This window comes from Corvus cornix, chromosome 10 (genome assembly GCF_000738735.6).
Source record: "Corvus cornix cornix isolate S_Up_H32 chromosome 10, ASM73873v5, whole genome shotgun sequence".
NCBI classification, from domain to species: Eukaryota; Metazoa; Chordata; class Aves; order Passeriformes; family Corvidae; genus Corvus; species Corvus cornix.
The window spans coordinates 16974767-17225141 of record NC_046340.1 but is presented as its reverse complement, the minus strand read 5'-3'; the positions used below and the strand labels follow the sequence as shown (position 1 = coordinate 17225141).

General features: G+C 40.7%; 5 protein-coding genes across 26 annotated transcripts; 3 read left to right on the top strand and 2 right to left on the bottom strand.

Annotated features, from left to right (window-relative positions):
* The first annotated feature begins 9052 nt into the window (after positions 1–9052).
* TBC1D2B (TBC1 domain family member 2B) lies at positions 9053–40687 on the top strand. 7 transcript variants are annotated; one of them, XM_039557590.1, is made up of 15 exons: positions 9340–9419; positions 10051–10901; positions 12290–12365; positions 16216–16369; positions 21222–21387; positions 24565–24722; positions 25641–25867; positions 27201–27593; positions 28881–28991; positions 29957–30150; positions 31153–31647; positions 32734–32851; positions 33563–33748; positions 34089–34210; positions 36702–40687. In XM_039557590.1, exons 4-15 carry the CDS (start codon positions 16234–16236, stop codon positions 36895–36897), a joined length of 2502 nt encoding a protein of 833 aa, XP_039413524.1. In that variant the 5' UTR covers positions 9340–9419; positions 10051–10901; positions 12290–12365; positions 16216–16233; the 3' UTR covers positions 36898–40687. The 7 variants fall into 7 exon arrangements, 6 of the variants coding, with proteins under 6 accessions (XP_039413523.1, XP_039413521.1, XP_039413520.1 ...); XR_005602754.1 differs by lacking the exons at positions 10051–10901; positions 12290–12365 and having other exon boundaries at positions 9054–9419; positions 36702–37460; positions 39062–40687; XM_039557587.1 differs by lacking the exons at positions 10051–10901; positions 12290–12365 and having other exon boundaries at positions 9054–9419; positions 36702–36937; positions 39062–40687.
* Positions 36852–91541, top strand: DAPK2 (death associated protein kinase 2). 5 transcript variants are annotated; one of them, XM_019280768.2, is made up of 13 exons: positions 42990–43098; positions 51121–51217; positions 62953–63174; positions 68202–68340; positions 69744–69873; positions 70990–71038; positions 71723–71749; positions 75428–75580; positions 76963–77008; positions 81856–81945; positions 82119–82199; positions 86871–86920; positions 90976–91541. In XM_019280768.2, the coding sequence occupies exons 2-13, from the start codon at positions 51156–51158 to the stop codon at positions 91103–91105; spliced, it is 1179 nt and encodes a 392-aa protein (XP_019136313.1). In that variant the 5' UTR covers positions 42990–43098; positions 51121–51155; the 3' UTR covers positions 91106–91541. The 5 variants fall into 5 exon arrangements, with proteins under 5 accessions (XP_019136312.1, XP_010389066.1, XP_019136313.1 ...); XM_010390764.3 differs by lacking the exons at positions 81856–81945; positions 82119–82199; positions 86871–86920; positions 90976–91541 and adding exons at positions 40743–40876; positions 41932–42066; positions 77912–79580; XM_019280770.2 differs by lacking the exons at positions 86871–86920; positions 90976–91541 and adding an exon at positions 82751–86521 and having other exon boundaries at positions 42998–43098.
* HERC1 (HECT and RLD domain containing E3 ubiquitin protein ligase family member 1) lies at positions 86903–189623 on the top strand. 10 transcript variants are annotated; one of them, XM_020583506.2, is made up of 78 exons: positions 86903–86920; positions 119424–120379; positions 121575–121670; positions 121974–122168; positions 123707–124018; positions 124340–124436; positions 125999–126142; positions 126708–126835; positions 127664–127808; positions 127903–128074; positions 129153–129287; positions 130060–130225; positions 130769–130894; positions 131696–131917; positions 133114–133266; positions 133444–133576; positions 134087–134278; positions 134763–134984; positions 135878–136051; positions 137283–137397; positions 137492–137612; positions 138973–139144; positions 141118–141424; positions 142730–142850; positions 143114–143165; positions 149070–149341; positions 149667–149882; positions 149972–150092; positions 150633–150870; positions 151775–151968; positions 152888–153043; positions 153278–153384; positions 153614–153724; positions 153806–153982; positions 154611–154850; positions 155045–155128; positions 155608–156128; positions 157647–158422; positions 159121–159319; positions 160253–160413; positions 161584–161700; positions 161879–162110; positions 162823–162947; positions 163199–163419; positions 164615–164883; positions 165402–165454; positions 166677–166877; positions 167509–167683; positions 167870–168140; positions 168533–168746; positions 169487–169743; positions 170290–170417; positions 171624–171751; positions 172317–172517; positions 173347–173477; positions 174416–174615; positions 175100–175214; positions 175752–175898; positions 177061–177162; positions 177299–177472; positions 177773–178066; positions 178764–178829; positions 178932–179057; positions 179459–179597; positions 180061–180242; positions 180848–181003; positions 181493–181615; positions 182194–182296; positions 182981–183150; positions 183932–184070; positions 184362–184531; positions 184906–185075; positions 185241–185406; positions 185708–185784; positions 186197–186449; positions 186682–186834; positions 187784–188089; positions 188956–189623. In XM_020583506.2, exons 2-78 carry the CDS (start codon positions 119450–119452, stop codon positions 189139–189141), a joined length of 14643 nt encoding a protein of 4880 aa, XP_020439095.1. In that variant the 5' UTR covers positions 86903–86920; positions 119424–119449; the 3' UTR covers positions 189142–189623. The 10 variants fall into 10 exon arrangements, with proteins under 10 accessions (XP_020439095.1, XP_020439094.1, XP_039413516.1 ...); XM_020583505.2 differs by lacking the exon at positions 86903–86920 and adding an exon at positions 97740–97819; XM_039557582.1 differs by lacking the exon at positions 86903–86920 and adding an exon at positions 106334–106440 and having other exon boundaries at positions 141142–141424.
* Positions 189624–191169: 1546 nt separating this feature from the next.
* On the bottom strand, positions 191170–197965 carry FBXL22 (F-box and leucine rich repeat protein 22). Its single transcript, XM_010390767.3, has 2 exons — positions 195742–197965; positions 191170–193799 (listed from the first exon to the last, which is right to left on the bottom strand). Exons 1-2 carry the CDS (start codon positions 196074–196076, stop codon positions 193460–193462), a joined length of 675 nt encoding a protein of 224 aa, XP_010389069.1. The 5' UTR covers positions 196077–197965; the 3' UTR covers positions 191170–193459.
* A 228-nt stretch (positions 197966–198193) lies between these two features.
* USP3 (ubiquitin specific peptidase 3) lies at positions 198194–239086 on the bottom strand. Of its 3 annotated transcripts, none has more exons than XM_039557591.1 (15): positions 238887–239086; positions 223202–223262; positions 221312–221443; positions 215719–215802; positions 214017–214098; positions 211788–211870; positions 211109–211222; positions 210317–210430; positions 206074–206220; positions 204043–204149; positions 203795–203875; positions 202995–203113; positions 202730–202843; positions 202551–202618; positions 198194–201822 (listed from the first exon to the last, which is right to left on the bottom strand). In XM_039557591.1, the coding sequence occupies exons 1-15, from the start codon at positions 238975–238977 to the stop codon at positions 201657–201659; spliced, it is 1563 nt and encodes a 520-aa protein (XP_039413525.1). In that variant the 5' UTR covers positions 238978–239086; the 3' UTR covers positions 198194–201656. The 3 variants fall into 3 exon arrangements, with proteins under 3 accessions (XP_039413525.1, XP_019136310.1, XP_039413526.1); XM_019280765.3 differs by lacking the exon at positions 238887–239086 and adding an exon at positions 234404–234521; XM_039557592.1 differs by lacking the exon at positions 238887–239086 and adding an exon at positions 231314–231347.
* Positions 239087–250375: the final 11289 nt, after the last annotated feature.

Genomic DNA, 250375 nt, shown 5'->3' with positions numbered 1-250375 from the left:
TTCGGATTCAAATTAGCAGTTGAAAACACAAAGTTCAACTTGCAGCTACTTGTGCTGCTACCTAGTTCTTTTCCAACTTTCCCTGGAAAGAATTGTGCCGAGCATTAGCTTCGAGATGCAGAGATGACAGTGGTAGATGCAGCGGAGAATGGAAATAGAGAGTGCAGCGGACAGTTTCTGGGGCTTTACGTGAGGCAAGGGGAAAGGGAAACCCAGCAGTGGCTTTTCCTTCTGGAGCCTTTTGCTTTGGGAGCAGCTGCTGCAAGTGGACAACGGAGCTGCGAGAGTGCATAATGTGACGGCACGTCTATGTGAGAAGGAAGCTCGTGAGCCGCAGTGTGTTGTGCTCAGTTTCAAGTCTACTTGGAGCAGGGGGGTACTTGAAGAACGCCTTCTTTCTGGACGTGTCCTTCTAGGTGTGCTCGAGCTGCATGGACTCTGCAGCACTGAAGGTGTAAGAAACTGCTTCTGGCCAGGTAGTGTCCAGGAGTGCAATGGCTGCTCCTTCCTTTCTGAAGCAGTCAGAGCATTCTTAGCTGAATGTGCTTGTGAAGAAGCTCTTGGCTGGACATTTGAAATTCGGTCCACATGGTACATGAACCCGGTGCCCAGCTGCTTCGTTCTTCGCCTTCTGCGGTCGGGACAGAACTGAAGCCCAGCGTTGCCTTTGAGCTTTGCCGCTCTTCAGCGCGTACACTGCACGCATCCACAGTGTGCTGTGCAAGGATTTTCCTCAGCTCAACGTACAATCATTTGCTTGCTGTTTCACAGAGTCCAAACTGTCCATGTAGCTCTCGCTTAGCGAAATGAATCCGAAGAGAAACACTTGATGGATTAGCCTTTCGCTGGCCGAGGCTCACAGTACAGCACCACACTCGGAGTGACGAGGAGAACAAAGGAAGAACATCTTTTCGCCCTGCCACGGTCTGCTCTGCGAGACGACTACCCGCGTCTCTGCTCCCTGCAAGGCTCTAATGTGCGCGGTGGTACTTGGAACTGAGAAGGCAGGTGCAGAGAGCACCGCGATCTGACGGCGCTGTGCAGGCTGCAAAGGAAAGAGCACTGCCACTGGAATGTGCTGCAAATACAAGTTCCCACGCGTCGGGGACAAGCACTGGGTAGGCGGTTGAACTAAAACTGTTCTCTGTGCCAGACGGAGCCGAGAATCTTTCCGTAAAGATGCTGGCTACAAAGCAAACAGAATGTGGTGCTGCTTCAGCGCTAGAGAGAAATTGCATAGCCCAGGCGTGTTTCGGCAGAAGCAGCAGCCTGCAGCATTTCGCTGCCGGCACCGTGCTCTCTGGGCGACAAGTAGACGACGGTTCGTCTCCAGCAAAACGAAAGCGCCACCTGCTACGAACAGCATAAGAATGAAGGCAGAGCACCGAGCTGGTGTGTGCATCGCACAGGTTGCAAGAGGAAGCGTGGCTGCCACTCGCTTGTTTTCGGATTCAAATTAGCAGTTGAAAACACAAAGTTCAACTTGCAGCTACTTGTGCTGCTACCTAGTTCTTTTCCAACTTTCCCTGGAAAGAATTGTGCCGAGCATTATGCTTCGAGATGCAGAGATGACAGTGGTAGATGCAGCGGAGAATGGAAATAGAGAGTGCAGCGGACAGTTTCTGGGGCTTTACGTGAGGCAACGGGGAAAGGGCAACCCAGCAGTGGCTTTTCCTTCTGGAGCCTTTTTCTTTGGGAGCAGCTGCTGCAAGTGGACAACGGAGCTGCGAGAATGCATAATCGACTGCACGTCTATGTGAGAAGGAAGCTCGTGAGCCGCAGTGTGTTGTGCTCAGTTTCGAGTCTACTTGGAGCAGGGGGGTACTTGAAGAACGCCTTCTTTCTGGACGTGTCCTTCTAGGTGTGCTCGAGCTGCATGGACTCTGCAGCACTGAAGGTGTAAGAAACTGCTTCTGGCCAGGTAGTGTCCAGGAGTGCAATGGCTGCTCCTTCCTTTCTGAAGCAGTCAGAGCATTCTTAGCTGAATGTGCTTGTGAAGAAGCTCTTGGCTGGACATTTGAAATTCGGTCCACATGGTACATGAACCCGGTGCCCAGCTGCTTCGTTCTTCGCCTTCTGCGGTCGGGACAGAACTGAAGCCCAGCGATGACTTTAACGGTGCAGCTCTTCAGCGTGTGTACTGCACGCATCCACAGTGTGCTCTGCAAGGATTTTCCTCTGCTCTCGCTCAGCGAAATGAATCCGAAGAGAAACACTTGATGGATTAGCCTTTCGCTGGCCGAGGCTCACAGTACAGCACCACACTCTGGGTGACGAGGAGAACAAAGGAAGAACATCTTTTCGCCCTGCCACGGTCTGCTCTGCGAGACAACTATCCGCGTCTTTGCACCCTGCAAGGCTCTAATGTGCGCGGTGGTACTTGGAACTGAGAAGGCAGGTGCAGAGAGCACCGCGATCTGACGGCGCTGTGCAGGCTGCAAAGGAAAGAGCACTGCCACTGGAATGTGCTGCAAATACAAGTTCCCACGCGTCGGGGACAAGCTCTGGGTACGGCGGTTGAACTAAAACTGTTCTCTGTGCCAGACGGAGCCGAGAATCTTTCCGTAAAGATGCTGGCTACAAAGCAAACAGAATGTGGTGCTACTTCAGCGCTAGAGAGAAATTGCATAGCCCAGGCGTGTTTCGGCAGAAGCAGCAGCCTGCAGCATTTCGCTGCCGGCACCGTGCTCTCTGGGCGACAAGTAGACGACGGTTCGTCTCCAGCAAAACGAAAGCGCCACCTGCTACGAACAGCATAAGAATGAAGGCAGAGCACCGAGCTGGTGTGTGCATCGCACAGGTTGCAAGAGGAAGCGTGGCTGCCACTCGCTTGTTTTCGGATTCAAATTAGCAGTTGAAAACACAAAGTTCAACTTGCAGCTACTTGTGCTGCTACCTAGTTCTTTTCCAACTTTCCCTGGAAAGAATTGTGCCGAGCATTAGCTTCGAGATGCAGAGATGACAGTGGTAGATGCAGCGGAGAATGGAAATAGAGAGTGCAGCGGACAGTTTCTGGGGCTTTACGTGAGGCAAGGGGAAAGGGCAACCCAGCAGTGGCTTTTCCTTCTGGAGCCTTTTTCTTTGGGAGCAGCTGCTGCAAGTGGACAACGGAGCTGCGAGAGCGCATAATGTGACGGCACGTCTATCTGAGAAGGAAGCTGCCGAGCCGCAGTGTGTTGTGCTCAGTTTCAAGGCTGCTTGGAGCAGGGGGGTACTTGAAGAACGCCTTCTTTCTGGACGCGTCCTTCTGGGTGTGCTCGAGCTGCATGGACTCTGCAGCACTGAAGGTGTAAGAAACTGCTTCTGGCCAGGTAGTGTCCAGGAGTGCAACGGCTGCTCCTTCCTTTCTGAAGCAGTCAGAGCATTCTTAGCTGAATGTGCTTGTGAAGAAGCTCTTGGCTGGACATTTGAAATTCGGTCCACATGGTACATGAACCCGGTGCCCAGCTGCTTCGTTCTTCGCCTTCTGCGGTCGGGACAGAACTGAAGCCCAGCGATGACTTTAACCGTGCAGCTCTTCAGCGTGTGTACTGCACGCATCCACAGTGTGCTCTGCAAGGATTTTCCTCTGCTCTCGCTCAGCGAAATGAATCCGAAGAGAAACACTGGATGGATTAGCCTTTCGCTGGCCAAGGCTCACAGTACAGCACCACACTCTGGGTGACGAGGAGAACAAAGGAAGAACATCTTTTCGCCCTGCCACGGTCTTCTCTGCGAGACGACTACCCGCGTCTCTGCTCCCTGCAAGGCTCTAATGTGCGCGGTGGCACTTGGAACTGAGAAGGCAGGTGCAGAGAGCGCCGCGACCTGACGGCGCTGTGCAGGCTGCAAAGGAAAGAGGACTGCCACTGGAATGTGCTGCAAATACAGGTTCCCACGCGTCGGGGACAAGCTCTGGGTAAGGCGGTTGAACTAAAACTGTTCTCTGTGCCAGACGGAGCCGAGAATCTTTCCGTAAAGATGCTGGCTACAAAGCAAACAGAATGTGGTGCTGCTTCAGCGCTAGAGAGAAATTGCATAAGCCAGGCGTGTTTCGGCAGAAGCAGCAGCCCTGCAGCATTTCGCTGCCGGCACCATGCTCTCTGGGCGACAAGTAGACGACGGTTCGTCTCCAGCAAAACGAAAGCGCCACCTGCTACGAACAGCATATTGGGTTGGGTAGACCACAAAGCCAGGATCTCCAGGGATACTCACCATGTGAAAGGCTTGTCAAGGTGAGCACGGCACAGTCAAAACATTGCTCCCTCTTCTTCTTTCTGCTCGGAACTCACCACAGCCCAATGCGGGATTTCTGGCTCAAGCTAGGGTTAGAGTTAGGGTTAGGGTTACGCCTAGGGTTAGGGTTGGGTAGACCACAAAGCCAGGAGCTCCAGGGACACTCACCATGTGAAAGGCTTGCCAAGGTGAGCACGGCGCAGTCAAAACCTTGCTCTCTCTTCTTCTTTCTGTTCGGAACTCGCCACAGCCCAATGCCCGATTAGTGGCTCAATCTATGGTTAGGGTTAGGCGTTCTCCTAGGGTTAGGGTTGAGAAAACCAGAAAGCCAGGAGCTCCAGGGAATCTCAGCATGCAAAAGGCATACCAAGGTGAGGAGGACACAGCCCAAACCTTGCTCCCTCTTCTTTCTGCTCAGAACTCGCCACAACCCTCTGCCGGATTTCTGGCTCAAGCTAGGGTTAGGGTTAGGGTAAGGGTTACGCCTAGGGGTAGGATTGAGAAAACCACAAAGCCAGGAGCTCCAGGGACACTGATCATGCAAAAGGCAGGCCAACTTAAGCACAGCACATCCAAAACCTTGCTCTCTCTTCTTCTTTCTGCAAGGGTTAGGGTTAGGGTTAGGGTTAGGGGCTAGGGTTAGGGTTAGGGGTTAGGGGTTAGGGGTTAGGGTTAGGGTTATGCCTAGGCTTAGGATTGAGAAAACCACAAAGCCAGGAGACCCAGGTACACTAACCATGCAAAAGGCAGGCCAAGTTAAGCACGGCACATCAAAACCTTGCTCCCTCTTCCTCTTTCTGCCAGGGTTAGGGTTGGGTTTGGGTTAGGGTTAGGGGTTAGGGTTAGGGTTAGGGTTAGGGTTAGGGTTAGGTTTACGATTGAGAAAACCACATAGCCAGGAGGCCCAGGGACACTAACCATGCAAAAGGCCGGCCACATTAAGCACAGCACATCAAAACCTTGCTCCCTCTTCCTCTTTCTGCTCGGAACTCACCACAGCCCAATGCCCAGTTTCTGGCTCAAGCTAGGGTTAGAGTTAGGGTTAGGGTTACGCCAAGGTTTAGGGTTGGGTAGACCACAAAGCCAGGATCTCCAGGGATACTCACCATGCAAAAGGCATTCCAAGGTGAGCACAGCAAAGCCAAAACCTTGCTCCCTCTTCTTCTTCCTGCTTGGAACTCACCACAGCCCACTTCAGGATTTCTGGCTCAAGCTAGGGTTAGGGTTAGGGTTAGGGCTACGCCTAGGGTTAGGGTTGGGAAAACCACAAAGCCAGGAGCTCCAGGGACACTGATCATGCAAAAGGCAGGCCAAGTTAAGCACGGCACATCCAAAACCTTGCTCCCTCTTCTTCTTTCTGCAAGGGTTAGGGTTAGGGTTAGGGGTTAGGGTTAGGGTTAGGGTTTGGGTTAGGGTTAGGGTTAGGGTTAGGGTTTGGGTTAGGGTTAGGGTTACGCCTAGGGTTAGGGTTAGGGTTAGGGTTAGGGTTAGGGGTTCGGGTTAGGGTTAGGGTTAGGGTTAGGGTTAGGGTTGAGAAAACCACAAAGCCAGGAGCTCCAGGGATACTCACCATGCAAAAGGCATACCAAGGTGACCGCAGCACTTCTAAAACCTTGTTCCCTCTTCGTCATTCTGCTCAGAACTCGCCACAGCCCCATGCCTGATTTTGGCCTCAAGCTAGGGTTAGGGTTAGTGTTAGGGTTACGCCTAGTCTTAGAATTGAGAAAACCACAAAGCCAGGAGCTCCAGGGACACTGACCATGCAAAAGGCAGGGCAAGTTAAGCACGGCACATCAAAACCTTTTTCTCTCTTCCTCTTTCTGCTAGGCTTAGGGTTAGGGTTAGTGTTAGGGATTAGGGTTAGGGTTAGGGTTAGGTGTTATAGGATAACATTTTGCAGGAAGCTTCAAAATGTTTGTTAAAATGGAGTAAAAGTAACAGTTTAGCCTACATCTCAGCATGCAGGGTTGGACTGACACTGTGTGGGAGAGGAATGGAGAGGGACAGTTGTCTGTAGTTCCATTATTCTGGAAAGAAAAAAACAATGGATGTTCTGTGTGAGCTCTGAAAAACTCTGGGGTTCATCTCTAACGGAATCCCTATTTGTCAGAAGATATCAGACAAGAGACAAAGTCATTTTTGCTTTCTGTTTTGTGAAAAGAAGCAGTATATGCTCTCAGCCACTCTAATTTTGGAGCTATGATCTCACTTTAATCAAAAGCACAGTATGGATGTGCTGCTTGTAATTTATTGATGTTTCCTGCACTTCTGTAAACATGACAGCATCAGCCTGGCACATACAGACACCAGCTGTATTCTCTCTGCCTCCATATTGATGATAGATTTTCTTTTACTTGCATATTTACCTTTTTTCAGAATAAATGTGAACTTATTCAGGAACCATGAATGCTCATATTCATTATAAGATAAAGTCACTAAAATTACAATGAGTTAGACCAGTCTCTCATTTTTGAGAGTAAAGACATTTTTTTTTTAATGTGGAGTTACTGGCCTTGACAGCCAAAAGTGCTATAGCTAAAATAGTAGTTAACTTTTAAGAGAGAAAACCACACCAGAATAAAAGGGAATTTCAAGAATTGTCATGTTTGACAAGCTTTGTGGTCCTTTTAGGAGTATAACCACTGTTTCACTGTGTGTAACATTGGCTTGCCTGTTGCATTATGCTTAGGAGTTACATGCACTCCAAAAGCTTCATTGGCCCTGGCCTCTGGGCAGGAGGGAAGTCTTGTCTTGTGATATGCTATTTTTATTTGTTTTCTAGATATTTGATAGCAACAGAATGTCATCTATGTCATCCATGCATCCTGGACATGAAAACATGAAAGGAAGAAGCAGGTAAAAGTATTGTTTTCATTTATATTCATCACAACAACTTAGAAATAAGTTGCTGTTATTTGCCAGGCCACATCTGGATCTATTTGTGAAAAAAGGGCATACATGAAATAAGGAACTTATTTCCCAAGAAGAGGAACTTTCTGCTTACATGAAACAGCTGTGAAATTAGGGGATTCTCCGGCTACAAGTGTAGTAAGGAAGCTAAACAGAAAATTTAAAAAGAGAAGTACCGACAGCAAAAGTTTTCAGGATTTGGGATCCTGTGATTCTTTGACTTGCTGCAGAATGTAATCATTGATAGCCAGCAGGAGTCATGGGTGCTCAGCACACAGAGAACAAGGCCACGCTTCAGTACACTGACGAGATAATGTAGCAGATCAGGGGTAAGTGCTGGGGCACTTCAACTTGTGTAAATGACTGAGATAAGAAAGCAGCAGCTTCTAAAGAGAATCAGTGTTTCCCCTCGTGTTCTGGCAAATAACACTTGCTAACAAAGAGCATGGTGAATACTTTTTATTTGAGGAAGAAGAGACTCAGCAGTATATATGGAAGAAACATTATTGACCTGTTATTAAAGGAGGATCCACCCTTCTTACTGTCCACATTTACTAAAAGAATCCCCAAAGTAAAAAAGAAAAATATCTAGCCTTAATTTGCAATGTGTAATCTTTCAGTGGATCCCACTTATGTCATGTGAGTTGACTGGGGAGGTAACTTCACGCCTCATTTTCTACAACAAATCACTCATGTTTTTCTGCTAGCAGAACACTGGCTATCTCCCCACTCGGCACATTTCTTATCAGGAGGTGACACCCGGAGGGGAGGACTTGAGGAATGCTGCAGTTCCTTGTGTCAACATCCAAGTAGAACCCATGGACAACCATACCAAATACGCAGGTGCTTTATATCCTTTACGTGCTTTACCATAGAATGAAAATATTTTCTGGCTGATGAGACAGTTACTTTTTAATGGGAAATTCATCAATGCATTTAGAAATGAGGACAGAGTGAGAAGCTCCGGAGAATTTAGGATTTCTTGGTAACTGGAACTTCCAAACTGTCAAAATTCAGTCAGATTAACCTATTTCATAAATAGCATTACACTAATAAAAACATCATAGCACACATCAGCTTCAACAACTATTTTGACAGCAAACCTTTCTTGCTGTATTTAAGGGCGAGAATGAAAAGCTGTATGTCATTACACACAGAACAGTTTCCTCCCATTTTTGGACGAATATGCCACATCAGACTGTTTTCTGTATTAGTACCAGAGCATTAGGCATGTTTAAAGGAAACAGGCATATACTGTGTTCCAAACACACGGAGAAATGAAATTATGTGTACCTCCCTGTGGTAGCCTGATGTCTTCACAGACAAGTTTCTTCTAACAGAAGTTCCTATTATTAACACCAGAAGTTCCCTAGAGCCCAGAACATGCTAGACGTTTCAGTGAAAGAAAAACAGAGTTCGGTCTGTAGTCGTTCACAACCCTAACCCCTGTAAAATACTTTTTACCCACTGACGAGCCTGCATTTTCCATATACTTTTCCCACCCCTTCGGCTGCTGCTGCTATGCCGGACAGGGATAGGGTTCGCAATGGGAGACTATATGAGACTACAAGAGAAGGGTTTTAATCTGATCATAGGCCAAGGTATGATTTGGAAAATTGTAGTGGATGCGGTCAGAAAACTGCTGGAGCCCGGCAGCACGAGAGCACGAGACGGTGCGCGCGGAGCGAGGCAGCGCCTTCCCACGTCAGCAGCGGCCGATTTTCTGGGGCAGGGCCGCGCCGAGGCCGAGGCGCGCTGGCGGCTCGGTGCGCGGGTGCGGGCGGCGGCGGGGCCGCGCTCGGCCGGGGCGGGGCGGGGCGGGGCGGGGCGGGGCTGGGCGGGCGCGGTGCCGGCGCTGTCCGGGCCAGCGGGGCGGGCCCGCACTACAAGTCCCGAGAGGCGGCGGGCGCGGGCTGAGCCGCCCCCGCTCCTTGCGCGGCCCCGGGGCTGCGTCCGCGGCGGGCGAGGCGATGCCGGCGGCGGGCTCGGAGGGGGAGGAAGGTCCGGCCGGGGAGCAGCCCGGCCCCGGCACCCCCAAGCTCTGCGGGTACCTGCAGAAGCTGTCGGGCAAGGGGCCCCTGCGCGGCTTCCGCAGCCGCTGGTTCGTGTTCGACCCCCGCCGCTGCTACCTCTACTACTTCAAGGGGCCGCAGGAGCCGCTGCCCCTCGGGCACCTGGACATCGCCTCCGCCTGCTTCAGCTACCACCAGCCCGAGGCCGGCGCGGCCGCCGCGGTGGACGAGCCCGCCGCCTTCGAGGTGCACAGCCCCGGCGGCGCCGTCACCGTGCTCAAGGTAGGCCCGGGGCGGGCGGGACCCGTCCCCGCTCCTGTCCGGGACCCGTCCCCGTCCCCATCACCGTTCCTGTCAGGGACCCGTCCCCGTCCCCATCCCCGGTGCCGTCCGTACCCTCCGCGTCGGGCGCAACCCGCGGTACCGCCCTGGTGCGGGCTTGTGCAAGAAGGAAGGTGCTGTTTCGCAAACGTCGCGGAGATCGGCAGTACCGGGCTGTCCCCAGCTGTCTGTTAGTTGCGTCTTTCTCCTTTACGATTTCGTGTTTCCAGAGCTCCTCTGGGGGGGGGGGGGGGAGGAGGGGGGGAAATGCTTCTACTGAGCACGGGCTGAGCGGGTTCTGTGGAATCGTCTGGGCAGAAAAAGATTTCCGAAGAAATCTGGTGGGTTGGGGTTTTGGAAGTTTGGAGGGAGTGGTCGGGTTTCAGTTTTGGGGTGTTTATTTTGAAAAGATGATGCGTGGCAGGAGTCTGCGTCTAGGCTGCTTTGGGAGGAAGGAAAAGGAGGGAGAATTGTTTCCTGATAGTAGCAGAGGCTGCTTATCGCATTGTCTGTTCAAGGATTCAGATTTTCGTAGGACGAGAGGTAAATGTTTGGATTATTTTACATATCTTTCCTCTATTGTCATGCCTAGGAAAGAAAAAACAAACAAGGAAACCATTTTCACTCAGTAAAGAAGAAATAAATTCTTCTGAGTATCCATTATTTTTGACTTCTGTTACGGCATATGTGTCCTTCAAGGAACGTTCTTCTGCATAGAATGTAACTTTTCCTGTGAACTGTGTACTTCGTGAGCAACATCCTTAATATTGGAACATAATCTGTTAAGTGTTAAACAGTAGAACTTCCTATTGAATACTGGAAACTACCTCTTACACACTTACTTAACAGAGGAGATTTGAGCAGTTGTAATACCTGCTGGGATTGTGGAGCATGATTATATCAAGCTCTTCAGCATTCTGTTTTGATAAGTGTAAATGTCAAAATACAGATTCGTTCACATGCTTTACTAGAGAATAAGAAACTTATTTAACTGGAAAACTAATACAATAATAATTTTAACTATATTTTCTTAAACAAAAGCAGTGTAATCAGTTGCATGCCATCACATAAAAAAACTACCTTTGTATCGCTGTAAAAGATTTTACTGCTTTCAATGAATCTGCCTTTATAGCCCAAGTGTTTGTGTTACAGACATTAAAACTGCAGACTTGGTGTAAGCTTTGATTTTTGATAGTTTGAAAGTGTTTTGTTTAAATTAACGTGTAGTGATTTTTATGTGGAAATCTTCAGAAAAGATTTGTTTTGAGGATGCTTTTTGAATAGGAGGGCTTTTATTGAGAAACACGGGCTCTGTGATTGGGATTGGAGTGTGAAATACCATCTGTCACTTGTGTAATAATTACTTGGTCTGTCCGTCCTTTGGCAGCAGCCTTGGGTGTCTTCTGCAGTCGTGAAGACAAATCATAACACTGATACAGAAATGTAAGACACCGGGGGGTTCTGTTTCATATTTTTATTGGTATCTTTTAGTCTGTGATGTTACTACTCTGACTGTATTTTATGTATTACTTGTTTTCTAATGCTGTATAGGAAAGAACTTGCATGGATTGGCAATTTCTTCATGTTTCCCTTATGGGGATTGAAAAATAGTGCCAGTTAAGAAAGTCAAATTAATTTCTGCAGTTAATAGAAAAAGATTGTTTTGTATTGTGTGCCTCATGCGTTGTGATGCCCTAAAGTGGCCAAGTGATTGTCCATAAAAGTGCTATTATGTTGTGTTTATATAGTAAGGAAGGAGTTAATGAAAGTCTTAAGGGATATTGCAGGACCAACTGGCCTTTTGTGGCCATGTCATTCACCAAGGAATAAGGTTTTTGCAGCTGAAATTAATTTTCTTCTGTTTAACATGATAGTTCTTTAAGGCCTTTAAAAACATCCTTCAGTTAACTTAGGTATATGCAGAATTACAAATTAATTCAAGATGCTAAATGAAAAAAACCCAAACAACCCAACCCCTCTCCCTCCCCCTCCCCAATCCAGCCCCAGTTGAAAACAGATGTGATTTAATCTGTCAAGAAAACATTACACACAGAGCACGAGGAATAAAAGTCAAGTCAAACGTATTCTTCAGCCTGTAACTCACATGCTTTGTTTTCCTCAATTTGCTGCTTGTTCAAAATTTCCACATCTTGTGATCTGGCCTTTCCCATTCAGTGTTACAGACTGAGAAGAGCAATAAAAAATAAGCTACTGGAATTCCAGATTGAAATGATGGTGCTGTTGAGGAATGCATTATTTCTTATAATGCCTTAGTTTCTGGATAATGTAATGATTCCATCATCTGATTGCTCAGTCTTTTGTCAGGTAATGGGAGCTGAGAACTCTATGATGTACTTAAGCGTTGTTTCTCAGACAAGAATTTTGGAAAAAATATGCTGTGGCCTTTGCAGCAAATAAAGAAAATTGTTCATATTTTAGATTTGTAGATAACCAAACCAACCTGCCACTTGTGTGACTGGGGTTTTTCTGTACATTTCCAACAACTGTAGAATACAGCAGAGGAAGCTAAGTGTGTGTAAAAATTTTTTCTATTTAAATATATATAACAGATACCATCCCTTTAGGTAAAGGAGCACAGAAAATTGTGTACTTTATGAATTATGGATAAATTATGTTTGAGAATATTTTCATGGAAAGGCATGTAAATACTGATCTTCCAAATACTTGCTGTAACACAGAATGCTGCTAATACAATTAAATGTGAATTTGGTTGTGTTTGCACAGCAAGGTCTCTCATTAAGGGGGGAAATAATTAACATTATGAATATATGTAAATGAACAAAGGCTTTATTTCTCATTTATTTTTATAGTGGTGTCTTGTAGTGACACATTTTCTTGCTTCAGAAACAAAGGAACTCTGGCCAGTGATGCTGGACTGTGTGTCTGGTGAGTTATGTGTGGGTAACTTCTTGTGAACAGTGGTGAATTGGGAGTGGAACAGAAATTGCACAGAGTTGTGAAAGAAAAAATTTTCTGGGCTATTGGCCAAGTGGAAACATTCCAGACACTGCAGATTTCAGAGCCCAGATGCTTGGAAGTATTGGACACCAAATTTGCTGAACTGAGGGTGGCTTAGGAGTGTTCACTGTAATTTGTCAGTCATCTCGAAGGATGCAGCAGTGATCAGTGATGTTGAGCTTGAACAGTTTTGCTGCAGGTCCTGACACCACTGGGACCTGGCACAGCATAGGAGGGAGCTCAGCAGTGAGGGTGGTTTGTTGTCCGAGCTGATGCTTTTTGCTCTGAACTTTTGCTGGGTAGTGGTTGCAGTACTTTAATTAAAAGTTGAGCTGCCCTCCAGAAAAAGCCATCTGGCTCCAGATTTGCTGTTTGAGCATAGCAGGAATAGTAAATCTTAAGAAATGCTAATTTTCTGGTGATGCTTACTTTTTACAAAGTAGCTTGAGGGAGGGTTTATCTGTGGTCAGAAATGTAGCTAGAATTTTCATGAGATTTCTCAAAATGTGAGGTCTGCTTGTTGCGTTTCTTTGGACTCTTCCTTTAAACTGCTTTATGTTGGCATACATGTTCCACCAGTGGGTCCAAGTAGAGAATGCCAGTGTGTGGATGGTTTCCTCAAATAATTCTTCTGGTTTTGTCATGTCTTCATCAGAAGGTGACAGTTCTACATCATTCTTAGTGGGAGAATATTGGGGAATATTTTTAATTAAATTATAGTAATTTTCCATTGTTTAAGTTGAAAACTACATGGTACTGTATGACTCTTCAGGTAACAGCATCTTTTACTCCTACTGTTGCCTGTAAGTTTGCAGCAGTACATTTACAGTACTTCCTTATTTCACACCAGTTTGGGTGACATTCATGGCAGGTTTTCTTCTCACAGAAGTGCACCCATTAAAATGTGTCTGTGTGGCTCTGCAGTAAGAAAGCACCTTAGCAATATTTTAGTAGCAATAAGGATTTTTTGTGAGATTGATTGGTGCTCTGCCTAATTAAATGTTCTGACTCTCATGGTGGGCAGTAGCCAAATACTCACAAAAGTCATGAGAAATGGGGCAAGCATGGAAGCGTTCCTTTTTTTGGCAGATAAAGTGAATTTAAAAATGTATTTCCAAATTTGTGCTCTTTATGATTAGGGGAAGAGGAAGATTTAAATATTCTATGTGTGGTTCTTGTTTTTTTTTTTGTTTTTAAACAGTCTATTTCAAACAACAGTTTTAAAGATCAATTTTGTTTAAACAAAACTAACTTCAACAGAGATTTTTAGGATGCTCTTTTAATTGTAAATAACTGAGATGCCTGTAATAAACTCAGCAAAAACTGTTCAAAGGGAGAGGAAGGCTCCAGAAGAGGAGTGCCATGTATGGGAGGAAAGGAATGCAAGGTAACAGGCAGGGAGCAGCAGGATGGTACTGAGTACTTCTTGGGGAAATTACTTAAAGCAGGGGAGTGAGAACTTTGTACTGCTTTGCCTTGCCACTTTCTACTGGAGGATGGGAACTGCTGCCTGGCCCTGTGAGCTGAGAGTGCATCTGTGCAGCTCAGTAGAGAACAAGTGCAGTTGGGAGTTGAAAAGCAACAAGGAGCAACTTCAGTATAATCAATCCATGGTTCTCTAAAGGTGATTGGCAAGAGAATAACGGGACAAATTGTGAGAGAGGTTCAGTAAGTTCAAGAAGTCATGGGCAGAAGTTAATTGTAGGCATAACTTAGATTGACTGCACGTGGATTGCCTCATTAGCTGTGTTGTGGTAGCAAAGAGAACCACTTAAGTACTTCATCCTGTGTTAGTGGAAGATCTTTGAATTTTTGGTGGTTTTCTGCTGGAGCACAGAAAACATTGCTTTACATGTCATGTGTGCAAGTGTATCTAAAGGAAGTATAAGCTCTCAAATTTACCAGAAGTGAAGACTTGCCACTGGCTAAAGCTCCAAAGGAAATGCTTCAGTGCTGGGAATAGAAGGGGAGCTGCTTACTCCTGGCAAGAAGTGACTGTAGCCTGTAGACGTAAAAACTGCTGCTGTGGTGGTCGTTCCCAAACTGCCAGAGGTGGCTGTGGGGATTGGCATTTCCCAGAGTCCAGTTCTTTGACACTTTTAAACTATTCTTTACCCTATGTATTTTTTTTTTGTGAGGGAAATGGTTTTCTCTGGTTTCCTGTGTGCAAGCAAGAAAGAACATATGAAGCTGATTTCCATTTCAGATTAGAAGTATCTTGATTACATGTCTTTCTTACCAACTGAATCTGCAGTGTCCTCGTGTATCATTGGTTTGTTTCACTACTTGATTTATGAATGTTTATTTGATTTAAGTATCTTATATCCTTCCATGTGCCTGGTGTACTGAGAGGAGCTGGAGCAGCAGCTCCAGGAATAACTGAGGTTTTCTGCTTAATCTTCTCGAATTGTGCTTTGGAGCCATTTGCTCTAGGGTGTAGTGGATGTTAAAGCTTGTAGGGGTACAAAGAGCCAAGTGGCAAAATAAAAATCTCTCTCATTGCTAAACTGAGATTGCAAATTGGTGAGCCAGAGAGAGCACCCTGGGGAAGCATCAGTTCTTGTTTGCTGTGCTGTTTGTGCTTTGTCTTGTCATTAGCTGCTGTCAGGGTGAAAACATAATGGCCAATGAATCTTCAATTTTACTACACCAGAAGTGTTCTCATGTGAAAAATGAAGACATTTCTGTGCCATTGCTGTGCTTTATGTAGCACTTACTGTATTTCTTTTGTAAGGAAATGTGTGTTATTTGTTGGTTTTTATTCTTTTGCAGCTGTGCCTTGCACAGCTACCCTCTTAAGATGTGATAAACAGAACAGGAAGCTATTTAAAATTGCCTCTAAAGAGTAAACATAGTCATTTTTTGTAGATAATGCCACATAACACTTGGGAGAAGGTAGGAGAAAGGCTGGCTTACAAGTTAGAGGAGTGTCCTCTCACTGGTGTTGAACTTTTTGTTCCTGAGCCGTCCATCTTACCAGGTCAGGTGCTTGTCCTAGACTGGCAGCTGAGGATGTATGTTGAAATAACAATAACAATAACTTTTCCATGGGAGTACCTGCAGTGTCAGATACAATCACTTTTCTCTTGTTGGTGTTTGTATATTGTCATTTGACATGCTTTGAAGTGACTTAGAGATGTGATTCAAGGTGTGTTTGAATTCTTCCTCACTTACTGCCCAGTCACATTTTTGACTGTAGTCTTGTAGATTAAGCATTAATGTTGGATTTGGGGGGGTGGGGTGGGGGGAGGGTGTTTGTTTTAAATACAGTTTTTCTATAGAATCTAGTTAGCTCATGGGATCAGGAAATACACTATGTGGATTTAGTCATTAAAGTAAGAGACATTGCAATGCATTATTCATTTGTTGGTTTCTGCTGGCAAGAAAGCAAGTTAGAGGAAAATGGGCATCTTCCTGAATGTGTATGGGAATTTTTTCCCATAACATAGATTTGTAGTTGTATGTTCAAACAGTGCTTTGTGTGTAAAATATAAGATGCTGCTGCATTTTCTAATGTTTGAGTGTAAGACTGAAGAAAAAGAATGTATGAGACTAATGGAAAATTCTGGCATGAGAATCATGGAGGTGCATGTGAGCATAAGGTGCATGTGATGCATTGTGGTTATTTCTTTTCAATCATACTGATTTTGAGTGATGATGATACCTTGGTGATCTGCTGATTATCTGTGTTGGGTTTATTATTGCACTTGGAATTATTGTGCTCATGTACCAAGGATATGCAGAGGTCTCATCAATGCTCTGCTTCTGTGTCCTGTAGGCTGCAACTCGTCAGGACATGACCTATTGGCTTCAGGAGTTGCAGCAGAAAAGGTGGGAATATTGCAACAACCTCGACGCAGCAAAAAGGGACAGCCGGACTTCTCCCACACCAAGTGACTTTTCCAAAGGTCTTGTTGCCAAAGACAACCCTGGTACGTTGGAAATTTGAGTGAGAACAGAAGGCATGGCTCTCTTCAGTGTCAGTTCATCAGTACAGTGTGTTGCACGGGGATAGAGAACAGTCTTAAGAGAGCTTTTTTCACATCTGTTAATCAAGTAACTCTATGTGAACTTTGCATATGCTACAATTATTAACCATACATGTGATTTTATATCGTTTACAAAATTTGTTGATTTCTTAAAAACAGATTTTTAGAAATGGAGTAATCTTATGATTAGATTTCATTAAGTACAGCTTAGATTAGGTAAGTTGTCTTTCAGTGGCTGCAATATCTTAAAAATTTAGGATGGTAAATACCCTGAGATGTAAACTCCAGTTTTTAATGGGATCAGGTATATTTTGCATTCTGAATGACCGTACTTTGTTCCTGAAAAGGTATGGTGTGGTGGATCTATCTGACTGTGATAAAAATGTCCTGCCTTTCAAAACTGGAAGACAGTTTGCACTGATACTACATATGTGAAATTCAGTCTCTGAAATACATTTAGGCAAGGAAAACGTAATTCTAGACTAGTGACAGAGTTGTAAAAATGTTCCGTGCATTATGCAGTTATTCTGCATTTTTTTACTACATTGCATAGGCACTTGTGAATTGTTTGGTCCTGAGTCCTTACAGAAATGGATTCCTTGCTGATTTGTTATCCATAAATAAGACTGAGTAAAATCCAGTTCTGTGCCAAGTTAGGCATCAATTGGCTCTCTTGGGTTTAGGCAGAGTCTTGAGGTCAGACATATTTCATCAACAGATGTCACATTTGGTTGATGACTCTTTGCTCCCACTGGAAACCCAGCGGTGTTGAGCTGTTGTTGTCACACCTTGTCCCCTCCCCAGGTTCAGGTCCTGCTGCAGTGTTGTCCTCTAACCCAGTTTGCTGCTCTCTTTTGAGAGAATGTGCTGCTTGTGGCTGCTTGCTCCACACAGCTGGCCTCACATGTGTTTGCTGGGGGCTCAGCTGGGCCATTCAGCCACTGCAGGCAGTCCCTGCTGAAAGCAGAGCCCAGCTCCTCCCCTGAGCTGGTGCAGGGCTGGCCCTGCCACGTGCTAATGCAGGGCCTGCAGGCAGCAACAATCAGCCCTTTCTCCAGGTTAGTTTTTGGCCAGTGTAGTTTCCAGAAGTTGTTTATTGTAGGGACAGGTGGGTGCCAGGATTAGCCCAAGAGAATTGTTGGGAATGCCAAGTGGGATGGTTTGAGAACACCTTTATGGCAGCAGCCAGTCTGGGTAGCAGCTTGTCAAACCGTATGCTCCAGAGCACACGTATTGGTGGGCAAAAATGTAAGTGTTGCAAAGGCGAACAGACTTTGGCTCTTTCAGCCCTTTCTCTTTCTGCCTTCAGCCTCGTGTTTTCTGCTGCACAAGCTTCCTTTTTGTGTTGTGTTTAACTGACCCTGTGCTGAGTAGGTTGAGTTCAAATGTTAGCCAGAAAGGAGGACTTTTTTTCATTTCTGCTACATTAATGAGTGGAATATGTTCAGTGTGCAATCAGGTGACTTGCACAGCTGGTGGACAAGAGGGAACAAGGCACAGTGACTAAATACAGGAAGGCAGAGTAAAGCAGCAGACAGGCCTGGCCTCTTGGCAGCAGTGTTGGATCACATCAACTCTAATATGTAACTTGGCCACAGAATCTGTTCGTTCTTGTTTGTGCTACTTCCCTCAGAGCTTGGGTACAGTGTGAAACGAGCCTGCTGTCACTGCAGCATGTGCAGGTACTGTTCCCTCTTACACCTGTTTTGCATCACATCCAGTCATTTAGTCACTCATCTGGTGTTTTCCTTTCCTGTAAGGCATTGGGGGCTTTCTGGATGAGCAAGCTGAACCTCTTTGTGTGTTTTTTGGATGTTTGGTTTGTTTGTTTGTTTTGGTTGGTTTTTAAAATTTAAATTATTATTGTTGTTATATCCAGGACAAGGAATGTCAACATGAAATGCATGGGTAGAGTAGGCCTGTCCCTTTCAGGGGCAGCCTGCAGTTAAACTGCGTTATGTAGAATTGGAGCTGCATCTAGAGTATCTCATTTTCTAGGACAAATCACAGTGATGACTTATCATCAACTGAAGTATTTAAGCAGGGATTTCTTCTGGGGAAAATGCAAATAGCCAGAATGACTGATGGTTGTTTCTTCTTTTTACTCAAGTACTCCAAGAGTTTCCCCTAGAGTTATAGGATTCTGTAAGGCCCTGGTTTCATGTTGATGACTAACATATGTGTCCTATGGCTTTTTTTAAACTCTTTTTTTTTTGAAGCAGGCAATGTGCATGCAGTGATGTGCTTTATACTGGAGCACAGAAATTGGATTATTTTGCTAGTGCTTGAGTACAGATGCTGTCATTAATGTTTTAAATGGGGAAGTAGTCTGTCTTCAGTCCAAACCCAGAACTGCTTACTGCAGCCTTGCCTGTTTGTCCTCCCCCTGTCCTCTCCCATCCCAGTTCAGAAATCTGGACTAGCTGGAACATACATGAAGCTAGATACTGCTTTGTGGATCAGCTTTGAAAGGTTTTTAAGAACATTCAGTGTAGTGAAAAATACTTCAAAGTATTTTTCAGAGTGGGATGTGGGAAAGTTAATATTAACAAAAATTACACCGTAGGATTTGTTGTGGAGGTACCTTACTACCATGGAAGTCAAATAAATTATTTATTCTTTATAGGATATGGGATTATTATGTTTTTCTTGAAATCAATTGAATGTTAATGTAGTTTCTATAATTTCAGTTCTTAATTTGCATTAATGAAACATGCAAGGCCATGCATTTATAAGATTGTTGTGTTTTGAAATAAGTTCCAAAACAAGATTTTTTTTTTACTTGGAGGTTGCTTGAGCAACCACACTCATTTGTTGTGCTGGGTGTGCTGTGCAGTCCATACCTCTAACCAAGCTGCTGGCTGGTGCAGGCAGGGGAGGATGTACAGTGAGCAACCTCAGGGTGCCACATTCAGACAATTGGCATGTCTGTGAGGGGAAATGCATTTGTTGGAAATTCAGCTCTTGAGCAATTCCTTTACCTGGGCCATCCTCTAAAGGGATTTTGCAGAATCTGACAGGTAGAACATGAAACAAGCTGAAAGTGTAAAGGCAGAATGTTAGTGTTCAGCCCTGGCTTTGAGTATCCATAAGTTTTTGATCTGTGTGGTGTGGGTTGGTTTTTTTTCTTTTGGGGTGTTCAGGTTTTCTGGGGCAGGGAGGGTTGGTTTTGGTTTTGGTTTTAATTATTATTTTGTAGTTAAAAACTAATTATTATCATTCCTCTTCATTAGACAGTAAATATGATCCCATGTTTATTTTTATCTAAGCTATTTTAGCTGAACTGTGTTCAGTTCAAACAGCCATGGTCCAAAAGAACTTGGAATTCCCATTGGCTGATAAGGCCCTGAAGCATCTGTTCATAAGAATCAAGGGAGTGTAACTTGTACCTCTATTTGAAACATGACATGATACATTTCTGTGTCAGATACCAGTTTTCAAGGGTTTGGGAGATTCCTAGGGTCAGTGATCTTTTATACTTCATATTGTTTACCACAGAATGTTCTTTCTACTTCTAATCTTTGATACTTGATAAAAGTAACCCTCTGCTGAGTAATTGGAGGGTTCAGCTTGCTTAAAGATGGTCTTGCTGCTGGTACCAAGCAGTTGTCAGAGAGAAGGCTGAAAGACCCGTGATGAAAGAGGGCATCATAATTTCTTAGGGTTTTATTTAAGTCAAAGCCCATCAAATATTTATGTTACTTTCTAATATAAATGTTGAATCCAGTCTGAGTGTGTTGTCAAAAATTCTTTAATCCACTTCAGTAGTTCATGAATTATATCAAGAAGAATCTGAAAATTGCATTTGGGCTTGTTTAACTTGCCTTTTCAGAGGGTTTGTAGAAGGCTGTAAACCACTTTATGCTTCTCTCTAATGGTTTTGCTATTCACAGTATATTCCATATTCTGGACTTTTTACTCCCTCTGCGTGCTGGAGGGAGAAAGCTGCTCTCCAGGCTAATGGAAACATGGAGGTAGCACAGACACTGCAGCTTGTGCACTCTGTGTTTGCCAGTGTGGTCTGTTGGAGACCTGGCTGGCTGGTTGGATCAGCCTGGGTCCTCTGGCCATTGTTAGCTGTGACTCAGGGCTGGGCCTGGTTCTTGGCTGATTCCTACGGAGCCATTTGGAGCCTGTGGGGATTTGCTGGGGTATGCAGGACTCTGCTGCAGCTCTGCATGGCCTGGCCATGGGTCCCACACCTGCCCAAGTGCATAGGAGAACTGGGTGGGATGAGGAGGAGCTGCATTCAGCTCAACCAGAGCTCGTGAATCCTCACTGATGCAGGAGGTGTCTGATGTGTCTGCAGAGCTGTGCCAGTGTTCTTGGCTCTGGCAGTGCCCAGCCTGGATAGGCACAGGAATGCCTCAGGTCTGTAAAGCAGCAGCAGTGTCACTTTTAGGATAAATAACTTACAGGATGAAGCACACCCTGAAAGCTGGGTCAGTGTTTTTGTGACACTGTTCTGGACTTAGTTCTGATTGGTTAATTTGTAAATCACTTGTGAAATAATGCTTTGTGAGCATCACACAGGTCCTGTCTGTTATCAAAAGTATGTGGCTGGAGTGAGATCTCACTGAGAAGTTTGCTATTTTTAAGGTTCATTTGAACAGAATGTTTTATAAAAGTTATGTTGCAATTCAAAACAAAACCTGAAGGTCAGTAGCAGACTTAGCAGTATATGACTTTACATAGCCACTATTCTTTTACTTATTGAAGGTTATGCTTTTTTTTTTTCTCTTTTTTATCTCTCTCTTTTTTTTTTTTTTTTTTTTTTTTGTTCCTTTTAATATAGATTTGAGTATCCTAAGTCAAAATGCTTCAGCAGAGAGAGCTAGAAATATTCTAGCTGTGGAGACTTCTCCTACAGACCTGGTGGGGGAACAAGCAGCTTCCCAGCCTGCACCAGTCCAAGCAAGTGCCATCAATTTCTCACTTAAACAATGGAGTACTGAGATCAAGTAAGTTGGGAACCTGGGAGAAAGAGTTACCATGAGACTATTAGTTGCTGGCCGAGACCATTTCCTACATCAGTATATGGTCGGTGGAGCTTCTTAGAATGGAGGGAGGTGATGTGGTGGATCTGTATGTTGTATTGTATCTCTTAAAGTAAACTGTTTCTTTACTCAGTTTAGTGTTTGAAGGATGTAAGGGAACATTACTGTGTAGCATCACTGATACCTGAAAGGGAGACCCCAAGTCTTGCACAGCACTTCCAGTGATGGCTTTGCTCTCTGAACCCCAGCAGGGAGTTGTATGCTCAGCTGCTGCTGCTTTGTCATGGAGCTGCCAATTGCCAGCATTGGAGTAGTCATAGTACTCAGTGCATAGGAACTGAGTGATGTGATGAAAATCAAACCAATTTAAATCCTAATTTTTTTTTTCTTAAAAGAAATGAAAGCACGTGGCACAGATTTGAAGTAGATGTAGTCTGAATTCCTGAGTAAAAATGTGGCAGACCTCTTCTGAACGACATCAAAACCCCTCACTCATAATTAATTTACTCTTTAGTATTAAGACTGCTTTAAGGAAAGCAGTCCCATTGGTTTTTATCTCTCCTGTTGGGTTTCTCTCTAAATGATTTTGTGCTTTGCTTTGCCCGCATAGATGGATTTTCCACTTCTACTTAAAGCATTTTACAGTGCTAGTACAGAGCAGTTCACAAAGCAGAGCTGTAGCTTTGGTTAACCAGACCACTTCCTTCTTGAGCTGGGAGGAAAATGTTCATTTTCATCAGCAGTGCCAAGTTAAACAGGTGCCTCTTAAAGCTTTCTTGTTTAGCACAGAGATCTGAGAGGTTACCAAGTGATGTTGGTTTTGACTCTTTTTCTGGCTGTGTTTTTTTTTTTTTTCTTTCCGCCCCCCTAGTGTTCTGGTTGATTGTTTTTCTCCTTTCTCCAGCAGTTCTGTGCCATTTGGGACAGGGGAACGATCTGACAGCCTTTAGAATATGTGTGTCCTATCCAATGTCTTGCTGGGTTGTGACTAGTTATAGCCCCAGTGTTAGAGGACGGCTTGAAGTGTGTCTCAAACTGCAGAGTTTCCTCTCTTGCTGCGAGCACATGTTTATCTTATATTTATTAATTTGTATTAAGATATGTAGGTGTCTCAGGCAAAGCCTTGTCCTTCCTCCTGAGCACATTTACAGTGTGTCTGACAGAGAAGATATTGCTGTAATAGCTATATTTGCATCCTAGGTAGCAGTTGTGATGTAATAATGGAGAGGAAAAAAAGGAAACATGTCTTGGAATTAAGTGGTGTGTATATTTACAGTAATTAAAGTTGAAATACACTTTTCTACTTCTTAAAATACATTTTCAAATACTATTTGATATATACAGACATTTAGGCTTGATTTTTATTTTTTTGTTTCATTTTCATGCTCTCAGCTACTTATTTATGCAGAACATAGACTTGGAAACATACTGAATTATAGTAACCTGCAGTTATATAACCATAAAATAAGACTTAAACCCCAACCATTTAAAAATAGAGACTCATTAGATTATATGATTGGCTCTTGCATAGGTTGTCCGATTGTACTTAGGAAAATAAATACTGTTTTCAAATTTATCTATTTAATCTTTTCATCTTATTTTAATCTAACAGAAAGCAATGAAGGAGTGCTGCTTGAATGCCCTGAACAAATCTGTGCAAAAGCTTTACAAAACTCAGCATCAGCTATGATTTTTCATGGGCCTAACAGCAGTTCTTTAAAGAAGCTTTTCTGGAAGTCACTTGACTTATTCTTTGTGGTTTTTTCGCACTTTAGAAGGTGGTGTTCAGACAGGCTGTAAATGCCAAGGCTGACTGAGTGCAGAACAGGCAGTTGTAGAGTAAGGGATCAGCCACCATTTGGAGAAGAGATGCAAAGATGCCAGGGGACACTTACTGAGACACTTGCTTATATTGGGTGCCCTAGGAAATATATCTATCATCACCCAATTTTATCGATTTGATTTGTGTGGAAGGTCTGAACAAAGAAATGAGGCTTCTTGCCCCCCAACAGGAATTGTGATTCTTTCTGGAAGAAAATGAAATCTGTAGCATAAATGAGTCTTTGCCAAGCTTGTAAATTGATTGCTGAAATAGTTTTATTAATAGCCATTAGGATTATTTTAAAATTGTAAATATTTATCAATTCATCAGATTATAAAAGTTGTGCACTGCTTAATGATTAGCTTAGAGTTCATGTTGTTCAGATGTTAAATCTCTTGTGAAGCTGAAAGACTGGCTTGGATCATCAGATGGTCTTGAAAGTATAATACGAGTTATTTTCTGCTTAAGTTTTGAAGAGAGAATGTGGATGACTGAGTGAAGGCATCTTTGTGAGCTTGCACAGACTATGTGGAAAATGCTGAGATACTAAATATATTTCCAGTTTTACACCTAAAATATTAAACTGGTTCATATGGATTGATTTAGAATCTCCTTGTGTAATTGAACAAAGTCTTTACAGTACTGAGCTATGTGAATAGTCATGGACATAAGAGTGGACATTCCTGAGTACATGATGGTTGTGTGGGAAGCTGGGTAAAATAATCTCACCCTGCTGGGAAATGTATTGTTCTTCTATAGAATTATCTGGCTGGAATTCAGAGGATGCCCCAAAATGTTCTTGCAGGTAGTTGGCCATGTTCCACCATAGAAAAGAAAACTGCTAAGGAGTCTTGTCATCAGCATTCCAGCTGCAGCAGGTCTCTTGGATGATCCCAAGTTTTTCATTAATCCCCAATATGGAACTGTAACATTACATGTGTTTTGACTGCATGCTGTGCAGTTTAATGCTTGGCAGTTACCCTAAAATTCTAAACTACAACTGATCGATAAAGAGATGCTGCTTGTAAATCCTAACTTTTTGTACTTGCCCGCCGCAAAAACAAGGCTAAAACAGGGGATGCAAAAGACAATGGCATTAAAGCAAGATAATTCTTCTATTCTTGGAATTCAGCACTGTTAATTGCAAGTGCTATTTGGTAGCATATGCTTTATTTTCTTTGAGCTTTTATTTGGTATTGGTTTTGTCATTGTTTCTAGCTTATTTTTAGTTTGCACTGTTGGAACTGTGAAAAGCCCCTTATAAAAAGAATGCAAAATGGAGAAATCTTTGTCCCTTTTTCCTGCTGCCTTTTTCACAGAAATTCCATGTCCTCCTTAAGAAAAGGAAATAACGAAAATCGCAAGAGTGTATTTTATACCACTGAGGAGTGGGAACTGCTGGATCCAACCCCAAAAGATTTGGAGGACTCAATGGCTCTGGAAGAAAAGAGGAAACACCTGGCAGAAGGAAATAAAGGTAGAAGTGAAGGAAGGAAGGGGAGCATATGCCTTACCTTGTTTAGTGTCGAGTACTGTGTTATGTGTGTCTCTAGGAAGTGAGTGGAAGCTTATCTTTTCTTCACAAACCACATCCACAGCTCTGTAAATTATTTTTTAAAAATCAGTTCCTTATGATGTGTTTGGGGTCCCCTGCCATTCAAATACAAGAGAATAAAGACAAAGCCTTGTCTGTTTCTGGTTTCCTGAGCGTCTTACTAGTTCTAGTTTTGCCACATGAGTTGCAAAGTAACAAGGTGAAGGGAAATACTGAAGTTTGTGATTACTCATTTGAGTGTCACCTGCTGAAGCAGAATTGCCTTTAGACTCTGTGTATGTACCTGTTACATTGGCTTGCTTCTGAAATGGGGACCAAGCAGAGATGGACATGAAGCTGTGTATTGTAACTGGTTCTCAGATTTGACCAGTGTCTGGAATAACCTTGTTGAGATGTTTTTACATCTCTTTAAGAGCACTTAAGTGATTTAATCTGTTAGAAAACATTCTGTACATGGAGGTGAAACCTTACACTGAATGCCTCTTACAGGAGCAGTAGGCTGTGATATCAGAGATGGTTTTGAAACAAAGTTTACTTTGCCGTAGTTAGGGATACCTTTTATTCTCTGTAATGAATTGTAAAATTCTCTTAATGTCTTATATGAAAAGTGTTAATTTATGAGCCAAGTCTTTTATCTGGGAGGGGAGAAGATTTTGAGCTTCTTTTTTCCCACCAAAGGGAGCAACTTGGAAAATGAGGCATGTTTAACACTATTGTATTGAGTGGTTTGAAAGCTGCTCAAAGTCTAATGTTAATGAGTATATTTTTTTAAGGAAATCTGAGTGCTTTGGAATGCCTTTTTACTAAGTGAACTGAACTAGAAGAAATTGTTTTATGCAGGACTGACTAGTACAGCTTTTCCATTTGATTTTGGCCGCATTCCACACAAAGCAAGGCGCCCGTTAAAAGATATGATTGGATCAAGCAAAAACCGCACCAGCAGCGACTCTTCTCCAACAGAGTGGTGTTCTGGCAGTGGGAACAGACTAGTCTCTGAACTGCAACTGAAGTATCAAAGCCAGCAGGAAGAGTTGGAGAAGTTAAAGAAAGATCTTCTGAGCCAAAAGGTAATTAAGCCTTCAGGCCAAGTGCACGAAAGCAAATGGGTCTGGCAGGTGCTTGTGAGTTTAACCTTTTTGGTCATCTCGCTGCCTTAAGGCCTGGTTGGTTGTTATAAAATGATGGTTCTAAACAAATCTTTGAGTACAAAAGGCCTTGAAACAAGAAGGACCACCTTTTACATCTGTTGAAGATTAGATCCCTGAGTAAAACTTCCATTTGTACAGTGTTCATTAAATTGGTTTATCTATCTTCCTTATTCTCTGAAGTTAACTTGTTCGGTGTCTGCCAGGATCCTGGCTGATAGTCACAGCTTCTTTTTCCATATGTACATAAAATATCTGAGGAACTTCTCCTTTCTGGTTCTCTTTGTTTGTCTTTTGATTCTTTCACTGCTAGCGCAGTAGGTGGGGTATAGATCTGGCTTCTTTCTCTCATCAGGCATGATTTTGTAAAATATAGGCCTGACCATAATGTGTGTATATAGAGTGCACTCCCATAGTGTTCATGCTTGTGTGCCCTCATAACTCAAATTTATTCAGTACCTTGGTTTTACCTAAAAGGATCCCTACTCATTTTAAGAGAAACGTTTTAGGTCCTATATGGAGCTGCTGCATCTGCTATTTGTATTTTCCTTTGTGTGAGGTGATCAAAGGGAAACCAAAGGAGTGTCTGAGCCCCATATTTATACTCATTTTAGGCATTATCTTCCCTAGGAGTATATTTGAGCTTCTGAGCCTGCTGCTGTGAGAAATGTCATTGGTCTAGTCCAACACTGTATTCACAGCTGCTTCTGTTTTAATAAGAAGAAAAGGAAAAACAGTGTCTTATGTAGTCATTTCTGTGGCAAGATTTTCTAAACAGCCCTTCAAAGACTTCCTTTTGCAGCATTTGGTTTTTTCCTCCTTTTATTTTCTCTGCATCTTAGAGAAAAGAGCTCTTAGTTACCTTTGCTTTTTCCATTCTGTAACATTTTCCTGTAAACTTTTTGGGCTTAAGCCTCTTCCTGTTCATTTTACAACAGGGCTGCTTGGCTGTTCTGAGCTTCCAAGTAACTGCAGGGTCTCAGCTGTCCACTACTTTTCATTAACCTGTTGTAGCATTTCTAGGCAGGATCCTTAGCTCAGTGAAAGATGCTGAAGCCATCTATGTAGGCCAGTCATTGTGTTAGCCTGCTAGAAATCATGTCATAAAGTGTTCCCTTTTTTCTTTAAAACACCAGCATGAGGTCTCAACCCATTCCAAAAACTTTCTTTTGTTTGATGTTAGATTTCTAAGCTATAAAATTTAGAAACTTAAAATTTCATTGGGTTTTTCTTGCTGTTGTTTTTTAATTCTCAGGAACTTGTTCGACTTCTGCAGCAAACAGTCCGATCTTCCCAATATGATAAATACTTTGCAAGCCACCTTTGCGAGGGGGTTCCCAAAGATACATTAGAGCTGTTGCACCAAAAAGATGACCAGATTTTGGGCCTCAACAATCAGCTTGAAAAGTTAAATCTGGAAAAAGATAGTCTCCAGCAGGAAGTCAAGAATCTGAAGTGTAAAGTTGGAGAACTCAACGAACGGCTGGGAATGTTGATGGAAACTATTCAAGCTAAAGATGAAGTTATCATGAAACTCTCTCGTCAACTCAGTGAATGTGAGGACAGCACATCCTCTCAGAGTGGAGCAATAAATTTCCCCACGGCCACCTGTACTAATAAGGAGCTACAGGAACTGGACCGACTAAAAGTAAGAGCGTTGCCTAATGCATAGGGGAATCTCTTCTCCCTGTAAAAGTACTTTTTAGTCTGCTGTGCTGTTTGAGATCACTACAGCAGTTCTTCAGGGCACTCATCAACGGAGGCTTTCTCAGCTTGGAACCTCCACTTTGAGCTTTTATGTGACAATCTAACCAGAACTTCCTTCCTTTGGCCCATCTCTAGTGCAGGGTCCTGTGCTTTCAGTAAATTAATCATTGGTGTGGAGCAGATGGGATGTGAGAAATAATCAAAGGAGAAGGAAGGATTAAGGGTAAGAGGAAAATATAAGCATGGAGGAAAACAAACAGAAGTCTTGCTTTTTTTTTTTTTTTTTAAATATCAAAAGTGAGGCAACAAAGAGCATGTGGGAAAGCAAAGGGAAGCTCTGAGGAGACAAAAAAGGAGGGAGGAGTTTAAGAACCTTTTTTACTAAAGCTGCTACAGCTCTTACTAATGCTTTAGTTTTATTCTTTAACATACCTCTGTGAATGTGTTACAAGTTCTTAAGGGAGTCAGTGAAGTTATCCACTTTGCTCTAAACAGGCTTTCTTGCCCTTGGGTAAATGTTGTATTTCAAATTTATTAACATTCCAAAGAATTTGGAATATAAATAAGTCATTTAAAATATGCATAAACATACATAATTTTCTTTCCTATATGTGAGTCTGGTAAGTTTTAAAAAATAAAGTTGAAACTAGAAATCAGTGGTCTTGGCAGAAAGCAGACAACAAGCAGAGCTTGTTGATGCTGTGCAGTGTGAGAGTACTGTGGCTGCTGGGAGGATACCAACCTCATCCCACAAGCTCAGGCTTCAGAAGCAGTATTTGTAGCCAGGATCTGAGTGGATCATTGCCAAGGATTTGTATTTCTATATGGAGGCAGACATGAAACTTGTACTTTTAATGAGGACTAGTGAGGGTAATGAAAACTCAGGGGGCATTTGTCCCCCCGTTTTTGTGTGGCTGTGGCCTCTGTGGTGTGCTCAGCCTGCGCGTGCCTGTCCTCCCTGCCTGTCCCCTGATAGCAGCCTGCTGCCTTCTACAGGCACTGGAGCACTGGGAGGGATGCTGGTGAGGCACAGCACCACCCTCTGCTCATATTTGGCAGGTGTGTTTCATTTATGAAACATTTGTTCATTTCATTCCTGAAGTCCAAAAATATTTGATTTGAGCCTGATATTTTAAATTAAAAGTCCTAGTAGTAGCTGCTGTTTCTATGGGCTCAGGTGATCTTTATCTGACAGACATAATCCACTTTGTTTTTTTTATATCAACAGGACAATCTTCAGGGTTATAAGACCCAGAATAAATTTTTAAATAAGGAGATTTTGGAACTTTCTGCTCTACGAAGAAATGCAGAAGCAAGAGAGAGAGAATGGCAGGCAAAGGTCAGCTTGTTCTCACTTGGCAATGTCTAAAGCAGTTTTCCATATTTGAGCTGTAAATCTACCTAGGAACTGGAACAATTTAAATGTATTAAATATGATAGTTTAACAAAAAAATTCCCTCTTATTCCTTGCAGACCAATCTTTCTGAGTGGATTCTTAAAAGAAGTAATTGCTTTTAAAATTGTGTGGCCTGGTGGAACGTTTTGATAGTTTATGTACAAAGGCATGTATATGTCTGAAAACATTGTTTCCTCAGAATTAAGGCTGTAATGATTTTTTTTTTTTGAAGTGTCAGTGGCAGGCTGTGTAAGGAATTTGACAGGGCACAGAGTAGAGCTTTCTCCTGAGCATGCAGGATGACTGTAGTATGGCGAATGTAATTTGGGAGTTTCCGTCTAGGTTAATTTGAGTGTAGAGATGTTGCAGGTAAATAATGAAGATTTCCAGTGCTTGGGGTTAGGGAAAATGCACACATCTGTAAGTAAGGCTAGATACCTGTAGCTGTAGGTTTGTAGGGTTTGCTTTTGTTTTTTTGGAAGCCATGCACTCAGTGGCCAGGCTTAAATGCTGTATTTTTGGCATGGAGGTGTGTGTTTACAATTCCTAGATGCTATTACCTAACTCATATGCCACTTAAGTTTTTCTTGTTCAAGCATGCACAGACTAAAGCTGCTACAACTCAACCACTTTGTTCTTTTAAGGTATTTCATACAATGTAGTGATAATTAATGTTTGCTCAGATTTTCCATATGCAAAAATACAAGTGGTGGAAAATATCTGGTCTACTATGCTGCCTTATGTTTCCTGGTGTTACAAAAACGGGAAAGTTAAGCTGACTGGTTTTGACTTAAAGGTTTCTAAGTAGCATAAACCAATAGAATAGCGTTGAGCCATATTTTAAAAGAAGTGTAGTACAAAGTAAGTGTCTGGAGATTTATATAATATATATATGTTATTTTCTGCAGTATACCAGCTTGGAAGCCAAACTCTGCCAGATTGAAAGTAAATATTTGATCTTGCTTCAAGAAATGAAAACTCCTGTTTGTTCTGAGGATCAAAGTCCTGCTCGTGAGGTCATCACACAGTTACTGGAAGATGCCTTGAAAGCAGAACCTAGTGAACAACCAGAACAGGCATTTTTGAAACCACACCTGGTCAGGTAATTTGTTCCTATTAAATTAAATGTATGTGTGTCTTGGCTAGTGGGCTCTATTCTAATACTGGAAAACAGACAATGAGGATATATTTTCACGTTCGGGTTATTTATTGTATTTCCCTTCATGAATGACAGAATGGTCATGAAATCTTTTTAGCTGTAAGAATACCGATTTGTTGGGGAGTACATCTGGTGCAGGTGGAGATGCAGATTGAGCTCTGGGTGATCTTATCTGGGAGATAAGGGGCCATGAACTGCCGATTCCTTACATAAGAAAGGCCTGGTGGCACCAGCCAGGGGAGGGACACTGGGAGACAGCAGGAGCTGAGGATTCAGGAGGAAGAGCGAGACTTTCAGGCTTGGACTGTGAGGGGATAAAAGCGCCGGGATTCCTTTGTTGAGGGCGCTTTGTGGCACCAGCTCGGGCTGTTTCTGTGCCTTGAATAAATTCTTTTATGGAAAGAGGCATCTGAGACTCTGCCGAGGGAAGCCTCAGGTGGAACTGGTGAGGAAACCTGGCCTGGCTGTGGGTGTGGGGTGTGCAGGAGTCCAGCGGGGACCGTTGGGGTCCTTTGGCCCCAGCAGTGACAGTCTGTGTTGGGAGTGTGGCTGCCAGGGAGTCTTGGGAATGGTCACAGTGGGAAGTTTCACTGACACATTTATTCATTAATTGAGATACAGTATTAAACTTAGATGAAGGTATTGCTCTATGGCTGCTGAAGGTGAGCTGCTGAGGAGATGGGTACATTCAAACTCGACCATGTTCTTAAATAAATTGCTTAATTTGTGTAGTAATATATACAGGAACATGGCCACCAAGTCTTTTGTATATGGAATTGTACAAGTAATTGTTAAATGAAGAATATACTTCAGAAAAATGTTTAATAATAGTTAAAACGTAAGAGCTGTGGAGAGTGGCTTTGAAGTAACTCTATGGTGGGGACTTGAGAGCTTCAGAGCTACTGAACATATCTTAAAAGCCTTTTTTCTTCCTCTCCATTTCAGTGAATATGATATATATGGTTTTCAGACTGTCCCAGAGGATGATGATGAGGAGAAACTAGTAGCAAAATCACGAGCTTTGGACTTGAGATCACTTTCACTCAGTGAAAATCGAGAGATCTCCACAGGAGTGAAGTGGGAAAACTATCTTGCAAGCACAATGAATAGAGAGATGATGCGCTGTGTTGAACTGAAGAACCTCATTCGGTCTGGAATTCCACATGAACATCGTTCCAAGATGTGGAAATGGTGTGTCAGTCTCCATGTCAAAAAATTCAAGGACAGCACTGTTCCTGGCTACTTCCAAACCTTGCTTCAAAAAGCTCTGGAAAAACCAAATCCTGCATCTAAACAGATTGAGTTGGATCTCTTGAGGACTTTGCCAAACAACAAACATTACTCCTCCCCAACATCTGAAGGGATCCAGAAGCTGCGAAATGTGCTGCTGGCGTTTTCCTGGAGAAATCCTGATATAGGATATTGCCAAGGGCTCAACAGGTAAGATTTTGCTAGTCCTGGGTAATAACTATGCAGTGAAACACTTAGTGAGCCTTTCAAATCACATGTATAGCAACATGGTTTCGAACAGCATTTTGCCTTATGGGTTGTATGCTCATAATTTATAATAAACAAATAACTATCACATTTTTTAAACCAATGAAAATAGTTGACCTGGATAAAAAAATTTCGTAAAATCAACATGGCATCAAAACTGGAACTGGAATTAACTCATAAGAAATTAGCTACTTAAATGTAGTATTACATTGACTTCATGTCAGTTGTAGGGGATTGTGTTGATTTTTTTGTGCAAGAATTTGTTAGGTTTTTTCTTCTTTTAAAGCAAGCAGAAAAAAAATGCTTGAAATTTTTTTGTATTGTTAAGGCAACAAATTTCAGCATTTTCCACCATTGTCTTCAATCAGAATTGCAGAATTAAAAGGGGATTCTTGTGTTACAATGCAAAGAAAAATTCTGATTCACTGCAGTTGGCCTTTGCCAGAATAGCTGTGCTACTTGGAGATCTGTAGTAAAAGAAGGTGCTACTTGAAGCAGGTGTGTTAGTCTAACACCCTGTCTCATCCCTGTGATGTAATACTATAGATGTCCATTTGTGCACTGTTTTATGTACTAGAATAGGCTTTTGAACTTAGAGCAGCTTTGTCATTTGAAATTGTACTGAAGTAGTAGTAGAATAGAGGCAATGAGTAACATAGAAGACGTGGTGAGGCGGTGGTGGTAGCAGTAGTAGTAATATGGAAATCTCCACCTAACACCCTTAGAATAAACATCTCCTTTCTAAACTAGACTCTGTGTTTAGAGAGCTCTTAAAATTGGCAGCATCAACACCTCAAGAAATTCTTAGAGCAAGCTTTTGCCTTTCTCTGTTTTCTTATTTATCTGAATACAAATACTTGGTGTGGCTGAGAAGGCATGTCTTTGCCCCATCTTAAACTTCATTAAGTTTTGCTGTTCAGTGCTCTGCTGTTAATACATTTATCCCTGCTGAATAGAAGCAAATACTTCAAGCTTAATACAGCTTGTGATACTATAATAATCTTTTTCTCCAAATAAACTGATTTTCAGGTTGGTAGCAATTGCACTTCTGTACTTGGAACAGGAAGATGCTTTTTGGTGTCTAGTAACAATAGTGGAAGTTTTCATGCCTCGTGATTATTATACTAAGACACTGCTGGGATCACAGGTATGTGCTCTGCCAGGATAGAGCCTGGTCCTGTAAGCTGCAGCCAGTCAAAAGCTTTCCTCTGCAACTGTCTGATAGGCCTCTTTGGTGGGGGGACAAGAGTGGGGTTGACAGGGGTGGGTTCCAGGCACTAGGGCACTTGTTTAGACAAGGACTGTAACACTGAGATGGTTGTTCAGTGTCCTGCTTGGAGCTGCAGTCCTTAACCCCCCTTCTCATTGATAGCTTCACAACACTGAGCTATGTTACCATTCCTTTCCTCCCATTTGGGGGTATGGTGGTGCTGGGCCCTATGGGAGGGCTGGGGTGAAAATGCATTTGCAGTGCTGTGGGCAGTAGCCACTGTAGCATTCCTGCTTCTAGGTTCTGCTCTTGTACGGGCTGCCTCCTCCAGCCCAGGGTTTGCCCAGCATGTTCTCTGTTCCTGTGCTCCTGCACCAGTGCAAACACTGGTGGCCTGTACCAGAAACACCCCACCTCTGCGTGAGGAGCGCTGTGAGACTGGGGGTGGGTTGAGAAGCAGACAGGGGCAATGTGCAGTGGCGTAGCTGTGTGTGCTTTGGGTGGATCTAGCTTGGAAGTGTTAGCTAGACAGTCCTGGGTTTCCTGGTTACCTCCAGAAAAACTTGCGCTTACAGACTGGTAACAGCCCTGCTTTGAATGATGTGCTGGAAAATTGGAACAATAACACACTATTTGTCATCTCTTTAGGTTGATCAGCGAGTGTTCAAGGATTTAATGAGTGAGAAGCTTCCACGACTGCATGCTCATTTTGAACAATATAAAGTTGATTATACTCTTATCACTTTCAACTGGTTTCTTGTGGTGTTTGTGGACAGTGTGGTTAGCGACATCCTTTTCAAAATCTGGGACTCCTTCCTCTATGAGGGACCAAAGGTGAACTGAATGGGCTAAGTTTGTTCATTTGTTACCTGATAAGGAAGTACTGTGGTGTTACTGAGTGTAGGTTTGGAGGAAGGTTGTTTTGCAAAACTCTGTCAGTTAAAATGACCGGTAGGGAAAAAACAAGGGAGGAACTGTGCATAAATAGCCATTCAAAACATTTTCCAGCATTTGGAAATAGAGTGCAAGGAAGGGAGATTAAAAGGGAGATGTGATGAGGACTCGAGTGCAGCCTGTGCAAGTGGAACTCTTGTTCGGAATTTATAAAGATGACCATGAGACTCAGTGTATTCTGTACTTTAAAAGAACCAAATATTGTATGTATTTTTATCAGGTAATATTCCGATTTGCCCTGGCACTTTTTAAATACAAAGAAGAGGAAATCTTGAAGCTGCAAGATTCAATGTCCATTTTCAAATACCTTCGCTATTTCACACGCACCGTCCTTGATGCCAGGTGGGTAACTCAGACTGGGGTGGTATTGAAGGACTTGTAGTGGGCCATGGGAGATGTCTGTCTTGTGGCTTTGGTGTTGTTTTCACCTAGATCCTAATTCAGATATAAAGCAATTGGAGATAAAACCAACTGCTAGGATTTGTCATGAGCACTTGCACCTAGCATAGACAAATCAGAAGTGATGAAGGCTTAAATAGTAATTTTTAGGTGTGAAAGAGATTACCTTGTTTAGCTGTTGTGTCATGGTAGCAACACGTCAGAATTTCAACTATAGGTGAAGTTTCTCTCTGCATTGCAGATGTAACTTGTTAGTAAAATGTTTTATGATAAATAAAAACACATCCTGGCTCAAGCATTAAAAATGTGAGCCATGTCCCCCAAGTCTTAGATAGCTTACACATGGTTAATGCACAGGCTACTGCCACATAGCTCCAGCTGGTTTTAAGATATACTTGGAAGCAGAGGATAAATACAAATTAGATACTCTTCTGGTCTTCAGTCCTTGCATAGGGCTTACAGTTTGTAAGTTAGGGTCTCGTGTTTTTAGGTTCCTGGTTTCAGGACTGTAGAGCAGCAGATTAATCTTAAAAAGAAAAGTCATATTGGGATTGGTTTAACGTCTGAAAATGGTTTGCACATCTTTTGAAGCTCACTAGTTTTCAATTTAGAGCAAAATTGTATATTGAAATTTGAGATGTTTGTTTTTAATGTAATAAATTCCACATAAATTTAGGCATATACTTTGATTCCTGCTGCAAAAGCTTTATTATTTTTACTTCTTGTGTTTCAGTTTTGACTGGAGAGAAGTTAAAACTGAATAATCTTGTGCTGGAAAAGGATTGCTGGGATTTTTTTTTTTTTTTTTTTGTTCTTGCCTAATTTGAAAAGATTATTGATATTTAATCAGAGGTGATGATTTGGCTTTCCATTCCTTTTCCACTTGTGGAAATGATGTCTTGATTCTCCTGTCTCCTTACTGGTGCTGAAATAACCTCTTTAAAAGACTTCTAATACTGCTGGAAGAGATCTCATTTTGGTGTTAACAAAATGAACTAATTCGGGATCACTGGGAGATGGGGAGTTCAAGTGAGGACAGAATTCAGTACATCAAAGATAATTGCACTACAAATATGCTCTGTGCTGATCTGTAAGTGTCTGCCTTTTGGGGTTTTTAAGAGTGGAAGTAGTGGTGTAGGGCCACCTAGGGAATAAGGATTTGCCTGCTAGGACTGACAAGACAGGATTCAAGCTGCCTGGTTTCTTATTCTGCCATGCTTGTACAAGTTTTACAGCATCAACATTTGAGCAGTACAAAAGCACGTAGAATGAGGTTTTTCCTGATATGGGCAAAAAAATCATCCCGTTGTAGAGGAAAAATTCAGAAATATTTATTTGTATAGAATTCATGGATGTTCTGAATCGGTTAAAAATCATTCTGCACAAAGTTTCTAAGTTCAAGCTCTGTAGTAAGAGAAAGGTCTCTACAGACATGTGCATAATTATATTCTAGTTACAGGATGTCATAGTTGAGTGTTTCTACAGATCCATGGCATGTTGTGCACAGGTAGAGAACCTGTTGGAATATGTTCTGTGTAGAAATAGCAGGAAATCATTCCTTGATTGCTCAAAAACACAAACCTGGCCTTAAATCAATTGTCCAAATAAGTTTTCTTAATATTTATTTCTGATAATTCAAGTAGAATAAATATTCCAGTTCCCCTTTTTTCCTTAGTAAACAATGAGATTTTTCTGGGTGTAGATCAGCAATAATGATGTAGTTAACTCTTTTTGGACTGATTAGACTGACCAGTTGCTGGGTTTGCTGGGACTGCAGGATGGTATGATGCAGCATGACTCTGCAAGGGGGCTGGATCCTCTGTGGTGCTTTGCTGTGTGCCCTGATAAGTTTGACTTGACACTGGCCCAGAGATCTCTGTGCTTCAGCCAGCAGAATCCCAGAGCATTCTCACTGTGTTGGAAACTTTGGCTTGTCCATGTTCTCTATTATCCTTGTCCACATTTATGTTGTCCCAGGCTTAACCTGACCATTAAGAGACCAGATTATCTTGGTTAACTGGAGAGCTGACTGGTTTGGGATTGAAGGAGCTTCAGTGGGTTCTGTGGAGGAAGTTATCCAATCTGTAATGGGTAACTGGATGTACCAAGTATTCAATGTAGCCAAGGAAGCTCTGATTACCCAAGCTTTTGTCTTCTACTCAGTGTTGTCAAGACTGTGATCTCTGTAACAGAGTTTACAGGTGGCTTGGGGAACTCTTGAGCATTTGATAATACTTTATCACTTGAAATAACCTTAAGCCTGAGTGCTTTATAGAAATTTCTTGCAATATTGATAACATCTGAGACCTGTTATGTGTGAAATAGACCAGATACATCTGACATACAATAAAAGTCGATATGGATGAAGTTTAAAACTGATTTAAAACCCCACCAAATATGAATTATTGTCTTCTAACATTGTGTAATCTTGCAGGAAACTGACTGCTATTGCTTTTGGAGACCTGAACCCTTTTCCCTTACGCCAGATCAGGAACCGCAGGACCTATCACCTGGAGAAAGTGCGCCTGGAACTGACGGAGCTGGAGGCCATTCGCGAGGACTTCCTGCGCGAGCGGGAGACCTGTGTAGAAAAAAGAGACCTTATTAGTGATGATGAGGAGGATAGCTGAAACTGCTTAATATAAACTGTTCTTTGGGATCGTGACCAAAGTGAGTTAACCTCCAAAACACTTTATTAATCCTGTTAAACAGAATGTAAACTAGTCGCTTTTGGAAATATGCAGGACAGATTTCCAAATCCCAGCACTTTCAGAAATACCACTTTGTATGGAGGCCAAACACTTCTGTTTACATTTATGTTCATGGAATCATTTGTAGAGCACTTAATATCTGTCTCAGTTTAGTCAATCAGCTGAATTGACAGTTGTTTTCCCACAGTGCACCATTAATACCTGGATGTGAAACAATAAGAAAAGTCCATGCTCTGTTACATTCATTGCCATTCTGAGTTTAGGGGTTTTTTGATGTAATCATGTTTTTTGTAGTGCAGGCTCAGTGTGAGAGGACGTCATATTTCTTGGATTCAGGTTGGCTCAGTCTAGCCATTCTTGAGGTCACTAACCAGAAAAGCATGGGATGAAGCACAGAAAGAACTTTCACATTCCTTTTTCTTTCCCTGAAGTGTCATGCAGTGGATCACCAAACAGAACACTTGAATATATGTACTCTAAAGGTAAAATAAGTACCTGTTTTTGTCTCTGACTGTTGTGTACTGAAACAGTGGTAGCAAACATCATTTCTACTTTTCAGGGCAGCTGTGTTGATAAAGATTGTCATTAATGTGACCAGCATTAGAAATCAAACTCTGCTTAGTCAATTTTATTTGTATTCACTTTTTTTATTGCAATGGTTCAAAAAGGTCACAGCCAAACTCCAGATATTAAGGAAGAATGGAGCTTGTCACAGGAGTACCATGCTTTAGTAGCTAATTTTTTGTGTATCTGTTGAAGGTTTGTTTTGTTATGGTTTTTCTGTGCGGTTTTTGTTTGGTTGGCTTTGTTTTTTTTTTTTTTTTCTTTTCTTGTAATGCTTCTTCCTCTTTAGGACCTAAGGTGAAGTCTTGTTCTTTAGGAAGAAGCATTCTTTCTGCATGATTGTAGAACTATTGTACAATAGTGGTAGTGACAGGGTTCATAAAACAAATATTTACCAATCAATCAAAGGATCCTATCAGTTGAAGGTTACAACATGCACATGGGAACTGAAGATCCTTTTCCAACAGAAACACGCAATATTCTCTCAATGTGCTCAGCTTTACTGTAAGTGTTGGATGCACGTCCTGCAAGACAGGGGTAAGGAACAACATCTGGTCTGTTGAGCTGTAGTGTTTCTGCTATTGGAAGTGTGACTGGGGGCCATTCTCTCTCATTTGGTGACCAGCAGTGTTCATAAATGGTTCTGGGGAGACGGAGGGTTTCTTTTTTGCTGGCTATTCTCTGGACTTTTGCAATGTTTTTTCTTGAACTGTTGGATCTTCAGAATATTGGATTGACTATAATGTGTCATGATAAAACTAGTATTCAAATACTAGGCAGCAAATCACTGAGCTCTGGGGAAGCAGTTAATTGGCAAAAAACCAAAACTAGTCATTGGGAAGAGTCAAGTTCATCAAGCTTGTATTTTTCGTGTTTTGTTTTGGTTTTCTAGAAGTAGTAGTACTTTATTTGGTATAATCATGTAACCATTTTAGTTAGTCAGCTTAAGTGTGTGCAGAGAGAAATCCTGCTTCTGTTTCACAGCACTTTTTAAAAAACTCTTTTTAGGTAATGTAGTTGTAGCTTTCTCCAAGTAAGCATATTATAAGTTAGTTTATATGGAAGGGAACTATTTAATCAGAGGTGAAGTTGTAATTTAGAGAACTACTTTTGATATAAAATTTATGCTTCCTGTATGACACATAATTTTTAGTTAGCCAGCAAATCCTTGCCCTTGAGGGACTGATAGTGTGATCATCTTGATTTATCTGTTATTAGTCTTCTAAAATGTCCCCTACCTTGTCTATTGTAAGCAGTAGTTGGGGTTTTTTCCTAATTCCCTAGTTACTCTTGGTTGTGTACTGGAGGGCAAGGTTTTGATATTATTGCATGTACTGTATTCTTTTTCTACTTACAATCAGTATTTGAATACAAAAATGGGACCAGGTTTTCTAATTTCCTAGTTATGCTGTCTTGGTTTTGAAAGAGCTGGTCTCTAAATCAATCTGTAATGTAGGCTTTTTGTTTGTATGTTTGTTTTAATTTTTTTTTTCAAGTGTTAAATGATTTTTTTTTTAAGGTGAAGATCTTCCCTTCAGTGACCACAGTTGAAATAGTAAGGTGAAGAATTCAGATGTTTGTACCTACCCTATTCCTACAATCTGTTATTCTTCGGCTTTGAGTCTTTACTATGAACTAGTCCTCTGACTTCAGGAGATGTTTTCAGACTGATTCCACTGAAGTCTTTGGGTTGTGAAGATAAAACTAACTTTAAGGCAACTGTTCAGGAAGTTCTTGAGCTGACAAAACATGACCTGCAACATTACAGGACCATTTTTTTCAGAGTTGTGCTGACAGTTCAGTTTGTGTGCATGTGTTGCTGTGGTTCATTCTATTAAGTTGTTACCGGTTGTACAGTAAAACTAAGTAGCTCTGTTTCTTCTGCCACGGTGTGACTGTAATCAATGAATGTTAGGAGCCCTGTGGAAGTTGTGTTGTCTCTGGGTATTTTGTCAGCTTGCAAATATGAAATGAGTTGATGCTGTTATTCTGAAGTTCCCAACAAGCTGTTGGCTTCATTTTGTTAAGCCTTATTACTGATTTAGTGATGAGTTAAAAGGTCAAAAAATTGCAGAGGCTTCTCACCTCTGGCCACTAGAAGTCTCCATGGAACAAAAATAAGATGCATATAGCGGGAAGTAACATCAGGGAAGTTTGCCTTGCTTGCTGTTGCAAATGTCTTTGGGTGCCTTAGTTTTCTAGTGGTGCTTAATCTGGTAACCTTAGAAAGCAGTAACTTGTTAGAGACATGCAGGAAACACAGGCAGTATTTAAACCTGGTGAAACCAGGCCAAAACACTGTGTACCTCAGTGGCCTGCCAAAGCTGAACTGCATGGAGACCAAGAGTTTGTGTGTGAACTTCTGAAGCAGTGCATGAGGTTTACCGTTCATGCCAGCAAGGTAGTGGGCACTTGACCTGTTCATGCAAATAACGGCTGCCAAGCCGGTATTTTAACTTCAAGGCCGTGCATATAATGTGCAAAGAGTTCCTCATGCATGGTTCCCAGAATATGTGATGTAACCCAGACCACTATGTTGCATCTTGCAGAATATTCCTCCATCTTCATACTTGTGTGCATGGCTTCCCAGTGAAACTTTTCATTAGTTGTTTCAAAGGGTTTATTATCTTCTGTTAAATAGGCAAAAAATTGGTGCACTACACCTTTAGTTATTAGAACTGCACAGTATTTCAGCTTGACCTGTACATGTGTACAGGTAGTGTTATCATCCAGTGTTATCCCATTGTTTGGTGTTGTTCTTTTTACCAGTTATGTAATCAACAAAAAAGATTTTTCTGTTGCCCTTTAGGTGTCTTCTGTGAGAGCTTCTTCCCTTCCCCTCAGTCTTTGTAAACATGGTAAGATATTTCAGAAGAAAGGGAAAGATTTATTTTTTTCTTTCTTGTATGACATCAGAAATGAATGAATGGTCTTAAATTTGACAGAGTTGTATGTTCGATCACATAACTGAGAAATGGCAAATTGTTTAATTTAATGAAATTGTGTAGCTGTTTAAGTGACTGTTCCCTTAAGTGCCATGTTAAAAATCAGCAATATGCGGTACAAGAAATTTGAATCACAAACATAAATGATGTTATCTTCATAAGGATTGATGTAAAGAAAAAATAAATTGTTTATTACTTTATAGATTGCTCTGGTTCTTTTTTTTTTCCCGTAACAGATGGAAATACCTGCAGGTGCCATCTGAACAAGCCAGTGGTAGAGCTTGTACTTTTGTCTGATAATGAGGTCTGAGAGAATCTCTATAAAGGAACATACATGTAAATTTGGCTTTGAAGCATGAAGATGTGAACCATAGACATGTTGCAAGCAGGTGATGCTGACTGGGTAAACTTGTGATTGGTGTCCTTAAGTTTCCTGGGAGAAGAGGGGAGGGGAGATAAAATTTGCATGAGCATTCAGAGGAATTTTCTGAGTTCACACACTTTCTGGGAAACATATTTGTATGATATCTCCTGACACCCCAAAAGCTTCTTTAGGAGGCTGGGTACTGATGTTCTGCCGCAGTCTTTTGTAGTCAAATAAATAATTTCAGATGTTTTTAAAATTTAACCTAGTACTCAATTAATTTGGAAATCAAGTCTCAATATCTGTCTTTCAGATATGAATTTTGCATTTTGGAGTTGCTTGATTCCCTTAAAGAGGCTTGAAGTACCTAACCTACTTCAGATATGTAACTTAATAGCTAAATGTTTGTAAGGGAGGAAAAAATAAGAGTTAGGACAGGACTGTAATTGCATATCCAAGCATATCTTTCGTAGCAGAGGTGAATAGTGCACAGTTCTTGTCCTCTGGCTCTGCTACAGAATGGCAAGCTGTTTTAGGAGTAGATATTGGCACAGCTGGAAATCTGTTCAAAGGGGTTGCAAAACAGGATAGAGATCAGGAGTTGAGGCAGAACATGACTATGGCCTAAAGACCTCCTGTCATCTATACTGAAAATTTTAAGTCAGAGAAATAAACAGAAAATTCTGGGAAGAGAGTGCATGGGGAGCAAGGTCCTCACTTGGATACTTGGCATGTGTAGCTTGAGTAGGTTGTGTTGCCCTAAGCAGTTGGTGGGGCATGTAAAGAACAGCTGGGACTCCCATTTGCTCCTTAGGACTAAGCTTGAAGCATCTGCTCTCAGTGGGATTGCAATAAGGATGTGAGTGTGGCTGATGTATGTTAAAAACCTGGTTCCTAAGAAATGCATCGCTTAGGATAAGCTGGCCTACTCTGACCAAGACCAGATACCTGCAGAGTTTCACTGTGCTCTGGGTGCATCAGAGATGCAGAGAACACACTGAATCTGCTGGTATTACAAAGTATCAGGTGTTCCTTTTCTGGGATTTTCAGAAGTGCTAAACATAGCTTCCTTATCTGCAGCTCCTTGAACTCAACAGAAAGCAGAATCCATGTAGTGCTGAAGCTTTAGGAATTCCCACACATGAAGTATGTTCCCTCAGATAATGCAGAGGAAGGGCGTGCTCTGCCTTGGAAACTTCCCCCCTGAAAAAGAAGGTAAAAGGTTCAATCAGAAGTTAACAGAGTGGTATTTTCCATGATGATCTGCTGTATAAGCCACACTTGTCTACAGTCCAAGGATGTCCACCTGTAGTGCCAGGTTTTCAGAGCATGAGACTAAGAAAGCAAAACTCAGGACTATATACTGAATGTGATTTTAAAAACCATGGTTATTAAAAATATATATATCCACTAATTAAAACATTCAATACTAGAATATGCCTGGTAAACTAAGATGACTTTGGTCAACAAAGATTCCCCTGGTCTTGAGCAGCTGCATCCTGCCTGTGTCTCTCAAATGCAGTGGACCTTTGGTGTGTACAAACCAGTTAGGTTTTGCAGTGAGTTGCCCCTAAGATGTCAGGTTTGAGCTGATGAATGGAATCAGTGATGTCTTCAGGTACTGTGATTGGTGATTAATCTAAGACTAAGCTATTTGCCCGTTTTAAGAAATGCAGGTGGTGTTTTTCTGTATTTAATCCTGGAACTCCCCCTTTGGAACATAAGGTATGGGTTTCCTACATTGTCACTTCTAAAGGAGGGTGGCAAATACGTGGCTGCAGCGTTTACTGATGCTGCCTACTTGAAACACTGCTCAGGTTTGAGTTTTCCTTTCTGTTCTTGTCCTGTATGCACATAAAAGCTTTTACCTTCATCCAAAGGAGTTAGAAAGAAGTCATGAGTTAGTGTTTTAAGGGTGGATAACTACAGAACCATGCAAGAGCAGCATCCTACTTAGGTACAATCTCTATTTGGGCTTGCAAACCCTATGGACATGGCACCAGAGGTGGAATTCAATCTACCCTTGCTGCTCTTGGAAACCTTCATTCAAATTGAGGTTTTTTGGGGTCTAAGGAGAGCTTGCCCCAGTTTGAGAAGCAGTTGTAGCCTCTCAGGGTGTTTTGTTCCCTTCCTTGCAGCTAGAAGCAAACAAAAGCAGTGGCCTTCCTCAAGTGCCCTTTGCTCTGAGAATTTTGTAGTATGATTGTTGCGACTTCCACGTGATCACATCCCGTTGTATGACTTAAGGTGAGAAATTAAATATCTTTATTTCCCTTTGAGAGAGTTCTGAATGCTTCCACTGCCCTTTGAAACCTTTACTATTGCTCCCACTTCCTGTTCTCCACCCTGTGTAGTATCAGATGCAGCCACTTTCCTTTTGGAGTTGGGAGAGCTGGGTGGAGCTTGTGCGCTGTGAACACCACTCCCAGGGCGGGCAGTCAGGGGCACGGTTCGGTCCTCTTGACTTGGAACAAGCCAAGTTTCTTTTTGACTGTGATAATAAAAAGCACTGCCTTTACGCACTTGCCTAGAATAAAATCACTCTTAAATTTATCTATCTTCACACCTTATGGCAAAGGAAAACATCCTGCTTATGTATGATCATTTGCCATTAGCTTTGTGTTACCTTAATCACATGGAGGATTGGAAGTGAAGGCAACCTGGCACTTGTATTTTATTTTGAAGGTGTGAACAATCCCACATAATTTCTCATTAGCAAATGATGGATATTAACTTGCCCCGAAGAAATGTAAGGAGACCTCAGAGTGTTTACTGCAATTACTGTCTGCCAAATAAAGGGGGAGAAAATCTAGTTTTACAGGTTTTGGGGATGTCTTTATGATAGGAGAGTGAACAGATTAAGGATGTCATTGTTGGAAGCCAACACTTGGGCTAAGGCAGCTTGGGAAGCGGGATGGCAGAGGTTTGTTCTCGAAGTGCATGTTAATGCACCTTGAGCTGCACAGTGAGGTCTGGGAACCTGTGCTGTTCTTGGTCACAGTGGTCTCTTGAAACAACGGGCAATTTCACTGGGTAATGGTGAATTTCAGACGATGCAGTAACCAATCTAGGCTTGTGTTTTGGCTTGTATAGAATATAGAACAAGGCTTATACAACTTAAGTGCCTCCGCATTGGATTTGCCTCCTCAGCCTTATTTTCTTGGTATTGCTTTCACATATCCTCTGTCTACTAAAGCAAGGAAATCGGATTCTACATCTGAGTTGTTCCCCAGTCAGCCTGGGTGAGCTGTGTCGGTCTGGAGGGCTTTGGACTGGCCCAGCATGAGCTGTCTGCATCCCATCGGGGCAGTGCAGGGCTGGCACAGTCAGGGTGGTGCCGGGTGCCCTGGAGGCTGCATCGGCCCCCACACTCCCATCCACATGGCATTGCTGCGGTCGGGGCGATCGGCCCGCTGCCCCTGCGGCCAGCCCTCTCCTCACGAGGCTGCCCTGGGCGGAGCGCGGAGCCGGGCCCCTCCCTCAGCCCTCCCCCCGGGCCCGGGGCGGCGGCAGGCAGGGCCCCGTGGCTCCTCCGCCGGCACGGCCCCGCCGCCCGCTCAGCCTCCCGCCCGGCCCGACCCTGCGCGCACCGGGAGCCCGGCGGACGCGGTAAGTGGGGCGCTTCCCTCCCAACTAGCAGCGCCTCCGCAGGTTCCTCTCTCCATGTCCCTCTGAGTCCGTCCCTTACGCTGAGCCGCCCTCGCGGCGCTCCCGCTCCGTGTCCCGCCTGTGTCGCGGTTCAGGGGCTGCGGTTGTCGCGGCCGTGCAGCCCCTCTGGCCGGGCAGCTCCGGGGGTGCGGACTCGCGGCCGCTTCACGGTGTCTGCACAGCCGGGAGGGAAGGCAGCTCCCCGCAGCACCCCCGCCGCGAGCAGCTGTCCTTCATCCCCGAGCAGGTCCCACGGGGGCCGGGGAATGCACTTCCAGAAGTGCCCCTGTTGGTGTTGCACGCCTCTCAGTCTGGCGCTGTTCTGTCCAAGGCCATCGGGGGCGGTTAGTCCGGGGTTTACGCTCAACTTGCTGATACCATTCAGCAAATGCTGTGCAACTTCCATCGTGTTTATTCCGTAAATTCTCTCCTGCCTTTTCCCTCAAACAGCTTCACTTGGGTTTCTTTACACCTGTTCCTCTGGCCAGTGATCCGGGGGTCCTGGAGCAACACAGCCCGGTGGAGGGGACTGGCCTGGCCTGGCCTGCATCTTTGTAGAGGACAGTCAAGAAGGAAGATGTGAGTTAGAGGGTGAAAATGTGTGGCAATTGCTCCTGCTTTGACTGATCGGTCACCAGCTGCAAAAGGACAGAAATCGCAGTGCTCACCTGCTTAACTCGTGAGGGAAAAGCTCAACTCTGACCCTTTTCTGAAACATCAGTTGGTTTCAGACTTTTCTGTGCCTTTCAGTTGCTTGTGCAAGAAACATAGATTGCAGAGACGAGATCTCCCTTGACTTTGGGGCAGTGATGTGAGTTATGTGCAGCAGTAATCCTTGAAGGCGCCTCAGGGACCGGGAGCGGGGCTCTGCCCATGCCGTGCCAGCGAGCCTGGCATTGTGGGTTTCCCCTGCGCCCTGAGTGTCCAGGCTGTGTTCCCACCCAGCTCATCGTTAAGGCACGCCAGGCTCTGGGATTCCTGGCCTCGGCTGGGAGCTGGAATTAGCTGCAAAGCCAATGTGGTTGGTACGTGTGCTTGGAGGCTTGGAAATACAGTCTTGGGTCATTTGCCACACATGTAATTACTGCAGGGTAAATCTGGGAAGTCAGAAAGGGAGCTCTTGAGAGTTAGTGGCAGGAGCAATGATTCTATAATGGGGCTGAATTGCTCAGATGCTGGGTGTGTTTTGTGTTTTTTATAAACAGGTAGTAATAGCTGCCTCAATTTCCTGGTAGAAAAATTTTTAGGCTACTGTTGTTTTCTGACAGGGAAATACTTCAGTACAAATAAGTTTTGCTGAAATTAATAGAACTTTTAACTGGGCTACTTTTTTTGAAAGCAGAGGGTAAAACCCACTTGGGTTGTTTGGGGATTTTTTTGCTGTTGGAATTGTGTAGTCTTTTGTGTGAAAAAATAAAAGAGAAAGAAAGGTGAAAAAAGGAATGAAAGTGAAAGAAGAAAATACTTTAATGCTTATAAAAATCTGTTTAGTTTTAACATAAAACACCAAAACTAGAAGACAATATACCTTTAATTCATTTAGTGGGTTGGGGTTTTTTGGGGTTTTTTTTCCCACACCATTAATTTAAAACAGTCAGGTTTTGATTCTAAATTGGTTTTGGTAATTTTTCAGTATTATAAAATATATATAAGGGAAGTTTTTACTTTGGTCCATTCTAACAGGTTTGGGATTTTGGTTTAGTGTAACTAATGTTTTGTAATATAAAAGCATGTCACAGGGAATGCCTTGGTCACTTGAAGCTGGTTTCCTTAGGACAGAGGATACCGTAAGGAAAAGAAATGCGAGGCTGTTGGCAAGGGAAATGCTCCAACAGTTTTGTTCTCACCTCTGTTTTCTGTATTCTGCTCTTGTTCACTGGTGGATGGACATTTATCGTGTTTGACATGTATAAACCAGTCACTCATTGTCACGTAATTTGGTAATGACAGGCTAATAACTTACCTGTGCAGGGAAAACTTCATTAGAGGAGAGAAATAGAACTTACTTTCTTCTGCTCCTCTTGAGGCGGATTCTGTCACTCTCTACAGAAGAGTGGGTTTCTGTCGATTGATGTCCTGTACACACAGCACAAGCTGCACTAAAAAGGCATTTCTGTACTGAAATAAAACTGTCTATATCCAGGGATTGTACTGATGTAAAGTATATGTGTTTAAATGGATGCCTTAGAGCACAATGGGAAACTGTGATTTCTTAGGGTAAATATGATCCTATTTTATGGTAGGGCACAGTTTCGGAATGTGAGGAGATGAGGCAGGACGTGTTTCTAGTGCCTGAAACTGCCATCTCAGAGGCCTGTATTCTATTTCTGGGTTTGCTACAGCTTTATTACATGTCCGTAGGAAGATCATTCACACGGGATAAGCAATGCTTTGCTGCTTTGTGGTATTTGGCCTATGTAAAGGAGAGTTGAATACAGCAGTAAAAGGTGAAGTATTACATTCTTATACTAAACATATACTATACTATGGAGTATCATTATGGAAACACGGTAATATAAATTCTGAGTAGAAGCTGGCCTTCATATGAAAATGCTCACTGTGAGGAATCCCAGAGCAAAGAGGTGAGTAGAGGAGAGGTGGCCCCAGTGTGGCATGGCTGAGGAATAGACATGGCATGTTCTGTAAAAGGACACAGGAGCTCATGTCATCTGCTGAACTTGCCATGGAGCAATTAAGCTCTGGTCTGATTCAAAACTCACTGAAGCAGATACCTTCATCACCCTGGGTTTAATGAATTCTGGTGCAGATCCCAAGTGATGGGAATGGCTCTGACTCACTGAACTGTGGTACTGCTTGGGCACATTCCCCTGAAGTGTTAACATAAGGTGTGTATCAGGAAAAAAAGTTGGTTGTGGCTCTTTCCTCAGATCCTGAACAACTTTTTTGTCTGAGTCCAAGATGAATGTCCGTCTATCTCTAATTTTGTCTGCCTTCACTGGCCACCATAAGAAAAATCACCACCTGACTAGGGAAAAAAATTAAGGCATTCGTTCCTGCTTTGATGTACTTGTGCTTTGTACTTGTAAATGGAGTCCAGCAAAAACCTTGCAGTATAAGAAATCTTTGAAAGTGAAATCACCTTAGTTTCCTAAGAGCAGGGTATAATATCTGAGAAGGGTAACATTCATGCTTGTGAATGGCACTTCTATTTCAGATTAATTTTAAGCGTGTGAAGGTTATCTTTTGTTGGCTTACCCCATTGTGCTGTTCCAATGACAATTGCTTTGGGTCATCAAGTGTATGATGTATTTTGGGCATTTGCTGAGTGTGGCTTGGGTGAAAGGCAGTGAGGTTAACATGAAGCGACAGACATGGGAAACACCAATGCATCAGAGGTACAACTGGGTGTCTGAACACCATGCAACAGTTTTGTCTTCAGCCTTCAAAAGCAAGGCTCTGGGCTTGAATGGGTCCTTTGTGGGAGATTTAACTTACTGGTTTGACCTTTGCAGAGATGGGTGTAAGTTAAGAGATCAGCAGAAGGGATGAGAATTTCCTGGTTGTTTTTGCATGGATTCTATGCACCTGCAGAATCAGCTGTGTTCTCTGGAGGATGCTGGGAGATGAGTGAACTTGTCAATCAAACATTAAGGGACTGTGTTCACAGAGGCATTTTGGGTGGGTTCCCCACTCTCAGAGCAATCTTTTTAACTTGCTCTTCTGAATGGCAATGAACTCTTTCTTAAAACAAAGACTTTTTAGGTGTGTTTGCATTAATGTTGTTTATAATCATGTACCTTGAATTCTGATGAAGGGAGTAGTCAGCTTGAGGATTTACAATCTTTGGGCAAGTCTCAGCAGCATCTCTTATTACCTGGGCATTTTCCTGTGCTTGACTTTTTCATGTGCTCATGCAGTTCAGGAAGAGCAAAAGGTTTGGGGTTTTCAGCAAGGCTTGGCTACGTCCTCTGTTTGCATTTTTGAAGTCTGTGAAGGCTGAACTCAACCAACACTTCAGAAAATTCTGCTTTGAACAATTGCAAGCAATATATATAAACTTAGTAAGGAGCAAATAGTTCAGAGATGTCCTCATTCTTGTAAATATGACTAAAGCATTTATTGACTGTGGTTTCAAGCTCTGGGCAATAGTGGTCAGTGATCTTTCGGTGAGATTATGAAAGGTTGCTTGAACAATACAGTAATTTGCTTACAAAGTGAAATTTGAGTTGCTTATTTTCATTGAGGAGAAAAGCAGACATTTTTGTACCAGGCATGGACATGGTTTTGGGAAGGAAATTATTGAGCAAGAGAGTAACTGAACAGTTCACCTGGCTTCACCTTGAAAAACTACAAAAATATAGACAAAGCCAGGATAGAAAGTGGAAAAAAAATAACCCTTGTTGCAATGCATCATGCTCACCAATGCAAGTGTTGGTTTCTACAGTGTATTTTAATAGTGTGGTGGTTATCCTGGGCTTCAGTGTCACAACCTGTGTGGTTTCTCTCACTTGCCTTGGGTAGCTGGATGAGAGACATCATTGCTGAAGTACTGTTACACAGGAGGGCAAGGGAGGCCCATTTGTCTCCATTGCAGAGCTTTGAAACTGGGGTTTGATCAGGTTGGTAATAGAAATACAGCAGCCTCAGAGCCTTTGAGCCATCCTGTGTGCAGTGCAGACCTCCAGCAAAGCCACTCTCGAGAGTATGAAAGCCACTGTTGAGGGATGCCTTGCACCTCCCTCTCCTCCACTGAGGCACCTGCAAATGTGTCATGAAATTGTCACTTCTGACATGTGGCAGAAACCAGTGTGTTTGGGTCATGTACCAGCTGCATGTCAGTCATGACACACCACACCACGCCTGTCACCCCAGAGGTGTGCAGATAAACACCCTTCAGAGATTACAGGTCACAGTTCTGATGTATAACTGAAATACTTCTCATTTGACAATGGTGAAGCTGTGGCTGTTAAGTATTGATATAGTAGCCCTTCTGCTTGACATACAGCAATCAAATAATTTTTCTCCTAATGTGTAGGTTTTGCTAACATCAACTAAATATATATAAATGTATGTAGAAGCGCTAAGTGACTTTCTGTTCCTTTGAAGTAATAGAAGGAGCATATTTGGAAAGGAATTGATACTCAACATGCCACCCATGTATTAGAAGCCAGTGGTTTGTAAAAAGGGTGGGGCAAACAAAGTAACCAGTCTTTTTTCTGAGGTGAGTGAATGACAAACTCTTGGGTGTGTTTTGAGAAACTGTTTGATTTTTACAATGTATTTTCTGTTTACAATAACTGCTTTTGTTGGAGAAAAATCTTCAATTAGTGTGCATTTCAGTTTGACAGGAATACTGCAATTGCTCTTTGGTACTTAGTCCTGTTTTATGGGTCTGCTGATTGATCAAAACAGCTGAATCTTCTTGCAACACTTAATTGAACTTACTTCTAAAGGATCAAAATAGAGCTTTGTTTGCTTGTGAAATATGCTTCACAATATGCCCCAGTCAGGTGCCAATGACTGCTATTTAAAAATATGCAGGATCTGTATAGAGATACAGAACTTGGAAGTCCCCAGTGCATCTTGAAGCAAGCAGCATCTGTGATTCATAAAGCAAAGCGCATTACATTGACAAGCACAGATACGCTGTTGAGTGTAGAGATGTGTGAGAATAACTATATGTCTCAATGTGGTTAGGTTTTATTGTGGTGCTAGAGGCCTTGCAGCTATTTTACATATTCTGATCTAAACAGTGGATATTTGGGCCATTGGGCATAATACCAGTGTTCATCTCCATGGGGAACATCAAGTAGGTCATAACCTGATGGGCTGATTATTCTGTTCAAGTCTATTCTGTTATCATAACATACATTGCTGTGGAGGTGTATCCCAAGGAATAATGTGATTTCTCATCTTCTCATCCAGAGGCAGGCCAGCATAATGCACAGATGCTCCAATGCACCAGTGTGAGGCTTGTATTTCTAGAGCTCACAGAGCTTATCAGCTTAAAAGATTGTGTTCAGGAAACAAATTGCACAGTTAGAGTAATACCTGCAACAGATGCTGCTGGTGTTCTTCTCATTTGAAACATCTAGTGTGTGTGATGGAAGATGTGCTGAAAGCTCTGGAGATGGAATCACAATGCCTTTTTCCAGCACCATGTCTGTGTGCTGTCTTGCCTGTGTGCTTCAGGAGCACTGCCTGACCTGAGAAAAAGGAAGCTCTGCCTCGTGGTCTCCCTGGCTCGGGATCTGTCTGCTGACACCTTACTGAGGGAGTCTGTAATGTTAATTCTCATGCTGGCTCTCTTTAGTGTGTTGTGGAGGCTTTATTGTCCAAAACTTTGTCAAATTATTAGCTAATTGCTTTCCTTTCATTGCATTTGTGTTTCATGGTGTGTTCTGTGCTTCTGGTTAAGTATGTGCTTGGGTACATCAGTGGGGCCAAGAATCCCTTTCACTTAAAGGTGCTCATCTCTTTCCAGATTTGAACCCTCACTATTTGGCTGAGACTGCTGAATTAGTTATTTTGATTGATCAGTGGTAACTTTGGCCATGAATGAGCTGCAATGGATCCAAAGTGCCTATACCTCAAATGTGTGTTACTGACACTTAGCTCTTGGAAGATGGTAATGAATGTCGTTCTTCATTAATATTCTAGTTGCATCATCCTTGAGCATCAATGAAAGACCAAGTATGGCTTTCTTCAAGCAACAGAAGGTGGAGGACGTTTATGAAATTGGGGAAGAGCTGGGAAGGTAAGGTGGTACTGATGACACCACGTGAATCTAAAAGGTGACACATGGGGATATTTGCTACTCCTTTCTGCGTGATAGCCTAAATCAGTTACAATACACAAAAATAGCAACACACACCTTGACAAAGACTGCACTTTGGATGAGTTTTTTGGTGGGTTTTTGGGGTTTTTTTTAGATTAAATGTGCTAACTATTTTCCCTGTTTCTTTTCTTGCAACTAGGACAACAAAAGGTATGTTTGCATTGTCTTTTATAGATAGGTGTCACCTGTGTCCGTGCTTTAGACTTGAGTTCACCTGCCTGTTCTCAGAGCCAGCTGGGAACCAGGAACCCGTGGTGCTGTCACCACAGACACAGCACTTTCACTTGTCCTGTTGTTTTGAGCAGCACTCCACAGCACTGTTGTTTTCAGCTGGCTCCATCACTGACATCATGTTCATATGTGCCTGCCAAAAAAAAGGTGCATGTATTTCTGAAAGGCTTTACCTCTCAAATCTTCAGCTGGACTGGTTAATGCTTGTATATAGCTTTTAATGCATAAAGGCTTATCTGCAGGTATTAATTGTAGGTGTAATTATCAACTGTTACCATGCTTAGCCATGAGCACCTGCTTAAACACTGCTGGGTTTGTGAGCTGAATACCACAGGGCTCCCACAGTCACTGAGTAACATACAGTGCTCTGGGTGAGAATGTCTGGTTTCCGTTCTGTGTACAACCCTCTGATGTTTTTCTTTTTAATAGGCAAATAGCTAAATTAGGGCTATACACAGGTTGGCTTCTTTCCCAATGTCTGGCAGTTGGTTTTGACAAACAGCTGTGTATGTGCCATCACCCTTTTTCAAGGGCCAGTAATTGAGTTCCATTAAAACACTCCAGTTGAAGCTGTGTCCCTGTCAAATCTTATTTTTTCACTCTCAGCTACTTCAGAGTTTTTGAGAAGACTTCTTTTAAGGGGAAAGGGGTTGAGGTTTGTTTATTTGTTTTCCATTCCATTCCCTCTTAGGAAGGCCTCAACTATTATATTTTCTGTAACTGCTTACTTTTAAGTATTGCCTAGTACTGAGAGTCTGATGGTGAAAACCTGACAACAGTGAGCAGTAAAGAAATTCAGCATGTATGCAGGGTATAAAAGGTGTGGTTTTAAACCTAGGAGGCCCTAGGTTAAACAGTCAAACTACTAAAATGAGAAACTGGAGACTGAGTAGTTTATTTTTACTTTGGTAATCTTTGGGAATCTTTTGAGATGATGAATATCACTCTCCAAGCTGATGGATATTGGGGATTTTGAGTGGAGAAGTGTAGTTGAAACAATCTGGCAAAGGCTGGCAATTGCTGCTTGAATCAGCCTGAGAGGCTGGTCAAGGCTTGTATGGTCACAGCAGCCCTCCTCTTCTGGCTGCATGTATAATGTCACAGTGTCTTGGTGTATTTTCACTTTCAGGTTTTGTGTGTTAAATGTGCAGTGTCAACTTGGGTCATCATGGCTCTGTATCTCTGAACAGTAACTCCTGATGAGGACCAGTGACAAATGGTATCTCGCTTTGCTAGAAGGAAGTTAACATGCTGGACAGATTGCAGTGACTGATCTTTCCCAGTGCTGACTGGTGCCCTTAGAACCTGTAGATGCCTTTTATTAGCTCACTGTTTGCAAGAAGCTGTTAGTTGCTGACAGGTAGAGGTAGGTTAAAGGATTCATTTATTATCATTCTGGCAGCAGAAGTCACTTAGAAAACAAATGTTTTCAAATAACATCTGTGAAGAGTCTGCCCTGTTCTTGTCCTTCTTGCTGGGTTTGTCACTTCTTGAGAACAAAACTAGTTGTTAACATAGGCCTAGTGCTTGTTCTAGCTGGGATTCAGCCCTGAGATAAAATAGAGGATCTCACTGACAGAGATCTGAAAGTCTTTGCACAGCACTCAGGGAAGGATGCTCCCACCACAGACTGCAAAGGCTGAGCTCTATCTGGTCTGGTGATGAAAGGAGGCACTTCCTGTCATTGTGCAGCTTTGAGGGTGACCACAGCAAAGCTTCTCAGCTCCAGCTGCGTAAAACCCTGCAAACGGGCCGTGTGGGCACTGCCCAGCCAGATCATCCTCAGGATCCCTGTGGAGCTGGAAGCAACTGGGAGGGGGCTTTCAGTGCAGTTGTCTCGTGTGCTGCAGCAGGGGTTTTGCAGAGAGGGGAGCAGGTTTTCCATGGCTGCAGCTGTGTGCTCTGACCAGCTGCTTAGCTCCAACATTCCCTCAGTCTTTCAAATATTAATCTTAGGTATACACTTCTGTTGCTCAACTTCTCCAAAGGGTACATACAGGGAACAATCTGTCTGGCATGTGGCATTAGAGACAACTTGCTGATGGCCTTGTCCATTATATCAGTTCTGTTTGGGAAGCTTAGCATGGCCTATGCTGACTGCATGCAATACTTCAAATATACATATGTAATCATCTCACTTCCCTCAAGATAATACCAGTCACTTTGCAAGTCTGTGGGGAATGAGGTTCTCTAAGCATAGGTGAAAGGAAGCTTAAAAAGAGGACTCTCTAAAGTGAATTTAGCAAATTCCAACATTATAAACAAATAATACAGCTTTAACAGTTTGGCCTGTTTTGAGGAGCATCCTGGCCTAAGCCATTTGCAGGGATGTTAATGGCATGCCAAATCAGTGGAAATACTCCTTGAAAAATGTGAAGAAGTGAAGACTAACTTGTCTTCTTGGGAATATGCAGCAGGTCAAATAACTGCTTGTTCTTGTGGCAAGGGAGGTGACAGCTGGAGACAACCAAGAATGGAAAGTCTTAAATCAAGGACAAAGTAGGCCCAGAGAAAGAACAACTGCCCTGCTGAGCTAGGGATATAGTTTCCAGGAAAGTGGCAGCAATAATGCTCACTGGAAAGCCTTTAATATAATGTTTCAGTTGTGGTTTGGATGGGTAGCTGTGGCTCTCTGAACAGAAAGTGGTGGTGTACAAATGTGCAGGAGCCCTTTCCAGCTGTATTAGCAAATGCTGATGGTGGTGGTAGGTGCTGGAATTTGAGATGTGCAGTGTGATTTATAAAAGGATGTACCATAGAGTCATTAATCTATTACCTAAATGTTGTGCCAGCCAGGCTATGAGAGCTGTTGACATTTGTGCCTTCTGGGTAGTGTCACTGTTACATGTCAGTTGGGGCTGAGGGTAGGAAGTGTCATGGAGCTTTTTGCAAAGTGTTTTGTGACAGTGCCCATTGAGAAAGTGTGTTCCTGCAGGGTGGTGTGGGCCTGGCACTGCTGTGTCCTGGGACAGTGTCCTGCTGCTGCAGCTCAGCTCTGTAGCGTGCAAGGACTCACACTTAAAAGAGAAAAAACAGACATACCTTGGAGTGATATTTCTGTGCATGAAAGTCTTCCCCTTCCCTTCACTGTTGTCCTTTCCCTGTAGGGAAGGCGCTCTGCCTTCCTCCATAGCGTGGGCCAGCCTTACCTTACCTGCCACTCCAGTTTCTTGCCTGTCTCAGTGACTGGGAGCTGTGCTCATCTCTCATCTCCTGGGCCAGTCAATGCCTTCATGCAGAAAATAATCACTGTGATTTCTGTTGATTAGTTTGGGCATAATCAAGCCTCCAGTTTCTCAGCCCCTGCTGACCTGGGCTGTGGTTTCATGGTTAAAGCCAAGCTCCTTCTTTCATCAATGGCTTGTTATGCCTCCTGTAGTTCCCCATTTCCAGCTACAAGTTCCTGCTTCCTCTGTGTTTGTGTGTGGAGGATCAACTCTGCTCTCTGAGACAGGAGAAACCCTATTTTCTGGGTGAAGCTTTTAAGGAAAGCAAATGCAGCATTTTACCTGTGGTAATGGGACCTTGGAGCCTGGCACAAGTCACTGTTCTGACAGTGTAACTATTAAATATTTATTTATGTAGTGAAAACAAACAGCAGAGATAACCCAGGTATTCTTTGTAGGGCAGGAACTTCGAAATCTATGATAAAAAAGTCATGGCACCCAGCTAGTTGGAATCTCCCTTCTAAACAGAGGGGTGTGATTGCAGCTGGGAAATTTACCCTTAACTCACACCACACAGTATCTTCATACCAGGAATGTTTTTTTCTGACTATAGAAATTGCTCAGTACTGCACTTTGTCAGACATGAACTTTAACTCTGTTCTTAGATTAGTTTGCACTTTGAACTAGTTCTTTAAATTTTGAAGAATAACTTTGGATTGTTTTATCCTACAACACACACAAAGCAAGTCTTTGTGTTTGAATGCAAAATGTAAATTTAATTCCTGAGCACTACCCAGCATGTCTGTTAATGTTTCTTGTTACAAACCTTCTTAGTCATGTTTCATGTTGTGAATCTTCTGCTGAAACAGTTTTGGCATCTGGTGCTTGGTCACAATCACTGTGATTGTTATCAGCTGTCTGATACAGTCACTGTTTCTGAATTTTTTCTTCTAAGTTCTTCTAGCAGGTTTCCCTGTTAGTTTTCAGTGCTACTTTAACTATTTCCAAACTTTTTGTTACAGAAAGTGCAGAGAAAATTGAAGGGTTTATTGTTCGGTTTTTTCCTAATAACAAAGTTGCTCTACGTACGGTAACAGAGAAGAACTGGCCTTGGCCTTACTTTGTAGCAAAGGCATGCATTCCTTATCACCAGAATCCAACTTGATGATGGAAATGATGTCAGTGTATCTCCTCAGTCCATGTCTGGCTTTGAAAGTATAATTAGAGATGAGTGACCTCTGTGGTAGCGCTCACAAATCTTAAATTTTGTAATGCATTTAACCACTGAATATTAAGCAGAATATTAATCCCAGGAAAAAGACATTTAATATTAATCCAAATCTTTGTTTTGCCATTTCTGTAAAAATAAAACTATTTTTTCCATTTTGCATTGTAGTAGAAAGCAGATGGAAATTTCAACAGCTGAAAAAATGTTCTCTGTATAGTATTCATTCCATACTTTTAAAATGAAATATATTACTTATGAGTAAAAATGCACATGAAATAAACATTGTGCAACTCAAATTCTAACAAGGATAAAGCACTGGACAAATTGTTGGCATCTGATGCAGACTAGAGCTCGCAGGTGCTGGTCTGATGGTCAGGCTTAATTTGTCTCAGGTGACATCTATTAATCCTTGTTAACACTCTACACCAGCAGTTTGAACCAGAGTGAAAACCTGTTGTAATGGCTGAGCAGTGAAATGGGAGTTTCGGCAGCCCTTTGCAGTTTTGGCCTTACAGATAATTTCCTAAAGTCTTGAATAAAATGCCAGCATAGTTTCCATCTGTTTGATACATGTGGAAGGAGAAAAATCATTTAACTGTTTGGCCATAATACTGCTCCCCTCTTACAATTCATGTGCTCCCAGGTATATTAGTCAATACCTAGGTGGATTTGGACCTTTAAACACCCAGGTGCAGCGTGCTAACCTTCCTCATGCGTGTTACAGCTGCCCTGCTGGTGCTCCACATAGCGCGAGGAACAGCTTATCAAATCAGCTATTCCTGCTGAGCATGAGTCAGCTGTGACCTTCCCTGCCTCTCTGCACTCTGTTCATTACCACTCTGAGCACTGATACTCAATCCAAAAGCCAAGTCTGATAAGCAGAGAAGATTTTTCATCGTGTGCATTTTGTTATTGAGCTTCAGATTACACAAAAAGCTTGCCAGGCTATCAGGAACTTGCCAGAACTGCTGGGCTCATGCTCCATTACTGCTGACTCTGCACCTCCAGTCTCAGGAGGAGCTGATAAGGGCCACATTGATGGGCAGGATTGGGAAGTTTCCAAAAACATTGAACAGCTTCAGGAGATACTGGTGATAATTCTGTAGGTGGCACAATTTCTTGTGACTGACAGCTAAGGACCCCACAAGGTGTTTAAGGTATTAATTGTGTTACTTCACTTATAGCTTGTAATAATTCATAGCATTGTTCAGAAACATTAGATTTATCAAACTTTCTTTGAATTTCGAATGAGCTGCTCTCTGCTTATTCCAATAAACCAGATCCTTGTGTTAGAGTCCATATTCTACTCTTCTGACTCTTTCCTGGCACTGGACACAGAGATCACCTTTCGGTCAGGGTGTGTTGGTTACCTTTGTGTGAGTTTAGAGAAATGTGGATCAAAGGTGCCAGACAGTGACTTTATCAGAGACAGGATATGTCCAAAGGTGCTCAGCACTTCCCTTCAGGAATATTGAAACTTCTCCTCTAAAGTCACTGTGCTCTAGAGCACTACACAGTCAGTAAAACATGAGATGTGAGTGAAAATGCCAGTGTGTTTAAAAGTTGCGGCTGATTTTTTTTTTTCCTCTTTCTACTACTTTTTAGTAGTCAAGCAAAATTCCTGTTAAATGCTCTATTAAAAAAAGTTTTGGATCATTCTGGTATAATCTGGCATCTGGTAGTTTAGGTTCTGTGTAGTTGCTTTAGGAGAGGTAACCACATCTGTTGCATTTTTTTGAGGGGAAAAAGGAAAGCAAACATGTAAACCAAAATTCAATTTTATTTGAAGCTTAAACAGAAGTACAGTGACATTTGTGGCAGTTTTATTCTTAAAACTCTTTATGAAGTTGCAAGAGGTGTCATCAGAGGATTTAACAGAAGATGATTTTGGGGTTTTTTTTAGTTTCATTCCAGAAAGCCTTACGGAAGCAGTGAGATAATTTCCCTTCGGTAACCTTGCCATAGAATTGCTGGTTTGCTGTTTCAACTATCCTACTCGAATTTCTTTATAAATGCTGTGATTAAATTTCTGCTGTACCAAAATCCTGGTTTAGTCTAAAACAAAAAGTCTATAAAAAATAAAAATGTACTGCAAATTATTGTCATTTACAGAAGGCTTTTACATCTTCATAGTTGTGACCACAGTCTTCCTGCAAAAACCCTCTAGCGAAGTGCTTTTATGCATATATTTTGTGAACCTTGCATGGTTGAACTGTGTTTCATAAATGAACTGAAAGCATAAAAATGGATTCTCAGTGTTGTTCCCCAGCAGACTCCTGTCCTCTCTGCTGGGAAGAGCATGAAGTGCAGTTACAAATAGCAGAAGTCATCTCTGAAGTGTAAGCAAAGCGGGGGGAGAGTATTTAGCTTAGTAAAACTACGGTTGAGCAATTGCTCTAATCACTTGGAAAAAAAAAAGGCTGAGAAATATGTTTTCCTCAAATTCAGGAAGAATTCTCCAGGGCTTTGCTTTGGAAATTAGCAAAAAATACAACCATACATGGATAAAATTATTAGTGTATTTTTTCCAAGAAAAAGAAATAGGAGTTAAAAAGATGGAAAAGTAATACGATGCAGACTTTCTAAGCTTGAGATGACCAGTTAAAACCAATCCAAATTTAATAGTGGCAAAAAGGCATGAGGAACAAAACTGTTTACATAATAACAATTGATGTAACTGAGAATGAATTACCCTCTTCGCTGAACTTAACATACCAGCCTCAAATGTAGAGAAGCCCTGTGTTCAGGTTGGCTAAACACTGTTATTGTGGTTATATTTATGTCTATTAATTCAGACATATGTACATGATGATTTCATAATATGTTTTTAGTATTTTTAGGCTATCATGCATTTGCAGTAGTGCCTGTGAATTTAAGCAGTTAAAAACTAGTTTAGGTGCTGTTAGGTTTTATTTTAGCTTCCTTTCAGGTCATGTATTCTTGTGCAGGAACACCTAGTGAATAAAATATGAAAGATTATAATTGCACTTCTAGTGATAACTAGAGACATGAATTTAATTTTTATCCTTACCCCATATAATGTTATTTCATTTTCCAGTAGCATTACAGACTTCGGGAAAATAGGTACAGAAGGACCAAGGTGTTATTTTTCATCAAGCGTGTAGGAACCTAATTACTGTTAAAGTCAGTGGGAGGCTGCCTAAAATCCCTTCCAAATCTGTTCCTAAGTAAATTGTCCTGGCTTGTATAGGGAGTTGTGTCACCTCTTGACTGGCAGAATGCCAGAGCACTGTCCTTTGCCAGGTTCATTTATTTTTCAAAGAACTTGTTGAAAGCATATTTCAGTGTAAAGTGTATCTGGTCAATGTGATCACATATATGTCTTTTATGGGAATTTCAAGTCTTAACAACTACATCATTATCATCATATTTTTTAGAATTCTTTACTGAATGAAATGAAGTTGAATATGAACATAAAGAAATAGACTGAACATGTTGGAAGGGAAACATATGTTTGGTATTTGGGGAAGAAGTGGTTTGCTCTTCTCAAATGACAGAATCACCTTCCTGACTTCTCCCCACTCAGGCCTCAGAAAGCCTGACTGAGCCTTACAGTACAGGTAACCTCTACTGTCATCTCAGTGCTTTGTTTACATATTTTCAGTGTTTTGAGAAGAGCTCCTGAGCCATGCAGTGTTTCAGGAACGTTGGAGGAAGACTGGAATAAACCTATACCTGTGCAAGCAGTTGCTTAACGGCTCTCTTTATTCTAAAGCTCTGGAGCAGCAGCACTGCTAGGCACTGGGGCATTCCAGACTGGCAGCTGCACTGCTCTTCCTCTCAAGTAACATTCTTCCCCAGAGCATTACCCTCCAGAATCTGTATTAAAAGGAATCTTTGACAAAGAGCAAGAAGTTGTCATGTTATTCCAGATTGTGCAGCTTCTCTCTTCCCGCATTTTTTCCACATCCTCTCCTGAAGTGCACAATGATTAAATGAGCTGAACTTGTGCTCTTCTAAAGCATGCTTCTGAAAATAGACTCCAAAACCACCCAGTAATATTGTCTCTGTGTTCTTATTCAGTGACAAACCTCCTACATGATAGTAGCAATGCAAATGATAGGTTGTGTTCATTGCTGGCATAAATGCCATCCTTAATGATGGACAGATTTGATGTTGTACCTAATTATATTGTAACTGACAGGATGCAGCTGCTATTGTTCATACTTGTGAGCTGCTTCCACAATTGAGGACAGCCTATGCTCAGTGTGTGACAAGGCTCTTGTACAGCTGTCGAAAATATTTCTGGAAGGGAACAAATGTAACTTCTTGGAAAAAAAATTTTAAAAATTAGGAATTGTAGTATCATTAAGTTTGGAAAAGACTTCAAAGTTCAATGTCAAAGCCATGTGCAGCCAGTTTCTCCAGGAGAATGCTGTGGGGGACAGTGTCAGAGGCTTTACTGAGGTCCAGGTAGGCTCTATGCAGAAGTTTCAGCCTCTGAGCTTATCCTGTGTGTGTTGTAAATATTGCTGTTCATGATCCAAGTCGTCTTCATTTCAGTCATGTACTAAAACCCATGAATTCTGGCAAGGTCTTTGGCTGAAATCTGAGCTGAGAAATTTAGTTTCAAGTCTAAGGTCAGGTACAAATACCCCATGTGAAATTATCTAAATAGCTTCATTTCTCAGTGCTGTCAGCTTAGGTGGCAGGGAGACATACTTTCCTTTCTTCTGGTTTTTTCCTGGCCTAGGTCAAAAGTTTTGGAAGCTGTTACTGTTTTATTCTTATGGTCTGAATGCAGATGCATGAGGAGGCACAAAAACACTGTTGTCTTGGTCCTGACCTTACGATCTCGGTAGTTAACAAGAAATCCAAAGTGTCTGACTGTGACTGTAAAATGCCAGTGAGGCATCCACTTGTTTCACAGCTGAATGGGTCTCCATGAGCTCTTCATTGGTAATTGCATTGTAACTGTCTTAAATGTCCCAGGCTAAGAAATTGTGCATTTGTATTACTCCCTATGGCTTGCAACCTCTTCTCCTCAGTCACAAGCTGTCCAAGTAAAGACTTGTCTGCAAAAGCCTGTTTTTGAGGGAGATAGGAAATGGCATGAAGGCTGGGACAGGAGCAGGAACGGTGTATGTTGGTGGCCACACATGCAGGGGAGTAATAGTAGTTTACAAGGGAGTTGGTACTGAGATAGTTGCAGTCTGGGACAATTATTTATGTCAAAGGAGAAGACAGGAATTCCTATGATGTGTCATTACTACTTTTGTAAGCTTTTGCATAAACAGAAATGTACAAAATCCACAGTATCACTGGAATTTCTAAATGCAAAAGTAACTGTGTTTGTTCCCGTAATCAGCACTCATAAAAAAATATTTTCTCCCGAACTTTGACAAAATTTTTCCCAGAGAGAATTCAAGGAAACAAGCACAGGAACATTAATACCATGTTTCTTCAGAAAGTCTGGACCAAGCAAGATGCATGTCTTGCAAAATATGATCAAACAAGAAAAACATGAAACCCATGATGTTTTACACAAGCAGCTCGCAGCGCTACAAAACAAACTCTGTTTCTTAAAGAATGTCTAAGGCAAGTTTGGGGATTTTGTAGTGGGAATTTCTCTAGGGTTTGGAGGTAATGATAAAAGCAGGAGAAATATGAATCAATTAATGCATGTGACAAATGGCCACAGTCTCGATTCCATTTGTGAATGATTATTCCTAAAGGGATAAGTACACTTGTCCCATCTGTTCCTGCCTCTCTCCTGAGAAGGGTTTAGGATACGTATGAAAATGAAAACCTAAGAGAAGTATGTCAGGCTGCCTGGCATTTGTCTGAACTCTTTGAAATGAGAGGCTCCCTCTGCTATAGGGTGTGAGCCTTTGAGAGCAATTGAGCACCAAGCAACAGCCTTAATTTTTAATTTCTTTGCCTTTGTATGTTTAAGACAGACTCCAGTCAGATGTGTGTGTTAATGAAGCACTGAGTACAGCATCTAATGAGATGCTGAATATAATTGTTGTGTATGCTGCATAATTTAAATACCAGCTACTTGCATTTCTCATTTACCAAGCCAGTGAATGATACAATAATACTGAAAACAATAACAGCTCAGTGCTTATACAGTGTAGTCATGGGGGGGGGGGGGGGGGAATGCACTTAACGAGTTTGTGATTCTTATAAAGAGATCCTGTCTGATAAAATCACAGTAGCTAAAGGTTAAGGTTACCTGTAAGATGAGTCTTTTCCTTCCAAATCTGGATATAATGCCCTGAATAAGGAAGTATCTGGTACTGAGTGTGTATTCTGGGACTGGAGATCTGCCAATTCCTAGGAGATAAGGCAGGAATTTTGCAGTTGGACTACATTAGGAGCCACAGTGAGGAAAACTTTATTAGCAGTTTGCAAGTACATGCCTTTTGACCTTAATGCAGTCACTGTACTATTTGGTACAGGGGGAAGTTCTTTGTCCTTGAGGTGCAGTGAGAAACCTGTGCTTACTCTAGTTACATTTACAGCTAAATTATCAAATGAATGCATAAATATGAATAAACCTTTTTTTTTTTTTTTGAAAATTGGTTACTGGAGGCCAGTTTTGCATTTCCAAAGAGTTATCATTCCTTTGAGTACTTCTCTAGGGACTATTCTTAAGACAAATATTTTAATGTGTGTGTGTCCTTTCAGAACACCCAGTGCTGTGTTGCAGACTTGAATGCCGTAAGCGTTACCAAGTGAAGGAGTGGTAACTTAAACTTTTTGAGGCAGATCTTATTCATTTAAACATGAACTGTTTTTTAGAGGTTGTAACTCTCTTTTGTCAGACATTCTTTGGTTTTGCTAAATTTCAGACACAGTAGGAGGTTACCTTGTTATGCTCTACTGCCTTTGACTGCAGAGTCCTGACAGTCCTCACTCTTGTACCAAGAACAAGCTTAGTAATGCTTAGCAGTGCTGCTCAGGGCTTGCAGGATCAGGCTTTGTGTAGGACTGGCTTCTTTGGGAAGCTGTGATTATGTGAAAGCCTTAAGAGCATTTTTGTTATCTCCTTGTCCTCGCAGTGGCCAGTTCGCTATAGTGAAGAAATGTCGAGAGAAAAGCACCGGTGTGGAATACGCTGCCAAGTTCATCAAGAAGCGCCAGAGCCGGGCCAGCCGGCGCGGGGTGAGCCGGGAGGAGATCGAGCGAGAGGTCAGCATCCTGCAGCAGATCCTGCACACCAACATCGTCAAGCTGCACGACATCTACGAGAACAAGACAGACGTGGTCCTCATTCTGGAGCTGTGAGTAGGGGCACTTTCCTCCAGGGATGGCTGAGGTGAACAGAAACCAGAGAGCACTGCAGAGGCTGCCGGAGCACAGGGGCACTGATAAATGGAGCTGTTGCATTCTCAGGCTTCACAAATCTTGGCAGGAGCATTGAGTGAGGTTGGTGGTAAACAGGCCCCCCAGTTCATCCATGTGCTCTGGGGATACAGGTGTGCCTGAACATCAGCTGAGGTCATTTGATACTGAGCCAGGAGTCTTGTCAACTTGAAAGCAGTTTACTAATAGAGGGATTAGCTCATGTCTGCCTAGGGCTGCCCTGACATGAACCTTGGAGGAAGTATAAATGGCCACTGAATGCTCATTTCATTTTACTTCCTACTTTCATCTCTTTCAATACATGTGAGGCCATCAAGCCTTTTCCAAAATTTGCAGCCATTCTCACTATTCCCTTATTCCTCATTTAGATCAGCTAGGGGAAAAGATGGGAGGAGGGCAAGGGAAGAGGGTTTTTTGATCCCTACGCATTTACTATTGGGGATGAATAGCAGCAGGATGGGAATGAAGAAAAGCTGTTTACTCTTGTGCCACCATGTGAGGGGGGCAAACCCCTGCCATTTAGGTCCTGCTGACAAGTGAACTTCCTCACCCCTACATGCAAAATGATGCAATTTTTCAGTGTGTATGGAGCAGGAAATACAGTCACCATGGTGGAAGTTTGGTAGACCATATATTCCCTAGGACACCAGCCTGAACCTTGTATATGGAATCCTGGCAACAAGGCTTTTATCCCTGAGGGAGCTTTCTAGGGAGGCCAGCTCTTAGGCCAGGGAGCATTCCTGGAGATTAGAGCATGCCTGGAAGGTGGCATGTGAGTGATGATGAGCATCTGTTAACTCTGACATATATGTCTATGGCCAAATGTTGGTCTCGGTAGCCAAGCTCTGGCAGACAGGGAAGGAGCTTGCTCTTTCTCACCAATGACTACTTTGGGCTAAAGCAACCTCCCATTTCATTACCTTCTGCTTTTTTCTGTCCTCATGTGGCCTGACACATTTTGTGTGTCCTTCTGTCAGGCTGTAACATATTGCAGTTTGTAAAAGTCTGCATGCAACAGAGTTTTGACCTGATTAAGGCCTTTGCATTCAGCTGCTGTTTACAAATTGAGGATAATGATAATTGCTAATAAAGATAATTAAATTCTCCCTGTAAAAAGATAATCTCTTCCCCTCTGACACCCTGCTCTCAGAGTCTCATATTCCCTGCTGTTTATCAAAGTAAGTGTTACAGCACCTGGCCAACCAGTCTTATGGTACAATCTACAATGGACTTCAGCTTCAAAAGAATGGCCTCAGTATTGCTGATAATTGAAGAAGCTGCCCTGGTGTTTAAAAGAGGATTTGCCTGAAATGTTGACCATCTCCCATATTCACAGTGCTGGCACAGGCAAGACTATCTCCTCTTTTCAGACTGGTCAGTTCTGTAGGTACTGGTTCTCCTGTTCAAGGGCAGGGCCAAGTCCACTGCTGTGAAGTGCAGTTTGGCAGGTACACGGTTTCTCCTTCCTTCTGCACATTGTCCAGGGACTTGCTCCCCACAGCTTTCTGTGACTTTGTTGTTCCCTGTCTCCTGGGCCCTACCAGGAGCCTGCTTTGCCCAAACAGAAGCAGCCTGGAGGCAGGTTGGATTGTTACACCAGTGTCTCCTCTACAGGTAAGTGTCAGGTTTGTATACACAAAACAGCTCTGTCCAAGAGGTAAGACAGCATTGTTTGTCTTTTGTTGGACTTCAAATGAAAAGTGAAGGTATTATTTACTTGCTTCCTTGCCATGATATTAGGTGACATGGTAAAAGGGAAAGAGAGGGAACCCAGAGGAAGGAATTCTTCTGTAACAGTTGAGAAATGAGCATTTGCAGGTGGTGATTTAGAAAATAAACCTCCCTGGATGTTCAAATGTAACTTGATGCAGTTCTGAGTGTTTTAGTGCAAAGGAATTAGTGTTGAAATGTGGGGATTTTCTGGGATTCCATAATGGCTGGCTTTTGGAATTGCTAAATCTCCTCTGCTTGAGGGTTTCTCTGAATTCAGGTGTATAACTTGGATAAGAATGATCTTGTAATAAACTGCTTACCACTCTCTAGGTACAATTTACTGAAGCCTGGTTTTAAAGCCTGAATCTTTGTTAATGAGAAATCATCACATCTCTTCTACAGAATTTTCCTTTAAATTACTCTTTTAAGAGTAATTTAATGTATTAGGTTATATCTCAAGAGACTGGAGATTAATATACTGTTTTTCATGTATGCCCATCTCTGATCTTCAGAAAATGAAATGCTCATGTGGTTATTGTAGAAGAGAGTCTTTTGCTGATGAAGTACCAGGGAGACTTCAAGCTCTCTGAATCTTCTTTTTCTTTGGTTTGTTTCCTGTTTTGTTTTTATGTTGTATTTTATGTTGTATTCTGTAGCTTGGAAAGCCCCCTCCCTAGCCTCATTCAAGGTTAGTGTGAACTAGAGAGAAGTGAGAAGTACATCAAGGAGCTCTCAAGTAAATGTCCTGTGATCCTCGTTCTCACAGGCTGCAGTTTCTTCAGTCATGCCTTGGGCATAGCTGTTTGCCCACAATGTTGGTGAGGTTGCCATTGGAGCAAACTCCCTGGTGTGCCCTGAGCAGTTGACCCAGCTGGTTTAAGTGCCCACTCTCAGAGGCAGCAGGAGAGAATGAGTATTAAGTAGCTCCAGTCTGGGCAGCTGAACTATTTTCTGACATTGCTTTGTGTAGCAAAGGAAGTTGCTCTGAAGGGAGTTGCCAGTCTCCTCCAAGCAGGAAGGTATCCTCAGACATCCTTAGCAGAGCAGAATGGCTCTTCCAAAGTGGCTCAGCTTGTGAGCTCTCCTGAAGTGGAACCTGCTTCTGCAGGAGCAGAGACTGGGCCACCTGGGCTGTCCTCCGGCCTTAGAGAGATTAAGGAGTCCACCTTAAGAAACAGTCACCAAGGAGATTTTACAGGGTAAAAGAGGAAGAGAGAGCAGTGTGCCTACATGGTTAAATTCCAGAAAAGTACAAGAACGTCCCCCAGTGCAGCTGGTGTCCTGATGACCGGATGGATCCTCTGCCAGAGGTGATTGCTTAAGTGCACTCTGAATAGAAATCATTAAATAAATGGGACTCGCCTGCTCTCTGTATGCAGATTTCACCAAGACACTATCAGGTTTTTCTTACAGATTTCTTTACTGGTTTATCACAGTAGGCTGTGGTAATTGTAAAACTACTGAACCAAGGCCTCTAAACCTCCTACAATATGGAAAGGAGACAGTGTTCCCTGTCTCCTGAAATGCACAGGGTACAACAAAATCTGTCCAGAAAGGCTGATGGTAGTGCTGAGACCGTTGGTAGGTGTCACCTAAAAAATAAAATGAAGAGATCAATAGTCTCACAGGTTGAATAACTGAGATTAATAGGAAGGAGAAGGTGGCAGCCAAAGACAGCAGTTGCAACGTATTTCTGGGTCATTTAAGCTTATTTTGTTTGCCAGCCATTTAGTTGTAACAATTAAAGCATCAAGTGACTTCTGCCCAGGTGAAGTGAGGTGACTTCTGCCCAGGTGAAGTGAGGTGACTTCTGCCCAGGTGAAGAGTCCTGCCTCACATTGTTTAGAAAAGTTTCTGACTATGTGAGAGGTGTGAAAAAAATATCCAGTAATCAGTGGGCAAGTCACTATGCCCTGTGTAAGTCTCTGGATCAACAAGGCACGTGTTCACCCACAGGAGCAGCAGGGGAAGCTACGACACAAAGCCAATGTCTCTGTGGCTTTTGGCATGCTGTTCTTGCTTGCAGTGGACTTGTCCTTGCAGGTTTTGTAGCTATTGACAATAGCTTCCTCCAAAAGAGGCAGAGTATGGAATTACCATGTTGTCACTACCAGTGTTGTGTAGAAGCCTGGGGTCAGAGGAGTCATTCCCCAAAGGCCTCTGGAGCACCCAGTGTGGACTGACTTGTCTGTGACTCAGGGCACCTGGGGAACTCAAAGCATTTGGACCTGCCAGTGCTTTGACAGGTAGTTCATCCGGCAACAGGGCCAAGAGCTTGTCTTCCAAAATGACTGTAGGGTCTCTCAGGTCCTTTGCTTGCACTCTGAGCATAGGTGGGTGGTGCACCAGCACCCAGGAGTAACAACTGTTTTGTGGGTGCCCCCAACAGTGAATCTGAATGAGAATAAAACAATAATGTTAATGACAGCGTGAACTGGCAACAATAAATGTAAACATAATTATGAATAACAGCTGCCAACAATGCCTAATTCAATATTTAGGTCATCTTGTTTGAGATAAACAGAAAAATAGCACTGGAACTCTCAGGACAAGGCACAGAAATGAAAATAAAAGTCTTATGTACTAATAAGGATGGAATGTATTTCAGTTTTGATGCGAAAACTCATAGTAACTAAGAGTACTTCTTTGATTTGGGAAAACTGATTTTGGTACCTTCAAGCCTTCTACAATCTGCTTTCTTCTTAAAAAATTCAGCACCAAGTAAATGCTTTCCTGTTACTTATGTCAGGCAAGAATCATATTAGAACATGGTAATGGCTGTTCTGGAAAGAAGAGATTCTGTTGGCACATTTTGCTACCTCAGGTTCTGATGGCAACTGCTAAGGGAAGTAATTCTTTAGCAGTTATTGACTCTTACAACTTGCTCATACAAAATGAAAATGTTGAAAAATAGCAGTTGAAGTGGTCAAGTCAACCTTTTAAAATAGGTATGTATCTGGGGATTCAGCAAACAAATGTAACTTGGTTTGATCCTTTGTGATCCTTGCAGCATCAATGGAAAAGCCAGTCCTTCATTTACAGGGAAGAGAGCTAAAGCCAAAAGGTAGTTTGGGCACACCTGGGACCAGAACACAAAAGTCATGGTTGTCTGCAGGAGTAGCCTTTTTCTAACTGTGTTGAAGTTCTTCACTGCTTCAGTTTTCTGTGCTTACACTGATTTTATGGATTACAGTGCAGGAGATAAGGGGATGTTTTCTGGTGTGTTTTGCAGGGTTTCTGGAGGAGAACTTTTTGACTTCCTGGCACAGAAGGAGTCTTTAAGTGAAGAGGAAGCAACCAGGTTCATTAAGCAAATTTTGGATGGTGTGAATTACCTTCACTCTAAGAAAATTGCTCACTTTGATCTAAAGGTAAAGATGCTGATTTAGACTTTGGCTGATCTCTAGCTGCTAATTTTGATATTTAATACCAGTAATGTCAGGTGGTCAATGAAGATGTTGCAAGAATTGCAAGATAGAAATCAGAAAGCGTAAGTAAAGAATAATTTTGCTGATAGTGACTATCAAAGGACCTAATATATTTTCACTTAATAACACTCCTGCATTTTAAAGGACTGGGTGTGGAGTTTGGCAAATATTAAATTATACATGTATTTTTAAGCAGTGGTCTGATTTGATAGAAGACGGTTTGTCATTATCTCATCACTTGACAGGGCTCCATTGGCTGCAGTGGAGCTACAGTGGTTTATACCACCTACGGAATAAAACAATCCTCCAAAAGGTAGTGACAGTGACTTTTTGCCATTTCAGTCTGTTCTGTCTGCTCTAAAGAAGCTTCCATTATGTATCTATATCCATTATGCACATATATGCCTTAGATCCATGGAAGAAAACCAGACTTACTACCCTGAGGCTAAAACATGCTTGGTCCAGTAACTATGACAATAAATTATTCATTTGCTCTGTTTCCCAGTGCAGCTCTTGCTGAGTGTACATGTTAGCGGGAGCAACTTCCACGTTAGGATCTGCTGTGGAAAGGCCAGGCAGCTGCCAGCAGGGAATCAGATTCTCTCACTGCTGCTCTTGAACTTATGATTAAGTTATGACAGATTAATGCATTAAAGCTCATCATGGGAGATAAATTGAGCCCATAGTTTACTCTGAAACCTGTGAATTTGGGCTGTAGTAGGGAGTAGCTAAGGCTGAGAAATTTAGTTGAAGAAAGAAGTTTATGAAACATGTTATATCTGGTAAAAAAGTAAAGTCTGTGGTTGAACATGTTAGTTTTGATTTCACAGTTCAAGCTTCAGCTTTTTCTTACAAAGCTGTGAGGAATGCCACATTTTCTTTTAATACCTTGCTATCATATATGATCTAGGACCTCTGATCCCAACTCTTCTCATTTTCTGGACTGTTCAGCTGGTAAATCCTGGATCTTTCCTGGCCTTGTTGCAACTGTTAATTTAGTCTCAGAGAAGATAATTTTTCCTTCCCTGAATAGGTTCAGCATTTAACAAAACATCTTCCATTGGCTTACAATACAGTATAGAGTCAAATGGGACAGATATTGTGAAGTGTAAATTCACAAAATGTCAGCAAAAATACTGAGCTGTGCAGCTCTCACTCAGGGTGAGGCAGTGGCATTTTGTCTGCACCAAACACCTGAACTGCTTCGGCTGCCTGCTACCTTTATCAAAAGAACTGTAAATGGTTAAGCACAGGTGTTGTATATGTAAAGGAAAAAAAAGCACTTGAAAACGCTGTTACTTTCAAAGATATTTTATTAACATAGATCTATCTTTTGTTATTTTTAGCCTGAAAACATTATGCTTCTAGACAAGAATATCCCTATTCCGCGCATCAAACTCATTGACTTTGGCCTGGCTCACAAAATAGAAGATGGAGTTGAATTTAAAAACATATTTGGAACTCCAGAATTCGTAGGTGAGTGACATGTTCCATTGTCTTGTATTGCAAATTCCAGAAGAAGTCGACACAACTTGTCAAAGTTAAAAATTGAAGGATAGAAGTAGTTTTAATCTTATTTCTATCAAGGTCACTTAAATCTGGAGGCTTACTTTATTTTTCTGGAATAGGCAAAGGTGCTTTCTGTAAACTAGATGTGCTACTCCTGTGAGAGTAGGCTGCTGCCAAATAAATATTTAGAGATGTAAATTCAGGATTAAGATTGTGAAACTCTGCAAATACAAATTATAATCTTTTTACTTGTTGCCTGGGGTTAGTAGATCTCTGCACTGTGGTACATGAGTCAAAATTACATGGGTATCTCTGTCATTGCTTTCTAAGTAAAACTACCTCACACTGCACACCTGCTGAGTACTCTCATCTCCCCTTACATTTTTCCATGTGGTTCTCTTTTTGCTCCTCACTGGTCATAATTCTGATTTGTCTCACTTGGATTTTAAGTTAATCCTGCTCCTTTCTACTAGTTTCGGTTTTGGGCTTTGTTTGGGGGGTGGGTAGAGAATTGTTATTAATATTCCAGTCAAACACAGTTGTCACAGATAATTTTTTTTCAACTTCTTTCACCCTTGCTCTTTTCTCTTGCATGCAGTCTTGTATGGGGATGTTTTCCAATGAGGAAATGTTTCTTATAAAGATAATAGAGTTTGACATGGATAGCAACGTAGTCTGGCAAGTAATTTCAATCTCTTGCTCAAGGGCTCTTTTCTGACTGGCCTTTACAAACTTGCTATAATGCCACCAGTTAAAAAAACAAAAGCTCATGCTTATGGGCAGCAGCATTCTTGGGAGGTGAAATAATTTGTTATTTGTTGTATTTTGCACTATAATTACTATATAATGTCTGCTTTACCCTTACTCTTGAGTTGCATTATGCTCCAAGTTACTCTAGATAATCTCTTCTGAACAGCTGTGAACTTGAATGCCTATTTGGGCTACAGAATTATAAACAATGTATTCTGTAACTAACCTTCCCCTCTCCCCCCTTCTCACTCTTGGTAATTCTTGGCCTGCTACTACAGCCTGGTAAAAATTTGTTACCTCAGTTGCTGATGGTTGATTAAATGTTCCTTACAGCTCCAGAAATCGTAAACTATGAACCACTTGGACTAGCTGCAGACATGTGGTAAGTTTTGTAATGTGTTTGTACGTTTTTTTCCAGGTGACTCTACAATTACTTTTTCCTGTTTTGCTCTTAATAGAATCCATTGCACTGCAACAAATTAAAAAACAACAAAAAAACCCTTAAATACAGTTAATGACTTTGTTCTGTCATTCTATTTTTATACATTCTTTTTAATTAAAAGGTAAGCATTTAATTTCTGCAAAATTACATTGAAAAACTGGAGTGATGGCAGTTACAGAGTTAACTGTTTGCCACTGTCCACGCAGAGGACCACTCTTAGAAGGAAACATGTTCCTGCAGAGCTTGTGACAGCTTTATTTATAAGAGCACTTCATGCAGAGCAGACCTGCGTACTAGTGTTGTCTACTGGGAAGGCAGGCAAAAGAGGTCACCCCAAATAAAACATCCTTGCTTCTGTTCCTTTGTGTTCCATATATGCACTGCAATAAAATACCCACTGAGTAGAAATACACAGAGACTTCAAATATCCACATTACTTGATGTTATATGTAACATTTTTTTTTTCCCCTGAAACCCCATTCTGTAAGAGATGCTAGCAGTTATCTAAAGCCACAATGGCTCTCCTGCCTCTATTGCAGCACCTATTGACTTTTGTGTATTATGCACATTAAGAAGAATACTGGTCATGTAGAACTCCTGAAATTAATGTCTTTTGTTTTTTAGGAGCATAGGAGTCATTACCTACATACTGTGAGTACAACAGATTCACTCCTGTAGAAATGTTCCTAAAGCTCTGTTGCACTAGTACAGAACAGTTCTTCCCTTCAGTCATTTAGGGACCTGCACACATGGGGTGGGCAGGGGTTTGTCTAAAGGACAGGGGTTATCCTGCAGCCTTTTCAATTTAAAATAAGGGGTAAAAGATGAGGGGCATTCTGAGCAGAAGAAAAACAAATGTCTCTGGCATCACTGGGCATTTCTGCTTCTTATGGGATCTCATCAGTTCCAAATGGTAGAGGATGGAAAAGCCAAGTGTATTAATTGCTCCTGAAATGACTGTGAGCTATCAGTGTGAGAGCATAGAAACAGAAAGTGTAACAGTGCCATTTACAAGTTGGGTTATTTCAGGTGAAAACAGGGAAGTTTTTATTTCCTTGTAAAGGCAGCACTCTAGATTATTCTGCAATAACGTCACCCATTTCAAAAAGGTGAATTTAAGCTGAAAGAGGAGCAGAGAAGTTGACCCTGGGAACTGAGAATTCAACTTACAGGAGAAAAAAAGGGTTTGTTAAAGCTAGTAAAGCAAAGGTTGGTTGGGGATATCGTTACAGTCAGTAAGCATGAAGGGAAAAGTAGATCGCAGAATACTTTTTAGATATAGATACTCTTTAGAAGAAAAGTGTGTCAACTGGTGATGAATAAATAAAAGGAGGGAATTATGACATGCTTGGGCTCTCAAAGAAATGAGTTTCTGTGGGCATCTGGGGACAAGCAGTCAAGAGTTTTAAGATGGAGCTTGACGATTTGGGGAGCTGCTTGTGTGACAATGAATGCATGCAACAGAGGAACAGCACTCCTTGCTTTTCCTCTCATTTGACATGAGACTTACAGGAATGGTCAATCATCCTTGATCCTAACTGCTTCCATTGAAATCAAGCTCCTGTGACTCCTGGGGAGCAGGAAGTGGATACTATATGCTGGGAATGTCTCACCCTGGGCTTCAGCTGCTCCCTTATGATACTCAGAGGAATAACTTGCTGCCAAACTTGATGAAGGTGGACTCTTAGATGGATTTGCACTACTCAGGGATCAGGACAAGTACAGAGGCTTGAAGGGGAAGGATTGTCTTTTCAGTGTGGAAAATAAATCTTGGCCTATACACAAGGGTTAGACCCCAAAAGCTGTAAAAGAGAGGTATGGTCTGAGGAATCAGATTCAGTGCAACAAATTCCCTTCTTTCCTGCAGTGCAAAGAAAACATCCCAGAGAAAAGTTTGGGATATTGGTTGAGCCCAAGCTCAGGTAAAGGGGTTTAAAATACTGTCAGACCTTTGTTTTTTATCAGCACTGATACTGGTCTCCACTGACACACCTGTACTTGCCAGGACATTAAACTTCATAAATTTGTAAAATGGGTGTTCCTATGTGATGAGAAGAAAACTTAGGAGTTGAGCAGGTGGGAATACTTAGCATGTGATTAGTGATGCACAGAGCCAGCTGCTCTTCAGGTCTTCCTGTTGCACTGAGAGGTCTGTGCTGGGGCAGAGTAATGGAGCAGTTCCTGTACTGCATCCAGCATAGGAGATCTGTTTTACCTTCTTGGCTACTAATGATTGCTGTGGTCATTAAGGTAGAATAATGTCTCCCTACAAATGATCAGGAAGAAAAGAGCACACTTTTTATGGTGGGTGGGATCAGCTTGCCTGATATGCTATGGACTAGAATTGGCATGCCTTCAACTTGTATTGCCTCTTAATTTTAAAGCCTTTTGCTCAGAAGTGTTCTGAGTAAGTGGGGTGGGTCTCTGATACCACCTAGTTTAGCAAACGTGGCAGCAATCAAATGGATGTCATCATCAGGTGTAGAGATCAAAATGCATCCAAGTCCTCAATTCAGTAACTCTGGAGTGATTCAGTGGGTTGTAAGGGCAAAGCTTTTGTTACTGAGGTCTGCTGGTACATGTTTACAGGCACTGAGTCAGGAAAAAAGCTATTTGCATTGGATACTAGGATTTGAGAATCCACCCATTTCACAGATTTCAAAACTGAGTCCCAAAGAGGAAAAAAAGAAAAAAGAGAATAGAGCACTGTTGATTTTGGCTTCCAACAAAGGGCCAGAAGGTGGAATTACAGCTGTTTCATGGCATAATTTGGGGAAAGGGAAAAGAAACCAAGGCCCTAGGGCAGGTTTCCAAGCTTCAGTTTTGGAACAAAGCCCATGGTCTGTGGAGAGGTGCCTGCTTGTAGCCTTCTTTGTGGCCAGCAGAAATGGAACCAAGGCTTAAGAGGAAGTATGTAAATCCCTCTAAGCGTTGAGACTGACTGTGGTATTTGAGATGAAATTTACTGCATCAAAGACAACTGGAGGACCTCACTCATGCTGTCTTGCTGTGTCAGATGCTTTGGTGGTGTTGTATGATTGTAGAGGGGGAGGAAGCAGTTTATGCACTCAAGTGTTTATTCTGTGGATAAAACCACATGTGGTAGCTGGGGATTGGGGTGAAAGGTTTGGGTGGTCCCAATATAACTTTCTGCTTATTGCCCAATCTTCCCAGTTAACCTGGTAGTGGCAATACAGACAGGGTAAAAAGTATGTTGAGAGTGGGATCATGTAAGCAAATGGTTTAGTATTCAAAACCTCAGTTCAGTTCCCTGGAGTTTGCTGCAGTCCTGTTTTGAGCCTGCTGCATCCTGAAACTCTGTTATCAAAGCTGGACATAATAGACAAGCACAATAATAGCCCAGAAGATTATAAAAAGGGGTGAGATCAATTTCCTTGGTATAAATAACATTTCCCATAAAACAGGCTTTTGCAAGTCAGCATCCCTTTGTGTTGGGGGAGGAGGAGCCTGGAGGAAAGACAGGGCAGGAGGGGTCTGGGATGACTGTTCTGACACGAGTTTTATGGAGCAGAGGTACAGAGTCATCAAAGATGAAGGTCAACAGTCACAGCTGAGAGATAGGCAAAGCAGGAAAAAGGAAAGCTTTTTCTTCAGTAAAGATTGCGAAATGGTGTTTTATTATGATGCTGTCTCCTTGCAGTTGGAGCAGGGTGCCACAGAATGAAATTTTGTGTTTTTCAGAAACAGTTGGATTTTATTGCAGCCAAAGCCCTTTTGCTTGTGGATCCCTTTTACTGAGCAGCATGGCTCTACTTCCCCAGTGGAGTTGATCCCTAGGCAAGGCCACATGCCTGGCTTCTGATCACACATCATATTTTGCTTCCAGCTGAGAAAGGTCTCTTGGTTGAACCCCTTGTGTAGGGAATTCATAGTAGCTTTGCAGAGAGAAAAGAAATAGGGGGAGAGCTTTTCCTACCTGAAGAAAATCTGTAGAAACACTGCTTTATCTGCTTGAAGGTTGTAAAAGCTTCAGCCTGGTAGTCTTTGTGGGTTCACAGGGGTAGAGGCTCCTCAGCTGAAGCTTTTTCTAGTTTGATTAGCAATGACTTAAATGAGACATGAGAGGAGAATCAGTGCATTTCTCTCTGTGTGCATGCATTAGTGCTGCACTAGAGACCTTCAAGGCAAGTCTGGCTCATAACCACAGCTGTAGCGAGCCAAAGCTGGCTGTGTTTTTTCCTACATGCAGAGCTGCTTCAACACAAGAGCCACAAAAGTCCTAAGAGTGTATTCCACGGTCACTGTAATTTCATTAGGGGACTTCTGCTGTTTATTTTTCCAACTGATTCTTCTTTCTGGCTTATCTAGGCTTAGTGGTGCATCACCTTTCCTTGGAGAAACTAAACAAGAAACACTTGCCAACATCACAGCTGTGAAATATGATTTTGATGAAGAATTTTTCAGCAATACCAGTGACCTGGCAAAAGATTTTATTCAGAAACTACTGGTGAAAGATACACGGTAAGCAAATATTCAGAAAGACCCATTTATTTCTGAAATTAACCTGGTGAAATGTGGCTTGATAAGTGAAAAAGCTTTTCTTGCGGGGTGTATTGCTATTCAAGAGCAAGACAGGAGAATGCTGCTGTGACCCTAGTTAATCACTGCACCCAGAAACCCTGAGGAGAGGAACCAAATCTCCTCAGCTGAATGCCATTTTCAGGACTGAATTCTCACCTGAGTCAAGCTGGCACAACAGGGTATTGCTGAAAGGCTGAAAATGGCGTGCAGAATCTTGAGTTCAGGTTAACTACCACTCCACTATTTCAGTCTCTTATGCACCACTTGCAAGGAGGTGATATCCTCCCAGAATATGCCCCCAGTGGTGCAATGCCAGAAAATTACTACATGTGCTGCTAAGGAGTTGTTTTAATTCTCTGTGTCTGTGGCAGTCACCTAGAGTTTGTGTGAGAGCTATGCAGATCTTTGTTCCCAGGTTACAGGAACCACAGTCTTTTTTTTAGTTTTTCTTGCTTTTAATAAAACGCACACAGAAGTAGCATCTCTTTCCCTGTAACCTTCTTTGTCCTGGAGGAAAGTCAGACCATTGTGGTTCTTTCTAATGGCTTCATTAGGGGAGAAAATAGCTATGAGAGAGAAAGAGCTGTTCAGTCAAGATTTCTGCAAATCGTGAGGCCTCAGTCTGGGGCAGAGCAGGTGTTTGATGAGAGTTTTGCACAGGTCTAGCAGCTCCAAGGAGAAGTCAGTGATGTTGATATTTGTCCTGTGTACAGACATGGTGCCTGTGCAACGCTGTGTTTGTGTCTTTGATTCTTGGTGCTCTTAACGTGCTGTTCACCAAACCGCTCCAATGCAGAAAGAAGTTAGGTTTGATCCACTTTGATTAGGTTTGAAGTATTCCTTTCAGAAATGTTGTTTTCAGGAAACAACAGCTCCTGCAGTGCTATAATACCATGTTCCAAAGGACAGCTTTGGTATAATTAGTGTTGATTACCTCTGGTATAATTACTGTTGATTCAGACACAGTCATATCAAAGGTGTATAGCAAGAATGTATTTTCTAAGCATGTCAGATGAACAAAACAAAGGAATGTTGTATTACTTTTTATGGAAGGGTGCACAACAGTACAGGCATATTTTGATGAAGAATTAAAGTTGTGTGGAGTAAGAACAGTTACCTACTGAAGTTTAGAACAGTAACTAAACTACACACAGGCAGTGTGCCTCAAGGAGAAACATAACCGTGAAATTTGAGGGTTTGTCCTGGAATTATCGTGATAAATGCTTCATAGGAAGCCCGGGAGAAGTGTGAGTCAATGGACTTGTGTACCAAGTATTTTTTATTCAAGTCTTTGGGGTTTTTTTTGTGTTGTTGTTTTTTAGGAAGCGGCTGACAATTCAGGAAGCTCTTTCTCATCCATGGATAACGGTAAGACTGAATAAAGAAACAGATCTTAGTTTTTTCCATGAACAAAGCAGAGATCATATTCTCACTCTTACTGGTGTGTTAAATGGAAAACTGCCCTCTTTATACTTTGTGACGCTGGGTGACCCAAAGAGATGTACTGGGAGGAAATTGGTTGGGTCTGACCAAATCCTTGGATTTCTGCAAATTGCTTCTTTTATTATCATAACTTTCAAAAAGAGAGTAATAAGGTTCTGATGTTTATTGCACATTACAGTATCCCATATTGGACTGGGCTTTGCATTTTTCCATTCTTCTTTGTTTGCATGGGCATATACTGTGTGTTGGCTTCAGTGCTTTCTTGAATTGACAGTTGACTGCAATCAATATGGAAAATATAATTTCTCTCAAGAGAAACTGCTGTACAACATGTTCTGGTTTGCTTGCATTTGTGTGTCTGTATGTATTTTTTCATCATAAACATTGCTTGCTTATGTGGATAAGTCTCTTACTGAAAATACATTTAGCTAGTCTCAGCATGACTAATGAGGATTTTTGAAATTCAGTTTTTGCTTTGCATTGCACAAAACATTAATTGGAGTGGTTTTAGGGTTGTTGTTTTTCCTCGTACAAATATTGATAGTTTTGACACTGTTAACTGCTAAAAATTAGCATGAAAATAAGTTGCAGCCATGTTTTTTGCACTTGCCACATTGGAATGAATGCACATCATTGTCACATTCAGTTCTGGTCTTGTGTGTTTGGTGTTTGTTTCTTTTAATCAAATGCATGAAGGAAAATCTGTGTGAGCAAAGAATCTCCCAGCATTGTGGAAGCCCAGGCTGCATCCTTTGTGTAGAGCTTTTGAATTGCTGCAGTCTTGTAAACGTTCAGTAATATTGGTTCCTCTGTCTGACGACTCACCAGCTGAAAGATGAAACCAAAGTCCAGGAGAGCAAGAAGGTTGAGAACACACAGCTGAAGACGAAACGCCTGAGGGAGTACACCATAAAGTGCCACTCGAGCATGCCCCCCAATAACACCTACATCAACTTCGAGCGCTTTGCCCATGTCCTAGAGGACATTTCCCGTATGGAGAGGGGTTTCAGCACCTTGGCTGCATCCCATGATTCCTTGCAGGAGGACATGGATGCTCTGCTTTCCATTTATAATGAGAAAGAGGCTTGGTATAAAGAAGAGAGTGAAAGCGTGAGGCACAAGCTGTCCCAGCTGAAGTATGAATACCGTAAAATGGAGTCCCTGAAAAGACACTTGCATGATGATATCAAGGCTGTTGGTGCCAGCCTTACAGGCATATCTGGGAAGTACGCTGAGCTGCAGAGTCAGTATAAATCCCTCAGACAGGAACTTTCTGAGGAACTCAAGTGGATACAGGATTTAATGAGCAGTTTTCAACTGGAAAATGAAGCTTGTGTGAATGGAAACTTTGACTCTGTTTTCAACAAAGATATTAATGAATCACTAATGGAGCTGTTAAATAGATCTCACTGTGAAGAATTCCTTGCAGGGTTGAATCTTGATGTGGCAGAATCTCATCAGTAGCATTGAGATTGGGTGAAGTGCAGGGTTTGCTGCTTGTTTCAATGTACATCAGTTTAAAAATGTTCCAGTGCATAGATTCTACACAAAAATATGACCTAGAATTAAAGTAGAAGTTCTGATGTATTGCACAAGGTACTGACCAAAGCCATAATCTCCCAATGGTTTGTAGTGTTGAAGTTGTTGGGTTTTTTCCCTATGTTCAATGTCTGAACTTGCAGGAACAAGAGTATCACAGTGGTATGGACACATCTAACACCAAAGACTTTGGTATTGCCTATATTTTACTATGCATCCTGTATTACAATTCCTAAAGATTACTAGGTAATTAATATAGCATAAAGAATAAGTCAGTCTGTACTTACTAGAAAGTGGGTGCCTGGAAACAAATAAAAATCCCCTTATAGCCTCTTTGGCTGGCTGAAGGAAACAGTTGTGTAGCCCTGCTGCAGGCAGTTCTATACGCCTTATGAGAGAAATATTTGCAAAGGTGAAATCTGTCCTGTAAAATAAGCAAATGGTGTGTGTAGTAACTTAATATTTAGCTAGTACTGTGGAAATTCTCTGTGAAATGGCTGCCAATGAAGATTGTTAGGATTAGTGTTTAGGCCAGTTGTGCAGGGTGAACTCTTTTACCATCAGAGGTAAACTGAATTTCAAACTAAAGGATTCATCAACAGCTGAGTTTCCTGTCCTATACCAAAGAAATCCTATTCAAAAGACACCATTGGGAACTTGTAATGATCAAATGACTGTGTAATTTTACAGTGCAAATGTCAAAATGTCTGTTTTCTACAGTGAAGATGATTACAAAGCTACAACTAACTTAAATCTATGGTGTGACATTTGAGACTAGTGTTTTTGCTATAAAGATTTTTTTTTTCTTAGGTTTTAAAAAGTAGAAGAAAAGTCGACCCAACCTTGAATCATGCCCTGCTGTCTTGTATTTCAAAGAAGTCATTTGGTTATACTGTATTAATATGCACAGATGTACCAATCTTGTTTTTGAACACAATAAATAGTTATTTATGCAGGATGCAGTTGTTCCCTGATGGTTAGTGACTGAAAAAGATGCCAAGTTTCTGTGGACATTTCCTGCAAGGTGACTGTTGTGCAGCTACAAGAATCAGAGAGATAAAAGCTCAAGTCCACCTAGAGTGAATCTTTACATATATATATATATATATATATATGAGTATATCTTTCACTGCCCCTCCTCCCTCCTCCTTTTGCAGAGGAGTTAATGACCTAAATAAATTGAATTGTTGTTGTTGTTCCTAGCATGATTAAGAATAATGTTTCCTACTTTGAGATAAAAAGATAAAAGCATACTCTCGTCCAATTTGTGCAGAGTACAGTTGGACCCATTATTGCCATATCCTCACAAAGATGTGCAGAGGCTGATGCAAATTCAGAGTTGTGAAAACAGTTGTTCACTTGGGATATTGTTGCTCCCAACATTGTGCTTGAAGGAGGATGGAAACTGGATGTGCTCTCTGTGACATTGTTCTTGGCACAATATGTGAAATTTTCAAAAGCTTCAAAGTAGTGTAGATAGCCAGAATGTGACCCTGGCAAGCTGGTGTTGAATTGGGCTCTACTGTGACAAATAGTATTGAGAATTTTGCATGTGTCCATTTTTTATTGTCTCAGAATGCTTTTGCAGGTTCCTTTGAGCTGGAAGACCCATTAAAAACTGTCCAGGGAACTGGAACACAGGATTTTATTGTGAGGGAGAGAGCTTTAATTCCTAAAATGTAACTTAAAGCCTAGTGAGAGTTAGAATTTGCAGAAAACACTCTCAAGAAAGTCTGCCTCCTGTTACCCATCATCTGATATTCTTTGTTCATATAGATTTTCTTTATGAACAAATGCACTGGCACGATGCAAAGGAGCATTAAATGAGGCCACCTTGTTCCTGAGCATGTTTGGGTGAAGGTAATGTTGTTGTGACTCGGTCTTTGAGGCTAATCACACACTGCTTTTGAGAAGAGATCCTGATGATTGAGAGAATGGCCAGGTCACTGGATTGCAGGGTACTTAAAATGAGGTGGTTATTAGCAGTCTGCAGTAAAGTGAGTTATTTAGAGTTGGTGATGGTTCTGCTGCTGAATGGGCACTGGGAAATTTTTCATAATGATTGTACAGCTGACATTTAGCCAGTGACATTTTTTCCACTTCAAATTGATTTCTGCTTGCCTGTTGCACCATGCTGGCTGTTTGCAGCATGAGGAAGTTATATTTAATGCTTAACGGTCTCAGTTCTGTTGAATGCAAATGGTGTGTACATTTAAATGAGAAGGAGGCCCAGCTGATAGCTTGGCTCCTTGAACTACTGCTGAGATACCTGCAAAAGTGCTAAACCTACAGCATTTGATGAGAAAAGTGAATTTGTTGTCTCAAACATTTTAAATTCTTCTGCTGAAAAAGATGTTTAAACCTTCACTGACGTGTTTTCCATTCTCCTTCGGTAGTCTTGCTGCTTCAGGTGCATGGCTTGGTTGCATTCCAGTCCAGTTCAGTACAAGTATTTCTGTGTTATCCACCTCCTACATATGCAGATCAGAGCGGCTGGAATGGTTGTCACTCCATAATCTTTGAAGGGCTGATTCCTGGCCTTTCTCTTTTCACTCTTGCCTGATCTGGTTTTGAACCATTTTTTCTCTTAATCTGACAAGATTTGGTTATATGGTTTATTCAAATTTTGATGTGCTTTTGGAATTGAAATGTGCTTCATTTTCAGAAAGACTGTGTCAGGATTTGTGGAACATGTGTTCCTTAACACTAGGTTGACATCCAAAATGCTAGGCACATGTCTGAATTCTGACCTATATTGTTTTTTGTTCCTATTTTTCCATAGTCGTATATTGCAATTATTTTATTGCCAGGGTGTCAATGCCTTGTGCTCTCATACTCTGGCTGTGGTTAAAGGACAAAGCTGGAGGTTTTTCAGATAGCATGTATCCTTGTCACTAATACTATATGACAGCTAACTTTGTCCCATTTTATTACAGTGATGTCATCCAGAGAAATGGGAGATGGGGCAGGTGTGCACTGAGAAGCACATTAGCCACTTTACAGCGTGAAAGCATAGCCTTAGCACCCTCTAGTTCTAGGGTTTTATTTGAGATCAAAAGGATCCTGTCTAGGCCCAGAGCAGGCTAGATTTAATTCTTTTTCTTCTGCTTTTACCTGTATGAATCCACAGCTTCCCCAGCATTCTTTCAGCCAGCTCCAGTGCACATCAGGTATCTTGCATATTTTATGTACCAAAGGGAGCTGAACAATAAAATTGCTCTTTTATCTTCCAGCCCATGGACAAGCAACAGGCTTTGGTTCGGAAATCGTCTGTTGTTAACATGGAAAACTTCAAAAGGCAATACGCTAGAAGGCGATGGAAGGTATGACAAGCCTTTAATCCTTCTCACATATGGCTTCCCAAGCCTGATGGGATCAGAGGGCAAGATAGAGCTTGAATGTAAAATTGTAATAGGCAGTAAATTAATGAAATGTGTTTGGATATGTCTGCATTGGGTATGTGTGATCAGATTGTTTTTCTTCCCTCTCTCCACAGCTTTCATACCGTATCGTCTCGTTGTGCAACCACTTATCGCGTTCACTGGTGAAAAAGGTGCTAATACAAGATGAGAGTTCGGTAGGTACATTCCTTACACGGGGAAAAGAAGCAGTTTTACTGTGCAGTCATTTTTGCTGTCCTTACATGGATGCACAGCCCAACAGACAGCAGTGGCTTGGAGTGGGAAACCAGATAGGACCATGGCATCATTTGTGTCTTTAGTGCTGCATTTGTGTCTATTACTGTGACAAGAATCTTGTGCAGGGAGAGCCAGTGACTTGACGGACCTTCTAGGGGCTAACCACATTTATTGTAATGTGGAGCAGCAAGGAGCCTGTAGCATTGTAAAGGAGCAGCAAGGAGCCTGCAGATGACATTTGGATCCCATGGCAGTGACCATGGGGTGTGACTGAGATCCAAGCAGGCAGAGGGGAGTTCACTGCTCTTGTGCCCAGCTCTGTGATGGAGGGTGGGGGACCCTGGTACTGCCTGTGGCCTTCTGGAGTGAAACTGGGAGGGCTCTATTAGCTCTGCTCTTCTCAATAGATGATACTGATAATATTAGAACAGCATGTTTAAGAGCATGGTATCTCATTTACATAACAGAGACTGTGGCCTTTCTATTTCAGAGAAACTGTGAAAGTGACAGTGAGGATCTTTCACAAAGAAAAGCCCCTCTTCAGAGGAGAAGCAGCATATCATAATGGGATGAAAATTCCATGGGCAGGAGACAGGAAACTTTCATTCTTGCTGAAACAAGCAGCCCTGGCAGCAGACTCAGACTTCTTGTCTCAGTCCTTAGTATGATGCTTCTTGCTTCTCAAGCTACACCAACAGCTGGATGACAGTCTTAAATGCCTACTGAGCATTTTAGAAAATTGGGAATTGAGATTCCCAGGGAAAGGCTACAGCACAAGCACCAGCTGGAGTGCTTTTATATGTTGAGTGTTTCAGTGATACTTCAATCTATTTGTGATGTCAACTGCACTCAGGGTGTAGGGTTTCTACTGATATCTTTTGCTGCAGAATAATTCACATTCCGCACAGTGGTTAAGACTGTGTGCATTATTATTTCAGTCAGGGGAATTGCTGGTGAGTTTCAAGGAATTTTTTTAATGCAATTTTTATATTTGTTAATAGCTTAAATATTTGATGGCAGATATCTGTCAGGTTTTGTTAGCTGTGTGCAGTACTCTGTTATTGCTGTCACTGAAAAAAAAAATCACAATGCCATTACATATCATAACCTTGATTTTGTGAACCTGGCAGTAAACAGTTCTGAAATGCAACAAGAACTGTGCCCTGGCCATTGTGTCTGGCTGAGGACTATCACAACTCCCATTGCCAGTGTGAGTACAACTGACTGTGGCACTGAGGTAGGCAAAGGCAATTTTTGGATGAAAAAGAGAAAAAAATTCTGTAGTGATTTACATGCACCCAAATACAACATTTTCACAGGATGATAACAGGATGCCTCACCAGAAAAAGGGGCATTTAAAAACTTAAGGCATGTGAAGAAATAGTCTTTATTAGACTTTGTTATTGTTGTCAATATTATTTATTGTCAGCAAATTGGAGACTCATTAACACCTATTTGTATAGGTGCTGTTTACATGTAACCCAGACTGCAGACACCTGTATTTTATTCAGGGGGTTGTATCCAAAATTGAGGAAATAAGCACTTTGATATTGATGTAACATCTTTGCACAGGGAAGTTGCATCATTTTAACTATATTAGTTTCTAAGCCAGTATTGTTCAATTGGTACCAAAAAATGTGCACAGACTAGGGTATTTTTTCATTGAATGTATTTGCTGTTAGAAGTTCCTATTTATTTTGCCATTTAATAAATTAAAAATCAGAAAGCAAGTTATTAGAAACAACTATAGATGGATGAGGAAACTGGTTTTGTTTGGCTTTACACTTGTCACCTCTAGGCTGAGGTTTTAGACCAGAAGGTGTGAACTGGTGTTGAAAACTAGTATCAGCTTAATTTTGATGGCTTCCAGTTTCTAAGAAATAAAAATATGCTATGTTTATTTGTAATTTTGTATCCTTGCTTAGTTAGAGACTAAAATGCAGTTGATAAGAAATTATTTCTGTGAAAAGAAGGACATGTAGGAGAAGCTTTGTAGGAGAGAGACAGAAAGTAGGCTTTGATGGAAGAAACAAAATGAAGGAGGGGGTGGGAGGAAAAAAGCAGTGGAGGGGAATGAGAATGAGAGGAACGTGAAGGTGAGCCTGGACTGGGAAAGTTGCAGGAAAGGAAAGAGAATGTGGATATATGAATTGTGGAACCTGGAAAGTGAATGTCTCTGCAAATTTGGCACTGCATTTTTATACTATTTATTTAATTTCTTTTTATTTCATATCTTGTGCTGCCAAGGCCTGTGACGTGCCTGGTCAAGGGATAAGGTGCAGGGCATGGGCTTCTCTTCATATTCAATTAAAAGGCATATTTCTGAACTTTCTGTTTAATTCTTGAGACAGAATGCTCAAAAAGTGTGGTAGTAATGTATGTATTAAGAGGGAGCAGTAACAGGGAAACCTGAGGTTTCAGTGTATCCTGATTTCAGCTGGAATAGAGTTAATTTTCTCCTTAGTAGCTGGTACAGTGCTGTGGTTTAGATTCAGTATGAGAATAATGTTGTTGATAATATCCTGATGTTTTAAGCTGTTGCTGAGTAGTGTTACCCTAAGTCAGGACTTTTCTGTTTCCCATGCTCTGCTGGTGAGGAGGTGCACAAAAAGCTGGGAGGGACCATAGCCAGGGACAGCTGACCCAAAATTGTCAAAGGGATATTCCAGTTCATGGAATGTCATGCTTGGTATGTAAACTGGGGTGAGTTGGCTGGGAGCCACAGATCACTGCTCAGGGATGGGCTGGGCATTCATCAGTGGGTGATTAGTTATTTGCATTGTGCATCACTTGTCTTTCCTGGGTTTTATTCCTCTCTTTTCCTTTCCATTATTATTAATTATTATTATAATATTTTGCTTTTCAATATTTTTTGTTCAATTACAAAACTGTTCATATCTCAAAGTAACTCTTGAGGTTTGATTTCCAATTCTCCTCCCCACCAGGGCCAGGGGAAGGTGAGCAAGGGGCTGTGTGGGACCTAGTTGCCAGTTTGAGTTAAACCATGGCAGTATCCAGAGGGAATCTTTCATAAACAGAACACTAAAAAGATATATTTGGATAAAAAGCCACCCAGCTTACCTACCAAATTTTACTTTCTGCTTTCCCAAAGAAATGGAAAACCAAAGAGACTCCAAGCCAGTGGTATTTATCTGAATTTCTGGACTTTAAATAAACACCTTTAGTTTCCAAATTTGAGATTGTGGGATGTGTATGTAAATTATACTTCTGAAAATTAAGCCCTGGTTAAAATAGGTGTTATGGGATCAGGATTGTGCTTTCAAGGAGATGGGGTCATTCTCATGTAAAATCCTAGCAACTATTGAGAAAGATGGGACACAGCAGAAAGGCAGACAGAGGAGTGCAAGGCTGTATAAAGCCCTGGCTTATTAATTCTACCTTTATAAAGATGTAAGGTGGTGTTTTAACAAAGACATTATAGACAGTTCATGGTGTTCGGTCTTCAGTCATCTTTGTGCCCAGGTGACCTAAGGCCAGGCCTTTCTCTCTGGCGCTCAGTCACTCCACATGGCTCCTGAGCAATTTCATTGCACAGAAACCACAACATGCAGCACTCTTGTCCAGCCAAACTATTCCAGGTAGGAGCACGCTGGGAGTGTAGAATCTCTTGTTCTCCAGACTAATGTTTGTGATTCGTTAGGAAGTTTTACAGTGTTTTCCCAGCTGTGGTGGTCTCTGTGTTGATCGCCCTGTCTGTTCTATGAGGTGAAAGCATGATTGTGCTGCTTCCAGCACTGGCAGGAGGACACCTGCTCTGGGCAGGGGTTGGTCTAATACTTCACCATTGGTGGGTTTGGAACAACAACCTACAGGTTCCTTTCAGTAAGGGGCAAAAAAACCCCGAAAGGCATGGAAGGAAAGGGAACATTAAAAGAATATGTGTTACAGAATTTGCTTTGCTGGAAGAGAAAAATCTATTTTCTGTGTATTATTCTGTGTTTTGCAGTAGGGAACCTGGAGAGAAATAAAGTGATATTCTGGGGGGAAAAAAAGAAAAAACACAACAAAAAAACCACAAAAACCCACAAGTATTTTTATTAAAGTATGGCTATTTGGCTATTTTTATTTTAGTGGTGATGTTTTTTAATCCACCTATATTTTTATTAAGAGAAACACTCTTGGGTTTTTTCAAATTATTTTTTTTTTTTTTTTTTTTTTGGTGCCTGGAAATAGTACAGACTGTCAAAAATAGCAGAGATATTTGTTATTCTGATTTGCTAATAAAAGTTTGCAAAGCAAGGACGGGTGTGTGTCTGTGTTTCCACGCACGCGGGCCCGAGCTCGGGGAGCGGGGCCTGAGGCGAGGGCCATCAGCCGGAGCTGTGGAGCCCCTGAGGGGTGGAAGCGGCAGCGGGAGGGAGCGGGCCCGTAACCGGCGGCACCGGGGCGGGTTTGTGCCGTCCCTGCCCCTCAGTGACGGCCCTCTGGGGGTGAGGGTGAGTTTATCGGGGAGCAGGTGGCAGGAGGGCCGCTCTGGGGCTGCGGAGGAAGCCGCCGCCGTGGCACCGGCTAGCCTTGTGGCCCGAGGGGGCTCGTAGGGGTGCTGAGACAAGGCTTGATGGGCCTGATGGACCGTACTTCCCCCTTAGGACCGAGGTCCCCACAGCGCAGCCTGGTGTCCTGGACCCTTGGCAGTGAGGTAAGCCCGGCGACTGTCGACCCCAGCAGTTCTGCTATTGCTGCCCTCACCTCTGGTCTGTGCTGTCTTACTCAATTTACTTTTGCTTGCTCCTTTTTTCTTTTAATAAGAGGTTTTGTTCCTATCCAGTTTTGTATGTAAATCGAGGAAGCTGTGTGTCTAGGGAAAAGGAGGTAATATATTTAACAATGTTCAGTTGAGACTCAAAGAACTTGGAAGCATTTATCTTCCCTCTCTCATTTCTATATGGTCACTGTAACTGGCTGACATTCTCTGTATTTCTCCCTTAAATGTCTACTTTGTCTTCACATAAACTTCAGACTTTAACAACTTCAGTTCTCAGGTGGTAGGTAATAGGTAATTTGCAGCATGTGTGTTTTCGTGAGAAGAGTTAAAGAGGGTCAGGTGCACCTGGTTGCTGGGCGGGGCTGGCAGGGAACCATCACCTGGAAGTGATCATGAGCATGATGAAGTGATATTACAGCAAACCTCATCCAGCTGGGGCACGAAGCGTAGGAGGCTTGTGGGGGATGGCCAGAGCTGTACCCCAGCTGGAATGACTAGGTGTGTTGCTGAGGCTCGGAGGCAAAAGTTTGGCTGCGAGGCAGAGTTCCTGATGAGCCAAGAATGTGAAGGTTTCAGATGGACAAGAAGCTAAGGTCTTTGTCACAGTGAGTAACTGCTAAGGGAAGGGTGGATTGAGGAGAAGCCTTGGGGAGCCCTGATGGAGTGGAGAATGGGCTTTGGCTGTGTGAGAAGAAGGGAAGGAATGGCTGAGCTTGCTGTAGGGCTGGTGTGTGCACAGGGGTCTGTGACCATGCCCTGTGCACAGTGTACCCCATATCAGAAACATGGGTGGTTCAGGAGCCTAAGCATGGACCTAGGGCTCTACCTGCAACTCCTTGTGCCAGAGCCTGCTCAAGTGTCTCCTCACAGTGTCATTGCTGCTGTAGGTTGCTGTTATTTTTGAGGGGTAGTTGCAGAGACTGTCACTGAGCATTAGCTTTTTATAGCAGTTTGCTCTAACTTGTGACCATCCATCTCAGAAGTGTAACATTTTCCCGTTCTACTTGGAACTGAGCTCAGTCACGGCCTTTTTAGGGTGGGATGTATCTGCTCAACAGAGAAGCTAAGAAAAATAGTGTCACATCAGTATTTCCTAAAATACATTTTTTCCCCAAGGATGAACCTCATGAGCTACATACAATGCTTTGTTAAAAATAATTGTTTGAAGTATCTTGTGTGTGTAAACTGTCTTAATATAAGAATTATTTGGTAAGAAAAAAGCTTTTAGGTAATTCAGTTACCTTTTAAATCTTTTTGCTCTATCTACATAAAATATGCTGTAATGTATTGGTATGAAACTTGAATTTAATTAGATTTACTGTTTTGAAGCATGGAAAAGCCTTTCTGATTTTTAGCTTAGAGCCTCTCATTCAGTTAACAAAGGACAGGAAATGCTAAATTAGGTTTAGTCCTAGTCATGCAATTCAAGTAAGAGAAAAAACAACATAAGGAAACAGTTTTGGTCTTGGTGCTGAGCCTTAGTCTTGTCTTAGTTTATGCTGGGCCTTTAAAAGCTGTAGCATATGAAGTTAAGTCCTTAGAAGTCTGCAACAAGTGAAGTCTGATTTTGAAATGTGAATGACTCAAAGCTCATGATCATGTAAAGTTGGGAATATGTAATGCTACTCTGTCATCTGGAGTGCTCCATTTCCCTGCATCTGCACCTGGATCAAAGCAGGAAGAAGGGCTTTTCTCAGTCTGGCACAGGAGCACTCTGTAAGCCAGTGGTAGTGGAAGTCAGTAGTTAAATATGCAGTGTTCCCTGCACAGTGTTGGTCTGTGCCTCTATTTATGCTCCTATGAGCAAATAAAAAAATTAGAGATTCCAAATCCTTTCCTGGAATTTGGTTATTCTGCTATGAAGAAATCCTACAGGTGTCTGTAGGACATCTGGAACGACATAAAGTAGGCAGCTGTGTAGTTGAAGTAGATCCAAAGCCGGTTAGTGGGGGCAGATCAGTTACCAAATATGGTGTGTCATGCCAGGGATCAGAAGTTGACTCTGTTGGTTAACAGACTTGTGACTTGTGGCCCAAGGTTGTACTGTTACGGAAGTACTGACCTACATTTGGGTTTTTGGTTTGTTTGGGGTTTTTTTGTTTTTTTTTAATCCTTAAGACTGAATTCATAGAGCTATTCCATTTGACTTGCACAATGTTGGAAAAAATATAACGTACAGGAGAACATATGATCTTCCAAAGTTATTAATGTGGAGTCACTATAATGCCATTGTAAATGGAACCATGGTAAATGAAATGACTGATCAGTTAGCAGATCTCTGGTTTTGGGCTTTCTAGAGCATGTAAGACAATTTATGATTTTCTTGAGGAGTGTATCCTGGTGTTACTGATGGAGAGGTAAAAATAGTCATGTATGTGGAGCTGCAAGGACTTCAGCTTTTGCTGTAGTTGGTAAATACGGATTTTTTCAGACTGCAGCTGGAGGAAGCTGGGTAGTGCTGCTTACAGGAGGGACAGCTGTGTTTTCTGCACACAGAGATGTCTCAGACGCAGGGAAGTTGAACCAGTTCTGTCCTTCAGAAGCCTCTGCTCTCTGGAGCAGAAGCCACTTGTTTCCTTCCTGTAGTTTCTCTTCATATTTAGCTGTAACAGCTGCATTCCAGAAGTGATTTCTGGGGTCTCAGTGCTTGGAGCCACTGGATGTCACCTTGTTTTGCTCTGAAAGCTGAGGCCATTTAGTCTGCAATGGTGTGTGCTTCTAAGGCATTTGAGCTAAAATACAGAAATGGTCTCTGTGTGCCTTGTGGCTACCAGTGGTGCCACCCCTTCTCAGCTAAGAGCTCTCAACACCAGGGTAGTCACAAATGCTCCCTCCCTGTGCTCTGAGCAACCTCAAAGTGCAGTGAGCGAGAGAGAAACAGCAGCACCTTTCCTAGCTGTGTTGAGTGAAGGACTTGGCCATCCCCACAGGAGAAGCTTGGGGCCTGATTCCAGCTGACAGTTCAGGGCTACCTCCAGAGGCAGACACTCTCCCACAGTCCAGTACAGCACTGAAGGAAAGAAGCCCTCATGAGGAGTTAGGCTTCAGGCCTGCAGTTTTTATTCTGAGAGTCATCTAGGGGCCATTAATAATTATGGAAATGTTTTTCTATCATCTGTAGAATGATTTGAGTGCTATGAAAGCACTTGAAAAGCTTTTTTAAAATTTTTTTAATGGTGTGGAAAAGCAGCTGCAGTTGTTCAGCTTAACCTGGTGTAGTAAGTCCCTGCTCTTCAGTGTCTTTTTTTGTAGGGACTGAATGCACTTCAGAGGGCAGGCAGTTTGTTGGATATGCTAATTAAAAATTGTAGAGTCACACCAGGAGTTTTGAACATTGGCACATATCGAAGTTGCTGGTTTTAGTGGAAGAGTTCTTAGAGCCTCCCAAACATGGGTGGGATGCACCTTAGCTGGCAGAGACTGCATACCATAGCACAGACTAAGTGCTTGAGATAGCCTTATCAGTGAGATCCATATGTTCATAAGGAACATCTGCCAGCTTTCACTTTTCATAAAATACTGTGGAAAAAACGGATGCGGTTTTCATGAAAATGAAAAGTTTGATTTTTGCGTCATAAGTGCTGAAGAGGCAGAAAACACAAGTTCAATGCATATATTCTACTTAGGAATGATGGTTTGGGGCAGATGGGATGGGGAGGTGGGGTTTCAATCACTTCTGAAACAGCAGTGATCTTCTGTAAGAATATCTGGAAGGGAAAGACCTCTGAACAAAATCTCTAGGGACCAGAATGAAGATAAGTGTGCTAGTACGCCTCTAAATGATCAAACAAGGGAGTATGTTTGCAAGAGTCTGTGGGTTCCTTTCTTACTGTCTTGCTTTTGATGCACATTTCTTGCCTTGTTCTCCTCACCCCAAACTGTACGTCCACTCAGATTTTTCATTTCAAGGAGCACTGATTTTTATTTCTTTTAAAAGACATACTGGAAGAATTCCAGATGTTCATTCTGTTTGTTTTGAAAATCAACAGGCTACAGACTGTTACAAATGGGACTGAGAATTTTTTTTTCCCCATTGATGATGATGATGATGAACATTTATTCTGTTTAATGGATTTGGCTCCACTGAGTAAAGTAAAACCTAATGGAGTGTTCATCTGAGTTTCATTTTTGGTAAGTTCAGGTAACAGTTATGTGGGCCAAAAAGCCCTGTGGGGAAACAGAGGCTGTTTCACCACCGGATGTCATGCCAAGCCCATGTGTCTTTGTTTAGAACTATCTGTGCAAGTAATTTATGTCCAGTGTTAAAGGTAGACCAAGCAGGATCTCACACCACTGAACCTATTTGCTGCTAGAAAACTCTTATTAGCAAAAGAGGGCAGTAAAAATCTCTTCTGTCAACTTAAGCCTGAAATAAAATCACAGCAATACCTGAATGTCACAAAAATGGCAATGGTGCCCGCAAGTTTGGGACATGACTTTCAATGACTTTTGGGACAGGATCTTCGTGACAAAACCTGCACTGGTAGTCTGCATGCCTCAGCTTCAGTCAATTTCTGTAATTGAAATTAATTAAAATACTTATGACCTGCTGTGATATGAAGTGTCTGTCTCTCCCTTTGTTGGTGGTGTTACTGCTCGTATGAAAGGGGATGCCTGATCTTTAATAAACTGCATGATCTGCAGGAACTTTGAAAGATTCTGGCAGAACAATACTAGTATTTGGGAGACACAGATGAGCAGTTCAGCTCCAGCAGGTGAATTTTAGCAAGGAAAAGGACTGACCTGTCCTTGTTAGTGTTTTTGTGAACACTGGAGCTTCTTAGAAAACATGCTGGAAAATCAGAGGGCCACATTCTGGGGGTTGCTGATATGTATCAGGAGCTGCTCTATGTATCTCAGGTAAGTGGTCCCTTGCATAGAACTGAAGCAGCTGTATGCCCTTGTTTTGAGTGGTGATTATTAGAGAGACACCATCTTTGCCCCCTAAAAGGATATCCAGTGTACAGTACATTTAAGGGGAGGGAGCTGACAAGGTACTACTTATCTGCAAGATGTTATTTATCTGCAAGTGGCAGATAAATACTCTTCTAAGGCTGTGGTGGATGTAGCGCTTCCTTCTCCTTCTGTCATCACTTCTGCAAAACGTAGCCTGGAAGAGACACTCTGAGTGATAAAACTCTTATCACTCCAAATGGCACTGACCGGAGTGTGGGATTTCTAGGCTCACCAGATAACAGGGCTGATGGAGGGAATCCTTTGGGCTCCAGAAGGGCGACTAAAGGCCTAAAGGAGACTTGCCGAGCAGTCCCCGCATGGTTTGGCTTATGTTCCTGACTGCACCCAGAGATCATCTGTGAAAAGAATTAGATTCTTTTCCACTCCCTAGTGGAAGAATCAGTGAAAATCCCTCTTCTGCGACTGTAGCAAACAAATTTTCCTCAAGAAAAAGCTGTGTTTTGTGGGACCAAAAGGCACCTTTCAAAACAGGTATTCTAGTATCTTTGTTTACGTCTCCTACTTGAGCATCAAATGGGCTCAGTGGGGCTTTCCTGGCAAACTGATAGAGCACATGGCCCTAAGTGACTAAATCAGCCTGAATCCATTTCTCTCCACTGCTTGTGAGCAACACAGATGGTACTGATTCAAGTAAATACACCTCACATGGCAAAGCTTGCTGTGCTATGCATTACACCTGTGCCAAGACCAGAGAGTGGGTTCTGAAAGGTGCTTTCCCTATTGAATCTCTGCACCTGAATTTAAGGCTGATGAAGCAGTTGACAAAATAAAAAAAAATAATCAAAATTTGTTAGGGAGTTCAATTAAACCATTGTATAGTAAGTATTATTAAGAGGTGGCTGAAATGTTATTTCTCTTGGCCTTGGTTAGTACCAGTGTCTATCTTAGTCTGCTTTGAAGCTAATTAAACCTAAGCCTGCAAGGTTATGTGCAATAATTAAGAAAATAAGAATTAATTAATAAAATCAAGAAAAATCTGCTTCGGAACCAAAATGTGTAACTGCTTAGTGTAAGACAAAAAAACCTACAACTAGCTGTAGTTCTTCAGGATGTATTTCTTCTCAGAAGAAATGGAAAATCTGTATGGAAATTGAGCAAAATGAACTTCCAACACTTATGGGAATCTTAAGAATCAGTTGAAAAGCCAGTTTTCTGTATTGAATCAACACGAGTGTTCATTCATTATCAAGTTAAGATGTTTTATTTGGTAACAAAGGAAAGCTTAGAATGTTTAAATGCTCCTTCACACAGGTTTCCACTCACCCCACCGGGCCTCTTAGGCTTTTTTGTATTTGTAGCAGCTTTGCTTAACAACTCCCTAGAGAAACAGAGAACAAAAGATGACACAGAAATTTTCTAAGAAATAATAAAATTTCTAAAATCACCAAATTAAAAAAAACAGAATTATGAAAAGTTATAAAATATTATGTACTTCTCAAATCGATTTTTTATGCAGCTGCTTTTAATCAAGCTTTCATAATGTTTATATACAGTAAATTTTCCTGTATTTAAAAGCTATGTACAGCTATTGCCAGCCAAAGGAAAGGTCATGTTAATGTCCTAGTATCATTCTGATTGCATGAAGTAAAGATTTTTCTCTCCTTAGCAATTTTTCTTTCTAGTGACTACTGCAGATTTCTTATGCTCTGTTGAAATAGCATGTTACTGAAACTCCTCAGGCAGTACAATTCATGCCAGACATGTGGTTTGCGCCCGACCACGTGTTAATTCTTAAGTACTTTGGAAGTGACACACTGTTTACTTTTGAATTTTGTTCAGTAAAAATGTAAATAGGATGGTGATTTTGAGGGCAGTGACTTCAAGGAAAGTTATGTGTAGAGATATAAAATGTTAGTCAAGATCTCTTCTGATCCAAATGCTAAAGATCAGCAGAATGGAGACATAACATAATAAAAATTTATCTGGTCTTCAAATGGCTTAGCTAATTAACACATAAAAGAAACTAGCAAAGTTGTTACATTCTGTTTAAATTATTCTGTTTAAAATCCCTTACCATGTTTGTACATGGTGTCTAAGCACCATCTAGTCATGGGCAGCTCTTAGAATGGTGTGAAATATCCTCTAAAGCTTAGCAAGAAACTGATCAACTTGACTTGTTTTGTCACCTGGGTTCTTGCTCACAAAAATCAAGCATGTTCATGAAAAGACTAGATTCATGCTTATTTTTAAATACAGGCTTAAAACCTTCTTAACTTCTTACTGAACTGTAACTTAAGGAGAATTAAGCATCTGATCACTTCATAGGCAAGATACAGAAATCACGACTCACTACTGTGAGAAGTTGCTGGAGATTTGCTAGGTGGTATTTTTTGTTCTCTGATCCAGTATCCCAAAATATGAAGTGACATTCTGTGTTTGGAGGTGCCCTGTGGTTGGCACCATGTCAAGCTACAGTGCAGGTGCCCTGTAGCTCTTGTGCAGGATGGCTGCTGGCCGGGGCAGGCTGGCCCGTTTCCCATGGCATTAATTGCTTTCAGCATGCCTGAGCTGTGCCCTGCTGCTCCACTGGGATCCAATGTCTGTCCTTTGTTTCCTGTCCTATATTGTTCTGCAGTCCTTCTCCCATGTCACATTTGTACGTCGAACTATTGTGCAGCACAGCCTGATTTCTTGTGCTGTAAAACCCATTATATTTTCAGATAGAGAAGAACATCTAGAACTGAATTAAATAGTCTGAGCTCTCTGAAGGACAGGGTCATGCATCTCTACCAGATGCTCTTCTAAAGGAGCTTTGACCTATGCTGCACTCTCTCTCTCTGTTTAGATCTAAGCATTCCTATCTGTCTTTGCAAAACCTGAAAATCCTTCTCAGTGGCCTGCTTCAAAGGAAGAGCCCCTGTCTGTGCTCTTTTCATTGCCTTAGACTTTCTATCTGTCCTGCCTCAGTGTAGGTGTGGCTGTGGATCCTGGGGCATGTTAGAGCAGCCAGGAATGGAATGAACTTTGGTTTGAAGATTCAAATGTCCCACATCGGTGCCTGGAAAGATGGACAGGCAGATACCTTCCCTCCTGCCCTCCCTGTTATTTCACTATTATTTTGCCTAATTGTTTCCCTGCTCCATGTGCTTGATAGCCTAATCTCTTCTCCAGTGCCCAGCTCTGGCACAGTTTCATCCTTGTAATTCCCTGGTAGGGCATGGGATCGTAAGATAAACCCTACGGGCTGGCTGTGTGCAGGGGTGTGTCCTGGCAGAGGGGTGCTGGAGAGCATCACTACAGGTCCTCACAGAGTTTCTGCCCAAGAGTTAGCAGTAATGGATAAACAGCAAGCAGGGTACTCTGCGTTCATGTGTGTTGGGCTTTCAGTTTAGTCTTAGTTTTTTTTCCTGTTAAAGGAATTTTCTCCCATATGCATGTTGCTAGGGGACAAATAGCTGTACTTAAGAAAGACAAAAAGGGAAGTGGGGCGGGCCTGGCTACTCCTTTGTCTACACCTGGGTGTGGGGGCAGTTCGCTCTAAGCGTCCGGAGAGAGAAGCTGCAGAGCAAGGAGCTGCTGCTTCTTTCTTTTTGGCCGTTCTTTCTTCCTGCTGGAAACAACGCCGGGACCCCAAAAGCCGCTTTCCCTGCCCTGCTGGAGACCGGGCTGTGGCTGCCCTGCCCCGCTGCTGCTTCGAGCTTTTCGCTACGCTGTAGCCCTGCTCGCCCTGCCTGCCTGGGCCTCCGTGGGGTTCTCCCATCTGGATACATCTCGCCTGCCACCCGGGATTTGCGTTCGTCCCTGCCGCTCCAGCCTGCCGTTCTAGCCTGCCGTTCCAGCCTGCTGTTCCCGAGAGTCTGGGATCGGCTGCCCAGGGGTTTGTGAAGCTCCTTTGTCCCATCCCTTCCCGGGATCCCAGGCCCCCAGTGCCGCGTGTTTCCCGAGCTCGCTCCGGAGCGCCCCCTGCAGCCGCGGGGGGAACCATCGCACCTGCCCTGCTCACCGGGAGCCGCCAGCGCCCCTGCCGGCTGCGAGCGGAACTGCACCCGAGGGGAAAGGGCCCGACAGCCGAGAAGGCTGGGACTGGGTTTGTGATTGCTGTTACTGCCATAGTTGTTGTTGTTTTGTTTGACTGGTTATATACATATATATATATATATATATAGTAAAGAACTGTTATTCCTATTTCCCACATCTTCGCCTAAAGGCCCTTGATTTTCAAAATATAATAACTTAGAGGGAAAAGGGGTTATATCTGCCACTTCAAGGGGGGGCTTCTGCCTTCCTTAGCAGACACCTGTCTTTCAAAACCGAGACAATGTGTATTTTGTCAGAGAGGCTCCTTTTTGCCCAGGCCACCAGGACTACACTTCTGTTTTTGGAAAGGCCTGGTGTAAGCGATCACACTCTTTTTTTACCAATCATACCAGTGTATTTATAAAAATTTTTTGCTTTATATCTTGTTCTTTGAAATCTGGAGGCAAGACCCCATAGCGCTTCTTCAGGCTACCTTCTCTTTCAAATCCTTAGCAGGGTTTTCCTCTCAGAATTCTTAATCCGTATGTCCCAAATTACTTTCCTGCAAAACTGCTGCTGCAAACAATACTTCTGCATTACCTTCCTGTAGTGTTGATTCCCTGTTTTCACAGTAGCATTTCAGCTTTTGATTCAAGGAGGACACCCTTACACGAAGCGTGCAAATGCAATAGAAAGTGTTGTCCGGGGTTGCTTCAACTGCCTTACTGCTTTTGGTTTAGCTAGGTCATGACTATTGCATCACTTCTAAACTGCGGCCAAAGTAAATGACTATTTTTTTTGTTCTGCCTTAGTCGTGAACTTTAAAAATCGTTCATCCAGCAGCACATGAACAATAATATTAATTTGTATTGTTTTATTCAACTGCTGCATGAAAGGATGACATCAGTTTTGGTTTTAATTCCTTTGGCATATGTTTCTTAAGACACCTGTTACATGGAAGAAGAGCTAAGGACATTTCTTGGAGTGGCATCTCCAACAAACTATTGAAATAGTTTGTTCTCTGTTGTGTGTGGTTATACATCCTACAAAAATCTTGCGAATGATGGTGGGCCAGTTAGAATCCAGGCATTGAAAATATTGCAGACAAAATAAAATACCAAACTGTCTCACTCCTGTGCTTCCCCTGACTTCTCCGTTGTACCCAGCTGGCGTTGGAGCCTCTCCTCTGCTCAAGGCTCACATGAACGAGGACTGAAGTGGGACGTGTTGCCTTTCCAAGCGTTGGATCACAGTGTTCCCCTGGAGTTCCTCCGTGCTAGGCTAAAGGACACACGGCCCCCTGGCAGGGCAAGGCAGTGGCTGCTGCACTGGTCACGTTGTGTGTATTGAGCAGAGGCCAACTGGAATAAAGTGTGTTTGCAGGCTGGCTGGCCTTGCAGCGCAGGGGGCTGGTTCACATGTTGATGAGAGAGAGGCAAATGGAAAATGTCCTTAAGAAGGGGAGAAACGGTTGTGGATGAGGGCAGCAGGGGAATGACACTGAGGAGAAGCTGGGAGAGGTGGGAAAGGGTCACTGTATTGGACAGTGTGGGGAGCAAACATTGGGGGAGGTGTAGGAAATACAGTGGGTGTGGGCCCATCCAGTGTCCTTAGGCATTGTCCATGTACCATGTCCTGGTACCTTCCAATACAACAGGAGTTTTTATTTCTGTGACCCCCCACAGCAGCAGAAAAGAGATGCCTATTGTCATTCCCATGTCACCATGCTGAAATTAGCCATTCTGGCACCTGTCTTATCAGTATGTTTAATTCCACAGCTTGGACTTTGTTCTTAGCACCAATATTCAGCACTGGATAACCTCACTCTGAAATACAAATGTGAGAGCAGGACCAAAAAGGATCTCAAAGCCTCTCCTCACTCAAAGGCTGGCACAGCAGGTATCTAATTGTACATTGATATGGTAAACTCTGTATGTGATAGCAGAGAGTAGGAACTTAGTGAATGCTTCAGCTGAAAGCAGAAAACTGACATAATGAATTTCTAAGCTAATTCAAAAAATGATCCATAAAGCTCAGACAGGGGTAACTTACATTCCATCCTAAATATGCAGATTACTCAGAGGATGTATTGATGGGCTGTTCTTTAGGAAACCAGCTAGGTTAAACAGGATGCTCTTTGCAACCCTTTTTATGCAATGGGCAGAGCTTTCTATTCATCTAGCCAAACATTTCTGTATAATGGAACTGCTTTTCATTCCAAAGCAAAACATGGGGTTATTTTGTGAGTTTCTTTTTCTGTTAGGAGAATTCCAGGCTTTTTTTAAGCAAACAAAAGGAGAAAACTACTAAAAGTAAGATGTGTTGGATGGTGGTTTGCTTTCACTCTTGGGAAGAGAAGTGAAAGGTTTTTAATGTTATTTTCCACGTGATTCTGTAATTAAATTGATATAACACTATCTGTGTAGAGCTTGATGTAGTTCATTTGGAGAAATTTCAAAAGTAGATGTAGGATGGGAATTTAAATGAATTGTCTGTTGTGTATTTGCCTTGCTTTTTTTTACTTTGCCTTTTTTTTTAGTCTTTTAATCAGTTTTATCGGCTCCTGTCTCTTTTCATAATTCTCATTGTGGAATTGGCTGAAGTGTTTGTTAGTGTTTCATGATAAAAATGTTTAAACTCATCTCTCTTCTGGGTGATTTAGGGCTGAATTAACTATGAGAAAGAGGAAATGTCTGTTAGTTGCTCTGTGATTCTGTCTGTCAAGTCCAGGACTTCATGGCACATACAAACAAATCCAGATACTTGTGGAAGGAGCTCTGGGTTTTTGGGTTAAATCCTAGTATTGGAAAAGTTGCCTCATCTGTCTAGGCTTAGTTTTTGCCTCTCTAAAATGATGATAGCACTCCAAGTGAAAGATTTCTTTCTAGTATTCATTTGGAAAGTGACCTTTACACTTCTGAGTTTCCTTTGTGAGCCCAGTGGCAGGCAGGTGTTGTGGTGGAAGCAGCCCAAGGAGCTGTGTGGGATGGGAAAAAGCAATGCTGGAACTTTACCACTCCTTCTACGCAGACCACTATGAGCAGGGGTTTTCGTGCTGAACTGAAACACAGCCTGTACTAGACATATTGGGATAACTCTATCCTGTTTGTACCTCTCCCCCCACCCCCCCCCAATCTACGGGAAAGAGGATTCTTTTAGAAAAATATTGTGAGATCTCAAAGTGAAAGGTGTGGGAGGGTATTATTTGTCTTGTGTTTGCTGGAAAAAAAAATTGAATGCAAGAACAAATGGAATGAGAGGAAATGTGAAAACAATAGGAAGAGAAAAACTCTTTTTAGCCTTACAGAGTAGTCATTGATTCATGAAAGCACAAGGATAATTCCTCATTGTACAGCTTTCAGACAACAGTTAGAATATTCACTTTGAGTTAAAGACTAGAAAAATGTTAATGAACTGACAGAAGCCAAAGAAAAGTCAGTTAAAAAACCAGCAGTTAGAGGACTAGACAAATAACTAATAGGAAAAGAGGGGTAAAAGTACTGAAATGGTGGAATGGAGCATGAGCAAGGAAGGAACATAGCTGTCAGAATTGAAAAGGAAGATAAACTCAGAGAAAAATTAATTGCTTTTGTAGCTCAAGTTCAGACAGAGGAATTCTGGGACAAAACCAGAGTTGGACATTTGGTTTCTCCCCTAAAAAGATTTTTTTTTTTTAAAAATCTCTTTTTTTTTTAATCTGGTTTATTCTGAGGGATGATCTAGATAACATGGAAAAATAAATTCTTTCTAAAAATGCAAAACAATGTATTTGAATATGCTGTATGGACAAAAGGTTTTACAGTATCTTTCAGGCCTTCAGTTTTCATGAGGCACAATTAACTGAGTACTGTGTGTAATCATGGTCTTGGAATGTTGCTAATTTCGAGGACAGCTCTTATCTATTTTATGCATTTGTATTCTGCAAAGAAAAACTAAACAATCACAATTATAAAAAAATGCTTTTCTTAGGTTTAATATTTGTATTTGCCTTTTATAAAATTAATTATATATTCTGACTTATTAAATTCTTCCTTATGAAAGAAATGATGCATAGGATCTTGCCTGGAATAATTGTGGTAAAGTATAATAACATTTTGCATTTGTGCAAAAAGAGTAATTTGAAAGCAGGCCTATGCCAGTACTTTCAGAGAGAAATAATGAGGAGGGGGACTTACTCAAGGTCAGATGGCCTCAGTGAAAAAAATGGAAGTTTTTTGCTTAACTGAAACCCTCTAGGTAAAGCTTTTTTTTTCTTGTTATGAAAATGGAGACTGGATCAGTGCTGTGCTTATGACTTGCATAAACTTTAGTCTTTCTTTCCCAAATTTTTCACCTGTCTTGGATTCCACTGAAGAAGCCAGACTAGTGCTTGTTCGAAACAGCTCAAGCGTTACTTTGCTACGGAGCCCTTTTTGATATGATGCAACTCTCTGTAAATATTAACTGGTGTGACATTGTGGGTGCTCCCTTTTGGGAGGGCTGTGAGTTTGCTGTGCATGAAGTTGCTGGGGATGGGCACACAGCTCTTGCATGCTATATTTGGCAGAGCTCAGGTCCATCCCCCCGTGTACTGCCAAGAGCAACTGGTCTGTTTGCTCCCGCTGCTCCAGGGCCATGGAAGTTGGATAACCTCTCCACTCAAAATGCGAAAGGATGGGGAGTCTCCAGTAGTAAGCACAAAGGTGTTGTTAGAGCTCTGTGCTGCCTTTGTTCCGTGTTTCCATTCAAAGGTCTTGCTCACTGAGTAGGAGAGACTACAGGGCGCGGTGGGGGGGAAGCAGTTGTGAGAGGCACTTTTCTTTTCCTAACTGTATTGCTAAAAGCATGGGACGTGGGGACACACTACAGGATTGTGCAACAGGAGTTTTTAAAAGACAGCAGTGCACTAGCATTCACTCATGAGGCCCTAAATGGAATGTGAACCACCCGTAAGAGTGCAGCTGGGAGTGGCAATCCTATGAATAGTACTTTGACCACTGGCCATTTTCTTTTGTTGTTTAGCTCTCCCCAGTATCTTTATGCATATAGGTATTATTGTGACACAATATTTAAGCAGCACTTTGGCTGTGCACTGGATGGTACCATATTGAGCTAATGAGAATTAGTAATCCTCTTAAAGTTCTAGTAACCTGCTTGCCATATATGCTCAAAAAGTTTCATACCCATGCATAGATTAGTTCGGAGCTAGTCTTGTGTATGAATTCAGTTGTTACTTAGTTGTTCACATATAATCCTTTTAATTTCCTCTGTATATTATCGTTCACTGTCTTCCAGTGCAAACCCCTCTTGTTTCCCATGTGTTTTCCCCAGTTGTTCTCTGGAATGTTTCCTGTCCTGTCTTGGCCAAGGGCATTTCTGAGGTGTGGAACCTTGATACAAAGCTAGGCTGAGTGAAACAGTTTGAAAAAGTTACCAGCTAGCTAAAGAAAGGGAGAGATGGCCATGGATTGAACCAGATCTTAAATTTGAGGTTACTTCAGACTGGTTCCTACTCTGTATTTCACAGTTGAGTCCAACAGTAGAAGAAAAGAAGTGACACAACCACCTGCAATCCTGAGCTCTGAAACTGCTGATTATGCGGCAGTGATGATTTGTACTGGGGTAAGAGCCAGCTGGCTGTGTGGATGTGGCTTTAGATTGCTTTCTAATAAATAACACTTAGTATGGCTCAGCTTGGTATGAACAGGAAGTGCCAGGCAGAGGAACTGTCACTCCAGAACATGAGTCAGAAGATGAAATTAAGGACTGACATAGATGCATATATTTCAGTGCCTTCACATTTGGCATCTCTGCACAGGCAAATCATCTAATAACGGCTCCCCTCACATACCTTGTATCCACAGGAAAACAGCTAGTGTTGTCTTGAGTAACGCATGGAAGACATAGGTGAATGGTATTTTTAGCCTAGCCAAAAATAATTTTTGCATACACTTCATAGATTGGTGTAGGTTGGCTTTAGTCGTGTTTTTTAGTGCTTGCAACTGCTCTGCCCACACCTCCTCAGTGACTGACACAAGCTTCTTTCCTCATCTTTTAATTGGCAAACTTGCCTTTCTTTTGCCTCATGTAAATTGTGAACCATGAGAAGCACCTTGCCTTTGAATGAGTCCTCATAGAGATGATGGCTTCAAGACTGTTTTTATTGGGGTAAGTTCACAATACAAGACTCCTCATATTTCTAAACACTAAGAACGTTAACTTCTTTGGGCAAATCTGGGTTCTGTTCTGGTTAAGTAACTGCCCGGGCAGATCACTGTGATTTTAATAACACTTGGGGGTGATAAAGTTTTACCCACACAGAGACCTAAATGCAAGAGAGGGTCAGAAGTAACAATTTGGTGTCTTCTATCCAATGAAGGTTTGTTCAGTATCATTTGTTCTGATTTGGGAACTTTCTTTTTTTCCTGTTGACCTTTTATTAACTGGTGGCACAGAAACATTCAATGTCCTTTGTTCTAATTGTTGTCCCATTTCTGTATAAAATTTTTTCTGAGTCATATCCCAAACCATATAGACTCCTTTCATTGCCATGACAACAGCAAGGCATGCCAATGTTAGCAAAGTCTGCTGGAAAAAGAGAAGTCAGTAAAATCAAAACATAGTTAATTGAGGTATTTCATATATAAATTCCCATTTTCTATAATGATCCAAAATTATCCTGCATTGTGGAAAAGTAGTTAAGAACAAGCCCTAGATAAATAGCATAGCTTCATGCTGGATGTTGGTCTTGTCCTAGGCACTGTGTTACAAAAAAAGATCTTACAAAAATAGTGGGAGTGGAATTGGTCATAGCCCTGGTGAAATGTTTGGACCAGAAGAGGATAAAGAGTTAAATGTGGTTACTAAAACAATAAAGGATAATTACTAACAGTTTTAGGAAAAAAATTGATGTTAAATTGTGCATTGTTCTTTCATTATCATACCTTTCTATTCATTGCCTAAGATTAAAAGTACATTTGATGGGATTACATAACAGTACATTTTAAACTAATAAATAATGCAGCAACTCATGCAAAGTAATAGGGAATCATTGATGTAAAACAGGTCTTGTAGAGCTGAATGCTGGAAGAAATCTGCCTTATTCCAAGTGAAGCTGGGAAGGAGGAAAACTGTAGGTGGGACTTGAAAAGTCTGCAGTCATCATGAAGGATTATTTCTGTTTTAAAAAAGAGGTGAGAGCACAGAGATAAGAGGTACCATCTACAGCCTCCTTTCCCTTGAAACTTCCATGATCGTATGGGCTTTCTCTTGGCTTCCCTCTATGCTTTGAATCTAAGATGGAAACTGTTTTGGAAATAGAAATGGAGAATGAATGTCCTGCAGTTGGGGGCATTATCTGCCCCTAACTCTTGAGATTTGTAGTTTTGAATACTTCTGCTTATACTTGCTGTGAAGAAGGGGGAGAGGATGAATGATGTTGCCCACTGAAAAGCTGTGATTCAGGTATTCCTGGCCTATGTTTAGGATTGTCTCATAAAACTCTTCTCAACTTTTCTTGTTACTTTCACCCTGTTAATATATAGCTGCAGGTGGCTGGAGGGGTTCATCTTTCCTCTGGTATGTCCTCAGGGTACCCAAATGAGTTTCAGGAGCCTCTGCAATTTCCAAAGGATGCAAGTGCTGTGTTTTCATTTAATGATAGTTGACTCTCCGATGAGGTGGCTGAATTGTGGTGACAGCCATAGGTTGTGTCAGAGCAAATGTAGACTTGTTCCTCTTATTTATATCCTTATTTTCAGACCTACTGGTGCTACTGTAGGCTAGAATGCTGTTTGCTTTGGGTTCTCAGTAATTCTGACAGTACTTGCCTGCTTAGTACAGGGTGATGCAATAAGCCTCCTTATCCTCCATCACTTGCCATGCTGGGTTTTATTGGAGTTCAGAAGGTCCCGAGTCCAGCTGGCTGTAGATGCAGACAGTAGCTCAGGCATTGGGGCTCCAGCTCTGAAAGAGAAACTGTGGAAGTCACTTGACTTACCCAAGATTGTAGCTAATATCAGATATTATCTATCAGTTGCTATCTAATAAACAAGCTTCATGTGAGAATTCACAAAGATGAATAGCAATGGTCCTCCGGTGTAACTTAAATTCTGAGATCAGTGACCCTGAGGAATCAGCCCCTACGCCTGCATCGAGCCCTACACCTGCATCCATGCAAATGGCAAGAGGAGAGCCCTTGACTCTCAGTACTGCAAAGGGATTGATGGGCTGGGTCAAGGCTTGAAAAACAAAACAAGAAAACCTTGTGGTTTTGTGAACTTTGTATTTTAAGTGTACATAACTTAAAAGCATTAGACATTTGTGAACCTAAGAAATTCCTTGAGAACTGTACAACGCTTGGCTGCAGGTAGAGCCTGCAAGCCATAAAAGCTGCACTTAATGATAAGGTTTTGTCTTCATGTTGTGGCTAGTGGGTGTGGGGCATGTGAGCATGGAGAGGAGTACGCACTGCTGAGTGTGTCTGTTTTTTCTGCTTTCTCTTCTGTGGAATGGCAGATCTGCTGGACGTGAGTGCACTGAATGTGTTTTCATGTATCTGTGGAATTTTTAAGATTTATTTCTTACACAGCATCCTTTAGCTGACATATTTGCAATATTTAAGGAATCATTTAAAATGTTTTTATAATTCACCCCATTTTTGATGGTATTTGTTAGCACAGGTGGTCTCATCAACAAAGAAGCTGCTCATTCACAGCAGAGTTTGAATATGGCTTTAGACAAAAGTTTAGCTGGTGTAGTTAGAGGTACAAAACTAAAAAGAAAATCTTACAACTTATTGAACAAAAGTAGATTGTCTTGACCATTATCCTGTGGGTTGATATTACATGAGTAAATTGCTGACAGAGACTTATTTCTTAGTCTGTGTTTTTTAGCTGCTTTGGGGTCAGACTTTTCAAAGCAAGGCATTTGGGTTTTATTCCAATGCAAAAAACTGTGAATCCCTCAGTAGCCTTTTAGGTGGCAGAATGAAGAGCCATCAATACCTGAAATGTGTCTCCAAAGTGGCCAGTGACATTTAGTCCAATTTTGGTTGGAACTTGTGTTATGAAATGCAACAGTCCCTCTGGGAAGCTGAACTCTACCCTTAGGGACCTCCCCTAACACTTCCTAACTCAGAGTAAACCATTAAGGCTACTGGGGAGAGATCTGGGAAAGATGGGCCATAGGACAAAGACATAAGGATGGGATCTCTGTTCCATTGGTACCATGTGTCTGAGGCCAGCCATGAGCCCATGCCTTGGGAAGGAAAGGCAAGAGCAAGCACAGAGTAAAGTGTCCCCAAATATTGTAGGGCCTCTTGTGGGTTGGGGCATTTTTCAGCCAGAGGGATGTCTTTGGTAATCTGTGATAGATTTTCTTCTTCCTTGTATTTCTCCAGTCTCTTTTTGAGTTGAGGTAAACTTTTACTACATTTTGTCCTGAATCAAGGTGTTCTACAGCTTAATTATATGTGAATGAAGAAATAATAATTTTTTTCCTTGTTCTAAAATTTTCATCTACTAGTTCCTCTTGTTACCGTCTAGCTCTTTTAGTGGCAGAGTGTAAACAGTTGTTCCCTGCTCACCTATTTCACATCACTAATCTTTGTAAGCTTCCATTGTATTCCTACCTTAGGCTGATGTACCACAACATATGCAGTCCCTTCTTGCAGTTTTCCTCTTGCTTTTTGTCAGTTTCCCCACTTATTTAGTCATTACCAATGTCTACTGATTTAGTCATGACATTCCTAATATTGTGTGGACTTTACCAATTCATGTGGGTATAACTGAGATTTCTCATTGTGTTGTTTCTTGCCACTGTGGCCTCACTGATCTTGGCATGCTGTTGTTTCTGCCACCATCTAAGTCTGTGACAGTCTTCACTGTGTACTTTAGCTTACTTTAGACTGGGAATTTCATTCCTCGGTGACAGTTTTACTATTTGTTGTTATGCTGTTCATTTTGTTTAAGCAAATGCTTTAATATACTCCTGCTTGTCCACTGATTCGTTCTGCCTTTTCTGCACTTTTAATCCCTGCATACAACATCCATTTCTCTTGTTTTCACTGACTGTCAGGGTCCCCACCTAAATTAGGTGCTTCATTTCCCTGACCCGTTTCTTTGGTCGTTTTTATGCAAAAGCATTTGTCTGCTCTTCCTCTCATTTGCAGAAGACAAATGAACCGGACCGTTTGGGCACTGTCTCCATTCCCAGTGCCAGCAGCCGGCTTCCATTTTACCGGGACGAGCCCTGTCCGCCGCAGGTGCAGCCTCCGCTCCGCCTTCGGCGGCGAGCCGCGCGTGCCCGCGCACGGGAGGCACCCGGCGGGCGGAGGCGGGGAGCGGCCGGCGCTCTCGCGAGAGCCGCGCGGTAGCCCCGCGAGATCGCGGCGGCTCCCCGCCCGCGTCATGTTTTCCCTGTGACAATCCGGGCCGGGAGGACGCGGCTGCCGGCGGGATCTCCGCGCGCCGCTCCCCGCGCCCCACCGGCCCCGCGGGGCTCCCGGGCTGAGCTCCGCCGCCTCCCCCCGCCGCTGCCTGGTGAGCGCGCGGCCGCGCGGGGCTGAGGAGCGCGGGCAGGGGCGGGAGGCCTGGGCGAGTCCAGGGCCGGGGGGGCCCTCCCCGCGCCCTCCCCGCGCGACAACACCGCGGGGCCGCAGCTGCAGCCGCGGCCGTCAGGGAGCGGGGGAAGCTGCAGACGGGCGTGAGGAAGAGGGGAGGCAGGTGGGGCCGTTCAGGTGTCATTGCCCTGTTGCTGAGGGTGGGAGAAGGACGGGCGTCCTCCGGCAGCTCTTATCCCTTCGTGGGGGCTTTTTGTGCTTCTTCAAAGCTCTATAAACTACGAATTCTGCATTGTGCTTCGGCTGAGGTCCTCGGAGCCTGTGCTTTTCCCTATGAACCTCATGAATGCGATTGTAGTGCGGCCGTGCATTTTTCCTCTAAGTGTTAAATGCATCTCTGGCTATGTGCATCCCAGGTGGACCTGGCAGGTGTCACAGAATTAATCTGAAAATTGTCATGTTTGCCTTCATCAACTGTGTGCGTGACTGTAGGTAGGTGTTCCGTGTATCTCCAGACCTGTCGTCTGAATTGCACCGTCTTACCGTGGCATGTTTGCTGGCTCTTACTTGCAATACTGAAACGTTATATGTATACTTTTTCTTAGAGATGTTTTATTCTGTATTTCAAAGTGAAGTCTTAGCAGGTGTTTTGTTGTTGTGTTTTGGGGGGCTTTTTAACTGCATATGGCTAATTTAATTGAGGTGTTGCTATATACAAGCTGCTTTTCATGGTTTTTTTTAAGGGCAGAACCCTATTTTTATGCCCTCTTCTTTTCACAGTGTATATAGGAGAGGTTTAGTGCAGTTGAAACATTTTTATTTCTGTTGTCACATACCTAAGCTGATTGTTTCCTCATGAATGGTGTAATTTGCTGTAGCTGGGACCGTGTGCTCTGTATACATATATACATATCCTATATGTCTGTGTACATACCCGTGCGTATTGTCTCATGAGGTTGATCAGATTTGTAGTTTAGCAGAATGTTCTATGCTGGTATTTCATAATAAAACCTCAGAGGTCTAAGTTTACATGTCCTGAATTTAATGCTCCTTGTTAGAGACCCCATATATACCACATCTGCTCCATTGGGATGTGGGGCTGTGGAGGATTTGTATCTCCGGGTTAAGTCTCATGTAGTTTTGGGGAAAAATATAATAGGTATTTAATCTGGAAGGGTAGGCTGTATACCTGGTCAGTCTGTTACTGCTTCCCCATTCTGAGAGGAATTGGTTATTTTGCATGAAAGATTAAAAGCTGTACAATGTTGTGCTACAGGACAGAAGGGCAGTGCCAGTCTTTGGTTTCCTTGTACCTATGAGGAATTTGTTGGGTAACTTTATCACAGTGGTTGTTCTAAAATGAAACATCTTAAAGCTTTTTGTCTCTGAGTACAGACCTGGAGTATTTCCTCTCTGCTCCTATGTTCTTACTTAAATATGTCGCATATGTTTTGTTCTTTGTCTGAACATTAAGACTAAACATGTTTTTGTGGTTGGAAGTATATAAGTTGAAGGGGAAGTGGGAGTGTTGAATTTTTTTTTTAGAAACTGTGTAAAGCAGGTGTTTATCTAATTGTTAATTAAGCGTAGGGATGTAAAGTCTTTGATTTATTTTTGCCGCGGAACTGCTTGGCATAGTAAGAATATAACACAGCATTTTAAAATTCATTTAATCATTGATTTGAAAAATAGTTTACCGGTGAAAACTTGTTCTTCTGCTGTTTCAGAACTGAATTAAATGGATAATAATTGATTAGGAAGTGGCTTAAGTGACTTGACTAAAGATCTTGTTTTGGTTTTGCCTTTAATTTACCAATTTGAGGTAGCCATAATCTTTATTTTTTAAAGAAAACAGTACACTTTATGCAGGTGCTCTGCATATTTTGAAGTATCAGTAATGACTGGAATAGGACTGTTTTACAGATGGAGAAAGCTACGTGTGAAATCAGCAATAATATTTGTGTTTGAGTAGTAAAATCATGTATGTTTAAGTATTTTCATTTAAGAGATAAACACACGTGTAGTATTCCAGTCTTTCTTTTTAGTGTAATTATTCTTGTAATACTCATGGGATAGAGATGCACTTATCCGCATTTTAAAAATAAGTAATGGGACAGAAAATATATGTATTTCAGGTAGACTTGGTGGAGCAGGCATTTGATTTCTGGTCATAGGTTGTTAGGAAGTCATTAGGCAGATCCTGGCAGATACTTAATCTTCTTCTGTTCATGTAACTCAAGAGATTTTTATCTTGTACTGGTGTGTTTTAGTTAAAAGTAGGATGCAGTTCTCTATGGCTGCTTTGACTTGCTGCTGTCAAAGTCGTTGTAGTAAATGGTGAGTACTGTGCTGGTTTCGGTTCTCGTGATTGGCTCTCGGAAGTACTCAAACTCTGAAATTGCTGCCAGGATTTCTTTTTGTCTGTTTCCCTTGTTGTGACTGACAGTCAAGTGGAACATTCAAATCTAGTAGGTGTTAGCTTTTTAAAAACATCTGAAGTAGCCCTCAGAAATCGAAGCTCTGCTGTCATAAGGCTGCTTGAAGTAACTGCCAGTGTGCTGCAGCTGCTTGCTGTGCATTAGAGTCATTCAGAGTAACCCTTGTAAATTCTTAATATAAAAAAAAAGAAAACAAAGCCACCCTGGAGCCCAGTGGCTACAGGATTTTCCCCTCAACAGCAAGTGTAATTGTGACCTTGGAACTGGCCAGGTATATTCCCTGGCCTGGACTGCCTGTTGTGATTGACCTGATGTCACCAAGCTAGTTGGGGGGGTGTTCAGGTGGCTCAAGCAATCATCTCTGCTGGGAGCTGGAATTAATTTGCTGCTTAAAGAATAGCCTGCAGTTTGAGTCCTCTTTACTAGTAATAATTTTTGTTTTTCTGTCTAGGATTGGATAATACAGAAATTTCATCCTCAAAACGTTTCCTTACAAACAGAAGTTTCTTTTTCAATTGGTTATAACAGGGGCTCTCTAAGTCAAGAAATGCAAGTGTTAGCAGGAATCATTAACATGAAGGAGCATCCACAGTTTTCCTGGGCAACCTGCTCCAGTGTCTCATGATGAGATGTTTCTTCTTTATGTCCAATCTAAACCTACCCATATTCAGTTTAAAACCATTTCCTGTTGTACTGTCACCGCAGGCCCTGATAACAGGTATTTCTCCATTTCTCTTTTACGTCCCCTCTATATCTATATCTATCTATCTATCTCTCTATATATAATCTCTAAAGGCTGCAGTCCATCTTTCTGCTTACATACAGCTAACTTGAAAGTTAAATGTGTTTGAATTTTGGCTGTCTGTACATGTTGTACTTTCCTGTCCATTGCCGAGTTTCTCAATTTCAAGTCATGATTTCTAGCAAATACATCTTCAAAATGTTTGTAGTTTTTGCAAGAAAATATCTGTTTCTATGTATTGTGGTGGTTGAAAATACTGTAACTACACGGTAGAAGTACAAGTTATTGTACCTTTTGGGGAGAGTGATAGTGCTAAAACCTTACCAGAGTTTTTATCCATTTTCCAGTGCAAGATCAGGCACCTTTCTTTGCTCAAATTGTTGGGATGGTTTTGATGCATGGGGATTTCTGCTTCTCAGCTCCTCTTTTCACTAACTGCTTTTGATGACTGTGTATGTGGAGCATCCTGCATTCTCAGCTTTTGTTTCAGTAACCTTAAAGCCATCTGAAGAAGTAATGGATTAAATTGATTTTTCTAAGTTTATCTGCTGAACAGTAATGATAATTTTTATTTCTTCTCTGCTTGGGTAGATTTTGTACAGCCCCCGGGGGTTTACATTGACAAACCATGATTAGGTTTTTGTATCACTTTTTTTTTAAACCTAAGGGCAAAAGGGCAAATAGCTTTACTTTCATATTAACTTAAAAATAACTTTGTCTTCCTTTGGTCTGTCTCCCAAAAGTTTCTGGAATAACCAGTTGTGACCCCAGCTGAAAGCATAGGGTTATATTGGTTTCAATACTCTACCTGATAATGAATGAATAAATAATCCCACAAGAACCTAAAATCATGTAGGAAAACTAAAATTGGAAGAATATCAAGTAGAACCTCACCATGGCTTACTTAACAAATATAAGGCTAGGTGGAATCCAGTATTTGGAAAGAAAAGTTGATGGTTGTTTGCATAATTAATCTTATTCTGAATGATGATGTCATTCATTTGGTTTCCATACGCTGAGCAGGAGGCTAATACAAGGAGGAAAGATAGTGGTCATTGTGCTCAGTGGAGACAGATGTTCACATGAATTAATGCTGGTGTGTATTTCACTGTAATGTTTTAGGAGTGAAGAACAATGTGCTGTAGCTGCTGTTCTTGCTTGCTTTTTCTGGGTTAGTTCCTTTTGCTCCTTGCCTTCCCATTCTAGATTTGTAAGAGACCACGGCTCATTTTTTCTTAATTGTTTTACTGTCTATCCCCTGTTACTTAGCACCACTGTCTTTTTTTCTTTTTTTACTGCTTCTGATGACACTTTTTGTCTCTTTGCTTTCAATTCTTTGTGAATTTGTAGTAATTTCTCTGCAGTGTCAGTATTTTCTAATTTATCATTTTCTCTTTTTCTTTCCCATGACTGTGTTGGATGGATTCCATTCACCTCACATCTGTCATGACACTGTGTGTAGACTATGTGGATAGGCCAGAAAGAACATTTGAAGAATGCTGCCTTGCGTAGTGACCTACAGTGCTTTTTGGCACCAGTGGAATATTGAACAGACAAATCTTCTAGGCAAAATTACCTCTTGTTGGTTTCAACTGTCATAGTGTCCCCTGGCCATGAGCGATATGAAACATCCTGCAGGTTTTGCATTTCTGTACATTTCATACTGTTGGCCTATGACAAGGCAGGATTTTTTAATACTTTTATATATTCTTGGTTTCTAAATCACCTTTCAAATAAAAGGCTGTAAATATTGTTTGGAGCCTTGATACCTGCTGCTAAGTCCTATATATACAACCCCTTATTTATGGAAAAAAGGGAAGCAAATCAGTTTGGTTTAGTTGTACTTTAAGATACAAAATTTTAATAAGGATTGCAAAAATTGCTGCACTCTACCAACTGGCAGCATATGAAGCAAGATTCTTACTGGGACTTTGTGCCTCCTTTGAAAGAAGTATGAAAGACTGGAATGATAAAAACTTAAGGTAATCTGTCATTTTATGGAGCATCAGGAACTGTTAGGACTGGAACTTGGCAAAACCAGAGAACACTCCTTCTGTTGCACAAATTAAAGGTACAGCAGTATGTTGAATTCCACATGCAGCTCTGGAATCGTACAGATTAGGAATTTGACAGAATATTGAGGTAATAGTTTAGTAGGTGTGGATACAGACTAAAGACTTTGGTTTACTGGAAAGAATGTTGCATTTATTTGGATTAACAAAATAATTTAGAAGGGTTCTAAGTGCTTAGGCTATAAAACTGAAATGTTGCAACTTTGAAGAGATTCTATTTGTATAATGGAGTTTTAATACTGTCATCACAGCGAGGCAGTAAATAGACACATATTGCATCAGGTTTTCTGTCATATTTTAAGTAAATTAGCTTTCCCAGAGCTGTGATTGGCAATGAACTCAGAACTTCTACTTTATCAAAAACTTACCTAAAATAACATCCCAGAATAAAGTTTTTCAGTTGTCAGTGTCCCTTGCAGTGAATTAATTGAATTATATTCTTAATGCGCTAGTGGAATTACCTGATTATCCTGATTGTGAAATCTTTCCTGAGTTTGAGTTTTGTGTGAGCCACAAAACGCTTGATTCTTCTCGGCCATCACAGAAGTTAATTTCTCACTATTGCAAATAAAGCTTTAACTACTTGTAGCAGTATCAAGAGCTGTAGTGTGCTCTGGCTGCCATCTGTTTAAATATTAGATTTTCTAGTCCTTTTTAGAAACCACCCAGGTGATGTCATGTTGAAGGTGCCTTGAGCATAGGAGGTACTCTAGGAGCCGCTCATGTTTAAAATAGTAAATGGAACTGCGGCGGGCGCTAGGAAGCTCATTGTCAATGAACACACAGTGAAGAACTTTGTATATGTGTGTGGTGCAACACCACAGGCAGACAGTGAATAGAATTGAGTTTCACAACCAGATCTTTGTATGTTCGTTAATTTTGGTGTTTCCTGCCTTTGATTTGACTGTACAGACGTACTTCTTGCATTACAAGCTTTTGTAATTAGGTTCCCATAAAATAAATGTAGTCAGCATCTTAGAAAGGTTGCTGAAATTGCTGATTGCACAGAGGGGGAGAGTGAGTGCTCGTGAGGTTTATTTTTCCTCTGAGAAAACTTTTGATTTTTAGGACATATAATATTTGTGGCTTTATAGGTGCAGATTTTCAAGAGCTTTGCAGCTTTCAGCTACTTTTGTAGGAGATCTAAGAGCCTGAGCACTTGGCTTCTGTCAGAATAATTGTTTTTGTGTGTGCTTGATACCTGCTGTAGTCAGACCAGGTTAAAGAACATGGTAGTATCAGTGTGTGTGCTAGTGTCACTGATTTAAGAAAATGGATTTTCTTTATACTGATTGAAGATGCTATATATAATTTTATACATTTTATATGTTTGAAAATCTCCATGGACTGTGAGAAGTTCTGCCTTGATTAAAGACTAGGTTAAAATATATTCCCCTTGTTTGCTATGTTCATTTGACAACACTTTATGTAAGATCAATTTTGCTTTTTATCCCTGTATTACAGTGTTTACTTCTTTGGCCTTGTACAGGGAGGAAAGCACAAAGCTGTAAAATAACAATTAAGCAGGAAGATTCAAATTTGTACAAGCAGTGGGAAATCACTGTGCTTTGAGATTTACCTACATTTCTGAGCTGATTGTTCACATTTTCCTTTCCACAGCCTGAGCAGCAGTTGCACCTTCTTCCTCCTTATCTGTGGACCTGTATTATTATTGCTTGAATACCAGTGATTACTTGCATTTGGCAATGAGGTAGAGCCACTGTGTTGGAGATGATGCTGTTTTGGGGAAAAAAGAAAAAAATGGGCCCTAAAATCAGCTCTTCCCCTCCACATGTTTCTCTCTGTTGATAAGCTGAGTGTGTGCGCTATGGACTGAAAAAGCAAAACACGTTTTGTGGGGAAACTGTGCTGTTACACTCTCTACTTCTTAAAATAGCAAGGCAATAATCCTGTCTTAGACTTTTTAAGGATCTTTTCTACAGCTTTCTTTTAAACAAAACATAAACCCCTCTGTTTTTCTCTTGTCTCGACTTTCATACTTACATCTCTTCCTGCAGGAATTTAGTGTTACCTCTCTGGAATTGCCTAGAGCTGTTCTTTATTTTCCTGTTTCTCCCTCAAAATGAGCTACAGAGTGTGATGTAGCCACACTGTACAGCTTCTGCCCAGTCTCCACCTTTCTTTAAATTGTCCCAGCAATCTTTCTCTTAGATCTATGTACAGCAACTTTGGAGGAGTTTTTTTTAATCTAAACCCTAGAAGGGAGCTTCCTGTTTACTTCTGTTAGGACAAATTTGTTGGCTGCATGTAGGTGGTTCTTGGGTGAAAAATTCCAGTATCTCCCATAATTTCCGAGCTGACATGGAAAAGGAAGGACTATGGAAATTCCTTCAGGGAAGTGTATATATTCTGTCCAAGACCCATCTTTCCTGCTGGACTCAGAAACAAGATCTTTATAACCTTACAGACTTTAACCTTCAACCCCATGCTGAAGTCCTTTGTAAATTATTCTCATTTCCCCCTGTGCCCTTGGAGTATAAGAGTATCTGGGGCAGTTTCCAAATTCCTCAGTCCTTTGTGTTGCAGTCAAGAACTTCCCTTACTAACTTCTTTAGTAATGTTTTTTTCCTCTTTAGTGAGTTCTTATTCTTACATTTGAAGGTGATCAAAGCTGTCCCACTTCCCTCAAAGTGAGAAGACCTAAATACTTCTTGGTTTCCTGAAGCTGTAGTAAAAATCTGAAAAAAATACTTGTTCTTAGAGTTTGACAGTCTTCATGTCTGAGCCAACCAGGTGGATTTTTGAGAAATCTTCAGTGTTTGCTTTGTTCCCTTTCTAGAAAAATCTACTCTTTCTGTAGCGATTTTAGGAGATGGTGGTAAGTGGCTGGAAAATCTACTGTTACTTTTCAATTATGTTTTACCTTTTGTATGACACGTTATATAAACACAGAAATACATTCTCCATAATTTTCTTGGTAATTTCGCTTTGGTGTCAACTGTAACACTTTGCAAGAATTATTTCACTTATAATAAATAATTGTTACAGAAAGATTACTTCTGCTTCAGACACATATGCATGAAACAGTGAGATTTTTGTAGTATCTAATATGAATGCCAATATAGATGTGTGTGTATATATATATATACACATGTATATATGTATATATAAAAAATATTGAAATGTCTGTAGTGGAATACCTATTCTGTTGTATCTCCTGGTCAGTTTTACATTAAGGTGTTAGTCATCCATGCAGTCAGTGACTTGGTATTTTATATATAAAATAAGCAAGCTGTGATTAATGACAAGATCAAGTTCCTCTTTCTGTTTCTGTGTTTAAATTGCTGGGGTGGCAGAGAAAAGGAAGAAACAGCATTCATAGTTTATCTCTTATTCCTGTTTCATGGAAATAACTTGTAAATATAGTTAGATGCACCTCCAGTCTCTTATTTTATTCTTATTTGAGATAGGGGAATAGTTCTTTTTCCTTAGAAAAGATGCAGTTTTTCTCAGTAAAAGAATTGGCTGTTTGGCCTATTCGATTAGTGATATAAACTTAATTTTAATATGCCCAGTAGTCTGTTGTATTTAATAATGACTTGCAACAGGCCTTTCGCACTTTAATACATGTGATTTATTAGTTATTGTAGGCAAGCTTACACCACAAAAATTAACATTTTAAGTGACCTGTAAAAATTAGCTGGTGGTTTCAGGCTGAATTAATTCCTATTTAAGAAAAAACAAACTCTTTAATAACACAGAATACTTTAAATTTTTAAAAATTGTTTGCTAGGCCACTGAAGACTGCATACTTTCCCTGAAATATGACAACTTTCCTCTTTTTTCCCTATATTTTAACTCAGAACGGAAGACCTTAAGTGTATCAATTATTATTAGTGTTTACTCTGTCTTGCTGACAAGCATTTGCACGCTCTTGGTTTTGCGTTTATTTTTTCCTTAAGTGCAGCAAGTACATTTAAGCCAAAACTTCTTAAAAATCATCGTCTAACTAAATAGAGGAACAGAAATATATGGATAAAGGGGTAATGAAATTTGTCATCAACTTTCTTTGAGTTCTTGGCTGTGTGGAAATGCATGCCAATCAATTACTACAGTTTCAGAATTATTAGGGGTTTTTTGTAAGTTGATTTCTTTTAATTTGAAGTGCATCCTATTACCTCCCATCTATGCTTACTAGTTACTGCAAGATGTGGAGACTTGATTTTGAGCTTAGAATTCAAGTGGTAGTTTGGCTGTTTGGTGTAATTGTTTACATAATGGGGAAAGCCATGAACAACAGAGGAAGTACCTGGTTTTGACTTTTGAGCTTGAAGAGACAGAGTCTGAAACCCAGGGGATGCAACATTCAGTGTGCAGTGGGATTCAGCTTTGGAAGTTACAGGTTCGCCTTCAGGTGCACTTAAAGCAGTGGTCTGATAAAAGGAAAAACAACCTTTGTCTCTGCTGCAGGTAATTTCCATGTTTCTTGTAACATTTAAAAGAGAGCTCTCTCAGGCATATTTTCTTCCATAATTTAAGTGTTTTACTCTCCTCTTAGCTCAGGCAAAAGCCTTCCCTAATTATATTTCCCGTGTTTTCACAGGTTTCATTTTAAAATTCTTTTCCTCACATTCCCTTTCATCTGATGTAAGAGAAACAAACAATAGTTGGCGTCCAGTGCAGTGATGGCTAACAACAGCTCTCCCTGTGTTTGTGCACATATTCCAGTAGAGGATTTGATGAACCCGAGCCGTTCCTTGAGTTCAGCTGCAGCACTGGCTGTGGTTCTCAGGACGAACAAGCTCTGAAGGCAGGCTTAGTTACCTTCATACGTCTTCCCCTGCAGCTCAAGTTGCTGCCACTGCTATTCTGAAAGAAAAATTCATCATCCAGGATGCATAGAACTTGGCTTTTAGGGTTTGATGTATACATTTTGTCCCCACTGTTCCCTGGAGTAAGCTTTTGAAATAGGTGTTAAATTTAGTAACATTGTTGGAATCCTTGTTCAGCTATGAGTTTTGAGTCCCATTTTAGTTGACTTACCAGTTGGCAACAGTAAAATATTTGTGAACATTTACTCCCCCAAAATGCTGATTTCCTCAACAGGAACTGTGGTTCTAAAAGATATGACAAATAAGTTGTGTTCCACATCCTCACAGTTTACTTTTTCTTTTTTTCCCTGAGGAGCAGGAGGAGAAAGGAAAGAATAAGGGCAGGGGAGCTGGGCTTTTAAAATTTTTTTTTTTTCATAGAAATCCCAGAAAGTTCTGGGCACTTGAGTTTGATGTGTTTTAAGTTTTCCAGTGTTGAAATACTTGATTAAAGCTGTTGCTATACATTTAGATGGTTTTAAGTTTATGATGATGAAAGAAAAGTACTTTTCTCCTCTTGTCACATGCTTCTGGCTTGTCCCTTTGTGCTTGGCCATGTGATCAGCGTGTTCAGAAAGTGTGTAGGCCTGCACCCTGTGGGACTGGCCCACCCTGCACACTTGGTACCTTCCACATGTTCACCTGACCCTGCAGTGGTCAGATATAGTGAAACAGCAGTGAGCATTCACTTGAGTTTTCAAAGCCAAATGTATTTTCTTTTTGCCTGCCCTAAAAAGAAATGAGATGTTCGTGTCCAGGCTCTGGGCAATTATAAACCTTGTGTTTGTGGCAATGAGCTGGAGGAAGTAAACCTTACCTATGCATTGTGCTACCACTGTTACCTGGTTTCTGTGTAACTTCAGTGATCTGTAGTTGTTCATGCAGAGACAGAGATCATTTAGATTTGCATTCAGAGCGCATTTCCAGGATTACCAGCAGTGTCTGGTTAAAGCTTTCTGCCTGTCACATGAAGCTGAATGTTATTTTCAAGGTGGACCAATGTATTTCTTGCAAAAGCTGCAGTAGGAGACTAGGGCGCTGCTAAGAGCTCAGTTTCAAGATTCAGTCTCTATTTTTGGAGACGCATACAAGGGCAGGAGGGAAAAAATCTATCAGTTTTCAGGAAAAGCAGCAGTATTTGCACCTTTGAGGTACATGATCACATTTTGAAGTTTCTGAAAGAAGAGTAGCTGGTGAAAGCATAACATAAAGCCCATGAATGAGTCTGTTCAGGGAACTTCTTAATGGAGTTACATCCCCATGTTTTACCTCTTGCTTGAGAAGGTGCAAACTCCATCAGGTAAGACCAGAGTTTGGACGTTTTCATTAATTGGCCTTACAGTTTCTATTAGGATCAAATGGTAGTTAGCAAATCCTTTCTGACAAGTGAGACAGTGTTGCCCTTTCTTAGTAAACAGGGTCCTGAGTGTAATAGTACCTGTCTGTGTCACTTGGAGGCTGAGCTGTTGGGGAGTTTTGTGGTGTGAGTAGACAGGTGTGTCTTGTATGAAATGCAAGGAATGCTTGCTGCTCTGAATGGTACTTACCAGCTGTGGCTCCAGTTTCTGTGGGATAGACCTGGGTAAGGGTCTGCTGTAGTGCAACAGAAGTTACTTGGATAAGGCTCACTGGGGCTCACATAAAGCTTTTTATGAAGATACTAATCTATTGTTGGGAAAATTTGGCTGAAATAAAAGCAGGTGATTAATAGCACACAATGTGCTTTTTGGGCAGATATATTGGCAGAAGAGCTGTAGTTCTTTATATTTTTAATTTTATGTTTTTTGAGTGTGAAATGTCAAGAAAAAACGAGGACCGAGTTGCACTGCCTGTAACCCATTTCCCTACAAGCATGGCATGGCAGCAACACTGGCTTTCACTGCATGGCAGAGACTCCCTCCACCCCCAGGGGTTTAGTTTGAAATTAGATCAAATAGGGCTCACACTACTACCAAAGGACACAAAACTCTCCTTCAAGAAATTATAGTACTTTTTGGTGAAACTGTAATACATTAGGACTTAAAGGGTCAAAGAACAGAAAGTGATCAATCAGAACCTATGTAACTCATGGTTAATGATTATAAACAGGAATTAAACAAATCTGTTTTGTACAATAGGAGATAAAGCATTACTTTAAAGAAAATTCTTTTAAAATGAGCAGTTTGAAAACAGTCCCTTTGAAGAGGCCTCTTTGCATATTAAGCTATAAATTAGCTTGGCAAAATTTAGACTTGACATCAAGAATCCTCTTGAAGAAACTGAAGTTCTAAATGCTACCAGCATTAAAATTAGTAACTCGAGTGTCTCTTTGGGATCAGAATGTTCTTTTAATTTTTTAATTTTTAAAAATTTTCTCAGACATAGACTTAGAAGAAGTCTGGACTCAACTAGTTGTGGTCAGTCCATGCTCTTGTATGTGAGAAATTTTTCGAACTCAGTGTATGTTTTTGTAATTATGATCTTTTATTCACATATAATAGCAAAATATCATACCATTACGTGGATGATCCTGCAGACATAAATCATCATAGTGCTGAGATACGTTTATCAGCCCTGCACCTTTGTGGTTCTTGACATCTAAATCTTAAATTGCCTTATCTGTTAAATGCTGTTCATGTCACTTAGCAGAATTAAATTTGCTTTGTGTGAATTTTTGTGCATATGGATTTAGAAAATGTAGACTGACTTACGCTAAAATTCTTACATCATGTTAAGTAAGTTGCACAAACATGTAGGTCAGATGGTGAAACTTTGGTAATTCTTGGTGGTTAATCTTTTGCTGCTTTCCTTCTGAAAGGATTATTTGGATTTGTCCTGCTGTGAGTAATAAGATCTGTAGATAACGTTGCACACCTATTGACAGTTTTTTTCATCTTCAGGACTAATGGCAAAGAAGTAAACCAGCATGGCAGCTATGGTCCCACCTGTGAAGCTGAAATGGCTTGAACACCTAAACAGCTCCTGGATCACAGAAGACAGTGAATCTATTGCAACAAGGGAGGGAGTTTCTGTCTTGTATGCTAAGTTAGTTAGCAATAAAGAAGTAGTGCCATTGCCCCAGCAGGTTCTGTGCCTCAAAGGACCTCAGTTACCAGATTTTGAGCGGGAATCTCTATCTAGTGATGAACAGGACCACTACTTGGATGCACTTCTTAGCAGCCAGCTGGCACTGGCAAAGATGGTGTGCTCAGACTCTCCATTTGCTGGAGCTCTTCGAAAGCGTCTCCTTGTGCTGCAGCGTGTCTTCTATGCACTTTCTAATAAATACCACGATAAGGGTAAGGTGAAACAGCAACAGCATTCACCAGAAAGCAGTTCTGGATCCACGGATGTGCACTCTGTCAGTGAACGCCCAAGGTCAAGTACAGACGCACTCATAGAAATGGGAGTTCGGACTGGATTGAGCTTGTTGTTTGCACTGCTGAGACAAAGCTGGATGATGCCTGCGGCAGGACCTGGCCTCAGTCTTTGCAATGATGTTATCCATACTGCAATAGAAGTTGTGAGCTCTTTACCACCTTTATCTCTAGCAAATGAAAGCAAGATTCCACCAATGGGTTTGGATTGTTTGTCACAAGTAACAGCTTTTCTTAAAGGAGTAACGATTCCGAACTCTGGGGCAGATACTTTAGGTCGTAGATTAGCTTCTGAGTTGCTTCTTGGTTTGGCTGCCCAACGAGGTGCCTTGAGATACCTTCTTGAATGGATAGAAATGGCTTTAGGTGCTTCAGCTGTAGTAAACACCATGGAGAAAACCAAGTTGCTGCAAAGTCCAGAAGGGATGATCAGCTTTGATTGCTTTATGAGTATATTGACCCAGATGCGACGATCTCTGGTAGGTATAACCAGCTTTGGTCTTTCTGCACTGCAGTGTGGTTGCACTCTTAATTGAATAGTTTCTCCACACCGAATGCCAGTTTGCTGAGTATGTTAGGGGGCTTTTTGTGAATTATTTTCCCCTGTATTTCCACCATCTCTTTCTTTCCCTTCCTGCCCACCTGCTTCCTCATAGGTAAAGATGAAATGGTAAATAATCTCTGTGTTGTCATTTTTAGTGTTATGCTTTAACTTCAGGGAAAGAATTGAGGACATACTTGATCCACTTGGACTTGTACATTTAAGTTCATAGCAAAAAAAGTTAGAAATTTCAAAGTTTTATAACACACCTTGTTTCCTGTTATTTTTATTGGACGTTCCTACTCCCTAATTCACCTGGGCCTCTGCTTATACATCTTCAGGATGTTCAGCAGTTTTGCTGATGCTCAGAAATTAATGTGGTAAGAAAATGAGCTAAATTGGAAGTGTGGCACACTGTTTTGTATGTTGAGCGCTTACTTCTGGTCCTAGATGAATATTACTTTTAAAGGTATGAAATTACTGCACAGTATGCAGTCGGAAGCTGTTCCAAGCTTCTGCTTCATGTGCTCAGACTGAAACAGGGAATGACTTTTTCCCCTCAAGTGGTCGTTCTTTTCTTTCAAGCTTATAGTGCTTATTAATAAACATAAACCTTAAAATCTAAAAAAGATTCTAAAGAAGATCTAAAAAATCTTTTTAAAGAATGGAGTCCGTGAGAAGAGCATGGCAGTGGGAGTATCTGAGTTGGATTAAATGTCCTGATGGGCAACTTTATTTGTTGTTGGTTTTGGGCTATATATACAATTAGAGACCAAAATATGAAAGATATGTAAACATTAATTGTTAGCAGTAATTTCAAAATAATTATCACTTTAAACACAAATAACTTGCATTTCATTACAATATAGTATTAGGAGAAATTAACTCTAAACACAGATACTTTCACAAAACTGAATCAGTAACAATGTTGGACTAGCACTTGTGACAGTTTGGTTTTCCTAAAGTGTATGCAGATATCACAGCTCAGGAGAGAGGTAGTGTACTTATGCTTATAGAAAGAGCCATTCATTTCTGCTTAGCTATAAGAACAAATCCCTAATGTATTTTGTTCAGGTGGACTGTTGCTGTATTGGAAGTGTGCTTCTCCTAATAACAACATTTAAACGTTGCAGGGATCATCTGCTGATCGAAGTCAGTGGAGAGAGCCAACCAGAACATCTGATGGCTTATGTTCTCTGTATGAGGCAGCTCTGTGCTTATTTGAAGAGGTATGTCTTGAAAAAACTTTTTAAGTTATTGTAGTTTACTTCCCCTTCAAACATGTGATTGGTGTGCACATGTGGCCATAGTCCAGTCTTGGCCAAATTATTCTGGGGCAGAAGAGGTGAAAAAAACATTGAAAAACTAAGATGTAGTGAAACAGTCATTTGGGCAAGCTAATGATGTGGTCATTGTGATTTGTATTTTAGGCAGTTACCACGTTGAGGGGCAGTTAAAGCTGTATTCAACATCGTGACTGTATAGGAAGAAGTATAAAATGTTACTGTGTAATAAATCTCTGGTTTGAACAGGTTTGTCGAATGGCTTCAGACTATTCTAGGACATGTGCTAGCCCTGACAGCATTCAAACGGGAGATGCTCCCATTGTGTCGGAGACCTGTGAAGTGTATGTGTGGGGCAGTAACAGCAGTCATCAGCTGGTAGAAGGAACTCAAGAGAAAATACTTCAACCCAAGCTTGCTCCAAGTTTTTCTGATGCACAGACGGTGAGTGACATTTATTAGTGGTACATTATGTAACATTCAGCAGCTTCATAGTCACAGTATAAAATTGAAAGATAGTACTTTATTTCTGTGTGTCAAGTTGTAATGAAGGGATGATGCTCAGAACTGGTCACACGTTATTTTACTGTGAGTATCTTGCTACTTTTATTGATGCCCGGGAAAAACATTCTGGTTTGTTTCTAATGACACACAGATAAATATCCATGTAACAAGAATGACCTGACTTGCTCTGTGGAGACAAGTTCAGTTGCCTGTAGTTGTTTGGGTGGGTTTGATTTTGTTGGTTTGTTTTTTGTTGTTGTTAGTTTTTTTAATGTTGGTTAAAAGGTGTCTTAACTACTCCATCTTCTTTTCCACTGGTGGTTTTCACACCCAAGATTGCCAAGTCTAAAACTTCAAACTGGGCTAGCTGCTGACACAGCAGCCTTAGCAAGCTTTCTGAAATCAGTGTGCATGCTCTTTCTGCTCTCAGTCACAGATTCTGCAGTTGCAACTGATGTGTGACCCAGAATATAATAGTTTGCTTTTCTGGTACTATATTGGTTTTGCAGTGTTTACTTAAGTAAAAGCACTTTTTTGGTCACTAGACAATTTAGGTGCGTTTTCTGAAATAGTTTCTATGGACGTCACTGATGTATTTTGTATTCCAGTGGGCTGCATGACTGGAAATCATAAAACAAGTTTATCCATTCAGAAAACTTTCAAAACATTCAGAAGACTAATACACAAGAATGGAATGCATGATCCGAATGAATGGGTTACTCTTTTAATAGTTCTGTATACAACTCTACAACAGATTTATGTGATTTTTCCACTTAGCCTTCATTGATGATTGTTGTAGGATTATCTAGATGAAGACATTAATTCCTGTTAAATGGGGCTGTTTTATGATGTGCTTTTATGCTTCAGATGGAACCTGCTCTGCACTTCTGCTGTGTTAAGATTCCTATAGGGAATTATTTCTGTGTTAGTCCATTAGCAGTTGGGACATTCCTCAGCCGAGCGCTGACTTCCCAATAGGGGCAAGTCCATATTTTCTTAAAAGCTTTTAATCTTATTTCTTAGATGTTCACGTAATTAAAATGCGTAGTCTCAAGTGAGTGGATTTTTAGCATTTGGCATATTTCTGTAATGTTACCACTAGGTACTGATTAAAATTAAGCAAAACCTACAGTGTTCTATCAAGCTGTTACTTTGTCTTTTTTGCTTTAAAAAAGTTAAGATTTCCAGCCATGAGTTTGGGAGATCTGAATGCAGCACAAGTTCTGTAGTCTGTAGAAGAGATAAGGATAAAATAATCGCTGTTTACATATTTTAGTCATGAAAATAGATTTAATCATAAAATATTTTCCAATAATTTTGGTTCTACTGCTTGCTGAAGTCCAAATTGTTTTTAATTTTTACATTATGTTATATGAAGAAACCTGAAATTCTGTTTAAAAATACAGACTTCTAGACCTATATGTGAATTTTTGATTTATCTAATCTCTGCATTTCTCTGTACTTTTTTCTCTTTGTAGATTGAAGCTGGACAATATTGTACATTTGTCATTTCTACGGATGGTTCTGTTAGAGCCTGTGGGAAAGGCAGCTATGGGAGACTGGGACTGGGAGACTCCAATAATCAGTCCACATTGAAAAAATTGACTTTTGAGCCTCATAGGTCTATTAAAAAGGTGTCATCTTCAAAAGGATCTGATGGTCACACTTTAGCATTTACAACAGAAGGGGAAGTCTTCAGCTGGGGTGACGGTGACTACGGAAAACTGGGACATGGAAATAGTTCAACGCAGAAATATCCCAAACTTATTCAGGGTCCCCTGCAAGGAAAGGTATGTTTTGTATAGTAGAGCACCTGTTTTATTTCTGTTCAGTAGGGATGTTGTGTAAAGTTTGAAATATATAAAATATCATGATGTTAAAGCTACTTGATAAATAAATCATTAGCAGTTTTACATATAAACGTGCCTTTTTATGGACTTACTTCCCCTTGTCATATAAATAGAAAAGATTGCAAAGATTGTATGTACTTGATCCACGGGAATGAACAAGTTAGTTTATGTAGACTCCTTCTGAAACTTGACTCTCCCAAGCTTTCAGACTTCCTACTGATTTGTGTAAAAACTTAATCTTTCTTTTTGTGTGTAATGTAGGTGGTAGTGTGTGTGTCAGCAGGCTACAGGCACAGTGCTGCTGTTACAGAAGATGGAGAGCTGTACACATGGGGAGAAGGAGACTTTGGAAGATTAGGTAATTTGAAAATTTCTTGAGATGCTTTTGGAAAAGTTCCTGTGTCTAGTAATGATTTTATACATCTATTTACTTTGTCCTCTAATTGTCCCCTCTGTGTACCCATATACATGTACTCAGGTGTGTGCATACAGGTGACCAGTGCAGAAGACTCTTAAAAGTTTTTAATGCAGTTAATTTTACAAAGTTTTTTAAGATTTTTCATTTCAAGGCAAGCTGCTTTTATTCATTCCTAAGACTATATGGTTGCTAATGCCGCTGGAATGTAAACAGTAGACATTTTAAATAAACTGGATTTCTAGATAAACCTCATCTAGTGTGATGGTAGAATGATTCTTTGAATGGTTAGCCGTAACTGGCTAATAGTATCAAGAGTCTGATTCTGATAAGGATACTTGATGTTAAGTTGCCATAATGGCTTAGTGTCTTTTTACTGTAATACATCTAAAAAGTTAGTTTTAACCAAAACAAGAAACCCTGTATACTGTGTGCTTCAAGTTCACTTGTCTGTTTCATCATCTTTGCTGTACAGCTGCTATGCTATGCCTGGTATAAAACCACCCTTCTTAAGTAGATTCAGTTGAACCAACAGGTTTTGCATAGAAAATTGTTTCAAGTTGGGCTTTAGTTCCCTTCTGTTTTCTCTTCTTTGAGTGCCATAGTCACCAAGTATAGAGGGGTGAAAGCAGGCAAGTGGCAGGGGTGGAAGATGAGAACAGTGTTTAACAGTTACAGCTTTCAAGGGCATCAGTAGAAGTTCTGAGTGTTATCCCTGTTGTTAAGAACTCTGTGTTGGAGGTTTAACTGGAATTTTGGTGGGAATTGTGGAAACGTTCTCCTTGAGTTTTAGATTAATATGGAGTTTGGATGTTTTTGGGGGGGTCTTGGAGTGTGCAATGTTCCAGCACACAGCTAAAAAGTAACGTTTCATTAAGTTATAGGGAGTTGTTCGTATTTAATCAGTTATGGATACCAGTGGTATTAATTTTCCTCTCTTCTCTATTTTTCTTCCATGTCCACAGAATTTAGTTTAGTAGTTTAGTAGAAATAAAATTTTTTATAAAGTAGGTGATAACTGTAATGTATTTGGTTTCTGCAGAAAGGACCCGTTAGAACTGTGGCTGTCTAAAGGCAGCTGAGGGACTGATCTGTCCTGTCTGTGCAGTATTGATGGGAGTGGCAAAGTGCCCTTATTGCAGCTTCCTCATGCTGTGCAGGATACCTGCTGCCCGGTATTGGGAAGTCTAGCTACCTAATCAGCTGGTATTAAAGGCAGTTGTACTAGCAATTCTTCTTATTTCTTTTCAGCTAGGTAGAAAATAGTCATAAGTTTCAGAAGCAGTGAGATACGAACAGGTGCTCTGGAGTATGTCATAAAGATTAAATGTTTAACTTTACCACAGATGTCTTCCAAACCTTACTATGAATCTTACCAAAAGTGGGCAGAAATCATCATTTGTGATGACTGCAGTACACATGAAATTTGCAAAATCTTAAGATTGCAAAACAAAATAGAACTTAAATCTTCACAAAAAGAAAATACTTTTTTCATTTTTCCTTAGGTCATGGTGACAGCAACAGCCGCAACATTCCAACTTTAGTAAAAGATATTAGCAATGTAGGAGAGGTTTCCTGTGGCAGTTCACACACAATAGCTCTGTCTAAAGATGGGAGAACAGTGTGGTCGTTTGGAGGAGGAGACAATGGTAGGTAAAACTAATGTTTTGGTAGTAATTTTTGTCTTATTCCATCTGCCTCATAGTTTTAGTACTCCTTGCAGTTTGGTTGTGGTTTTTATTACTCATTTGGTAGCTGTTCAAGGAAAGGATTTTTATAAAATCTAAATACAATATTTGAAATTCACCTGCAAGATTATGGGGTTTAAAAAAGGATTTTCAGCAGGGGAGGGGTTTCACAGCACAGAAAGGTCAGTGAATGGATGAACAATTCTGGAAAAAATGTGCTGACGACTTTCAAATAAGCTCACTCATGATATGACAGTAGCTATTCACATCCTACAAACTATTACATTTAAACTGCCTGGGATTAGTATTTAAATTCTGAAATAGTCCATAATAAATATATATTTCTTCAAGTCTGCAATTAATTACTGTAATTGAAAGAGAATAAGTTTTAAAAATATGTAATATGTTTTAATTTTAAAAATCCACTCTGACATTCTTGGTAATCCAAAAAGAATTCTTTTGGGGTACTTTTAATTACTGTCTATCCATTGAAAATACCTTCCAGTTGTGTTTCCTCCTTTTGCAGGCAAACTTGGCCATGGAGATACAAATAGAGTATATAAACCTAAAGTTATAGAAGCCTTGCAAGGAATGTTTATTCGAAAAGTTTGTGCTGGAAGCCAGTCTTCACTTGCCTTGACATCAACAGGGCAGGTAGGCAAAGCCAAGTTTTCACTCAAATTACGAGAGCTGGTGAACAAGGTGGTGTAGGTTCACATTATCTCAATATTTATTATTTTGACTGTTGGGACGATGTTCAACTAGTACTTAAGTAGAAGTGAAGTCCTTGATTAGAGATTGAAGTACCTAATGCACAAGAGTAATTCAAAATGTGCTTTTCAAGATTCTTGCTTAGTCGCAGAAAACATAGTATTTTTAGGTTAATAAATGTAACCAGCATAAAATCAAATTGGATTCAAGAAACAAACAGCAGTGAAATCCTTGTAATTTTTAATACGGTAACCCGCTCAGGTGATTAGGTGGTTTAATAGGTTTTTAAAATATATGTGTATATTAGAATATAGGTGTTAACTACAACTTTTATTTCTAATCTGAAAAATCTCAGGAGACGTTGGAGGTAAATGTTGAGGTGGTAAAGGGGGCCCTTCCTGGTATGATGGATGCATGTAATCCAGTAAGCATTTCCATGTGTGTAACCCACCTGGGCTCCCCACCCTCAGCTCTGTGACTCAGAGACAGTGCATTTTCAAAGTGCAGATTTGGAACGTTAACATTCACTGTAGCAGTTTGTTTTCCTGCAGCAGCCTCCCCAGTGCTGTGCTCTGTGGCCAGTCACCTCAGTGGCTGGAGGAAGGAATGCCCACTTGATGAGATGTGTGTTCCAGTCAGGAAAGTCCTGTGCAAGTTGTGTTGAAAGTGTAATTGCAGTTATTGTGCAGGTGGTTTGCTGGAATGTTGTTTGTTGTGCTCACCAGTAACAGAAGTCTGACCTGTGTCTATTTTGTGGTTGGTTTGCTCCAGGTTTATGCGTGGGGCTGCGGGGCCTGCCTTGGCTGTGGCTCTTCGGAGGCAACTGCTCTCAGACCCAAGCTCATTGAAGAGCTGGCTGCTACCAGAATAGTTGACATTTCCATTGGGGACAGTCACTGTTTGGCACTTTCTCATGGTAAAGAGAATAAGGTGTAAAAATACATAATCCTCCTCTTGATCAAAAGCAGTTGTATCTCAGCTTTTGTTTTCTGCTTTATTTATGTTTATAGATAATGAAGTTTATGCTTGGGGTAACAATTCAATGGGACAGTGTGGTCAGGGAAACTCTACTGGCCCCATTACTAAACCGAAGAAAGTAAGTGGTTTAGATGGAGTTGCAATTCAACAGATTTCAGCAGGAACATCCCATAGCCTTGCCTGGACAGCTCTTCCAAGGGACAGGTAACAATGACATTTGGGACAGATATAATTTTATTCTTTTATACAAGTCCACTTTGGGATACATTTATTTCCTGAAGGTGTTCCCACATCATGTGTGTCAAGCATTCTTGTTGTAACGTTTTAGTCTGGAAAGTCTTCTTCCTCTCCTCTTTCCTCCTTCATCTTCTCTAATTGTTGCATGTTACAAGTGAAAATGTATCAGCACCAAAGATGTGGATATTTCTTTGTATAGGAAAGAGGTGTTTCTTTCGTGCAGTTAGACAATGTTTACTAAAAAGTTAGTGGGAAGGTGAAACAACTCAGTATTTTTTATTTTTTGCTTCTGAGGGGATTTTTTTTTATGGCTTGGGAAGTTTCTTTTAGTGTAGTAAGGAGTACACTAATCAGGAGACTTTGGGAAAGGGGGAAGTTCAGACAAATTACTGAGGTGCATTGAGAGATTTAAAAAAAATTCTGTATAGTTACATGTTAAAGTAAAAATAAGTACCTAAATAAATAGCTTGGTTATTAATATACAGTAACTCAAATAATACTTTTACACCAAAGATGTTAGCAAGTGATTGAAGTAAACCAGTAAACTTTTATGTATGGATTAACAAAAGGAACAGACAAACTTAGTATTTGGAGGATAATTCAAGAAGAATTTCAAATGCCCTGTTTTCAAGGGAGCTATCAACTAAGGGAATAGTGAGACTCAAATAGGACCAAGTGGTAGTTCCCCTTTTGAATTCTCCCTTCATTTTATCAAAGTCTTTAATCTGGCATTTATACTAAAACCAGCTTTATGAGTACTGGTCAGCCTTTGCATGAATCAGATTAAATGCATATGGCTTCAGGTTTATGGCATTGAGGTGTTTTTCTGCATAAATGTGAAGCGTTTGATTGTAAAGAGTTTTACAGAAAAAAGAGTAGAGAATACTTTCATGGGTCAGGAAGCTGGTCTGCCGTAGTTGGACTAGTTTGCTCTAAGAAAGAAACCGGTTTAGTTGCAGTGTGTATTCAACCTGGTTAAACTGTTAATTTATTAAAGCAGTTAAAGCATTTCCAGAAGGTAATTTACTTTGATGTTTGATTCCAGGCAAGTTGTGGCATGGCACAGACCCTATTGTGTCGACCTTGAAGAAAGTACCTTTTCACATCTTCGTTCTTTTCTCGAGCACTACTGTGACAAAATTAACAGTGAAATTCCTCCTCTTCCTTTTCCTTCATCAAGGTACGTCCAGCATATGCATGTTACAGATCTTTATATTTGTTTTCTCTTTCCAGCAGTGGTGAATGGCTTAGTCCTGGTTAGTCTGTTCTTTAACAAACATAAAAACCTGCTCACTCAGGTGCCATTTGTTTTGAATTACTCTAGTGTCTGTGTATAACAGAGGAGCTTTACAGTGTCTCAAATGTAGCAGGATCTTTAGTCTGAAATGTATTTTCATTATGCAGTGAATTACATGCTTTACTTCAGGGTTTTCCTTTGAAACACGTTTTTCTTTGTAGTTGAAATGTATTTACTATTTCTGTGTTGTCAGTTCTTACTCCTGTAACCAGTGTCTCAAATTCTTTTTAAGAGGACTAGAAATGAATATCCAGACTTTGTTTTTAACCCAATTGCTGTACTCCTAAATCTTCTGAGAGAAGATTACATTTATTACTTCTTAAAAGTTGGGGTTTTTTCCCCCTCTGTGCATAATATTATTGTTTATTTCTGTATTTTGGGATGGTTTTGTCTCATAATTCATGGGACTACTAATCGAAAGTGAATGTTTGTTGCAACCATTGTCCACAAATACACTTCTCTATTTAAGTTTCAGGTTTTTTTAAGCAGATTGGCAGTAAGTTTCTCAGAGGAGTTTCCTTAAACTCCCAGCTGGAATTTACTTGCCTTTCTGGTATGAAAAATCCAGGGAGAGTTAAAAGCTTACTGCACAAATAAGTGGAAGGGAGTAATCCTAATAATAGGAGAGGTTAACAGGTATGTATTTCTTTTACAGGGAACATCACAATTTTCTTAAATTGTGTTTGAAGCTGCTTTCTAATCACCTTGCACTTGCACTGGCTGGAGGTGTAGCCACTAGCATTCTTGGCCGGCAGGCTGGTCCTCTTCGAAATCTCTTGTTCAGACTGATGGACTCTTCTGTCCCTGATGAAATTCAGGAAGTAAGTAATGCCTTGTTGTTTACATGTGAAAATTGTACTACTCTCTTCCCTTTTTTTTCTGACTGTGTAGTTAAATATTTATCTGATTTTCTGAACGATTCTGACTTGCCAGTTTTACGCATTAAAGTTAAAAAATGTAGTCACCCTCACTGTTTTATGATCTGAAAGCAGAGGAGAATGTTTGCATAAGAATTTCAGAAAACTGCTTTATTTTGTAGCTTTTAAATTATTCTTCCTTGTAATAATGAATCTAAAATGTTATTGTTGTGGATTGAGTAACTAACTTGGTTGAGTAATTCTCTTAAGATGCACTCTTACAGGAAATAGCAACTTTTGTTGGTCTTGTTTCACTCCTTCAGTGTACCGCACACGTTTGCATCACAGCATAAAAGATCAGTGTGCTGTTGCGTGGTAGAATTCTGATATTAAATTGAGCAGATATTTGGGATATATCATTTGTGATGTACTGTATTTTTTAAGGATACAGGTGAGTTGATTATTCCTCCTTCACTGAAGAAGTATTTTCTGCTGCTCCAATTTTAGGTTGTAATTGAGACTCTGTCAGTTGGAGCAACTATGCTACTTCCTCCATTGCGAGAGAGAATGGAATTGCTACATTCTCTTCTACCCCAAGGTCCTGATAGATGGGAAAGCTTATCAAAAGGACAGGTAAGGTCAACTAAAAATATGCCTGGGAGCAGTTGTGGTTTGCTTTGGGTTTTTCTGTGAGAACATCTTGAGCTGTGAGGTGAGCCTCATTTGCTGAGTGCAAGCACGTTTCTGGGGAGATGCAGTGCAAACCCTGTGTAACAAAATCTGTAGGGTAGCCTGACTAAGCCAGAATGGAGTGAGGCAGGGAGCACTGCTTGTTTTCTCAGGTGAAGGTCAGCTACAGAGAACTTAGGAATTCCTGTGGTACTGTACCCAGATTAGTTTAAAGATTAGATATTTTTGAATACTGGATTGATTTAACAAGCCTTGGTAACAGAAAATCAACTGTTTTCTGGGATGAATACTTGTATAATGCTTTCCCTACATGGAGTTCACCCTACTTTGCAAAGATGACTGCAAGGTTCTTTTTTGTACCTTTTTCCTATGTACAATGTAGAAAAATCGTATGTCCCCCACCTGTCTTCCCAAATAATCAGATAACCAGGACAGACTGGAGAAAGTGTTTGGTTCAGTGTCTTAACCTCATTGCCCACCATATGGACAATCTAGTTTCTGTCTCTCTTAGTCTCAGATTTTTACTGGGTATGGTCACTCTAATTCAGTATAATTTTCCATTCTCTAATAGTACAGTTCTTCAGGAAAACCTGGAGTATTTTGGTAAAGCCCTCCAGCTTATTTCTGTGTCCCATTAGAATATTTTTATTGGGTAACTATATGCCCAATAGTTTTTTCTTCTTAGCTCATTATTTTATCTTTATTAACAAAGAGTGATTTTTATGTCTAAACATTTTTCTTCAGAGAATGCAGTTGGACATCATTCTGACAAGCTTGCAGGATCACACCCATGTAGCTTCCCTGCTTGGCTATAGCTCCCCATCTGATACCACAGAAACTTCCTCATTGTGTATCAGCTATGGAAACCTCTCTGATCAAGCATATGCTGTCCAGAGCAGTCATCCGGATACTCATCTAGCTGAAATATTAATGAAGACTCTTCTAAGAAACTTGGGATTTTATACAGTATGTATACGCTTTATATTAATTTATTTTTTTTTATTAAATCAATTTTTGACAGTTCGAAGGGTAACTCCCCCCATCTTAAGAAAATGATGCTCATTTTGTTTATTCAAAGTAGCAGTGCCACATGTATTTGTCTTTAAGTGGACTAAAGTCAGTTAAATCATCTCTAACAGTATTAATATTGCTACTAATAATAGGTTTTAATATTGCTATTGTGGTATTTATTGTTTAAGGTGCCTTATGTAAATGTAGCTGGTCTCATATCAGATTATTTTATTGCTCTTGCTTTGGCTTCAGATTTTTTGGGAGATAAAATGTAACACAAGAAGTAAATTGATTGTATGCGGTGTTTGTCAGTATAATCTCAGCCACCAGGGAACAATAAGCAGACACCAGATAAATCTGTTTAATTAACTTCACTAGGGTAACTACCTTGTAGTAGAGCAGCAAGTGCAGGTCAGCTGCCTTATTAAACACAGTGTGTCAGCCAGATTGGTGTTCTTAGAAAGTGTAGGGGAGCGTGAGAGCAAATCATTGACTCAGCTTTTTATTCAACCAGCCAGTTAAACACAACAGCCAGAAGAAATCAGAGGTTTGGACTTCACTGGCATATGTGTGGAGCTCCTCAGGGCAGGGTGGCAGTGTTTCGTTCTTCTCTCTAGACCTCCCCCAGTCAGGGAGGTAGAATTGTCTGCCTTGAATTGGCTGCTTGAAACCAGCTCTGTTTTTCCAATGGATTCCAAAGGAAGTCAAGTAGCCATCTGTGTTGTGCTTGTATAATCATCCTAGATAATGCAGGGAAGGATTCTAATGTGAGACATCTTCTGCATCAGCCCACAACAGATCCTAAGGAATTATTACTTATTTTAACACATTGTGCTTTGGGGGCTAGGTTAGGAAGGGAGTTTTTTAATCTAGTTATCCTTGGGGAGGTGAATAAAAAAGCATTGCTGCATGTGAAAGAAACATTTTAAGGGATGTTCACCTGACAGCTACCACAGTCACTCCTGTGACATGATAAACAATTGTAGTTTTGAGTTTGGTTATCCCGTGATCCACTTGACATTATCCAATTACTCCAGTCATTACACGTGCACATAGTAAAGATAAAAATGCTTCTTTTTAGATGATAGCTAAGTATTATAGCACTTGAAGCAGAGTTAATTGTTATCTTTTCCCCCCTTTTGTCTTAATAGGACCAAGCCTTCGGAGAACTGGAAAAAAACAGTGATAAATTTTTACTAGGTACATCATCATCAGAAAACAGCCAACCTGCTCATCTGCATGAGCTTTTATGTTCCCTGCAGAAACAATTGCTGGCTTATTGCCACATCAACAGTGTTACTGAGGTGCGTGTCCTTATTTTTAGCGTTTAGAAGAGAAAAAATAATTCAGTATTCGTAAGCACCAGAACATTGTAAGTTTCCTTCTGAAAATCTTCTGTGTATTTGAAAGCTAAAGTGATCTTAAATAGTGACCCCCTTATATATATTTACAGAATTATTCTTATGTTTGTTTCCTTCTAGAATTCCAGCAGTGTGGCGCTGCTTCACAAACACCTTCAGCTTTTATTGCCTCATGCTACAGATATCTATTCCCGTTCTGCAACGCTTCTTAAGGAAAGCTCTTGGAATGGTAGTGTTGGGGAAAAACTGAGAGGTAAATGTCCATGGAGAAATCAGTGATGATGGCTCTGTAAGCTTAGGGCACGTTTTCTTTGCTTAGATTTGAATGAAAAGATCCCTTAGTTCTCCTATATCTGCATAAAGTAGGCATTCCCAAATCTCCCCCAAAGGAGGAGATGAAGTGTCTACCTAGGAATGGCATCTGGTTCATGTTTTTGATAGGACATCTTGTGTGCAGGAAAGTACAGGTTGGAGAATGTGAATTCTCCTTTCTATTCACCTTCTCTCCAGAATGTGAATGTGAACAGAATACAGAATGTGCATTATTGTTTCAGTTTCATTAGTTCTAGATTTCTCTTTTAAAAAGTACAATTGTGATTACTGAGAAGTGTGTAACTAACGTAAGATATTAATAAACCCATCAATTCAACCTTTATTATTTAAGACATTCTGAGATAGCTGAGGTGCAATTATTTAACTTGTTAAATTGTGCTTACATAATTCCATAACTGTAACTAATTCAGGTTTGGTTTTTTCTCTGCAGATGTGATTTATGTATCAGCTGCTGGCAGTATGCTCTCTCAGATTGTCAACTCACTGTTGCTGCTGCCAGTGTCAGTAGCTCGGCCTTTGCTGAGTTACCTGCTGGATCTGCTCCCACCTTTAGATCGTCTCAACAGACTCTTGCCTGCTGCAGCCCTTTTGGAAGATCAGGAATTACAGTGGCCTCTTCATGGTGAGTGTAATAACAAACATGTTTTTAATCTGAAAAATAAACAATGGCACCTTTTGTAGCGTAATTTAGCTTTCCCTTTTAGGATGTCTATTTTTTTAAACTGTGTGTCTTGCTACATCTCCTTTTCAATTTCCTTAATGTATTAATATCCCTGTGAAATATTTTTTCTGCTCGAATTGAGTGCAATTATATAGTTTATCAGAACACAAAGAAGTGTGTATTAGACAAAGCAAGTTCTTGGGCAGAGTTTAAAAGAGCCTTTACTTCATGAACAGCTGTGCCATGAATGGTGGTGGCCTCTGCTGCTGCTGTAGTTCCAATGTTCAGCGATCTGTGTGTCCTAGCTGCTGTTTCTTCAGTTGAAAGATTGCTGATTGAGGGGCAAATCTTCTATTAACTGGGAAATATTAGCAAGATCTGCCATTAATTTTGGAATTTGTAACACCTGAGCATTGGTTACTAACCTGGCCGTGAATACTTACAGGTGGCCCTGAGCTAATCGACCCAGCGGGCGTGCCCCTGCCGCAGCCTGCCCAGTCTTGGGTGTGGCTGGTGGACCTGGAGAGGACAGTGGCCCTGCTCATCGGGCGCTGCCTGGGGGGGATGCTACAGGGCCCTCCAGTGTCCCCTGAAGAGCAGGACACGGCCTACTGGCTCAAAACCCCGCTGTTCAGCGATGGAGTGGAAATGGATATTCCTCATTTAGGTGAGCTGTTCAGTGCAAGTGGCTAATGGTTGTTGTAAATATTTGTGTTCAGGTGTGCAGTTTCTGATGGTGTTTGAATAAGTCTCTGTACTTAAGGTTTGTCTTTCAGCATTCTTGTCTATTTGTGTAGTAATACAAAAAGTTCCAAAATGGTATTTAAGTATGTGATGTAGTTTATAAAGGGTCTTGGAAATGCATACAGGAGAAAAAAATCCCAGTTTCTCAGTGAAAGACTATGGACTTCACAGAGTTAAGTGGAAATGTTTTAATCTTAGATGTTCAGCATTTAACAGAGACTCCAGGGACTCAATTTTTCATATTAATTATTGGAAAATCTCTTATATTTTATTCTACTTGCAAAATGAATATTTTATTAATTAGAAACAATGCTATTAAATAGCAAACTTCAGTCTTTATGATCTACCAGAATTGTTAATGACTCAGCAATGGTGTTCCAGTCATCCCTTCCTATCTGAATGGGGCACTTGCTTTTGCTTCTTTGCGCCCTGTTCCTCTTAGTTCACATCTCCTCTTCCCCCCTCTGGTTCTGAGTAGGTTACTTCAAGACTTATTTACAAGACAGAGCGTTTTGAAATGGGTGCAGGCAGTAGTTGCAGATGTATAGCTGTGCAGTTCAGGTAAAATGAATGATACAGATTTATGCTATTGAAGAAGAGTTGGATAATGCATCTAAATCTCCATAGGTTTTATGTAGATTGTATTTTAAGTCACTTCCTTATGTAAGATAAATTTGTGGAAGGACAATGACATGTCTTGATTTTTTTTTTTTAAAGTAAGAGGAAAGTGAAAGCTGGTTTAAATGCTATTAGATAGATGTGTGTAATCCTCAAAATTTGCAGAGTTTAATTTCTTTGGTATTTCCCTTCTGTTAGACAAATGCATGAGCTCCTTGTTAGAAGTGGCCCTGTCTGGAAATGAGGAACAGAAGCCCTTTGATTATAAGCTGAGACCAGAGATCACAGTCTACGTTGACTTAGCCTTGGGTTGTACAAAAGAGCCAGCAAGGAGCCTCTGGATCAGTATGCAGGACTATGCTGTCAGTAAAGGTAAGGTGTCAAAAATACCTGTGTATGTTGAAAGCAAGTTAAATGCTCCAACTACACTCTTAGCACAATCCTGCATTTTCTTTGGCGACAATTTTTAATTCTACAACACAATAAACTTAATTTATTATTATGTTCCATGATCTTTCTTTTGCTTTTACTTTTACTTTTGACAGTGATTTCAGTGCTTGGCAAACACGTAGCTCAGTGTTGTTTTTCCCTCTGAACTAGTAAGAAGAAACTCTTGTTTGCTTACTCAGTTGTTTTTTCTGTTTTCTGAGTAGAGCAGGGTGAAACTTTCAATTAAAAAGAAAAATTAAAGGGGAGGAGATGGGGAAAGGCAAAGTAACTTACAAAATATGTTAGGAATGGAATGAAGGGGTAAGTCATCTTTTGTTTTTCAAGTCTCTGGGAGGCTGGTCTTACAGTAGTAATAGTTCTTCATGCTTATTGCCTAAAATTTGGGTTTCCTGCTCAAGCTTTCCAGGTTCCTTTTAATGAGATCCACTGAGCATTGCAGTTGTACTGTAACTGCTGTATCCGGAGGTAATTTTCTGTAGCTCTGGCCAAGCTGAGCCAGATAAAGAAAAGAGCAAATGGTATTGTGTGCCTGTTGAGAGCAACACAGGGAATTCTGTTACAGAATTCCACAGAAGTGGGAATTCCAGTAAAAAAAGTGCTGGTTATCTGTTTGCAAAATCTGAGTTGAATGGGCTAGTATGTATAATTTAGGCTATGGAACTGGGTTGCTTAGAAGCTGATGTGGGTCTGCTCTGTTCAGCTCACTGAAAGTTGTATGGTCGTGTTAGCATAGCATCACATGCAAAGTCATGGAACTTGCTGAGGAGCAGGTGTGTTAGACTAGACTTATGTATGGCCAGGTAAGCTTTGTCATTTCTGCAGCAGTTTACAAGGATTTACAGATAATGTTTAACAGAAAAAAATATTTTAAGCATATTTGTAAAGAAAGGGGACAGTAATTTTTTATTCCCCGTGGAAAATTATGGTGCTTTTTGAAGTTTGTTTGGAAGTTCAGTTATTTTTTAGTAGAGCTGTATTATTTTCATAACTGTTCTATTTAAAGTGGGAAAAAGTTATTTTGAAATTAAAAAGTCAGTTCCTTAAAAAAAAAGGGATTTAAATGGATCAAGATATTGAATACAATATTGAAAAAACAAATTTTTTTGGTTTTTGGGAACAGTAGCCAGTTTTGATGAATCCTTTCTATTTTCAGATTGGGATACTGCAACTTTAAGTAATGAATCACTCCTAGACACTGTGTCCAGATTTGTCCTTGCAGCTCTTCTGAAACATACAAGTTTACTTAGTCAAGCTTGTGGTGAGAGCAGGCAAGTAACTTAAAGCTGCTTTTAAAAGTTCAGCTTGACTTCTTGAAAGGAAGTTTAAGTGATTCTTTCTGGCTTGGGTGTGATTTTTCTGCAGGTACCAGCCTGGAAAGGCCTTGGCAGAAGTTTACCGCTGTGTGTATAAAGTTCGGAGTCGCTTGCTTGCCTGCAAGAACATGGAGCTTATTCAGACCAGATCATCCTCCAGAGACAGATGGGTAAGGCTGTACATCTCGTTTCAGTTCTTCTGGCTTTACTGGCTATTATGAAAATATTACATAATGTTAGTTTCATATATATTGCCAGTATTTTCTTCTATCCTGTTGAAAAAACTTCCTGAGTTTTCAAATGAAAATGGGCAGGGTATAATTAGGAGTCCATTAGTCTGAAGCATGTGATATTAAATCAATTAAAGCAAATGATTGGTTGGCATCATTTGACTCAAGCACAGCCTCGAGCCTTGTTTTCCCTGTTCCCATCTCTAGAATGCTGGGCCATAGAAGCCCTACAGCTTAGCTGGAGATGGCTCAGCTGTGCTGAGCAGGCCACAGCTTTGTCTGGCTAGCCGTTCCTGAATCTAGCTGCATTATCTGGGCCTCTAATCTCTGAACCTTTCTCTTCCCCTTCCTTGCCTACCCTTTCTTTCTTCCTCCATGGCCACATTATCTTCTTAGTTCTAGCATTACTTTAAGGTGACTTGTCCTTGTCAGCCCTGTGTGAATGTTTGATATGAGAGCACTGGGCCTGAAAACTGGCAACTTCTGAATCACTTTATTAAGCCAGGTCAGCATTGATGATGGAAGTGTTCAGAAAATTACAGGGTTGGGGCCTATTTGATGATACAAAGTAGTCCTTAAAGCAGATTTCTCTGATAGGATTTTGAATTGTGTTTTACTATCTACAAGCAAGATATTTTTTAATCAACAAAATTCTCATGTAACATCAGGATTAAGAGGCTTTTTAGCTGTATTTAAAGCACTAGTGGTGCTCTTTAAAATAGTGTAGGTGTGTCTCCTACTTTTGATTAATGTTACAAGGATGTGCATGTCTTGCCCACTTCCTTTCTTAGGGTAGGGGGTCTAACATAGCTGCAAGAGACTCAGCACTTCTGAAAGCACTGGGTGTGTGTGCAGTAAGTTCTGTTACTTCCACAAATCCTCAAACTTTAAGATGCAATACAGCAAATCTGATACATGCAGTAGACTTGTTGCTTCAGTTTTAATAGCATTGGGAAAAAGGACCTGGTTTGCTTTTGCACAATATACGCAGGCTTACAGTTTCTAAAGTCTTTGGTGCTGAAGTGTCAAAGTTTGACTGTAGTGTCTAAGTAAAGCATAACAAGGAGACATTTTTCTGTAAATAATCTGAGTCATGATTACAAAAGGAAAATTAAATTTTCCAACCTAAGTATTTAAAACCTTGAATGTAAACAACTGTCTTTGTTGTTTATTTCACACAATATCAGAAGTATTTTTTGATAGAAAATAACCTCTTATTCAATACCTGTGTCATTGTACTTTCATCTTTAATTTTGGTGAGCATTAATTTCACTTCATGTGTGTATTTTTTTGAATCAAGATGCTAGATAACCAAGAATCTGCTGATGTGGATACTCAAGAACATTCTTTTACTCGTACAATTGATGAAGAAGCAGAAATGGAGGAGCAGGCAGAACGGGACAGGGAGGAAGGACACCCAGAACAAGAAGATGAAGAGGAGGAAAGAGAACATGAAGTTATGACAGCTGGTAGTAAGTACTTGTTATGTGTGTCAGTAATGCCGTGTCCTTTGGCAGGAGAGTGTCTTTTTCTCTCTGAGGTAAAAGAGAGAAATTATTTAAAAGATTATGAAAGATTTGCCTGCATAAACATTTTGAGAGGTTTATACAATGGTGTAGTGCTTTTTATTGCTTCAGGACAGTTTTTAGATAAAATGGAATGTGAATACTAAGCAAGTTCACTGCAAATCAGGGCATCTGACATATACCAACACTTCTGTATGCACTGTCTACAAGCCAATTGGTTTCATCTTGTTTTCTCTAAAGTTCTTGTCATTAGATCTCTGAGTTTTCACTACAGTATTTATATAGAGAATTTTGGCTGTGTTTGTATGTGTTATTTTATGTAGTAAGCTTTGAAGGGTAATGTTATTTTGAAGTTTAGAAACAAAACTGTTGATAATAGTGGACTGATTGTGCTGGAATTCACTGCTGCCTTAGAATATCTCTGCTTTTAAAAATGTGGAGGTTTTAGTCAGAGTTTGGTATTTTTAACACTATTTGCCATATTTCCTCCTGGGCTTTCTGAACACCTTGTTTAATTCTTCAGAAGATAGCTTGAAAAAGGTGAATTTCACAAACTGTTGTTACACTGATTGGGGCTTGAAGTCCAGCTTGATGGGGTAGTTAATCCTTCATTTTTGCAGTTTCAGTAAAGCAACAGACAGTCACACAGGGTTGGTTTTTCTCTGTCGTGAGCTGAGTGTTCTCCAAGACAGCATTTGTGTTAGCCTTGGAAAATTTCTGTAGAATGCACATAGCTTAAAAAGTTAAATTGGCTGACTTGAAATATTTTCCATAGCTGCACAATTTTTTTTTCTTTTCCAAATATTGTTCCTCTGGATGCTGTTAGAATGTTTATCTTTTTCAGCCTCTGCTGTCATCACCTGTTTTGCTGACAGTTTCCCATTAGGACTCCCACATTTCTGTTTGGGACCTTACTGACCAAAATGTACGTTACACCTTTAGTTTTATAGGTTTTGTTATTACATGGACAGCGCAGTGGGCTTTCCTGAAAGTGTGCAGTGGAGCTGAAGTTCACATTCATGAGATGATTTGTGGTTCTGGAAGATTTACATGTTACCTGCTCAGTACATGCAGTATGTTTTGCTGCTTGATTTGCAATTATTCTGGGCAAATGCTCAGAGTTCTCAAATTCCACCTGGTCAGGGCCTCTGGGTACAATAAAGGAAATGTATCCAGAAAGATCCAGACAGACAATAGTGTTACATGCACAGATAAGTAGGAAGATGATGGCTCTTTCACTTGTGTTCCTAAGGGATGCTGAACCTGACATGTGGAGTTCTATTCATATCAGTGAAGGAAGTATTTAGTTTTACCTTTGCCTTCCCAAAGGGGAACTGAATCTTTAAAATTAAAATGATTAAATCAAGAGAGCTTTAGTTCTTTGGACATAGATGAGAAGGTCTCTCACGTACTCTTTAGAAGAATCTGGCCCTTTAGACTACAGCAGAATTAAGTAAAGTGAAGGCTAAGAATTTTGATAGGATGTTCATTATACTGCCCAAAGCTAATAAAAGCCTGAAACTGTTCCAGTATCAAATTGGAGATATTCTGGTGTCTGGAATACAGATTTACAGAAGCATTATTTTATATGCATCTGCTAAAAGGCAAACATGAAATAATCTCTTTCTCTTTGATGCTATCCAAACAGGAGTTGAGTTGCAGTAAGACACTGGAAGAGTGTTTGGTGTTCTGTCAAAGTGCATTGTCCTTAATTTTAAAATTAACGTTGTGTAAATGCTCATTTAACTTGTTTGCATGACTTCTTTCATGGCACTGCATTATTATAGTATTCTTTTACTGTTAGAAAAATATTTGTTCTTTACAGTGGGGCAGTTTTTGGCCCAAGATGTAGATGAGTATTTTATTCTCTGTAGCTTTGTCTAGAAGTTAAGACTTTCTTTTTGTGTTGCATGTTACAGAAATATTTCAATGTTTCCTATCAGCCCGTGAAGTAGCTCGCAGTCGGGATCGAGATAGGATGAGCACGGGGACGGGGACTAGACTTGATGATCCACCTCCTCAGTCCCAGCAGGAACGAAGGATCAGCACTGATCTGACAGAAGGGCAGGACGTGTACACTGCTGCCTGCAACTCTGTGATCCACAGATGCGCCTTGTTGATCTTGGGAGTGAGCCCTGTCATTGAGGAGCTCCAGAAGAGAAGGGAGGATGGGCAGCTCCAGCAGCCTCCCTCTGTTGCTCCAGAGGGGATTGGGCTCATGACAAGGTGGGCTTTGCTGACTCTACAGAATGGTTAACTCTTCTCTGCTCCCTTTAGAATTGATTAAATCACCCCAGTTTTCCTCTGAGGATTATTGCAGTTTTTTTAGAAGAAAATTTCTGCTGAGAGCAGTGTTATGCTTCTGTTGAGAATAGTGATTTTTCTTAATTTTCCTTGGCCATGCTAACTGAACCTGAAGAGTTTTATTCTGTGTGGACCCTATTTAAGTTTCAAAGTTGGGCTTAGGGGTAAGTAGTTCAGATCATCAGGTGTACAGACAGCATAAGGTACTTGGAAAAATTACTCATTTTTCCTGTAATTTGTGTTTGGATTTTTTTTTCACCATATGTGTGGTTTTTTGAACTGTGCCACTGTCCTATATAGTACTGTTAAAAAAAATTGTATACGTTTAAAACAAAAGTTTCAAAGCCTATTATGACAAAAGTGTTGTTCATGATGGCTTTTTATAAATATTCCTAACAGAGCCATGGGTAAGACTTGTTGCTAGGTGTAGGAGAAAAAAAAGCCAGACAGCTCGTTGAATGAGAGAAATGTTTAATTTAAATACTATAAGTACTACATAATGCATTTTAATTTTCATAACCTGGGATATTCTTGGTAAAACAGATTTATTCTAAACTTGACCTCCCTAAACTTTTATTCTAGAGATCTTTGAGTTTAAAGTAGAACATAACACAGGAATTGTGATGATACTAGTCTGAGTCTACTTAAGCTTGTACAGTGTACAGAACCCATTTTGATATTTTAAATAAAGATACTGATGGGGAAAATATTAAGATATTAGGAAGATTACATTCATTCAGTACCCTTTTATTCTTTTTGCCTCTTTTTGGAAATCTAGTCCCTAAAGCATGGGTGGCTGCCTCTGTCATTGTCAAAGTGGCTTTCATCTCCAGCATACCAACTTTAGGATGCATTTTATGGGTGGGTTTTTAATAAGTTCAGTGCTTTTTCACCCACTTACTCTGTCTCTGTTTCTTGTCCTCTCAGCTCAGAGTGTTTCTGTTTACTCTGTGTAATACTTAACAAGGCTCTAGAGCAATCACTCATTTGAGGTCGCCATTTGTTCAGTTGACCAGTAAGGCCATTAAGAAGTAACAAAGTTTACTAATACCCTGTATAAGCATAATTGAAGCCATCAGACCACTCTTTTCCTCTTTAATGTGGTCCTGTGATGTTCTGTGATAGTCTGCTCCCAAATAAAACTGTGGTACCTGCTAAATTTGGCTATCAACTCTTACCTTTGTGTAATATCAGTGGTGTTTTTCTGTGTGTGTGCACCTGAAGCAGGAGTGAAAGTCTTACAGCAGAAAGTCGCTCAATCCATGCAAACTCAAGCTACAGACTGATGAAGTCAAGAAGTGAATCTGATTTGTCTCAGCCAGAATCAGATGAGGAAGGTTATTCACTGGTAAGTAAACCAGCATGATGTATTTAGGGATTGTCAATAGAATATTTAGAAGGGAAGTACATCTGAAATATTTGTTTAGCACTATGTTTCAGTACAGTAATTCATTATTGTTAAGAGAAAGCACTAGTGGTAAAAATAATTTGAAATAATTATAACTCTGTTAACTGTCTCACTTTTATGGGTGAGGGATGAAATTTAAGTAATATTATGCACCACATATGATCACCTGAGGAAATGAGGCTTTTATTAATCTTTTAATCTAGAGTGGAAGACGAAATGTTGATTTGGATTTGGCAGCATCACACAGAAAGAGGGGTAAGTTCTATTGTTTACCTAGTGAATACTAACCTAATAAATGTTAATGTTTCTTAAGTTAAACTGTGTTTGCAGTTGCATACAGTTTACAGTTACATAACAGGTGTTAAAGCTGAGCATTTAAAAATAGCATTTAAAATAATTGTTACCTACTGTGTGTTGTGTGAAGTTCTGTTGCTTTGTGGCTTGGTTATAGTATTTCCTTGGTTATAACTCTTCATTCTAGTTTCTAGAATTGTAATGTTCTTTTGAAACAAGTGAGTTTTTCTGTTAAGTGAATCAGAAACATTCATTCTGGTTTTGCTCATGTGACTTCAGGAATAAAAAATTGGGAGAGAAGTTCATATGGAATGTTCTATTCTTGTGCTAACAACGAACTTTTACCATAAAATGTGCTTGTGTCTGGAGAACTTGTATGCAGAAAACACTGCTTTACTTTGCATCCCTTGAATACCAGCACACCTCCAGAACCAAGCAACCACATTTTCTATTGCTCTTTGTTGCTGCTTCATTCTGGGGAATTGCAGTGAGCTCCTTAATAGAAGGTGGTGGCGGGACCAGAAAGTCCCACTTCCCTCTGGATGATGCAGAATCTCTCTGAGAATCATGACTCAGGTCTGCTGTATCTGTAAAAACCATGGGAATATGCAAACAGGGATTAGGTTGAATTATGATATGCCTCAGTAACAGAGGCCTTGATACTTTTGGTAAGGTAAGAGTTCTAGTTTAAAAGGCTTCATCATTAAGCAGAGTACTCAGAGTTTTCATGCCTTCTAAAGTCTTTTGGAATTGTAAAGGATGCTATTAGTGGCAGCACCCATTAGATTTCAATATTTAACTAATGTGGAAAGAAATGCCTTGTCCATGCATAAGCAATTGAAACAGTTGAACAAATAAAGAAATGCACTAGAGCTGCTGTTACTGTGACAGCAGAGGTATCATGGCATTCTCAGGGTTAGAAGATCTATCAGAAAGGCCTCTGTCCGCCCCCTGATCTGCAGGACATTCTTTGAAGTCAGCATTTTTAGCTTTGCCATTAATCTGACACAGAACTCTGTACTTGATATCCTCTGTGTCCTAAAAGTAACCTAGGAAATGATCTTGGATTAGATCTCAGGTGCAATGTCTCATGAATTGTGGTTCCTGGACTGTTGCTTAGGCTGATATTGCTTTGATCAGAAGCCTCAGGAAGTGAGGAACAGTGCAAGAGTAGACTTCATCAACTTTTATTACAGCAAGAAGATTCTGTACCAGGTTTGTAACACTCAGGAGAAAGGGATAAATACAGTGAATCTGTCCAGAACCTAAAAAGAAGTTCAAATAGCTCATTTGCAAACTGAACACTGTGACAGCATGTACAGATGCCTCTGTTTTGGTACTGGGAGTTAATCAGCACACAGCAATGCAAGCTTGTTTGCTTGTGCTGGATGATATATATGCCAGATTTGGTTGATAACCAATACCAGAGTTGATGAATGCAGGGTGTACCTACAGGGAAACATTCCTTATACGCCTGTCAAGGTCAGGAAAAGATCTTTAAATATTTGTGTGATAAATGGATGAGCTGTTCAGCTCAGTGCTTTTTATGGTCTTTTGTCTCTTGTGACATGTCTGTTTTGTGAATCCTAGTTATCTCTTAGAACTGAAGCATGTCCCAGTGTTTGGTGAGGGTGTAACTTGCAGCTTTTTTGGATTGTCCACCCCTTGTCACGTGGCCAGCACAGTGCAGTGCCAGCTATGGATGTTTGGTGAATCCCCTTCAGTTTTATCTTTATTCTTGTGGTGTGCTGTGACTAATAAAGGGGATACTGTATGAGTTCCTATGGTCTTGCAGATGGCTATGGAAGGAAGAGCATTCTCTTTTTACTTAATTAATATTTTAGCTACTCAGTTCAATGTTTATTCTAATTGCCTTTTTAATTTACTCTGTCTAATCAGAAAGAGAACTGGGCTATTCCTACTTCAGCCTGAGGATTCTTTGAGTATCTTGTTCCTTGCTATTACTCAGTTATTTCTGAATTAGTAAACTTTTCCTTCCATCCCTACAGAAAAAATCGTTTTGAGTAATTTTGCAGTAAGGGATGATGAGCAGCACATTGTTGTTTTCTCCTTGTGTTTAAGCTCTTGGTTTTTTCTATTGCTTAGATTAATTTTTTCAATTTTCCAGATCCGGAGAGTATGCCTCCTGGTGTTGTACCTGTTGTGTACAGTGCCTGTGGGATGCTGTACACCACGTTGGGTACATAGCAGTAAGGAAAGCACAGCAGTGCAGTCACAAACATAGCTACAGATCAGTGAGAGTCCTCCACTCTTGGCTTTTCATCACGTACATCTTAACTCAGTGAATTTCAGTGTGCATCTGTATACTGTTCTGCATTACTAACACAACTGGGCTACTCCAAAAAAAGCAGCAACTTAAATGAAACCCAAATGGAATTGAAATATTTTAGTGTACCTGCAATAATGAATTCTGCCTTTGAAAACTGACAGATCGTGCTTAAGGAAGGGACTTGAACATTCAAGAATACACACATGAATGTGTACAGCAGTGCTAAAGGGGATTATTTCTTTTTTCTTTGAAGAGAATTTAGAAAGACTGTTATCTAGGCTATACTAATTCAGAACAAGAGTAAATATTTTTTCCATGTACCCTGTGCTGGTGTATTGTATGGATTGAGATGAGACTGATTGTTTAAGTCAGAATAATATGAGGCAGAGATTTTATGCGTATGTTACCTTCTGTTTCAAATGTCTGCTTTTGTCTTCTGATTCTTGTGTGGTGTAGTGTATTTACTCCTTTTTGGCCAGTTGAGCCCCAGAAAAAAGAAGAGCTTCAAGCAAGTAACTGATGGCATGTTTATTTTTTGTCTCTATAGCTTCCCTACATATTTTTTGTTTTATGAAGTGTGCATTGCAGCTGTGCCACATTCATTTAGAAAACTCATTATTATAAGCTGGCTTATAAGGACAAGTAAACTTTTTTTTTACTGTAAGCTTCAGGTTTATTCGTCTGTGCAGCTCTGTTCATGTGATTGTAGAGGCTTCTGGAAGTGCTGTGCTGCAATCAATTCTGTGTGATTGATGTTACACAGAATCAAGCTGAGCTCCAGCGTAGTCATACATTTGATTCTTCTACTGATATATCATCAAGAGGAAAAAAAAATTTACTTTTAGGTCTCTGTGCCCTAATTGTTAAATGTTTATAGTTCTGAAGTATGCTCCTTTGATTTCTGACATATTTGTGTTTAAACTCTATCCTTTCAATTATAACCTCTATTGTTTTACATTTAATCTGTAATTCATAATCATTGCACTTTTCTCCAAATTAGAAGCAAATTTACATTGGTCTTACATTTAAACATTCTTGCATTTTGTACTAAAGCAATTAGCTAAGACCTCATCTTTTCTTCAAATATGAAATAATTTAGGGTTTTATTAATACTTGGTTGGGTTTCTTTCTTACAAGGTTTGTTGCCTATCAAAACTAAATTTTCTTCTGATGTTCTGTAAATCTGTGGAAGGTCTCCTTTAGCTTATGATTTAAGACACTGGAATTGGTTTTTGTTTCTTTACAAATGCTTTGATTCTGTGCTGTGGCATAGTGCAGTGTCAGGCAGGTGGAGGGGAGGAAGCTGAAGTCACTGTGGGGTGCTTTGAGCTCTCCTGCTGTACAAAGGTTGGAGGGCTTATGGGGGCTTTTGAAAGAGGTGTTGTGTAGGCAGCATTTTGTGGACTTGGAAATGATTTAGCTGTGCTTCCTGTGGTTAATCTGAGGCTTCATTTATCCTCTCCCCGGCCTCTGTTCACCATGCACTTGCCAGGAAACTGCTTCCTACATGAAACTGAGTATTTTAGCACCTATTTATTCTGTTCTGTCTTATTTATCTTGTTTCTCACCTTCCACTTCCCCATGTAACTTTGATTTTAAAGGAAAGCTTTAAAGCAACTATTCTAAGAATTAATGTTAAAATTAGAGTAAGGTGATCTGTCTTTATTTTTGTTTTAAATATTATTGCCAGGTATAAATTGTAAAATTGAATAACAGAATTTCTTTAAATTTTTTCATAGTAAACATGACGAAATAGGTTGTCCTCTGTAAACCCTGTCATCTTACTGTGTTACATAAAGCAGCAGAGATTAGGAAATTAGATTGCACTTGAAAAGTGCACTTGAAAAGTAGTGTTTGAACTTAATCTTTCCATTATCCAAAATAAACTTGAGTCTGCATGACCCAGGCACTGTGATGGTTCTTTCTGAAGCCATAGCAGTCTGCTTAGTAGTAAGTGTAGGGAATACTATGCAAATACGCATTAACACTATTCACTGAAAACAGAATGGGATGTGAATAGGTTCTTGTAATTCATAGCCCTGACAATTAATTTTTTGGCAACTAAGTGAAGGTAACCTGGTTTACAAAAGAGAAGCTAAATTTCACAGTATTTTGAGTTCGTAAATTGCGTGAAGGTGCAAATTGTGACCTGCAGGTGTTGACTTGTTGGCACAATAAAGGCATTTTGCCTTTACTTCAGGAAGAAAGTTGTGTAGGTTGCTGGGAAAGCTAGCCCAAGTTCAAAACCTCTGTGTCTGTCTTTGTTTGTTCCTATGAGCAGCTGCTGTAGGTAGGCAGCGTTTAAAGGAGGCCCTGAAATTTGGATCTGGCTGTTACCGTTGGAACTCAGCCTTACTGATGAAAGCAAACTTTGAGCAGATGAATTCCTGTGAATTTGTGTGACTTTTCCCTGAAAACGGCTATGTTTAGTAATGTTTGATATTCTGCTGATACCCTGCAGAAAGATGGTTAAAACTGAAGTAATATAGATTTGTACAAGTACTGTGAGCAGGTTGCAATTCTCCAAAGGTAGATAAATATTTAAATATTTTTTGTATGTTATGTAAATAATCCAGACTAAAATTTCAAAGTGAATTTAAACACAGTCTAGGTTTCCACAAAGGTTTCCAGATACTGCCTCTCTGTACAGATGGGAAGTTCTTCTGAGCAGGGTGTGCCCTCTTGTAATATTTTGCATGGCTCTGAGTGGGCAAACAGCACTTGCAAAAGGAGGAAAATACTGATTGATGCCTATCAATTAGCTGCTAATGAAGTTATGACTTGACTGGCATGGCACTCATTTGTGCCAGGGAGAGAGTTCTAGCAAAACTCTCTTAGAAATGAGATCAAACCTATGGTGATAAATTCCAGTGCTGCAGACTGATGCTCATTTGAAGAAGTCTGCTTATTAGTGGCAGTAAAATTTCAGGTAATGACGTGCTGATGTCCTAGGAAACACTTGAAAACAGACTTGTGAAACTGCCAGATGACACAGATCTAACACTCTAGATAGTGTTTAATATACATGTATCTATCTTGAGTCGAAGTACATGTTCTGCGTTAGTCTAAAAACTTTTCTGTTCTCTTCTGCAGTCACGAATTTTGTAAATATTTCATTCAAAATAACATTGTGCTTTTTCAAGGATATGAAATATAGTGGCTTGATTAAAACCAAAACCACTCTTGCTTTATGTTTAAATCTCAAAGTAAATATCCAAGTGCATAACTTGTGTTGGTAGAAAATCTTTTCTGTACTGTTTTGTCATTTAGCTGCAAAGCATTTTTTATTCAGTGTTCTAGCTTTAAGCTGAGCAGTTTGAGTGGCTTCTTTTTGCTTTTTCACGTGGCAGCGTGTTGCAATAGTGCTTAACGTTTAAAAGAAATACAGCCTTTTCTTTAGGGAAATTGCTGTAAATTTAAATCAAGTGTTTTGCTCTAAGTTGCTTAATGCATGGTATAATTAACATGAATATTCATTTTCCACCTGTATCAGTAGCAGCAGCTCAGTCTTTACCTACAGCCAAAATGTGTTACCTGAATTGGAACTGATGAGACTTCCTTGTGTGTATCTTCAGGAGCAATACACAGTCAAATGGACTCTCTAAGTGACTCGTGGGTTCGACTGAAACACAGCAGAGATTGGTTATACACATCCTCCTACTCATTTGTTGAGTCTGATTTTGATCTCTCAAGATCCCTTGGAGTTCATACTTTGATTGAAAATGCTGTCAGTTTTGTAAGTGGAGATGTGGGAAACTCCCCAGGCTTTAAGGAACCAGAGGAAAGTATGTCCACCAGTCCACAAGCATCAATAATTGCAATGGAGCAGCAGCAGTTGAGGGCTGAGGTAAATTTCAGTTTAACAACTCTTCTTACTCTTCTTACATTATGCTCATTATAGGATTTTTTAAAAAATTCTATCTATTTTTTCTGAATTCTATCTATTGAAGACATTTTTCTTTCTTTCCTGTTAAGTATCTTAACTGGAACTGGGAACTTCATGTAAATAAACTCTAAAACAAAACCAAAAGTATTCCCTTCTTAAAAAAATGTGCCGAGGAGGAAACAGCAACCCCATTCATCCTTGCTTACAGTTCAGTATGATCCAGTTTCAATTTCTAAGAGTACTAGCTACTTATTTAATATTGTCTTTTGCCTGCCTTTATTTTTAGCTTCGTCTGGAAGCACTTCATCAGATTTTAGTGCTTCTGTCAGGGATGGAGGAAAAAGGCTGTGTACCATTAATGGGAAGTCGCCAAGTACCAGGATTTCAGTCTTCTTCACTGCTTACTTCTGTTAGACTCCAGTTTCTTGCTGGCTGCTTTGGTCTGGGCACTGTAGGACATGCAGGGGCCAAAGGAGAGAGTGTAAGATTGCATCACTACCAGGTGTGTACTTCAGCAGTTTTTGCTGTTTAAATAACCCAGTGATAAAAATCTCTCAGTTCTTAAAATATCTCTTTGTTTGTCTGGCCCAGGATGGTATCAGAGCAGCCAAGAGGAGTATTCAGATTGAAATCCAGGTGGCTGTGCACAAAATTTACCAGCAATTATCTGCTACATTAGAAAGAGCTCTGCAAGCTAATAAGCATCACATAGGTAAGCAAAGAGCAGATTTGCAAACCAGATGTTCTCTAACCTACAGTACAACAGATCGTATGTTTACCAAGGCAGACTTTGATATTAGTGACCAGGATTCACTGAATACCTATCTGACTACTTTTCCTAAAAGTGAGAAATCTGCCTTTGTTCATAGAGCCCAGTGGCCATTCATACCTGGGTTGTTTTGTTGTTTCACTTTGAGAAACAATGTGATGTACAAGTAAAAAAAGAAATATTTCACCCAGTTATGCTTACCTTAGAGAGAAGATTCTGGTTTGAGATTTAGCCTCAGAACATTTATATCACAAACTAGATCTGTGTGCTACTCTTCCTTGGACAGTTTTGACACAGAGTTACAGTGAGTTAAAGAGGAATGCAGTGGTTTATCAGAAAGACTACCTTAAAGTGTCTGACAAGACTCACTCTTTCTTTTATAATTTAATTAAATTGTATTTTGAAATAATCTGCTGTTCTTCTGTCTTGGTGTTCTTACTCTGAACATCTTATTAATTAAAAACAACTGTATTTTAATCTTAGAAGCACAACAGCGTCTTCTGTTGGTGACAGTCTTTGCTCTCAGTGTCCACTATCAGCCCGTTGATGTCTCCTTGGCCATTTCCACTGGGCTGCTGAATGTGCTGTCCCAGCTGTGTGGCACAGACACCATGTTAGGACAGCCCCTGCAGCTGCTGCCCAAAACTGGGATTTCTCAGCTCAGCACAGCTTTGAAAGTAGCCAGCACGAGACTACTGCAGATCCTGGCTATCACCACAGGGTGAGTGTCCCTTGCTTTTGAGAAACTTCATCGCTGAGCTTATCAGCACCCCTGAAAAATTTTGTGTAAGCTTTCATTAGGACAATAAATGTTGCTCAGGAGTACATAAGTGAAAGAGGAGTGGGGGAAAGAGTAGTCACATTATTCATAGGAAGGATGCAAATAAGACTAACAAGTATTTTTCAGTTGCAAGTGTTTGGACCTGAATAGTCACAACTTTGTGGTTTGTAAACACCATATTCTAGTAATCCCCACTTTGCTACTTTAGTTTTGTATGTAAGTGTGTTCAGTTGGTGTGATAAGACTTTCTGTTGCTGTATAAACGTCATTTGTGTAAAAGCAATACTAATAATGTTCCTCAGAGCCTGACATTGTACTTCTTTCTGTAATATGAAATAATTTTCTGAGGAATAGTGGTCTCTGCTAGACTGTGAGACAGCGTGCAAAGTCCTTGCAATACTTAAGTATTTAGTCTTAGTAAAGAAAACACCAGTGGAGAAAGTATTTTCTAGTTGAAGTTTGATACACGGTATATGCATCTTCATTTCAGTGTATGTACAACATGTTGCATTTACCTGCCAAATCTATTATGTGAAAAAGCCCTATAATCCTACACCAAAAGAACCCCCCCAAACCCATAGAAACAGCACCCCATCTTTAGAAATTGCATTGGAATTATGATCAATTAACAAAGTTACTCTTTTTTCCTTAGAAAGTGTTGAAAATGTATCCTTTGACTCAAAAGATTAGACAGTTTTAATGTGTTTAAAAATAGGGTTAAAATAATAATAAGAATTAAAGCCTGTGGTGGAGGGTGTAGGATGGGGAAGAGTAACTTGCTGCAATTATTGTTCCTTGGATCAGCTCTCAAATACTCCTGCTTCTTCTTTGTGTGTGTGTACAGAACCTATGCTGATAAACTGAGCCCAAAGGTGGTGCAATCTTTGCTGGATTTATTATGCAGCCAGCTGAAGAACTTGTTATCACAAGCTGGTGTGATGCTGATGGCTTCCTTTGGAGAAGGGGAAGGTGAGGAAGGTGAAGTGGAATCAAAAAAGGCAGATTCGAATGGTGATAATGAGAAGAGAGACTTCAGAGGTAATTATCCTGCGTAATTTCTGTTACAGTTCTAAAATACCACAAAACATAATAGAAGAAACCACTGAATGCTGAGGGTCCTTATCCACTCTATTGTGTGTTTGTTTTTGTCAGGTCATTTTTAACTCTGTAAATTAGATTAAAGTCATCAATTGATTTTGTGCTCAGTTTAGAATTATATAGAATCAATGCACAAAGCTGCAAGGATAGGAGCAGGCTGAGAATAAGAATTACTTCATTGGGTTTGGAATTAGGAAGAGAATACAGTTTTCCTTGAAAAATGAGTTGGTGGTGGTAGAGTTTTTCATAAATGTGGTCATAGGAATTTAAATACCTCAATTCCAAACCACAAATAAATATGGCTTTATTCAGGAAATTGTTTTATTTGCTTTGTATTACGCAGTTTTGCAGTCTGAGTGGATGGCAGGAGGGTGACACTACTGTGTCTTATGAAAAAATCTGCAACAAAAGATTTTCTGAAATACTGGTATCCTCACATAGCTTGCAGTCCCTTAATGAGCATTTTGAATTTCTGTGGAAATTGAGTTTGAAGAACTTTTAATTGTAGCCTGGTTTTAAGTGTAACATATGTTTTTGTTTGTGCTTTTAACTGTCTTCACTTATAAATAATGCAAAGGCTAATGAGCTAATAAAATAATCAGGAATCAGAATATGAGCTCTTCCCATAGAGATCTCCCTCCCTTACCATGACCCACAAAAGTTTAATGTTATTTTCTCTCTCTGTCTTGCTGAGGAGCAAGAGTGAGAGCATAGCTTAGTGGGCACCCACCAGCCAGCCAAAGTTAACAGCCAGCTGCCATGTAATAACTGATCATTGTGCTTTTACCTGCGGAACAGGACTTCTAGTCAAGTTGTAATATTAAGGTTGTAAATGAAAACTTTTGGTTTAACTTCCTAGCTGCCCTCCGAAAGCAGCATGCAGCAGAATTGCACCTGGGAGACTTTCTTGTTTTCCTGCGTAGAGTCGTGTCTTCAAAAGCAATTCAGTCCAAGATGGCATCTCCGAAGTGGACAGAAGTCCTTCTTAACATTGCTTCCCAGAAGTGTTGCTCAGGTATGATCGTGTCAAAATGTGCCCCATGGTTACTTTGCATTTCTGTAGTGCAGTTACAAAAATTAAGCCCTGTTAGAACATGTATTACATAGTGAATGTTCATAGTGAACAGTTCAAACTAACTACAGTACATGTGTGCAGGGATTACGCTCTGGGGCACTGGGGGCATGGAGCCAGGGGCAGGCCTGAAGCAGAAGTAATTTTAAGATTATTGACACATTGTTCCATCTTCAGGAGTTCCATTGGTTGGCAATCTGAGGACTAGACTGCTTGCGCTTCATGTACTAGAAGCTGTGTTACCTGCTTGTGAATCTGGTGTTGAAGATGACCAAATGGCTCAGGTCTCTATAAGCTTTTACACCTGTCTCTTCAAAAAGTCTCTTAAAGTTATAAATGTTTCATAGGTTTGTTCAAAATCCAAATGAAGTGAGGCTCAGTGTAGTTATTTTTTAATCTAAGAGCACTAAATATCTTGATGTTTATACCTATGAAGCAAAGTAAAACAATATAATGTTACTGTTGTCCTCATGTTGGAGTTAAAATGATCTGAATTCTGTCCCAATGCCCCAGGTTGTTGAACGATTGTTCTCACTTCTGTCAGACTGCATGTGGGAGACTCCGATAGCCCAGGCCAAACATGCAATTCAAATAAAGGAGAAAGAGCAAGAAATGAAGCTCCAGGTAACAATGCTTGTACTTTGACTCATGTCTGAATGCAGCTGAATTACATTTACCACAAATATTTTGTCCTATTTCTGGTAGAAGCAAGGAGAGTCTGAGGATGAAGATGAGAATCTTCCCATCCAGGAAGTGTCCTTTGATCCTGAGAAAGCTCAGTGCTGCATAGTGGAGAATGGGCAGGTTCTAACTCATGGAAGTGGAGGCAAAGGATATGGTTTAGCATCCACTGGAGTTACTTCTGGGTGTTACCAGTGGAAGGTAGGTTGCATAAATGGGAATTTCTTACCTTCTCTCACATTGTTTTGGAAAAGTGCTATGATTTATTAACAGCAGCTGCCTGTGCTTTTCGCTTATGACAAGATTCTTGAGTAAATTGCAGTGTTGCATTTATTGTTGGACTCCATGATCTTAAGGATCTTCTTCAACTTAAATAATTCTGTGATTTTCAATCCAAAGGGAAGAGTTTGTGGCTGCTTTGAGTGCTGGAATTTTGAGTATTTCAACACACGCTGGAGACTCTGAATGCGTGGTGTGTATTTCTAGTGGTAATGGTACTTGTCCCTAAGGTCCATAGTCAGCATGCATGTGCAGTTTTGCAAAACCTACCTACTGAATTATGTAGATTTAGGATTTTCTTTTTGTAGAAAAGCATTTCACAAAGACACATCGGTCTGACTACAAGAACAGTGTTTAATACATCATTTGGAGTGATTTTTTTAATGGTTTTACCATATAAACTTACTATTTTTCTTATTAAAAGCTTCTGTGAAAAACAGTTAAGAGTAGACATACATATGTATAAGGAAGATTTTCATTTCTTTGTTGTGTGAAAGTCTATATTCCTGATTTTTTTTTTTCCCCCCCGTGTGTGTGTTTTGCCTGCTAGTTCTACATTGTGAAGGAGAACCGAGGCAATGAAGGCACTTGTGTGGGAGTGTCTCGCTGGCCAGTGCATGACTTCAACCATCGCACTACCTCAGATATGTGGCTCTACAGAGCCTACAGTGGCAACCTCTATCACAATGGAGAGCAGACTTTGACTCTGTCAAGCTTTACCCAAGGAGATTTCATCACATGTGTGTTAGATATGGAAGCAAGAACTATTTCCTTTGGTAAAAATGGAGAGGTATTTAACATCAGTTGGTTTTTTGGTGGTTTTTTTGTAATGGTAATATGGCATGGATAAGCATTAGAGTTAAAACATGTGGCAGTTTCAGAACTTAGAAGATTTATAATACAGACATAACTTCTTTATGTTTCATGTTTTTGCTTGTTGAGGTGTTCTAAGATTGAAGGAGTTTTGTTCTATTTCTTCACTAGGAGCCAAAACTAGCTTTTGAAGATGTAGATGCAGCTGAGTTATACCCTTGTGTTATGTTCTATAGCAGTAACCCAGGAGAGAAGGTAACTTAAATGTTTGTCTGTGTAGGCATATTGGTTTTGGCTGGGATAAAGTCAGTATTTACCATAGCAGCCTGTATGGTGCTGCTTTGAATTACTGACCAAAACAGTGTTGGTCATACACAGTGTTTTAACTACTGTAATCTATTGTAAATTTAAGATGTATTTTATTGCTTAGAATAAATTTAAAGACTTAGTGTTCTACACAAAAATTCTATTCCCCAGAAACCAAGGAGAATGTGGTATTAGGATTTCTAGATAGTCTTGTGTGAGAAACCGTGAAATACGTAATTTTGGCATCGTTGAATCTGAAGGATGGAGGTTTTGCTCAGTGTTAAGGTGGATTTCCTAGGGGTTCCAGGGGGAAAAAAAAAGACAATGCTAGTAACTATTTCTATTCAGCAGGAGACTCCTGTATTTATAAGAGCTTATTCGGGTATGTTGATTAGATAACTTGTAAATTGTTCTCTTCAAACACTTAGGTGAAGATCTGTGATATGCAGATGCGTGGGACACCAAGAGATTTGCTGCCTGGTGACCCCATCTGCAGTCCTGTTGCTGCAGTGCTGGCAGAAGCCACGATCCAGCTCATTCGCATCCTGCATCGCACAGACCGCTGGACACACTGCATTAATAAAAAAATGATGGAAAGACTGAATAAAATCAAAACATGTCTTAAGGAAGCAGGTCAAAAACTGAAGAAAAGTCGCTCTGTTCAAAGCCGAGAAGAGAACGAGGTGAGAGAGGAGAAAGAAAATAAAGAGGAGGAGAAAAGCAAACACAGCCGACATGGCCTGGCAGAGCTTTCAGAGCTGCAGCTGAAGATGCTCTGTGTGGAGGTGTGGCCTGTTCTAGCAGTCATTGGTGGAGTGGATGCTGGGCTCAGAGTTGGAGGTCGATGTGTCCACAAGCAAACAGGCCGTCATGCCACCCTGCTGGGAGTGGTGAAGGAGGGCAGTACCTCTGCCAAGGTCCAGTGGGATGAAGCAGAGATTACAATCAGGTATGCCCATTTCCTATGCTTTTCACAGTCTAGTAGTAGTGGTTTCTGGCTGGAAATCTTCAGAGGTAACATATACTTTATATTAGAGCTATGTTGATCAATTACTTTAAGTTTAGACTTCAGTTGTATTGAAATTAATGCTGCCTTGAAGTAGTGTTCATTCATTTTCCCATCTGCCTTAAAGAGCTCAAGGCTGGAAGGAGATGCTCCTTTTTCCACCTGTCTTGCAGACATGCATTCAGAGGGAAAGCACCTGGAAGGAAACTGAAATGAAGCTTCTCTGAGCTTCTTGCTGCTCTCATAGGAATTGCCTGTGTTTTTGTGTGGAAAAGAGTTGATTAACTTAATTTCTTGAACTCCTTCTGCCTATAGCTGAGGTAGTCTTTTGAAGAAGTTGAGCAGTGATTTTTTTTTTCCCCCTACCAGTTACAATTATGTTCTGAAATAGCCAAGGTCACTTTACACTTACAGCTGTTGCAGCATTATGTCTGTTTTGTCTTTGCAAAGGCTGTTGTCACTTTGACTAAATATACTGAAGTGCAATTGATTTAGTTCCAGATACAAATTCTTTCAAGTATGCCCATGTGACAGTATAGCCTTAAAGTAAGAGTGCCCTTAAAACAATTCAAAGCTTTATTTGAGTGAAGTGGAACAGCACTTGAACATAGGCAAGCTTTTGGTAAAGCATTTAATTAGGTTCATTTTATACCTTCTTAATTAAAACCAGCCTAAAGCTTGCTTTTATTTTTAGGTATACGTTTACATTGTAAGATGTGAAAACTTTTTGGGATAATAAAAGGAAGATTTAAAAGTCATTTATCTGCTGGATATATGGAAAATACAGGTGTATGGAAATACAGGCTGGTGAATTTTTGTCCTGTTTCAAGTGAAAATTAGTCAAGTGTAACAGTCCTAGATAGTACCAGCAAATATCACTGAGTATAGATGGACAGATACATAAATGTGTGTGTTAGGTTTTCTGACCCGTGTTTTTTAAAGGTTCACTGTCCTCGCCAGGTGATCTGTCCTGACACACCAGAGACAGAATTGTCCTGAGATATTCAGTAGTGTGCTCCTGGTGATGAGTAGCTGAGGTCAATCAAAGCTTTTCCTTAATGTTTAAAAAGTTTTCTTTATAAGCTTTTAAACCTGTTCAGATTCAGGTATGATGATAATATTTACCTTAAGGTAATTTTTCTTAGTAAAAGTCTGTTACATATTTCTAGTAAATAGTATATCCAGAGGCTGTGTCAGCACAGAATGGATAGCTTCTGTGGGGCTTCTGCATTTCAGTGTTTGTTGTTGAAAACCTGTGTATGCTTTGTTGCATTTGCTTTGAAACCATATCTCCCTGTTTTCTGATCATAACCTCATTTTCCCCTATTTGCATTTAATTTTTAGAATTGGTTTGTTTTATTAAATATATTTTACATCTTATTTGCCTACATTATTTCCTGTACTTTCCTCCTGTCTCTCCCTCACTTGCTTTTTCCTGTGTCATTCTGATCTTTATTAAAGCTTCCCAACTTTTTGGTCGCCTAGTGATACTCCACTGTATAATCTGGAGCCCTGTGAACCACTGCCTTTTGATGTTGCAAGATTTCGTGGGCTGACAGCTACTGTGTTGCTGGACCTTACCTATCTGACTGGCATTCATGAAGATACAGGAAAGCAAAGCACCAAGAGACACGAGAAAAAACACAGACATGAATCTGAAGATAAAGGGGAGATGGACCAGAAAATGGAGGGTGATGTTGGATCAGATACACGATTAGGCCAAAGTGCTGATGATAACAAAGGACATGGTGCTACAACCTCTAAGTCGGAAAATGAAATTGTTTCCTTTTCTTTAGAACCATCAACACTAGGTATGGAATCCCAACACCAACCTGCTGAGGGAAGAAAAAAGAATCATGAACACACCCCAAGAAGTCACGATATAGTGCAGTCAGAAATTCGAGCTGTACAGCTGTCTTACCTTTACCTTGGTGCTATGAAGTCACTTAGTGTTCTTCTTAGTTGTAGTAAGTATGCTGAGCTGCTGTTAATACCCAAAGTACTGGCAGAAAATGGTCACAACTCTGACTGTGCCAGTTCCCCAGTGGTTCACGAGGACGTGGAGATGCGAGCTGCGCTGCAGTTCCTGATGCGGCACATGGTGAAACGGGCGGTCATGCGCTCGCCCATCAAGAGAGCGCTGGGGCTGGCGGACCTGGAGCGGGCACAAGCCATGATCTACAAATTAGTGGTTCATGGGCTGCTGGAGGACCAGTTTGGTGGCAGACTTAAACAAGGTACCTTTTCAAAATTAGTATAAAATTACTAGTAACGATGATAATACAATTAACATAGTCTTGTCATTTTGTAGTTGTTATAATTCAGGGGAATCTTAATCGGACAGAGAAATTTAGCAAAGCTCTGTTTACTGTTTTAAAGATATTATACTGACATTTTGCCTTTTTTCTAATTCCTTATTCTAATAAAAAGTGAATGCATATCAATCAGAAATTAAAGGTTTTAGTATGTCTCTAATACTTCTGAAAACGAGCAGTACTGTATATACTTCTCAGGAGGATTTGCACTTCTAAACCAACAAACAAAAGCCTTAAAAATGCCACTCATACAGCTGAGTTAAAAATAGCTTTATAGTTAATCATCTCTATTTCTATATCTAAGACCTCTTCCCCTTTTGCCTGTTTTGAGAGTAATCGTAGCTGTTACAACCATAAATCTGAATATCATAAAGTCTGGCATAAGTAAGTGGTTTGTTTGCTATTTACCTTGTATCGCTGTGAGAACAGCAAGAGCTCCTGGTGTGATTTCTGTACACAAGTCCATGAGTTAGTGGCAGATTTTGCACACCCCTTTCTTTCTCTGGGGTGAATTCTAAATAACGGTAGTTGGTTTTGAAAGCTAAAAGTTTAGCCATGGTTACTATTTTGATCTACACAATTATATGAATGTTGCTGTAACGTCCTTTTTTCTCTTGCAGAAGTGGAGCAACAAGTAGAAGAAGGCGACCAGTCTCAGCAAGCCCAAACACCAGTTACAACCAGCCCTTCTGCTTCTAGCACAACGTCTTTCATGAGCAGCTCTCTGGAGGATACCACCACTGCTACTACTCCAGTAACTGATACAGAAACAGTTCCAGCTTCAGAATCACCTGGTGTTATGCCTCTCAGTCTCCTGAGGTAAAATACCCTATCAGCATATATGATTCTGCGGGTGTAGGGAGCCAGGTGTCTGGTTTATATAGAATACATGTCTTTAGCTGCCTAAGCCTTTGAAAATGCTGTCAAGACCTGCCTCTGCAGAGGACACAGTTTAATGGTACTTTGCCTTGCAGGTTTTCAGTTTTTTATTTGAAAGCTGTTAAGCTTTTGTATACACTGTATCTAAATGCAATACCTGAATTCTTTAAGGAGAAAATTCTCTCCTCAAGTTGTCCTTCAGTTTTCATGTTTATTTGGTACATGAGTTTAAATTATAGATCTCTGAGTTCAGAGTTTAAATTATAAATCTCTGAAATTCTAGATTTTTCATGAATGTTCATTTGGTTCTCAAACTAGAATAGATCTTAGTTGGTAGGTAACATCCTGTAAGCTAAGATGTTGTTTCAGCTTACCCTTACATACTGAAATGGAAGATAAACTACTGAATTTGCAGACACAATTTGTGTTGTTAAAGGAAATCTGCTTTACTTCTCATAGAATCCTTTTCTACGTTTATTAATTCTCAGATGTTTTGCAGATATAATCTGATAAGAGCCAGAACAATGTCTTCCTACTAGGACAGTGAAAATCAAATACTCACCTGATTTGTTAGTCAGCCTGAGTTCTGAACACACCATGGAAATGGGAAAAATGTTTATTTATCTTTTATCTCTTAGGACAGCTCCTGGTCTGTGAGGGGTTTTTTTATGTGCATGCTTAGAACTTAACTGTACAGATAAAGTTGGTAGGAATGAGCTGTTGCCTCAATGTATGTGTTGAGTCTTACCCTTACAAAACGCAATTGCATAAAGTAGGATTTGCCAAGTGCACTCTAATTTGATGTATTTCTTCTGTCAGACCTTCCTCAGCATAGTTCTGTTTAGTATCAGCGTGCATTGTTCTTTTTTCAAGGCAAATGTTCTCCAGTTATCCTACTACAACTGTACTTCCAGCACGACGTGCTCAGACTCCCCCAATATCTTCTTTGCCAACCTCTCCTTCCGATGAAGTTGGAAGGAGACAAAGTTTGACTTCTCCAGATTCCCAGTCTGCAAGGCCTGCCAATCGCACAGGTAAACTTGTCAGTGTAATAGAAATGGGGACAAGTTAGGAAAGTCACAGGAGTTATGGGGCTGTGTTTTAAGGGATGGAAACCCAACACAATTTCTTTTTAAGGCAGACTAAGATGCAAAGCATTGTTGAAAACCTTTTAGTGACTTATCTTAGGACAAAAGAATATGGATTATTAGCTGTAGGTTTTATCAAGCAAATGACATGAGTTTTTAAAGGCTGTGGATTGGATTACGAACTGCATGTCTAAAACAATAATGAAGTATAATTCATAATTACTTCAAAACGTTCATCTGATTTGAGCTTGTTTCCTTGATTGTGTGCTGCTGCTAAGTGCACTAATTTTCTAGCTTTTGTTAGATCACATACCACAAAGAAAACAGGAATTGATGTATTTTATGGTACATGCACCAGTACTTTTTATTCTTGCCTTTACATCTGTGTTATTAGTTGGGGGGTTTAGTGGTTCATGTGTTGCATAGCAACTGATGTGCTCAGTTTCACATCTCTTTTTTTTTTTTCTTTTTGATTTAATTATGAGATGACGTACTTCTAGTCACGATAGTGTCTTTACAACAGTGTTTGTTTGATAGTACATTTTTGCCTTCACTGATGAGACATCACTTTTATGGCAAGTCATAAAAGTTTTCTGTAGAAACTGTGGGTTTGGGGCAGTAACTGACCTCTTCAGAGTCCCTTGAATGACTCTCTGCACAGCCATCATACAGCCATCATCCACAAAGAGATTTTTCAGATACCTTCCCAGTTTAGCTGAGGTCTCTTTCTGTACCGTAAGAGGAATATATAGTGATCTCACCATTTGGGAATCTTCAATGATTTGGACAAGGATAACTTTATCTAGACTACATAAATATAGATCAAATAGATAATTTAATACAGTTAAAAATGAAAACAATAGAAATTGCTTAAATAGTTCTTTGCATATTATCAGTATCCTACTTGATCAAAAAGTCAACAATCTGTGTTTCAAAGGAGAATGAATACCGTCTGGTTTTGTTACAGAAAGTATCTTACCTTGTGGAATGTAGTCGAGAGAAAAGTTGAGAGCAATTATTCCCTTAGTTGAAGCTGATCTATCAAAGTAAGGTTTAATGAAGTAACACTAGAGAAAGACTTATGTGCTTTACGTTTATCATTTTCTGTCTCTTAAGCTTTGTCTGATCCAAGCAGCCGACTTTCAACATCCCCTCCTCCTCCAGCCATTGCTGTTCCCTTGCTAGAAATGGGGTTCTCCCTCAGGCAAATTGCAAAAGCTATGGAAGCTACAGGTAATCTATAGCTATAATAACAGTTTAACTGAAAAACTGGATACACGTGAAACACTTGTTTTCCAATAGAATATGTAATTTTTAAGTTCTATAACCATTTCTGTGGAAAAATTGATTGCTTTTTTTGTAACCATAAGTGCTAAAATACAGTTCCAAAGTGTGGTTTTCCTGCTTTCAGGTGCCAGAGGAGAAGCAGATGCACAGAATATCACAGTGCTGGCTATGTGGATGATTGAGCACCCTGGAAATGAAGATGATGAGGAGCCCCAGTCAGAGGGGACTGCAGAATCACGGCATGGGACAATCGTCTCTGGAAGTGGTGGGAAATCTGGTGATCATTGCTATTTGCAGTCTCCAGGTGATATTCCTTCTGCTGATGCCACTGAAATGGAGGAAGGCTTTAGTGAGAGGTGAGATAATTATCTTGTAATTGATTGTAATGTGTTCCTGAAACTGGAAATCTCACTAATTCATTGTTGCTGACAGAGTGCTACTTTGTAATGCAGCTTTAGAATTTTGTTACAGCATGAGTAGAAGGAAAGATGAAATTGAATTAGCTGTACATGGTGCATTTATTTTCCAGTACTATTTGTGTGCAGAACTGGGGAAGAATGTAACTGAGCATGTTTTCTTCACTACAAAAAAAAGAAAAGAATGAAAAAATTGAGGGCTTATAGTTGCATTTTAACTAAAAGACGTAGTAATAAAGCAAAATTCCATTAAATTCATGTTTTGGCAAATTCATGTGTAAGGCCAAAGGCAAATGGACTCAGCCAGCAACAACAGAGATGTTGATTTTATTTCTTTGAAAGAGGAGAAAAAACTAATTCAAGCTGAATTAACCTAGTATAAAATGAGTACTCTGCAAAGTTTCTGCCATGCTTAGGCACTCTGGAAGATCAAATAGGTGTTGACATGGCTGCACCTAATTTGTTTGAAGTAAATCTCACAGTCTAAAAGACAGTATATATGTGCTCATTGAAACTGAAGATTCTTGAATTCCAAATTCTTTTTTTTTCTTCCATTAAAGAAAGGAAAAAATGCTAATAAATATGACGTAGTTACTGTATGCGGTTGTTTAAAACTTGGTTTGATTCACCTGTAAATTACAAATCCCTGTAGCCCTGATAATATGGATCATGTGGATAATGCAGCTGCAGCAAGTGGACCTCCCTCTCGAAGTCGGTCGGCTGTCACACGCAGACACAAATTTGATTTAGCTGCCCGAACGTTGCTGGCACGTGCTGGTAAGGGACTGAAAGAATTCCAAGGGCTTTGCTTATCCAGGAAAGAATAGGAGCGGGGCTGGGACTTAGCATGACATCTAGAAAACTCCTTCTCATATATGTGCCAACATATATTTAAGAGTTTTATGTGGTTATAAGTAGATTGTTTAGCAGAAGAGTTGAAAACAAAAAGGAAATTGAAAGTACAGCCATCTTTCTGCCATGGAAAATAAAAGCCCTGCTTTCCTTTTTCTCTCTTTTCCTACCTTGAGCGGGATTGTATCGCTCAGTGCAGGCCCACAGGAACCAGAGCCGCAGGGAAGGGATCTCCTTGCAGCAGGATCCAGGGACACTGTATGACTTCAACTTGGATGAGGAGTTGGAGATTGACCTTGATGATGAAGCAATGGAAGCTATGTTTGGGCAAGACCTGGCTAGTGATAATGATATTCTGGGAATGTGGATCCCAGAGGTACTGGATTGGCCTACCTGGGTGTGTGTGACTGCAGCGGGGGCTGCTTTAACTTACTGCTTTCTGCATGCTTATATTTTTAAATTTAAAGTAACATGTGTATGCTTATAGCCTGTTTGAAAATATCTTACTAAGTGCCAGCAATGCTTAAAATCATCTTGTATTCCATAGCATCACTTTCAGATTAAAAATAGTGATTTCTTGTGCTTCTTGCTCTGCACTTCCACATGTATGTAGTTTTTCTTCTCCCTTCCCTGAAAGATGAGAACAGAACCTGTATAGTTGTTCTGATGATACCAATTAGAAATCAAGTAGGTGTCCCAGGTGGCTTAGCTGTGTGAGATAACGAACACAGTTGTAAATGTTTCTTCTACTGCTACTACTAATAGTAGTTGATCTGTAGCAACATAATTTGCACTTAAATCAGTTTTTCTTAATTTAATTGTGCCATGTATTTCATTCTCTGGGAAGGATGTGGTGACAGTCCTCACTGAATTGTTGTATAGAGCACTAAAAATCTATTTGGTGGTGGAAAACAAATATAATAACAGTGGTTTGTTAATCTTTGGATTACCTGTGTCAAATTAGACAATCAACCCCAAAGACTCAGCTTTTCATCTCCTAATTATGATGTTACCTGGCTTTGATATGGAAGCAAGTTTCAGGATGCATATTGAATTTTTCGGAGCACTCGTTTCACTTAAACATCTCAATGAAATTACTGACTTTGGACAGGAATGTAATTATGAAAAACTAACTTCATATTGAGATAAAACCTTGGTATTTATTGACACAAATGGTAATTGTTGTTGCTCAGTAAATGTAAAATCTGATTGTCTGAAACCGAAAAGAATCCTTTTCCTTTGTTATATCTGGTTTCAGACAAGTTCTGAGGAGAACCAGATAAAGAGAGTGTTGAATGTGACAGGGTTACGAATGAAAAGTTATACTGTCAAGAATTTTGAGTCAATCTAAAATTAACTAGAAAATTATCTCCTCTGAAACTTTACTTCCAAATATTTTTCCTGTTCTGAGGTGGTCATCATTATGTCATAAATTGTATGTTTCTGCTTTGCTTTTGTACAAGTCAACCATATAAATATCACTCAGTGATAGAAATGTGCAGGGACATCCACCTAAGAATATTGGCATGTTTTATATCTAAGGTGCAGACACTTATTCTGTACAAATAATTTGTGAAAATCTTACTGTGCAGCACGTTTGTGAATCTGAGGACAGAGAAGAAGTAGTGGTTTGTGAGCTGTGTGAATCCAGCGTGGTCAGCTTCAACCAGCATATGAAGAGGAACCACCCTGGCTGCGGCCGCAGCGCCAATCGCCAGGGCTACCGCAGCAACGGCTCCTACGTGGACGGCTGGTTTGGGGGGGAGTGTGGCAGTGGAAATCCCTACTACTTACTGTGTGGCATGTGCAGAGAGAAATACCTAGCCCTGAAGAGTAAATCTAAAACATCAACCTCTGAAAGGTACAGAAATATAAGACAGTGGATAAAGAAAGGAAATGAAACATGTTTACCAGCCATCATAATTTTAAGAATTTGATTTAAGAGATAAGAATTCCTAGCACGGTTTTCTGATACTTAAAATCGTTCTCTGTATTAAAAAAATGCATATTTAGAAAAAAAAAAAAGGTTGACTTGATATTTCTGGTTTTTAAGTTAAAAACAAGGAATAATTTCTTGGGATGTTGCCTACTACCTAGTGACTTTTGAAAACTCTCTATCAATTTTGTCTGACAGTTCCAATATTTTCTTATGGACTTCTACACATTAGTACTGCAAAGTGCTTGTGTCTCCACACACACTTTCGGAAGCCGTCTTACCTGTTTCTCTTTCCTCTGTTACTAGACATTTCTAGAATCATTCGTAAATACATGTAGACCTAACAGTAAAGTTAGACTAAACAGGGAACCAAATTTAAAATTATGTGTATTTACAAAATATTAGAGCCGCTCAGTAATTTTCTTTGTTATTTTTTCATACAGGTACAAAGGCCAGGCTCCTGATCTAATAGGTAAACAAGACAGTGTCTATGAAGGTATGTTTTTAAGTTGCATGGGGTTTTGTTTTTTCTAAAAGGTACTTTCATGCAAATAAACCTGAAGGTGTATTTTAAAATCTCTTCCAGTTAGATACAATATTTAGTTTTGGGGATTTTTTTAGTTCAAATCAGAAAAAAAAAATCAGTGACTTCTTTCCCCTGTCTTTCATGTAAGCAGCTGAAATGGCAAATACCTAGCTTGGGGTGATAAGGTGTTGTGAGGAGATGTTACATCCAGAGCTGCACATACTAAATTTTATGTTCAAATATCTTTCTTCGGCTGCCTTTGCGGGAGAAATAAATTAGTGTAAGTTGGTGTCCCAAAACACGGCCATTACTCTTGTTCTTAATTTTTCTTCCTTTGTCCGAGCTGAGAGTGTCCTGAGGGTGGCTTTCACTTTAAACAGATTATTTCTGGTGTCTGTAGCAAACCTGTCTTGGGTGATTCTTTGATTCTGGTCCTTTCTGTAGCTCCTGTGATCACAACTGAGTGATTTACCACATTTGTCTATTTGAGACAATGTGAGTGCTACAGTACTTAGGGCAAGTCTGTCTGCTGTAGATCAAAGGTGTTCTGATTCTACTGTGTGTGGAGGGAGACAGAGCAGGAGAGATCAGTTAAATGTAAGCTGACTTGTGTGTAAATGGTTGGCAAGTGAAGGAAGTGCCTCACTGAATTGCAGTTAAAGTGGTTTTCTTTGTTGTTTGGGGTTTTTTTATTCCCTGGGAAGGAAAAGCAAGCCTGGGTGTTCAGTTATAATTCATGAACTAATGCATGCTTTTTTGATAAATATGAAGACCAGAAATTTTCTAACATCTGTCTTTAACTATTCAGTCCTTTGGAATATGCACTTGTTACCATGATTTAAAGTACAACTGTATGTCAGCACTTTTCACTATATTCCAGGTGTTGGAGCTGTCTTGTGCTGTATGTGATGACCTCTAATGTCTGTGTTTTTAAAGACCAGCTAGTTTGGTACTTCAGAGAATCTTCCTTAAAGCTGCAGTGTAAAGATCAATTTGAATAGAGAGGGGCAAGAACAGGATTTTTTCTGATTTACTTTGTTGTGCCTATGTCAACATCAGATGAGTTTTTAATGCCTACTGTGCTGCAGATTACAGTACACATTTCATATCTTGTACTGTTCTTCTAATTAATTGAAATTATTTAATATTTGAGCTTTTGTAACCAAGCCTAATTATATTTCTCCAATTCTAGAAGACTGGGACATGTTAGATGTGGACGAAGATGAAAAGCTGACAGGAGAAGAGGAGTTTGAATTACTGGCTGGGCCTCTTGGGTTAAATGATCGACGCATTGTGCCCGAACCCGTTCAGTTCCCTGACAGTGACCCTCTGGGTGCTTCAGTTGCAATGGTGACAGCCACCAACAGTATGGAAGAAACATTGATGCAAATAGGTACATTTAAAATGCATTTCATTTAAAGAAATAATGATAATAACAATAGCAGTAGCAACAACAGTAACGATACATGATAATGATATCACCACCTCCTCTACTTTGGTGTGGTTTTTCTAGGGCCAAGCCAGGAACATTGTGACAGTATTTTCTGCCTCCCACCACGAGGAAGTGAAGACTGGCTCTAAATTGTCCTTTTGTTACAGGAAAATTAGAGAGAGGAGTGTGAGGCATTATGAATTGGCAGAAGGCTTGAATTTTGCCAATAAAACTTACTACTGTAGTCAAACAATAGATGCCAGTAACATAATTTGCAGAACTCAATGAATGGGTTTTTTAAGTTGGGACTTAAAAGTAGTCCCTTCTGATGGAAGAGGGAATCAGAGGAACTAAAATTAACTTGAGTATGTCAGGTTGTGTTCATGTCTCTTTGAAAATAAGGAATAATTAATTCATGGAGTGTATTTCAGGAGTGTATTTTCGTCTCAGTCATTATCATTGTAGTTTTGTATGTATGAAATACTGAAAAATGAATGAGTAATTTAGGCCAGCTTTGCTTCTGTGCTTATTACTGTATGATAATGTTTTGTTTTTTCTTTAAACACTAATGCAAATCATCATTATTTCCAAGGCTGTCATGGCTCAATAGAAAAAAGTTCTTCTGGCAGGATTACCTTAGGAGAACAAGCAGCTGCCCTGGTAAATCCACACGACCGTGTCATGGCTCTCAGAAGAGTGACAGCTGCTGCACAAGTGCTCCTGGCAAGAACAATGGTTATGAGAGCTCTCTCACTTCTGTCTGTCAGGTTTGTGGCATCCTTGGCAACACTTCCACTTTTCCTTTTGTAGCCAGTTACCCAGTTCTGTTTTAGAAGGATGCAGTTTTAAACTCGTTGGGGAAGCGATTCTCATTTCTGTACTTACATAATACTGCGAAGAGAAAAATTGTTCATCGATTTTGGTTTTTTGAGCTTTTATATCTGTTTCCACAGTGGTTCCAGTTGTAGCCTGGCAGCTGGCCTTGAATCCTTGGGATTAACAGACATCCGCACGTTGGTTCGTTTGATGTGCCTGGCGGCAGCGGGGAGAGCAGGCCTGTCCACGAGCCCATCCACGGTGTCCAGCTCGACAGAGAGATCCAGGGGCATCCACAGCAAAACCAGCAAGCCCATCTCTTGCCTTGCCTACCTGAGCACTGCGGTTGGCTGCTTGGCATCAAACACTCCCAGTGCTGCAAAGCTGCTGGTACAGTTATGTACACAGGTAGGACTTCAGTACTTACTTGAGACTACTTTGATTATTTGTGCTTTCACCTTCTCAACTGGGGTGAGACTGCCCTCAGTTTGAGGATCCTCCTTAGAGTCCTTGTTCATGGCTTTGCACCAGGGGTATGTTTGACTGTTGGTAAAAATCAAGTAACTGTATGTGTGTTTGCTGAGTACTCTCTTCAAGTGGGGAAAATGGATGTGCTTTTTGTGTTCATAGGGTTTTTCTGTTAAGGTTTTGGTTTTTTAATTGAGTCAATTTTATGTGGAGCACAGGGAAAAAAAAAAGGAAAAGCTGTAACACTACGCACAATTTATGCAACTAAAAATATTTATAAATTTGATAGTTCTGTTTGTTCTGATTATTTATCATCAATTATTTCTTTTTAGAATTTGATTTCTGCAGCAACTGGTGTGAACTTGACAACAGTTGATGATCCAATTCAGAGAAAATTTTTGCCAAGTTTTTTAAGAGGAATTGCAGAAGAAAACAAACTTGTCACATCTCCAAATTTTGTGGTTACTCAAGCACTTGTAGCATTGTTGGCAGACAAAGGGGCCAAACTGAGGCCAAACTATGATAAAGCTGAAATTGAAAAGAAAGGTATGATACAACTTTGTTTTTAAATATTATTCACTAGATCTTCAGTTCCTCATTTATATATAAAGGAGAGACTTGCTAGAATAATGTACAAAGCGATACACTCTTAAAGATGTACAAAACCTGTTTTGATCAAAGGAATGTTACAGTTTATGACACGCATTTTACAATTATGGAATAAGACCGTATTTTTAAGTATCTTTTACCACTTTAAAATATAGTCTGAGCATGCATTCAAAGCCATAGAGCTGAAACATCGAGCCTTGTTGTGCCTCCTGATGAAATTAAGGAGGCTAACAGCTGATTGCTGCTCCCCAAGTGCAGTCCTGTGTCTGAGGCAGAAATTTGTGCTGCCTCTGCTTCCAGGGAGCCACAGAGCAACAGCTGTGCCTTCCCCCAGGCTATTGCTGTGATGGAGAGAGAAGGATAGGGCAGTGACAGTGGCAGGTCTCTGTCAGAGGAGGTTTTTCCTGTTCAGAAAGCACTCACTCTTTGACCAGCCGTTTTCCATATGGTGGAAATAAGGCTATTTATAATTCTATTCTTAAGGTTCTTTTTGTGAAAATTGAACTGGGGTTATTTTGCTATTAGTATCAGAAGAGTGTTTTTACTATAGTTCACATGATTGCAACGTTGTGCTAAGATGCTTGTTAATCTCTTTCTGGAAATGCTGGCTATTGCTGTGTTCCTGTAACTCTGTGTGGTACTCATCTAGGCATCGTCTCACTGTTTTGTCTAAGCAGGTTTAATTGCCCATTTGTATGCCCATCCTTCCTATGATCCCTCTGCTGTAGGCCCTCTGGAGCTGGCTAACGCGCTGGCCGCGTGCTGCCTGTCGTCGCGCCTGTCATCGCAGCACCGGCAGTGGGCGGCGCAGCAGCTCGTGCGCACGCTGGCCGCGCATGACCGCGACAACCAGAGCGTGCCACAGACCCTCGCCGACATGGGTGGAGACCTGCGCAAGTGCTCTTTCATCAAGCTCGAGGCTCACCAGAACAGGGTAAGCGTGAACCGCCCGGGACCACGTCCACTGTGATGCTCTCCTTGGCAGAGGAAAATAGTATTGTTTTAAAAATACACTGACTGGAATGATTTTCCACATCATTTTTGAGATGAATTCCCTCAAAATTCTTTGGAGATTAAGTTATTGCTTGATTTAAGTTATTGCACCTCTGATGCACAAAAATGTTTAGTTTCTTTGAGGCTTCAGTTAAAGGGGTCAGGAAAGTGTTCTTATGGTATATAAAGTCAACAGGATCACTCTGAATAATTCTTAGATCTTAATTTGCATTAATTTTTCTGTCATAGTAGTTAACATTTTTGTGCAGTATTCTGTGCACTAGCAGCCTCTGGAGCATGGGGCTGTATGAAGCATGGCATCCTTATCAAGCCTGCTTAATTGCAGTAAATAATGCTATAAAAGTAGAAAAATAAATCTAGGTTGGTTGTTACAGTGTATTTCAATACCTGTCTCATTGGTTAGTGTTTGCTTAATATTAGTGAGTTTTAAATTCCAGTTTTTCCATTATTATTTTGGTATTTGTAGGTCATGACATGTGTTTGGTGCAATAAAAAGGGACTTTTGGCAACGAGTGGAAATGATGGCACCATCAGAGTGTGGAATGTGACAAAGAAGCAATATTCCTTGCAACAGACCTGTGTGCTCAACAAGCTGTAAGTTGGTTCTTTACAGCTGCCAGATATTTAGTTTAAGCTGTAATTGTGCAAGATACTGCAGGGTTGGCTGTTCTCATTATCTCCTGCACTTAAAATCTCTCACTTGTTTTCTGTCACTGTTTATGGCATGCAAAATAAATTAAATAGCTTAAAACTGAACTTAAATATCAGCCTGGTTAGAGTCTCTTTATAGAGATCATGTCAATGCTGTTTAAAAGCATCCTTAATTAATTGATGTAACCCTGGGTTCCTACAGACATGGGTAAAATAATAGGACTGTCATATAGCAGAAAAGGGAATATCAATATCCCTTCAGCGGGTTTCAGTGGACAGCTCCAACATATAACATGATCATTGCAAGTGTGGTCATTTGAGTCAAGTGTGAAAAAAGAATTTTGGCTTCTGAGATACAAGAACTAAATGTAATTCTTCATGAGTGTCTTGGAAGTACTTTTTTTTTCATTTGGGTGTGTCCAAAAAAGAAGAAAGCAAAAGGAAAGATTGAAATCTAATTCTTTAGTGTAGTATAGGTGAGTTGAACTTGGAAGAATGAAGAAGCAATAGTGAACTACAAGGTTGTTTTGTGACAATTTCTTAGTGGTTGGCTTAGTTCTTGTTTGCTTGCTGATGTTAGATGTGGCCTTAAAAGGAATAACCAGAATACTATAACAGTATTATAAGCCTTCATTGTTCCGGTACTGCAAGCAGTAAAAAATGTGGCTGTTGTGTATGATCTTAAGGGCAATTAAAGGTATCTGTGACCCTGTTACAGTTAGCCAAAGCAGACTTCAAAATTGAATCTTAGAACAGTGTAACAACATTGTGTAACAGGAGGAAGAGTTTAAAGTAGATTTGATAGCAAGATTTGCCTCTTTTATTTCTTATCCGAGCTGTTGTTTCATTTCATGACTTCCCAGAAAAGTTTGCCTTTGCTGAAGATGTCAAATCTGAGAAATAAGTAGGTAAAGGTAAAGAGTTTCTATTTCAAACCTAATTTGAAATATCTTGGAAATAAGTAGTATCTCATTCTGTAACTTAAAGTGGTTTTAGGGGGAATGTCATTCTATGAGCAGAAAAATGTATTATGTAAATCTGCTGCGATGGCAAGACTTCAGGTTCTAACTCATGTATTTTATGAGTTCTAGGTTTTACTGTCTGCTTAAAGGCAATGCCCTCTTAATTTATCTTAATATTCTGTTTCAGAGAAGGTGATTCTGAAGAAAGTCTGGGGTCACCCAGTGACCTTAGTTTATCTCTTGTCTGTTGGAGCATCAGTGGCAAGTACCTGGCTGGAGCTACAGAAAAGATGGTGAACATCTGGCAAGTCAATGGTACGTTCTGAACTGCCTGTGGGCACTTCCTGGTACAGCGTATTCCTAGGGGAGCTGCCAGGTCACTGCATGTTTGTTTACCCCAGTGTTTAACTGCCCAGTTTAAATGCTTAGCATCTCCCACAGTGTCTTGTGAACCTGTTTAAGTAGAGCAAGGCACTAACCCCAAGTGGATGTGTGATACGCACCTTTGAGAGGAAGACTTTTAAACCCTGTAATTGGTAATCTTGGAAGCTTCATTGTGTTGCTTTGCACTTACGAAAGTCACCAGTTACCCTGTGGTAATAGACAATCCCTAAGAAAAGTATAAATTTACTGGGTAGTGAAGAATTCAGCTTCCTTCCATAACAAAACTGTCTAACTTGAATGATAATTGAGATTTGTTACCTAGATTTTGTCTGCATAAGTTAGTGAACCGCTGAGTTGTATTCTTTTAACTTAGGTGAATTTGTAGTATGTCCTAGGTCTAAATAAGATCTCTTGATTTTCTTTCCCATGGAAAGTATTATTGTTTTCTTTTCTTTATGAAGATGAAGTAGTTTTAAAAGACTCTTTGATCTCCTAGGAGGAAAAGGCTTATTAGATCTTCAGCCTCACTGGGTATCTGCCCTAGCCTGGCCAGAAGAAGGGCCAGCTGCAGCATGGACAGGGGATGCTCCAGAATTATTGTTAATTGGGCGCATGGATGGATCTCTGGCACTTATTGAAGTCCTGGATATTTCAGCTATGCACCGGGTGGAACTGGAACACTGCTACAGAAAGGATGGTAAGAGACTGGATCAGTATTTGAAATTGAAAGTGTGAACACACTTGGCACTTTTTATTAAGGAAGTATATAATCATTTTTGGTTATTGTTCATGGGATATGATTTCTGGTTCATGGGAGGAGAAGAGTCTATGGGATCTCTGTCTGCACCCTGATTCCCTCACAGCAGAGGCAAACAGTTTGTAGTAACCTGGTAAAAATCCTGCCATTCCTTGCCATTGTGGACAATCAGTAGAGATCCCCTGTAGTGTCTGCTCTGTCTGCATATAGCACGTAGTCAGTGTCATTTGAATTCCTGAATGATTGCCATTTTTCCTTTATAGTTCCAGTCCCAGAGGACATCAAGTAGCACATCTTTGATGGTATTTGTGTGGATATTGCTTCTTCAGTAAGCCTGCAGGGGTTTTTTTGGCAGAATCAAGTGAAGCAGTATCTACTTGCTAAGGAAGGCAAGTTGTTTTCAGAGCATTTTTCAGAAGCCTCTCTCGGATACATGAGATGCATGTATAGTATTCAGTCTACCTTTTTTCTTTGCCCTGGTATAGTTGTTTTCACTGTGCCAGGAATATAAATTCCATTTTTTTAATAAAAAGAAGAATTGAGAAAAGTATTACAGAACAATCTCAACAGCTGTTGTTAGTGACACTGAGTTTTATCTTTACCATATAAATTCAAGAAAATTTTCAGACCAAAAGTATGTTAAGTGACATTGGTGGTGGGGGACATTGTTATGCACTTCACAGTTTAGACAACTGCACTGCAAAAACCTCTTCGGCAGGAACGAAGTTCAGTTTAGTTTAATAAATGTTTGTGTTGTCTGTTCATGCAGTGTCTGTCACATGCCTGGCCTGGTTCAATGAAGACAGACCATTTGCTGTTGGCTATTCAGATGGAAAATTGCTTATAGGAACAAAGGAACCAACTGAGAAAGGAGGAGTCATTCTCATCGATGCGCATAAGGTAGAGCTGGTCTTTTTAAAACTAACGTTGAATTTTTGTAGGTAAAATCTGTTTAAGCTGTTCTCTCTATTTGAAAGCTATTTATAAAGACAAGTGCAGATTATTTTAAAAACTCACACCTATTGCTGATACATATATTAACATAATGTATTTTGAAGGACCAGTGTACCAAATGTAAAAAAAAGGAATGATGAACCTGATACCCTATTTACTATCAGAGACTGTGAAGTGTGTACTTAACAGTGACAGAAGTGAATTAAGCACACAGCTGTGCACTGACTGCACTTAAAAGACTTAATTGTTTTACTTGGTAAAAGTACTCATAATAAATTTTAATTTTGATCATGTCACATGTTTTAGTTCAGCTTCCTGGGCAAAGCAAAAGGTGTTTTTCTAAATAGGCAGTTGGCAGAGGTTTAGCATCTCCGCTTCGCCATTATGTACTAATGAGTCATGAATAGTCCATGAATTATTTGTTAGGCTGAGAGGAGAATTCCTCAAATGTAGGTGTAGTGAGAGCATCTTGAATGCTTCCAAGAGCTGCTCTGAGTGTGTGAAGCAGGGCGATCCCAGAAGGGAGCACACTGTGGTAATAAATCTGTACCTGTCTTCTTACTAGGGGCTAACCTCCTTTCCTACCTCAGACTCAAAGCTACATCTGGGGGAAAAATAATCAAGAAAAGATTTGCAGTGAAAAGGAAACATCTTTTTCTGTGCTTTCCATTTATTTTCTTTCAGCAAACTTTTTAAAGTCTTTTTAATTTGATAGTTCTGAAATGTATCACTAAGACTTCATTATTGCAATTCACTATCTGTAATTTATATGAGAAAATATTTTTGTTACTAGTAATTAAAAGTTACATTAGCTCTGATAGTTAACTTTCCTCCTCCCTACTGTGTTACTTCATACCAGCTTTTCATTTTTTTAAATCCAACAGGATATGGTTGTTAGTATGAAGTGGGATCCAACTGGTAAGATTCTCCTGACCTGTGCCAAAGAGGAAACAGTGAAGCTCTGGGGCTGTCTGGGAGGATGCTGGAGGCGCCTGCATTCACTGTCCCACCCAGCTCTGGTGAATGGCATTGCCTGGTGTGCTCTGCCAGGGAAGGGACCCAAGGCCCAGCTTTTGTTAGCTACGTAAGTCTTTTTTTTGTTGTTATTTCTGTAGTTCTTTTGTAGGTCTTTTCTACCAGTCTGTAGTGTCCAGAACAAAGAAATGAGTTTGGTATTTTTTAAGTAACATTCCTTCAGTAAGTCAGTTGCCATGAGATTTGTGAAGTTCCAGAATTCAGATTAAAAAAATGAGCCTGGTTGTGTTACCAGCTGTTTTCTCCATGACCTGTGGGTGCTGGTTCTGTTTGAAATTTTTTTTTTTTGCTTCATCCAAATATTTTTTCTGAGAATATGTTGTTAGTAGAAATGGAAAAGCTACAGGGTGTGAGGAAAAAATAGCATTTACCCATTGGGAACAGGTCTTTCTACTTTAGATTGACTGATGCACTATAGTTTTTTATGGAAAGGTGCTGAAGACTACTGATATTAGAAGTTAATACCAGACCACTGATATTTTGTTAGTCAATATCTTTATTTTGTTTTTCTAATTTCTCCTGACTTGCTTTAGGGGATGCCACAATGGTTTGGTGTGTGTCTGGACTGTTCCCCAGGACATAGTAATCACATTGAAGTCCAACTCAGCTTGCTCAGAAGGATGGTGGGAGCAAGAAACAAGTGCCAAGGTAAAAGGAGGAAACTTGGTGTGTAAGAAATTCTCTGCTCATTGTGAAGTTGAGAGAGGAGAAGAATGTGAGGGAATTACTTGATTCTCAACATTTCCTGAGAGAAGAAGTTTGTTTTAAAAAGTTTACATTGCATTTGTGTATGTGTAAGCATTTTCAGAATAGGAAATTGAAAATTTTATTTGGCTAAAGATTATATTTTGATGTGTTTTCTTTCTTTCAAAAAAATTGATCAATTTATCCTAAAATTTAGTAAGAATTCAAAGTTATTTGTAGATAAAGAGTCAAGATTAATTTCACCTTCATAAATTGTAATGTAGTCTTTGATGTTAATGGCATTTTGTAATGGGAGGAAAGCTGATAATGTGATCAAGATATCTATAAAATATAGTCATAGTTACTGGGGTTTTTAAATTATTTAGTGGAACTTCCCCATCTCTGTGGATGATCAGTTTTTATTGCAGAATACAGATGCTGTCATGCTACTCCCTGTCCTGAAAGTAGTCCAGTGTCCCATAAGTGTGCACTTGTTTGCAGGATGGATGCAGGAAAGCAGTGGAAGTGAAGTGTGTGTTCCAGCTGAGAGGACACATCACTCCTGTCCGCACTGTTGCTTTCAGTCCTGATGGGCTGGCATTGGTGTCTGGGGGACTTGGTGGCCTCATGAATATCTGGTCTTTACGGGTAAGATCATCTTTGGTGTGGCTTGATTCTCATTTTTAGTAAGAGTATCTGAAATGGTCATGGTATCAGACCAACTTCCACCTCACCACGTGATAGATACGTTAGAGAAAGCAGGTGTAAAATAATGTTCTAACATTGTAAATAATAAAATATAAATTGAAATTGTACTTAACATTGAAGTACTTCATAGTTACGGTTTAGTATTGATTGATTCTGTACGTTTGGTCATGTTAGGCTTTGCAGAACCAGCCGCTTTCTTAGTAGGAACAATATTCTCTTATGTTGAGGGCTCTGAAGAGTCACATAAAATGGATTATTAAACACTTCTAAATCCTTAGTTATATTATCTCCTTAATGTTGAGCTTCCTTCTTGGACCAGGGTAAAAGAGCAGAGGAGGCTGCTGTTCTGCTAAGTTCTTTATTTCATAGTCTCATAGGTTTCTTGAAGGCAGAGTCCAAAGGGGGGTTACATTTTAAAGCCAAGCAGCAACAGCAGGCAAAAATAGCTTCTTCTATATGCTCCATCGATTTTTCCTCTCATAAGTGTGGATTATATTAATTGACCAATAAGATTAACACACAATTCTAGTTTTTCTTTTCTGAACCTATCCTGGTCTAATTCTAACAATCATAAGCCTTACACAAGTGTTACATAGGTATTACACAAATTTGCATATACAGTTTCTATCAGTTCTTATTGTTTATGTGAACACTCTATCTAAAAAATGTGAACAGTATAATTCTATACTTTGTCTAAAGTAAAGAATTCTGTGAAAAGGTAACACTGCTGCAGCAAAGAACTGTATTTAAGGTCTCTGCTACAGCTTTTTAATGTTTAAGGCACTTAGCATATATTTCTACTGAAAGTTAAAAATCTGTATTTCTGTTTCATTTTGGTGTGGCTTCATGTATCTCAGCTTGTCCAAAGGTTTTTGTTCAATCCCTGTGCTTTGGCTTCCCTCTGGGCCTGAGTCCAGAGGAGCCTTCACTCCAACACCTTAATACAATAAAAATGTGTTTTTCTGCTTTTAGGTTAAGCAGTGCAGTTTTTAAATAGTTATTGAAAGCTTGTGAGAGTATCATCCCTTAGGAATGTGTTTGTATGCACTTGAACAGAACTGTAGCTGTGTCTGTGCCTGACTCAAACCTCTTCTCTCCTTAGGATGGTTCAGTATTGCAGAGTGTTGTGATAGGGTCTGGAGCTATCCAGACTGCAGTGTGGATCCCTGAGGTTGGAGTAGCTGCCTGCTCTAACAGATCAAAGGTGAGACAGAAATGTTTGAACCTGAGTGTTTTCTGGCCCCTCTAGAAACCAAGATGCTTGGTGATAAATCAATGGAGCTGAATGATCCTGCTTTGTGAATTTTTAATTTCTAATGTATCATACGACTGTTAAACAGGACGTGTTGGTGGTGAACTGCACCTCAGAGTGGATCTCTTCCAATCACGTGCTGGCGACGTGTAGGACTGCACTGAAGCAGCAGGGAGTTCTGGGCTTAAACATGGCTCCGTGCATGCGAGCGTTCTTGGAGCGCCTGCCCATAATGCTGCAGGAGCAGTATGCTTATGAAAAGGTAGGAGTAATGCAAATGTTTTAACATTCATGTCTGACATGAGGTCACTGTTTAGATCTCAGCTGGTTTCAGTCTTTCACCAGAGAACCCAGAAGACTTTCCTACGTTCTGCTTGCAAATATCTTTCACTATTCTCAAAGCCAATAGTCTCCTAATTTGAAAATACTTAAAATATTAGAAAAACTTTGATTAAGCAGGGAGGAAGGTATTGTTCTACAGGACTAGCTTTGAAGGACTTATATTTTAAATTGATAAATGTGTGTTTCTAACTCTTCCCTTTCTCTTCCTGCTGCCCTCCAGCCACACGTGGTGTGTGGGGACCAGCTGGTTCACAGCCCCTACATGCAGTGCTTGGCATCCCTGGCCGTGGGGCTGCACCTGGACCAGCTGCTCTGCAACCCCCCCGTGCCCCCTCACCACCAGAGCTGCCTCCCTGACCCCTCTGCCTGGAACCCCACAGAATGGGCCTGGCTCGAGTGCTTCTCCACTACCATAAAAGCTGCTGAAGCCCTGGCCAAGGGAGCTCAGTTCCCAGAGTCCTTCACTGTTCCAGACCTGGAGCCTGTTCCAGAGGATGAGCTTACTCTCCTGATGGTAAAAGTTGATTTATTGTCTCAACAGCCAAGTGTGTTGCTACTGAGCATATGGTATGATGCAGTTAACATCTCTGAGCTGTAAAGATTTATATTTAGCAACATAAGCACCAGCAATAAATGTAAGCTTATTTTTTAATTAACAGGTGGAATATACTGTCAAGATTGCTCTGTATGTGTGTGTGTAATGAGTGCAAGTCAGTTGCATGTTAAAATACAAAACAACCCGAAACTGTGACAGTAATTTTCATATGTGATAGAAGTAAGAAATGTAGAGCTTTGTTAATGATATTTTAAGAGTAGCGTTTTGTCACATTCCTACACCAAATTATTTTGCTAGTGTCAATTTTCTTCATGACTTGTTACGTATAGCAAACCAGAAATTTTTGGTTAAGAATTTTTTATAAGCAAGCTTGTAACATTATAAGCTCATATTTGCAATTGAAATTTTAAAAAGCCCTAAGCATCAGTAAATAGAAAAAGATTTCTTTGTCGTGAATTACGGTTTTTTTTCTTTGATTTGGATTGCAAGTCATGGACAACAGTGTCATTGCTAGTCTGCACACATTTGTTCTTATTGCTAAATTGTTTGGAACAATTTAAATATTGTTCTTAAAAAGGAAAATATGTATTACGTAACAGAAAAATAATGTGCATCTCTTGCGCTGAATGTGGTAACTGTGGCTTTTGCTGTGTAGGATAACAGTAAATGGATCAATGGCATGGATGAACAGATCATGTCTTGGGCAACATCAAGGCCAGAGGTCAGTAAAATTGATGGTTTGGAGGGTATTTTATTCCTTTGAAACATGGCAAGCTTTTGAAAGTACTCTTGTTCTAAAGCCTCCTTTCACGCTCTTCCCTAGGACTGGCACTTGGGAGGCAAATGTGACGTGTACCTGTGGGGAGCAGGACGGCATGGGCAGCTGGCAGAGGCTGGCAGAAATGTCATGATCCCAGTGGCAGCACCTTCGTTCTCCCAGGCTCAGCAGGTGATCACTTGAAACCAGCCATGATTTCATCACTTGCCATCTATTATTTGTATGCCTTGTCAAAATCCCTAAGTGTCTTTGCAGCTTGTTTGAATTTACTGCAAGTATTCGAAAACATAGGTTTCACTAGAAAGGAAATATTAAATTATTTGACAAATTCAAACCAAGAAGCCACTGAAATCTGACAACACAGAATTATTTTATATGAGCATGATTTGATAACAATTGCACAGCTTTCACATAATACGTATGGCAGTTTTGCTTTCTGAAATAACACTGGCCTGATATAATTACAAAGTAAACAAATTAAAAGGAAGTGGAGCACTTGTAATGCAGGTATTACAGCATTGCTGCATTTAGCATAGAATTTATTACATTTCCTTCATATCTTTCTAACCTAGGTGGTTTGTGGTCAGAATTGTACTTTTGTCATTCAAGCCAATGGCACCGTTTTGGCTTGTGGTGAAGGGAGCTATGGGCGACTGGGACAGGGAAATTCCGATGATCTTCACGTCTTAACTGTCATTTCAGCACTACAAGGTAAAGCTGTTGGTTTGAAAGGAATCCAGTGAAGGAGTACAAATAACCATTTTGGTAGTATAATTATGTGTGCTGATGCTCTCCTCGCAGATTTACGCATGAAAATATTGTAGTTTTTAGTTAAAAATTTGAACAAACAAACAAGATCTTTGTATTTCCTTAAGATTTCAGTAGTAATATGTTAAGATTTCTTAATGTTAGGAAAGCTTCAGGGAAAAATGTTGGCTCACATTAGGAACATTTAATTCCAAAACTAATGGCAGGATGGAAGCCTGAGTTCTCCATGAGAAAACAAAGGTTTTGTTCAAAATAAAAGTAAATTAATTGCTATAGAAAGAAGCCTTATTGTGGTATGTTCCTTTCCCCTGACTTAACTAGCTGCCACAAGGCCCACTTGGATAAATGTATGTTAGCATCTATTGTAAGTTATGCTAAGCTTTGTTTTCTCACTTCTCTTTGACAGGCTTTGTTGTAACACAGCTGGTGACCTCCTGTGGATCTGATGGACATTCCATGGCTTTAACAGAAAGTGGGGAAGTCTTCAGCTGGGGAGATGGGGACTATGGCAAGCTGGGCCATGGGAACAGCGACAGACAGCGCAGGCCCAGGCAGATCGAGGCTCTGCAAGGAGAAGAAGTTGTGCAGGTTGCAAAATATTTTTGTCTGTTTGAAGCTGCAGGCCTGGGAACCCAGTGCTGTATAACCGCACAAAAAGCAGGCAACTTCTTACTTCTCTGGGGTTTATGAACCAAGGTGGTGATTTCCAATTAAATGAAGATATTAATTGACAGTTAGTACTGGAAAGGACTAAAAATAGAGCATGGAAGAATGAGGTGTTTTAAAGACGATCCAAATGCAGACATGATTTATAAGCTTCCCTTTGTCCTTGTCAGGTGACTTTGACGTACAAAACTGGTCACCAAGACCTCCTCCTAAGTACTAACAATGCACAAAACCATATTTGGTTTTGACTGGAGGTTTCTTTATAAAAAAATTAGATAATCACACATGAAATTCTTCATGCAAATATCCTCTGGTCCCCCTGCATAACATTACCATTGAAAAGGATAAGAGATGAGTTGCTGGAGAAATCATTAATACTAAAATGTCTGTATTTTTTAGCTCTTTAAAAAGGAATATAGTTTAGAGTTGAAAAAGATACTATATATTTATATATACATGTAATAGTCAATATAAACTTCTACCCAAATCTAAAGTGTATGTAAAAATAATGCTTTCTTTGCTTCCAGATGTCCTGTGGCTTCAAACACTCAGCTGTGGTGACAGCAGATGGCAAACTTTTTACGTTTGGAAATGGTGATTATGGTAGACTGGGGCTTGGAAATACTTCCAATAAGAAGCTTCCAGAAAGAGTGACAGCGCTGGAAGGTTACCAGATTGGCCAGGCATGGTTTATCTCAAATTAGCAATGTATCTTAGTTTAAAGCTCATGTTTTTAACATATGTAAGTGTTCAGCTGTGGGTTTTAACCTTGGCGTTCATTTTGATTATGATGGCAGAATTTGACTATGCATCATTTTTAAAATAATTACTTTCCTGGCTCTCTTGATTTTCTTTCTGCAAAACTGGCCATGATTTTAACATTTCACAGTTTAGGCATTTTTAAGCACAAATTCATGAGATTTTCTGTATTTTTAAGCAAGGAACACGTGTGGCATAATACTTAGTTCTATGAGCTAAGAGGAAGCAAGTGTTGAAAAAATACTACTGTGGTCCTAAGTGTATTTAAAACACTCTAATAAACAATGGAAGTTTTAGTGGTTTTACAGGGATAGTTATTTTTAAAACACAATATTTCTTCTTAAAGGTAGTTGGTATGTTTGAGTTAGTAAGTCAGCAAAAGCAGTGGTGATAACGTTATTTCTCTCCCCCAGGTGGCCTGTGGTCTCAATCACACTGTGGCTGTGTCAACAGATGGCTCAATGGTTTGGGCTTTTGGAGATGGAGATTATGGTAAACTTGGTTTGGGAAATTCCACTGCAAAGTCCTCACCACAGGTTAGATTACTGCGGAAATGATTCTTTGCATAAACTTTCCGTGCTGTTAAAGGTGTTGCACAGTGTTGAGAGTGGGATTTCCAGAAGTTGTTATTCATTCCATGCTGATGTTATACAACCTGGCACAAGTAATTCTGATGGCATATTATGCTGAGCCTAGTACTCTGAAGAATTTCATGTAAATCATGGTGACTGTATCTCAGTAGCAGTACAAATAGTGAAAATCTGAGGTTTATCTTAGAGAAGAGAGATTTCTTCTTTTGGAAAGTGGGGAGAAGGTTGCTTGCACACCCATCTACTTCTTCCCATGCCACTCCACCTCCTTCCCAGAACAAAAGAAAGTATTTTGAATCACTGTACATAGAATAAGGCGTTAATTCATTGAAGAAAACATCTGTTTATGTTCCCTGTATTTATTTCCAAGTGTTAATTAAAATGATCCTACAATATGTGTGCTGCACAGGGGGAATAAGAAAATTTCTCTTCTGGAAGCAGGAGTTACAGATTAAATTCATGTTTGCTATCTGTTTATGTCCTTGTAATACTATAGCTGGTTTTCATTTCACTTTACCCCATAGAAAGTGGATATTCTTTGTGGAATTGGAATAAAAAAAGTTGCCTGTGGAACTCAGTTCTCTGTTGCACTGACGAAAGATGGTCACGTTTATACTTTTGGCCAAGGTAAGATAATCTGCTTTTTGGACATTTCCATCTATAAAGCTTGTGTATATATTGCAAGTGAAAAGGAAGAATATTAAAATATATTTCTAAGACTGACCTAATGCTACTTTTTAGACACATGCTGATCTAATCTAAATTTGGAAACTTCAACAATGTAATTTTAACATGCACCTAAAATCCAGATTCGTAGCTCTGTCTCGTTTGATCTCAGAACAACCTTTCATTTTACTACTTTACTTTTTGAAGAGCATTTTCCTAAAACTTCATTGAATTTCACATATCGAAAAACTTCAAAGTTTACATTGTCTACTTAAGCACATACCTACTCACGTTTAACAGTCTGGGTGGGAGGATTTCCATGTGCACTGAATGAAACATGCGGAAGCCTCTCAAGTCAGTTAATTCACGTTCAACCCATACATGTAGATCTAGAGGTCGTGGTTTAGTAGAATTTGGTCTTGTTTCAGACTGAACATGGACGTGACAGCTTTAGCAGTATAAATGAGCACTGGAGGCAACACTGCTTTGCAGGAAATACCCACGCCCTTTTTCCCTAAAGGGTTACCTTTGCGTCCCAGTCCCAGGACTGTACAGAATTGATTTCTGCCCCTCCCCTACTTGTGCCTGTAGTGAAATACCCCCTGAGTGTTGCTTGCCCCTGGAGCCTTGTGCTTGCCCTTGCAGATCGCCTGATCGGTCTGCCTGAGGGCCGTGCCCGCAACCACAACCGGCCGCAGCAGGTACCAGTGCTGGCCGGGATCTTCATCGAGGACATCGCTGTGGGAGCCGAGCACACGCTGGCCCTGTCCTCCACAGGGGACGTGTATGCCTGGGGCAGCAATTCTGAAGGCCAGGTACGTCCTGTTGCCTCTGCTCCTGACCTCCGGGAGCCTCTCACTGTACTTGACACATGTGCCTGGCATAGCTTCCTTTTGGTGGAAAAGAAAGCTTTTATTGTCATGCTTCTCCTTCGCCCTTCAGCATGGTTGTGTTTTAGTCAATTTCCATTATTTTCTTGTTTACTCTCTGTGCTCTTTCGTGGTAGCAGTTTGGGAAAGCACTCAGAACATGCTACCCAAATTAATCCAAGCGTTTTAAAAAATTGCAGATTTTCTCCTAATTATTGAGCTGTCTTCAATTCTTTCAACATGAAAAAACTTATGGTTGGTGTCAGTCAGATCTGTGAACTTTTTAGATGCTTTTCGTAATGAAAATATAAATGAACCTTTTGAAAGGAGTGATTTTTTTTTTTTTTTTTTTTTTTTTTAGTCAGTACATGCTAGAACGAAAATGGCGTTTAAATAGCACAGAGGAAATGTAGGAGCTTTTGTTGTCTGTGTATGAAAGACTGCAATACAGGACTTAGCAACATGGATCAGTTCCTCAGTCTGGGAAAGATTTTTCCAGAAGTCTCCAGCTGTTTTCAGGTCTCTTTGATACCTGGATCTGTTGCTCCCGTTAGGTGCAGATGCAGTATCCTGTCAAAAATAAAAGATGAAAAAATATATGTATATGGTAAATATTCTTTATCACAGTATATGCTGTAAAGAAATACCATTTTTTACCATCTTCTCTCACTTTTTGCTTGGAGAGTTTTAGAAATATCATCAGTTGTTGATTGTTCCCTTTTGTCAGCTGGGGCTGGGCCACACCAACCACGTGAGAGAGCCCACGCTGGTAACGGTGCTGCAGGGGAAGAACGTGCGGCAAATCTCAGCTGGCCGCTGCCACAGCGCTGCCTGGACAGCTCCCCCTGTCCCACCTCGAGCTCCAGGTGAGCAACTGAGATCTTGTGCAGCCTTTTCTTTAGTCTTGGTGTCTCCTGGGGTGTGAGTGCAACAAGAATTTCTGAACATTTGGGACAAAAGTGGTTTTGTTTTATATCCATACTTTGTTTTTTATGATATCCCAATTATCTTACTCTCAGTTTGGCTTCTGTTGTGATTTAACCCCAGTAGGCAGCTGAGCACTGTGGAAGCTAGTGCGAGGAAAATCAGCTTCGTCCCAGGCAAAGCAATACAGATCCCCTTTCTCAAACAGTGCTTTGTTTCTGTTTCTGTGGCAGGTGTTTCGGTGCCTTTGCAGCTTGGTTTACCTGATGCCATTCCACCCCAGTATGGGGCACTGAAAGAAGTGAGCATTCATACAGTAAGAGCAAGGCTGAGACTGTTGTACCATTTTTCTGACCTCATGTACTCTTCATGGAGATTACTTAACCTCAGTCCCAATAACCAGGTAAAATTCCTTTTGAAAAAACTGACTTGGCTGTGTTGTTCTACTAGAGAGTAGAACAGTATATCTACCCGATCTGGATGGACCTTAGTAATAGGCTCTGTAATTCTTTTGGTAAAAAAAATTTTTAAATAAATAATTCCGGAATAAAGCAAACTTCGTGAAGGTATTGCTTTACATTCTCACTTATGCTATCACTGACATGTCAGTGTTCTGGTTTCCAAAAGCTTACTAGCCTCAAAATTAATACCAAAAAGTGCTGACCTGTTTCCTGAAACATTGAAGTGCCAGTCATTGCTATGAAGGGTTTTATTCTGCAAAGAATGGAATGAATATCCTTTATTGATACGTTTGTTCTCATTCCTGTTTTATTGCAGAACAGTACATCTCATTACAATGCTGGAACGTGGGGAATAGTGCAGGGACAGCTGAGGCCCTTGCTGGCACCACGGGTGTACACCCTGCCCATGGTGCGCTCCATAGGCAAAACCATGGTGCAGGGCAAGAACTATGGGCCCCAGATCACTGTGAAAAGGATATCCACCAGGTCAGTGCTGCTTTCACAGGCCTGTGAATACTGATATTTATGCATTTCCTTCTGTTTTGGCATTCTGAGTTCTCTCTGTAGAGCTTTGTTGATCAAGTTAACAATAATCAGTAGCCTTTACATAATTATGAGTTACATTTCTGGCTGTGTCCCTTTCCCCCAAAGGGGTCGGAAGTGCAAGCCGATTTTTGTACAGATAGCAAGGCAAGTGGTAAAGCTGAATGCATCAGACCTTCGCTTACCCTCCCGTGCCTGGAAAGTGAAACTGGTTGGAGAAGGAGCTGATGATGCAGGTGGAGTGTTTGATGACACTATTACAGAAATGTGTCAGGTACGTCTGTGAGTATTTTGGAAACATGTTTTAGTAATGTATCCCAGTCCAGTCCCAGGAAAAAAAACATTATAGTCTGACATGAAGTCAGGTCTTGAAATAAACATGTCTTTATTACTTAAAATCATCATGCCATTGATTCTGCCATTTACTTTCTCTCAGTGTTTCATATTAATTTGTAACGAGTAATCATCACTGTAGTGAAATACTCTTGTCTTGTAATGCTATAATGTCTTGATAGTTCTGTCATAGGTTTGCTTTCCCTCTTGCTAAGAATGCTTTTTTCTTGTTAATTTTTAAGGAACTGGAAACTGGAATAGTAGACCTGCTTATTCCTTCCCCAAATGCTACAGCTGAAGTAGGCTACAATAGGGATAGGTAAGTTGTCCAGGACTTGCTTTTATTGCAGATGGTAGTGGGTGAAAATCAAAATCTTCTACTGACTCTTTTGTACCAAATGATGAGACTTCATGATTGTCTCTAGTATATTTTTTCCTTCAGGTTGTGATATTATTTCGTTGTGGAGGGAGGGCATGGTTTTCACATGGGCTTGCTGGATTGGTGATAGTAGAATTCAGAGTAACATCAAGATGCCAGGCTTTGTGCTCAGGAGTTCTGCCTCCCTCAGCCCTCCAGTGTTTTAACAGCTAAAGATAATAATCTTACTTGGGCAGGCCTTGCTGTTAAGTGTGCTGGCAGTTACTGTTCCGTACTTAGAAATGTTTTCTCTTTTGCTTCTAATAAGTAGCATAGAAATAATACTCTTTTCACTGCTTCTTTGTCCCTTCAGGTTTCTCTTTAACCCTTCAGCATGTTTAGATGAGCATCTGATGCAGTTTAAGTTCTTGGGCATTCTCATGGGTGTAGCTATTCGTACGAAAAAGCCATTAGATCTTCATTTGGCTCCAATGGTCTGGAAGCAACTTTGTTGTATCCCACTCATCTTAGAGGATTTGGAGGAGGTAGATCTGCTCTATGTGCAGACCCTCAACAGCATTCTTCACATTGAAGACAGTGGGATTACGGAAGAAAATTTCCATGAGGTAAGATCAGAAAGTCTGCACTTTTAGGTTTATTTTGAAAGCAATTACTTTATCAGATTGACCTTCACATCAGTATTTATATAATTTCAATCTCCATTCTTGCGATAACAAGCACTTTGTGTGTGTTTAGAATAGTCTGTGATCTTACTATACATAGTTCTAGGTGACTTATAGTAAAATGCTGTACTTGGATCACTGGAGTGACTTGTGCTTTTCCTGTTTCGCATAACAGATGATTCCTTTAGATTCTTTCGTTGGCCAAAGTGCTGATGGTAAAATGGTTCCCATAATCCCTGGAGGGAACAGTATCCCACTTACCTTTTCAAACAGGAAAGAGTATGTGGAGAGGGCAATTGAGTACAGACTCCATGAAATGGACCGGCAGGTAAGAACCTCGTTGTGGCCCGGCCCTGTTGTTAGTGGGAGCAGGGGGTGATTTGTGCCTATTTCCATTACAGTTTATTCTGTGGTAAGAAAAGCTTGGCTTTCTGTATCTTTCTGGGTCTCCATGTCTTTTCTTCACCCACAAACTGTTTTGACTCTTTTTTAAAATGTAGTGCTGTTTCTTCCTCAGTAATTGTTCAGTTGGCAAAAGAGCATTAGAAATCAGAGCTGGTTTTCCATCTGAGTAGCCCCAATTGAGAAAAAAACCTGCGATTTTGCATGCTGGGTACTGTAACTGGGCATATGAACAACACAGAGACTGGCTAAAGTAAATATTACTGACAATCATTTGTTTAACTTGAAACTGTTTCTCTTTTGTTGTACCACAAATCCTGCAAATATTTCATGGTATGTTGTGGGAAGTGCTCATTACCTATTTGCATAGTTCTGTGTATGTTGTCATTTGAGTAGTGACCCTTGTGAAAGCAGTATTCTAATTTCAAGGTAAAGATGTCTGTGTGATGTTATCTGCATTAGAAAACAGCTTCCTCATCAGAGGTACCAAATCCTAAGTCTTGCAGAACAAGTACAGCATTCTCACCATACATCTGAGCTGGAACAAAGCCTTTTCTGTATTTACACAGTTTCTTGGTTTAGCCATCATTATTTGTGCTGCCAGCTTGTAATTTTTTTTAAGTAGTTCTGTTTTGGATCAGAACATGTTGGTTAATGTTCAATTACAGTTAAAAATAGCTGTAATATTCTCCAGGATTTTGAGAAACAATACAGCCCTTGCAGGGGCTGTGTGTGTAGGAAGCTGTATTTGGCAGATACTGGTAATTCTGTATCTCAATGCCATTTCTTAGCTGGGAAGTTACTTTTTTTTTGGATGGTCCAGGAAGTGACAGAGATCAGGCACTTCAAACATCTCTCCCATTTTTGGCCAATAGGTGGCTGCTGTCAGGGAAGGAATGTCTTGGATTGTTCCCGTTCCTTTGCTGTCCCTTCTGACTGCTAAGCAGTTGGAGCAAATGGTCTGTGGAATGCCAGAGATATCAGTTGAGGTTCTGAAGAAGGTTGTTCGATACAGAGAAGTTGATGAGCAGCATCAGCTGGTGCAGTGGTTCTGGCACACCCTGGAAGAATTTTCAAACGAGGAGAGAGTTCTTTTCATGAGGTTTGTGTCAGGAAGATCTCGATTGCCAGCCAACACAGCTGATATCTCTCAGCGATTCCAAATAATGAAGGTTGATAGGGTAAGACACATTTTTGTTATTATTATTGTTATTGTTATTTGCTCTCTAGTATAGTCTGTGCTTTGGCACTAGGAGACAATTTCCATAATTGTAAATTTACAGAAAAAGTATGGGATAGGATATGCTCTGAATTAATAAACTCAAGCATTTTGGTTGTGTAGAAGGATATAGGCTGCATGAATTACATCTTAATTTCATTGGTGCAATTGGTGACTAGAGATCAAGACAAGAAACAAACCTTTGTCTACTGTAACTGTTCCAATCTCTCTTCATTTAGTAATTTTCATTCTGTTTTTAATTTCTTGTAAGTGGCAACATATGACCACTAGTGAACTCTTAATGTTTTAAAGCCACTGCAATGAGTTTACAGTGTATTATTTTACATACAGGGTGCATTCATTTGGAATTACTTTGGGGTTTTGTGCAGTGAAAGCACGTTTTCTGTGAACAACACGAACCAAAAACTTGACAAAATCTCAGCTAACAGTGGTTTGTCTGTCATCTTTGGTTAGGTGTCTCTCAGATTGCCTTATGTTAAGACACACTACGGTATGTAATTTGAACATTGTTTGGTATCTTGCAGTGGGCTGCTGAACAGCAGTGTAATCAGCTTTCCAAAAGGCTGAATTCCAGTAGTGGGTTGAGTTATTTACAGAGTAAGTGATACAGTAGTTTTAGATATACTTGAAACAAGGATGAAACAAATGCTGTAAACAAGGGAGGTTAGTCTGCTGCTTAAAAAGAATTTGAGATAGAGTATGCAAAGATAAAGTCAAGGGAGGGAAGGAGCAATGAAATGTGGATATGTTGCATTTTTAACTTCATTCACAACTTACCAGTGTCTCACCTTTTATCCATTTCCACAGCCTTACGACAGCTTGCCTACCTCACAGACTTGTTTCTTTCAACTGAGGCTCCCACCTTACTCCAGTCAACTAATCATGGCAGAGCGTTTGCGCTATGCAATCAATAATTGCAGGTCTATAGACATGGACAATTACATGCTCTCCCGGAATGTGGACAATGCAGAGGGCTCAGACACAGATTATTAACATTCTGTGAACAAAATCATCTTCCTTTTACTACAAATAGTGCCCCAAGTCCAATTCATCGTTGACATAATTTTACAGTAACCATAGATGTTTTAGGAGCATAAAACCAGATGTTAATAGATGGTGGCCACATTTTAGTTACTCTAAATGTAACAAAAATTAGATGTTTTTATTTTTTTGTGATTGAAAAAAAAGAAAAAAGGAAAAACAAAACAAAAAAGTATGATTGGTAAGTTTTTTCTCCTTTTTTGGTCACTTTTGATAAGTTTGCATGGAGACATTTTGGTGCATTTTTGTTGGGAATAGTACATTTGTAAGCCCTCCCAGTGAACATGAAGAGTTGTACATTGTGTATAATTGTTCATTAGCCAGGACAGTTTTACATGAATATTCACATATTTATTTTGTTTTAATTTGAATTGCCTGTGCAGGGTTCCTTATGCAGAGAAAAATAAAGCAAATTCAAGAATTGGTTGCTTGTATGCATTTGTGAACTGTGGTTGGTTTACTCAGTCTTCATACTTTTGTATTTTGTTTCAGGAAATTATAGTCTTAACAGTGTTTAGACAGGGTGTGACATTTGAAGCATCTTAAAATGTTTATCCTGCCGGACTCTGCTGTGTAACCCCATGCTCTGCATTCTCTTGGCCTGAGGCCCTGCTTTGTTCAGGTGTACTGCTGTTCATTCCTTATGCTGCAATACAAGTTCATGTTGTGCTTGGTTCCTTCTTGCTTTTTGTTTAAACATTTTGCTCCTCCAGAGTAGTTGTTGGCAGTAACAACATGCTGCCACCTTGATTCAGAAAACTTTAAATCTTTTGAGCAAAATAGTAATATTTTTTAATAGACACATTGATGTAGTTGATTCCTGCTCAGAGTATGAAAAAATTAAAATGGAATTGACAGGGTAGTAGTTGAAGCTGTGGATTTTATTCACATTTTTAGCTCTGCCTTTGGTCTCATTTTGTTGCAGTGATTATTATGATCAGCATGGTTGGCTTACACTGTGATTGATGTTCCTGTTTGGTTAGGGCAGCGATGTACTGCCCAAAGAAATCCCTGCTCTGTGCCTTAGGAAAGTGCTGGGCAATAGATGATTGCCCATTGTCTCTATAAAAGACATCATTGATGTCAAGCTCCAAATGCTGCTTGGTGTTCAGAGCAGGACTGACCTGGGTGAAGGAACAGGGGAGAGTTTGTCCCCAGGTGAGTCAGAGCTGCTCTGCCCCCATTGTCCCCCAGCCTCTTCCTCCCTGAACTCTTTGGGAAGATGCTGTAGGGACTGAGGGCTGGTGAAAATGTTTGTTAGTGTCATCTCATGTGGGGCAAGACTGGTCCATCTGAGTCTGGAGTGTAGGGTAGAAATTTCTGTTGTTTTCTCTCCTGTGTTTGTTGTATGTTAGCAAGGACTGACTGGGAAATTTTCTGGTTGTCCGAGACTGAGGTGCTGTATTGCTGCCAGCTGACAGTGCTCAAAGGGAGGGATAAGCTGTAAAAATGTGCAAATCTGGGTTTTATCTGGTGAAGTTCTCTCAGTTAGGACTAGTTGTTGGCTCCTGAAAAAGGCTAAAGATTTTTAGCTGTGATGAAAGGACCGCACTGCAATGTGAAACATTTGAGGGGGATCAGCAGTTTGGGGGGAAGGAGGGTCTCAGGCCTCTGAAATCGTGCAGACTTGGTTTCCTGCCTCATTGTGTATTAGATTCCAAATTGGACTGAGATTTTTGGTGTCCCATCACTGTGTTGTGGGGATGTCTATTCACATCTTGGCCTAAATTTATAGGTGTAATAGGTAAAAAATACAGTATATAAATAAATGGGGAAACTGCTGTATTAAGTCCTGTATTACTGCCTTCTACACCTCAGTGATGTGTCTGACTTAGTGGCACCGATTTGTCAGCCTGTTTCAATCAGCTCAGAAAGTAATAGAACAGTGCCTAAATATGGCAGTTTTATATGGACCATGCAGTTGGCTTCCTGGATAATGAAGATCTTTTTAGAGGCAGTTGACACTGAAATGAGAGGATGTTATTTAAAGGATTTTGCTTGATGAAACTTTAATGGCTTGGAACTAAAACCACAGATGTGTTTCCATCCTTCCATAATACCCTAAGTATGGTATAATTATTAGTGTGGTATTATTAGTAGTATAATACCTAAGTAAAATGTTATCATTTTCTATACTCAAACTTCAGATTGGATTGTGAAGTAAGAAAATTCATTATTGATGCTGAGAAAATATATCAACACAATCCTGTTCAGACTTTACCATGTCATGAACAAATATCACCATTCAAGGAGGGGAAGAGCAAAGTAACGAGTTAGAGCATTTCTATACAAATAGTCAAAGAAACCAAGTAGGGAGTGTTTCAAGACCCTTTTTAGCTCTATAAAAGAAAACTAAAAACCCAAACAAACCACACACCCCACAAAATACCCTGCCCCCCCACAGTCCTTGTAGAAAACTGGCAAAAACGCTTAAGTAATACGTAGACAGATGCAAATGTGCTTTTATGTCTCGTAGTTACTTGAAAATCTGTTCCTGTTACACCTACAGAGACGTGTCTTCCACCACAGAGTGCTGGGAGAGCTGGTTGCACGAGGAGCAGTGCAATTTATACAGTCTTTGCTTACTGCTGTGACTGTATAAATTCCTACCTTGTTTTGGCTTGTCAGCAGTGTGTGGAACTGGTGTTGTGTATCCAAGGTACGAGTTGTGTCAGCTTCCCAATTTCCACATCACAGTAAGTTTGTTCAGCTCAGCAATGTCCTTTCCAAGCTGTCAGTGCTGGCTGAGGATTGCTGTTTGTCCTTGTCCACACTTCCAGTTTTCTCCTTACTTTGTGGTGTATAAGGGCCCTACTTAAACTTTAGGAATGAGTTAATGAAATACCAGTTTTACAGTGTCATGCTGTTAAATATCTCTATGTAATGAAGATGCAATAATTTATTTTCCTCATTGGTTTTCTGGGTGATCGTTTCTTACGGATACTCATACTGATCATTTCCTCTAGAATTGCAGCATTGTTTGACAAAGTTGCTGTAATGCTGTGATTTATTTCTTAGCTCAGCCAAATTAGAGAGTACCAAGGATATCTGTGGATCAATTAACCAGGATGGGAAGGAGAAGTAAGTATATTCAGTTATGTTGAGAGCTGTAAAGTCCTCTGGTGTCAGATTTTGTAGATGGTTGGCATAGCATCAAAAGCATGTAAAAAAAAGTTTCACTTCTAGGTAGCAGTGCAGCGTTATAGGAAAGGGACAGCCTTGTGCTTTGGGATGAAAATAGTTACTGGTTTTGTACTTTGCAATGAGAAATGGGTGTTCATATAGAGCTGGCCTGTGGTGTGTTCCTAATTTAGCATTTAAAGCTACAGGCTGTTAGTCACTGTCTTTTCTTGTGGGTTAGTTCTCTGAACTAGCATTTGTTCGTATTGCACTTCCTTTAATGTCAGCTTTACAAAATAACTTGGTGTGTGTTATATGATGTAAGTACATCATACAGAGGTTCAAACTGTGTTTTGTGTGCCTTGAATCCATGCTTCCCTCGTTTAATAAAAAAGCCTGGTAAATTAGCTACTGCTGTTAATCACTGAGGCAGTGCTGGTGGTCAGCACTCTGCTTTTGCTAGAAAGACCTTTCAGGGAGTGGTTATTCCCCTTAGTGGATGGAACGACTGTCTGGATATACCCTTTAACAGAAGTTTGTTAATCACTCTTGGCCTGAAATTTGTGAAAATCCTACAGTGACTCAGGCTCTCTCTGCTGTGGCTTTATGCCCTTGCTATTACGTAAGAAGTCTCCAGTCTGAACCTTGTGACTCAGTGGGAAGCTTTTCCTTAATGTTTGTGTTCTCAGGTCCCTGAGTGAGTCACTCTGCCTCAGTTTACTCTGTGTGTTTCTTCCATGCAGTCAGGTGAACCTTGCCATCAAACTTACTGCACCTTGTCAAACTACTGTTAAGCTTTCTTAAAACGTCCATAAAATTTATTGAACTCATCAAATTATTTGGCCTCAATAAACACATTGCTGCTTCCCTCTTCTGAGTGAGGTGCATCTGCAACAGGAGGGTACCAGAACTGCAGTTTTCAGCAGGTCAGGCATTTTGTGACAGCAATGCAAGGTTTTCCAGTTTCAAGGAATAACAGAGAACAAATGTTTTTGTCCTTAAGCCTGACCAGGAGGAGATGCATGCCTTTTCCCAGTATACCCTTTACAAAACAACCATTTGTTTGGACTTGACCAGAGCCCAGGAAAGTAGCCACAGTTCATTGCTACCAGAGTGAGGTAAAATACCCACACTGATTATTTTACTGCACTTAGAGCTGAACCAATTTTCTTGATGCTTTTTCAAGCTTTTTTTCTGGCTTACTGTCTGGGATCATGTTAGCACTTCTCTCTGCTCTCAGCATTACTGAAGGACACTTCTGCCTGACTCTCTCTAGTCCAGCTTGTGTTATGTTGCGGCAGAAATCCACGTGGAGCGTTCGCAGTGATGCCCCATGGAGGGTCACTGCCTCCAGTGTGTGGTCAGTGATCCGCACACAGTTCTCCAGTTTGAGGCTCTTCAGGTTTGGGCAGTTCTTGAGAACCTGCAAAATGCAGTCATCTGTAACGTGGCCACATCCAGAGAGGGTCAGAGACAGCAGATTTGGACATCTGAAAGCAGGATGGTGACAGGTGAGGTGGGAGAAATAAATCACAGCGCTTGGAGAACCAAATAGCATCAAGAATAAATATGAAGGCTGAAAAAATGCCTCCTCTTCATCAGGAGGGGCAACAAGGCACAAGTAGGTGAGTGCATATGTAAATCTTAATGTTCAGCTTTACTAAAGGCAAAGCTTGCCTCCTTTGCTTTTTCTGTTGGTAGCAACATCTCCAGCTCAGCTGGCAGAGTGCACAGGGGGATGTGGAAGCCTATTTAAGCTGTGGCTGCACTGTTTTCTCTTAAGGAGTTGGATGGTGCTGAGACCCAGTAGAGAGGAGATTCATTTCAGGATAAAGTGGAGGACTGCTATGCAGACATGCTGAGCATGAGCAAGTAAGGCACTCCCACTCTTCATTTGCAGGAATTATGGATATATTTTTTCTCCTTCAGTTTACTCAATAGGTGCTAGCTGCTTCCTAAAGAGTGTTGATGTTTGAACCCCACACAGCTCTTAAACTTTGCTTTGAATCACTGAAACTGGTAACTCTGTTGTTACAAACAGTGATGCAGCAAATGAAAAAAGCTTTTTCTTGCTGCTTGGGTAGCCCTGAGGAAGTACAGGAAAGGCCTGTCCCCAGTGAGGTGTTGATGATGCCCAGGAGCTGTCCTGGAGCAGCTGCTGAGCTCAGCAGGGTCCTGTGCAGCAGCCTGCAAACCTGTGCCGTGTGTGGCTCCTGGCTCAGCCCCCTCTCCAGGCAGTGGCAGTTCAGCATCCACCTGTTCAGCTAAATAGAGCATCTGTGGTAACGTTGCTCTTGTGAGACCTCTAGACAGAATTTTTTTCTTTTAACTCTTTTCTGTTAATGAGCAGTTGGAGAAAAAAGCTGGCAGGAGCAAGAAAGGCTCTAACAGAATAAAACCACTTCAAACTCAGGGAGAAAAGCTGGATATTTAATTTGCATTTTTCTTTGTACACAATGTTAGGAATTTTGTTTGACTGGGAATGCTTTCAATAGGTTGCCGCAAAAAGGGGCAGGACCCGTTGTAGCCACAGGTGTGCTGATCCCTCCTTAATCAGATTTTTATCAATTGTTCTAGAACAGTTCAGAAATTTGGTACTTGCAATTTAATCCCTGTTTTGAAGCTGCCGTTCAGTCCTTGTTTTGATATTGCACTGCTGTTGGCTCTCACCAAGACACTCTCTCCTGTCAGTATCACATAATTTGTTGGCTTTTTTTGGTGGTTGTTCCAAAGCTGAGGGCTGGCTGTGGCACAGGACCCTGTGTCAGGGGAGGCACTGCCCTGGCCCTTGGGCTCTGCTCTGGGACCAGGGCCAGCCCTGGTGTTACCCACACATAGAGCAGGACTGGCTCTAGCCCAGAGAGCCTCCTCCTGTAACTGCTCTGCTCTTTCCTCAGAGCTGCCTTGCAGCAGCAGAGCTGTTACAAGAAAAGCCGTGCACCCAGAGCTGCTTTTCCATGGTGGCATTTCTCTTCCCTTACTGTAGTTCAGAAGCAGCTAAAAGTTTAAACGTTAGCGTAACAGCAATATTTATTTCTTAGACTGAATTAAAGCTGGCATTTAGTAACATGTTTAATGAACAACATGGTTGTTATGAGGTGTGTTCACTGTTAGAAATCAGGATTCTGCTCCAGGCCCCCCCCAGACACTGCCAGAATGGTGCAGTTCAGCTGAGCAGCAATGTGGGAGGCAGGAGTGCACTTTCCTGTATTAATTACCAATTCTTAGAAAAAAAGAAGGAAAAAGTAGGCTTAAGGAAAGTCTACATGAAGTATATACACTATTGCCACTATAAAATGAACTTAATATTACACTAAAATTGTTAAGGCAAAGCACTCATGTACTTCATTTCAGGCAGGTGCTATGTAGTATTTGAAATAATTCTCACTTCACTCAAGGCAGTTACTGCACACTCACACCCACAGAACGTACCTGTTGCAAACGTCTAGTAAAAAATCACTGACAGTGTTCTCATGCCTGTTACAGAAGTCTTTCTGGAAACTTTTTTTCATCCAGTCCTCAATGTTACACACCTTGACTCTCTCTGAATACCAGCAGATGGATAAGTATTTTAAAGCAGGTCCCAGGAAGAAATTATCCTTCTTTAGTTCCACTGGAGAATGAAAGTTCAACAAAGACCACAGTAAAGGATCCTGAAACACTTCTAGCAACTTGTGACATGTTTCTGCTAAATTTTTCCTACTGTTTTTGTCCAGAAAGGAAAAGAGATGCAAAAGGCATTCCCGGTTGAGCTGGGTTATGTGCATAGCCCCGCAGCAGTGGCAGAGTCTCTTGGCCTCATGGAGTAACAGCAGTGCTGGAGGGGGCTTGCACTCACTAGGAGGTTGTTGCACATATATGGTTGTGGAATGGGGTTTATTTTTGGCTAACAACTGGTGCAGAAGCTCAGAACAGAGAAAGGAAAAGAACCATGTATGCAGCTTGTGCTTCCCTTTGTCCAAGGGAATGGAGTGGGCATGTACAACTTGACACTCATGAAATGCTTCCTTAAAAGGGATTTTTTTTTTCCCCCCTTATAGACTCTCCTGAAGCTAAGTGAAGCTCTTGTTCCGAGTTGCTGGAGAGGGGAGTGGGGCTGTAGCTACAACTGCCACGCCTATCTCTGTCAGTGCTTCCCATTTGGGAGATTTTGCTTTCTGAGCAGCAGTTTGGTTTTGCAGAGTACAACACTTTTAGTCTCTATTTGTTCATTGATTTTCTGAAGTTGCACATTTGGTTCATGTTCAAGGATTGTTACATGGATAATGGAACTTCCAGAGTTTTTTAAAAGGAGCTGAAACATTCTCTGGGTACCTTGAAGTGTGCACACAGTCTGCAGTTCAGTTTACAAGCCTCAGAGGTAGGGGCAGTTTCCTGCCCGCTGTTATTTGAGGCTGAGCTGTGCTTCTATAAACAAAGCTGGCTGTGTCCCCACCTTCTGCAGGAGGGAAGCAATGACACAGAGGCAGCCACGCATGGAAACAGTGAGGCTATGTTTAGTTCCTTGTGGGTTTGTGCTTTTAGTAGATGTCTTCTATTGGCTTGAATTTTACAAGTTGGGCTGTTCTGGTTTTGCAGGCTTAGTTCTGTTACCATAGAAACCTTTTTTCCACCCTTTGGTGGAAAAAGGAGATATGAAAGTGGTTTTCTAGGTAAAAGTATTTGTTGTACAGTAATGGGAGAAAGTGTAGCAGAAAGTTGCTCCTAGAAGAAAAGTAAAGCTACAGCAAGGACAGGTTGAAATGAAAAGCAGTAAGCATCCCTTCAACTTTCCTGCTTGTGAAGCAAAAATGCTTGAGCTGAAGGTATTTTATAGTTACCTTCTGCCTGGTGACTATTTCTGCCTATAAGAGAATAAATACATTGAACAAATCCATAGAAAGTAACAGCAAACAGCACTGGGGGAGTTTTTCATATGGCCTGCACACAGATAGGAGTTGGGAGACTTTATGTACCTATGGCATTTTAATTAGGAGTGTTTTAATACAGGACAAGGATCAGTGGGACCCAATTTTATACCTTTTCCTTCTTACCCTGAGAATGCAGTTTAAAATTCAACTCTGAAAAACAAGATCTGAAATTTATTTGCAGTCTGTAACAATTGTAGCTTCTTAGCTCGAGGAAGTGCTTGACTAACCTGTGTGTCTGAACACAGCTGGCATACACAAAGAAATGGCAATTTGTTTTGCTTCATTCTTTAGTTAGTAACTTCTTACTATATACAGTAAGCTGTGTTTAACAGTTGCCAGCCTTTTTGGTTTAATATCCTGTGTTATTTAATCTTTTTCTTGAAATGATAAGGAGATTGCTGTTCCTCCTCCCACCTCAGAAACAGGCTCTGGACAGTGCCACGAGTGCTTTATGAAGCCATGAAAGGGACAAGAAGATTTCACATATACCAGGTAAGGCAGTCACAGGAAAACAGCAGCTGAAATGGTGTGCCTGAGATGTTGTTCCTCATTCTCACATTAGCATTTTCAACTCTCTCTTACCTTCTTGAGCAGGTTTAAACAGTTGAGACTTCTCAGAGTTATACATACAGGAATACTATTTTTAAAAATATTATTTAAAAAAATTAACACATCAACCATCCAGCAAAATTGAATGACAAGGATGTTAGGATGAACTCTTGCCAGACAGAGGGGACACACCACAATCTGACATAAAAATTAACAGCAGTTGGATGACAAGGCCCATGAAAATGGAACGGCAGGTCATCTTTGGGGTTAGACACTAAGTGTGGTAGAGGTGTTACAGAGTTAGGAACACTGCAGTTGCTTTATTTTGTTTTCCCCAGAATAAGGTACAATACTCTGCCATTTGTGTTCAGAGGACTTAGACCAGTGTTGGTCTGCAAGCCTGCAGAAGGACAAGAGAAGTTTCATTTTCTAAGGAAAGGAGACACTTTAATGGCACATTTTCCATAAACACACTGTCTGATGAGATATAATTCACATTCATCCTGGAAATGCTCCAGAAACATACAAGATGAACACAGTCAGTAATCCTCACTGAAAATTACACACAAGGTTTTAATGGTAAACAATTACAACTATGGCACTACAGTACTTGAGAATATCCTAAAGCATGTTGGAATCAGTTGTCAAGGTGCCCATTACCTCATCAGTAGGACACAGACACATTGGTAATGAAACATTGCTGGGGGAACTTCTGAACACCATGTGTTACACTTCCCATTGATTTAGCAAAATCCTCATAAATGGCCTCCTGCTTTTGATACAAGTCTACTGTCTCTGCCTGTCTCAAAGTTTTAAACTCTCCTCTCTTGCTGACATTTGGGAACTGGACATTTTGCAGTTTTGACTGACATAAATCTTGGCTCCAGTTGTGTACGTGGCTAAACAATTACTGACAAAAGGACAACCTTTGATTGGACACATTTTGGTGAAAAAATGCAAGTCTTTGAAGTGTAGAGAGCAGCTGCTGCTTGCAGTGCAGTCTCAAGCAAGAAAAAAAATTCTTGCCAGCTAGTGTGTACTATGATCAGCAGTAAGTAGAAAAGAAACGTTTGGCTTAAATGAAAGAGATATTCCCCCCCCCCCACAAGCTAGTAGATAAATATAGGATATACAAGCTAGGTTAAAAATGTAATACTAGGCCAGGTGCAGTATATGTTACTGGTTCAGTGCTCAGTTACTTTTTTTTCTTTTGACACCACACTGAATAGAATACAGTGGATAAGCAAAGTTCTCCACCAGGAAGAGAAATACTTGTGTTGCCACAACAAACTGTTCATACTGTCCATCTGGGTTTGCAGTGGGAGAAAGTTAAATTAGGAAAGGATTTACAATGTGTACTTGTTCCAGCAAAGCATATGGCTGAGTCCAGATCAGCACCTGCTGCAAGGACAGCCTGCTGTGATTGCATCGTGATCCCAGGCTGGCCCCATGCAGCCGTGCTGGAGACACCACTGCCCAGGAGCTGCATGGGACAGAGCAAGTAGGACAAAGAAAATGCTCAAGTGAGAATGTAATTCTGACCCAAACAATTACTGACGAGTAGAAGTTGATTAAAATAAGTGAATGTTGCTGAAGATTACAAATTTAAATTTCTTAAAATACAAAAAGGCACATTTACATCACTGTTTTGCAAGAACACTGCACACACCTGACTATTTTAAGTTAAACTGCTGCTGGCCCAGAGCTAGTTCGTGTATTTTAAGCTTGGCATTCTCACAGGTAAATTCTAAAGGAATCCAGTCCAAGCAGGATGCAGAGACAATGCAGCTATAGGTGCTATCTATGCAGCTCCCTGTGAGCAGCAGGAAGGGCAGGAATGTGGTACAATGCTTTACCTGTCCCATTTTCTTCCTGTTTAAATATCAGCAACCTATTCTTGTTGGTTAGAAGAAGGGCTCTGCCTGCAAGGAATGGAAGGTGACAAACTATCTAATTTAAAGCAATGACAAGTTCTATTTATTGTTCAACTTAAGCCATCCTTATGTATGTCACTGTATCAAATAGTAACTCTGTAGTCTTAACCTGTGTACACATTCACACCCCATTAACTATGCTGAATGATTTCTGCAGTTCTAGATTAAGCCAATTTCTCCCTTTCCTGGTTTAAGGTGCTGTTGAAAAGCTCTCAAGAATGACACTGTACCAAACACGACTGTGATTTGTCTTTACCCTGTACAGCCAGCAGGACCCCAGGGCAATGCACTGCTGTGCAGTCCCTGTGCCCCAGGCTGCTCTGAGCTCCACTCCAGCCCCCCCCCACCGTGTCCTTCAGAGGCATTAATTAAAATGGGTTTCACATCTGGAATTCCAGATGTATTTTCAGACAATTGCATTTTTCTGTTAACACAACTAAAAGCTGCTGTTTGGTGGTGGGACGCTCCATGAACTGTATTCTCCTCTTACTGAGCGAGCTTTCAGGAGTGTCCAGCTCCTTGCTTGGCACAAGGGAGCCAGCTAGAAAGGATGGACTGGGGGAACAGATCTGAAATGCAACATTTGTCAAATTTCACATTTTCTGTCAGATTTCTTGCTTTTGTAGTAGTGGTTTTTCTGACTGCCTTTTCCATCATATCAGCTGCCTTCCACTCTTCAGCAGTAGAGCTAAAACCAGTTGGGGGTTTGTTTTAGCATGGTCTTTCTCCATTACATAGCCACGTTTTAGAACCTGCACCATGCCTCCAGTGTTCACCTAGAGACTAAACAAAAGCCTGGGCCAGTGTGTAAATGGCCACAGGGGCTCCCTGAGCCTGCTCCAGTCACAAGCACATGTGGCTCAGCTCCTCCCCTCTGAGGGCTCTGCTGTGAGAGACTTCAGCATCCTCCCTTGAGTTTGATTTGAACTGATAGAACAATTCCATATAAAGCACCTCAAACAGCATCTGCCTCCTCCTGCTTCCAAGTGAGCTGCAGGCATGTAGCAGAGCTGCATTTAGACCTAAGCCTGTTCTCACAAACCCCAGCCCCTGGAGCTGTACTTCCAATTCCCACCAGGAACAAAGGGGTTCTACTTGGGATTCTACTGCCAGGAAGTCTCCCAAATTTTCAAGCAAGTGTTCACGGTCAAATTTCAGGATGACAGTCTAAACCAAGAGATGTCTAATGCAATTCAGGTTCAGTTAAAAAAAAAAATCACATGTATCAACATAATTTAGGCAGGTAATTTTAAGATAATTGTTTTAAATTTGAAGGGGGTGGGGGCAGAGCATTACTTGAATTCAACTGCAGTATTGATACAGTTGAACCAACTGTTCATTTACAATGATTCCTGAAAGTCAGCAGCCTGAATACACACCAATATAGCAGCAATGACCTGGTCTAGTTAATGATGCCACATCACCTCTCTTCTGCAGACAAAGAATGATTGGTCAGAGGTCACTGTAAGTTTCTTGCACAAGGGGAAATAGTACGTGCAAACAATTCCTTGATTTAAAGAGATTAAATCATATCTACGTAACAGCACTGAGAACAGCACAAAGTTGTATTGCTCTTCATGATCAGAAGCACATTTATCTTTCTTGTATGGAGGACAGAAAGTTGATGTAAATGTGCCTTTAGAAAGTGAGAACTGAAAACATTAATATAAAAAAGTCAAATAACTATTTCATGAAACTATATATATAAAAATTGAGTTATCACAGCTAAAGCAGCAAATCAAAATCTGCTGAGGTTTTCTGGTATAACTAAAAAAAAAGTTAGTTTGTGTCCAAGTTCAGTAAGTCAAATGCTACCATTGACAAAACAAAACTAAAACCCACAAGAGGAAATTGAAAAGTGCACAATGAAATTAATAAGTCTTGGATCAAGTATTTATGGAAAAATGGAAATGTTTGTCCGGTGAACTTGATAAGTAAGAATGCAAAGGAGGTATTAAAGTTTCTCTGCTCCAGGCTTGGCTTGCCGCTCCACGTAGAAGAGGATGTAGGCCTTGGCCTTGCCCACGGTCTCCTCGTCGGTCAGGGTTACAGTACTGTCGTTGAAGTGGAACCAGCGGCCCTCGTGCACCGCGTACGCCGTGTAATGGCCTGAGCCAACGCTGTCGGGGCAGGGAGAGGGACAACGGTCAGGGACACACACACCTCACTGAGGCACCTTCTCTTGGGGCTCAGGGTCTGCCAGCAGCCTGAGGAAGGAAGATACTCACAGCCCTCCACAGCAGCTGGTTCCCTTTTTGAGCTGTGGGGCTCAAAGTTCTCCAAATCCAAGTTTTACAAGAACACATTCTCCTGTCCCTACTACTGTTACTCTCAACAGATCTGTCCAGGGCTGGGAAAAGTTAAAAGACTCCCGGTAACTTTACTTCAAAATATGCCCAGCAGCCCATATTTGGGCCACAGTTGTTCCAACCATTCACACACACTTCTGTAGTACAAATGCAAATATACCTTCCAACATGAATAAAAGAGGAAAAAAGATTCCTGTTTTGTAGTAAGCATTTCAAAATAAGGCATTAATTTCTGGAAGGCCTCCTGACTCCTCCTCTTGGTTTAAGGCTTTTCATTTGTAGAGGCACTAGACCTATTTTCATTTTATTTCACACATGTAGTCATTAACCACAAAGGCTGCCATGGGGCATTCACAGAACTGACTCTGTTGGATCTATCTAAATTAATTCAGCTCAGCTCCCTGCCAGTTTATGAACTACAGCTTACTTCCCCCAGTTAAATTACATTCCCTAGGGACAGAAAGCCCTTCATTAACTCTGCATGTACCACAGTGGGAGAAGGTGTGTGCCAGGAGGACAGGCTAGCTCCATGTACTCACCCTGAGCCATGATGCACAACCACAGCCACAAGGTCATACAGGCAGCTCTCCGGGCCACTGTTTTCAGGCTGTGGAAGGAAAAACCGAAAACTCAAATCTCAACAGCACGCATTGTAATTTGTAATAAAGACATATGTCATGGAACAATTCCTGCAGGAAGCATCAGTAAGTCTTCTTACCTCTAGCAAGTAGCATTTCATGTCTAGGCCTCGCAAGGGAAACTCAACATAGGTATCAACCTTGTTTCTCAGATATGCTGTCCAATGAAAACGTTTCAAGTGTAAGCATAGCACCTTCAGGGGGACAATTACAAAAGGTGTGTTAGAGGAGGGGGCTGAACTCAGTGCTGGACACTGCAATAGTCAGAGGGAGGGGGAGGTCGTGGCTGAGCCAGTATTTGCTTTGACATTTTGTCACACAGTTACTTCTCATGCATATGCAAACCTTTGGTAGTTTCTGAATCCAGAATTTTTTGGTGGACTTCTGTTTCTTTTTGCATTTGTGACACATATACAGCTCTGTCTCATCAAGTTCTTCCAGGTCTGTAAAACTGCGAAGACAATCTAAAAAAAGCAGATACATCAAGTGAGCTTTGTAACGTGAAATACAACAAATACAGCAATGAAAGTGTGCTCATCTGCTGCAGTCGTTCTAGTCATAGCCTACTAAGCAGCAAAAAAGCTGTGTAATAATGTTTTAATACAATAACATGTTATAACATGCAACATTCCCTGTTCCTGAAAGCAGTTAGAAGTAGTTTGAAAGAATAAAACAGGCATTCACAAACTCTCCCTCTTTCAAACAAGATTCCATCCAACATTCAGCACAGCTGCTTTCAAACAAAGATAAATTACTTTCTAACATTAAATATTCAACTTTTAAAGCTTGTTTGGCTTTAAATACAAAGTGAACAGACACAACAACAGGGTTTTGTTGAATATTTCTTGATTTTTCAGCAAGTATATTCACAAATCTGTAAAAATTAACATCCTGTAAAAACCAAGGTCAGTACCAGCACTGCTGCCCAACCTGCTGAACTGCACTGATGTGATTTAAATGTAGAACCCCCAAGAGCCACCCTCACTGTGGGCACAGGCACATGCTTCCAAGGACAGTGCCCTAGCAAATACCCATAGGCAACACTGCAGCTGAGTGGTTGGGAAGAGTGAAATACATTAGAAATACTCTGACTAGAAAGAAAACCCCTTAGGCTGGGGATGATTTCGTTAGCCAAGCTCTCTTACCTCGTAGCGTGCACATTGGTCCACTCTCTTGGTTTTTAGTACGTTTATTTCTGAACTGACTTGGAATATCTAGCGAAAGGTCTAGAAAAGCAAAGATTTAAAAAACAAAATTAGGGCTGAACAGAACAATGCCTGGTCTTTTCAGGTTGAAACTCTGGGTCTGCCATGTGACATCTAAAGATATCAAGCTTCAGATTTATTTTTCTGCTCCAAGTCACACGTTACTTGGAACACTAGAGGCACCTTACCTAGGAATGGGTCAAACTTTCTAGATTCAGTCCCACATATTAGGCAGTTGACTTCATTTTGAAGAATGCCTCCAAAAATGGCAGTGACAACAGTAGACGCTCCATTTCTAGACAAAGCACATCAGAGAAGTACAGTCAGCCAGACGCCTGAGCTCAATTCGCAATACCTGGCCCATGTTTGGTGCTCACACCTCCCGCTGCCAGGCAGAGCTGACAGACCAGGGACTGGGTGCTCCAGGCAGAACTGCCCACTGCAGCTGCCCAGGGGCACATTACACGTGTGTGGTGGCTACACTGCTTTATCCTGGACCTGAAGAAAGGGTGAATGAGCATGCTCTAAGCAGATGCTCAAACTGCCAGTGTTGTGGTGCAGTTGGGTGCATTTCTATAGTGGAGCTGTACCTGATGCACACACATGTCCAAGATTTTAACGCTGTAATTAAGGCTTTATCTGAAACAAAAATTCTTTCTTAGGTAGGTCAAGCATATTTTTGTTCTAACTCTACGCCCTTTCTTACATGTGCTTTTGACTTCTTTGAGCACATTTTCTGCACTTCACTGCCAACAGCAGCTTAAGTTGCATTAAGACATGATAAACGATGTGCAATGTCAGCGTTATTCTCTAAGCTTTCATTACTCCCCTACTTAATTTTTTTAGCAGATTATGTAAAGGGCCTGCTTCTCATAGTCCAATCTAAAAAACACACAAAACAAATTTTAAGTTACTTTATTATACAACTCCTGACCTTGCTACTTTGTGCTAGCAGACCTGACACTAAGGCTTGCAGAAACCTGTGTTCCTTACCTGAACTCCACCTACATCTCTACAGCTCCTCTGAATGCTTCCTGAGCAGGAGGAAATAGCTCCTCAAATAGACTGGTGCACAAGAAGAGAGCATTCACAGCCTATTTATTACTTTACTGGAGGCATTAAAGTGCACATGACCTCACCAGAAGGGCAGCTTACCCCATCTCACTGCATTTGAACAGCCCTTCTCAAGACAAATTTACAGTAGAGAGGTGAACAAAGGTTAAATTCTCTTTGGATTTTGACATTCAGAATGCTGACAAAACAAAAACAGTTTAGATTTCAAATACATGTCAATTCTACAAGCATTTTAAGATTCTTCTGGGGGATTTTTAAGCATCAGCAACACAACATAAATGCAGTAAAGAGCACAGTCTGAACTCTAGGCCTTCCCTAACAAAGCATCTATAAAACCCTGCATCTCAGGCCTGCTTACGCTGTCCTCATCAGTATAGAAGGGAAAACCCGAACTCAAGTTTTCTGCAGGGAATTAAGGACTTAGGGACTAAATGTGCAGGCTGATCTGACAACTTTCCTTCCTGAAGCAAATACAAGGTTTTCTCTCTGTGAGAGTTTCAATCTGAGAGAAAACAAAGTTGAGAAAAAGTTCAGAAACAACAGTATTTTGAGATGTACAGAAAGAGGAGTGAAACACACAAATTACACCTGTTTCAAAATACACAGTAGCAAGAAAATCAAAATTATGCAGCAAAAAAAAGCACCAACTGTAACTGTCAAGTGATACACAAATATAACAAGATCATCTGCAGAAAAACTGACTTCAAGTTCCAACTGCACTGCTCAGTCATCAATCCAGGAGGTCTGCTGACAATTTAAATATCAAAATCCTTGGCCACCGTTTTTGCTCCTGCAGCAATAAGGCTATCTATCTATCACCCTAAGACAATGATATTGTCTGGGGAGAAGAAGGAATTCTGTGGGGTATAGAAAATACAGTCTTTTATTTCTGAAAGACTAATGAATTAAAATGTCTTTACAACTTGGCCTGTATGCTCACTCACACCTATGAAAAGTGCTGATCTAAGACACTTCCTTTTGAAAGGACACATCCTAGAGAATGCTCATCTTTATTACCACTGCCTAAAGTTAGAGGCACTAAAGAAAACTTAAAACAAGGAACACTGAATCTGAAATTTCAGTCACCACATGCAGACCCCTGTAAAGGCACGAAGGCTTTGAAGAAATTAAAAACCACTTCTTACATGCAACATTTGTTGCTTGCAGACAGGTTAGAATTTTCTTGCAAGATTACTGAACGTGAAACCCCATTGAAGCCACCCTGGAGTTCCAAGTGTAGATGGTCCAAAAGGTAACGCATGAACTCGTGGGCATCCTGTTGCTGGTATCCCCTTAAGAGAAAAAGAAACAACAACAATAAAATTGCTTTAGAGACAACACACAGCAAGCACCAACATCACAGGATAAAAACCTCTGCTTGTTTAATCATACTGAGCAGACTTTCCATATGCACTTGGTACCAAGAAAGTTTTCCAAGTAGCCTCTGGAAAAGCACAGCAATGTCCTGACAAATTAAGTGATTCTGGTCCTTTGCAGCTCGTGCTCTCTGCATGCCTCTTTTTGCGAATGGAGAAACCTTTAAGAATATACAATTTAGATAGGAAGAGAAAACACCAGGGAGCAGGAGACACCTGCCATGTGCTCACACACTGAGCTAACAGAGCTGCCATGTTTTGAACTGGCCTCACCAGCCCCACCTGTGCTGGGGCACCCCAGGACTGTGCCCCTGTTAACTGAAATACACAATGGATGGTAGCAGCAGTGGCTTCTCCTCTGTCTCCTTTGGTACCGACTATGTTTGATTTGGACCTCAGCAGAACTGCTTTGAATCTCATTCAGACAGGGCACTATATGTCCCTACTTTGAATCTGCTGCAGATTAGGGTCAATATATTGTTATCTCAAACCTGGTAAGAGTCAAAAGAAAGACACTACAAAATGTATTGTTCATGTGGGATACAGGGTCAGTATTTCTGAGTGGTTCTCATTCAGTCACTGATCCCACTCACTTTGGCAGGTACAAGTGTTTGCTTGACCGTTTGTTCCCCTCCTCACCAAAGGCAGGAATTTAGTCTCTAGGCTTGTTTTCTACATGCATCTTTCAGCACCAATATGAAGTCTGAGATAATTAGGATGAGAGCACCGTTTCTTCTACGATGAGATCTAAAGCCATGCTTGGAGTTGCACACTTCCACTGCATAACTCACACACCATTTTCTGGGAGAGGGAGGTAATAGTGGGGTATTCAGAGTATCTCTTGAGCATTTTGATTTGGTAGGACAAGGCTGCAGTTTCACGTGTGCTGTGCCATCAGCAGCAACGCTGCTCAATCACCATTATTACTTCACCACTAACAAACCTTAGCGAAAAGAACAGAGAAGCCATCAGGATAAAATGTGCCTTTTAAGTTATTTAAGCTAAATCATGCATCAAATTCAACAAACAACTGCTGTTCACTTGCCCTTAAGCTGCACACTGAGACAAAGCAGGAGAGGATACATAGTGAAACACTGAAAACTTTGTGCAACACTGATGTAAGTACGTGCAGGTTGTTGTAGGCCAAGCTACAGAAATCCCTACCCACCAAGAGCTGGCTTCCCCTCTTCCTCCTATCCATTCTTTCAAGCTGTTTTATCAGGCCTCCCTCCCCTTTTCCACCTCACTATCCCACCTAAGTGCTGGCAATAACTGTCAGGTAGAAATGTCTGGGAAAAACAAATGTGTTTTTTTTTTTGAAAATCAAAGTGCTCACGGGAGGGAAAATCCCATAAGACTCATGGCAGAATATCCAGAAGTGGAGGGAAATGAGAATGGACTTGGTGCAACAGAAATATGCAATGTGAGGCTGATGTGCTTAGTGAAGAACCCAGATAGGTCCTACGAAAGTATTGCTAGGAGATAACTGAATAAATATTTTCACCTTACAGTATTACAGTAATGCTTTCTTTCACACCAACAGCTTTAAAATAAATCAATGAGTCTGTATATAGACACATGGGCAGCACTGCCTACCTTTTACAACAGAAAACCCAGCACACAGAAAACACTGCTGTGCTTCAACAGGTCACAGTCCTGTACAGCCAAAATAGGATTTACTGTCCCAAAGTTGCAAAATAATTATACATTTGTTAAAGTAGTAAAACCGAACTCTGCTTCAAAGCTGCATGCTAATTGTGCATGACTTTGAAGTTGCTGAGGTAACACAGGATTTGCTTAGTTTACTGAATACAGATTTTTTCAATAACCACGTAAGCAACCACATTAAACAACTGAAGATTAAATTTATGGAAAGTCTTTGCTTCAGACACCTTTTCGACATGAAATTCCTCATAAAAGAGCTTGGCACACTTGCTCTGCAACAAATAAACCTTTGGAATCACTCCACAATGTTGGCTGTGCTGCCGGTGCATGTATTTATACTTGCATATAAGTATGCTAATTATAGATGGAAAATTCTTTGGATTTGTTAAAAACCATAATTACAGATACAGATCTTTAAAAGGACACGATGATATGGACAATGCACTGTTTAAAATAAATTATGATGTTAAAGCCCTTCAGCAAAAAGCAGAGTTACTCCAATAGTCTGCTTATGTAACAAAACTGATGTCCATCCACCTGAAGCAATTCAATTCAAGCCCACCCCTAGCACTTTTTCCGAGTGGCAAGAGGATAGGCTATAAACAGGACCAGTTACCAGGAAAATAGAGCACACTATTTATACAGCAGTAAATCAGCAAAACACACATCTTGCATCTTGGCATGGGGCTGCAGAACTGCCCTGGCATGCAGCACAACAGCAGTCAGGGAGCAGGACCTGCACAGCAGCAAGAGAGCCCAGAGGCCCTGCAGTTGTGCCCCTAGTAACTACAAATGGCATTTTCTACTCCCTGCTGCAGTGTGAGGCAGAAGGGCATGGAGGGCAGTAGCAGTTTTTTCTATAACCCTCCTCAGGGGAGAGCAGCACTCAGAGTCCTTCACTTTCACAACTGAAATCTCGTTGGACTAAAACAACGGAACCGATTGCCAGCTGCTCCTCCCCTGCCCCAGCACTTCAGGCTCCAAAAGCACACCCCAAAGTGGCTGCTGTGCTGCCAGCAGGCTGCTGGTTCCATCTTTCTTCCCCACATCCCTCCATCCACCTTCTCCTCCCCATCTCCCAGGGAGCACAAAAGACATATCTGGAATTTCAGCATCAATAGCTTTTACCAGGTTTAATTAAGCACTGAACAAATTCAAATTTTCTCCCTGGATCATGTGGGAGTGGGGACTTGTTAAAAGCAGCTGACACTATTCTCCATTTGATTTTATGAGTTCCCTTATCCATTAATCATGGACATGCTCCCAGAAAACTGGGAATAAAAAGGGAAGAAGGAGAACCCCAACAAACAGCACTTTTTCTTTTAAAAGCTGTGATAGAATCCACAGTGCTGAAAATTTGCTTGAGGAACTTCAATGAACAGGTTCCTCACTTGGTCTAACAAGAATTATAGAGAAGACTGTAATAGGGAAACTGGTCACAGACAGTAGGGATGATGTTTGTTTGCCTACAATGTTTTGGTCACTGCTTGCAACTACTGGTATTAAACTTCCTTGATTCTCATAAGCCAAGTGAAACATAACTGGCAGTGTGAAGAACAGAATAAACAGATCTGTGGTTTTGGGTTACTCATTGAGCAGATGTGTTCACAGCATCTTTTCAGCACTGCTGGAGATAAAACAGATAAGAGAGCATCTTTACTATCTGACAACATGGAGCAACTTACCTTCATCACAATATATCCTAACAGGTTTCAGTGCTCCTTTGAAAGAGGTTCGGGGGCCAGGACAGGGAGACCTTGGAGAGGAACGATACTTGGGTTTACTTGGGTAACCTTTTTCCCTTTATTGTCTGTTTTGTCAGTATGGGCACAAAATGCTTATTATGCACAAGATTTTTCTCTTATAGCCCTTATTTCATGTCCAGCTGCTGGATACAGTATTTTGAGAGAATCAAGGAAGTTTCAGCCAGTATGTTTGCATTTAGGCCTGTAGGTGCTGTCTTTTTTAATCTGACTACATCACTTTCTTATTGCAGCCAAGCCTGGGTCCTGTCAACACCCTGGCACTTGGCACTTACCTACCAGTCAATAGCTTGATTCTTTCGGAGCACTGGCTCAAAGGTACAACTACCACTGTTTCTCATTTGAGATCTCTGTCCTCTCTGACACTGCTACATGTGGTAGAATGGCAGAAGGAAAAAGCGAGCACTACTGACGAACACAAAACTGTTGGTCAAAGCAAAGATCATTTTCAAAGCACGTTTGTAGGCCTATGGAAAGCTGCGTAGAGTGCATCCTGTGGATGCAGCCCAATTCAGAGTAGGACACCAGCAATATGTGGTTGCAATCAAGAATACTGTCATTTAAAAAAAAAAAAAAAACCTTACCTAAAATTTGGCATTATTTTCCAAACAACGTAAAATAAAGACTCTGGACTAAATGCAGTTTGGCTTCCTTGCCATAAAGCACAGAGTGTCTTTCTGAATTCTTCCACAAGTGAACTGTAAAGAAAGTAAAAGCTGGTGTTTAATGTGGGTTTGTGTCACAATCCGTTAGAAGTTTACTTTTTCAATGGTACAAGTATCAGAAATTAGCTGGGTTAAGACTGTAATGACTGCGTAAATATCCTTTCCAGTACCTTCAAAGATTTTATGTCCAAAATCCTACCCATAATGTTGAAGACACACAGCTTAGGAAAATTACATTTCAGATGTTCAGGACTCACATGAACACCTATGCACTGTTTGCCATTTTAGTGCAGACTCTGCTAACATCATCCCTTTAACATTCGCTCAAACAACCTACAGATCATGAATCACCTACTCCTGAATTTATTTTGTAGTAGTAGCAATATGTTGACTTGCTTGTCACATCTCCATGGCCCTATTTCAGCTGGAATTCAGTAGCATAATGTCTGCAGCACATATAAATAGGACTTCTTAACATGATTTAACATGTACGCTCCAGCACTACCTGCTGTATGTGATTGCCTCTCCCTGCAGCACCAGACCTGTAACAGCAAGCTGCAAACGATACAAGTTCCTTTCTTTGTAGACAACTATTCTCCCGTGACTCGGTCCCCTGTGAATTGTGCAATATCAAAAGTGTACAGTGACCCCAGCAGCCCACATTTGCTGTTTCCTGCACAGCTCAGAGCTCACAAGGCACACACAGCTTACACATTGTTATCCCCCTGGCTCCTGGTGTGGTAAGTTCGCCGCCCTGCCGTCTTCCCATTCCTCAGCTCCACCGCAGGTAACTCTTTGAAGTAACAGCAAAACTGCTGAATGTTACTAGGAAAAAGGAAATAAGAATGAAATCCTTAAAGGGCGGAGAAAAAGGAGAATATTATGTATTCTGGAGCTAGTTCTTTTAAATGCATAAACACCAGTTCGTGCAGTAATAGAGGATGGCAATTACAAACAGTTCAAGAGACAAGAAATACTGTAGCAAATACTCATCTTCTGTAACCAACTGAGCAGATCTGAAAATACCATTGTCATCCCAAATTCCTAAAATAATTACATTTTGGCTCTGCTTTGACTAAGAGATACCCTGCCAGACTGAGCTATCATTTCCTAACAACCCAGACTGCATCTGCTGAGGAAGTTAATGCACTTCACCGGCCTCGGCAGTGAAGGGGCAGTCTCCTGTTCTGCGCAGGACATGTCGGGTTTCTTCTGGAATGCTACACCACAGGATGTGCCTCACACCATGAAACACAACTTCATCAACCCACACACACCCACTCCTGCAATCCAGGCACACTTCTGTCCAGTGGGAACTTGCCAAATTCACCTGCCCAATGCTACATCACACAAGCCCCCTGAGAGGGGTGGGAGAGCTGTGGAAAGGTACCTGAGCGACTGAAGGATTGCATTCATGAAACAAGTGTTCCCCAGGTTCCGGAGGCCTGTGGCACAAAGGGCAGTGGTGCTTCCCTAGAACGAGAACAGTTAAGTTAAAGAAAGATTTATCATTGCTCCACTACTTCCCTCCCTCCTGAGTCATCACGGTTGGATCAGCACAGATTTAAACAATAACCAACTACACTGAGTGCAGCCGCAAAGCCAAAGCAACCACCTCAACAGCTCCAACTGCCTTGAAGCTCCATCTTGACACAAAAACTGCTTCTTAGTTATTCCTGTCAACAATCTTTTCCTGTGAAAATAAATCTAGAATAGGACAACACAGAGTTAATCACAGGCTCTTACTGACAAGGATTTGTGTGTGTATATGTTAAATAGTCACACTCCAATAGTGTTCAGTAAGAACTGGACAGCAATTTCCCTAGTGCCTTTGAAAAATGAAAGTACCAATCCTCATCCATCTTTTCCCATGTCTAATATGCAGTGTGGCCACCTCCAGGTTGATTTTAAGTCACCAGCACTAGTCTGAGTCTCAGTGGGGTTTTGTGGTATCCAGGAGGCTTTTTGAAAGACAAGACAACAGCATTTATTTGGGGAATAAACAGTCAAGTTAGACTGTGCAAAGAAAAGGCAGAGTGTTGAAAAAAGAGAAGCAAAATATACACCATTTACAGCCTAGAACAATGAACCCCCAGACAGGCTTGCTTTTTGACAAATCCCCAGGTTGGGTGGGGAGGAAAGGGAAGAGAAATGTGGACAAAGTTGCATTTATGATTCTAGAATCTGCAACTCTTGGACACATTCCACTGTCTACAAAATATCACATTGGAAGTTCATCAAATTTCTGGGTATTCTTCATTGTTCTAACATAATTTGAAAGCTGGGCTATTTTTTAGTATCTCAAAGTGCAATCACCACAGTGTCCTGAGCATATTCTTTTCTCACTCTTGCCCCAAGTGCCACAGCACTAATGCACACAGCAGTGCCCCTGCAGTTCTAGATAAGGATTCAACATGCCAAAAATAAAAAGATAATCTGTTGTTAGAGGCAATACTGAAGTATTAATAAAACTGACAAAACAGCACTAAGTAAGAAGAATAAAAGCAGCATTTAGTTCATGCTTTCTAATTCTTTCTTCTCCTTATCTAAATGTTGCCTGGAATTTTTCTTCTGGTTTTTACTGGCTTTGAGTTTTTCAGACAATGATGCTGTGTACTGCCATAGCAACAAAGCCCCACTATTTCTCCCAGGCTTCCTCAATCTCTGCAGGACTGGGAAAGTACAAGAAGCATAAGCAGCACATTCAGATAACCCTGAACTGGTTATAGTAGTGCATTTTTTAAAGCAACTAAACCCCTCCACACTTTACCAAGCAGCAAGTGACTGCTTTGCTCCACCCTAGGCTCTTACTCCCATTCACATCCTCTTGGGCCCTTGTTCCTATGGCTGAAGAAGCTGCTGCTCCAGCTCCCTTTGGTGACACTGCTGGCCCACAGCCCAAGAGCTCTGCTCCATCTCTCCCTCATTTTCCCAAGGGTGAAAATGAAGCAGTTGAATACAGCTGGGTCAGAATCTTCCCTCTCCACACTCAAAATGTGGGAGAAATTATGAAAATTAGGAACTCTGTTAATCCCATCTGTGCAAAACAGACATTTGATTTGGGACATTCTTTGTCTGGAAGAAACTATGCTGCCTGTCAGCCACCTAGCCAGGGCTGGATCCTCCTCTCCTGGGTGCTATTCTGCAGATCTGAAGCTAAAATAGCAGGAAGATGAAATGAGGAGAAGAAAAGCTTAAAAGCAGTCCATAGTTTCTCTTGAAAGCCAGTTTTACTAAGCTCTTTTAAAAAACTGGTAATATTTTTTACTTTTTCGTAACAATTATTCTTAGTCTCCCCTCAAAAGAGGGCACCTCCTTCTTTGCCTTCTGCACCTGGGAGAATAAAAAAATAAACAAAATACAAAAGCCCCTTGTGTGCTCAGGAAAGAAAAGCTCCACCTTGACATGAAGCCCTTCTAAAGCACAGGGAAGCTCACAGTGTACATCAGCAGAAATGCAGCAGTGTATCAACCATGCTTGTGTGTGAAGGGGCTTTTCTAGGTGTGTGGCCAGAAGATGCTAAAGTGCACCAAGCAGAATGTGGGTCTAGGCCAACTATAAACCTCAGCAGGTTTACAAAAACCCTTTAAACTCACTGTACCAGATCTGTTATACTTACATTTACTTTCAATAACTTGCTGTTCAGAGATGAGTTTTCCAATAGTTTTCTTTTCCTATGTCTGTCTGATGTAAAGGCTGAACTGTTGGAAAGCAATTAAAAGAGGTTATTTACCACAAAAACAAAGTATTGTGTGGAATGGACTAGATATAATCAACTCATGTTTAACGGAGTGATTCCATCTGTCACCAGTTGTCACTGACAGCAAACAGGCTCCCCATTGCTGCAGAGTCTGAAAATGGGCTGCACCTCCCTCGGGGCACAGCCCCATGGCCCACCAGGGAGTCAGAGCAGGATGTTCTGCCCAGGGATGTGTGCCCTCAAGCATGGCCTTATTAGCAGCTACTTAATCATCTAAAATACTGATCTTTTTCCTAGGTCAAAGAAATAAAATACTTCTGTCAGGAGAATCATCTAAGTCTTTAAGAATAGAACTTCCAAAAATCAGGACGAAGTTAAGTTACCAAAAGTCAAGAATATGTGGAATGTTAGCACTTGTGAATTATGGCTGACCTCTCTTACTTAAATAAAAATACATGAAACTGTAACATTTCTGTAATACTAAGTGACAAAAATAATCATTTATTCTTTTGCACATCAATGGAAATTAATGGCCCCTCAATTAAACCAGCTGATGATTTCTCTCTAATTTAATAGTGAAATCGTAGTTTGGTTCAGGGTTTGGGGTTTTGGTTGGTAGGTTTTTTCTTTTTTTTTTTAATTAAAAAGCCCTCCAAACATTCAAAAACCACCATTAGACAGAATGAGAGCCTGCACAGTATCATTTACCTCCCAAAAAGTAAGGTCTCCTGGACATTTCCAAAATACTTGTGTGCACTTCTCATTATGCTTAAACATCTTTACATCTCATTATGCACCTGACAAAGCCACCAAAAGAAAATGGACAATAATTAAAATATTAATATAACCTACCAAATAATCGATACACTTAACTCAGGGAGGATCCAGACATTTCCCCGAACCACAGCAATTTCTTAGCAGGAGTCCTGGTGGAACTCAGGGGCATCCTGATGTATTTGGAAGCACTGAATGCATGTGTATTTCCCCTTGGCATTATGTAAGACTTTCAGGCAAACTGTGCAAGCACTCTTTTCTCCCTAAGGACTGGCCACAGCACATACATCACCCAGATCAGATTATCTGCTTTCCAGTGGAACAGCACCAGTCAGAGGCAAAGGAAAAAATGTCTCTTCTGTACAGTTCTAAGTTCATAAGCCTTCTTAATCTTTTTGCTAGCAAATCAAACTATACAATTAATATGAAGACTACTTCCACCTGTACTTTTGCTTCAATTTCTCTGATAATAAAAGCTTATTGTGGTTTTTGGACAAAGCTATGACAACACTATCTGTTTCATTCTGAAAAATCTCTCTCATTTATGTGGAAAAAGGCATTATTGTTTAGGCAGAAATAAAGCTAATTGATATCTAAATTACTGCATTATCATATGCTGCTTCTGCGAGATTCACTGTATAAGAAACAAGACATGAGATCAATTAAATCCATTTGTTCTGCACCTCTGCTTCTTAGCGATGAAAAGGTTTCTAAACACACAGTTCAAAGACACACAGAAGGATTAAGATACACATAATTAGATAAATATACATACATGAAACAAATACCACTTAAATGATGCAGTATTACAAGTCTGCCCAAGGCAGTCTGGATGCAAACTACTTACTTTTCCAAGTTCTGTAGGTGCTCTCTGACCTTCTGTACCAGGCCCAGCTTGGTATCATTGACTACAAAATCATCACAGCGATAACTGCAAGAAAAGTATTTTTCAGAATATGCAAAGCACCTCAGTGAAGCAGATCAAATCACACAAGCCTATGTATGGGAAGCACCAAAGGGATCCATCTACTCAAAGATTATGAGGAGAACTTGGGAGCACACCACCTCACATTGAGCTTGGTTTGCTCCGAGAACCCCCGTCCAGCAAAAGAGGGTACAAGCAACATCTTACTACATGGCTTTTCTTCTAGTTTAGTTCTTTAGAAATCAAAAGCATGATATACTGCCTGGCCCAAGGCAGAATACCAGCTCAACAAAAACTCAAACAGTGTAACCAAAAGCAGACTCAGTAGTCTATCCATAGATTCATCAGAAAAGACCAACTGACACCTAGTAAACCAGAACACAAAGCTTTTATTAATTTTTGAACTATTTTAACATTGTAAAGTTATCACTGAAACCTGAAGAGCTGAACAGATACACACAAAACATAAAAGTTGGTGCTATTGAAAAAACAGCAGGAAAGATGGACTAAGATCACCTGAGTTTTCCAAAGTCAGGCCAGAAGTCTGTGGCAACTTGCACCTCGTGCTTAACCACAAATATCACTCCATCACTCATCAATTTCTGTACATACTGTGAAGTATCAAATTACAGCTTCAAATTTTGGCAGACAAGTGAACATGTCCTGTGAGGAAAATTAACTTTGGATATGTTTAATATCAGAACTGTAACTACGTCTCTCCTTTCCCTTTGGCACAAGACTGACTCAAACACAAAATACATCATCATCACCTCAGGCTACTCCTCTGCTGGAGCAAATCCACACTTGCTTCCTAATTTAACGAAGCTACTGACTTCAGGCACAACTGGAATTCACAACACTGTTGCAAAAATCTGCAGTAATGCCAGTGTTCCTTCGAACACTACATTCTTAAAAAGGCTACAGAGTTGAGAAAGTCTGTTCATGACCTCTGATTTTTGCCTCTAAGAAGAGAAATTAATATGACTCTCAAGCAGTTATGGGTACTTACACAAGATCTAGAAATTAGTAAGATTACCAGTAAGGGAATTTTTTTTTACATTTTTAAAGATGGCCACAGACCAAGTTAGTTTGGGAGGGGGAAGAAGTCTGTTAATATGCTGCTTTTTCAGCCATGTCTTAGTTAGTCCTTGGCAGCTTTTTCAGCCACCTACAATGACCTAATGAGGTGCTCCTGCACTCCCACAGGACACCAGTCTCCCAGGCCAACCCTCAGAGCACACCAGCCCAGCCAGCTGAACACCCAGACTGGAACCCTCCTGAGCAAGAACACCCCAGCTACACCGGCACAGTTACACTGCTACTAATGCTGGACTAGCTACTGTTGATAAAGCAGGGAATGGAAGCCTCTATGGGAACTTACTGCTGAAAGATGATTAAATTGCTCCCATGCCCTGAAGATCACATTAACCTTATTTTCACATACCAGTTTAGTACTTGCCCCAAGATGGAAGAGTAAAACCAAATACATCAGTAAATATCAGGGTCGTTCCAACACTGGAAAAGTACTTGTAAGTTTCACTCAGAATCAAGACAAACTTCTATTTCTCTTTTTACTGAGCAGAGTTTTTAAACCACCTATCTTGCAACACTGAGGATTCAGCATTACTATTAGAAATAACAGCATTACCTCCAATCTATTTTGGATAAACCAAGTAAACAGAGTGAGAAGTAGTTTATGTTTTAGTTACTTAAATTTGCTAAGCCCATACACCTTAAGGGTAAACTGCTGAGAAATTACATCCTATATGTGAAGCTGGCATTCAAAACAGATGTTTAATTTGTGATCCTCAGGATTATCGCAAATTAACAAACACCTTTTTTGCACACAGCAGCTCTACAATATGCTTTAACAGCAACGGCATGGAATAAATTCTATACCTTCCAGAGGGTCCCTTATATGGCTTAGGACAGTATTTTCCTCTATACACTCTATTTTTAGTACCTCTGCTACCTCCAAGGCCTGGTCTCTGCTGGCCTCATTTGCTTCTAAAATGGCAGCAAGCCAGTGGATGTACGCACTGCTGGGAACAGGAGTGCTTAGGAGGGACAAAACTTCATGCTGTGATTAAAAGCCCTGACTAGATTCAAAGAATTTGAAGGATAGGAAAAATTAAGAAAACCCAGGTTTCCTTAGTTATGCCAACACTTTATATGAGTAAACAAAGAGGTCAAGTTCTACTGTCTGGATAAAAGGCTTTTAACTCTTCCTATTTTCACTGATTGTAGAATGCAAAATAAGAGTACTAAGCAATCTCATTTTCCAATGCTCGTGGCACCAGCACAGTAAGCCTGGTTTATTTTTTAAAGAGAACCATCCTCACAAAGACTAAAAAAGAATTTTCCTAAGTCCTTGACAGTTGGTTCTTTTTACACCAACCAGGAACACACACACCCCCGACACAACTGTGTCCCTTTAAGGGATAACAAGGAGGGTAATGGGTGAGAAATCTGACCTGCAAACTGTGTCTGGGATTAAATGAACATAGGAAACATATTATGCAAATACATAAACAAGGCAGCCTTTCTTCTTCTGTGCCAACTGTCTGTGCACTAGCACAGAGAAAACCAATTTACAAGAGTCCTCTTTCAGGAAAGCAGGGTTCTTACACATATCGTTTTACTTCTCGTGCACAAAAAACCAACTAACACAGCAGGGGAAAGCATCCTACGATAGCTTGAAGACAAAAAAGATCTGTACTTCTTGCAAACTCTTTGTGTGTAGTACTTTAGAACTAACCGAAAGGCTGATTACCTCCAAGAAGTGGAATTCAGGACTCTCTTTTTCTCAGCAGTTAAAGTCTCAAACGTAACTTAGTCTGAGGGTTTAATATTGCATCTATTGTCTCAAAAGTGACCAAAGAATCAAGAAGAGAGTTGTACTCTCATAATAAATGAAATATTAACAAATTCTCTCAACTTTTCCACTGTTAAGACTGAGCAGTTGAATAGAAGGACAGAGTAAAACAACAAAACCCTCTGGAAAGACTGCATGACAGGTTATGACATGGCCAAAGGAAGGCAAAGGATCAAATGCTGCCTTCTTAGAAAGCCCATACAAGCCTGTTCACTGCTATTATCATGCAAGCCAACAAACACAGTAAATTGGGATCCATAGGATAAAAATGGAATAAGAGTATTCTACTCAACTTTGTGCAGTAAACACAACTGCAAATAAAAACATAAAAGCCAGCACTGCATCAAAATATCTCCATTATTTTTAGAGTAGAAGTAAAATTCAATTAAGTCGTAAGATGGTATTTTACTGACTTTCAAATTATTGAGGCAGCCCACACCAGTAGCATAAAATATCCACCTTTACATAAAAGTTCACTTAAAAGAACCACCATGGCATAAACTTAGCAATGTCTACTGGATTCATGTCCACACTAAACCTAACAAAACAGCCTTTTCAAACTCACTCTCCACAATAACTAATTATGTCTCAACTTTACCGAACTATTTGCTTTAACTGGCACCGCTATTTGACAGCAGCCTCCACAGTACTGTCCAAAATAAAGGGGGAAAAGTTGATCTGAATGCCTTCTGCTTCATCTTTAAACTTCTGTGCTCATTTCAACTGGGTGCAGTAACAAATTCAAGTATCTTTTTCTGATTATCGTGAGGGAAAAACCTGAAATATACTAAATGAAAACAAAGATAAACTGCTTTTAAAACTTGTTCAGCTTCACATTAGCACAGGAGTTATAATTTGCTGGTGAACTACCCACAACAGGAACTCTCCAAAGCAAAGCTGGCTACAATTAGTTCCAGTTCATCCATAGATGACTCAGCCTCTACTACAGCAGAAAAGACATCACATCACATGCTAAACTGCTTCCCTTGTGTTCTACCAGAAACATGTGCCTCCCCGAGGTGCAGGTCTGCCTGCCCCTCACCAGCACAGCTGGGGTCAGTAACAGATCCCACAGCCCCCAGTCTGGCTGCTGGTACTTTGTAATGCCCACACGGGGTTTGGGATAAGGTCAGCAGGGTGCTCAGACTTATCCTGCTGATAAGGTCAGCAGGATGCTGCTGTAACTCATCAAGCCTCAGCAAGTTTGGAACACTATTTGTCATAATGGAGATATAATCAAGACTTCAACTACCCCACTAAAATTCCTCCACAGATTATTACCTTCAGAATGACTAGAAGACAGGGCATAATTCAAACAAAACAAAAAGCCACAACATAGAACTCAGGTGATACCTGTATTAATTGGGAAAGTGAAACTAGCTTCCGAAAGCTGTTGCAATGCTGGTAACCTGTGCACATGTATCCCTTAGAAAACTTGTCTGTTTTCTCATGTATTCACACAGGAGCAGATAAAAATCCTGGTCATTAAAATAAAATGCAAATAAAAGCAAAATTCCCCTACATCACAAAGCTACTCCAACCTTTCTTCTATGTTTAAATGCCTACAGCTGCTTGTACCATCTGAGCAGCTTTTGAGTTGCTCCAAACATTTCTTCAGGTGAAATCACTTAACTGGGGTTTTACTTGCAGGGGATAAAAGTATGTGTTACAGAAGCATTCCTCATAAAACTGGATACCCAAACTTCAACAAACAGATTTTTTCCTGATGGACTACCCAAAAGACACCCAATTATTTGAACAAAATACCCATTAGAGGAGCTACATACCCAGTAATTTTACAAGAACGTAACAGGGATTTCCCCAAGATTTACACTGTTCAAACCCACACTGCACAAGTAACACCACACAGGAAACCATGGAGCACCTGCAAATGGGGAAGCACCTGTCAACAGGTCTGCTTAAGGGGGAAGAGGATGGAGGACGCTGAGGGAAAAAGCAGTGCTCTCCATTGACTCCCAGTCTGTGCCCCCTGGGGAACAAGTACACTGGGGAATCCAACATTAGCAGCATCAATATTAAGTTTCCCTAAACAGTGCTTATCACACTCCAAGAACCCCACAGAAGGAATCAGCCCAGGCCACTGTGCTATTTAAAGAAACGTTTCTGATTCTTCTCCTTACTCTTACCAGAGACCTGATGCTGCTTCCCAACAGGATCCATCACTTTCCCGGACTCACAGAAGGTACACATACAAACACAACTCGAGTTCAGATCTCTTGGGCAGGAACTACAGTGTAATACTTTACTTTCTGAATCCTGACAAATAAAGTATATGTGAAAGGCTTCCACCAGCTTGATGGAAGGAGTAACTACAACCAAACAGCTTTTGCAATTAAGAGGTTTGGGTCTCCACATACCCCAAAGCAAACAGAAGCAACTCCAAACCCCACAGCACTTATTTAGAAAAGTTTCTTCTGTTTAAGTCAGTTGACGTGTAAGAGTTTAGCCACAGCCAGTGCTACAATGCACATGCAAAAGCAGAGTGTTCTAAAAATACAGGTCTGGAAATCAAAAGATGAAATGTTCAAAAATGTGTGTAATATACTGTTGCACAAGAGTCTGATGTTTTCACCTGCTAGAATATAAAAAGTTGTCAAATTACAGTGTTTAAACCCTTACCAGTATGTACTGTAACTACTGCAATCCATACACACAGTATGCTGAACTTTCTCCTGTTTTTCTGTTTTCTTATGATTGGTCATAGGAATCTGTGCATCTTCGTAATGCTTTTTTGCATGGCCATTCACATATCTAAAATAAATGAAAAAGAAATAAGTTTATACTTCTAAACAGCTAATTAGCATTCATTTAAAAAATAGGAATAAAAAAGGCATCCAATATTTACACAGGCATTAAAAAAGACAATTCACTTGTGTGAAAACACTGGTTAAATTTTCCAACGTTTTCCCCCTTTACTCTCTCATGTGGTCCAAATTAGCCCCTCCATCTCCTTGTACCAAATCCCAGGATGTGTGCTCTTAACAGTCTAATGCACTTCCACAACTGAGAAAATCCTAAACTCCCTTTATCCATACCTGTAAGTGCAGGAAGTCCGTACTACTTTCCCATATACTCTTCTTAATGCTCCACCTTTTTTCCCCCCAGCACTTGTGTTTGGGATCCCTTTAAGAGAGTGCTGACCCCCATCTGAAAGCACCCCCATTTTCAGCTTTCCAATTTTGCAGCATGATTTAATGTTACAGTCATCCTGTTCATGAACTTGAAGGGCTCTGGAGCTTGTGGTTACATAAGGGAATAAGAAATCTAAAATCCTGCAGCTCTTTTGCTGACACAATGAGCATTTTCATGCCCAAAGTCTGAGATACAGGAAATTAAGCACCTTTAATTTAAAAAGAAGTGTCCTTATAAAATGCAAGAGCCCCAAGGTATATTAAATCTTCTCATTCAATTATTTTCCATTCTAAGGATGGGAGCAGTTTGGAAAGACAAAACAAACTGCATGAATAACTGACTCAGTGTCTACCAACTGCATGTAAGAAGGGCCATTTGTGGACAGTAATAATATTTTTTTTAAGATTAGCAACAATTAAAATATTCCAATTATTTATTTCATACCATGAAGTATTTCCCGCTCTCTTAGGTCTCACCAAGTATAGATTTATTAAATAAATAAATAGAGGGGAAAAAACAGTTGGTGTCAAAAATTCTAAGATACATTACTAAAACTGTGGCACTTACTGCTACCCAGATCAAACAAACAAAACCTTGAGTTTATTCAATCCACTTAAAAAGATGAAGTCACTAAGTTTAATGATGCTTTCCCAGAATAACAGCACACCAACACATATGTTACCCAACAGATGAAAACATGTTTGCATCTCAGACACTGTCTAAATGTCCACAGTAACTGCAGCCCATTAGTATGTGCATCTCAAACTTTTATGTAGCAGCACATTTTCTACAATTATCCTGACATATAAATAACAGCATTTACTGTATCATTCATCTATGATGTATTTGGAGTACTTCAACTAATACAGACATCAAGCAGGTGTAGCCTGAAGGAATTCTGATGGCAGCTAGTTCTTACATGCTATGGTAATAACTTTAGGTCCAAAACTACACTGCAGTACATTTAAGCTATTTGCAGTCTCAGATGAATAGTTGCTGTTTCTCTCAAAATAAGATGTGCCAACCTGTGGCTTTCCAACAATTTTTACTTGGGTTTATCTTAACACAAAAGAAACATCTTCCACAGAGTGCAACTTTACAATAAATTACCAGTTCTCCAGACACTTTTTGAACTGAGCAGTCACATTTACTGTCCACTTTACTTGAAAAACCCAACAAAATAAAACCCCCATATCTTGAGTATAATCTCTGGACTCTCATAAGGTAGCAAAGAACCACGTTAAGCATAAACATGCAATGTTAAATGAGATAATAAAAGGCTTATTTCAGGGAAATTTTGAATGAAGTGAGAGTCAAGCAATAAAGGAGAAAGATAAAAGTCTGATTAAAAGATTTGCACACTAACATTGTACCCACCTTCCACAATGGACACTCGAACACGTCAGACAGACCCAGGGACTTTTGTTTGACCGGCACACTATAAAAGATTTTAAAAAAAAAAAGGTCAAATGAATGAAGTCTACTTGATTTTAAAATACAATACAAAAAAATCAGAAGGACAAAACCACTGGTAAACCTTCTGATTTTTTCTTTTGGCTTTTAATAAGACAGTCCAGTGAACACAGGATAAAAAGCTATAGCACTTCTGTTTCATAAAACTTGTTCTACAAGAAACCATTTTAAAGAAGGTATTGCAAGAAAGCCTGGCAATCTGATAAGAAGCACAGAGAATAAATTACTGTGCAATGCATGATAATACACACCATTTATACAACGTGTATTCCTACTCTGCAGTGCTGATAAAGAATTTATCCATAATGACTTCACCCTCAATGTAACACCAGTGCTGTGCTTCACAATTTACTCAAGACATCAGAAGATGTTATCTAAGTTTTTGGCTGTCAGATGTTAAGTCTAGAAAATTTAAAACATGGATGTTTAAAGCTAAAGGGCTTAAACAAAACCAATGGCAAATACTAAAAAAAGATGAAACACCATTCCCAGGGTAGAGCCATAGAAATGGGATATTCCAACTCTAATTCTAACCCAGCAGCATGTCACTGAAAGAGGGATGCTATGAAATACAGCACTTAAGATTTGAGAAATAAAATTGTTAACTATCCATTACCACAAAATTTACAAAAATAATATTACACTTTGAAATACCCAACTAATATGATGAGAAAATTAAAATAAAACACTAAGTGCATGGCTACAAGATCAGAAAACAAAAATAAAATACTACTTTGATTATTCCCAAAATACAAAAGGGTATGATAACAGATAATTTTTTTACACAACATAAATTTCTGCTGCTTGGAGCAGCCAGTCAAGAGAGTCACAGAGGAAAGAGAAGAGATTGGGAACATGAAGGCCTGTGAGGCCAGGGGGTAGAAAGACAAAGAGGATAGGACTGACACTGGTTGTACATGTAAATTACTTAAATTGTTATTTATTGTGGGAAAGCATGAGAACAGCCTTCCCCTTCCGGAGTCACATCTTAAAACAAGAACTGAAGCAGCACAGAAGCTGCTCCAGGGTAGGATCAATCTGAGCAGGCTAATTCAGGACTTGTAGCAAAACTCAAAACACAGTTCACCAAGCTATGAACCATGGTACATAGCAAACTGTTAAGATCAAAGACTATTGGAGAACATCAAGCTAAGAAAAGTAGTTTCTTTATCAAATTAAATGTTCATTAAAAAGGAAGGGGTCAATTTTGAAACAGCAGAGAACCAACAAGCTTAGCCATTTAGAAGAGCTAATATATTTTTCCACTACCAGATTTTACCTTTGTGATTTAAATCAGATGGAAAAAATAAAGAGTACACTGCTTTTTAAACAACTGGGTTTTGAATCTGAATTTATTATTACAAATAGCTGCTGTATGTCAACTCAAAAGCTAAATCCAAGGCATGTTTAAAATGAGAATGTTACCGTACTATGTGGGGGAAAAAAGGCACATCCTCCAGAAGTATTTTTTGAAGTAAGTACTTTAAACTCTCCAGTCAAGGCTCCAGAACTGGTTCCTTCAGCTGCTTTACTTGAGAAACACATTTTTTCATATGTCTCAGTTTTCCGGCATTGGTTCTCCAAAACTCAATTTTTCTATTTCTAAAGCTGTTTATTCCCACAGCTGTGATGGTCAGCTTGCAATAGATAGAAAGCAGCCAGGTAGAGCTGTTTTGGTTTACATTTCAAGTCAGGAACATGGAAGAAGTTTGTCTAATTTGACCAAAATGTTACTAAGAAACCCAAAATTTAACACTGGCAAACAGAAGAGAAAGGAAAAATCTTAAACAGCCATTATCAATTAAAAATGGGCTAAAGGAACCATTGGTCTACCCTGATACAATTTTATTTGCTTGAATTTCACAAACTACAATGTAAAATATGAACCAGAAGGAAAGAAAAAGAAGCCAAAACCATTCATGCACTTAATCTGTGTTCAAATGCTGTGTGAACAAAGCACTACTCTACACTTTCCATGCCAGGAACATTAAAAGGTCTTCCTAGCATTAAAATCCTAACAGAAATCTCCCACTTTGAAATCACATGTTTGCTTTCACTATGTTATCATCTATGCATGGAACTGGTTCTCAACCAGTAGGTCAAAGCATTATGATGGAAACTGTTACTCCTACTTTCCACTCCTACCAGACAATTACAATTTCACATTAAGGTACTTTAAGTACCTGTACTGCTTGTTTGTCAAGTGTTAAATTATACCAAAGTAGTGCTCATTCTGCAGGTTTAAATGTTCTGCACAAAGTCAGCAAACAAGTCCAACTTCTGCACAATGCCAAAAAAATCACATACACTAAAACTTTCCATCTTTCATATCAGGGAATAGGAAAAGATGGCTCATTTGTTTACTTTAATTTTTAGGAAGAACTTTGGTCCAATTGCATCACATCAGAAATGTGTAGTTTATCTTCTGCACAAACATCTCCACCCACAAAGAACTCATACCACATGGAAGTGTCTCCCACTAAGATTAAACACAGAATCCAGTATTAAATCTGTGACCTCTGTTAAATTAAATTGCTCTATTCTCAGAGAATTACACAATTGATTTTTTAACACATTGCTGAAGACTTCATTTTGTATTTCTCTGAGGCTAGCTCAGTAAATAGCTGCATGAAAGCCTGGCTCTCCAGGTATTCCTCAGTACAGATCCTGAAGCAGTCACCATCTTGCTACTTAATAAATTTAATTACACTGGAAGCTTCAGGCATTAATCAGGACTCTATCAAGACAGGCACCATGGAATGCACAGCAAAATCACAAATCACTGTCCAGAACTACCTATAATCTAAATTAGAGGTAGACAGTTTGGCTTCATATGTAAAGATACTGCACATTATTCCTTTCAAATGGGGTACTGACATGAATGCAGTAAGCTTCAAAGCAGACCAGAAGTGAGAGGGAGAGATCCATAGCAAATCCTTCTCAATTCAGAAGAACATTACACAGCCCTGGAAGTTGACCCTTAAAACAGACTTGGGTGTTCTGGACTTTCAGGTCAGACAGTTACACTAAATCATGAGGAAAGACTTTCAAACCCATTTGTATAGCTACAGATGTATTCCTTCCATAACCAGTTTTCCAATTGGGATTTGGGGGTTTGGCTTGCTTTTGTTTTAGCACTACTTAAAAAAGAGAGGGGTGCATTACATTAGCATCCCTCACTTTGGATTAAAATTATGTTCAAACATTGTAACCACATAAAAAAAATTATCTGCCTTATTTAGTGGTATATAGACCAAGGAACACTGGCCGCTTTCTCAGCTTGAACAAAAGTTTGGCTACTGAAACAGTTACCAACTGCCTCAATTTGCTGTATTTTTAAATTAAATTCAAGTGGTCAGGCAAAGACAATACTTAAGTGTCAAAAGAAAAGCTGCAATGCCACAATCTCATCTGAGGCATTGCCATTTGCCACTTTACATCAAAATCATCTTATTCAGAAGCTCAGAAACACAATTTTTCATCATATAATAGGAAGAATTCTTTTACAGAATGATTTCTCTAAGTAAAACTTGAATACTGATTTGTTACTCAGTTTACAAAGCCCTCTCCAAATGAAGAGGAGTACCAATCTATCCCCAGGAGAGCAAAGAGTCATACATAACTTTGGGAATACTCAGAGACATCCATGCAGCTTCCACTTTTTGTAAGTCAACTGGGTAAGGTTCACTGAGTTATGCCAAGTAGAATGAGCAAGATATGGTTAATCAGTTTGGTGTTCTCACCACAGGGTCCCCCACCCCATCCTACCCCACAATCATGCAAATATGTACTTCTCATGCTTATTTTTTTCTTGTTGAAAACCGACTCCAAGTGCACTCTTGCGAAGCATGAACGCTCCTGGCAAACACTGCATTTCTTACACAGCAAAGATGCAGACTGCCACTGAAGGAAAGTTACAGACACGTAAAAGTGCACAACCAACTTGTGAAATTAATGGGTTTGTTTAAACAGCACACTGCATAGCTGAGAAACTGGCAATAGAAAAAAGCAGCAGGAAGAGGAAGAGACAAACAGGAAGCAGTTTTTGTAAAGCAGCCAAGTTCAGAAACCTGCAAGATGCAGTGTCCACCAGAGACCTGGCAGCAGCACAGCCACAGCGCGAGTGACCCCGGGCCAGAGCTGCTACAGAACTGTGCTTACAGCCAGGGTTTAAAATAGCCCTTCATTGCACCACTAAAGAAAAGGTCACAAAATATCAGCACATTAAGAGCAATACTTTGGTCCTTCTGTTAAAAGCACATTGAATAGAAACAAGATTAGGGTCACTAAACTGTTTCAAACAGTCCCCACAGCCTTTACCAGACATCCTGGGCTCTGCTCTCAAAAGGAGCTATAGCAGCACTCCCACGTTACTGGCCCAATTATACACTTCAACAGCACATTGACCCGCACAGAAACATCTCCAGACTAACTGACCTCTGGTCAGTTCACTTTACGTTCACACAGTAGATATGTGAACATTATGTTCACATAGTTTCAGCTACACTGAAACAAGCTAAACTGTAAAAAAAAAACCAAAAAAACCAAAAAACCACCACTGTTGCTCCACTCAGGAAGAAGGAACAGTACTTACATACTTGTGGTGTCAGTGGTACACTGATACTGTGCTGAGAAAATCATCCCACAAACACGTGCACTTGCTGACAAAGGCATACAATATGCTACTTAAGTACAGCATGTTGCACATACAACATGTAACACACATGTGCCTATCAAAAAAATCCACAAGAATACTGCTACAAGAAATGGACTACTTTTCCTTTCTCATACCTTTCACTTGATTTTGCCTTAAAAATCCCTCAGTGTCCTGTTTAATTATGATTTAGTAGGCAGACTTCCATTTTACCCCTTAAAGAACCAGACAATTGAAGCAAAAAAGAGCTGGGCAGTCTCCATTAGCAACATGTGAAGAAAAAAGCAGCAACAACCCACACACCAAAATGAGAAACCCCTTCTTTGTAAAACACAATCCTTCTGCTGTGACACATCAGGCCTAAGGAATCAGACTGAAAGCTACCTTTTCCAAAAATCTGGAAGTAAAGGTGAGAGAAATTTGCAAGCAAAAATCCCGGTGAGAATACAAAATTCTGCACAAGTATTTAATCGGATTTATACAAACCCCTATAGTAATAGCATTTCAAATGCAAAGATTTTCAGTCACAGAATTCATAGCATTTCTCAGAAAGCCCATTTCCATTTTAGAGATGAAAACAACAGATTGAATAATTTACCAAAAGAATTTTAAGTTTATCAGCATAGATCAGAACGGAGCCTACTAGCCCATACACCCAAGTCCTTTAAATCATTTTAACTGCAGCCAAGGGTAAGATATCCCCAAACCCATCACTCTACACAAAACTTGTAAGGTGATTCGCCAAAACAGCTCTAAATTAAACACATAAAACTTCCCATATGCAATATACAACGGGTACCAGGTGTCTAAGTCATCCATGAAAGCTGGTATTCTAAGTAGGGAATTACTCAAGTTATTAACCTATGAGAAACATCAAGGGGACAAAGATGTTGGATGTGGTCCCTTCTCTAGGCTTACATGCTAGAGCTGCAAAAAGGTTCTGCCCACTGCTGGAATTTACAGCTCTGGAACTCCCTCTGGATGCAGGCACAAGTCCCTTCAAAGACTGAATAAATCAGCGGAGGAGTTTTCTCCACAAAATCCCCATGCATTCAAGATGTGAACATCTCAAGTTTAATGCAAGTATCTCCTACCCTTGAAAGGCCTTCTTTACAGACAACTCCTAAATGCTGAGGGAAGACTGACAATTCCTTCCCATGAGTAAGTACTTCAAGGGAAGAGTGAGACAAAGCAAGAGAGAGAATGAACATTTCACCCAGCTTAGCAGTTACAGCTTTCACCTAGGCTGCAGGCTCCACAGCAAGGAATATCCATGCACTCTACATTCAAAATCCACCACGTGAAACACTCAGTTGTTAAAATTAAGACTGGAACCAAGCATTTTCCACCAAGATGAACTGACCAAATCACAACATTAGAGAGCCATGTGCACTCTTTCCTTCTGGCCCATAAACCAGCATATACAATAAACATCATTTCAAGGCAAAAATCACAAGTCTTCCTCATCACAGAACATCAGTCAAGATTGTAGGGCACGTGGATATGTGCAGAATCAAGACACTCTGGCATTGAAAAAACCACTTTATTGCCAGAAACAAAGCCCCAAGGCACATCAGTATTTTTACCAGCAGCATGAAAAAACCCCTAACAGGCAATGTAAGTTACTTAGTCCTAAGTACACGTACACCAACACAACTAATCAGGTTCCCAGCTTCTGACATTCATTTGTGTATTTAAAAAGGCAGTTCCTTCAAGTGAACACACAAGCTTTATCATTATCTGACCCTAATGTATGTTTACATTCAGGAGGAATCAAAAGTACTGAAAAGACAGGGCGGGCCTTAACATACCCAGAAGTGCAGAAAGAATGCTACCACTATCTTGTGATCTAGGAATAGGTTCTTAGAACATAAAGACAGAGTTAAATGTGTATGATTGTTGACTGGGTTTTTTTTTGTTTGGGTGGGGAATGTTTAAAGTGTATATGCATTTGGGAAAAGCAACTGCCCCACATTTTAAGAAGGCCAGTCAATTCTAGGTGAGTTAACTAATGAAAGTCAGGTGACTGAAAAAAGAAGTAAATGTTACAAGAGTATTTTTTTAACCTCTGAGCAGACAAAAGCCCCATTCTAAACAACGAATGCAGGGAAAAGGAACATTACAGGCTTTGAAAACTAGAGACGTTCTACAGTTATAAGGCAGCTAGTTTTACTGTCTAGGTTTTAAAGACTACTCCCATTTGTTTCCAAACCTTATTTCACAAAGTTTTTCTTTCTATCCTTCCCTCAGTCCCATTAAAAGATGTTCATAAGTGCACTGAATTTGTTCTAAACTCTTAATCATTACGAAAACATATTCTATTTAACAATATTTTACGTAAGTTTAATTTGTTAGACATCTTTACTGCGTATTTTAGAAAAACAGCATTCTAGTCAAAATGAAACCAGACAGAAGGGGATAAGGTTTGCAATTATACTACTTTAAATGCTTTGTTTTAAAATGAGCTAACACACACATAACTAAAGGAAAAGTTAATAAAAGATGAAATTTCCATTACATTTGTATCAAAAGCAAGAGAATTCACCAGGAAGCAAGTCTCCTGGTAAGCATTACTAAACATACAAAAATGTTAAACCCTTCTTTCCCAATGAAGAAAAGTCTCAACAGTATCAGGTCTTATCCTGACTCAAATCACATTCAAGTAAGACTCCAAAGAACATTCAAAGAAAGAAACAAACAACCCTCACTTACAGGTATGGAAAAAACCCCAAGTTATTTCCTCTGTCTTTATCTTTCAGCCAAAATCAGAAAGATTGAGTTTCTAGTGAGGAGACAAGTCATTTAGTGATAGTTTGTGAACTACTATTTGTGCTCATGCACACCTGTACATGTAGTTTCCTCCTCCTTGTGCCAAATAAAAGCATTGCTCAGTCTCACAGAGGAAATTTCACAGATGGTTACATTGAACCATTCCCATTTACAGTGGAAAACCACAGATAGTTTAGATATACTGAACAACAACTGAGTGAGAACATAAAACACGGGTAGGTGAACAACTTTTCACAGAATAAGTAGGTCACTGAAGTGCCCAACACATTCTTAACGCTGAAGAATATCAGAGAACAACGTGACCAGCTTCATCTGCATGGAATTCCCCTCCCCTACACTCGACCACAGTGGCTTCAGTCTGGCATTCGGATTATGCAATCAGAATTCCACACTGAGAAACAGGGAATGTTACAAAAATGCAGGCGTTTTTATTTGCCTGTATTCTTAGTGCAGTGATAGAAAAGCAGACAGGGAGGTCAGGAAAACTTCTTCTAACCAGTGTAAACAGTTCCCCAGGAAGTGGCTGAACAAACTGGGGGGAGGAGGTGCCAAACCAAAGTCAGGTCACTCACAGCAGCAATCCAGAGACATCCCGAGCTCGCTGCCCTGCTGCTCTGGGTAAGGGAGGGAGAGACAGAAAGAATCAGCACTGCCAGTCACACAGACATTCAGCTCCCAGGCTACACTACTGCGATTTCTTCTGATAATTTAATTTTTCTACATGTCCAGTCAAACTTTAGGACAATGTAGATGTGTCAGCAGTTGATCTTCCTGCATATACCAGAAAAAGCACATCCTACCTGAAAACAAAGTGAAAAGTATGCATTATTATTTAAAAAAAAAAAAAAGGAAAAAGTAAAACATTAGAGACAGTCTGATCTTAATGAACAAGCACAGCCAAAAGCATTTTGTTAAAAATTACTGCCTCTATTTCTCCTTTACACTCCAAAAACATTTTTTAGTTGTTTGGCTACTTTGATAACTCATTAGCATACAAATTTAAATACATATATTTTAAATTTGAGTATTTTAGCCTTCACAGAAAAACAGCTATTATTCCTCAGTATAGCAGTAGCATCCACAAAAAAAAAGTTAGTCAATCTTTGTTAGAACAAGACACATAAACGCTCATTTTCAGACAGCAGCCAGAAAAAACACAGCAAAGCCAACAGTGTAATGTCGTTTTGACAAGTTAGCAATCAAGAGCAGGTCAAAATATTCAAGCTGGGAATAGGAGGGAAAAGAGGGGAAAGACAGAAAGAAGTCTTCTTGCTTTCTTTATATAATCTAGTGAATAATCTGTTTGTTTGTAGTTGCCACTGTTGCATTCCTACTTCCCCAGTATCAGCAAAAGACACATTAAACCATCCATGTGACAAAAAAAAAAAAAAAAAAAGAGAAAGAAATGCTTGGTGGGTGAAAACATTACCAAATCAAAACATGAACTGAAGGGTAAAAACCCAAAAAATTTAAAAGGATCAAGGCTGTTTTGAGAAAATGCACCTATTTTGACACAGACAAGCAGATGCGCATATTCCCACCTACCAAGTACCTCCAAAAATCAGTATTTCCCTGTTTGATATTGATAGGGACCTTCAACCCCCATCCCCAAATCCGAGAGTAATACCTTGCTTTACAAAAAGCTGTCTGCTTGCAGTACTGGGGGCAGGCCAACTTCCAGAACCACCACCTTGTTCTGCCAGGCTGCCTGGGGGTATTGGGATTAGATTCACACGGGTAATTAAATCTTCCACAGAAATCTCAAACTAGGTTTACAAGATCCAAAATTATGCAAGGTATTCCAAAGGGGGTAACACCAGAGGATTGCTTTGACATACCAGATAAGACTGCTAAATGGCAAGTGTAGTCATTATGTCAAGTACCATTTAACATATCCTCTTATAATCAAGGAAAAGAATTTTTAAGGACAAAATCTTACACTACTCCCATAACAAGGGCACCATAAAGCAATTCCGATTCACTCTACAATAAAACGTTTCCTCCAACAATACTGGAGTATAAATCAGAACAGCCTTAACTAGTTTTCAGAGCCAAATTTTTTATTAAATTGCACTTTCTACCCTTCATGGAATATTTTAATTAGTGGCCTTTAATCACTTTTTACCTAGGTAAGGAATGTTTGGTAAAACAGAAAGCAAAGCATGAGCAGGTTACTAAATGAAGTGAGTGGTACTGATCAAATGAGAAATAGCTCAAAGCTTAATTTCATTCCAGACACTGGGTCTGAAACTTTCACTCTGTCAACCTCAGACACACACATGACAAAAAAAAAAAATTAACAAGTCTGTCAGCCTCAACACCTTGACACGATAAGACAAACAAAGTATAATGCACTGATACTGTTTAACACCTGCATACCCTGAAGAGTTTGGGAAAGGCAGGTGAAAATCATCCTGCTTACATTGAAACCAGCTGTAATGAGATTTGCCCTAATCTGTGGTAAATCAAGAGTCTGCCATGCACACATGAGTGTCTCATCCTGCCTCCACAATGCCTCAGACTATACTGTCTCCTTACTTGCTACATTTCAAAGAGTCATTTCAAAACACTGGACACTTTAGAACAGTCAGTAGTAAAATTTGTCCTTCAAAGTTTATCTTCAAAATCATCATGAAGATTAGATCTAGTTTCTCAAAGGAAACATATTAAATGTCTACTTCTTTCCTCTGAAGCATCTCTTCCCCCAGCTAATGTTCAAATTTTGTGATGGATTATGGTTTTGTTCAGTAGAGTATAAACAAAACTTTGAAAAGAAAATCTAGAAAATATTAATCACCACCAATTTAAGTTTACTTTTAAAAGATACTAAGTATCTGAAAACAAAGACTCACCTTTTTTTAAATTAAAAGGAAATTTACATCTAATTTATGAGACCAAAATTAAGACTTTTATCCTATCTCAATAAATGTGCATCTTCTAACTAGTTCCAAAGCACTGTGCTCTATCTCACAGGCCAAGATAACTGCTGACCCATGGTCAGCTCACACATCAGTAACCAATTCAAATGGGAAAAAAAAAGAAAGCCAACACCAAAACAATTTTAAGGAAAACAAGACTGTGTCTAAAAAAAAAAACCAAATCTAACAAGCTAACTTAAAACAACAGCCAGGGAATGAATTTAAGGAGATTTAACAACCTATAAAGAGTTACTAACAAGCATTCCTGCATAGCAGTGACCCAGAGAAATAAAAAGGTGAAAGACTACCCAACTCTGGACTTAAAGTGACTGAATAAAAAGGGGTAATTTTTAAAATATATATATACTTACTTTGTCCTTTAAATTTCAGAATAAATCTGGCAATTTCCAGGCCAATTTAATTTTCCAGATGTAGGGTGACAAATAATCCTCACACACACAATACAGACCACTAGGTCCACACACTGTCCATGATCTTACCCTGAGTTTACACGCAGAGAACTGAAGTTTTCTTAGGAATAAGGTCCCTACCTACCCCCTCTCCAGTTTCAGCAAGTTTTCCCTCCTCCTATATCACAGTAATCACAAAAAGACAGAAGAAATCAGGACCTCTAGTAATAAAACTGGAAAAGCAGACAGAGACACAAACACTTACGGAAATGAAGAAGCAACACTAAGAAGCAGCTGGGATGAAAAGGAAAGCCAAGAGGGTTAAAGTCTGTACCTGCACTTTTACACTGTACTTGTGTTTGCACTGACTGCAACAGTCCAAAGCCAAAAATCACAGCGTGGCAGAACAGCATTACCTACCCCAGTGAAAGCAGAACAGTGCGACTAATTTAACTGAGGAAACAAAACCTGATGGGGGGGGGGGAGGGGGGGCAGGCAGGGAAGCAGCTAACAAAAAAAACCATCACAAGCAGCCTGACCCAGTGCAGTCATGTTCTTGAAAGGTCTACTCAGCCTAAAACATTTGGTCTCAAATCTAAATAAGCATTCAAGGATATGTGGGGTTATTCTGAACAAACTGAATTTACCAAATATTTTAGTAACTTAAACACACACAAAAAAAGTCATTAACTCAGCATGTGGATTTCCACCATAATCACTGTTCACTAGGCCTCAAACAGCTTCCAATGCTGGCTCTCCTGTCTTTCATATTCCCAGTGTCATTTCTAAATCCCACAACGTATGTTTCTGATCACTGGTGCAATTACAACTCTTATACAACAGAAATCAGAATGCAAATGCCAGACACATATATTCAGCTTTTGCAGGAAATACCAGTCTACAGCCAGAACTGCTCTCCAATACCTAACAAAATCATGCTTTTTAACGGGGAAAAAAGAACTATTCAACTGACAGTGATCTGAAAAGTAAGTTTTAAGCATCCTTCACAAATGCAATTCCCCTTTAAAAAAAACAAAAATCACAGAATCTCTATCTCAGCAGACAAAATCCTATCACTCTGCAGTTATTCTTCTAAAGACAGAACATCAGATTCTATACTGAACAACCAATGAGCCCAGTGAGAACAATTAATGAATCCTCAACCACACAGAAAAAAAGTTGGAAAACCTCTCCAGACTTCCACAGGTGTGCTTAGAAGATTGCAATCTCACTTAGGTGAGGCAGGGCTCCCTGTGGTTTGATGAGTCTATGAAAAGTTGTTAAGAAATACCACATCTGAGCTATTCCAGAGTACTTTTCATAATTACATGATTTGCACAACAGTGCTGAAGGTGTGGCACATCATACAAATTCAACAGCTTCAGTCTGTGACACAGTCCTGCCAATGCCTCCAGCTACTCTGCTTCCAACTTCAGCAGAAGCTTCAGAAATTAAAGTGCATGGAAAGACTGCAATCCTGTTGGAATTAGCAGATATCTGCACACATAATTTCACATGACAGTGAAATGACAAGCCATTTTCAGTTTCTATACCATTTCTACTTTGCATATATTTCTCCTCCTAAATGCCCCATTACAACAACGAACTGCCTATAGATCTGCAAAAAAATCATTCTGTGCTCTATTTTGATAATCTTGAAGCTCCTCAAAGCAAATACATGCTGCTTTCTGCACTGCTGATTGTACAGAGCAAGCCTAACTGGTTAAATACTCAGGGGAAAGCACACCATTTTCTAAATGGGGGGCCTTAAACTCTCTGACCTCCAAACTACTCAACAGTAACGTAACAGAAGATCTAGACACTGAAAAATGAACATACAGCATTACTTTTTACCTGAAAACAAAACCACTCATATTTGGATCACACCCTTGTTGTCAATGCTTCCTCTCAGTGCTTTTTTAAGAATCTTCCCTCATCACAAGACCTCCAAAACAACTCCGGCAGGAAGCTTTCAAGGGAAACTTGAAACATTTGGGCAAAAGGAGCAGCTCAGGCTGATGCACATGCTCCTCTAACCAACTCGTACCTTCAGTAAACCTGGCTTCCAAACACCAGCACCAAATGCAACACTCCTCCATTACACAATGACACAATATTCAAGATCAATTAACAATACTCAAAAGTGCCTCCATTATTACCTTGTGAAGTTATTGTTGCAACCAGGAGTTTTTTCGGACAGACAAGGAAAAGGTACTTAACTCAGCATGGCAACTGCAGCCCCACAAATCTCTAGAATACCAGATAATGATAAAAATAGCCACTGATAGTCTGAACTAAAACTCAACTCTCCAACCTATTCTGCAACGTTTTGCTATCACTGGCACATCAGGTGGCTGCCAGAAAGTTTCCTGGATCACTACCTTTTTCTGGAAAGGTCAGCAGCAACTAGGAACAGGACAGGCAAGTTCTGAGTTAGTTTAAGACAATGTACTTGATGAGAGATGCCCTGTAATTACAGAATGCAGAAAACTGCCTTCCAAATATTTTTCTACAACTGGGACACCACCACCAACAAACCAAACTAAAACCATACAACCTTAGAAAACAGCATCAAAATTAATAGGAAATGCATTAAATTTTAACAAGGTATTAATTTACACGCAGCATTTTCTGTTTAATTTTATATTACAAAGTTACATCAAACCCAGCAAATAAGACATAGTATTTACTGTGACTTGACATAAACCCGTATTACCTATCTTTAAAAAAACTGACGTTACTAAAGTGAGTACAAACAAAAAGATGACAGTACTCTACATACTGTTACAGAGTTAATGTAACAATAATCACGTTATTACCAGCTGGAAGTGAGAACTGAGGCACTACAGCTTTACTATACTAGTAGAAATGCACCATTAATTTAAAAAAAACCCCACAATTTCATTTGCTTTAAATTAACAAAAGCCTGCTGTTTGTTCACTGGACTGTTTTAAATTCAATCTACTGAGTTTTTTTCTTTAGCCACTTGTTAAGATTTCAACAGTTATCTATGCGAGTACTGTGTGACTTACCTTTTTTTTCTTAAAAAGCATTACAAACAAAAAACTCCCCTAGATATGGTGCCATCATTATTCAGTGCCTGAAGAGCCCTTACACCTTCCTCCTGCCTCAGTGCTGTAAAATAAATCAGGTGATTGCCCAGCAACTGGCTCTCTCTGTAAGTGCTGGTTTGGGAGAAACTCCTCTGAACAACAAAGAAAAACTTGTTCTAACTGCTGAACTTCTTTGTTGAGAAGCAGAATGCATAACATGGTAGCTGTAAACTGGCTATTATTTTAAGCTAGGAAGTTATATTAATACCTTAGCATGTATTTTTAGTTTTGGTACTTTTATCTTTTTTAAGTTCTCTGAAGGTTGGTTCCCTACTGCCATACACTTCTTCTTGACAACTTTGCTTACCCTTGATATTCTGAAGATAACAGATGGACTTTCAAAGTTAAAAGTTAAACTCCTTGACAATAATTTTTTTTTTTTTTTTGGTAAAAAACCATTAGGGACAACAATTTTTCCTGTACTTCTCCTTTCCTCCTAATCATTTCCCTGCATGACTCCACTGTAAAGTGTACACCCTCTAAATCAAAAGCATTACAGAGAAAAGTAACTGGTTTTGCCAAAGGAAGCAGCAACGCTACCACACCTTGGCTCCCGGAAACTGCAATCAGGGAAGAAGTTAAGTAAGCAGCAGCCTTCCCACACGAAGGCACTGACACTGCGAGACAAAGGACAACCATCTTCCCTTTAAAAAAAAAGGAACACCTTAAAATACATTTAGCCCTTCAGTGCTCCCCGGTCGGTCATTCCCAAAGGAGGCTTCTTCTCCAGCGCCCACCGGCACAAGTCCCGCTGCTCCTCTAAGCGGGGCCTACTTCCCACTCTAAACCGAGGTGGTTGTGTCTGCTTTCACACGGGGCACAACTAAACACAACTACAGCAAACAAACAACGACAGCAAACATCGCGGGTTATCTGTGCAGAAAGCTAAATTTGTAACACCTGGCGCACGGCACGTTTAAAGGGAAAGCCCCTGAACAAACAAGATCATGCGAGGTACAGTAGTGACGACAGGATATTTGCATTATTAAATCAAAGAGCAAAGTACTAAAAAAAGACGACCTCTACAATCCTACCGACTCACAGGTAGGTGAGCGTGACCCCCAAACCCCCACAGACCACCTTCACTGAGATGCTCCTTGGCTTGAACGGGGGTCCCAAGCGACACGTTCCACCGCAACAGTCTTATTAAAACTACACTCTCCAAAGTCCTTCCAAAAACGTATATTAAAAAAAAAAAAAAAAGGAAAGTAATCTCAGGCAGATTTAAAGAACACACTGACCCTGCAGCTGCCAGCGGCTCGTCTCCCTTCAGCCACGGTCCCGGGGCAGAGCCGAGCACGCAGCTCCTCCGGCAGACAAAAGGAGCGCGGAGCGCGGCCCCGCAGAGCTCCGCGGCGGCGGGGCGGGGGGCGCGGGCCCCGCCGGGACAAAGTCCGCTGCCTGCCCCGGGCCGGACAGCGCTGCGCTGGGAGCCCGGCGCAGGGCCGGGGGTGGGAGGGCAGCCCCCACTCCTGCCTCAACACGCGGCTCCCCCGCGGGGACAGCGGCGGCTGGAAGGCGCAGCCCCCCTCAGAGGGTCCCGCGGGGCGGCCCCGGCGGGTGGGGACCGTGGCAGCCGCCCTCCCGCGCGCCGCCGGGCCCTCCCCCGCCCGCGGGGCGCCCTCCCGCCGTCGGGCAGAGAGGACAAAGGAACGGCCGGGCTACCGCGGGCCAGGAGGGCCGCGCAGCGCAGGCCGCACTCACCGCTGCAGCACCAGGAGGAGGGCGAGCCCTGCGGGAACTTGGCCGAGTCGGGCGCGATGCAGACGCTGGAGCCGAGGTGCGGGCACTCCATGGCGGGCGCGGCGGAGCGGGGCGGGCGGGCGGCTCCTCGCGGCGCTACAGCAGCGGCGCCCCGCGCACAACAGCCATCTTAAGGCCGGCCTCCCGCTCCGCTCCGCGCGAGGCCGGGCCGGGCTTTGCGGGCAGCCGCCCTCCCTCCCTCCCGTCCGCGTCGCTCCCCACCCGCCGGGCTTTGCGGACAACCGCCCGCCCCAGGGGCCAGTGGCCCGGCTGGCCGGCAGAGAGGCGAGCGCCGGCGTTCGTGGAGTGGCTTGGGTTGGAAGGACCTTGAAGATCATCCGCTTTCAACGCCTGCCATAGGCAGGAACACCTTCCACTAGACCAGGTTGCTCCAGGCCCCATCCAACCTGGCCTTGAACACTTCCAGGGATGAGGTATCCACAGCTTCTCTGGGCAACCTGTGCCAGTGCTTCACCACCCTCACAGGGAAGAATATCCTAATAGCTAATCTAAACCTGCTCTCTTTCAATCTGAACCCGTCCCCCCTTGTCCTCCATCACTTCATACTCTGCCATATAGTCGTGGCCCATCTTTCCTGTAAGTTCACCTTAGGTACTGAAAGGCCACAATTAGGTCACCCTGAAGCTTGTCATTTCCAGGCTGAACAATGCCAATTCTCTCAGCCTTTCCTCGCAGCAGAGCTGCTCCACCCATCTGATCAACTTGGTGGCCTCGTCTGGACTCACACCAGCAGCTCCACATCCTTCCTGTCTTGGGCCCCAGGGCTGGGGCAGCTCTGCAGGTGGGGTGGAATCCCCGCTCTCCTGCTGCCCACAGGAATCTGGATGCAGCCCAGGACACGTTTGGCTTTCTGGGCTGCATGCACTGATTGCCAGCTCATGTCTAGCCTGTCATCCAATGTTCTGTTCTGTAAGGTGCACGGTCTGAGGTATGTGCCAGATTTTTTTTTAAAGAGTTACCTGGCCTCAAATTTAGCTTGTTACTGAATTTCCTACTCTATGGCTGTAACCTTTAAGTGGTAATAAAAGTATAGATGTTGTGTTACAGCTTTACCAGACAATGCAGAATAACAGTTTTATAACTCAGCAATTTGCAAAACCAAAATGTAGTTCCTTTTCAAATAGAGCAAATAAAGTCCACCAGCATAAAAGTGGGGACTTTTTTAGTCTAAGGCTGTGACAACTCTTGAATATTATTAGGAGTTTTAGACCTTTTCTCTTACATTAACTAATGTGAGAAACACAATTTTGCCACTGGTTTTGCCTGTTGTGTGACCTTTGAGTAGACATGGAAAGCATCTCTCTCAATGTATTTTATGTGGCACTGCACTATTTCATGGAAGAATATTTTAGAAACTGACAGTTCTGTATGGATTTTCAGATGAGATACTTTAAATATTCATATCAAAGATGTCTTGGTGGTCACTAATCTCCTTGGCAGAATGCCATTCTTTACCCTTTGTTCTTTTTCACCCTGTTTACACAAGGGGGAAAAAAATCAGAGCATGAAAGATCCAATTCTTCACAGCATCAGAAACTACTTTGACTACACTCCATGGAATTAGTTTGCATTTCTAACTGTGTAGCTACAAGCAGCATTAGGTCATAGATACCAAACTGTGAATTAAATGGCTGCAAATGTTACCTTGACACAAAACCATAGATCTTCCTCACATAACCCTCATCCTTCAAGCTTGTCATATTTGATCTATTAGGTAAGTAACATTTCCAACATATATTTTACAGGTTGTACAGAAACCATATATTTATATAATTTTCTAACAAGCATTGTACAAATAGAGAAAAAATTAACTGGGAAACTAATATTTAAATATGTTTCATACAACATACAAACCTTGATACACATCTAGGAATTACTTGTACTAATTCAAGGAGCTTCTAAAAAAGGTGGTCATGCTAGCATGCTTTACATTAACCAAAGGATCCTTTTGTTTACTCTCCACCCTCTGCCACAATGTATAATGAAGACAATACATTGAATTAAGGCAGCAGTTTGACTGCAGTTGCTGTCTTTTCTCACCAATGCATACATTTAATCCTCGTGTTGTGCCCCACCCATCCTTACACACACACAATGAGTAAGAAACCTCAACTAGATCTGCTTTTCTCATTTTCCCCTTGTACCAGCGTTACTTGGCCTTCTCCAAGCAGTATAAACCAGAACTTAACCGAAACAGCCAGTTCTTACCTGTGTGGATTATGTTAGCAGTATATTTAGTCTTTCAGAAGTAAGGAAACAATATATCAACAAGATTAAATATGGTAAAATAAACATGTTTATATGTTTTTGGTTGTCTACTTTCACTTTAGCACTGTTATTACTGACTTTATGCCTTGTTTCTTTGCAAGATAATAATGGAGTTTTCTCAATTTTTTCATTTGTGGGTTGACAGCCATTCATTGACTCTTTGAACAGTGTAATTCTGTGCAAAAATGTGCTCATTTCTTTGTTTTAGTTGCCATGCCCACAGCAAATGTGGTAGCCTTTAAATTTTTTTATCTCTAGCTGCCAAGATAAATACTTAAGTAAGGATGATTTTATCTGTTAGGGAGTCAGGATGCATAGCAGTTATCACATATGTGAGGATGCATAAGGACCAGTACAAGCATGTTTGTAATGCAGCCTCTTGGCCTACTGAAAAATAATTGATCACTAATGCAACTCCCAGCACTCAGATCTCAAAAGCTTTGCTTACAACAAGGGTAGTTTTAAGTGGCTTGCAGTGAGGTGTACATGTTGAATGCAGAGGAAAACTGGAGTAGAAGCTCTGGGTATAATTTTCCTTTTTGGTTTGCTTCGTGAGTAAGATTTCTTCAGTACAAATGACTTGATTTGGAACCAGAGTCTCACCTCTTGGTCCCATCCTTCCTCAGATCAGAATAATTTAGATGATAGCTAATATAAATCCTACAGGCACATGCTCATAATGGGTGCAATCAGTGCAGAACAGGAGCTTGTGATTTAGCACTGTGTATTAGAAATTTCTAATATAGCACATCATCATCTCTACTACAAGAGAGATACTTCACATAGAATCCCCTTCTGGGATATATGTAGTCATCCATCTATGCTATAGGTTCCACCTGAGAGCATGTGAGCTTAGAATTTAGTCCTGAATTGGTATCTTGCATATATACTAAGAATTTACAGTGGGAGTGGGGAAGTTTGCCTGGAGAGTTCTTTTGTTCTGCTGTATTCCTCAGAAATAAAATTGGTGGTGTTAAATATTTGAAAACATTGAAAACATTGCTTGCCATGAGTATGTATTATGATATGGTCTAATGATAGAGTAGCAGCAATTTTCCTTGTGATGATGGCTTCCTTCAAAATCACCAGATGAACATCACTCAGTGGATCAAGTGAAGCAGACTGTTGCCTTAGCTGACTTCCACATTTGCTGTAGAAATTGGAGAGCATGGAATGAAGAAGGGATGATGCTGTAGAAGTGGAATGAATGCTGACCTGAAAAACTATAATTCAGTCTTTGCCAGACGATTCTTGCATGTCACCTGGCAAACTATTTCAACCAATTTCTTTACAAAGTAGACCTGTTTGCTTGTTTGAAGACTAATGTCCTTCTCAGCTACAGCTGTGAAAAGAGGCCAGCTCTGTTCAAGGCACACACATTGGACTTTTCCTATCTCTATGGATACACATCCATCCTCCACTTCTAGATTAAATACATAAAGATAGAAATAATACCATCTCCCATGGCATGTTTCTTCTTATTCAGAATGGAGATTGGCACTCAGCTGAAATATGAGTATTAGCAAGCCTTTTGCTCTGAGCACCAAGTGGCAACTAAGGTCCACACAGCCTCTTGCAGTGAACACTCTGAACACACTACATGCCAATCCAGACCTAGTAACAACTTGATGTAGTGGGCTTTCACCTCTAATTTCCCAAAGGAAAACTGAAACATTCAGGTATGATGGCAATAGTGATGGAGACCACAGAAGCCCACCACAAGGAAGCGAGTTCTTTACTCAGTGCAGATGCAACTCTGAGGCAGATGCTGGCAGGCAAAATATCAATAGAAAGCATCAGAATATAGGTAATTTCTAACACAAGGCCTCAGCTTAACAAAACCTCTACTGAGGGTTGGCCAAGCAGTTCTGTGAGTTCTATGCCATCTGCAGTGGACAGAAGCTTAGCTGCAGGCAGCTGTGTATGAAACTACACTAGAGCACATTAAATACCACAAGCACATTTCTGCTGGCACGTTGTCTCATTAACAAATCTATTTCCATTTCCTGTATAACAGCTCTGAAAATAAAGCTCAAGCAATTTTTCAGTGTTTGATCATAAGAACACAAGCACATCCCTTTACAGGGTTCAAGATCTTCTCTAAAGGACAAGATCTCTAAGATGAAGGACAAAGAATTTAAAAGTAGGCAAATGCCCAGGGCAAGCATCCGTGACAGAATTTGGAGCATGGGATTAAAGCGTGTAAATGGGCAGGACTCCTTCCCAGCACGCCCAGGACACTGCCGAGCACACCCCTTGAGGGGGCGGTGTGACACAAGGCATGGAGAAAAGGATCCGGGGGGCCGAAGGACGAGTTCTGCACTCTTTCTGCTTCCACCGGCACTGCAAAGAAATTCCCGGGATATCTACTGCCACAGGATTTATGGCTCTCTCCAGTTATATGGAGGCGTCCCTCATTTCTTAATGAGTTGCTTCCTCTGGGAAATAAGGTTGGCTTTGGCAGTACAAATGGCATTGGGCTGATTCAGATTCCATCAGAACAGAAGAATGTGTTTATTTTTTAAAGTATAATTCAAATATGTATCTGAGATCTGATTTCTTTAATTTCTAAGAGCCTATAATAATTTTACATCACTTTTCCAAGGATTCCAGGAGCTTTAATTCTGCCCCAAACTTCACCTGTTCTGCACTATCCCAGCTTGGATACAATGTAAGGGGATAAATAAAGGTGAATGTGAGTAATCTCTGTGATGGGATTTTTTGAACAAACCAATGAAGATGAGACAAACAAATGGTACAAATAAACTGAATGGTTTTCATAAGGTGTTATTCATACAGACAAAGAGTTATTTTTAATTCATGTTTTAAACAAATGCCTTAAAGTTCTCATATGTCTGGCAGCTTTCAACACCAGCTTCATCAATTGTTTAGTGTCCTCCAGAGCCTGTTCAATAATGCAGGTGGATCAGGGTGACATCAAGCAGTATTAATTCATGTCACTGGCATTTAGCTTTTACTGTATTTGTTACGTAAACTTTATATTATATATTTCCAAATGCAGTCTTGAAAAGAATGAGTCTGTACTTCAGCTTAAGCTGCTTTAAAGATCAGCAGACTTCATTTCATCCCATCAGAATAGAACATTTTAGAGCCTGGATAACTAATTTCTCTTCATCGCAACTGAACAAGGCTTACTCACTAATTTTTTGGCAAATGAGGGAACTATAGGTATATTTAAAAGAAATAATAGGCAGCTCAGCTTACATACTGTATCAGAGCACAGAAAAGAACTTCCAAGCATCCTGTTGAAAGAAAGCCTAGTAGTACCTATTTGCCTGGAAAATATCATAGTTGGGACCAGCTTATCCATTTGATCAAGGAAAGGAAAACTGTTCAAAAGCACTCGAGTAACTCCAGAACCTAAAACTCACTAGTATTATTTCTTGTGTCACAAGGAGCAAACCCATAGCTGTTCCTAAGCTGCAAGTACTGCATGTTTAAATGACATTCAGGTTTTCAATTTCACCACTATGATTAGTTAACAAATCAAAAGACAATAATCCAGACACAAAAAATGTAAGAAATATTACTCTGGTAATAATCCGTGAGGATTAGGAAGATAATGAAATGTTATAGAATTATACTATTTCAGATAAAACTTAGGAATCAGAATGCAAAATCTACTTGCTAGTGAAAAGAACATGTAAGGAAACTATTGTAAAATAAATATTTAAATTAAGTTCTATACTCCCATCTCAAAGACTTACAAATGGAAAGTCCCAAGATGAACTGGGTGATCTAAAATGATTTTTTTCACCTCTAACCTGTTATAATATCTAAATGTATATATTAGTTATATCTGTAGAATATTGCTACAGTAAAAGTATCATATGTATCTGTGAACTGTAACTCTACACAAATGATACCACTTTTCCTGCTACATTAAACAAGATTGTTGACAGTAAAAACACTGTACAAGCTATTTCTGCTTCGTTTGCTGTAAGCTACAAAGGCATCCCACCTGACTCTGCTGCATGTGCTTACTTCCAGTTTTGTACAAGGAATTTTGTACTGTACTGCACACATATCTTGGTTCTACTTTACTGTCCACAAAGAACTGTGAATGCTAACACAAAAGGTGCCAGCGTCTCAGCATTTTGGTTCTGAAGTGTTTTGACTCCAAAGCAAAGTATCCCTGAAAAAACTTGCCATTATACACAAAGACAGTATATATACTTCATTGATAACTAAGTTGAGCGATATTTGTGGTAGCAAAATGGCACATTTTATCCTGTTTGGAGATCAGCTCATTACCAGGGAAGCAGGAATTTTCTTTCCATGTCACTAGGATTACATTATTTGTTATTATGTTACTCTTCAGGCCTAGTTATTCACAATGTTGAGTAGCAATCTGAATTGTGAAATAGGAGACCATTGGTCCAGATTTCTCACTCCCTTCACTCAACATCTGTGAATTCAAGGACTGAACAAGGCCTTCTGAAATGTTTCTGCTCTAGCTGGAACTTGAAACTTGAGATGGCAAAATCTCAAGGGAGAGGAAGATGTTCAGCTTGTTCTGAAATAAGAAGCTGCCGGGAGGCCCTGTGAGCAGAACTAAGTATTAGAAAGTCTTGCCAAGCTCCAAACACCCCCAAGTTACTGGGCTGCTGATCCGTCTGACCCCAAACTTTGCCATACCCAATCCTGCCATACCTCCCTCTTTCTGCCTGAACACACCCATAGCGAGAACCAGCCTGGCTGGCTGGGGCTGGGGCATTGGCACTTACGCTGCCAGCAGGCTGCTGTTCCAGGCAGCTCTTTTGCCAATGCCCAGAGTCACCCCTAGCTTTTCCTACAGAGAGAACTGTCCATCACCTTGTCATGGGAAAAGGAGCAGATACTGTTGATGGTGCTGCACAAGCATTAGCAATATTAAATCGCAAGGTATCTGCGTAAAAGGAACATAGGACTACCTGCAAACTTCTTCCTGCAGGGATGTACACTGCATATCTTTTGTATCTGTTGTTGGGACGTGCTACTTAAAAGTGTTTACAAATCATCCTGTTCTCAGAGAGACCTACAAACATTGTAGTTTGAGGTTATATTAACTCAGCTGACTACAAGTTGTATGGGGTTGTGAAGAGGCATCACTAAGGGCTGAAAAGTGAAATTAAAGAATGAATCTGACTTGATGTCATCTGAACAGATTTGTGCAAATAATCTGGAAAAACTCATCATGCATTGCCTGTCAGTGAAGAAGTCATTCCCATTCACCTCGGTAGGCAAACAGTTGGAGCAGTTCTTGGTTCTGTAATAGGAGAGGCTATTCAGGAATGTTCTCAATCTACAGTACTGGGCTATGCAGGTCCCTTTGACCCTGTTTGCTATGATAATGTGGTTATCACTGTGTATGATATATCTATCAAATTGCAGCTCTGGACACAAGACTGCTGCAGCAAACAAGCTGGTGGGACAACTCCAACAGCTCCATGTCCCTGTTTTCCCCTGGAAAAGCCCCTTGTGGGGAGGTTTCAAACCAGCAGCTGCACCACTGGTGCACTGCCTTCCCAAAGGGAACACAGGCCAGCAGATGTGGACTCCCTGCATCCCTGAATGACAATTAATATTTTGAAAGATTTTTGGGGACATATTATTAAAATGTAAGCAGAATACACTTAATTTAAAACCTTTTCATGCCTTCATGCAAAAAACTGGCCCCCATTTCTCTCTCTCCCCACTCCTAACTCCCTGGCTTTTGCAGTCACTATTAAGGATTTACATTTCTGGAAAACTACAACACTGACTTCTTTCACATTGGCTTTTAAAGGTAACATATGACTGGCAAGGTGTCTGCCAGCCAGACAAACCAAGCAAGCTTTTTATGTCTCCAAAGATAATAAAATAGTGCTTGGAGCACAGCTTGCCTTGAGTTTCTGCACGAAGCTCCACAAAAGGAGATGGCTATTTTAATCATCCTGTAGTTTCTTAAGCATAGGTTCTCTTGTTGATTTAGAACAGGCTCAACCCAGAACACTAAGCCATAAATACATTTGGAGCTGAGGCTGAAGCAGAATTAATATTCATCTCTCTAGTTTTATTTTAAAGTATACCTTTAAGTCTCTTGATGTGTAGCAGAGTCAGTGAGTCACTCCAGACAATTTAAAGATATTTTGGAAAAAGCTGTAAAGTGAGTTTTGGGTTTGTTTATCTTTCTTCCTTTTTTTTTTTTTTTCCCCCAGTCAAAAGCAGATGTGGCTTCATTATTTGGGTTTTTTTTGTAATAGAAAAACTAGAGTTGAATAGGAGTTAATGAGCACATAACATCCCTCAGTGACTCCAAGAGAAATGGAAGGACTTCTGGTTGGACTCTAGCCGGCCATCTTGTGTTGATGAAGCTGGTGCAGTAGTGACAAGGGGCCTCTGCATCCTGTGCAGCAGCAACTGCAGTGAACTTCAATGCTCAGAGCAAAGGGCAGAACTGGAAGGAGGAAACTGGCCATTTTTCCAAACTTCCCCAGTTCATATTGCCTTATGGGTCTGGCTGGCTGCAATGTGGAAAGTATGCAGCACCTAAAGATTTTTACAGAGGTATAGGGACAGAAATAAAGCAGAAGGATGTCATTCCCAGAGTCAGAAACAGATAGCCAGCATAGGGACTCCCAGCACTCTGCCCAGCTCACTCTCTTCTAGCCTGCCAGCTTAGAACCTAGACAAGGCCAGAACTGACAATGTAATGCCTCTGTCTTCTCTATAGCAAGGCTTTAGTCTGGCTACTCTCAGCTCCAGCCAACACCATGACTATGTGTGGTGAATGAAGCAGACAGCAGAGGCCAGCAACACAAATGATCCTGTTATTCTGAGGAGTATTTCTGGCAGGATCCAGGGGTGCAAAGCAATGAGGAGAAAGCTGTGTTCCATCTTTAGCGGAATGCCTCACTTTGCTGTACACTGTTTCGTGACTTGTTTGCTTGAGCCTTTTTTTAACCACACTTTTGGGCTTTTCAGTGTGTGCAGACAGGACAAATATAGTGACTCACAAGCATATACCTATTATTTAGTTGTTATATAAAGCCCACCTGAGCACACCATGAATTCACATTCTAGGTTTGCTGGAAACTTCTGCTTGAAATTTGTTCTGGGCTGTTGCCACCTTGCAAGGATCCTTTCTCATCCCCCCCACATAGGCAAATCCTCAGCTTGTTTTTAAATTACTACATATAAGCACTGTTAGTCACAGCAGTGACCACAAAAAACGTGGTCACTTTTTTGCCCTTGAAATTCTTATTTCATGCAACTTTCCTAGGTAACCTTTCCTAATACAGGATACCATTTGTGCTTTTCATGTGGTGGCAGGGTCACCATCCTGGTAAGGTGACAAGGAAATTTGCTGGAGCCTATTTTAGACAATAGATCTTCTTGCACATCATTCATACAGTCATCACTATGAACAACACAGCCCACTCCCCTGAGCTGGCCCCAGGAACCCACTTACATCTGAGGTGACTCTCCTGCCCTCATCAACAGAATGAGCCGTGCCCTTGCAGAGCATGCAGCAATCATGCCCTACAGGCCAAATGTCCACCTCATCCCTGTGACTGAGAACCTCTGTTAAGTCATATAATCTATTAGCACCAAAAAGCCTAATTACCTTTGTATATAATCAGTTTGTAATTCACTACATATATTCCCCACATGCAACTAAGTAGATACTTAACAGGTCCTTTTCTCAGAAACTGAATGCAGTGCTTTGAAATTAACTGGCCATATATTTGTACTTTGGATTCACCTCCATGCCAAGATTAGCAATATTTCTAACTGTAATATAGTCACAGACACTGTAAATACAGTATTCAGTCTGCTTCTTTTATGGGTGCTGCTTAACCTATTCTAAGCATCATAGTTTAGTCTACTGTTTTCCCAACAGCTGGGACCTGAAGTCAAGTTGCTTTACAGTCATGTTTTACTGTAATTGGTTAACTTCAGTCCAGAAATGCAAGAGAAATTAATCCTTCTGAAGACACACACTGAACAAAATCAATATATGCACTCAGAGGGAGTTTGAGGTTTGTGCCTGATGTGACCTTGAGTATTCTGCAGGCAGATTATTTTCTTCAGTCTCGCCTGGCTGACCCTCTGGATCCAGGGCCTCACACCTATTCTGAAGTAGCACCTGGGTAGGTGATGGGGGTCAGGAGGAATTTTTATTAACTCCCCGAGTAGGGCCCCATTTCCACTCTCCTTCATCTACTAGGTCTCCTCCTTCTGCCTGATGGTAGGAGGCATGGGAGTCCCCTGACTCCTGGTCGGCTTCTCTCACGGATGGAAGGGTGAAACTCCACCAGTCTATTTCCCTTTCACTTTCCCTAATACTCCTTAGTCTTTCTACCTCCTCCTTAAGCTCAACCACCAGGCAGAGGAGATCATTCACCTGTTCGCACCGCATGCGGGCATCTTTTACAGCATCCCCTGGTACTACTGACAAGCTCAAACACTCCATACAGGAAGGGGTCTAGACAGATGTGGCCTTCTTGAGGGGTTCTTTTTGGGTTGGTACACTTCCACTAGCTATAGCTTTTGATCGTTTGGAGACCACTGCTGAAAAAACCCAAAACCAACCTACCAAACCAAGCCCACACAAAATAAAAAGCCCACTAGCAGGAGGATGACTGCAACCCTGCCTACTTGAACGGCCACGCGAACTGCCGTACCACACCCCGACCCGCCGCGCTCCCTAGAGCCTTCTTTTAATCGCACTTGCGAGGGCCGGAGGAAAGCCCCGCCCTGCGCCTGAATGGCTGGCGAGAGGACCTTATTTTCTGTTTTATTACAGCTTCACCTTTGAAGTTAAACACACCAGGAAGAGGGAGTGAGTGTGGTCACTCAAGTGCTCACAGAATTTGCAAGTGAAAACTCCAAACGTACTCTCTAATGAGAATGCCTCATCTTACCCGTTTGCCTTGAACTTGTCCTATACACTTTCCACTATCACATCAGTCTATGCATTACTACTGCCTTGGCAAAACACCATTAAAGTTAAGGGACAGTGCAAATTAAAGACTGATAAACCCACACTGCAGAATTTCAGCCTGACCTTTCACACTCGGGATGCAAATCTACTGCTTCTCATGAGCTCCCCATGTCCATGAAAATGCTGCTCTGTCTCTGCCTTGGCCTGGTGCAGGAATGAAAACCAACTGCTA

Excerpts from the sequence above, each read along its gene's own strand:
- TBC1D2B (XM_039557587.1), top strand. The coding sequence starts at position 9,096 with ATGCCGGCGGCGGGCTCGGAGGGGGAGGAAGGTCCGGCCGGGGAGCAG. Across the intron at positions 16,370-21,221 it reads TGTTGCCAAAGACAACCCTG|ATTTGAGTATCCTAAGTCAA; the intron begins GTACGTTGGAAA and ends CTTTTAATATAG. Across the intron at positions 32,852-33,562 it reads AGACACTGCTGGGATCACAG|GTTGATCAGCGAGTGTTCAA; the intron begins GTATGTGCTCTG and ends TCATCTCTTTAG.
- HERC1 (XM_020583506.2), top strand. The coding sequence starts at position 119,450 with ATGGCAGCTATGGTCCCACCTGTGAAGCTGAAATGGCTTGAACACCTA. Across the intron at positions 153,725-153,805 it reads AGCAAGAAATGAAGCTCCAG|AAGCAAGGAGAGTCTGAGGA; the intron begins GTAACAATGCTT and ends TATTTCTGGTAG. Across the intron at positions 164,884-165,401 it reads AAAACATCAACCTCTGAAAG|GTACAAAGGCCAGGCTCCTG; the intron begins GTACAGAAATAT and ends TTTTTCATACAG.
- DAPK2 (XM_019280767.2), top strand. The coding sequence starts at position 51,156 with ATGGCTTTCTTCAAGCAACAGAAGGTGGAGGACGTTTATGAAATTGGG. Across the intron at positions 63,175-68,201 it reads GTGGTCCTCATTCTGGAGCT|GGTTTCTGGAGGAGAACTTT; the intron begins GTGAGTAGGGGC and ends TGTGTTTTGCAG. Across the intron at positions 71,039-71,722 it reads GGACTAGCTGCAGACATGTG|GAGCATAGGAGTCATTACCT; the intron begins GTAAGTTTTGTA and ends TTTGTTTTTTAG.
- FBXL22 (XM_010390767.3), bottom strand. The coding sequence starts at position 196,076 with ATGCACATAACCCAGCTCAACCGGGAATGCCTTTTGCATCTCTTTTCC. Across the intron at positions 193,800-195,741 it reads TTACTAGACGTTTGCAACAG|ATGTCCAAATCTGCTGTCTC; the intron begins GTACGTTCTGTG and ends TCCTGCTTTCAG.
- USP3 (XM_039557591.1), bottom strand. The coding sequence starts at position 238,977 with ATGGAGTGCCCGCACCTCGGCTCCAGCGTCTGCATCGCGCCCGACTCG. Across the intron at positions 211,223-211,787 it reads GCAATCCTTCAGTCGCTCAG|TAACATTCAGCAGTTTTGCT; the intron begins GTACCTTTCCAC and ends CCTTTTTCCTAG. Across the intron at positions 206,221-210,316 it reads AAAATAATGCCAAATTTTAG|GGGATACCAGCAACAGGATG; the intron begins GTAAGGTTTTTT and ends TTTTCTCTTAAG.